The 255,623-nt window shown below is 33.7% G+C and overlaps 4 protein-coding genes across 7 annotated transcripts; 1 reads left to right on the top strand and 3 right to left on the bottom strand.

Annotated features, from left to right (window-relative positions):
- Positions 1 to 7,402: 7,402 nt before the first annotated feature.
- On the bottom strand, positions 7,403 to 43,859 carry LOC114327359 (uncharacterized). Its single transcript, XM_050656033.1, has 11 exons — positions 43,855 to 43,859; positions 43,355 to 43,555; positions 39,823 to 40,099; positions 39,448 to 39,717; positions 35,200 to 36,152; positions 31,307 to 31,645; positions 23,560 to 23,902; positions 17,992 to 18,217; positions 16,078 to 17,190; positions 11,749 to 12,006; positions 7,403 to 7,747 (listed from the first exon to the last, which is right to left on the bottom strand). Exons 1-11 carry the CDS (start codon positions 43,857 to 43,859, stop codon positions 7,452 to 7,454), a joined length of 4,281 nt encoding a protein of 1,426 aa, XP_050511990.1. The 3' UTR covers positions 7,403 to 7,451.
- A 25,356-nt stretch (positions 43,860 to 69,215) lies between these two features.
- LOC114327367 (uncharacterized) lies at positions 69,216 to 218,233 on the bottom strand. 4 transcript variants are annotated; one of them, XM_050657202.1, is made up of 9 exons: positions 218,079 to 218,233; positions 83,048 to 83,144; positions 76,369 to 76,961; positions 75,780 to 76,308; positions 75,560 to 75,730; positions 75,018 to 75,429; positions 73,662 to 73,730; positions 72,673 to 72,804; positions 69,216 to 72,464 (listed from the first exon to the last, which is right to left on the bottom strand). In XM_050657202.1, the coding sequence occupies exons 1-9, from the start codon at positions 218,093 to 218,095 to the stop codon at positions 69,271 to 69,273; spliced, it is 5,214 nt and encodes a 1,737-aa protein (XP_050513159.1). In that variant the 5' UTR covers positions 218,096 to 218,233; the 3' UTR covers positions 69,216 to 69,270. The 4 variants fall into 4 exon arrangements, with proteins under 4 accessions (XP_050513159.1, XP_050513160.1, XP_028131762.2 ...); XM_050657203.1 differs by lacking the exon at positions 218,079 to 218,233 and adding an exon at positions 216,662 to 216,740; XM_028275961.2 differs by lacking the exon at positions 218,079 to 218,233 and adding an exon at positions 117,281 to 117,434.
- Positions 80,868 to 81,823, top strand: LOC126888814 (uncharacterized). Its single transcript, XM_050657212.1, has 2 exons — positions 80,868 to 81,075; positions 81,271 to 81,823. The coding sequence occupies exon 2, from the start codon at positions 81,309 to 81,311 to the stop codon at positions 81,690 to 81,692; it is 384 nt and encodes a 127-aa protein (XP_050513169.1). The 5' UTR covers positions 80,868 to 81,075; positions 81,271 to 81,308; the 3' UTR covers positions 81,693 to 81,823.
- Positions 131,864 to 151,646, bottom strand: LOC114327368 (arp2/3 complex-activating protein rickA). Its single transcript, XM_028275962.2, has 2 exons — positions 150,259 to 151,646; positions 131,864 to 132,104 (listed from the first exon to the last, which is right to left on the bottom strand). Exons 1-2 carry the CDS (start codon positions 151,458 to 151,460, stop codon positions 132,020 to 132,022), a joined length of 1,287 nt encoding a protein of 428 aa, XP_028131763.2. The 5' UTR covers positions 151,461 to 151,646; the 3' UTR covers positions 131,864 to 132,019.
- Positions 218,234 to 255,623: the final 37,390 nt, after the last annotated feature.

The raw sequence follows: 255,623 nt of genomic DNA, 5'->3' as shown, positions 1-255,623 counted from the left end.
TGCAAAAACAATTAATTTTTCTTCAAAACAAACCAATTCTTCCACCAAAACATGGTGGAAGTGAAACCCCAGCTTCCCTTTCCTTGCAATTTTCGATTCAGCTCATTTAATTTCACTGTGATATCCACCACAAATTAAATTTTTTGCAACTATTTGTCGTTCCCTAATTCAGGGTGATTATTGCCTTTTTCATTTAGGAAGGTATTTATTTCATTCAAGCACAAAGCAAAACGTTTCAACACCTTACCTTTGGAAAGCCATTGCACTTGATTGTGAAGAAGGAGATCGGAATACTGATTTTGTTTAAGAATTCTTTAAACTGACGACGGTAGAGTGCTTTTGACAAGATGCTATTAACAATCTTGATCACCAAATTCATGACCTCAACTATTTTGGCTGGAAATGTTTGGGCACAAAGCGTTTTTTGATATGAATTTCGTGATTTATTTTGCTTTGAAGAATCGATGGTGCCCCTTTATGTTTTCCTGTCATACTTCTGGCTACATCTGTTGCTATTTAAATGATTTTATTTAAATCGATCTCATTCTCTTCAAGGCATTTTTGTAGGCATTCGCTATATCTTCCCCTCTAGTTCGTCTCGAGAGCGGTAGCAATCCCAGAAGTTCTTAACTTCTGGAAGTATAAGTGACTGAGAGGATCGGTGTCTAATCCTCGTTAATCGATTCAGAAGGCTTTTTAAATATATTTTTTGGTAAAATAAATAATACATATTTGCGTGTGGAACTAAAGAGCCGCAGCTTCACATCGAAAGAGTCGCATGCGGCTCGCGAGCCGCAGGTTGCAGACCCCTGGTCTAGTAGAGTTAGAAAAAAAAAACTAACGTATCCTAATGGCGAAGATATTGAGCAACAACGTTTCTCCTTTTAAATTAAGCTGTCGAGTAACGCAACGGCGAAATTCAGTCGAGATTTTAAATTTACACTACTATTGAACCTAAGGGTAGAATAATAAAATTTCGGGCAGCTTGCCATGCAAGGTCAAATGCTATCTCGACTTCTTCTTAAGGTCCCATTTTCTATCGAAGGTTGGATATCGACATGGTAATTCATATTTTACTTACGACAGACAGAGCCGGATTTAAGGCAGTGGGGGCCCCTGGGCAGAATTAGTGTGGGGCCCTACCTCCTATATAAAAAATTGTTGTTATAACTATGATACAGCCAACAACAGAGTTTCCCCTTTTAGAAATTAAAAAAAAAATGTTGATCTACTTTTATAAATATATTTTTAAATACTAAGAAATACAAGAGCTGTATCTTATTACAGTAAAATATTTGGTTAAAGTACGGGAACTTTTTGTCGGTATGCTTCAGTGAGTGAGCTTCAATTTCATTGTGAGTTAAATTTTCCAAATAATGTAAAAATTCAAAACTGGAATGAATGGATACATAATGCAGAAAGCTTTTGACTTAAAGAGGAAATGAATATATGATAATAGTGACTATAATAGCGATACAATTTTTAAGTCCTAAATTTCGCTGATGTTGTCATTTCAGTCTTGAAATATTCCTTAAAACAATATAAATTCTTTAAATGATCCAAGTGCCGCCACTCCTGAATTAAGGTCAATATTTGGATCTTGGAGAATACGAGTTGTGCTGTTTGGCCTCTCTAATATTTCATTCCAAAATATTTCAAAAATATTCCTGTTTGCAGTAAACACATTCGATTATACTAACCATTTGCATCGCTACGAGTTTCAAATTGTTGCTCATCGTCTTCTGAAATTTTGGATAATGTTCCTTTGATGACCTTATGATTACTAGATACTAGATGAATATCTACTAATATTTACTCTTTTAGGAACAATAATAGTTCTGCTACGGTCGGCGTTGCTCTCTCGCTTAAAGACGCAACTTTTAAACATTAGATTGACAATTACGCATTTTTTATGGGAAATAAGCCACAATTTTACTAAAAAATGAATTTATTAACGTTTCGAAGCCCAAATCGGGTTTCGTTGTCAAAATACAAAATACTATTAAAATAATATATTTTTACAACGAAACCCGATTTGGGCTTCGAAACGTTAATAAATTCATTTTTTAGTAAAATTGTGGCTTATTTCCCATAAAAAATACGTAATTATAAAAATGCCACAAGGAAATAGCTTCAGAACAACATTAGATTAACAAGTTGTATCTGTATGTAGAAGAAGGGAAAAATACATACAGTTCATATAATCCAAGAAATCAAAGAATACTATTGCAGCAGGACAACACTCAGCTGTAGCTTTTGCAACTAAATTTAGAGAGTTGGCGGCACACGGAATCTACAACACCAAAATATTATGTTATCTAATTTTAGGCTGAACACCATTGTATTTTTATCTCCACTCATAACTGACGTTACCCTAGGACTGTCCCCTGTAGTTTTTCAAATCAATATTATCTTCTTGAAAGAATGTTATTCGAGAAATAAATATATTTTCTGCTTTATGACCGTGATTTAGTAAGCATATGAGAAACCTTTCAACATGAGTGAAACCTTCCATATAACGAAATATCACAGTTATTTGATTGACAAGAATTATTATCCGTGGGACTTTGTGGGGGCCCCCTGGAATGTGGGGGCCCAGCCTGCCCTCCCTTAAATCCGGCCCTGACGACAGCTCTAAATAGTTGGTTAGAGCGCAGACTAAACCATTCCCTTAGAGTTCGTAATCAGGAGTTCCGTCTTCTTCCTACATACAGGGTGTTAGTAAATAAGTATGAACAATTTTAAGAGCTAATTTGACATGAAAAAATAATGCCGGTTTGCTCTATCACATATGTCCGCAAATGCTTCGTTTCCGAGATACGGGGTGTTAAAAATTTATTTCAAACTGCCAATTTATTTATTGCTCTAATACCAGTTGAGCCATGAAAATGAAATTTGGTGAGTTTTAGAAGGTAGTTATTTCGCATTTTTTGACATACAATTAAGAATTTTGTATTCATCATTGGCGCGCCTAAGGGTAATGGTCTGATTTTTTTGAAAGAAAAAGATAGTACGCCCCTGAGATTTTCGAATTAAAAATTATTTTTAAATTCCACGTCTAATTTGTAATAAAAAATCTTTCTTGCCTTTTTTTCATATGGTGCACCGTTTTTATGCAGAAAATAAAACATATTGACGCGTATTTTTCATTTTTTAATACATTATCAAGAAATATCCAATATAATAATACTAAACTGGAACAATAACAGAAAATATTACTAATAAGATTTGAACTAGGTGCAGAGCTACAACAAATGTTAAAAATTACCTTCTTTAAAGGTTACAGAAGAATTTTATATTCATCATTGGCGCGCGTACGGGTAATGGTCTGAATTTTTTTAAGAAAAAAAATAGTACGCCACTGAGATATGTCAAACTAAAACTCATTTTTGAATTTCTCGTTCAATTTACGACAAAAAATCTTCCTTGCCTTTTTTTCATACAAGGCGCCGTTTTTATACAAAAAAATAAAACATCTTAGCGCTTACAAAGTATTTGAGGTAGTTTCCATATGCAGAGAAACTTAGTTCAAATACTTTGTAAACGTTAAGATGTTTTATTTATTTTTTGAAAATAATTTTTTATGAAAAAAAAAGCAGGACAGATTTTTTGTCGTAAATTAAACCAGCAATTCAAAAATTATTTTTAATTTGACATATCTCAGTGGCGTACTATTTTTCTCTTAAAAAATTCAGACCATTGCCCGTACGCGAGCCAATGATGAATATAAAATTCTTCTGTAACTTCTAAAGGAGGTCATTTTTAACATTTATTGTAGCTCTGCACTTAGTTAAAATCTTATTAGTAATATTTTCTGTTATTGTTCCAGTTTAATATTATTATATTGGATATTTCTTGATAATGTATTAAAAAATGAAAAATATGCGTCAAGATGTTTTATTTTTCTGCATAAAAACGGTGCACCATATGAAAAAAAGGCAAGAAAGTTTTTTTTATCACAAATTAGACGTGAAATTTAAAAATAATTTTTAATTCGAAATATCTCAATGGCGTACTATTTATTTCTTTCAAAAAATTCAGACCATTACCCGTAGGCACGCCAATGATGAATACAAAATTCTTAATTGTATGTCAAAAAATGCGAAATAACTACCTTCTAAAACTCACTAAATTTCATTTTCATAGCTCAACTGGACTCTCAAGTATTGCAACAGAGCAATACATAAATTGGCAGTTTGAAATAAAAATTTCAACACCCCGTATCTCGGAAACGAAGCATTTGCGGATATATGTTTATAGAGCAAACCAGCATTATTTTTTCATGTAGAATTAGCCCTTAAAATGTTTCATACTTATTTACTAACACCCTGTATATTTTACCTTCTATTTTATCCTTCATAATCAAACGCAGCAGACTAAAACGAGGACCTCTTACTACATGACCGAAATATTCAAGCTTTCTCCTCTTAATTGTCTGTATAATTTCTACCCTCTTATTAACCCTATCAAGGACTTCAATATTGCTAATTTTATCTTTCCATGATATTCGTAGCATTCTTCGATAACACTACCAACGCTCAATAGCTTCCAATCTCTAATTGCTTCAATGTCCAGGCCTAAAATATGTAGAGCAAAGTTGTGGAAACGTAGCAGTGCAACAACCTTATCCTTAGATCCATTCCTAAGTCTCTACTACATAATAGATGTTTCATTTTGACGAATTTTGCCCTTGCTATTTGTATACGGCTTTTAATCTCTTGTATTTGTTCTGCGTTTTGACTAACCAATGTTCCTAATAGATATTTGTATTTGTCTACCCTTCTTATCTGGATATTATTAATATGGAGTATCTCGTTGTCTTTTGGGTGTTTTATAATGACCATGCATTTTGTTTCCATGAAGTTCATTTTAATATAGTATTATAGTATAGTTGATCAAAAAAATGGCATAACCCAGACATCCAAAGTGAAAGTTATCCTTCAACACCAAATTGTTCTATATGGTTCACACAAAGTCCAGAAAAAAGTCACACCATTTTAAGCGTCGGGTTTGGGGGGGGGGGGGAGAGGGGGGAGAAATTAGTAAATTCGTAGTTTTTTACGTTTTTCGTCAATATTTCTAAAACTATACGGTTTAGCGAACAACCTTCTATACAAAATTGTTCTACATTAAATTTGACATAAAAAAGGCTCTATGCATAATCTTTCTAAAATGCATGGTTCCAAAGTTACGGAGGTAGTATAGTATAACTGGTCCAAAAAAGGCCTAACCCAAACATCCAAAGTAAAAGTTTTCCTCCAACACCAAATTATTCTGTAAGGTCCACATATTATTCAGTAGAAAGTTACACCATTTTGAGCGTCCGGTTTGGGGGGCAGATGGGGGAGAAGTCGATAAATTAGTAGTTTTTGTACGTTTTTCGTCAATATTTCTAAAACTATGCTTTAGAGTAAACAATGTTATATACAAAAATGATCTACATGAAATTTAAAACAAAAAAACCTTGTATACATAATTGTTATTAACATCAACGGTTCCAGAATTACGGAGGGTGAAAAGTCAAGGTTTTCGATACTTTTTATATTTTTTGCGCAATGTATGGTATAACTATACCAAATACCCAGACATCCAAATTGAAAGTTATCTTTTAACACCAAATTGTTCTATATGGTCCACATAATGTTCAGAAAAAAGTCACACCATTTTGAGCTTCGGGTTTGGGGGGAGAGGGGGGAGAAATCGGTAAATATAAAAAGTATCAAAAACCTCCAATTTTCACCCTCCGTAACTCTGGAACCGTTGATTTTATAACAATTATGTATAGAACCTTTTTTGTTTTAAATTTTATGTAGAACATTTTTCTATAGAAAATTCTTTACGCTAAAGCATAGTTTTAGAAACATGGACGAAAAACGTAAAAAAACTACTAATTTACCGATTTCTCCCCCATCTCCCCCCCAAACCGGACGCTCAAAATGGTGTAACTTTTTACTAAACAATATGTGGACCATACAGGGTGTCCCAGACTAATTTACCCAAGCTATATCTCTTAAACGAATAGAGATTTTCGAATGGGACAAAAAGTTGTCTATTCTACTTGTAATACACTTTAATATGGCGTAGAAAAAAATCATCCCCTAAATATTCATCTTTTAGTTACAACCCCTAACTTTAATTTTTTTAATAGCAGCCTGTATATTTTTTGATAGTTTTGGATGTGGTCTTCTATCGTCTATTTAACACATTTTTTGAAAATAAAATCGGTTCGTAAATAACCAAGAAAATATCAGTTAAGTTTTGTTAATTATGTGTCCCAGACTAATTTATCCAGGCTATATTTCTTAAACGAATAGATATTTTCGAATGGGACAAAAACTGATCTATTACATTTGTAATACACTTTAATATGGCGTAGAAAAAAAATTATCCCCTAAATATTCATCCCTTAGTTACAACCCTTAACTTAATTTTTTTTTAAATAGCATCCTGTAAGTTAGGGATGAATATTTAGGGGATGAATTTAGATCAGTTTTTGTCCCATTCGAAAATCTCTATTCGTTTAAGAAATATAGCCTATATAAATTAGTTTGGGACACACAATTAACAAAAATTAACTGATAGTTTCTAGGTTATTTACGAACCGGTTATATTTTCAAAAAATGTGTTTAATAGACGATAAAAGACCACATCCAAAACTATAAAAAAATATACAGGGTGCTATTAAAAAAATTAAAGTTAGTGGTTGTAACTAAGGGATGAATATTTAGTGGATGATTTTTTTATACGCCATATTAAAGTGTATTACATGTAGAATATATCACTTTTTGTCCCATTCGAAAATCTCTATTCGTTTAAGAGATATAGCGTAGGTAAATTAGTTTGGGACACCCTGTATAGAACAATTTGGTGTTGAAGGAAAACTTTTATTTTGGATGTCTGGGTTAGGCCTTTTTTGGACCAATTATACTATACTACCTCCGTAACTTTGGAACCGTTCATTTATGAGGGTTATGCGTAGGGCCTTTGTTATTTCAAATTTAATGTAGAACAGTTTTGTATAGAGGCTAAACCGCATAGTTTTAGAAATATGGACGAAAAACGTAAAAAACTACGAATTTACAGATTTCTCCCCCTCTCCCCCCCAAACCCGACGCTCAAAATGGTGTGACTTTTTTCTGAACATTATATGGACCATATAGAACAATTTGGTGTTGGAGGATAACTTTCACTTTGGATGTCTGGGTTTGGGTCTAACTATACCATACTAATACCATATATGGTACATCTCGACTGGACTAGTATATTTCTTCTCTTTTATTTATTAGATGACAACCGCCCATAGAGGTATCAATCCGTCAATGAATTGCATAGCAGAAGCAGAATTGCTTATAAAGAGGAAAAAGAAAAAGAAGAAGAAGAAACTGAATAAGAAACTACAATGTTAGCAAAAACCTAGAAAGGTTTTTAATAATATCTATTTACAATTAACATTAATAATAAATATCGTCTTCATCCATTTGATTTCTTAAATAGCCACGCGAAGCACAGCCACATGGAGGTCCATATTGTCCATTAAAAGTATCCTTATCCTCCTTTTTGCTCTTTCCCATAAACGGAGTCAGCAAACTTTTGTGCATTACCATAGATGTGGATACTACGTCATCTTCATCAGCATTTTGGGGCCGCTGAAATGCTTCCTGTGGGGTAGTATGAATGCCATTGTCAGTGAAGTGTTCATGGAATGTTTGCTCAAACATATCTGGACTTGATGCTCCTAATAAAGTTTCTAAAAATTAACAATGAGAAATGCAAGCGGCTGAAAGAAAATATATAGGGTGGAAGGCACTTGTGGAATAAAATTATTTCTGTCCTTGTTTAAAAAAAAATATAAAAATGCTGAAACCCGTCGATTTTTAAATAAAAATGTGCACTTTTTAAACATAAGCTTAAACGTACAGGGTGATCCTTGCAAGTCTAACAGACTCCATAAGCTTTATTTTTAATAGAACACCCTGTATATTCTTATATTTTTAAAAGCTTTTTAACAACCTGATTTTAACAAACTATATCATGTAGGGTGTATTATGAATAATAAAGGGTGTAATTTTAAAATTAAAGAGTATGGAAACCACTTATGGAATAAAATTGTTTGTGTCTTTATTTTAAAAAATTATAAAAAATACTGGGACATATCAACTTTTAAATTCTAATGAGCGCTTTACAAACATAAATTAAAATATACAGAGTGATTCACGCAAGTACAGCATAGTCCATGATCTTTAATTTTAATGGATCACCCTATATATTTTTATATTTTTAGAATCTGCTAAACAACCTCATACCAAAAAAGTGTATACCTATTATGTAGGGCCTATTATGAATAATACAAGGTAAAATTTTAGAATTATGTGTAATTTTCGGCAATATATTAAATACCTACATAAAATTTTAAAATTAATCATTTATTATGCTTTAAATAATGGTAAATATTTTAAATGAGCTAAATAAAGGCATCAATTTTCTAAACTAAGTATTAAATCTATTGGGTTTTGTATTTAATGCCTTGACAAAATTTATAAATAATTTCAAAATTTCACCTTGTATTATTCACAATGAACCCTACATAATACACTTGATATGAGGTTGTTTAGCAGATTCTAAAAATATAAAAATGTACAGGGTGATCCATTAAAACTAAAGATCATGGACTATGCTGTACTTACGTGAATCACCCTGTATATTTAAATTTATGTTTGTAAAGCGCTCATTTGAATTTAAAAGTTGACGTGTCCCAGTATTTTTTATAATTTTTTAAAATAAGGACACAAACAATTTTATTCCATCAGTGGTTTCCATATTTGTTAATTTCAAAATTTCACCCTGTATTATTAATAATACACCCTACATGATATAGTTCTTTGAAATCAAGTTGTTAAGCAGCTTTTAAAAATATAACAATATACAAGGTGTTCCATTAAAAATAAAGCATATGGACTCTGCTAGACTTGCAAGGATCACCTTGTATATTTAAATTTATGTTTAAAAAGTGCACATTTTTATTTAAAAATCGACGGGTCTGAGCGTTTTTGATAATTTTTTGATACAATGACAGAAATAATTTTATTCCATAAGTGCCTTCCACACTATACCGGGTGTCCACTTATATTTTCCCCCATTTTAACTGCCTATAACTTCTAAACGGCTCAAGATAGAAATATGCGGTTTTCGCTGAAATGTTTTATTTTAGTAAAAGTTTTGTCTGAATGGATTGAATTTTTTATATCGCTTTCAAATACGAAAAAAATTGCGGATTTTTGAAAAAAACGTTGTTGACTTTTTTTTAATGGAACACCCAGTATATTTTTTTGTCAATTGAAAGAAAGGCTATTCACCTATCCAGCAATATAAAGCTTTTCAAAATCGGTTGTCAAATCACTGAGTAATTAATTTTTAAAATGAGGAATGCAACGTGGATATCACATACCTAAATAACATAACTGAGCAAAATGATATTATGTTATGTGACTTCCACATTGCATCTCTCATTTTAAAAAGTAATTGCTCAGTCATTTAGCAACCGATTTTAAAAAAATTTATATCGCTGGATAGGTAAATGATCTTTTTTTCAAGACATAAAAAAATATACTTAGTGTTTTAATAAAAAAAGTCAACAACGTTTTTTTTCAAAAATCCGCCATTTTTTATTTAAAAGCGATATAAAAAATGGTCACTTACCTAAAAACTTGAAAAAACGGTCATTTATCTATCCAGCGATATAAAATTTTTTAAAATCGGTTGTCAAATGCCTGAGCAATTAATTTTTAAAATGAGAGATGCAATGTGGAAATCACATAACTTGATTAGTTATGTTATTTAGGTATGTGATATCCACGTTGCACCTCTCATTTTAAAAATTAATTACTCAGTGATTTGACAACCGATTTTCAAAATCTTTATATCGCCTAGATAGATGAATGACCTTTCTTTCAATTTACAAAAGAATATACTGGGTGTTCCATTAAAAAAAATCAACAACGTTTTTTTCAAAAATCCGCCATATTTTATTTCGTATTTGAAAGCGATATAAAAAATTCAATCCATTCAGACAAAACTTTTACTAAAATAAAACATTTCAGTGAAAAACGCATATTTTTATCTTGAGCCGTTTAGAAGTTATAGGCAGTTAAAATGGGGGAAAATATAAGTGGACACCCGGTATAAGAAGAGTAAAAGTAAAATATATGTTTTACGTCTAATTCTGAATAAAAATGTTATTAACCTTATCCAAAGCCACTGACCAAAAATAAACATAAACCATTATTAACCCTGAAATGTTAGTGCTGTTGCAATGCTTTCATGTGTATAAAACATTGACCAAAATCAGAACCCATTCGTATTTGTTATTAGACGTGAATATGTCGAAATAGTGTTAGATAGATCAGTACTTCAAACAGTAGTGTTAGATAGAAAAGATCCATAGGTAGAAGAAGAATTTCCTGGCTGAGAAACTTAAGAGAGTGGTATGGTTGCAGCTCAGTAGATCTTTTAAGAGCAGCCGCCAATAAGGTACGGATAGCTGTGATGATAGCCAACCTCCGATAGGAGAAGGAACTACAAGAAGAAGAAGAAGAAGAAGAGCAGTACTGTTATTTCTTGATAGTCGTGGTTCGCCACCGTTTTATATTATAAATATACGTTATTAAACTGAAGATGTTGACTATGACTTTATTTATAATGTAGAATTGTAAATATTGTACCTTCATTTTTAAAACTCCTGTATATAATTTTTCTTAATTATTATTACGAAAACGAAATAAGAGTCTCACGCATAAGAACACATGTGCGGATTAGCTTGGGGATCGGGAATCGGAGTTAGCTGAGACGCAAGATAAACATAAGTAGCAGCCTTGACTAATTTTATTGGTTTTCGTTTATTGGAAAAAGTCGGTACATACTTTGATCCAATTTAAATAGGTTAAAACGGAAAAGGGAGATTAGATATAAGAGAATTTGTTTTAGCGTAGGAATGCGAGAGGCAGTCGATTTTGAGATCCGAATGAGGAAAGAGGTTGTATTTGGCAATAATCGAAAGGACGCGAGGTTTAATACGTAGGTACGTACTTATATATTGACAAGCCGGTCATATATTAAGTAGATAAACGCGATTATTTCAAAGACATTTTCTTTTGTGAGAACTCGTAAAATTTTAGTTGCAATTACACAAACACTTTTACATTTCGTCAATTTAATAGTATCTATAATTTAGTTATGTATTTTATTAATTAAAACTGTTAAACATCACACGGACTTTTATTACGATTGTCTTTAACGAATCCTACGTAAATATATAATGTTATTAAACTGAAGATGTTGACTACGACTTTATTTAACATAGTACCAAAAGGCAGTTTAAATACCAACCTTCTGCCTTTATTTACCATAAAAGGCATGTCAGGAAAAGGTAAAGTGAGAAGTGAAACAATTGGAAAACAGTTGAATATTGAATCAATGACACAGTTTATAGAAAGAAGACAACTGTGCTGGTTACGATACTTACATAGAATACACAGTAACATACTTGTCAAACGTATAGGGGAAGTAAGAACGACAAAAAAGAGAAGAAGAGGAAGACCTAAACTGACTTCTGACTTGGAATCATCTGATAGGGAAAATACTGCAGCAGAACGGCAAAACATGCAAAGAAGCGAAGGAGATGATAAAAATCAGGAAGGACTGGAAATTTTTTATCTTACATAAAATAAATATATATTGTAATATTCTATTTACCTAACACATGTTGATGATCCGAATTTCTAGGTCCAAGATTAAAATCTGTGGGTAAAAAATTTCCCCTTTCATCAAACCTTTCCAAAAACGCTTCACGTTCTTCTTCCAGATCTGGCATATTCAACGAAAACGGATTATGATGATCGGGTTCGTCAAAGTCTTCGTTGAAATTGTTGAACCCCGGAATGAAAAAGGGATGGGTTAGCCCTGATGGAATGAAACTACTCTGAACGATGTCTTCGTGGTCTGTTGGTGTATCTAGAAAAATCGTATAAGGAAACGTCACAAGAAACTTTCACATTAACGATACTATCGCTAAAATAGTCTCATGAAAATGAACAAAAAACATAAACAGCGCTGATCATGGTAATCAGTGTCCAAGATCCGGCAGGAGAGGCATAAACCAGAAGGATCACAGGGATTCTCATTACGTCAGCAAGTATAAAATCTGCAATTCAACTCAAAACACACAAAAGAATAGATACGTGGAACGTACTAACAAGGAAGAGCTCATAACCTGATAAAGAACTGCTTAAAGATAGGCCTCCTTGGATGCAGTGAGGTTCGATGGTCTAAAATCGGCAGAAGTGTAATAAATAAATACGTCTTTTCAGTGGCGGCTCGTGACATCTGCTATAGGGTGTGCTGCATGAACCACGGCCAATATAAAATAATAGAAATAGAATAACATACGAAAACAAAAACAATAAAATTAGCTTTAATACTAATTAATAGTAACTAATAACGACATGCTATAAAAATCTGATTAACTTACATTTATTGCATTTTTCTAAATTGGAAATTAATACGCCGGTCCTTTTTTGTCGCAAACTTTTCGATTACTTTATCGTTAAAGTTCGGTATTGAAGCGATGAACTTTTTTTCTATCGAGAGTGTGGAAAGGGCTGTTAATCTGTCTTCGCGCATTGAATTTCTTAAAAATGTTTTGATCCGTTTTAAAGTTGAAAAACTACGTTCAGCTTCTGCTGTGGTCATTGGCGTAGTCACCAGAATTTGTATCAACTTTTTGGTTTCTGTTAATGTGTCCTCTAAATTATTAGAAATTATAAATTTTAGTAAAGGCACTGCACCTTTTAATGTTCTACACTCGATATTGGAATACAAAACTGACAGTTCTGTTCGCAAACGGTTTTTATCAAAGAAGTTATAAGCTGTACAAGTTAAATCCAATTCATTTTCAGGAAACTTATTATTATATTTTTCGAAATGTTCTGAAGATAAAAGTGTTGCGGCAACTAGATGATTTGTATATGCAAACCGTTCTTTTGCATTGTTTATAATAACATCACAAACTTCTAGACAGGCAATACGGTGATCCTGTTGGCTGTTATTTGGGCGTTTCCTTTTTTGGACACTAGGCGCCGCATTTAAATTTGAAGCTTGATGTATGATAGGGTCTATTTTATTTCGGACATTGTTAATACTTTGCTCAAAAACATGTATAGCTTTCTGTGCTTCGGTTGGGTCCATGTTCTTTTTTTGAAGATTATTGTACAAAACGTCAACATGTGGCATAATATAATGAAAAACAGTCAGCCAGAAAGTAAAATTTTGATCTTCCAGAATACGTCTAAGTCCTCTTGCTTCCTTGGAAGTAATAGCATTTGACTCTTCTTCTAGTTGCTCCATACACTCAATAATAAAGTCTCTATATTCGTAAACGACATTTACTGTACGAATATTGAAATTCCAGCGTGTAGGGATTGAACGAGGAATATTTTTTCCAACTATTTGATTTAAGACAGCTATTCTTTGAGGTGAATGACTAAAAAATCCAGGTATATCATGTAAATCTCCAAAAAATACGCGTACTTGGGAATTAATAGAACATGCTCTTGACATTATTAGATTCAATTGATGGGCGTAACAGTGCACAAAATGAGCAGTTTCATATTTTCTCTTAATTATTGTTTGCACTCCGCCATGTATCCCACTCATAACAGCTGCTAAGAATTTCTAAACACGGCACAGATGCAACGGTCACGAATAACTGTCGTGAATTGCAGCTCGCAAACACATTTCCGAGGCCGTTAATCAGCCGATTGCCGAAGCACATCGGCTAAGATCGCCGTTTGCCTAATAAATGCATTTTACCGCTGCCAGTGTTTCGGTTGTTATCGACGCGGCTTCACTGGAGCAGCAAATACGTAAAAAGATTGCTTCACTGGAGCACCAAATACGTAAAAAAATTATACGGTTTCACTAGAGGAGTAAATACGTAAAAAAATAATATTAATCATCGTTGTTGGTGAATTATTATTAACAGTTGATGTTTAATATGATAATATGGCAGATTTGAAATAAAACTATATTAATTATTCTTTAATAATTAAGATTTGCTATGGTTGTTTGGTAGTTCTGCAGCTCAGCAGCACATAAAGAAAAGCCGCCACTGCGTCTTTTATTACGCTAGAGTTAAAACTCCACAAAATCTCTACGGAGTAGCTACACAGAGGAAGGAATAGACAGCTTTTCTAATGAATTAGACAAGTTAATGTTATTTTAGGTGACTTCAATGCGAAGGTAGGTAAAGAAAGAGATGGAGAAGTAGTAGGCGAATATGGAATAGAAACACGTAATGAGAGAGGAAAGAGGCTAGTTGTTTTGCAAGGAGCTAATTATTAAGAACACATGGTACAAACTACCAGTCTAAAATATATACACTTAGAAAGCCCCTAGAGATGAAGGTGAGAAAATAGTAAGAAACCAGATTGACTAGAAATAAAGGAGAAGAAGAAGAAAATTTATAAACCAAAGATTCTGTAACGTCATAATATCGACTAAAGCTTACCCAGGAGCAGATATAACAAGTGACCACAAGCTTGTTTAGCAGACATGAAACTCATACTGAAGAAAATAAAAACAGCCACAGAACAGCTAGAATTAATCAAATCTAAGAAATTTAAGTCTAAAAGAAGCTGATCTTTGCCAAGAGATCAAAGAACAAATATACAACGTAGTTCAGAGACTAGGACAACTTAACGCTATAGAAAAATGGATAAAGTTAAAGAAGATCCTGAGAAACATCATACAACAACAATTAGAGGGCAATACATCCCCTAAAATCAAACAATGGATAACACAAGAAATAAAGTCATTGATATCGACGACGAAAGAATGGAGACAATAGAACCAAGAGGTAGAAATCTACAATTACCAAAGGGAAATTCAAAAATCAATACAACGTTTAAAAAATGAGGCTACAGTAGCGATCAACAGGTAGCAACAAACGCGTTCCAAGATTGCGGCTCTAATTTTGAATATTTTGTCGAGATATTTGGCACACATATTCGTAATATAATAAAGAATGGCGGTACAGTGCCCAATTTCAGAAATATGTTGGTACGTGGAAATTACTCTAGAACTAAATAAAATATTGAAAAAAGGAGCCTGTACCGCCATTAAGAAGAAAAAAAAATAAACTTTCTTCAAATAAACTTTTTTATCCCATGCCTAGATTTTGTGTAATCTTGGAACTACTAAAATTTTTTATTTCTAACAAGAAATCGAACATATTATAACTAAATAACTAATTAGGCAACATAGAGAAATTATCACTGTCGTTTTGACAAACCTGCGTCAGATTTTCTCTATGTCCTGTTATCTTTATCGATATCTGTTCAGTGCAGTAGTGTGTTAATTTAAGAATTCGTTTTTGCTGTTTCATAGGAAAGTAGTGTTTATTGATAGTTAATTTATTATATATTTTTGTTGTTTTTGTATAAGTTGTTGGCCTCTTTGAAAGAATATATTGTTGTTAATTGTGAGTTAGAGTTATATGTAGGTAGGTAAGTATATTTTACGTAAAAATATTTCGAATTCTAATGCGAGTATATAAAGTTTTAGGAGGATTTTTTATTCTAAAAATATTATCAATAGTTTAACAAAATGGAAAAAGTAAATCAAACGAAAAATAAAGTGAAACCTTCTAAGAAAAAGTCCATTAAAAACCGTGCCAAAATTATGCGAAAATCGAAATTTGTTTCGCTTCACAACAAAAAATTATTATTTATTATTGTTTTATTATTAGATATTTCATGCAAATATCTTTCTAAATACCTATCTTAACATAAAATTTTCACCCATTTTGGTTTATTTTTATAAATATCTATTTATTAATAATAAAATCGTTTTCAATTACTTCCATTTAGCGCGACTATGATATTGTCAAAATATTAATCTTAGATAATGTCAAAGATTACCACTGTTGCCAAAGTTTATGATACTGATCTCCCGAAGTTATATTTTGTTGTTACCTGTTGATCGCTACTGTTTACTCTTAATTTGATTTACAGAAATATCACTTACCTTTTACATCTCTTTTTGTTCTCTTGTTATTAAAATTAATATTTTTAACATCCAGTGGATTGTTCTCTCTTAAATCGTTTAAATTTTCTTTCATCTCTTCTACAAAATCACGAATGTTTTCTACCCCTAAAGTTTTCTTGAGATCATCAACGCCATTTTTTAGGGTTTTCAAGAATTTATCTTTGTTTTTTTCGTCGTCAATCTTGTCTAAAAAATTCTGAAGATTTTTTTCTCTATTGCTTCTAGAGGACAACTTGTGCATCATATGAATACTGTCCAGTTTATTCTTTAACTTTTGCATTTGGTCTGTTCTTTTTTTTCCTTCATTATTATAGAGATTTTGAGTGGCCTTCCTAGAGTTAGCATTGTTAAAAACATCTTCAATTTTATCTAGGACTTGTTGAACATGATCATTTTTTTCTTTTGGAACATTTTTTGTACTTTTGTTTTCAAGATTGTTAAAAGAATTCATTGTATTTTCTACATTTTCCTTCAAATTTTCCATATATTTATTATTTTGGAAACCAATATTATTTCTCGCACTCACGTCTTTATTTTGATTGTTTCCTATACTTTCCAAATTTTTAAACGTTTGTTGAAAATTATTGTTCACAAATTTCTGAATGTTTTTGACATGCTCTGGAATACTCTCATCATTCTTTGTGTTGATTGGTGAGTTGTTATGTCTTGGAAACAGTTCTTTAATGTTTTTTATTACATTTTTGTTTTGATTATCTGCTACTGCATTATGTCTAAAAACATCTTCATTTTTCTTGTGAGCAAACTCTTCGAAATTCTTCAAAACATGTTTAACCTTATCATTCACTTTATTGTGAATATCTCCTAGTTCGTGGCCCTCATTTTTTCGACTGTTATATTTAGGAAAAAGCTCTTTCTTATGGATGATCTTTTCTAAGTTAGTTTTCTTAGGAAAAATCTCTTGAATGTTCTTTAAATGGTGATTCCCCGCAGCATTCCCGATGTTTTTCCAAAAATGTTCAAGATAGTTGTGTTCTGTGTTGGTCCTTGGATCAATTGCATCTGGAGTTGAAGCTGGATTGGAAACTCCAGCAGCATCTAGGAGATGTCCCATTTTGACGAACTCTGTTGTCTCTGAAAATAATTTAATAAAATTAAGAATGTATGTAGCTGGTACAAAGCTGCAAAAGAACTCGCCAGAATCACATGGGTCAACAACCCGACGGAACAGAACAAGAAGAACACGAAAGAACTACAAACAAAGCCAATATAATAAATAAGATAACATATGAAAAAATATTAAAATATTGAGAAATGTAGGTAAAATTATAAAATAAAACAATTATGCAAAAAGCCAAAGACATAAAAACAAGAGCACTGAAGAACCAAAAAGGAGAAAATTAAAATAGGACTGACATGGGCAGCTTACGGAAAACTGAGGAAAGTTTTTAGATCATATTTTCTCATCTGCTTTCAAAGGAAGGTTTTAAATTAATGTGTAGGTACTCCCAGGTCTAACGTATGGAGCAAAAACATTGACCCTTACCAGAAAGGTAATCAATATAAAATATAAGTGCCACAGAGAGCAATGGAGATGTCGATGTTGCATATACATACATATACCTCAGAGTCAGTTTCAAATAAAATAGTAGGAGAAAAACTGGCGTTATGAATGCAGTTAAAAGAATTACAGCAGGATTACAAAGAACATTTTAGAATGGAGACCTAGACACGATGCTTATCGCAGAACATCGCAGAACATCGCAACAAGGTGGTTGGACGACATCAAGTGCATCCACAACTGGATTCAGGGTGCTCAACATTGGATGCAATTGAATTATTTACCGGTGGCCTATGTTCAGTAGTGGGCTCAAAACGGCTGATGATGATAGTGATAATGAAGAATGTAGTAGTGAAGAATTGTTGTAAACTTACGTTGTGTCTCTCCAATGCTTGAATCATGATCTTCTTCACCAAACCTTGAGTTTAAACTAACTTTCTCGTCATCAGATATAACTGGAATGGGACTAACAGTATGCATGAGAATTTCTGGGGTTTGTCTGGCGGTTAATATAGCTTTTTTAGCGTGGTTTGTTATTTCCCCTACGTGGTGAATGGCTTCTTGGCCGGATCTAACTGCATTGCGAATCACATGTCCTACCTAAAATAACAAAAACAACAATATAGGGTAGTAGATCCATATTATCGAGAAATATAGAGACTGCGCAGTAGGCCGGGCCGAAAATCTTTTTTTTTTAATTTTTCTACACGGCTAGTTTCCAAAAGTTGGGACTAGTATTTATATAATCCTAGACCAAATTTGGGCCGGTTTAAAAAATATTTAACCGGGCCCTCTGGCCCTTAAAAATTTTTTTTGGGTCGAAAATTTTCTTTTAAATTCTTGTACAAGGCTAGTTGCTAAAAGTTGTAACTAGTATTTATATAATCCTATACCAAATTTGGGACGATTTAGAAAGTAATCAACCGGGCCCCCCGGCCTTTAAAGAATTTTTATATTGTTAAAAAAAAGGTTTGGGGCTATTAAAAAAGCTTCTGTTGTCATATTTTATTATTAAGCAAAAGAAAGATAATACAGTAGACAGAAAAAATACTTAAGCTTTTAAATGCCGTTTTAGAAGATCTTAACTAAATCTTCAAAGATAATACAGTGCTAGTCATCGACAAAATAAAATTCGGAGAGGAGTTAAGGGAAAAGTCAATATTGAAGGGCTACACTTTGATAAAAGGAAAGATCAAACCATGGTATTCGGAAAGGCGAGACGAATTATGAAAACTAAAGACCATATTTTATAGCTTTAACTGAAGGACCCGGTAGTTTATATTTTGGGTACTTGGATCTTAGACAGTCTCATGTCATAGATATTGTCGAAGGAATATTAGACTACTTACAAAGCCATAATATAGATATAAGCAAATTAGGTGTTATGGGATGTGATGGTTCAAATGAAAATAGGGAATAGGGAAGGTGAAATCATACAAATTATAGAAAGGCAAGTAAATAAACCATTACAGTGGAGTGTACGCCCATTGCACGCTAATGAACTTCCCTTGCGATATTTGCTGCAAAAACTAGATGACCACACAAAAGGTCTCTATTCATAATCTGAGCAGATTGGATCCCTTCTTCCCAATTACGAAAAAAATGCCTGTTATTAAATATAACACCATAGAAGCTGTCCTGCCTCTTGTAAATGAAAATGATCCAAGTTTAGATCAACAGTATTTGTCCAAACTGTCCTAAGCAATAATTGGAGATGGAATATGTTCTCAAAGTTTGGCAGAGAAAAGTCCAGGGAAGATGGCACAAACACGTTGGTTCACGACAGCTAACCGCATTCTTAGAGTTTATGTAGCTACAACTGATCCTTGAGAAAGCTTAAAGATTTTAGCTGAGTTTGTAATACAAGTATATTCACGTATGAGGTTTGAGATAAAAACACAGCCAAAATTGGAATACGGTGCCAGGCATCTATGGAAATCAATGCAGCCTTCGAGAGATTTTCCGAATAATGTCTCATCAATTTATCAATAAAGTTAATTAAGACAATGCTTACTTTGCGCACCCGGAAATCATTCAAATTTGTAGGTTAACAGATTAACGTCAACGTATTAGAGAGGATGCTCTCAGAAGGATTTTAAAATGTAGGAAGGCCGGTATAAAAATTGTGCTTTCATAGTATCCCAAATCCCTAAATCAATTTCGATGCAGAAGATTACATAGATCTCATAGACTGGATGAATAGTATTGTAACAGATCCTCCTCTAATACAGCGTTTAGCAGACGAAGAATAATTGTGTGACATGGTGAAACAAGTTCCAAAGTTTGACAATTTTCCTTGCCATACTCAAGCGGTGGAGAGGTGTGTGAAGATAATTACTGATTCATCAATAAAAGTGTGTGGTGCAGAATCTAGAGATGGTTATATTCGAGCTAAACTTGATGCCAGAAAGAATTAGGCAATATTTGACAGTAAATGTCGACACTATGCTTCAAGGAATGAGTAAGTAAAAATGTTGAGTAAAGAAGGGTGGGCGAGTGGAACTCACCGTGCAGAAAACTCATCGTGGTGAGTTCTGGGTTAAATGAATATACGCAATAATGTTAAATATGTGCATAATAGTTCAATATAAAAACCTTTTGTGCCGAATATTCATTCAAGCAAAAAGCTGCACAGTTCACAGCGCAAAAATAGTAAATAAATATGCATTGGTTAACCCTCTTTTATATTTTTGGTCCTGGGGACCGGTTAAATATTTTTAGATCATGATGAAAATTGTTTAACAGGATAGTAGCATTGATATTAATATCTTAGACACTAGCCCGCTCCAAAAATAAAGCAAAAAAAAATAATTTTTTTAGACCCCCGGGGGCCCGGTCAAAAATAATTTAATTCGGCCTATGTTTGGTACACAGTATTAGGATTACCATACACAACTTTTTTTTACTAGCCCGTTTAAAATTTCCCAAAAAATGTTTTTCTGCCCTTTTTCGGCCCGGCCTACTGCGCAGTCTTCAATTTGTGAAGATAGCGAAACATTGATATGTCTAATTGATTTGTTTATACGTGTAATAATTTTCCGAGGTATTTGAACGTTATATTGAATTGTAGTGAATATATTTGAATTTTATATAATCTAATCTAATCTAATTAATAAATTAAAATAGGAATTTTATTTAACTTTGAAAAATATTTTAAAATGATAATAACTGGCGCCCAACGTGGGCCTCTCATTTAGTGGCCTCAATGTTGGCTCATTTTCAACGAAAACTTTTCGTTTATAAATTTGCAAAAGTCTGTGTGTTATTGCGTTGCCGCTCCTGTAATACTTAGAGCAGGTGTATCGATGGATTCTTATGTAGTTTTGCCTTCTGAATCCAAATCTAAAAACGGCATTTCGATATCTCTAACCGTATTCGAGATAATCGACCTCAAAGTCGAAAATGTGACGTCACAATCCGATTATTTCCTACCGACGACGCACTAAACGTCAGCTCAAATGGTTGGTTAGGAAGTAGGCTACTTTTCAAAAAGCTAAACATCAAACTCAATAAGTTACGAGTAGACTAGTAGTAATTATCTAGTAGTTTTACAAATGTTTGACATTTCTCTTCCAGAATTGAACAAGCGCTGTCGTATTTTTGTGTGACTATAAAAAAATCAATTTATTACCTACCTTCTTACATCTTACATCAAATATCGAATCTTGTGTAATTAAACCATTTATTCCTTTAATTTATTTGTAAATTCAGGTTATATATTGTACCTATATAAATTATTTTTGAAATTAAAAACCATTGACGTAATGCACACCAAGGTACCTATATTATGTAACGTTTGTAATTAATGAATTTGAATAATTTTAACAATATTTGGTTATTTTGAATTATTATTTAATCTCAATTTGTTCAGCAAAGCATAGTTTATTTACATTTGAGTTTGACACTTCGTGAATGTCAAACTAAATTTTAAATTAAGTATTAATAAAACATCAATGACATTTGATAGTGAATTTAATTATTATATAAAATAAATAAGATGTTCAAAAATACAATTTGAGTATATTTTAAAAGCAATAATTTATTAAGTAGGTATATATTTACGAGTATACAGCCTACCCTTTATGATAAATGGACTGTTCTATTTGTTATGAAATTAAAATACAGGGTGTTTAGAAACTCTACCGACAAACGAAGACAGGAGGTTCCTCAGATAATTTTACCCAATTCATCTAGTCCGAAAATGCTTCCTAAAGGAGCTAGAGCTATTTGAAAATGGCGTCTGGTAATTAGTTTATCTTAAATATCTCCAGAACGCTTCTATTTAGAAGAACAAAAATTGGTACACATATTTATCTTCCAGGGATAAATCGATTTTATTAATTGCAAATTTCTAGTACCGGTCATAGGCGTGCGTTTGGGTAGGGCATCAGTTATATTATCGCATAACTTTTTTGTTTTCAATTTTTAAGCACTTTAAAGTCTGGATTATTAAAATGTAAGGCATTATAGTACTAAAAGGTACTCTTACTTTAAGTCGATAGGATACACCGTTTTCTAGAAAAATCGATTTGAAAATTTTTCGTTGTTTGAATATCAAAAAAAATTTCAATAAAAAAAACTATTTAGAAAAACCAAAATTGGTACATTTATTTATATTCCAGAGATGAATCGATTTTATTAATTGTGAATTTCTAGTACCGGTCATATGCGTCCGTTTTGGGTAGATCAACTAGTCTTTAATTTTTAAGGATTTTTGACATTCGATTATTAAATTATGAGGTATTCTAGTATTAAAAGTTAGGTAATCTTGCTTGAAGTTGGTAAAATACACCGTTTTTTTTTTAATTTTCAAAATTTTTTTCAAATTCAGGAAACGAAAAATTTCAGAAAACGGTGTGTCCTACCGACTTAAAGCAAGAGTACCTTTTAGTACTAGAATACCTCAGAATTTAATAATCCAGTATCAAAAGTGCTTAAAAGTTAAAGAGAAAAAAGTTATGCGATAAAATAACCGTTGCCCCACCCAAAACCACCACCCAAAGTCACCATAGATGGAATCGATTTATCTCTGGAAGATAAATATGTGTACCAATTTTCGTTTTTTCTAACTAAAAGCGTTCTGGAGGTATTTAAGAAAAACTAATTACAAGACGCCATCTTCAAAGAGCTCTAGCTCCCTTAGGAAGCATTTTCGGACTAGGTGAATGTGGTTAAATTCTCTTAAAATTATCTGAGGAATCTCCTGTCTTCGTTTGTCGGTGGAGTTTCTGGACACCCTGTATAGTCTGTTCGCTAAACTCGATATAACTGGCTAGTGATTTTAGTAGGTAATTTTTTTGTTTTTTGCGAATTTTGACAAAATTGGCAAAATTACTAATTATTTAGTAATTATTAACTAATTAGTAATTATTATTTTTTGATTATTGACTAAAATCACTTGCCAGTTGTGTCTGAGTTTAGAGAACCGACATTATATGAAATAATATTGTTTGGTATAAAAAAATATGGTCTGATATGTGCAATTCTAATGGAAAAAAATATTTGAAGATTTTTCTCAAATTATGGATACCAACAACATTTTCATTTATAACTATTTTATTTTTAATTTGACGAAGAAAAGTTATTCTTCATAAAAAGCTATTCATGTTCTAAGATTTATGATGCAACCAACATATTATATAGAGTTTTATTAATTTTATACGAGGTATATTAAAATATAAATTTAGATCAAGAGTAAACTACCTTTATAGTTCATAACATTTAAATTAGAATGATATAATTGCACATTAAAACATAATTATTAATTCTAAACTACTTTTCATAATAGCAATTTTCCATATTACGAATTAAAATACGTAAATAAAGAAAGTTTTCGTTATGATAATGCTCGCATTTTCAGCTTGTTTATATTACGTCTATAAAATATTTTAAAAGATTCATTTATTGTGTTAAATTACAAGTTCCCCAAAACCAACACTTACGTTTTGAAAAGTATTCTCTACCAAGACCTGCGGCCAATCCTGTCCTACTCTCTCGCTCTCTCCCTCGCACTCGTCGCCAAATCTGGAAGATATATCAGGATAAGCACTTTCCAATATCGTATTATCCTTGTTTGGGTTATCAACAATATTGTACCCGGAAGGCGCTATGAAATTTTGGTTCGGTATTTTTATGGTGGCAAGCGCCACGTCTTTACAAGAGCCAACAATGTTGCGAATGTGGTACAAGGGAGTATCTTTGTGATCGAGAAGCGTTTTGGCAAACGTGCCAATGTTTTCCACTACTTTCGGTACGTCTACTTTTAGTGTGGGATCCGTTAAGAGGCTAAAAGCAGGAGTAAAAAACAAGTGAGTGTTAACAATATTTCTCTACGAAAGGTTAAATAATATAACAATAAGAAAATGTTTTAAACTATTTGTTTTTTTCTGATTATATTGCGATTAGTGTAAAAGACGGAAAAGAATTATTAGTAAATTTTGTTCATGTAAGACCTTCAGAGTTTATGTAGTATTTTTTCTTCTTCATGTACTGTGTACTTTCAGAACGTTGGCTATCATCATAGCCTTCTTCATCCCCCCATAGTCAGATCATCATCATCTTAATTTTAGTTACTGCTACCCTAAATAACATGCTTGTATCAAGTCCATAACAAACTCGAAAGTTCTTTAACCATGAAATCTTTCTTCGTTCTGGAGTGTATTTGCCTATTTTTAATATTTTTGTACCAACCTATATTTGGGACCAGTTATTACATGTTCGAAGTATTCCAGCTTCCTCTTCTTGATGCTTTTTATAATCTAAGTAGTCTTGCTGAGACGTTCTAGTATTGTAGAGTGTCGAATCTTCTCCACCCAAGAAACTTTAAAAATTCTTCTATAGCACCACATTTCCAAAGCCTTAAGGCGATTTAGATCACTTTTATGCACAGTCCTAGACTTGTAGTACATTCTTTTACGGTTTTTGCTCTAAATTTTAAAGAACCGCTTGGATGGACATGAAATTTGGCATACGCATAGCTTACATGTTGAAGAAAAAAAGTGATATTGTGCCGATGTGTGCTTTAGTCCTGGGGGTGACTTTCACCCCCTCTTGGGGGTGAAAAAATATATGTCCAAAATAAATCCGGAAATGAGTAAACTGACTAATTTTAAGTAACTTTTGTTCTATAGAGCTTTTTCGCCAAGTCAATACTTTTCCAGTTATTTGCTAGTGAATATGTTCATTTTTCAACAAAATAACCACGTACCAACAAAAAAGTAGGTATTTTGTCGAAAAAAATGTTCTTAACGAAAATATAGCCTGTAAAAAAGTAAAAAGATGCTGTACGCGTTAGGTCTCTGGACCTTGTAGAACCAGAGTTATAGCCAATGAAAAATAGATTAATATTCCCCAAATTTCAAATAGAATATTTCGACGTGAAATACCCAAAAAATTAATGGTAGGGGAGTAAAGTATGCTAAATGTGCAGTCACTCGAGCGCTTTGGGGACCTATTGCGTTGTGAAGAGTAGGTCCTAAAACCAAAAAAAGTTATAACTATTTAGAATGGGAAATAAGCCACAATATTATTAAAAAATGATTTTTATTAACGTTTCGACGCCCAAATCGGGTGCCGTTGTCAAAATACAAAATACTATTAATATAAACAAAAATGTTGTTGCTTAGTAAAAAAAATTCTTCTAATAATTTATTTAATTTGACTCATTTACATCGGCAATTCAGATACATATGATACATTTTAAAGTAGAAGACTTTAAAATGATATTGCCAATATTTATGAGTTGCATTCCTGGGACGACTTTACTGAAAGATAGTTCATTCGATTACATGAAATCAACCCCAACTCAAGAATATCCGTCACAAAAAAATCATAGCATGTGATCTGTCATTAAACAGACAACCACATGCAACGGTGACATTAAAATTCTCGCGTTAGAGATCTCATAGTAAATCACGAGGGAAAACCAGGAAAAACCTCGTGATACTATCCCGACATCGTAAGTATTTGGTCTTACATTTAATTTACTCTCAAAATTAATACCAAATTCTGACTTTACTATAATTTTGTTTAAATTATAAATAATATCAATAATACATGGGTATATAAGTAATACTAAAATATAAAATATGTACTAACTCGACTATTGACTTACTAATTGTGGTATTTTCTTTGTATTGACTTCCTCTTTCAGTATGGGTATCCACATCCTACTGCATTCCACCGAGGAATTTGCGACACAATTGGTTTCGTTTAGCATAATTAGAGCCGCTTCTTTGATTTTTCTCTTTTTACTATCTGTTTCTTTCAGGACTATACTTGAATCTCTCCACTGAACTCTATTTGTATAGTAATTATATAATTATATATAATTATATATAATAATAAATAATAATATAATTCAAGTATAGTCCTGAAAGAAACAGATAGTAAAAAGAGAAAAATCAAAGAAGCGGCTCTAATTATGCTAAACGAAACCAATTGTGTCGCAAATTCCTCGGTGGAATGCAGTAGGATGTGGATACCCATACTGAAAGAGGAAGTCAATACAAAGAAAATACCACAATTAGTAAGTCAATAGTCGAGTTAGTACATATTTTATATTTTAGTATTACTTATATACCCATGTATTATTGATATTATTTATAATTTAAACAAAATTATAGTAAAGTCAGAATTTGGTATTAATTTTGAGAGTAAATTAAATGTAAGACCAAATACTTACGATGTCGGGATAGTATCACGAGGTTTTTCCTGGTTTTCCCTCGTGATTTACTATGAGATCTCTAACGCGAGAATTTTAATGTCACCGTTGCATGTGGTTGTCTGTTTAAAGACAGATCACATGCTATGATTTTTTTGTGACGGATATTCTTGAGTTGGGGTTGATTTCATGTAATCGAATGAACTATCTTTCAGTAAAGTCGTCCCAGGAACGCAACTCATAAATATTGGCAATATCATTTTAAAGTCTTCTACTTTAAAATGTATCATATGTATCTGAATTGCCGATGTAAATGAGTCAAATTAAATAAATTATTAGAAGAATTTTTTTTACTAAGCAACAACATTTTTGTTTATATTAATAGTATTTTGTATTTTGACAACGGCACCCGATTTGGGCGTCGAAACGTTAATAAAAATCATTTTTTAATAATATTGTGGCTTATTTCCCATTCTAAATAGTTAAAATTGTAAAAATGCCACAAGAAAATAGCTTCAGAACAACATCAAAAAAAGTTAAGTAAAGTTTTCCATTTTAGTGGGGACTTGTCCATTTTAAATTTAATTTTCCACTTCCAACGATCGTTTTTTAGATTATAAAGCCATCTATCCATAATTCGAAAACATGTTTCGAATAAAAGTTACTTATTTTTAAGTAAGAAATCCAAATTTGCAATACAAAATTGGGGCTCCATTTAAGATTTTAAAGTAACCCCCACCCCACCTCCGTGGGGGTTCGTGTTTGGTGCCATTCGATAGATTTTTCAAAAATATTGAATAAGTGTATTTTTTAGTGTTTCTATCTGATGTTCATTTCGCGAAATATCGCGGGATTTGTATTTAAAATATTAAATTTACCCCCACCCCTCTCCGTGAGAGGTCGTGTTTGGTATCATTCGATAGATTTTTGAAAAATATTGAGTACGTATTTTTTAGTTTTTTGGTCTGTCATTCATTTCGCGGAATACTCGTTTTTTTCTTGTGAAACTTTGAGACTCAGCCATTTCTTTACGCCCCGCTCAAATCGTCAGATTTTTGAAATATACACTGTTTTGCATGTACTTAACTTACCTTATCTTAATCTGACGATTTCGAGTTTTTCTAAGGATATATTTTTTTTTCGACCCTCCCTTAACGAACTCTGCATTAAGAGCCAATATATGGTAGAGGTACATTTTCAGGGTACAAGGTTTCTCCCAATGTAATAATCTGATGCGCTTGAGTAACTGCAAAAATCCCCGCTTGGGCTCCCCTACCATAAGCACTTTTTGTAGAAAACCCATTATAGCTTTTTTAAAGTGTTTAAAAAATCTTTTTTTCTGTTTTTATAAAAAGGCTCTAGCATTAAATTTAAGTAAGTTGCGCTCAAAATAAAGTTGGTCCCTTTTGTTTTGGCAAAAAAAATCGGGAAGACCACCCCCTAATTAGCAACTTAAATGAAATTAATCGTTACCGCTCCACAAATTATTTTACTTTTTGTTGTGTTTATATGATCTGTAAGTTTCATCGATTCAAAGTGCTTATTTTTAAAAAAATTTGGTTTTAAATTAAAATTTTTAAAAATTCTAATTTTGAAAAATATGCTTTTTTTCAAAATAACTTAAAAATTGTTAGAAATACCAAAAATCTCGAAAAACAAAAAAAGTCAGTATTGCTTTTCTGAATATCATGTTTTTTTTTGTTTTTCTGTTAAACAAAATTTTATTAAGATTTGATGTTTCTAAATTTGCATACATTCGTGATCAGTGACTCGTTCAACCCCTTTTAACTACAGCCCTTTCAAAAATAACGACTTTGAACCGATGAAACTTACAGAATATATAAATAATATATACACGAATCAAAAAACTTGTTAAGTCGTAACAATTAAGTTCATTTGAGATACTAAGTAGGGGGTGATTTTCCCGATTTTTTTACCAAAAAAAAGGGACTAATTTTATTTTGAGCGTAACTTGTTTACTTTTGATGCTAAAAATTTTTTTATAAGACAAAAATGAAGCATTTTTTTAACACTTTAAATAAGTTGTAATAAGTTTCCCCGAAATGTGCTTCAATTTTGGTTATTTCATGTTAAAGCATTCCATTTGGAATTTGACGAATATGAACCTATTTTTCATTAGCTATAACTCTGCTTCTACCTACTACGTATAGTAAAGTATACACGATTTTTTAAAATTTTTTTACGGGCTATATTTTTGCTAAGAATGTTTTTTCGGTAAAATACTTACTATTTGAGTTATTGGCGAAAAACCGTCTAAAGGCGTGGTTATTTTGTTGAAAAAATCAACATATTTACTGGCAAATAACTCGAAAAGTATTGACTTAGTGAAAAACTCTATAGAACAAAATTTACTTAAAATTAGTCAGTTTATTCATTTCCGGACTTACTTTGGACGAATATTTTTTCACCCCCAAGAGGGGGTGAAAACCACCCCCAGGGCAAAAGCACATGTCGGCACAATATCACTTTTTTTCTTTGACTTGTTAGCTATGTGTATGCCAAATTTCATGCCAATCCAAGCGGTTCTTTAAAATTTAGAAGTTTTGCAATATTTTGCCGTTAAAGAACGGACTATTGACACCATAAGTAAGACCGAAAACACGTAGCAGCAAAGTAGGCGGATCCGTAATGTTAATTTTATGTCTCTGTTACATAATACTTTTGACATCCTACTAAATGCGGCTTTCCCTGACTCTCTAAGAACACGCACCAACAGACAGAAGTACCGTCAAAAGCTACGCACAAATAACAAAGAAGACAGATGAATCTAAACAAAACAACGAAACGGCAAATCTCATAGCAACCGTAAACGAACAGATGAAAAACTTCATGTTCATGTTCGAGAGGATGACCAATGGAGTGAGTGCAATGGGCAATATTGACGTTACAATTTAACTGGTAAAACATTTTTTAAGGTAAAACATTTGATCAACATGCTCAATTTTGGTACTATTTACATATAGAGACGGTTTTATATTCTGTTGTTTACTTATTACGAGTATTTTGGTTTTCCGTATGTTCAGATCCAGTCTTACTTCCTTACAGCTCTCAACGGCACTGTCAAGTAATGCTTGTAGATCTTCTTGAATAGAAGCTAGGTGTACTGTGTACTCTGCATATCGCAAATTATTGATGACTTCACCGTTCAAAATTATTCCTTCTTGTTTTTCAGAAAGTGCATTTCTGAAAATTCTTTCGGCTAAACCTAGAAAAGCAGTGGCGACAGGAAACATTCCCATTGTACTCCTCTTTTAATATTAAGATCCTGTGATTCCAAACCTTTTACTAAACCTGATGTTGTTTATTCTATTACTTTGCAGTTCTGCGAACGTCTATTCCACCCAAGCCAATATTATGCCAGCCAATGCCTGCTGAAAGTCAATAAAACAACAGTAAATGTCTACGAATATATATTTCAGTAAGTACTTTCATCTCAAATAACGTATCTCTCGTTCCAAACACCCGTGTTGAGCTGCCCCCCCCCCCCACTTGCAAAAATTAAAAAACAAATAGCCCTGATTTACGAGCTATTTATGAGCTCTCATATTCCGCAAATTAAAAATTTTGAGCTCGTTCCACTGAGAAGGAATTTATATTTTAGTGAGGGGAGGGCTGAGTCAGCCCCTCCCACTACTTAAAAATAGGAATATTGAATCAATTTTTGCGGCAGAATTACGAGCTATTTATGAGCTCTTGAAATGATATAGTTTCGATTTTTGAGCTCATCCCCTTCACCCCCAAACAACCCTTTAATTGATTTAACTTAAGAGAAAAATGCTGAGAAAACTTAAAATATATCGTATTGCCGATATAATTCCTATAGCTTGAGAAGAAATTGAGATTCGTCGAGGTGTGCGTCGGGGTTGTGTGCTTTCTCCACTACTATTCAATATATATAGCGAAACAATATGTCAGGAAGCACTCCTAGAGCAAAATATTGGTATGAACATTAACGGAGAGTTAATTAACAATATACGATACGCTGATGACACGCTAATAGTAGCAGATAACCTAGCAAATTTACAGTATTTGATGGAAAACATAAACACTCATTCCAATAAATATGGTCTAAAACTGAACATCAAAAAGACTAAATTCATGATTGTAACGAAGAAACTATACACCAATGTGAATTTAACAATAAATAATCAGCCAGTTGAAAGAGTTACGCCCTACAAATATTTAGGGGTTTGCTTCACTGATACTAATGACCAGACAAGAGAAATCAAGAGGCGAATAGAGATAGCGAGACAATCGCTTGTCAAAATGACAAAGTTCCTATGCAGCCGGGACATAAATATAAACTTAAGAACAAGAATGTTGAGGTGCTATGTTTTCTCCGTTCTGCTGTACGGCATGGAAGCTTGGACGCTGAAAAAGATAAACATCAAAAACATTGAGGCATTCGAGATGTGGTGTTAAAGGAGAATGTGGAAAATACCATGGACAGAAAGAGTAACAAATCAAGATGTTCTGCTGAAGATGGGGAAGGATTGCAAAGTCATAAAAACCATACAAACGAAAAAACTGGAATATCTAGGCCACATAATGAGAGGAGAAAAGTACTCTCTGCTAAGACTCATCATCCAAGGAAAAATCTCGGGAAAGAGAAATGTGGGACGTAGGAGGATTTCCTGGTTGCGAAATTTAAGAGAGTGGTATGGGTGCAGTTCAATACAGTTGTTCAGAGCTGCAGCCAACAAAGTTAAGATTGCTGTGATGGTAGCCAACCTCCGATAGGAGACGGTACTGCAAGAAGAAGAAGGTATCGGATCCCAAAAAAGTAAGTGAAACTGAGAACAGAAACAGACGCCACTCTGCAGCGCTACTGATTGGATCCACAAAGTGGCTTAGACAGGCGATTCTGTAGCGCCAATGATTTTGTAATGGACGCCACTATCAGCGAGGATCGCCGACAGTGGCCAGCCACTTATTCACTCAGTAGCTCTACAGAGTGGCATCTGTTTCTGTTCTTAGTCTATAAAATATTATAATATTAATCTTACGTTTCTACAGGAACATCATGTCGTTTACGTCTAACACTGCTGCTATTGCTATGACTTGTGTTGTTGATGCTGCTCATATTCAGTCTCCTTTGTATACTTTCTATTATAATATTTCCCAAATAACCTAACATCAAAATATCGTCGTTACTTGCGCCAAGTTTTTGCGCAGGTTTTAACATTTGCTTTCCTTCGCTTAAAAAAATATTCAAATATTCGTCAGCTGTTAAGTTCTGAGCTACGCTTCGTGTTCTTCTATGGTAGTCGTAGTTGTTGGGTACTGTAATAATGTGGCCTAACAAAGGATTGTTTTCGATGAAGGAATCTTCGGGTAGAGATGACCTGAAATGAAAAAAGTTATTGTTAATATAAAAGAAGAACTATACTGCCAAATAAAAGAAATAAATAAGGCAGCACAAGGACAATAATTGTGGATCTTCCATAATCTTCGACTAGATCTAGACCTGGACCTGGATCTGAGCCATAATCTTCGAAACCAAGATCCGGAGTGGTGATTACAAGAAATAAGAGAGTTGGTAAATACAAGAAAAAAAACCTATCGAATCTGGCTACAAACACAAAATCCAGAAGACTGAAGAACATACACCTACTGGAAAAGGGAAGTTAATAAAACTGCAGTCAAAAGAAAAAAACTAAAGGTGGGACAAAAAATGTGAAGAAATAAACAAATATATGGGTGGAACTCTCGAGTATCTGAAGCGTGGACGTTTATAAGAAAGAAAAGATCACAAAGAAACATGATTAAACCCCATAAGTATGGGAAGACTATTACAAATCCCTATTGGCGGAAGCAAGACCACATTGCGAAATAAATTACAGAGAGAAATCCAATAGACGAAGATGGAATACAACCAATCAGTGTGAACGAGATAAGACGAAGCTCAAAGGAAATGCAAAACTGGAAAGCCACAGCACCTGGAAACATCCACTGAATTAATACACTTGGACCTCCAATACTAAGAGAATCGTTGGCAGAGATCTTTAATAAATGTCTAATCAAACAAGAACATATTCCAGAAGATTGGAGTTTGGCGCATATAAGCTCTATTCACAAAGAAGGAGACCAAAAGAAATATAGAATTTACAGAGGTAAGAGCGTTATTAGCTTAGTAGGGAGGTTGTACGATGGATTGATAAAATAAATAAAAGAACGAATCGAAAACATATGAGGACATAGAAGATTAGAGTTGATTCAGTGCTGACTTGATCACTTGACAGATCTTGTGTTACGGAAAAACTGAAAGTGGTAGAAATGGACTACCTAAGAAAAGCGTGTCGTATTTTAAGATTTAATTACATCCCAAATGAAGAAATAAGAAGAAGAGCAGAAACGACTTAATCTATCGTAAATACAATAGAATCCAAACAACTTTTATGGCACGGGCATGTTGCTATGTTCCATGGAATAGAAGAAGGAGAGTAAGACCAGTATGGAGAGATCTAGAATGGAGAGAAGGAATCAAAGAAATAATGGAGATAGAGCCATAACTGAGGAGGATTGGACCGACCAAAAAAGATGGAGATTGAAATGAGGGATGCGGCATAGGTTGTAAGAACTACTAGAACGGAATAAGACTGTATAGTAGGTGTTTCAAAAAAAGGTAACCCCGTCTCTAGGGTAGGTAAAAAACTGAAAAATAATTGGGGTTTGCTTAGTAAAAAATTTTTGTAACGCCATCCGTTTTCATTATACAGGGCGTTGAAGGAAAAAAAATTTACGCATTTTTAACGATTTTGCCGAAACTACTGGCAACATTGTAATGACATTTTATACGAATATGTTTTGGAAGCTGATACATCCCATGAATTTGTTTTTATATCTGATTCTCATAGAGGGCGCTAGTTACACGGATCGTACTAAGTATTAGTCAATATAACTTTTTTAAGAGTATAATTATGAATCAAAATTTCAAGTAAACTTAAACATCATTCAATTTTACACGAAAAATATACTCTTGGTAAAACTCCATACTGTGTACCGTTTTCGGAATATTTTGATTTGAAAATTATGAAGTAATAATTGATGCTGTTATAAAGTAGTTAGTAATTAAACAAAACTCACAAGAAGAAAATTAAATTAATGACTAAGAACATAAAATAAAATTCAATTACAGTAAGTGTTCAAAATGTCCTCCGTTTTCGCGAATACACAAGTCTATTCTTTTTTCTAAAGATTCCATTAACCTTCTAAACGGTAGGGGATCAGCTATGATGTCATTAAATTGACGTTGAATTCTTTCTTCCAATTCTTGACGTGAATTTGCCTCTGTAGCATAGACTTTTTCCGTAATATACGACCGAACTGTGTAGTCCAAAGGGTTAAAATCGCATGACCGAGGAGGCCAATGAATCGGAGCTTCTGCACCTCTACCAATCCATCGATTCGGAAAATGATTACTCAACCAATTACGACACCTTCTATCAAAGTGTGGTGGAGCTCCATCGTGCATAAAAAATAAAGATCTTCGCTCGTTTAGCGTTAAATCTTCTAATATCTCGAATAAGGAATTGTTTAAAAAATCAAGATACATATCACCATTTAAATTTCCAGGTAGAATATGATAACCTATTAATTTGTTACCTAAAGTTGCTGCCCAAACATTAACTTTAAATGAGTGTTGGTAATGTGATACCCTTTTGACCCGTGGATTCTCATCACACCAGTAGTGTGCATTATGTGAGTTAAACATACATTGTCGCGTAAAGGTGGCCTCGTCCGTAAAAAGAATGCATTTTAAAAAATTTTGATTGTGGGCTGTCCTTTGTTGCAATGTTTCACAAAAATCCACTCTAACCGGTAGATCATCTGGCAGCTCTTGGACTTGTCTGTAATGATAAGGATGTAGTTGCTGTTCTTTCAGTATCCGCCAAGTACTTGAAGAAGAAATATTTGTTTGTCTTGCTATATTCCTTACGCTAACTGTTGGATCTTGATCAAGTAAACTTAAAATATTATTTTCTTTATTAATTGTTCTTGTTGTTCTTGGTCTACAAGAATTTATTTTATTTGGTCTCACATTCCCAGTTTCTCGACAACGTCGTTCAACGGCTCTAAATGTTTTTTTACTTGGTTTGTAAGTTTCTTCTAGGAAACTTTTCTGCATAACGTGTCACAGCTGCCCTAGAACATCCTAAACATTCGCCTAAGGTTAATAACATGTCAGTGTATTCAACATTTGAGTACATTTTGATTTGATTTTACAAATAACAAGGTTTCAAAACTCTAATTATTTTTGATTTATCGTCATAACAATCACTAAATGTCAGATTTCCGTGGCACACTTGGAGAAAATAGAGGTGTACCTATTAGAACTTTATCATTACTACCAGCATCAATTATTACTTCATAATTTTCAAATCAAAATATTCCGAAAACGGTACACAGTATGGAGTTTTACCAAGAGTACATTTTTCGTGTAAAATTGAATGATGTTTAAGTTTACTTGAAATTTTGATTAATAATTATACTCTTAAAAAAGTTATATTGACTAATACTTAGTACGATCCGTGTAACTAGCTCCCTCTATGAGAATCAGATATAAAAGCAAATTCATGGGATGTATCAGCTTCCAAAACATATTCGTATAAAATTTCATTATAATGTGGCCAGTAGTTTCGGCAAAATCGTAAAAAATGCGTAAATTTTTTTTTCCTTCAACGCCCTGTATCTTGAAAACGGATGGTGTTACAAAAATTTTTTACTAGGCAAACCCCAATTATTTTTCAGTTTTTTACCTACCCTAGAGACGGGGTTACCTTTTTTTGAAACACCCTGTATATCAATAGGGACACATTTATCCTGTATGTATCTATAATAATCCATAGTTCAAAATTACAATTTTATTTACTGCTTTGATTTATTTTAATAAACTTACCAATTATCGCCTAAATCAAATGGTGCTCCTTCAGACAGACGATCTTCTTCATGATAAGTTTCCCTCAGCATGTCATCAGAGCCAGACTCTTTCCTAGTAGCTTCCTTGAGTTTTTTTATTTCATCAGCAATTAGCTGCGAATAGCGATCGAGATTGTTGACAGGACTTAAGGCATCAACTACAGCAGACGCTTCGTTGATAATTTCTTTGGCACTTTGGTCTACTCTTTCAAGCTCTGATTTGAATAAATGTCCTTGACTGGGAACCTGCGATGCTGGAGGATTGGTTTCAACGTTTTGCTCTATTCCAGATTGTTCTGATGGATGAGTGTTTGAACTATCTTCTACTGGTAACAGTTGAACTGCAGCTGAAGGAGGTAATGGTCCTAAATTATTTTCGGTCTCAGGATTATCCGTTGGTAAAGACCCAGCAGGTTGTAAGTTTTGTGTGTCTGCTTTGTCATTGTCTTGTTTCGCATTATCTATTGGATAAACTGTAGGAAGTGTATCTTGTTGATCAGGAAGAGTGTTAGAATCAACCGCTGGAGTTAAATTAGTCTCGTCACCTTTAACATGTACTTTATCATTTGATCTATATTCTTTTTGATATGAAGTTGGTTTTTTTGGTATTGGTTGAGTAAATGGTGCTAAAAATATGTCAGCTATATCTTCTAGCTTCCGTTTTTCCACGCTGATTAAATGTTTCAGTCCATCTTTTTTGATATCAAGCAATTCATTCTTACAATTTAATGCGTTTGGGTACTTAACGTCATTGTATGGTACAAAATGTGGATGAATGAATTTATGGCTGATATCGTCCAGTTTTTGCTTTTCTAAATTTAGCAGCCGTTTGACTATAGATTCTATCAGTGGTTTGTAGTGGTGAGCTTCAGGATATGAGTAAGTTGCTGGCTCTGGGTAGGATTGAGGGTAATCACTAGAGGGCTTGTCGATCTACAAAATATAATCAAATTTTAAATGTTTGTTATTAAACATACCAACAAGAAAGCCTATTGAATCTGGCTACAAACGAAAAATCCACAGCACTGAAGAACATACACTACTTATATTACTGGAATAAGGTAGTTAAGAAAACTTAAGCGATGACCAAAAGAAACAACGAACCGTAGGATAAAAGTTTATAGTAAACCTCAGAAAAAATCACAAGGAACAAAGAGATTAAACCCCTTTAAGTATGTCAGATTTGTAAGTATATTCCAAATCCCTAATGAAAGAAGCAAGATCACATTGCGAGATAAATTACAGAGACTTCAATACAGATCCAATAGACGAAGGCGAAGTACAACCAATCAGTATGGACGAGATAAGATGAAGCTTAAAGGAAATGGAAAACGGCAAAGCCATAGGACCTGGAAGCATCCCCATTGAATTAATAAGACTTGGACCATCAATCCCAGTAGAATTGTTGACGGAGATATTTAATAAATGGCTAATCAAACAAAAAAAATCCAGAAGATTGTAGCTTGAAGTGTAAAAGCTCTATCCAGAAAAAGAAGACGAGAACAAGAAGCGATAAAAGAAAAGAATACAAAAATTGGAGACACACCATCGACATTAACAAAGGGAATATCTCAAAGTAAAGGAAAAGAAAGAGACCCACAACAATCTCGATTAGAAATATAAAAAAAAATGCGAAGGATTTAAATGCCTAGGGAAAGAAATAGTGATAGATGGCAGAAGAAGCATCGGAAGAAGACGAATTTCATGGCTGAAGAATCTGAGAGAATGGTTTGGATGCAGCTCAAAACAACTATTTAGAGCTACTGCCACAAAAATTAAAATAGATATGATGGTGATTATGGCACCTGAAGAAGAAGAAATAGCGAAGGAAGGAACATGGAAACGGAACATTTAGCAGAAAATACAATAGGACCGAAATGTGGTACAAACACTAAACTCATTACTTCGATTTACTAAAATTAGTTTACGAACAAAAATGACAATTTACAAATCGGTTGTAGAACCAATTTTGACGTACAGGTCTGAATGTTAGCAAATGATAATGGAAGAAATGAAATAACTGGAAGTGGTACGAAGAGCTTATCGGATATCCAGATCTGATTACTTTACAAATGGAGAAATAGGGAAGAACACGAAGGATTTATAATACCGTAGATACAATAGGATCCAAACAATTTTTATGGTAGGGATATATAATGACAATGAAAGACAAACGATGGCCAAAACAGACATTAATCTATGTTCCATGGAATAAAAAAGGACAGGAACACGAGAATTAGAATGGAGGAAAGTAATCAGAGGAATAATGAGAGATAAAGCCACAAAATGAGGAGGAATGGACCGACCGAAAAAGGTGAAACTCAAAATTTTTAGCTATTCTGATAGTCATAGTAGTCCAGGGCGCATCTGTTTTGAGACGGACGTTGAGAGGTGACTCAAATTTTTTTGCAGAAATTGCTTGAAAATAAATCAAATAATAATATTTGAGTTATCCTCCCTCTCAAAAAGTCCGGAATATTGTTTAAATAATCAAAATGTAAAAAAATTAAGGAAAAATTCGATGTTTTTCTTGGTTTTTTGATTATAACTTTAAAAGTATGCATTTCCGAGAAAAGTTGCACTAACATAAAAGTTGTGTAATTAAATTTCCTACAATATAGAATTGGTTATAAATTTAAAAAATAGTCATCCTAGTTGCAAAATAGCAAAAATTGCGAAAAAACGATACAAAAACAAGTATTCGCATTTTACGTTTTTCAACCATTTATGCTATACTTAGGAACTTCATATTTCACCCAGAAAAACTTTATGACACAGTTAAACAATACTGTAAATTTCATTAAGACCGATTCAATAGATTTTGCAAAATAAATTTTGCAATCCAGCTTTCGCAAAAAAAATTCATTTTTTCAAAATGTTACAGGACTGAAAATAAAGCAGATAGCAAGTTGAAATTTTTTTGCTTATAGAAGTGTAATGTACCTATCATTTGCAATTTGCAAAATTAAAATCGATTAATTACCACGGCGTCAGGAAATTTTTAAATAAACATTAAATTTTGGTGCTACGCGCAGGACAGCGGTGTTCGATTCACACAAGTTGATTTCCACCAAAATTTCTTCCAATCTTTATCTAATATATTATTTTCTTACTCTATATTCTGTTATATTTTAATATTTTAATTCCACAAAAATCAAACTAATTTTATTATTGTTTGTGAAATATTGTTTAAACAATTGCATATGTTTAAAAATAATAAACTTTTATTCTCTAAGTTAAAATATATGAACAAAGAAAGTTTTTGCTAATAAAAGTGTTATTTCAAATGACAAAGTATGTGTTTTTATTTTGCAATAAACAAATTTATTTATTTATATCGAAATGTAATAAAAATTAAAATGTATCAATCATTATCAAAGGTCATTGGAATGCCCAATCAGAACAAACTATCCGCTGTCCTGCGCGTAGCACCAATAATTAATATTTATTTAAAAAAATTCCTGACGCCGTGGTGTTAATTGATTTTAATTTTGCAAATTGCAAATGAAAGGTACAGTAAGCTTCTATAAGCAACAAAAAATTCAACTTGCTATCTGCTTTATTTTCAGTCCTGTAACATTTTGAAAAAATGAATTTTTTTGCGAAAGCTGGATTGCAAAATTTATTTTGCAAAATCTATTGAACCGATCTTAATGAAATTTACGGTGTTGTTTTACTGTATCATATAGTTTTTCTGGGTGAAATATGAAGGTCCTAAGTATAGCATAAATGATTGAAAAACGTAAAATGCGAATACTTGTTTTTGTATGGTTTTTTCGCAATTATTGCTATTTTCCAACAAGGGTGACTATTTTTTAAATTTTTAACCAATTAAATATTGTAGGAAATTTAATTACGCAACTTTTATATCAAACTTTTCTCGGAAATGAATACTTTTAAAGTTATAATCAAAAAACGAAGAAAAAAATCGAATTTTTCCTTAATTTTTTGACATTTTGAATATTTAAACAATGTTCCGGACCTTTTTGAGAGGGAGGATAACTCAAATATTATTATTTGATTTATTGCCAAGCAATTTCTGCAAAAAAATTTGAGTCACCTCTCAACGTCCAAATGTACTAATATTTTTACAGATGCGCCCTGGTCTATAGTGCCTGTTGGTAGTTTGCAGGTAATAGTTTTAAATATTGGTGAGAATAACCTTCAGGGAGCTATAAAACAAAAATAAACTTAGTATTTGTCCAATAGAAAATAAATTTTATCGTACTTTATAATCCTTGTAGCTGTCTGGGTAGTCAGAATATGCTTTATACGGTTTCTCAGGCAGTTGCTTTGGTGTGAATGGATCAGCAAACTTATAAGCAACTCGATCAAGTTTTTCTAGCATCAGTTTAAGGAAATCTTCTTCTTTTTCAATTAAATGAATGATTTTTTGTTGGTTTTCTGCTTTTAGCGGATTAAAATATCTTGGGTTTTGGTATGGTGCTGGTTCATCAGGGTTTAAAGGTGTAAAAGGAAGAAGATGGATTGTTCCAACCTACAAAATAAAGTTGTTTTTTAAATCTACATATTATAGTTTGGTTTTGACATTCATAGACATAGCAAAAACTTTCAAAACTAGTTGACATATTTTTTTGCTTACCCTTTCATCGTTACTATCCGTACTAGGACTGTCATCCTCATGGGCTCCATCGACTGGCTCAAACACAAGATGTTGATCAAAGTCGTCAGGCTCCTCATCGAATTCTGATGTTCTTGGTAAAAATTGATGAGGAAATAATCCTTTAAAACCAGGAATGTGGCTTTCTATATGATGATGGGGCAAGTGTGGTTTTGTTTTTGGTATTTCTTTGACTGGAAGATGTTTGTTGCAAGGATCTCTGTGGTATTGATGGTACAAATTTGGTCTATTGTAAGGTCTGAAAATATAATCCAATACAATTTTACAGGCTGTCCAAAAATAAACAATATCAATGGAAGAATCAACCAAGGCAATCACAACATGAAAGAATAGAAAAGTAACAGGAGCAAACCAAATAAATATGGAACTTTTAAGATATAAGAACATGAGCGATGGATAATAAAAAAACTTACGAAAATATGCGATTGAACGCTTTCTCGGACTTTATCCTTGCACTCAAATTTTAAGACAATGAAATTTCTCAATGAAGCTAGGCAAATGAATGTTAAAGAATTAGTGAGGGCTATGTTAAAAACGGTTTCAGAATTCCAATCTACCTACAGAGCTTGTCAGGAATAGCTTTCCCTAGAAAACAGCCTATGTACGTCGACGACCTGATGAACCTTTTGCCTCTACAAACTCCACATCCACATCATCTTCAGCAATGATCTTTGATATATTTGAGATTTCATTAGCATCAGATATGTCAATGAAACGGTGTAGACTGCGTATTCCGACTTGGGTCTACAACGAGCAATTTGATATAAAAAGAAACCTCAAAAAAATATACCTCAACTTTGCACAACATATGGGTGTTTTAGGACCTCCATTTTAGAACAGATCAACAAGTTTAAATACCTGGCCTGGGATGGTGAATCGATAGCTGTCTAAATCCTGATCTTAAATAAGATTGAGAATAAAATAGGCCAGAAAATCTTTTGAAAGAATGAAAAGACTGCTATGTGATTCTTGAATAAAACTCGAACTTCGACTGATTATCAAAATAATACTGAGAAGAGTCTGGTCGACTCTTCTCTAAGTGGTTAAAACGTGGATTGAAGGCCTTTGAAATGTGGATCTACCAGATAATCCTCAAGACTTTATATACATCGCTTACCTCAAACGAAGAAGTGCTGCATATAATAAGCAAGTAAAGGAAACTTTTCTACGTAATGAAAGTTAGGAAAACATTATACCTAGGCAACATACTGAAAAATAATAAGTACCAATATGCTCAACTAATACTGCAAGGAAAGATCGAAGGAGAGAAAGGAAAAGAAAGGAAAAGACTACCATAGCCAAGAAACATCCGGCAATGGACAAGGCTAAATTTTGAACTAGTAGTAAGAACAGCTGAAGACAGAGAAGAGTTTGCAATTGCAGTGGTCAACCTACATTTAGGAGGGGCACTTGAAGGAGAAGAATAAGGATTCATTTTTTGACAAGTAAGGTAGAAAAGATCATGGTGGTCAAATGAAGGTGGTCAAATGAAGTACAAGGAAAAATAAAAGAGAAGGGAAAATTATATAAAAAGTGGCAAGAAACCAGATCGGACATAGATCTTCAAAACTATATGGTCGCCAAAAAGGAAGTGAAAGTAGCAGTAGCAAAAGCTAAAGCAGAAGGGTATTCAAACCTATACGATCAACTTGATACCAGGGAAGGCGAAGCAAAGATATATAAAATAGCCAAACAGAGAGCAAAGAAAGCAAGAGATTTTAATCAGATTAGATGTATCCGAGATGAAAATAATAAAATACTAATTCACGAAAAGCATGTCAAAAAGAGATGGAGAAAGTATTTTGACAGCTTATTAAATGAAGAATTTGACAGACAGCCTGTGGAGTTAACGGAGACAGTAACAGCAATGGTTACCAGAATAACAAACGAGGAAGTGGCTCAAGCGCTTCAAAAAATAAAGAAAGGAAAAGCAGTCGGACCAGATGACATTCCTGGGGAAGTATGGAGAGCATTGGGAGAGACAGGAATAAGTTAGCTAGCAGGTATATTTAATAGAATTATGGAAGTTGGACAAATGCCAGACGAATGGAGAAGCAGTATACTAGTACCTGTCTACAAAAACAAGGGAGACATACAACAATGTACAAACTACAGGGCTATAAAACTACTTAGCCACACCATGAAAATATGGGAGAGAGTAATTGATAGACGGATACGTGAAGAAACCGAAATATCCGATAATCAATTTGGCTTATGCAGGGCAGATCAACAACAGATGCAATTTTCATTGTAAGGCAACTGATGGAAAAATACAGGAATAAAGAGACCAACGCTCATATGGTGTTCATTGATCTTGAGAAAGCATATGATAGAGTTCCTCGAGAGATTCTGTGGTGGGCACTCAATAAGAAAGGAGTCCCTGGCGAATATGTAAAGATTGTGAGAGATATGTAAGAGAGAGTAACGACTAGTGTTAGGACAGGTGTGGGAGAGACTGATAAATTTCAGGTGAAAGTAGGATTGCACCAAGGCTCGGTGCTTAGTCCTTATTTATTCTCATTAGTTTTGGACCAGATAACAGCGAAACTACAGGGTAGCATTCCATGGTGCCTAATGTATGCTGATGATGTAGTGTTAATAGGAAATAGTGAAAGAGACTTAGAACAAAAACTGGAACAGTGGAGACAAGCTCTGGAGGAAAAAGGTTTAAAACTTAGTAGGACAAAAACAGAGTATTTGGAATGTTCATTTAAAGATGGAGTTACTACAAATAAAATGGTATCTTTGGATGGTGAAATGATTGTGTCAAAAACCAATAGTTCTAAGTACCTAGGATCGGTATTACAGAGTAATGGAGAAATAGATGGAGATGCATGCAGTAGAATTAGGGCTGGATGGATGAAGTGGAAAGAAGCGAGTGGTGTGTTGTGTGACAGAAAAATTCCAATAAAGCTGAAGGGAAAATTCTATAAAACAGCCATAAGACCGGCTGTGATGTACGGAACTGAATGTTGGGCAGTGAAAAAGAAAGAGGAACAACGAATGCATATGGCGGAAATGAGAATGCTTAGATGGATGAGTGGAGTGACAAAGAAGGATAAAATTAGAAATGAGTATATTAGGGGAAGTCTAGGTGTGACACCAATTGATGCCAAAATAAGAGAGCATAGGTTAAGATGGTTTGGTCATGTTCGACGTCGAGACGTTAATCACCCAATACGAAGAATAGCTGAAGTGCAGATTCCTGGAAGGAGTAGGAGAGGAAGACCAAAGAAGACCTGGGGGGAGACGATAAGGCAGGACATGTTGGTAAAGGGGATTAACATTGATATGACCCAAGAGAGAATTGTGTGGAGAATGCAATTAGGGAAGCCGACCCCGCATAGGGATAAGGCAAAGGGAATGACGAAGATAGAAAAGATCATATTTTCAAAATATGCAGTTTATTTGTTTCCCAACGGAAGTAAATAAAATATTTTACTATTCGAAATAGTGAAATTAATTAGAATAGAATAAATTTATACAAGCTTACCGTGGATACTCATCTCCGTAATATCCTTTTTCATAGGAATCCATTTCGGCACTTCTTGAAGAACCATCTATATCGTCAAAGTTATTTTGTTCTTCAATTCTTTCTTGATTTAAATGATGATCTGTGTCGTCAGACATAAACCTGGAATTCATTCTATCGAAATTTGAGTTATCAGTTGGTACTATATCAATATTACTCTCGCTAAAAAACAGGAATAACTTTAAAATAATAAAAATGAAAAAACCGTTATATTATTTATAATCATACAAAATGCTAAACATTGTGGCAAAAGGACTTTCTTCAATTTCAAGTGCTATCAGCGTTACAAGGTTGCCACTCTATCTGGGGATTTGGCAATAGCTTTACCATATTATCAAATCTCTACCAGAAAAAATCAGAAAGAATCCAGCTGGATCTATCTCGCGTGATTTGTTTCTGCCTGGTTTTTTAACTTCAAGAATTATTGCTGGTTCCTTTGCCCTCTCGTCTGTCCCGCTTACCTCATCTTTTTCGTCTTAGAGGGTTTATTCCTCTTCCTTTATATTATGTACCCAGTTAAAGTATTCCACCCATCGATTCAATATATATTTCCTTGTTGTTAATAGATCACCATTCAGACTGCCTTGTTTTTATCCTCTATTTGCTTTGAATTATCCTCTTTTCTTCTCTTCTCTTTGTCTGGTAATTTTGTCTACAGTTGTTCTAGTTCGTCGGTTAAGCATTTTTCTGTAGATAAGCTTCATTTTTTGTTGTCACTACATTCTTGCATTCATTGTCAATCCAATGATTTTACGGACACAAGTTGCTGTTTCTATTTATTCTTTTGCTGCTACTTCAATAGCTTCCTTTATTCTGGACCAGTAGGAGTCTATTTTTGAGTTGTAGTTGGCTAGGCAAACTTAACCATATCCATTTCCCAAATAAATTAAGAAATTATTCTCACAGTAGTTCTCACAAAAGTTCCTAATAGTACGCAGGCCTCTACAATATTAGAGAGTCGAATTAAGGCAGCCAGGGACCCAGGTTTTAATCCCATTTTTAGGTTTAGGCGTCTGCATGTATTCAATTCGATTTGTTCTATTTTGTTCCAGGCTCGTTCTAGAATATTATAGAGCAAAGTTGGGAGTACTTAAACAGAAGGGGTGTAAAGTTGTGTTATAGAGGTAGCACCTTTTATCGGAACGACCACATCGATCGTCATAGACGGGAGATGGTTCTTGATAACTGGTCCTCATAAGACAACTAACTCTCACGTATGGCTCCACGTGCCACACCCCGGGCAACTGCATTGGTCTGCAGGCTAAACTAATTGAGGGTAGTCAGATATGGCGAAAACTCCACCGAGCGATTGCCGGTATAAGCAATCCCACACTTGCTGACCAACGGCTTCGGGCGGATGAGTTGGTAAGTGGAAGGGCACTCTTTTGTCCTGGCGCTAAGAAATTGGCACCAAAGGCGAATCAATCAAGTAAATGATCAACGGCATAAGGATACAGAAGGCAAGGAGAAACCACTGTATTAAAGATCCAATTGGATATCTCTAGTACAATCATCATGGCTGTACAACGTACAATAAATTCTGGTACTGATCATGGACATCGGAAAACAAGATCCGGCAGGAGAGGTAATTCTCATGACAACAGGGCCTCTCAGGTCGTAACCCGGCGAAATCCCTGTTTTAAAGATGCAATAAATATTGGTACGTGGAACGTCAGAAGTATGTATGAACCTGGAAAAATGAACAATATTATACAAGAGATGCAAAGGTTAAATATCGATATTTTAGGTATCAGCGATACAAGGTGGTCGAGTTCAGGCAGCTTCGCGACAAACAACGGAATGATATATTTTTCAGGAAATAATGACCCACACCACAGATATGGAGTAGCAATTGTTGTATCAAAAAAAAATGATGCAGTCTGTTATTAACTTTACACCAGTGTCTGATAGAGTAATATTCCTTCAACTTCACACAAAAACTGTAAATCTTAATATCATACAAGTCTATGCTCCTACTGCAGAAAAATCAGATGAAGAGGTTGAGGAATTCTATGAACAAATTAACCATGTTCTAAAATCTATAAAGCCAAGAGACGTCACAATTATCCTTGGTGATTTTAATTCCAAAATTGGGGAAGGAAAAAGCGGCAAATATGTAGGAAATTATGGTCTCGGGTTAAGGAACGAGAGAGGAGACCGAATGTTACAGTTCTGCCAAAAAAACGATATGATTATTTCAAACACATTTTTTAAACTCCCCAAAAGAAGGCTTTATACGTGGACATCACCTCAACATAACACACAGAAAATAGTTAGGAATCAAATAGACTTTGTGTTGATAAATGAAAGATACAAAAACGGTATAAAATCGGTTAAGGCGTACCCAGGCGCAGATGTTTCCTCGGACCACAATCCCTTGATAGCGCGTGTAAGCATTAAACTTAAGAAACCTTCACAAAGGGTAAAACCAGATTACATAGATACCAGCCGCTTACAGAACTCAAAAATCAAAGAAGAATTAAAGCAACAGATAAATGGTAACCTAAGAATGTTGTCTACAAAGGAACCAAACACGCACGTGGAAAACAAGTGGCAAGACTTAAAAGAAGCCCTAATAAAACCCGCTCAGAATATCCTTAGCAGAGGAAATACGACAAAAAGACAAGAATGGATGACAGAGAAAATTTTAAGTCTCATGGAGGAACGAAGACAGTTTAAGGGAAAATGCAAACAAAAATACAACGAGATACACAAGCAAATTAGAGATGAAATAAGGTCAGCGAAAGAAAACTTTTACAAAAGAAAATGTGAAGAAATTGAAGAATTGCAATTAAAACATGACACGTTTAACCTACATAAAAAGGTAAAAGAATTGGCAGGTATACAAAAAAGGAAGCATCCCAATGTGCTATACAACGCAAATGGCCAAATAATAACTGACCTACAAGAAAAGCTTACGACCTGGAAGAATTATATAGAAGAATTCTTTGCCGATGAAAGAGAGGATCATGATATTGGTAACATACAAGGTGAGGAAGGACCAAAAATCTCTAAAGAAGAAATACTATATGCTATAAAAACAATGAAAAATGGCAAATCACCGGGTCCAGATGGACTTCCATCGGAACTTCTTAAGCTTGTGGAAGATGAAACAGTAAATGTTTTGGTTGACCTCTTTAACTGCATTTATAAAACAGGAGAAATACCTAAGGAATGGCTTCTGTCAAATTTTGTAACTATTCCAAAGAAAACAAACGCAAAACTGTGCACCGACCATCGCACAATAAGCTTAATGGGACACACACTAAAAGTATTTCTTAAAGTGATACATACAAGAATTCACAAAAAACTAGACGCTGACATCAGTGATACTCAGTTCGGGTTTCGAAACGGACTTGGAACAAGGGAAGCACTATTTGCACTTAATATCATGTGCCAAAGATGCCTGGATGTTAACCAGGATATATATATATATATATATATATATATATATATATATATATATATATATATATATATATATATATGTGCTTTATTGACTACAACAAGGCGTTCGATAAAGTTCGCCACGAACACCTGAAGAGACTGTTGGTAGAGAGAAACTTGGATAAAAGGGACCTCAGAATTATCTTCAATATTTACTATAACCAGAAGGCGAATATTAGAGTAGAACGGGAAACAACCGAGGAACTCGAGATCAAAAAAGGCGTAAGGCAGGGATGCATACTTTCACCAACCTTGTTTAACTTATATTCAGAAGATATTATAAACAGAGCCCTTGCTGACCAAGACATAGGAGTTAAAATAAATGGCACTTTAATAAACAATTTGAGATACGCTGATGACACAGTATTAATAGCAGAAACCCCGGAAGATCTCCAAACACTGATAAACAGAATAGTAGAGTGCAGCGAAAAGTTCGGTTTATCACTTAACATCAAAAAAAAACAAAAATAATGATGGTGTCGAAATCTCCACAAAATTTTTCTGACATAACCGTACATGATCAAAGAATTGAGCGTGTTAGAAAATATAATTACCTGGGAACTGTTATTAATGAAAACAACGACAACTCTGAAGAAATCAAGATCAGAATAGAAAAAGCTAGAGCTACTTTTACCAAAATGAAAACAGTTTTATGCGGAAGAGAGCTAAGTGTAAATCTTACAATTCGCCTCATGAGATGTTACGTGCTGTCAGTTCTTTTCTATGGAATGGAAGCTTCGACACTGAAAAAGATCGATACAAGGAAAATAGAAGCATTCGAGACGTGGATGTACCGCAGGATACTGAGAATATCGTGGACAGAGAGAATGACAAACATGGAAGTGTTGCGAAGGATGCAGAAAGAAAAAGAACTTGCGCTTACTGTTAAAAAGCGCAAACTGCAATACTTGGGACATATAATGAGGGGACAAAAGTACCAGCTACTACAATTAATTATTCAGGGAAAAATAATAGGTAAAAGATCCATTGGCAGAAGAAAACATTCATGGTTGAAGAATTTAAGAGATTGGTACAAGTGCAGCAGCTGCCAATTATTTAGATCTACGGTATCAAAAATACGCATAGCCTTGATGATAGCCAAACTTCGGAACGAGGACGGCACCTGAAGAAGAAGAAGAAAAAGAAGATCGAATTGTAGACATTCATTCATTGTTCTGATGTTAAGTGTGCGTCTTATATTATCGAAAATAAATTGTAAATAATAATTTTAGATGTAAATGTTTTAGTATAAATAGTGAATAGTGAATGTAATAAATGATTAAAATAAAGATTAATAAATTAAGTGTTTAAATTAAAAATAAAGTTAATAATAAATAAATAATAAAATAAAAGTTAAAAATAAATTAAAAAATTATCAAAAAATTTTGCTTACTTTAGGGGGTAGGCGTAAAATCTTAGTCCAATGCTATTTAAATGCATTCATTTTTTTCGAATCCTGAGAAAACTAATAAGTATTTTTGAAAAATATAAACGCAGAATGAAAGACTACATTATTACCGAGGACCGAAAGTCCCTGAAAACTTCTATAATATTTATTTTATTAAGTCACAGGGGTGAAAAAAAAAAGAAAAAATGTAGTGTGATTTTTAATTTCAAATATTTCATTCAAAAGAAACTTTGTTTATTCTAAGGAACTTTCGGCCCTCGGTAATAATGCAGTCTTTTATTCTGCGTTTAAAATTTTCAAAAATATTTATTAGTTTTCTCAGGATTCGAAAAAATAAATGCATTTTAAATAACATTGGATCAAGATTTTGCGCCTACCTCCTTAATGATTACTTTATATGACTTACCCAACCTCCCTAATGAACCGTTGTCCAAAATAATTTTTATCTGTAAAAATGTTATGGAAGGCCGGTTTTCCCAATGCTGCATTGAGTTTGTTTTTCAGTTTCCAGTTTAAAGCGGATGCCACTGCTTTTGCCTGAATCCCTTGCAGTTCCATACAAGCAAATAGTGTTGCTGGTGATAGAGAGAAGGTGATTTGCAGTATGTGTGTCCATAGGTACAATATTTTTATGAGAATCTATAAAGAATATTAATACATAAATGTAGAATGATGTCAAGTCAAAAGCATAAAGTGACTAAATCAAAAACTGTAACTGCATGACAGGAGATAGTTTCAAACTGATGGAATAAAGTATAATACCATCTAAATCTAAATCAAATCAGATAATCACTATTGTCATAGTAGAAGTAAATAAATAAAATCAGATATCTCACAGTTCTTGCCGAAACAAAGAAAAAAGTTCAAGGTAATGAAGATATAGGAAGTTTTATACACATTTATAGTGGAGTAGAGAATGACAAGAGAGCACAAGCAGGAGTATCAATATTGATAAAAAAGCCGAAAGGAAACCTGAAAAGCTGGGAGCAAATCAATGAGGAAATTATTAGAGTATCTATCTATAACGTGGAAAGGGCACGACCTCGATATCATTGGAATACATGCGCAGTCAGAAACTGCATAAAAAAGTGATAAACAAATATTTTACGAAACCTTATCAGAACTTATTAAAAATATAAATCGTGGCTAAGAACTTGTGATGTTTCGAGATTTTAATACTTGAACAGAAAAAAAACAAATGACAAAGTTTTAGAAAAATATGTAGACGCTAAAACAAATGAAAATGCGAATTCTGCGAACAGCACTCTCTGAAAATCCTAAATGAATAAAGGACATGACTTACAACCGGGATGGACAAAAGTACATTACATTTTAACAAAATCTACAAAAAATGAGATAGAAAGAATTGTTCAAATTGGAGGGGCTAAGTGTCATAATTTTACTCTCAAAACTCTGAAAATCATAAAAACTCATAAAAAATCATAAAAAAAACACTCATGAAAAAATAATTAAAAATAAAATTGATAAAGTGATGACAGATGTAGAAGAACAAAATGACTTTCGAGCAGGCAGATCCTGTATGGACAGCATATTTTTTTCTAAAGCAAGTTATTGGGAAAAGATTAGCTCACAAATTTTCAATCCATGTAATATTTTTATATCTGACAAAGATATATTTATGATAGTGTGAGAATACATAACAAACTTGAGCAGGACATAAGCGACACGCAATTTGGATTTAGAAATGCAATGGGAACGAGGGAAGCCGTGTTCGCTGTAAATGTTCTTGTGCAAAGGTGCATGGATGTTAATCAGCCAGTATATATGTGTTTCTTGGATTACAACAAAGCCTTCGATAAGGTCAGACATAACCGCCTTATCGAATTACTAGAAAAGAAAAACTTAGATATGAGGGACATCAGGATCATTAGTGCTATCTATTATAATCAGATCGCTGTGGTAAAGGAGAACAACGCCTTTTCAAATGAAATACAGATTGAGAGGGGCGTCAGACAGGGCTGTGTCCTGTCTCCTACTTTGTTCAATTTGTATTCAGAGGAAATAATCCAGGAAGCACTAGAAGACCTAACCACGGGAATAAAAGTAAATGGCCGACCAATCAATAATATACGGTTTGCCGACGACACTATTTTATTAGCCGAATGTCTTGAGGATTTACAACAAATGGTTAACAGAGTGGTAGAAGTCAGCCAAGAAAACGGACTGTCCCTAAACACAAAAAGACACAATTTATGGTAATCACAAAAGCTCAACAGCGCCAAGAAAGCATAACAATACATGGAGAACAAATTAAAAAGGTTGAAAAATATAAATATTTGGGTACAATAATTAATGAAACTAATGAGTACACAGAAGAGATTAAAGCAAGAATAGGACAGGCAAGAAATGCTTTGAACAAACTGAAAAAAGTACTCTGTAGCAGGGACAGTACAATTTCTTTAAAGATAAGACTTCTGAGATGCTACGTGTTCTCCGTATTATTCTATGGGTTGGAGGCTTGGACATTAAAGAAGGATGTTTCGGACAGATTAGAAGCCTTCGAGTTACGGGCCTACAGAAGAATATTTAGAATAAGTTGGGTGGATAGAGTCACGAATATCGAGGTGTTGAGAAAAATGGGAAAAGATAAAGAGACTTTAAATACAATTAAAGTCAGAAAACAGCAATATCTGGGACATGTTATGAGGGGCGAGCGTTATAACTTGTTACAATTAATAATACAAGGAAGAATACAGGGTAGAAGGAGTCGCGGAAGAAGACGCATCTCCTGGTTAAACAATTTGAGAGCTTGGTTTAATTGCACTTCTGCTGATCTATTTAGAGCAGCGGTATCGAAAGTGCGAATTTCCGTGATGGTTGCCAACCTTCTTAGAGGAGATGGCACATGAAAAAGAAGAACTCTTTCAATGCTCTGGGTAACCAATGGAAAATAAGGAATAAGCAAAAAAACATAAAGTATTACAACAACTTTACAAAAATATGACGGTAAACATTAAAACTGGACAAAATATCCTCTAGATGTCGAAGATACAATGACTGCTAGATATTTAAAAACTGAAGATTGCTTCGACAAAAAACCCTGGAAATTAGGATTCGAGAAATGGGCCAGCTGTAAAAGATTCCGTCTATTATAATGTAACCATTATTTTTCGCAATAATTACAGCACAGAAATCCATTCTTCTAACAACAGAGTCAAAAACTGTTTGAGATGAGCAAAATATTCAAATATTGGAAAAGATACGTCTCTATAACTTACCATATTGACTTAAATTCTGGTATCGCTTAGCAGATCAAAACTATTACGACTAAAGGACCACAGTTGCATAACTATAATAATACCTTGATTTTTTAGAATCGAATCAATTAACTCAACATATTTGCCCTCGTAGCAGTTTTTGTTTATATAATATTACGTTTCAATAATTAAAACAAATAAAAATGTGTATCAATAATTCAAAATATTATTAACCTTCTTTAAAAGATGTTCATGGTCGTATGGATGAAGGAATTTACTTGAAATTTATTAATTTTTATCTTGACACGGGAAATCTGAAGATAGAAGATAGGCATGAGATTATTGGGAAAAAGAAGCAAACTAGGCCATTTTGAAATATTATATTATGGCTTTTTCTCATACCCTACTAGTAGACGAGGGCATTTAGCACAAAATAAATAAATTTTTAAATACAGCACCTAGAGGCTTGCAGTTTTTTGCATTATGTTAAGGATAAAGTCAGTAAAAAAGTCTACTATTCAAAAATGGGTGGAAATGCATAACTGCACTGTAAAGTGCATAAAATGCATCCAAAATTGTATAAATTTAAAAATAAAGTCGAAATCAGTATACTAAGGAACAAAATTTATTATTTGTGTGGTTCTTGGGGTCACTGAATACGATTTGGTAATCAGAACTGACCCCCGGATCACCTGGTGCCCAAGGTCAGTGCAAGAGACATCTTCTGGAGTTTTGAGTGTTTTCGACATTAAATTGATGTAAGCGGTCTGTTCTGATGGCATATTCGTGTTTAACGACTCAAAAACCATTTTTATCAATTTCATGCCGAAATCTCTCAAACTCCAGAAGAGGACGCCCCTTGCAGTGAGCTTGGGCTCCAGGTGCACAGGGAATCGGTGTTAATGGCATATTCGTGTTTAGCGACCTCAAAAACCCGTAAGTAATCCGTTTGCATCAATTTGATACCGAAAGACCTCGAAACTCCAGAAGGTGACGTTCCTTACAGTGACCATGGGCACCAGGTGATCCTATGGTCTGTCCTGGTGGCATCTTCGTGTTTAACCACCTCAAAAACCGCCCGAGTAGTCCAGTTACATCAATTTAGTGCCGAAATCCCTCGAAACTCCAGAAGATGACGTGCCTTAGTAGCGACCCTGCGCACCAGATACTCCGGAGGTCAATTCTGATATCATATTCGTATTTAGCGACCCATAAAACCCGCGAGTAATCCGTTTGCATCGATTTAATGCCGAAAACCATCGAAACTCCAGAAGATGAGGTCTCTTGCAGTGACCTTGGGCATCAGGTGATCCGGGGATCAGTTCTGATGGCGTAATCGTATTCAGTGGCCCCAAAAACCCCCAAATAATAAATTTTGTTCCATGGTATACTGATTTTGACTTTATTTCTATATTTATGCAATTTTTGATGCATTTTATGCACTTTACAGTGCAATAATGCATTTCCACCCATTTTTGAATAGTAGACTTTTTTCTGACGTCATCCTGAACATAATGCAAAAAACTGTAAGTCTCTAGGTGCTGTATTTAAAAATTTATTTATTCGGGTGTTTTTAGTGCTAAATGCCCTGGTCTATAGCACAAATGTTCTCAAATTTTTCTAGTATTCTTTTTCTCATGATCATCTTTCAGTGCGTCACAGTTTTTCGATTTCTCTCTAACGCATTAAATTGTATGTGACAGAAAAAAAGGCACGTCTCTGAATACTTTGGTAATTATTCTAGTTCGGTGATTATTCTAGTTGTCGATAGATGGCGCCATAATCAAAAAAGAATTATTTATTAAATAAAATAATAATATTATCAATATAATCTGTACAATTTATAAGACTATACAAATGAAAGAAAATACCATTTTATAAATGCAATAGACACAATTGATTTGGTTTTATTCCAAATTGAAAATAAAATTTGACAACTGTCAGATTTAACTAAAATGTCACGTTAGAATAAATGTCATAAATGTGTATTATCACGGACTTACCTTTTTTTCTATAATTTGTGACGCACTGAAAAATGTTCATGAAAAGGAGAATAAAGGTTTTTGATTTATCTGTGGTTTAATATCTTCATTTTTGTATCTATCCATTTTCATCTTTACGGCAATCCTTCTGAGATATTACTTTTGTTTCGTCTTTTTGTGTAATTTTCTAGATTCACTCGCTCCATACCTCTTTTTCCCTCTCTCTCTCTATATATTTTTCCCTGTCTCTCTGTCCCTCCCTTTCTCACTCTACTGCCTTCCTTTCTTATGGAGTATTAAGCGCCCTTGCGTTTTTTAGCCAAAAGTGACAGGTGCATCTCATTCTGTTTGATTCCTTCGAAATTTCCTCTAAAACTATTTCCTATTCGGCTCTATTTCTTGCTCTCTGCGAGAATGATCTTATGTTACAGTTCCTCTCCAGCTATTATCCTGGCATCCTCTTCTTCTTCATCCTCTTCCGTGTGATTGGTATTGAAGTTCCTGCATAGTTATATTATTTTGGTCTTTCCTTAGTGTACGTTCAATCTATTTCTTTTTCCTTCTTTTAATCGCGACTGTTATTTTCTCTTGTTTTTTTCTTCTCCATATTTCTATGTTTGTTGTTTTATCAGACCAGTAGTATATTTTTTGGATTTTTCTCAACGATTTATTTATAAAGGTTTGTAATTTTTTGATAGTTGTTTCTTCCTGTCTCCAAGATTCTGCGCCATAGAACAATATAGTCTTAATACTGCTGTTAAATATTTTGATTTTGGTTAATTATGATATTTATATCGCATGTGTTCCAGATTTTAGTTAGTTAGGGGAAAGTCGCATATGATGGGATGGCATACCTAATTTTAACTCAATTTTTTAAGTAGGTATACTTTAAAATTTTCTAAGCATTTTTGTGGTGCCAAGTGATTCGAACTTAAGCTACATTTTAAGTTTTATACAATATAATATTGATTTTGAACGTTTTTTGCACGCTTTAATTTTTTTTAAATTAGTAAGTATGCTATCATAGGTGACACACGTTTCCTATGATGGCACACCCTTTATTTTAAAATAAAGGAACTTAATTTTTTTATGTTTTACTGCGAAAAATATCAATAAAAATTAAAAAATAAACTCGCAATGTTCTACTAACTTAACTAATAGGTTATTAAACAAATATATTATTTATAACCACAACTCCCATAATATAAACTGTTTTACTTTTCCACATCCGCACATTACGCATGGCACCATTAAAGGCATGTCTGACACCAAATCCATATTTCTTTTGATTTAGATCAAGCGCGGCTCCTCCTTAGGGTCAATTGGTCAATGACCCCCCTAAAATATTCTCATAAAAATACCAATTTTATTAAAAATATCTTTTATCTAAAACTTCACTCTGAAATATAAAATTCTCTCTCAGCAGTCTGCATTGGCAAAACAAATATAATAGATATAATAACGTCGCGCCTCGCGCTATACACAAGCCCGTGGCTGGGCCGTATTTTAAATTGTCTATATACAGTTCTTATGGCTTATGGACAAATGCATGTAAAATAGAAAAGAGACGGCAGATAGCAATTTCGTGGGCGAGAGTGGGAGTGACCTTTCCGTCGTATACCTCTAGTAGAGTCGACGGCCTCACGTTTAGTTAGTTACCGTCTGCTGACCGCACTTCACGGCAGGTCTATATCGATCGCGGCGTATTTGCGTAATTTATTTTGTTTTGTTGGATTTTTTTGTGATTGTAACAAAAACAAGATGAGTGTTGTTGACGAAATAATTGCCTTAAAATCTGCTGGAACACTAAATTATGAACGGCGGCTTGAGAAAAAAGAAAGTGGTCGACCAAAACCAAACATGAATTTAAAACAAACAACAAAGGATAGGGGTAAGGACATTCAAAGATATTTTAAAGAATCAATGTACAATTTGTGTGATTGGATTTGTGGCTGCAGTGTGAGAAATGCATTTTTTTGCTATCCGTGTTTACTGTTTTCGAATGACGCTGTATGGGCGAAAAATGGAGTAACTGACATTAAGCATTTAAAAGTGAAAATTACAAAACATGCCTCTTCAACTACTCATATAAATTCATCAATGAGTTACGCAAGTTTAGGACGTGTTAACATAAGACAGCAACTTGATAGTGTATATCGTAAATCTGTGCATGACTTTAATGAATTGGTATCTAAAAATAGGTATATTTTAAACAAACTAATCGACTGTGTAAAATTTTGTGGAGTTTTCGAAATTGCATTGCGCGGTCATGACGAAAGTGACAGCTCCAATAATCGTGGAATTTTTCTGGGCCTTATCGATTTTGTTTCTGAACTGGATTTAATGTTTAAAGAACACATTGAAAAAAGTACAGTATTTAAAGGAACATCGAAAACAATTCAGAACGATATTTTAGAATCAATGTTAGCCATTGTGCATACTCATATCATGAAGGAGATTGGCCAGACAAATTTTGTGGCCATTCAAGTAGATGAGACCACAGACAGCTCCAATAAAACGCAGATGATTATCATATTGCGATATGTATTAACTGGTATTGTACATGAAAGATTTTGGAAATTTGTTAACCCCCTAGGTACTACAGCACAACATTTAACTAATGTAATATTGGAAGAACTTCAATTATTAAAAATTAATGAAGCACCTGAAAAATTGATTGCCCAAAGTTACGATGGTGCATCAGTCATGAGCGGTAAACTGGGAGGAGTACAAACAAAAATTAAAGAAATATACCCAAATGCACACTTCATTCACTGCTATGCCCATCAATTTAATCTTATCCTCCAAAAAGCGGCGAGTCAACACAAACCGATAAAAATATTTTTTGCAAATTTACACGGATTTTCGTCCTTTTTCGGCCGATCTCCAAAACGTACGATGGTTCTGGATAGAGTGGTTAAAGTAAGGCTACCTAAAGCTGCGCCTACTCGATGGGCTTTCAATACAAAATGTGTTGAAATTGTATACACTTATAAAGATGATTTAAAATCTTGCTTAGAGGAAATTATTGATGAGGAGCAAGATGGTAACAATATAAATCAAGCAACTGGTTTAAAAAGACATTTGGAAGATGAGCATTTTTTATTTTGGTTAAATTTTTTCCATAAAATAATGCCCCATGTTGATATATTGTTTAAACAATTGCAAATGCGAGACATTGATGTTATATCTGTCAAAAATTGTATCCTGTCTTTTAACAACAATATCCAAATAATTAGAAATACTATTTTGGAATCAGAAGTACCAAGCACATCAACAGCAAAAAAAAGAAAAACTACTGCAGAGGATCCAAAGCGACGAACTGCACTTGAAATTTGTGATATTATTATATCTGAAATAAATCACAGGTTTAGTTTCAATGATCATCTCATGATTTCACAGTTATTCTACATAGAGAAATTTGAAGCATACACTACCAACTTTCCGCAAAATATTTTAAAAATGGTGACGGCTAATTATCCCACAGTGAATATTTCCAAACTAAAATCGGAACTTGAAGTCTTATATTGTCGTGAGGATTTTCGCAATAGTGCTGGTGCAGTAGCCATACTTCAGCTTTTTATTAACATGAATTTGTCTGAAACATTTTCTGAAGCAGTGAAGTTATTAAATATTTTGTGCACACTCCCTATGACAACCGTGGAAAGTGAGAGATGTTTTTCTACTTTAAAAAGAGTAAAAACATTCCTGCGTAATACGATGGGACAACCTAGACTTAGTGCCTTGTCTATGCTGAGCATCGAGAAAACGCTTGTCAAGAGCATTCCAAATTTCAATGAGAAGGTCATAGACTATTTTGCAGAACTAAAGGATAGAAGAATTGACTTAAAATATAAAAATATTTAAAGTAAGTTTCGTTTTAATAAATTTACAATTTATTATACTATAAATATTCCTATCTATATATCAGTCAATAACCTGTTCATACCATTTTTCCTATATTTTTTAAAAGATTTACTCTAAAAAAAGACAAATTTAATTTTCGGAAAACTAGGGTAAATAGTATTGAGTTTTATCTAAGTCTGTATTTTTTATCTAAAATATAAATGCTAAAAGATCTTTTAAATACTTTAAAAAATCAACAGTTTGAAGTTTTCAAACCAAAATGACCCCCCTGAAGATTGACCCACGAGCCGCCGCTGATTTAGATAGGGAGTACAGTTCATTACAATACAAACTATCGACATCAGGGTTGTCGTCTTTAAGATTATTCCAGAATTCCGCTTGTTCTTCTTCTTCTTAACTGCTATTTTTTCCACGAAAACTTTCTTCGTTACCCTTCTTGGCAGTTTTTTTCTTTATTAAATTTCTTTTTTTTCTTACTTCTGTCTGAGCTCAAATCAGGTCTGGAGTAGAACTAAGCATACCATTCTTCCCACGTTCTCGCTTTCTTTCATTTTCTGGTTTACAAGAGGTTTACAATTTTACAATACTGGTCCTTATTTTTTGTACAAATGAAGGTCCACGCACATAAGCTTTTGGCATTTTAATTTCAGATTTTGAAGATATTTCATCATTAGTATTTTTGGAGTGAATAATGGATGCTTATAAACGCTTTTTTTCTGGACTTTCTATGATGGCATGCCTATGCCATCATTGGATACCCTGAAGTGTGGCATCATAGGCAAAAATCGGAAATTTATTAAAAGAAGAGAAAAAATCTTAAATCGAAAGATAACTTCAAAATAACGCACACAACAAACATAATATGTCTAACAAATATATTCAAGGCGTTATTTAATCTTTTCTTCTATTTACTGTACTGGATTCTAAATTTTAATTTTGTGTAATATTATTCCGGGACTTGCCGAAAAATGTATAATTTTCCTACTCTCTCAAAAGGCATCAGAGCACCATAAGCTTTATATGAAACTACAAATCGATTATCTAGCATACGCTAATACATCAGTTTTCAGAATAAGTGGACTGCGTTCCAAAATACACTCAGTATGCCATCATAGGCGACTTTCCCCTATATGCATGTTTTGCATTTACTATTCTTTTTTATACATCTGATCTACTACCGCCTTTTTTCCATGATTGATTCCATATATGTAAAGTTATCTGCTTCCTCTATTTATCTTCCATTTAGATTAATTTTATTGTCTTGGTTACTGTTTTTTAAAGGTTAATTTTTTTTTGTATTTATCTTGGAGTATTTTGCAAAAGTTGGCGATCTTTTCTGCATATTGTTCCTATGTTCGGTCAGAAGACAAATGTTGCCTGTTCACTTCAAGTCCTCCGACTGATTGTGCAAGTTTCACTTAATACCCATTTTTTTATCGCTTACTTTTTCCATGATCAAATTCACTAGGATTATGAATATTGTCTTGGACAGTAGGCATCATTAATGATCCTTGTTTAACTTTGCTTTGTACAGCTATATCTTCTACCATTTTTTTCACATCGTTCAGTATAGTTCTGTGTCTCTTGTAGAATAATCTGATCAAGTTGATGTATTTCATCGGATTTCATCTTTAGTTCATTTTCTTTGTCTACATTTGATGTTATCTCATCATCATCATAGGTGGCTCGACAATCCGTTGTGCATTATTTCTTTCCATCTTTGTATTACAGTACAGCCTGCCACATCCGGACCTGTCATATCCGCACTGCCCTCCGGATCTACCGAAATCTACCGAGAAAGGCAGTCCTGCTGTTGGACAACGCACCCTCTCATCCCGACCCAAAAGAACTAAAAGATGGCGAAATGATGTATTATAGAATCTATAAAACGTGTCTATCGACGAAAGTTATTGACGGCGTTGATTACTGGAATGTATGAACGAGAAAACGTTTCAGAGACTATAAAAGAAGTGGTCTTGATATCCGGATTTTTTCATATCCGGATCGGTCTGTCGCCACATTGATCCGGATATGGCAGGTTTTACTGTATTTCATGTTCTGCTTTAATTATATTTTCTTGTTTATCTTTAATTTATTTACTACTTTTTAGTGTTTTCTCTGTCAAATTTCGTATGATGACGTATTGTGTTCTAAGGTCGTTTTCTTGTGCAGCTCTTTCTGACATTTTCAGAATGTCATTTACGTAATTTCTTTGCGGTGATACATTGAATCCCAAATATCGATATATGTGCCGATATTATAAACGATACAATTTTAAAATATATCGATATGTTTAATATACCTATCGGTATATTTTTGCCATCTCTGTCATATTAAAAATATATTGAATAAACAAACAACAAAGACATATTTAGTTAAAACATTTATTTAAAAATACATACAGTTTTCATTTTTTTAACATGAGCTCTTTTTTAATAACAATGCAATAGAAGAATTCATTTCAGATGCCTAGATTTATATACATATTTTAACAATATACATTACTGTGATCATACACCTTACAATATTAACTTTTATATACATCATGTTTACTTATCGAAACCGAAAACTTGAAAAAACAATCCTGACATGAGAACATCGAAGTATTAAAAAAATGTACCAAAGAACGGTTTCAGCCCCTCGCGAGGAGGGTAAGAAAATATTAAAAATGCGTGTTCTTCAAGCAGCACAATCACACCCTGCGGTTTTAAAAATGCTTAATTTATAGTTATTTTATTTTCCACTGTTCAAACCTTCTTCTTTTCGTTTCTTCAATATCGGCCAGTGGATGCTTTAAAAATCGGTATGATCTGCAAGATCTAAAATACAAAAACAAAGTCAATCAAGTGTGTCGAGTCATTGAACGGTTAATATGTATATTTAAAAATTCCCTAATCAGTGTGACGTAAAATTCAAACCAAAGCCTTGTTTCAGTCCGTCATAGTTTATCGAATTCTCTCTAACGCATTAAGTTGGAAGTGACAGAAAAAAAGGTACGTCCGTAAAAATAGGCCAACAAAAGTAATAGACGGAGAGCTAGAGGCGAAAAATAATCGTCATAAGTAATATGGAGTTTTTCCTGTGAAATGTGTCCATTCTATATTGACAATTAGGACCCCTTTCAGGCTGACACCTCAGTGAATACAGGAAGTAGCAATAAGGGATGAAAGAAGAAAGTTAGTGCAGTCATTAAAGGTTTTCACCTCCTATTTTGTTAAACCTCCATCGATTTGCATGAAAATTGATGACTAGTTAGAGCATACCTCAAGAAATAAAACTGATTTAGTGCCAACTTACACTTTTACCCTGGTGGTGAATATCACCCCTTCCCGCGGGTGAAAACAATTTTATTAAAAATAACCCCACAAATCGATAGAGGGACAAATTATAAGTAAAATTTGTTATATCATGTTATTAAAATAAATCAATATTTTTTGAGTTATTAAAGATCAAAGATTTGTCTGTTTAAGAGCAGATGCTTGAAGTTACGGATGATAAAAAGAACATATTAATTAATTGTATGTTACTTAAATATTATTTTTATATTATTTCGATATTATAGATTTAGCAAAAGTGTATGTAATGGGTACATTTGACATATTCGAATACACTTTTGCTAAATCTATAATATCGAAATAATATTTAAGTAACATACAATTAATATGTTCTTTTTATCTTCACGCATGTGCTCTTAAACAGACAAATCTTTGATCTTTAATAACTCAAAAAGTATTGATTTATTTTAATAACATCATATAACAAATTTTACTTATAATTTGTCCCTCTATCGATTGTGGGGTTATTTTTAATAAAATAGTTTTCACCCCGGAGAAGGGGTGGTATCCACCCCCAGGGTAAAAGTGCAAGTTGGCACCAAAACATTTTTATTTCTTGGAGTGTGCTCTAACTAGTCACCAATTTTCATGCAAATCGATGGAGGTTTAACAAAATAGGAGGTGAAAACCTTTAATCACTGCGCTAACTTTCCCCTTTCATCCCTTATTGCTGCTTTCTGTATCCACTGAGGTGTCAGCCTGAAAGGGGTCATAATTATCAATATACAATAGACACATTTCACATGCCAAACTCCATATTACTTATGACGATGATTTTTCGGCTCTAGCTCTTAGACTATATAAGCCAAGCATGCCTAAATTGCTTCGTGGACATGCCAGGAGAAGGGAAGGTGGACCATGAAACTACTGATAGTATAAGGAAGGGTAGAGGACCGAAACCAAGAGGAAAATCTCTAACATGATAACCAGACCAAATTAAGATCAAAAATTGGAAGAGTTGTCCGAATGTACACAAATAGTTGAGATAACAACAGGAGGGTTAATCTAGGCCCTCAAAAGACCGAAATACGGTAAAGCAGCAGGACCTGGAGACATCCCAATTGAGTTGGTTAAGTACGGACCAAAAATATTACATGAGATGTTGGTTCAACTATTTAATAAATGCTTAAAAGGACAAAATATCCCTGATGATTGGAATGTTGGATACATCAGCTCGATATACAAGAAAGGGGATAAACGCATATGCTCTAATTATAGGGGAATAACTGTTACCAGCTCAGTAGGGAGGTTGTACGGTCGATTAATAAAAGAAAGAATAGAATAAGAATAGGAAGACATGGAAGAACACAGTAAATTTCGTGCAGGAGGTAATAGAAAAACGGAAGGCAAGGAATCTATCTATCCACATATTGTTGTAATTGTTGTAATATATACAACAATGCAAGAAGTGTCGTTAAAGAAGGAAACAACTTTATATCTGAATCATTTCCAATAACAAAGAGGTTTAAACAAGGATGTTGTCCGTCTCCGACCTTATTTAAAATATATATTCAATTATCGGTAGAGCAGTGGAGGAAACAAGTATCCGGAATGGAAATAGACATCTCTCTCTTCTGTCGTTTCCCCATTACTGAGGATCGTGATTTCTTCCAATATTCCTAACAATGTCTATCCATTGGTCTCTATCTTCAGCTGCTCTAAGAGCTTCGCAGAATGAGTTTCCAGCTGAATGCTTTATTTGGTCAGACCATCTAGTTGGTGATCGTCCTCTTGATCTTCTCCCCGGAAAGTTTCCAGAAACAATTAATCTCTCCAAACTGTCGTCACCTCTGCGAATCACGTGACCGAAGAAATGCAGAATTCGTTGAAGACATATTGTGGCAGACATAATAGACATACACGGTGGTAAATGTCTACCAACTTTGTTTTTAGCAGATGATCAGGTAGTCGTATTTTAGTCCTGGTATATACAAAAAATCACATTAGGAATGAAGATATTAGCAGGAGGACAAATACTATATCGTCGCTGATTTGCAAAAAGGGGGTAAGTAACATTTTTATATTTTTACTAAGTGGAACTTAGCTCCTTTTTACACTGAAGCTATTTTCTTGTGGCATTTTTACAATTTTAACTATTTAATAGGAAATAAGCCACAATATTATTCAAAAATGATTTTTATTAACGTTTCGACGCCCAAATCGGGTGCCGTTGTCAAAATACAAAATACTACTAACATAAACAAAAATGTTGTTGCGTAGTAAAAAAATTCTTCTAATAATTTATTTAATTTGACTCATTTATATCGGCAATTCAGATACATATGATACATTTTAAAGTAGAAGACTTTAAAATGATGTTGCCAATATTTATGAGTTGCGTTTCTGGGACGACTTTACTGAAAGATAGTTCATTCGATTACTTGAAATCAACCCTAACTCAAGAATATCCGTCACAAAAAAATCATAGCATGTGATCTGTCTGTAAAAAGACAACCACATGCAACGGTGACATTAAAATTCTCGCGTTGGAGATCTCATAGTAAATCACGAGGGAAAACCAGGAAAAACCTCGTGATACTATCCCGACATCGTAAGTATTTGGTCTTACATTTAATTTACTCTCAAAATTAATACCAAATTCTGACTTTACTATAATTTTGTTTAAATTATAAATAATATCATTTATAAATATAAATGAGTCAAATTAAATAAATTATTAGAAGAATTTTTTTACTAAGCAACAACATTTTTGTTTATGTTAGTAGTATGTTGTATTTTGACAACGGCACCCAATTTGGGCGTCGAAACGTTAATAAAAATCATTTTTTAATAATATTGTGGCTTATTTACCATTAAATAGTTAAAATCCTTTTTACACAACCAGTTTAAGAAAAAATGTTACTTGGCACCAAAAAATTATGAGTCTATCTCAACAACAATAAGTTACTTGTCCCCTTTTTACAGAATAGGTAGAACCTTCGTACCTATATCATTTTCGCACATGACCCCTCTTTTAAATAAAATGTCACTTGGCACATTTTTGCAAATCAGCGATGATATATTCCAGTGTAGATAGAATTGAAACGACACAGCTAGTGTGGTATGGTCACATGAAACGAATAAATGAAGATAGATGACCAATGACCAAACAAAGCTTTAAATTACATAACACAACAAAGAAAGAAGAAGAAGGGGAAGGCCTTCAGTTGCTCGGGAAGAAAATGTATGGCACATCATGAGAGATAGAGCCATCAAAGAAGACGAATAGATAGACAGAAAAAGATGGCGGTCGAAATGTGAGAAGCGGCAGAGGCTGTAGGAACCTCGCTTATAGATAGATAGAATACCAAAAAATGTGTCCCCCTTTAATCAAAAATTAACCTGTTGTTGGGTTTTTTAAAAATGTTGTCGTAGTTCCTGATAATGCCTCTGGTTCGTTTTCATCGGCCATCCTGTATATAAGTGTTTATGTAAAAAATATAAATATAATATTTAAAGATAAATATATAGGTATTAGATAAATCGTTAGTTTCAAGACAAAAAAAGCTGAAAAACAAAACCAAAAAACCATGCTCAATAACTTTTTAAATAGCAAACTACACCTTTTCTCATCATAACATTTAGTAAAAAAGAACAAATAAAAAGTGTCACTCATCATTAAGCTCAAACACGTTATCAAATACTACAATACAGTGCAAGGACAACAATATTGAGTTATTACAATGTAAGATGAAATTAGTAGAATGTTTGAATGCAATAAAAATATTTTTTCAAATTCTAAGGTGGAGTCTACTCCAAAAAAGTTTCTAAAAATATTAAAAACACGTGAGCTTATCTATGAATTTTTCAAAAATAGGACAAAAATAGAAATTAAAAAAATATTTTTATTTAAAATCCATAGATGTTTCTAGCTGTTTTAAATCAAGTACAAAAGGAGATTTTTGTTTTAAAAATATGTCATGTAAATAACATGTGTTTTAGCAAAAATATTTTTGAGCAATTCCGCGACAGGTGAACAAAGTTAGAACCCAAAGATGTTTTGATTTATCTGAAGAACGCTTGTTTTTAGTTCAGTCGTCAAGGACATAATTCCAATGAACTTCTAAACATCATACGATCAAGCTGTATTTTGCTCAGAATGTTAACATTCTTCTTCTTCTTCTTCTTCTTTTTCTTCTTCTTATTCTTCGTTTAAGTGTAAACCAAACGTTTGGCCATGCCGAACTACCTCATTTATTATATTTCGTAGTTCTTGTGCGTTGCTTGTTATTAGGACGGTGTCATCAACGTACCTGATGTTGTCTATGCTGGTTCCGTTAATCTTGATTCCACCTTGGACTTGGTCTAATGCTTCTCTGAATATAGACTCCGAATACAGATTAAATAATAGCGGTGATAGATGCAACCCTGTCGAACTTCTCGTCGGATTTGTATATCTTCAGATGTTGTGTGCTCTATTTCAATTGTTGCCGTTTGGTGCCAATACAGTTCTGAGATAATTCGCAGGCCTTGCTCGTCAATTCCAGTTGTTCTTAGAATTCCGATCATCTTTTGATGGTTAACGCAGTCAAATGCTTTTCGATAATCAATAAAACATGCATGCACATTTACATTCATACATGTGAACATTGAGATCGCAAAAAAGATGCAAAAAAGTTGGCACTCCTATCCCCGGGCTTCCCCTAAAACACCCCTCGTAGTGGGCGGACGGATAACATCGATTTACCAAGAATCTATACTCCTTAAAAAACATGTCAAACAAGAAATGTGGCTGAGATAATTTAAAAAAAAAAAAATGTTTATTACAGCTTTGATTAAACGAAATTAACTAAAGGGAAAAGCACGACTTAACGATTATAGACCTACAAAACACAAAAGTTAAAAGAGCAATGACAAATCGAAGATGACCGTGTTCCTAATTTTGCTCACTTGTTGTGGAATTACTCTATATTGGCAACTTTTGGTATAAAGATAGGAAAAATGCCTTCACTTCCAGAATTCAATTCTCCCCTCCCCCTAAACCCAAAAACGTCATTTTTTTTTATTTTTTCTTTCCGTGGGTTGAAATCAACTTAAAAATTTCAAAATATTCTCACACCTAATTGAGGCTTTTAAAAAACTTGTCTTTTTTATAGACCCGTATTTTGAGTGTAGATAAACCTAAAATTTTTTTTTCAAAAAAAACATTTTTTGGAGATCGCTGCAGGTCTATTTTTTTATTTTCTGTATTTGATCAAAATATATATTTAAAAAACGAAAAACTGGTTTTTATTTAAGGGTTTTTGGGAATTTCCCCATTTTACAGACTTAAAAATAGATTAAATTAAGGTTTTTTAATAGTTTTTATTATAATATAGGTAATTTTAAGTAACTGATTTCTTAAGGGTCTTCAAAAACTGAGTAAAATGCCATAAAACCCACAAAAAATGCGTCTGAAATTCATATTAAAAAAATATGAAAAAGAATAATTTCAGGTCTCAAAAGAGCAAATATACCCAACTTTTATGCGAAAAACTAGGTATTCAAGAGTTATTCGGGGTTTTTACTAGATTTTTGGTTTTGGGTGTTTTCGCAATTAAATGGCACATATTTTCTTGAAAAATATGTAATGCATTTTTCAACCGTACAGAAATATATGCAACCTCTTCTTATACGAAAAACCCGGTTTTCAAATGTTTTTATAAGTTTTTATTGTAATTTTCTATCTTTCATCACCTTTAAACAATATTAATCCGCGCATTTCGAAGAAAACCGGGTTTCTCGAAAATTTTAAAAAATATGAAGTACATCGTCTCATGTTATTTTTAGTCCGTTCTTTAACGGTAAAATATTGCAAAACCTCTAAATTTTAAAGAACCGCTTGAATTCACACGAAATTTGGCATACACATAGCTAACAAGTCAAAGAAAAAAAGTGATATTGTGCCGATATGTGCTTTTGGCCTGGGGGTGGTTTTCACCCCCTCTTGGGGGTGAAAAAATATTCGTCCAAAGAAAGTCAGGAAATGGATAAACTGGCTAATTTTAAGTAACTTTTGTTCTACAGAGTTTTTCACTAAGTCAATACTTTTCGAGTTATTTGGCAGTGAATATGTTCATTTTTTCAACAAAATAACCACGCTTTTAGACGGTTATTCGCGCAAATAACTCAAATAGTAAGTATTTTGTCGAAAAAACATTCTTAGCAAAAATATATCCTGTAAAAAATTTAAAAAAATGGTGTATATATCACGTCTCTACACCTAGTAGAAGCAGAGTTATAGCTAATGAAAAATAAGTTCATATTCGTCAAATTCCAAATGGAATACTTTAACGTGAAATAACCAAAAATGAAGCACATTTCGGGGAAAACTCATTACAACTTATTTAAAGTGTTTAAAAAAGCTTCATTTTTGTTTTATAAAGAAAAATTCTAGCATCAAAATTAAACAAGTTACGCTCAAAATAAAGTTAGTCCCTTTTGGTTTTGGTAAAAAAATCGAGAAAATCACCCCCTAATTAGTATCTTAAATGAACTTAATCGTTACGACTTCACAAGTTTCTTGACGTGTATATATTGTTTATATGATCTGTAAGTTTCATCGGTTCAAAGTCCTTATTATTGAAAGGGCTGTAGTTAAAAGGGGTTGAACGAGTCACTGATCACGAATGTATGCAAATTTGGAAACACCAAAAATCAATTTTTGTCTAACAGAAAAACAAAAAAATACATGATATTCAGAAAAGCAAATCTGACTTTTTTTGTTTTTCGAGATTTTTGGTATCTCTAACAATTTTTAAGTTATTTTGAAAAAAAGCATATTTTTCAAAATTTAAATTTTTAAAAATTTTACTTTGAAACCAAATTTTTTTCAAAAATAAGTACATTAAATCGATAAAACTTACATATCATTATAAAAACAACATAAGTAAAATAATTTGTGGAGCGGTAACGATTAATTTCATTTAAGTTGCTAATTAGGGGGTGGTCTTCCCGATTTTTTTTTTTGCAAAAACAAAAGGGACCAACTTTATTTTGAGAGTAACTTGCTTAAATTTAATGCTAGAAACTTTTTGTAAAAACAAAAATAAATCTTTTTTTAAACACTTTAAAAAAGTTATAATGGGTTTTTCCCAAAAAGTGCTTAATTTTTTGAATATTTCACGTCGAAGTATTCTATTTGAAATTTGGTGAATATGAATCTATTTTTCATTGGCTATAACTCTGGTTCTAGGAGATGCAGAGACCTAACGTGTAAACCATTTTTTTTACTTTTTTATAGGCTATATTTTTGCTAAGAACGTTTTTTTCGACAAAATACGACAAAATTTTTGAGTTATTTGCGAAAAACCGTCTAAAAATGTGGTTATTTTGTTGAAAAATGAACATATTCACTCGCAAATAACTCGAAAAGTATTGACTTGGCGAAAAAGCTCTATAGAACAAAAGTTACTTAAAATTTGTCAGTTTACCCATTTACGGACTTATTTTGGACATATATTTTTTCACCCGCAAGAGGGGGGTGAAAGTCACCCCCAGGGCAAAAGCACACATCGGCATAATATCACTTTTTTTCTTTGACATGTAAGCTATAAGTATGCCAAATTTCATGTCAATCCAAGCGGTTCTTTAAAATTTAGAGCAAAAACCGTGAAAGAATGGACTATTTATCAATTTTTTGAAAACATTCGGTTTAATGATGTAGAAAGGAAAAAAAAGTTACGTAAATTCAGTAAATAACTCTGAATAACTCTTGAAAACCTGGGTTTCGCATAAAAGAAGGTTGTATTTGCTTCTTTGAGGCCTGAAACTATTATTTTTCATATTTTTTTTATTATGAATCGGAGACACATTAATTCAGGTTGTAAAGATCTTAAAAACCTGCAAAATTTCTTAAAAATCTTGAAAAAACATGTTTTTGTGAGTTTAAAGATCCTAGTTTTTAATCTCCTAAAGGAATCAGTTACTTCAAATTACGTATAACTTGTAAAAGAAACGTTGATTTGATTTATTTTGAAAATCCTAAAAAATCAGTTTTTAAAAGTGGCGCATCTGACTCAAAATTCCGAAAAAAAAATAGAAATATATATATTTAATAAAATACACAAAATAAAAAAGCTAAATCTGCAGCCATATCCAAAGAAAAATATACGTTTAAACAAATAGGTTAGGTATATTCAACATACGTGTCTATAAAAAAATAGACAAGTTTTTTAAAAGCGTCAACTAGGCGTGTGAATTTTTTAAAATTATTAAATTTATTGCAACCCACCGGCAAAAAAATAAACAAAAACGAAAAAATAACATTTTAGGGTGGGGCGGGTTAAAATTTATTTATTTATTAATCAAACAAAACGTAAAAAAATTGAAAAAAAGTAATATGGGAATGAGGGCACTTTTCATGACTTAACGGGGGGTATCCTTTAAGATTAACTCGTTATTTATGAAAATATTAACCAACTAGTACAGTTAATGTTTATTATTGATCACACAGGATCAAATTAATGAGATAATTGTACATTTTGCATTTGTACTTGATTTAACTTGCTAGTCTGAAGCCTACTAAAAAACTAAAATTCTCTATCAAAAATGCCACTTGATTTTGAATCAACAATTGTACCTCAAATTAAAACCGGGTCCAAGAAATTATCAATTTTTCGCTTAAAGCCCCTTTGGAATTTCAAGAGACTCTCGTTACATCGTTCGTTTCTAAGGGAGGTTTGTCAGGAATGGGACTAGAAGAGTTTTCAGAGTTTTCTAAAAGTCTGATCAGTTTCTTGTGGATGTTTTTAGAGGACAACACCTTGGGACACTTTATTATAGGGCTCAATCCACCTCCTTGTTTGTTGCTCGATAATTCTTGCAGAACTTTGAAGGCTTTTGAAGGAAATATGTCAAAGCTTTCTTCGCTTCTATCCCAGGTATCGTAGTATTGTTTATAATCATCAGAATTGGTTCCGAACTCTTGAGGTGTTTGGACACTTGTGGAATATCCAGAAAGGGTATCTGTAACCTCCATATCTTCTTGCAATATTTTCACGGCTGCTGCATACAATTTTTCTTTAGGTAAGTTCTTAAACGCTTGTCCTTTTTTGAGTTTTAGTAAACTATCTACCAACTCATTAACTAGTCTTTCATTTACTGGATTTTTAGCATCGTTTAAATTCAGATCTAAAGCTTGCTTACTCTCTTCAGCATCTTCTTCTACATCCTCGTTATTGCATTCTTCTTGTAAAAGTTTAAACAGTCTTGAGTGTGTAGCTGCTCTTTGGTATTTAGTAAGCTTCCTCAACTCAGGAAACTCTTCGGTATCTGATATATGCCTACTCATGTCTGATGTAACTCCTGAATCTACCTCTTCTTCTTCACTGAACTCTTCAAAAGATTTTAAGCTACTTTTTGAAGAAGCTGTTTTGCTTCTGTTACTTGAATCATTTATAGAAATCTTATCCTTACTTAACTCTTTAGTGTCATCAGAGAATATTCTTCTCTTTAAGTTAATACTTTCTCTTAAAGCTTGAATTCGGTCTTTTATTGTAGGTATTTTAACATCAGCGTCATCATCGAGTCTCACTAGATTGTTGTTGGTTTCTTTATCGTCTTTCTCTGAAGCAGAAGAGTCAGATTCTTCTGTATGTGATTCATTAGTGGAAGACTTATTATCATCGTTTATATCTTCAAGAATAATTTGGGTTTCAATAACAGGTGTTGAGCTCAAACTAGAATTATACTTAATATAATTAGTAGAACCCTCAACCGTTTCGTCCGTTTTAATATTTACTTTCAAATCTTCCAATGAACCACAAGACATTCTCTTTATTTTGTTCTCCAAATCATCCAGGGATTCTCTATTAAAGTTTTCAAACGATGTCCAAGTAAACCTTTTCTCTTCGTCCAAATGTTTTTCCTCCACAGATCTAGTTCTTCTAAACTTAACAGGTTCGATACCTTTTTCGTTGTTTAGTCTTGAATTTAAGTTCCAAAAACCAGTCTCTTTCTGAATTTGTTCCAAAATACCTACAAAATTATCAACTTTTATAAGACTTCCAGTTGATTCTGCCTGGATATCTTCTAACGATTCGTATATGCTTCTAGGCCTAGATTTTGGTTCTGATTGGAGGCTTTCTAAAGATTGGTATATACTCGGAGGTCGAGACAAGCTTTCTTTAACTTCTGTTTCTTTGTGTACAACATTGTTTTTCTTTTTAATTCGTCGTACCACTGTATATTCTGTGTAGTTATTACTTTCTTCATTACAACCTTGAGTTGTATTGGTATTTGTATTAGTGACCTCTGAACTATACTCATTACTTTCTTCATTGCAATTTTGAGTTGTGTTTTTGTTTGAATTAGTAACCTCTGTGCTATAATTATTTACTGTATCATTTTTATGTATTTCTAAATTATCTACTCTATCAGTTTCTACATCATTAACTTTAATACTAACTATATCTTCAGTATCTGAATTATCACTTTCTATTATATCTTCACTGGCGGCATATTCATTCAAAATGCTCTTTTCCTCTACGTTTACATTGCAAAAAAGTTGTGTTTTCTTTGGTGCTGGTAAATCGTCGTCTTCTTTTCCTATTATCCCCCACCAATCTTCACTGTCATTACTTTTTATGTCATCATCGTCATGTTCACAATCTACATTAAGGTCATCTTCTTTATAAGTGTCTAGTAGTACGTCTTCTTCATTATGTCTATCATAGTGGTCTGAAGCACGTTCTTGTTTACTGTCATCCGATTCTAGTTCTCTGCAATTTACAATATTTTCTTCTTCATTATGTTTATTGTAGTCATCTGAAATACTTTCGTGTCTACTGTCAAGCTTTTCTGTCTTACTGTAGTCTACAATGTCTTCTTCTGGATCACTTCTTTCTGCTATAGTAGTAGTATCACTCATAGCACTAAAACTTCTTATTCTAGATTCTGTCCTTTCACTCTCTTCCATAATAACACTAAGTTGGTGAGGGTAAGCATCGTCTTCATAACCTATTGAACTGGCATCATCAATTTCGTCATTAGACTCACCCGAATACTCATCCTCTTGTATTTCTTCTTTAGAAATATCTTCGTCACTACTGTATGCATTAAGAGAAGTAATATTTGTTATAGATTTCATAGACTGCAGGGGATTTATTTGTAGATGGCCACTATATTCATCGTCTGTTTCTGTATCAGTTTCACAGTCTGTAGTACTTTCAATTTTTTCCTCTATTGGTTTGGTTGGTTTGGCTGGTTTGGTTACAACTTCAGTTACTACTAAAGTTGGTGTTACTATCGCTTTTACACCAGAATCATTTGCAACTTTCTTTTGATTTTCTATTACCTTTTTACATTTAGTTCCTTTTTCATCTAATGAAGAATAACCGTTAATAGTACTGTCAGTATCGCTGTTGGCATATCGTGGTGAATAAGGAGGATACATTGGTGGTGGATATCCATAATAGTAATGATAATAGTAAGGATCATAGTATGGTAAATATTCCTGTGATATGCTACTTTCATCTACATCGGTACTGTCTTGTTCTGAAGGGTAATTTGAATCGTACCCATACCAAGGAGGTGGTATTGACTTTTGTGGTGACGTCTCTTTGCCGCTATCAGTAGTATTGGGTGAAGGACAATAAGGAGGCATATACCCCCAATAAGGCAGAGGAGTATGGCGACCAGATCTTGCTGGCGAGGTACTTCTAGAAACACTACTTCTAGGGGTTGATTTTTTGGTAGGGGTTTCTTCGGGATATGATTCAGGGTAATAATAACGGTAATAATCGTACCAGTAGGGAGGGTAGGGATAAGGAGGATAATGGGGAGGGTACACCCATTCATCGTATGGGGTTTCTTCGTTTTGCTCTTCTACATTGGCTATAAAAAAATTTTAATTTTAAATTTTTCGTTTTTAAATTTTGAATTTGGAAATATCTTTTCATTTTTTCTAAGTAGGCATTTCAAAAAACCTCTGTTAGTCTGCATGATATGATCATGCGAACTTTTGGAAATGAATTTGGAAAAATATTTTTGCTCAATTTAGAAATTAATAATGATACAACATCTTAACATCCACGGCACTTACCATAATCATTTGGAGCAGTCATAGCTTGCAAAATTTTGAAAGATCTACTGGGTATCGAGCTTCCAGTGTATTTTTTTGGTTCCTGTACCACTTGTTCACTTGGATGCACATACGGCCTGGGAGTATCATCACCTAATAACAGTCAATGAATTACAAACTGCATAAAAACAAAATATATAAGTTTTTTTTGGCATTTTCGTGACATTTATTTAGTAATTCACGACAGCTAATATAAGCGCCAAGGGCAAGCAAAAGAAGTAGAGGCAGCCCTCAAACAAGATGGACTGATGACATCAAGCAAATGGCCTGCCACGAATGGATGCAAAAAACAGCTAACAGGAAGTAAGATAAATATCTAAGCATCACACTATCTAGCTTAGGAAAGCAGCTCGAAACATAAGTGGAAGAAAAAGTGAATAGAGCAAGCAGAGCCGCAGGTTGTCTGAATAAAACAATATATGAAGAAAAAAATATAGGAAAAGAAATAAAAAGGCAGATTTTACAAAACAGTCATCAGACCAATAATGATACACGAAGCAGAAACATAGAGAGAACAAAAATAATGCTAGAAACAGCAGAGATTAAACCCCTTAGAATCCATGGTAAGACACTATGGGACAGAGCTAGAAGTACAAATGTACGACGGAAATACAAGGTGGATAACATAAGGGTCGAATGGGTCGATCACATAAGCATCATAACAAATAGAGTAGTAAAGACAGCGAGAGACGGTTTCCCAATAAGAAGATGAAAGGCACTTAAGAAAGAAACTTACTGGAGGCACATTGAACAACAGACAGAGCCATGTCTACCCAAGGAGAAGAAGAAGAAAAGAGGGACAATCATTAATTTGAAGTGACTGCATATAAGAATCATTTATGAAATGGTAAACTAATGGACTAAGAAAATTATTTGGGTTTTTAATGAATGTTCAATAAATGGTTTTCTTCAGTCTTATAAACCTAAATTTCTAGATATAGGTGACATACCTTCAATTTGAATGGGAATATTCCTAACTTGGGGTCCTTTAGACTGCTGTTGTTGTGGTCCACGAGGCACTGAAAAAATAATTAGTTCATTGAAATGATCAAGTAGTATAATATACACTATTTTTATTAGTTATTATTTGTTTCCTACTACTCTCTCTTTGCATGAAGTGATTTCAATTTATGTGTCTCAATGGGACTCTACCACCATACTGTGTATTTAGGATTAGTACAATAATCTACCACCACCTTAAAATAAATTTATTTTACCACTTTCATCCAACAGTTTGAAAACCTTTGAAGGAATGTGACCCCCTCTGTATCTCGGATTTTCTTCATCGTGGAAGTTCATCTCTAAATGAAGACAAAATCAATGTAGATATACCTGTGTATTTTTTTTAATTAAGGATATCATTATAACTGTAGTCTGAGCTGACAGGAGGATTTACGAATCGAGGATCAAAACTACTGTAGGCCTTTGCTGACGATCTAGATGCAGTCTCTCACTCTACAAGAAACGTGAGAGAGGTGTTTTTACAACTCGAGGAGGAAACAGGTAGTCTGGGTCTTCAAATAAATGAAGAGAAGACGAAATGCATGCTAGTTATCAAAATCCAAGACCAAGAGTTAAGCATAACATAACTATTAATGACCACAACTTCGAAGTAATAAAAGAGTTTAAATATCTAGGGGGCGGTAATCCCAGATGACAACCACTTCAGGGTAACAGAGGTATCAGCAAGAATAGCTGCGGGGAATAGAGCATTATACTCCCTATCATCATTATTAAGATCTCAATTATTAGCCCAGTTGTTACATATGGAAATGAAACATGGACTCTGCATCAGCTGGAAATTAATATCCTGCTGGTATTTGAAAGGAAGGTTTTCATAATGATATTTGGCTCTCAAAGATATGAATTGACAGGATAGTGGAGAAGGCGCGATAATGCTGAATTGGTGACTCTGTATGGTACTGAAAACATCGTCAGACATATAAGAGCTAACCGGAGAAGATGGACAGGTCATGTGGTAAGATCAAAGGAAGACATAGTGTTTAAGACAGTGTTTTTGAGAGATCAGACCGTGGAAGATCAGTAGCCCGTCCCAAAACAAGATGGAAGGATGATGTTAAAGCAGATTTATCTAGGGTTGAGTTACAATAATGGGAAAGGAAGCGCACGATCGTCTAAAATAGAGAGTCATAGTGGCGAAGACTAACCTCAAGTTTTAAAGACAGTCAAGAAAGAACATAACCGTTTGTTGACTTTAAGGTATCATATGACAACATTGTAAGACCAAGTCAGTAAAATTCTATGAATGAATTATGAATCTGTAGAAGAATAGGTTTTGCTTTTACCTTGTTTGAAAGTATTTGCAATACTTTGTTCCCCATCGTTCACTTTCATTCGTCTCATCTGATCATTAGGCTGTTGGAAGTTCTGTGTATACTTGGGCGAGTGTTCAGTAATGGGTACGTTGTCGTACTCGTCTTCTTCACCGTCTGTGTTGGTGAATTTTTGAATGATTTTGAACGAATTGGATTGCACGGGGTTGCTTCCCCAACTTTGTTGTCTATTTAAAACGGGTACTGGCACAACCCTTGCCCCTCCTTGGTTGTTTGGATCTTGTTGCCTCTGCGGAGCTACACCAGGATGCTGCAACACCAATGGTTGAGTGACGTAAACCACGTTAGGTCTATTTTCCATTTCTGTCTGATCTTGGTATGGTGCTTGTGGTTTGGTACGGATATCTATACGAATTCCTATTGGCTGAAACAGGACATAGATTTTGGTACATTAAAATAATGAAATTATTTATAGAGAAACATATTTTTAAATAAAGGATAGGTTCTGTAAGGGAAGACACTGGGAGTAGTTAAAGATGTAAACAAACATGTACCTGTTGATGTTGAGTAGCATCTGGTCTGCCCGCATAAGCTTGTTGGAACTGCTGTTGATTATATTTGGGTTGCTCGTACTGTTGCTGTTGGAAGGAAGGTGGAGGATTTCCCTGAGCTTGGGGTTGTGGCCACCTCTGTTGTTGTTGTTGAGAAGCAGGAGGAGAAATTTTCTGCAAAGTATACTTTAAAATATGATTACCAGAATAAATATTAACTTACCCTTGCTTCATCTACATTACTAGGGATCTGGTTTTCTCTCTTTGCCCAGGCAGGCACCTCGTCTTGGGGCTTCTTTGTCTGCCAGGGTCTGGGAGCCTCTCTAAGAGGAGGTGTCTGTATGCCTGGGGAGTCCAGATTTCTTTCAGGAGGCGAGGGAGGTGATACTATACGTTTCTGTTGTTGATTTATGGGAGGAATATACAAAGATCCCAAATGTGCAGTGCTTGTTTTCACTTCTTGTTGTCCGTTGTTCTGGGGTGCTGATGGTTGCCTTTCTATTACCGGTGGTTGGTACCTGGGTTGCTCTTTCACAGGCTCTGGATAGCTAGGTCTAGAATATTGTTCTCTGGGTGGGGTAGTTTGCTGAATCGGAGGTTGATACTGCTGCTGTTGCTGAATCTGTGGTTGGTACTGCTGTGGTTGGTATTGTGGTTGAGCCTGTGGTTGGTACTGCTGTTGTTGCTGCGGTAGTGAAGGTTTGTATGTTTGTTGTGGTACAGGGGAGATTGGTGTCCCTCCAGACTGAATTCTACAATTTTAATGAACCATTATTATTAAAATCAACTGCCAATTATTTTCGAAGACTTACCTCTGTTGTGGAGGTTGATATTGTTGCTGGCTTTGGACTGGTGGAGTTCTAGGCTCTGGAGCACTCTTTCCACTTTCCTCAAATATTTGATCAACTAAGCTTCTCCTTGGTTGCGGTCCTCCAGTCTTTCTCAACAATGCCATCGGGTTATCTGGGATAATTTTAGTCATATCAGGCCTTTCTAGAACCTGATTATCAGAGGTCTGTACTTTTTGAGTGGGTAATGGACAACTAGGTGGAGGAGGTGGGGGAGGAATTCCTTGTTTGGGTGGTGGTGGTGGGGGAGGTGCTCCACCGCGCATGGGCGCAGGTGGTGGAGGACCTGAAGGAAAAACTTGCACCTGCGGTTGAGGGCGCATAGCAGCCAAGGCAGATGGAGGAAGAGGGCCTGAGATTGGAGGATGAGGAGCAGGGTGTTGAGGTATGTCACCAACTCCGCCTAAATTAGCGTTTCTCTCGATTCTTCGTTGTAGTCGAGGAGAACGAGCTTCGGAGAGGTCTATTCCTCCAGGGGTGTAGGTGAAGGGTTTCTTGTCTTTGGTCATCATGGCGTTCTGAACGCATGCTGGAGGATCCATTTTTTTCTGTATTGGCTAAAACAATAAAAAAAAACATTCACTCTGAAAATCTCAAGTACCTATGTATACAAGAGAGCAATAAATGGCGTTAAAACAGAAACACCAGAAATAACCACAAACGTAGAAGTTAAGGGGGAGTTCAAGAAAAGGGGGAGTGCAAAATGCTGCAAGTAAATATGTTACCAAATGTAGTGCTGAAATATCTGTATGTAGTGGTACTTTTTTATCTTTAAAATGGTTTCGTAACAAAATTTAAAACTCCCCTCCACGCTGCTTAATGCTAGTTTTTAAGTTACGATCCAATCTGAAAATGTGATATCCAGAAATTGACAATTCATTATCTGAGCAATCTTGATTTATATAAGTTTCTACCCGAATTATTACATTATAGTTACATTGGAAGATGGAGTTTCGATGTTCAACTAGCCTAGTACGTATTCTCTCAAGATTCTGATAAAAAATAGAAATAGTGTTTATTGGGTTTGATTTTTTGAAAGAGGCTTTTGGCAACTGTAGCGAATTAATTTATAAATTTAATAGTCAAGTTAGATATTCCCTTTTGTTCTCGAGCACGCAACTCTGTCAAAACAGTTTTAAACTGTTCCTGTTAAAGTCCCATATAGCCCATTTGTATATAATCGTCAATGCGATTGCGCTTATTAATTGCATTTTTGACTAACTTGCGGTGCTTGGTCATCATCTTCTTAGTCTTTATTTGCCTTCAGATCCCTACTTCACTGGTAATCTTCACCACATCATTCTAAGCAAGACCAATATTGTTGAATATGGGTGTAAGTGCGCTGTTATCAGCTTTCTTTCTTGAATGATACTACTTTTAGTCTAAGAGCTAGTGAACCCTCCGACTAACGGTCGTCCTGTAAGGCTAGAAATTTTTCTAGTGATAATTCATAGCACACCAAGGCTAAAAACCATGACCTGGCAGGCATCAGCGGTGCACGTGTATCTACCAGGTGAATCGAAAAGTGCAAATTTTGGGGGGTAAACTAAACTTTCTCCTGTAAGGTTTAAATTTAAGTATGTGTTTGAGTAAGTCATTTAGAAGAAATGTGTACAATGACAGGCGAATCTGAAGAGCATAAGACCTTGCCAGGCGAGGGGAAAGATTAGGGGTTTTTCCTAAAATTATTCTTTTTGCATCGAAAAATTTTTTTTTAGGTTTTTTGAATCATTCCAAACAAAAAAGTTTTTTAGTGATTTTTCTCTTAATAGTTTTTGTTATATAAGCGATTGAAAATTGCGAAATCGGCCACTTTTAACCCTAAATCGGACATTTATCTAAAAATTTCAATGTTGCCAAGGTACGCAGATATTCTTTAAACATTGATTGATGAAATCGCGAAGAGTTTTTTGCAATAAAATATCGAAAACGCCTTTGTTTTTTTAATTGCTAATCAAGCGGGCGCGACACTATAGTATAAGTGAGAACGTTTGAGTTTGCATAAATTCATTATCTCGAGGATGGACAAATTTCAAGAGAAATCCTCAGACAGGTCGATTTTTATTTTTGAATTAGGACTTTTTGGCATATATATAATACTAGTGACGTCATCCATCTGGGCGTGATGACGTAATCGATGATTTTTTTAAATAAAAGTAGGGATTGTGTGATAGCTCATTTGAAAGGTTATTTAATTCTCAGTAATATAAACATTAACATAATTATTTATACAGGCTGTACAAAAAAATTTTTCTTCTATTTGTCAAATTTAATCAAAGTTAATTTAATTAAAAAAAAATTTTTTTACACCCTGTATAAATAATTATGTTAATGTTTATATTAGTGTATAGAGAATTAAATACCCTTTCAAATGAGCTATCACACAACCCCTACTCTCATTAAAAAAAATCATCGATTACGTCATCACACTCAGATGGATGACGTCACTATTATTATATATATGCCAAAATGTCCTAATTTAAAAATAAAAATCGACTTGTTTAAGGATTTCTCTTGAAATTTGCCCATTCTCGAAATAATGAATTTCTGCCAACTCAAACGTCCTCACTTATACTACAGTGTCGCGCCCGCTTGATTGGCAATTAAAAAACATAAAAACAAAGGGGTTTCCGATATGGTATTGCAAAAAACTCTTTGGGATTTCATCAATCAATGTTTAAAGAATATCTACCTACCTTGGCAACTTTGAAATTTTTAGATACATGTCCGATTTAGGGTTAAAAATGGCCGATTTCGCAATTTTCAAAATTTTCAATCGCTTATATAACAAAAACTATTAACTTAAGAGAAAAATCACTAAAGACCCTTTCTGTTTGGAATGATTCAAAAAACTTAAAAAAAATTTGCTCGATGCAAAAAAAATAATTTTAGGAAAAACCCCTAATCTTTCCCCTCGCCTGGCAAGGTCTTATGCTCTTCAGAATCGCCTGTCATTGTACACATTTCTTCAAAATGACTTACTCAAACACATACTTAAATTTAAACCTTACAGGAGAAAGTTTATTTTACCCCCTAAAGGACATCGCACACATCTTATGGAAAATATAATGTCACTCAAATTCAATAAAATTTATATGAATATATTCGTTTGAATTTAACGATCAATTCTTATCATTGCGCCAACTCTTAATTTTCAATAATAAGAGCAGAAATTGATATAAATCAATCTGAAATCAAATGGGTAGGTACATAAGTTAGAGAGAGAAAAAATATTTTAAAATACCCAAATTATAGTTAGTTCATAAATCTTCTCGAGCTCTTAAGCATCTTATTATAATAGATTCACGAATCCGCTTAGGCCCAGCGGGGTTTAAGCTGTTTTGAATAGCACCCAGAGCAATAGTGATTATAACTGACACGTTTATAGACTCCAAAAATGTGTACCATATATGCCACAATATCATAACTTAAAAATAAAAATCGACCTGTTTCGGGATTTTTCTTTAAAGTCGCCGGCTTACGAAATAACGAATTTATTCCTTTCATTTGCACCATACTGTCGGTGGAAAATAGTGTCGCGCACGCTTGATTAGCAATTAAAAAACAAAGGAGTTTTGAATATTGTGTTGCAAAAAACTCTTCTGGATTTCATCAATCGATGTTTAAAGAATATCTTTCTACCTTGGCAACATTCAAATTTTCAGTTTTTCATATAGTTTTTGAGGGTTAAAAATGGCCGATTTCGCAATTTTTCAATTTTTAATCGCTTATATGTCAAAAACTGTCATTTTTAGAGAAAAGTCACTAAAGACCTTTTCTGTTTGGAATGATCCAAAAAACCTAAAAAAACTTTTTTCCATGCAAAAAAAATAATTTTAGGAAAAAAACAAAAAAACGTTTAAAAAATTTTTGACCACCTTTTGGTCCTGGCAACATGCAAATTTGTTAAAAGGACTCCTTTTTGAGTAAGATTGTGCAAAAAATCCGAATTAGAATATTTTTCCTAGCGGATGCGCACAGTGGCTTTCTGGACTATTACCACGTTTCTCAATTTCTTGCAACCGTGTTTCCACATTAGTTGTATTAACACACTGCTGCTACTGTTGTTTAACAGTGTCTAGCTCTAGCTCCTCCTTAAAGGACTTGATTTGATTCTCAATGAACTTGAATATTTTTTGTCTTTTTTGAACGAAAGTACAAGGTCTTCGCAGAAGAACAAAATAATCTGTTTTTGAACAAACAGTGGCTCTCTTCTCGCATGCACAAAGTACCGAACATTTCTCCTCCAAGCAGAAAACAATACGGCAGCTATCACATCTAGAAGCTGACATTTCTAAATTTGTTCATCATTAACTGGTTTTAAACATTTTTTACAATTTTTAAATCATCCAAAAGCATAACAAACAAATGTGATCAATTTTGAGGTCAATATTACTAAAGGACGTGCAACACCACAAACAGACCAATGCTAAAAATGAAGTGAAGAACATATCCCTTTCAGCACGTAGCCACACGATTGTGTGGGTTTGTTTTGAAACGATATAAAACTGCTTAATCGTAAAATCTAGCGTTCATTACGAACGACGATGGTCGTGTAGGTTCAGTATTGTGCTTTGCGCTACCCGACGTGATTGTTAAGTTTTTTTTTGTTTCGACAGTCGCAGCTTGTCTTGCAAAAATGGCGGGTCGTCATTTCCGTAAGAAATATAAGTAGGTTTTTGTTATTAAAAAATGTCAATAATAAAATGTAAATGCATGTAGACTACTAACACATGTCTGTAGAACACACCTATACATACATATTTTAAAAAATGAATATTAATAACCTTAGAATATCCAATTACATTACTACTAACACGATTGTGTGGGTTGGGTGATCGTTATTGAATTTCTCTTTTTTTGAAGATTTTGACTTTAACAAACCAGAAGATGTTGAGGCGTTAATGAACATTATAAATGATGATTCAGAACTAGAAGGCTTTAGTGATGACTCAGATTCTGATCTGACGTGGTGTAAGGAGCTAAAGAGCCTTCCCAAAAGCCTCGGAGACAGTGATTTCTCGGATTCTGACCAAGAAGAAGATACTCGTGAGAATTCCCTAATTCCAAACAAAAACCCGCCTTTTCAAAATGACACTGAGGTTCCTGGTCCTTCCGGTATAAGTGCAGCTCCCGTATTAGATCAACCACAAACTACTGAAGACCTTAGTCAGCCTTCACTACAGCCAGATTTTGCAGAAGATCGGGTTGTAAAAGCAGAACCCGTGTTCGATGTCTTAAGTGCAATGTTTATCTATGTCTCACCAAAGACCAGAACTGTTTTTTGAAATTCCATACAAAATAATAATGTGTTGTAATGTATTAGATTTTTATACCATTTGCTTAAAATAAAACCCAGCCTACACAATTGTGTGGGTATGTTATTTCTAGACACCCTGTATAAAGAATTATTTTATTATTTTTCCTGTATTACTTTACACATAAGAACATAGAGTACAAAGTTTTGAAATATTTGTTGAACATTTTTTGTTGCCGTGCTGAAAGGGATAAATCAGGACTTGCAACTCGAAATCAGGAAATCATAACATCAATATGGAATAATCTACTTATATGTATAGTTTTATATAATGTCAACATATAACAGCGTTACCAAGAGCTAATCTTATGTCAATAAAAAATAAGTGAGATTTTAGAGATTTTATGAATAATCTGAACATTATGCTCTTGCGTCTGTTATTTTTTTTTTCATTTGTTATTTTTATAATTTTAGTAAATTTTAGTTATTCACTATATTTTGACCCCCCTGTTAACTGCTTTATTTACAGAATTATAAAAAAATGTTAAATACAAAAGTTATTCGATTTTTAAATTATGTTTTTTTGACATATATATCGTACTAGTGACGTCATCCATCTGGGCCTGATGACGGAATTGACTATTTTTTATATGAGAATAGTGGTCGTGTGCTAGCACATTTGAAAGGTTATTCAAATTCAGTAATATAAACATTAACATGATTATTTATGTAGGGTATCCAAAAAATTTTTTTTAAATTAAATTAATTGACACAAAAAGAAGAATGTATGTAATTTATTTAATTGAACATATCTTCTACTGCTGTTAGAAAACAGAAATAAATGTTTATTGGATAAATAAACATTACTTTTCACTTAAATTCAATGTGCAAGCTGCCACCCATCTGCCTATTGGCAGTTTAAAGATTGAATTTAAGCAAAAAGCAATGTTTATTTGTGCAATAAACTTTTATTTCTGTTTTCTAACAACAGTAGAAGATAATTTGAATTAAATAAATTGCATACATTCTGCTTTTTGTGTGAATTAATTTAATTCAAAAATTTTTTTTGGATACCCTGTATAAATAATTATCTTAATGTTTATATTACTGAATAGAGAATTGAATATCCTTTCAAATGAGGTAGCACACGACCCCTATTATCATTTAAAAAATAGTTGATTACGTCATCACGCCCAGATGGATGCCATCACTAGTATGATATATATGTCAAAAAATCATAATTTAAAAATCGAATAACTTTTGTATTTTACATTTTTCTAATTCTGTAAATAAAGCAGTTTACAGGGGGGTCAAAATATAGTGAATAACCCTGTACATATGGTAACTTTAGCTATATTTTGTTACTAATCACCTGTAGGTACTTACTTGATTTTTAAGCCTCACTGGTGGAATGTGTCCAACAATGAACGGTTGAGGAGACGTTCCAAATCCCTGACCTGTACCAACAAACTGTGAAGGCTGCCTGAAACAATTATCGTCATATTAGTATTTTTTAGTCATCTTAAATTTATTTCTTTGTTCTATTTATATTTGGTTCTCTTTAAGAATATCAAATGGAAAAAAATCAAATACAAGATTATTGTAAAGGGAGCTTTTTGGTCTGAGCATGTCCAGTTAACAAAGACTACTAAGGGTTGGGTTAGGTTAAGTGCTAAGTGTTCGGATAAGTATGAAACATACATTCAAAACAGAGACTTTAACAGATACCAAATATGCAAACATGCCCGAAAGTCATGAAAGAAACAAAGACAATAAATAAAGTACTAAAGTAGGTACTTTAATAGACCCTGGGCACTCCGTTGCAGCTCACTTTATCCTGCAGATCCTGCATCCTGCTTCTTCTGTCTGCTAAGTACTCGCCGCATACATAGAAAATACTTTTGCGCATACAGTTTAGGTCCACCAAAAGTGAAAAACCAATTTATTCATACCGCAACGGAAGAAAAATGATATGGTTATTTGATACCCAGATAATGGAAATATAAATATATACTTAAAGCTGCGTCGATAACTCAATTTTTGATTCCCAATAATTCGAAAAATTTTATGATAATTATCATAAAAAATTCTTTATTCTTACTATTTAAAATACAGTACACTCACATTCTCACATCACCATATTGAAACTTCTCCACTCACAGAAACAAAACATTTTTGTTCTATTAAAAAAACAAAGTGCGAAACATTCTCGAACGAAAGAATAACCTATTTTAAAAATCTAAATTATACATGACCAGTTTGCATAACACACAATCCATTCAACACTGTCACTTTTAAAATATATTAATGTTTATAAGAAACTCACGAAATTTTCATAGATATGAATGTTACGCTAGTTGAAAACATGAAACAGTTTGATAAATGAGTTTAAAATAAAATTTACAGGGTGTTTCCAAAGTAGTGACCAATAGCTTCCAATTGTAAAATTTAAAAGTACCTACTAGTAGATAAATAAGTGTGATGCCTTTTGTAGTAATTGTTATATCGTGGGCGTACTAGGAAAATCCACTAACTCCATTTTTTAAATTTTGACATTTTAATACCATTAAATCCACAGACATCAATATGTTAACAGGAAAAATCGTATATCTCCAAATTCGTCATCCGCCGTGCTTAAATCGGTACATTCAATGACAAAGAAAATCAACTAACTCCATATTTTTCTAAGTTTTATACTGTAATCGAAGATTCTTCTTCTTCACGTGCCATAACAGAATTATCTAACGTTGGTGATCAGGATTGCGAAGGCTTCTCAATCTCCTGCAACATTTGCATTGTCCTGCATTTGATACCCGAGCTCATTCAAGAATGTTTTTCAACTAAGAAAATTGTTTTCTTCCTACACTTCTACGGTCTTCCATTTTGCCTTTAAGGCAAAATGGAAGATCCTTCATTATGTTCCACATAAGACATTTTTCGGTGTTTAACAGTCTTTAACAATTCTCTATCTTTGTTGGCCCTTCTGAGTACTTTCTCATTAGTTTTTCTTCCTGTCCAAGGTATCTTTATCATCCATGTATATGCATCTATGAATCTATCCATCGCCTATGCTGTTTTTGCTATTTTCAGTGTTTTAATTCTATTTAAGCTTGATACTTTTAGTGTCCAAACTTGTACACCATATAAAAGTACAGACCAAATATAGCAGTTAACCATTCTTTCAGGGCACAAAATATCCATGATATTTATATAAATATCAAAATATCGGATATATATGATATATATCCGATATATATCCAAAATGTGATATTTATATGATATTTATGATATTTTGGAAAACATTTCAATAGAGAAACTAAATTGACCAAAATAAGACTCTAATTGTAGAATGTAACAGTATAAAAGATATATTTTTACTTTAAATAAAAAATACATATCTAATAAAAGATGTATTTTTCATTTTATCTCACAATAAAACACTGAAAAACGTTTGTTTTTCTATACTTCCTACTGAGAAAGGCACTTTGCCGAAACAGCTGTAGTAATAACATAGTTGTAATAAATTTTGTGGAAGTATAGAAAAACAAACGTTTTTCAGTGTTTTGTTGTGAGATATATTTTTCCTTAAATAAAAAATACAAAAATTTTTGTCAAAAATATAAACGTACGTTTGGTAGTATGTTACATAAACAGAAAACAAAATGATAGGCGTATCCAAGTAACAACTAAATTAACTAAAAATATTGAAAACATTAACATAAACATAGGTATTTCTATTTTTCCAAAATAACTTAAAATTTTGAACATTTAAAAAAATAAAATCATTTAGAAAATTAATTAAGATGAAGGTTCAACATCGGAAGTGTCTGAATCAAAACCAGTATAGCACCCAAGACTTAATTCTGCCGCTTCATTTTCCCTTCTTTCAGTTTCTTGTTCAGGCCAAATCCATTCCAAATTGTCATGTTTTTGGTATGAAGAACTGTCTAAATATTTAAACATGAATACAAGTTTAGCAGCCTTTTCTGTTCCTAAATTATTTCGTAATTTGGAATGCACAAGTCCAAAGCTTGAAAAGCACCTTTCAATGCCTGCTGTTGAGGCTACTGCTGTAAGTAATTGGTTAATTCGTTCGAGAAATATGTTTTTATAAGGCCAAGCAGATTCAGCGATTGGAACAGACTTCCACCATAATAATGGAGATGTTTTTTTTTTAATTTGGACCATACATGAAAGACAGAAAAGGTTTAGACTTCGAAGTTAGGGCCATTACAAACGGAACAAAATCTGTGTTGAATTTAAATATTCATAAGCCTGTTCTTTTTCGTCGGCAGTAAGTCTTTCTCCCAAAAAGCGATGGTGCCGTAAGTTTGCCAAAAAATGAGGCGAACCTAGAGCCATATTCCTCCTTTTGTAATAAACGTTCTTAGTTGTTGAATCCAAATTTCTACGGCGACAGCAATTGTCATTGAGTCTCGTTGCATTCTATCAACTGCCACTGAAACAGGATGCAATCTTTCTAGAAAGTCCTTAGCATTTGCCATAATGCCTTCTTATGTAAAAATTAGTACGAAATAAAATACTGGTATATAATAATATAAATATCATGATATATATCACGATAAATATCGTGATATATATCAGTGGATATATGTCCTCGCGCCCTGCATTCTTTGTCTTAGTTCTAAACTGAGATGATTATTGCAAATAACTGTCTTCATTTTCATAAAAGTAGTTTTAGTAATTATTCCTATTCTGCATTGTATTTTTATGTATGGATCTAGTTGGTCCGTTATAAGACTTTAAAAATAACGAAGGTTACCAGATCATTTAAGTTGGTTGTTGAGATGATATCAGTTGTATACATTAGATACTATTGGCCTAGAACGCCACCTTAGAGTATTCCTTTAAAGTGTTAAAAGTATTTTAAAATAAATTAATAATATTAAACTTAACGACCACAACTAAGAAGTTAAACACCAGATACCATCTTACGGAAGACTACACATCTGTAAGACCAGCAATTTTCAATGTGCAATTACCTCTTTCTCCGGGCGATTTTCACACTAATACTACGAATTAAGACAAATTAAGAAGAAACTTTTTTCTATCAAATCAAAACCTATAAATTGTTTCGGCGTTATCTTCATCTCTCAGTTCCCCAAGCTATGCACCATGACACGATGGGTGAGTTATCAAAATAATTTGATAGTTTTATTTTTTTTTATTTTCTTCCCTAATTTTAAGATCAGTATGTGGTTATTTGCATTTTTCAGATTATTTTTTTATATTTTAAAATTCTAATTTACTTCATTTCGTAATGTCAGTACAGTACCTATTTAGTTATTGTCGGTTCGCTAAACTCAGACGCAACTGGCTAGATATTTTCGTCGATAATTTTTTTGTTTTTTGCCAATTTTGCAAAAATTGGCAAAATTACTAACTATTTAGTGATTATTAACTATTTAGTAATTATTTTTTGCCAATTTTACTAAAATTGGCAAAATTACCGACTAAAATATTTAGAAAGTTGCGTCTGAGTTTAGCGAACAGACTATACTAGTTTGTTTGTGTGTTCTACTATCCAGGGTGGCCAAGTTCTTTCCCAGTCCGAGCAATTTTTCAAAATTTTAAAGTTTTCGCGAGCCGCAATTAAACAATTATTTTTAAAAGTGTAAAAAAGGTATTAAATTTTCCTCTCGTCGCGCACCGTTTGGATTTCACGAATTTTAAAATGAAATACTTCCAATGGTTCACATCATTGTTCCAAATATGCAAATAATTCTACAAGCAGCTTTTACTAATTCAGGATACTTCGATTCTTCATCGTCTCTGTTTTTGACACTCTGTCTTCCTTTGATCTTACCACATGACCTGCCCATCTTATCTTAGTTTTTATATGTCTCGTATCAATTCATCTCTTTGACGGCCAAATATCATTCTGAGAACTTTCCTTTCAAATATCAGTAGCTTATTTATTTCTCGCTGATGTAGAGTCCATGTTTCACTTCCATATATATGTAACAGCTGGCCGAATAATTGATATGTACAGTGTACAGTCTTAACTTATATTTTATTTTTAATAGCTTAGATCTTAATAATTATGATAGGGAGTATAATGCTTTATTCCACGCAGCTGATACTTCTTTTTATATGTGGTTGTCATCTGTGATTAACCGCCCCTAGATATTTAAACTCTTTTACTACTTCGAAGTTGTGGTCATTAATAGTTATGTTCTGCCTAATATTTTTTGTATTAATGGTTATGTTCCGTCTTGGTCTTGGATTTTTGGTTACTATACCCTGTTTTTAAACTAGGAGTAATTCAAATTTACCGCGCCGTAATGCTTGTCGAACTTCAGACAAGTTTATTCCAGTGTTGTGAAATTTTGGCTCTAGTGACATTTATGAAATTTTGACACTATTGGCATTTCATAGGTTAATTAAGTTATATCAGCGATTTTTTGTGTTTTCTGCGTTACTCCTTTAATTTTTAGATTTTTAGTCTAGTTTTATATAAAAAAAAACGGTTGTTTTTAGAACTCATTCCTTGCCTTTAAGTACCTATATTTAAGTACTACACGAATTTGTTAATAATTGATTTTACATATACAGCGTGTCTACTTAAGTTGGAAACATATGGGAAACTTTTTTATTATTAATTTTACGAAAAAAAGTTATTCTTCATAAAAAGTTCTGCATGCTCTAAAACCTAAGATTCAATCATCATATATCAAATTTTATCAATATTATACGAGGTATGTAAAAAAATATGAATTTCGTTCAAGGGTAAAGTACCTTTATTTCTCTGAACATCGAAAATTCTTATTATGAAAAGTTGTTAAGAATTAAAAACCAAGATCAAATATGTAATTACATGCTTCTAATTAAAAAAAATATTTTACAAATTTTTCTCTTTATGAATACCCAACGTCATTTTTATTTATTACAAATTAATATTATAACTCTTTTATTATTCATTTTACGAAAAAAAGTTATTCTTTATAAAAAGCTCTACATGGTCTAAAATATAGGATGCAACTATGATATATCAGCTTTTATTAATTTTATACGAGGTGTGTCAAAAAATATGATTTTCGGTCATGAGTGAGTATAGTACCTTTATATTTCACAATATTTCAATTAGAAGGATGTAATTACATATTGAAACATAGTTTTTAATTCTAAATAACTTTTTTAATAACAATTTTCAAGATTGTGAAAAATAAAGGTACTTTACTCCTGAGTGAAATTCATATTTTTTGACATACCTCGTATAAAATTGACAAAATGTGATATCTGATGGTTGCATCTTAGGTTTTAGACCATGCAAATCTTTTTATGAAGAATATCTTTTTTTCGTAAAATTATTATTTAAAGAGTTACAATATGGGTAATAAATAAAAACGAAGTTCAGTATCCATAAATTTGAGAAAAATTTGGATTTTTTTTTTCAATTGGAAGCATATAATTGGATATTTCTGGACCTCGGAGGTAAACTACACTATGTCATTTCGAGCAACTGTGTTTAGCGTGTGTTTGCAACAAAGTTTAGAGCACTTAGAATGGTAATAAAAATCTGATATATGCCATAGTTGTTTGACAGACAATATGTCTATATTTTAATGATAATATATAATCAATTTCTATAATCCAACTAACAAAACTAGTGGATTAAAAAAACTTGTTCAGAAAAACGCCATGTCGACATAGTGTAGTTTACCTCCGAGGTCCAGATTTGATCTTGGTTTTAAATTCCAAACAACTTTTCATAATAAGAATTTTCGATATTCAGAGAAATAAAGGTACACCCTTGAACGAAATTCATATTTTTTGACAGACCTCGTATAATATTGGCAAAATTTGATATATGATTATTGAATCTTAGGTTTTGGGGCATGCAGAACTTTTTATAAAGAATAACTTTTTTTCGTAAAATTAATAATAAAAAAGTTTCCCATATGTTTCCAACTTAAGTAGACACGCTGTATATGATATTATCCTACTTTCGTTTGAAAATAGCACACAATATCATTTTTGGTGTTGAAGACAGCAATTTACATGATCAATATTGTGCTGCCTGGATAACTCGGGATACCGTAACTTTCTCTTGTTATATAGTCTTTGGGCACACAAACTCTTCTTCTTATCGTTTCAACTGAAATTCTTAAACCTATAGCTTCCAAAAGCTGCAGGTCTCAAATACATGGTGATTCCATATAAGTCTAGTTGTGTATACTATCAATATTGTGATAATAATAATTATTATATTCATAGGCGCGCTAAATGTTGTCAAGTCAGTCAAGTTCGATTTCTTGTTACAGATAATCGACTTTTAGTACTTAATTCAAATGTGACACAAAATCTAGGGATGGGATAAAATAGTTTAATTGAAGAATGTGTTTTTTTTTGTTCTTCTTAATGGCGGTACGGGCTCGTTTTTTTAATATTATATTTAATTACAGAGTAATTTGCACAATATTAAAATATTTCTCAAATTGGGCTCTGTGTCGCCATTCTTTACTATATTGCGAATATGTGTGCCAAATAGCTCAACAAAATATTCAAAATTAAAGCCGCAATCTTGGAATGTGCTTTCCACGCGCTGATGCTACCTCTTAAAGCTACCTTTTTATTTTCAGATGGTACAAATATATCTTATAGTAGGGGAGGACAGTATGCTAAATGTGCAGTCACTCGAGCGCTTTGGGGACCTATTGGGTTGTGAAGAGTAGGTTCTAAAACCAAAAAAAAGTTAAGTAAAGTTTTCCATTTTAGTGGGGACTTTCCATTTTTAATTTAATTTTCCATTCCATCAATCGTTTATTCCGATTATATCGCGCCATTTATCCATAATTCGAAAAAAAAGTTTCAAATAAAAGTTACTTGTTGTTACGTAAGGAATCCGAATCTGCAACAAAAAATGGGGGCTCCTATTTAAAATTTTAAAGTAACCCCCCACCCCACCTCCGTGGGGGGTCGTGTTTGGTGCCATTCGATAGATTTTTCAAATATATTGAATAAGTGTATTTTTCAGTTTTTCGATGTGATTTTCATTTCGCGAAATATCGCGGGATTCGTATTTAAAATTTTAAATTTACCCCCACCCCTCTCCATGGGGAGTCGTCTTTGTTATTATTCGATAGATTTTTGACAAATATTGAGCACGTATTTTTTAGTTTTTAGATATATCGTTCATTTCGCGAAATAGTCGCTTTTTTCTTGTGAAACCTTGTGACTCACCCATTTCCTTACGTCCAAATCGTCAGATTTTTGAAATATACACTGTTTGGCATGTACTTAACTTACCTTATCTTAATCTGACGATTTCGAGTTTTTCTAAGGATAGATTTTTTTCGCCCCCCCCTTAACGAACGCCCCTGTGTTTAGAGCCAATATATAGTAGAGGTACATCTACAGAGTACCAGGTTTCTCCCCATATGATAATCTGACGCACTCGAGTTACTGCAAAAATCCCGCTTGGGCTCCCCTACCATTATTACTGTTTTGTTAAGTGTATGATGATAGTAGTAATTATTATTAATCAGTATAATTATTTTCTAGCACTGGTTATTAATATAACTGTATCGGGTGATGATATTAGCATTCAAATCAGTATTTTTCACACACTTATGTCATATTGTATGCAAATATAAATGTAAGGTCAAATTTATTACAGTTTTATATGTATATGAGGTTCATTATGTTGTTTTTAGTTTACAAATTAAAGTGAATCATTATTGCTAATGATAAATAATGGAAAAATCTGAATTTTTAAAATTCATTTAGTAAAGAACGAAAAAGTCTTGTGTCTTCTAATATTCTCTTATTTGCTTTTCAAGATTCATTATAGCGATACGACCCAACCATCTTAGTCTTTATATTTATATTTGTGCACACACAGAATAAGCTCAGAGTTACGCAACGAGCCATGGAACGTGCAATGCTGAAAGTGACCCTTCGAGACCAACATAACAAATCAACAAATCAGACAAAGATCAGGAGCTCAAGACGTCATGGAAAGAGCTACGTCGCTTAATATATAAGTGGAACTGGGCAGGGCACTTAGCTAGAACACAAGATGGACGGTGGACACGAAGAACCATGGAATGGAGATACATACATAAAAAGAGTAGCGGGAAACAGGCTACAAGCGTATTAATGTAGATCACTGGAAAGAACTAAGGGAGGCCTATGCCCAGCAGAGGAGGAGATTGGCTGATTGATGATGATGATGACACACAAAATAATCAGAATTTGATATCCAAGGGCCAAACACATAATATTTTAATATTGTTCTGAAGCTATTTCCTTGTAGCATTTTTATAATCAACTATTTTCAATGGGAAATAAGCCACAATTTTACCAAAAAAATGATTTTATTAAATATCTCAGTGTTTACCAAATCATGAAAAAGAACAATATAGGGTACTATGTCAACTTAAATTGGAAAAATCTAATAAAATTGAACAGAACATCAGCAAAGAGGAAATGAAAGCTTTAAAAACTTTAAAAAATGATGACTCCATAACAATCCTACCAGCGGATAAAGGAAATGCAACTGTAATAATGGATAAAATACAATATGAGGACAAAATTACAGATCTAATTACAAATGGACCTTATACCAAATTAACGAAGGATCCAACGAAGACACTGGAAAACAAAATCTATAGAACTTTATTCAAATTTAAAAATGATCTAACGTACTATCAAAGAAAATTATTGATACCTCATTACAGTAAGACACCACATTTTTATTGAGTACCGAAAATTCATAAAGTGAATATTCCACTTAGACCCATTTGTAGTACCATCAATTCTCCTTGTAGTGAACTATCAAAATTTTTATTAAATATTATAAAACCATTTGCAAATAATAATGACACATTTATAAAAAATACACAACATTTTTTAAACAAATTATCAAATATTGAATTTAATCCAAATAATATTTTATTAGGTTTTGACATAAACAGTTTATTTACAAATGTGCCATTAGATAAAACTTTAAACATACATAATTAAAACGAAATTAGAAAATGATAATACATTGACAACTAGGACAAGACTAAATGTATCACCTATAATGGAGTTATTGACATTATGTACTAATAATACCTATTTTCAACTAAATAATGAATTCTATAAACAAAATTTTGGTCTAGCAATGGGCTCTTCTTTATCTCCATTATTGGCTAGTATATTTATGGAGGATTTCGAAACTAATATCATTTCTAAACAAAATTTAAAACCCACAGTATGGTGGAGATATGTAGCTGATGTGTTTTCAATATGGCCTCGTAGATCAGCATTGTTGGATACATTCCTGAATATTATAAACGATCAAGAAGAGACAATAAAATTTACTATGGAAAAGGAATACAATAACACTTTGCTTTTCCTCGATGTTAGTCTCGAAGAAGGATACTGGATATCAGACTCAAGTGTATAGAAAACCAACACACACCAACAGATATCTCAATTACAAATCAAATCACAACATCAACGTTAAAAAGGGAATCATTAAATCCTTATATGATAGAGCCAAAATTACTTGTTCTAACGAAAATTCATTTTTAGAAGAAAAAAAATTGTTAACATCTGTTTTATTAAAAAATGATTATCCTTTATCGTTTATAAATAAGGAATTGTCAAGATCGGATCGAATGGAACAGAACAACTTAGAACGGGATCCTACAACATTCACAAGATATAATACGAGGAAAATATCAATACCATATATAAAAGGACTATCCGAGAAACTTGAAACAATAGGAAATAAATTCAACATTTCAACAACATTCAAAACAACAAACAAATTGAGATCTATTCTATCTAAAACTAAACCTAACAATGAACAAGAAAGAACAAAGAATTGCATATATAAAATACCTTGTGAATACGAACAATTTTATTTAGGTGAAACATCAAGACCATTCAACGTTAGAATAAGTGAACATCAGTCTTATATTAAAAATAGAGTATTTGATAGATCTCAAATATGTCAACACGCAAGGGATAATGAACATAGAGTTCAATGGTGAGATTCAAGTATAGTCCTGAAAGAATCAGATAGTAAAAAGAGACAAATCAAAGAAGCGGCTCTAATTATGATAAATGAAACCAATTGTGACGCAAATTCCTCGGTAGAATGCAGTAGGATGTGGTTAATACTGAAAGAGGAAGTCAATAGAAAAAAAATACCACGATTAGTAAGTCAACAACATATCGAGATAGTACAAATTTTATATTTTAGTATTACTTATTGTATATCTATGTATTATTAATATTATTTATAATTTAAACATATTAAAGTCAGAATTTGGTATTAGTTTATTGAAAGTAAATTCAATGTAAGACCAAATACTTACGATGTCAGGATAGTATCACGAGGTTTTTTCCTGGTTTTCCCTCGTGATTTACTATGGAATCTCTAACGCGAGAATTTTACTGTCATCGTTGCATTTGGTTGTCTTTTTAAAGACAGATCACATGCTATGATTTTTTTGTGACCGATATTCTTGAGTTGGGATTGATTTCATGTAATCGAATGAACTATCTTTTAGTAAAGTCGTCCCAGGAACGCAACTCATAAATATTGGCGATATCATTTTAAAGTAGAAGGCTAAAGTCTTCTACTTTAAAATGTATAATATACGTCTGAATTGCCAATATAAATGAGTCAGATTAAATAAATTATTAGAAGAATTTTTTTACTTAGCAACAACATTTTTGTTTATTTTAGTAGTATTTTGTATTTTGACAACGAAACCCGATTTGGGCTTCGAAACGTTAATAAAATCATTTTTTTGGTAAAATTGTGGCTTATTTCCCATTGAAAATAGTTGATTACCTAATATTTTTCTTACTTCTTGAAGTGTTTTACCTTTCTATTATTTTACCTCCATTTATTTTATATTTTTTCACTTTAATACAAATAAACTTACACAAATTATTTTGTTTCAGATAATCATAACCATTTTCATAATATTCTTGTCATCTTCAAGATCTTACAAATTAAAAAGTCGGGAATTGGAACACGTAGTAACTTCAAAGCCATTACATTTCGATAATATATTCGAGGATACCGTACAAGAGCCTCTAGTACCCTCCCATTATGAGACATTTGATAATTTTAAACCTTCTAAGCAACTATTGCTTGTACCGCGAAAGGAATACGAAAAGTTCAACAACCTGCAGATGTACGGTGATATGGAACCATTGGCAACAGCTTCTAATTTGCATCAGTTTCAAGATCAAGCACCTGCCAACATGTATAAGCATCTAGTAATGCTAGACATGAAACCCGAACCTCTACAGTTTGATTCTTATCCTGTTACATCCAAAGAGTCATCAGAGGAGATTCCAATGAAGGAAGAATTAATATACGGCAAACGAAAGTTGCCAAGCGATATCACCAGTTTTCAATGGGATCTAGAGAAGGTGAAGAGACAAAAGGAGAAAGAGTTTGATTTAGTAGAGCAAAAAAAACCTTATCATACTCAGTTTAACAAATACACCAAGAAGTATAATCAAGACGATAAGCTAGATTTCTTCTTCGATGACTCACAGAAGTATCGTCAAAGTCTTCAAACCAAATTTAAAAAACCGGAACCAACGACCGAAGATACATTAGGAAACATGAATACTCCAGAAGATTTAAGCGCACATTATATCGATAACATCTTGGAAGAAAACTATTGGTACCAACACAACAAAAATAAAAACAATCCTTCGCAGAGAAAACACAGAAAAGGGAATAGATATCAGAGGGACAAGATGCACCATCCGAAAAAAGCTCCAGAGTATGAAACTGTTTTTCATAGTGAAGGCAAGAAGGAACATGGCAGAGTTAGACAGAATCGCAGTGGTAGTTGTAGTACAAGAAATATCAATAAAATGTAGAATATGTAAATAGATAGATCGTTAGTAATGTGTTCATTGATAGGGTTTTATGAAATAGTTTTAATAAAAGTAAAAAATCTCTTTGTTTTATTTATTTTAGTAGAAACAAAGTCCAAAATGGCAAAGTACAAGCCCCTAGTATCCTCTCATTAGGAGACATTTGATAATTTTAAACCTTCTAAGCAACTTTTGCTGGTACCACGCAAGGAATATAAAAAGTTCAACAATCTGCAGATGTACGGTGATATGGAACCATTGGCAACAGCTTCTAATTTGCATCAGTTTCAAGATCAAGCACCTGCCAACATGTATAAGCATCTAGTAATGCTAGACATGAAACCCGAACCTCTACAGTTTGATTCGTATCCTGGTACATCCAAAGAGTCGTCAGAAGAGATTCCAATGAAGGAAGAATTAATATACGGCAAACGAAAGTTGCCAAGCGATATCACCAGTTTTCAATGGGATCTGGAGAAGGTGAAGAGACAAAAGGAGAAAGAGTTTGATTTAGTAGAGCAAAAGAAACCTTATCATACTCAGTTTAACAAATACACCAAGAAGTATAATCAAGACGATAAGCTAGATTTCTTCTTCGATGACTCACAGAAGTATCGTCAAAGTCTTCAAACCAAATTTAAAAAACCGGAACCAACGAACGAAGATACATTAGGAAACATGAATACTCCAGAAGATTTAAGCGCACATTATATCGATAACATCTTGGAAGAAAACTATTGGTACCAACACAACAAAAATAAAAATAATCCTTCGCAGAGAAAACACAGAAAAGGGAATACATATCAGAGGGACAAGATGCACCATCCGAAAAAAGCTTTAGAGTATGAAACTGTTTTTCATAGTGAAGGCAAGAAGGAACATGGAAGAGTTAGACAGAATCGCAGTGGTAGTTGTAGTACAAGAAATATCAATAAAATGTAGAATATGTAAATAGATAAATCGTTAGTAATGTATTCATTAATAGGGTTTTATGAAATAGTTTTAATAAAAGTAAAAAACCTTTTTGTTTTATTTATTTTAGTAGAAACAAAGTCCAAAATGGCAAAGTACAAGCCCCTAATGCCCTCTCATTATGAGACATTTGATAATTTTAAACCTTCTAAGCAACCATTACTAGTATCATGCAAGGAATATGAAAAGTTCAACAATCTGCAGATGTACGGTGATATGGAACCATTGGCAACAGCTTCTAATTTGCATCAGTTTCAAGATCAAGCACCTGCCAACATGTATAAGCATCTAGTAATGCTAGACATGAAACCCGAACCTCTACAGTTTGATTCGTATCCTGGTACATCCAAAGAGTCATCAGAAGAGATTCCAATGAAGGAAGAATTAATATACGGCAAACGAAATTTGCCAAGCGATATCACCAGTTTTCAATGGGATCTGGAGAAGGTGAAGAGACAAAAGGAGAAAGAGTTTGATTTAGTAGAGCAAAAGAAACCTTATCATACTCAGTTTAACCAATACACCAAGAAGTATAATCAAGACGATAAGCTAGATTTCTTCTTCGATGGCTCACAGAAGTATCATCAAATTCTTCAAACCAAATTTAAAAAACCGGAGCCCATAGCGACGATACATTAGGAAGCAAAGATACTCCAGAAGATTTAAGCGCACATTATATCGATAACATCTTGGAAGAAAACTATTGGTACCAACACAACAAAAATAAAAACAATCCTTCGCAGAGAAAACACAGAAAAGGGAATAGATACCAGAGGGACAAGATGCACCATCCGAAAAAAGCTTCAAAGTATGAAAATGTTTTTCATAGTGAAGGCAAGAAGGAACATGGCAGAGTTAGACAGAATCGCAGTGGTAGTTGTAGTACAAGAAATATCAATAAAATGTAGAATATGTAAATAGATAGATCGTTAGTAATGTGTTCATTAATAGGGTTTTATGAAATAGTTTTAATAAAAGTAATAGTACATTGTTTACCGGGTAGGAAAAGCTTAACATTCCTGGACGACTGTGAAGATTGCTAAGTCGAGGCGCAAGCCGAGACTTAGCAACACAGAGTCCAGGAATGTGGCTTTTCCTACGAGGTAAACATACTATTTTTCCGCAAATCGTTTAAAATTCGACAGATATTGATTGATTTAAAAAAAACGCGATAATTTTATTCCCCAATAAATGGTGCTTTGAAATTCCTAATAAAATTACTTGGGTTACTATGGAAACGTATTGAGGTTGAATTGTCAAACTTGACGCTTATAAATAGAACACTAACAACTGTACGGAAATATCATTTCCTTACAGTAAGGAAATGACATTTCCTTACAGTAAGGAAGTCCTGACTTTTTCTTCAAGAAATTTTGACAGGAATGTCAAAATTTCCTGGCGATTTGCGGAAAAAAATCTTTTTGTTTTATTTAATTTACTAGGAATAAGTCCAAAATGGCAAAGAGCATGTTTGCATTAGTTAACCAACTTAAAGTTTTTAATGATGTCTGGCATACAATATATTTTTTTTTCTTTCCTTACTGGCTTTGGATTACTTGATCCATTCAGCCACGATAGACACTAAATTACTGTTTGCTACAATATTCCAAATATAATAAGATTACGTACGTGTACGTATGCGCACATATAATACTTATGCACGCACATACATACATAGGTAGATACTGAAATCAATAAAAAGCAAAAAAAAAACCAAAAAGGGGGGTGGAAACATTAAATTGACCGGCAGGTATACCCTTCATTCATGACCCTAACCAACTTAAATTAATTTACAAATAATGAAATTGACAAAAAAACTAAATGCTAATACTTAATATTAATAAATATATAAGTTTTTTTTAACACAGCTTCAACCCGGTTCGACACCGCGGAAGTTTAGACCTTCTTTGTGTTTTTAATCTCTTTCTCTTTTTTATTTTATAATTTATTATACTTTTTTTATTTATTTTTTTGTTTTTTAATATTATTGTTATTTTTTTGTTTTCATTTTTCTTGTTTTTTTTTTTAAATTTTTGTATACATATTTTTTTTATTATTTTTTTTTAAATTTTTTCAATATAAATTTTTATACAATTTTATTCTTATTACCTCCCTGTAAAATTTACTTAATAAAATTTCACAGGGAGACAATATTACAAAAGTATAAACATAAAACAAACAATAATTATGGTTAAATAAACACATTTAACCGGACTCATTCAGTGCAAGTTCAATTTTCCTCTTAGTCCTTTTTAAAAACTCCCAGATGATTTGTTTAATCTTAGAATTTCGACGAGACAAATATAAAAGAGAAGCATTATTTTGTGGGAAAGGTATTTGTTCTTGACTCAGATTGTGCATCAAATACTTAACTGCATCATCATTATGTTTGCATTCAAACAACTAATGATTAATGTCATTAACGTATCCATTGCAATCGCAAAGATCCGATTCGGATAGGTTAAATCGATAGAGGTATGTCTTGACAGTGGCATGATTAAAGAGACGTCTAATAAACATGGAATATATATTTCTATTCGGATAACTTCTGAGCGCAAAAGGCTCAGTAGGTAAAATAGGATGAATTTTGGTGTAGAATTTGTTGCTTCGATTGCAGAAAGCGTACCACTTAATATCACAATTTTCTTCAGACTTTTCTTGCGAGTAGCTGTTAGATCGTTTCTATCTAGCCAAGTTATTATAGATTTTTAGTATTTCCTTAAAATTCGAAATAGACAGCAGTAAAGAAATTAAAAACTGAAAATCTTCAATGTTCAAACTAGGTATGTAATGAAATCTGGAAAACATTAAAATAGTCAGATGATTGGTGTAAGCTCACTTTCATACTCGTCTAAAAGAAAGGTTCACCAACTAACTGTAATAACTACTGTACTATATATAGTCCTAAACTCTCACTCAAATTATAGGAAGACAAAGACAAATACAAAAAGATCGTAAATACAGAAATAATAAAAGGAATGTAGCCATCTTAAGAAAAGAGGACAGCTTACCTGAAGTACATGTCAAATAAAACACAACAGATGTACGAATAAGAAATGAAACACATGAACTTATAAGAAGAATTAAAAATGATCACTGGAAACGTTTTTCAAAATAACTAGAGAATGATTTTTATGGTTAAAAAAAAGAAATATGGTGTTTTATAAAAGGTCAAGAAGCGGAGGTGAAAGTGTGAAAGAATTAATAAACCCGAAATACATCGCAAATGATGCGTGGACTGACTATCTAAAGAAGTTATATACAGAGGAACAACAAATGACGTCGCAACCACAAACACAAGAAATTATCATAAACGAAGACGTCACATAAGCAAGTATCTTCTTCTTTTCTTGAACCGCGCGGGTTGTTTTCTAGGGCAATTTTTGAGAGTATATTCTCATTCATTCGTCTTACATGGTTGTACCACATCCTCTTGCGCTGCCTTCCCCATCGTACAATATCTTGAATTTTGTATTTCTCTCTAATGTCTGTATTTCTCACTCTGTTTCTTCTTGTTTTCCCCACTATTGTTCTACGCTACGGGTTTTCATTTCGGCAACTCTTAGCATCTGTTTCGTTTTGTTGGTGTCTTCGCGCACTTCTATGCCATATGTCATGATCGGTCGTATGCAAGTCTTGCAGATTTTAATTTTACTATCTGTGCGCATAATATACGGATTTGACCAGACTATCTCCAGCACACATCCTGACAATGCAGATGCTTTGTTTATCTGACTCCTCAAGTCTCTTACTGGGTCGTAGATGCTTGATATATCTATGCCCAGATATCTGAATTGCATTACCTGTTCTATGGGGTTGTTCTCAACCACTAACTTACATAGGCAAGTATAAGTACAAAAAATACTTGAAAACTAATGAACAGAAAAATGGCAGGCAAAGATGCGATATCTAATGAATTGTTAAATTATGATGGAGCGACAATGATTAGGATCAACTGACACCATTAATTAACAAGATTTTAAGATAATAAAATACCAGAAGAATGAAGGACAAGCGAGCTAAGCTAGTAAGGAAAGAAGCTTTTCAAAACTTAAAATAATAAAATATTACCTACGATCCACAATGGCAAAAAGGCATTCAGACTTATCCATCATTGGTATTGAAAAAAATATTTCAAAAAATTTAACTTTGCAAAAAAATTTTCAAATAAAAACTAAAAAAGCTAAGTTTTCTGTATAATCTGTTATTAGATATGTTACAGTTCAAGTTGATTATCCAGTTGGAGTTGACTCCAACTAGTTGGAGTCAACTCTAACGGCTGGTTTCAGTAAAAGTTGATTATAAATATAAAATGAAGATATATATTCAACATTTACTAGTAAAAGTAGACTCCAACTAGGAAAAGTATACTCTTCCCAATGCCGTTTAGTAAAAGTTGATTCTAATTCACACAAACAGCCGATTCTAGAAATTAAATGTTACTGAATATGTTCAAATTAGTCTAGTCTGTATCGTCGCCCCCGTTAGGTAAATTACTCCGATTCGAATTTTTTGCACAAACTTACTCAAAAAGAAGTCTTAATAACAAATTTACTGGGTGCCGGGCAGTACCTTGATCGATAAATTGTTTAAACAATTTTTTTTAGACAAATTCACAAAAATAATTTTTTCACTTCGAACAATTTTTTTTAGATCATTTGGGTTATTCTGAGCCAAAAAAGGTATTTTGTGATTTTTCTCTAAAATTGATTGTTGTCGAGTTATACGCGATTTAAAATTTTAAAAATGCCAAAAAAGCCATTTTCAAGGCTTAATAACTCGGTTAAAATCCATTATTATGAAAGTCAGAAAGTGACCAAATCAAAGTTTATAGCCCCCTCTACAAGATCCAGTCTTGTCCCTGTATTGTAAACATTATTAAATAGTCCAAGAAGGTCTAAGTTTTCCTCGTTGATTAACTTCAATAGCTCAGCTGGTATTTCATCGTTTCCTACAGATTTGTTGTTTTTTATTTGACGTCCATTCAATCCAATATTTCCTCTGTCATCCATCTTTGCTTCCGTGGTGGCTGTTTTGTGAGCATTTCAGTTGCCGTTGCAGGGGCGTGTCTGATTTCCTCCCGAAGGCGAAAGTTAAGGATGTTTAATTATATGAAAGTGTGCTAAAAAACAGTGCGAAAAAGTAAAACCTATTTAAAATACATTGTTACTTCAGACACACTTTAAACCCTTCATGTACTGCTATCTATATTTACAATTTTCACACAATAAAACCTTTACATTTTACATAATATGAGATAGAGTAGATAAAAATTATTTTTGTGAATTTGGTTAACAAAAATTGGTTAAACAATTTTTCGACCGCGGTACCGCGTGACACCCTGTGTATCTGTTATAAGGATTGTTATACGGATGTACATATTTCTTTGAGTAAGTTTGTGCAAAAAATCGAATCAGAATAATTTACCTAACGGGGGCGACGTTACAGACTATACTAATAAGTAGTTGAAACGGTAAAAACAAAGAAACGCACACTCATCAAAAATGCACTTGAGATTCTCGTATAATCAACATTTACTGAATCGATCCAGGAAGAGTCAACTCCAACTAGTAAAAGTTGATTTAAATTTTTAAAATCAACTTTTACTGCTCGTTTCAGTTGGAGTTGACTCCAACTAGTTGGAGTCAACTCTAACTGAGAATCAACTTGAACTGTAACAGATATATTAACATCCGTTCATGTTAGCCAATGGAGCCAAAGAGGAACAAGGAGAAGACGACCAAGAAGATCATGGAAAACTGAAGTCGACGAAGCCATGTCAAAGAAAGGATTGAAAGACGGAGACACAAATAAGTTGTAAAAGCATATCATATTAAATAAACTCGGTATGTTTCTTACAATTTTGTTTAACGTAAAATTATGTTAACTTTTTGATTTATAAAGTGCTTATAAATCTTGGAAGGGTTGGATTTGGGGAGAACGACAAAATTACCCCCGCACCAGAGCCACCAGAGCAGCAGATGCTCTAGGATGGGCCCTATGCCTATCAAATTAGCAGGAAGAACTCCTCAAAGTGGTTCTCTAGTTTTAAATTTAAACTGACACAGAGACCCATTTACCGCATGACATAATGCGCCTCTTCCAGGAATACGTAGAGTACGTTCTGCCTGGACTTAGGACTATTTTAAGACGTGTCAACTGTTTTTACTTAACACGCAAATGCACTCGACGTGAACCCACTTACGACGTCGCCGTCTTGATGATTCATAGATATTATAATTACTTGTAATTGCTGTGGACAACTGGACAGTTTGTGTTTTGTTATTATAGCGAGAAAATTGAATAATTATTTGTTGAGTCAACATTGTTGATTTACGGAAATGAGAAGCTACGAAATATTATATTATACAGGGAGTATGCAATGTTTGTTTAACTAAAATACAACTGTCACGTATATGCAACTCTTGCGTGACGTCAAGCCAGCGTTTTGATGATCACTCTGATGTTGAGCAAGGCAGTCTATTTCTATTTATGACTTCAAAAAACGTTGAAGTTTGCCGTAGGTTAATATATTTTTCACTAATTTTGCTTTTTTTAAGTCTTTATTCAATAATAGTGAATTTAGTTACTTTTGAAGGAAAATAAACTTTAATATTAATAAAAAATAAATGGAGAAAACACATACAAGGTTACCAGCAGATAAATGAACAAAATGCAATAAAACACCTAAAAAATAATAAATCTCCAGGAAGTGATGTTATACCCGCGGAACTTATTAAATATGGAGGTGCTACTCTGGCTAATCAAAATCAAATATATAAAATAATACTGAGAGCCTGGAATGAGGAACAAATCCCGGAAGAGTGGTGTATTGAAATCGTTTGCCCGCTACACAAAAAGGGTGATCAATGGAATGTAGAAACTATAGGGGAATAACCCTCCTTAATACAGCCTACAAAATATTTTCGAGTAGCTTATATAGTCGCCTAAGTGCACATTCAGAGGAGCTTCTTGGAGAATATCAAAGTGGTTTTAGGCCTGGTCGATCAACAACATACCAGATCTTTGTGCTAAGGCAAATACTGGAAAAAACCAATGAATTCAACATCGACACATACCATCTTTTACTAGATTTTAAATCGACATATGACAATGTTCTAAGAAATAAATTGTAAATATAAATCCATGGATGAATTCCACATCCCTGATAAACTGATAAGATTAGTTAAGGCTACAATGCGTAAAGTTTTTGCAAAGTCGAAATACATGGCGAACAATCACAGGCGTTTGTTGAAACGCATGTTGGGCTGAGACAGGGAGATGCGCTGGCGTGTTTCCTTTTTCAACATATCCCTGGAAGAGGCAGTCAGAGATGCCAGAATAGACAACAGAGGAAATATTTTTAATAAATCTTCCCAAATTTTGACATATGCAGATGACGTGGACCTAGTTGCCCGCACAACACGCAAGCTAGAAGAAATGTATACCACCTTCTCAAATGTCTCAAAAAATATGGGCCTACAAGTAAACAAGGAGAAAACTAAGATAATGGTATCAACACCCAACAATAGAGCCAGAAACATCGGTCACCAATTCACGGTTGATAACTCTACCTTTGAAGTGGTGGAAATTCACATACTTAGGCTCCCTGATCACCAAGGAGAACGTCATGACGGAAGAAATCAAACGAAGGATAATCCTAGCAAACAAATGCTATTTTGGACTGAGTAGACATATGAGAAGCAGAAACTTAAGCCAAAAAACAAAAATAACCATATACAAAACCCTTATACAACTAGTGTTGACATATGGATCTGAGGCATGGTCCATCTCCAAGGCAGATAAAAACCGTATATTTGAGGTTATATTTGAACGAAGGATCCTGAGAGGAATATTCGGTGGCATCTGTGAAAATGGTGTTTGTAAGAGGAGGTACAACTAAGTGGTATACCACAGATATAAACAGAAATTTGCTGGTAAAGACGTAGTATCTCTTATAAGAATAGGAAGACTAAGATGGGCATGACATCTAGCAAGATCACAGCAGAACAACCCTCCTAGAAGAATCCTTATGTGACAACCTGTGGGAAGTAGAAATAGGGGTAGGCGAAAACTCAGATGGAAGGATGGTGTAGATGAGGATGGTAGAAGAATAGGCGCAGCAAACTGGCAACGGTTGTCAATGGATAGAACTGACTGGCGTAATAGACTTGGGAAAGTCGAGGCTCTTTCATAGGGCTGTAGCACCATTGATGATGATGATGAAATGAACAAATTATGAAAATTACAACATATTTGGACAACCAACAATAATTGTTGGAGCATATGCAATAAATGACAATGCGATCATAAGTAAAAGGAAGATTTTTTCAACGCATTAAAATATTCACTGATAGTATGTACTTACTGATGTACTGATGTTCGGAAAGATCGATGAAAAAAGAGGAATTTTTAGAAAAAAATATTCATGGCTGCGAAACCTTTGTCAATGGACTGGCTTATCAGCAGATGAATTGATACATGCCGCTCAAGATCGAGAACGATATCGGTAAATTGTCATGGAAGCTACCCACGCCTAAAATTTGGGCACGGTATTTAAAGAAGAAGAAAATATGTACTAGATAAGGCAAGGGAAAAAGAAGATCTTCTATTAATTGGAAATTTTAACAGACATATAGAAAAAGAAGGTGAATATAATACAGATGAACGAAGAATGGGCCACAACAGAAATGTATCAACACCTAAAAGAAAAAATAAACAAAGCAGCAAATGTAGCACATATTGGATATTTAACAACACAAGCATAAATATTTGGAGAAATATACAGGGTGTCCCGAAAAGAATGGTCATAAATTATACCACAGATTCTGGGGTCAAAAATATGTTGATTGAACCTCACTTACCTATGTACAATAGTGCACACAAAAAAAGTTACAGCCCTTTGAAGTTACAAAATGTAAATCGATTTTTTTTCATATATCGAAAATTCTTCGAGATTTTTCATTGAAAATGGACATGTGGCATTCTTATGGTAGTAACATTTTATAAAAAAATTAAAGTGAAATTTGTGCACCCCATAAAAATTTTAAGGGAGTTTTGTTCCTTTAAACCCCCCCCAAACTTTTGTGTACGTTCCAATTAAATTATTATTGTGACACCATTGGTTAAACAAAATGTTTTTAAAACTTTTTTGACTCCTAGTACTTTTTTGATAAGCCACTGTTTATCGAGCTATTTTGAATATTTGTCGAATCCACCACATATTTGTATATGCTAAAGTACGATTATAGAGACCTGTTAATAATCTGAAAATGTATTTATAATTTACATTTTTAGGTATATTTTGAAAAAGAAGCCATATCTCGATAAAAGGTGATTTGTCAAAAAAAGACTAAGAGGCAAAAAAGTTTTAAAAACAGCGTGTTTAACTAATGGTATCACAATAATAGTGTAATTGGAACGTACACAAACATTTGGGGGGTTTAAAGGAACAAAACCCCCATAAAATTTTTATGTAAATATATTAAAAAATAAGCCGCATCTCGATAAAAACTGGCTTATTGAAAAAATACTAAGAGGCAAAAAAGTTTTAAAAACGTTGTGTTTAACTAATGATACCACAATAATGAACCAATTGGAACGTATACAAAAGTATGGGGGGGGGGTTTAAGGGAACAAAACCCCCATAAAATTTTTATGGGTGGACAAACTTCACTATAATTTTGTTTTAAGATATTACTGCCATAAGAATGATACATGTCAATTTTCAATAAAAAATCTGTAATAGTTTTCGATATATTGAAAAAAATCGATTTTCACTTTGTAACTTCAAAGGGCTGTAACTGTTTTTATGAGCACATTTGTACTAAGGTAAGTTAGGTTCAATCGAACTATTTTTGACTACAGAATGTGTGGTATAATTTATGACCAATCTTTTCGGGACACCCTGTATAATAGCTTTTAAACTTTCAAAAGTTTGTCTATATCTGTCAAAATTTTTGTACAAAAAAAAACTGTACTACTAAAAAAATATGAAGTTTTGACCTGTGGTACCTTACACAAATTTTATCTATATACGTAGAATCTAAAAATACAATAAAATATAGGGTGTTCAATTTAAAATAAAAAAGTTGCTGTTTACTTCCGGTATAACCCGAAGTAGCATATCTGTCAAAATAACCATAAACCAATTTTCATAAAAATCGTGTAATGTTAGGGGAGCCCAAGCGGGGATTTTGCGAGCGCGTCAGAAAGTCACATGGGGAGAAACCTTGTACCCTGTAAATGTACCCCTACCAAATATGGACTCTTAATACAGGATCATGCGTTGGGGGTAATCCGTAAAAAATCTATCCTTAGAAAAACTCGAAAACGTCAGTTAAGACAAGGTAAGTTAGTTACATGAAGAACAATGTATATTTCAAAAATCTGACGATTTAAGAGGGATGTAAGAAAATGGGCGAATCAAAAGGTTTCACAAAAAAAGTGAATATTTCGAGAAATGAACATCAGATCGAAAATCTGAAAAATACTTGTTCAATATTTTTCAAAAATTTATCGAATCATACCAAACACGAAACCCATGGGGGTGGGGGAGTAGCTTTAAAATTTTGAATAGAAACCCCGCTATATTTTACGAAATGAAATGATCAGATCGAAAAACGGAAAAATACGTGTTTAATATTTTTCAAAAATCTATCGAATGACATCAAACACCCTCCACGGAGGTGGGGTGGGGGGTTACTTTAAAATAGGAACCCCCATTTTGTATTGCAGATTTGGATTCCTTACATAAAAATTGATTCAAAACATTTTTTCGAATTATGAATAGATGGCGCAATATTCGGAAAAGACGATTTTTGGAAATGGAAAATTAAATAAAAAAAATGAAAAATCCCCACTAAAATGGAAAACTTTTTTTGGTTTTAGGACATAATCTTCACAACTCAATAGGTCTCCATCCAATGCTCCCTACTATAAATAGTTTCCGATATATAGATAGTGTAACCTCGTCTTGAAACACTCTGTATCTAGAGTGATAATATCTCGTGACTAATGTAAATGATTCTTACCTACCTACACTTTCAATAGCTCCAGTCACACAATAACAAACCAAACTCTTTTAACAAACTCAAAATATATCAAAGGTAAATCGCATCCCGAAACATTCCAAACAATATCTATGTATCTTATAGAAAAAATGGAGTAAACTGTCAACTCATCTCACAGTAGAACGAAGCAGGCCTTGGTAATTGGTTAAGTTAACGCCACAAGGTAGTGTGATAAGACCAGTCCTGTACCTACTATCATCATCATCAATGGTGCTACAGCCCTATGAAAGAGCCTCGACCTTCCCAAGTCTATTACGCCAGTCAGTCCTATCCATTGCCAACCGTTGCCAGTTTGCTGCGCCTATTTTTCTTCCATCCTCATCTACACCATCTTTCCATCTAAGTTTTGGCCTACCCCTATTTCTACTTCCCACAGGTTGTGACATAAGGATTCTTCTAGGAGGGTTGTTATGCTGTGATCTTGCTAGATGTCCTGCATATCTTAGTCGTCCTATTCTTATAAGAGATACTACGTCTTTTCCACCAAATATATGTTTATATCTGTGGTATACCTCGTAGTTGTACCTCCTCCTCCAAATACCATTTTCACAGATGCCACCGAATATGCCTCTCAGGATCCTTCGTTCAAATATAAGCAGAAGGTTTTCATCTGCCTTGGAGATGGTCCATGTCTCCGATCCATATGTCAACACTGGTTGTATAAGGGTTTTGTATATGGTTATTTTTGTTTTTTGGCTTAAGTTTCTGCTTCTCATATGTCTACTCAGTCCAAAATAGCATTTGTTCGCTAGGATTATCCTTCGCTTGATTTCTTCTGTCATGACGTTTTCCTTGGTGATCAGGGAGCCTAAGTATGTGAATTTGTCCACCACTTCAAAGGTAGAGTTATCAACCGTGAATTGGTGACCGATGTTTATGGCTCTATTGTTGGGTGTTGATGCCACCATCTTAGTTTTCTCCTCGTTTACTGTCAGGCCCATATTTTTTGAGGCATTTGAGAAGGTGGTATACATTTCTTCTAGTTTGCGTGTTGTGCGGGCAACTAGGTCCACGTCATCGGCATATGCCAAAATTTGGGATGATTTATTAAAAATATTTCCTCTGTTGTCTATTCGGGCATCTCTGACCGCCTTTTCCAGAGCTATGTTGAAGAGGAGACACGCCAGCGCATCTCCCTGTCGCAGCCCAATATTCGTTTCAAACGCCTGTGATTGTTCGCCCTGTATTTCGACTTTGCAAACGACTTTACGCATTGTAGCCTTAACCAATCTTATCAGTTTGTCAGGGATGTGGAATTCATCCATGGCTTCATACAATTTATTTCTTAGGACACTATCATAGGCAGATTTAAAATCTACGAAAAGATGGTAAGTGTCGATATTGAATTCATTCCTGTACCTACTATGCATTAGTGATATCCCTGAATTAGATCATAACACAATAGCTATCTTTGCTGATTATATTGCCATCTTGGCCGTCGGTGAAGACCATGGCAAGAAAACTACAATCCTCTGTTAACAGACTTAACAACTGGACTAAATGCTGACGAATTAAATTAAATGAAATAAAATTAGTGCACATTAATTTTACAAACAAGAATTAACAATACAGTCCTGTCATATGTCAATGTAAATAATACTCAAATACCATATGCCGATATCGCAAAATATTTTCTTCTTCTCAGGGTGCCTCTCCGTTCCGAACGTTGGCGATCATTCTGGCCATGATGACTTTGTTGGGTGTTATACGGAATAGTTGTGTTGAGATTTTTCTATACCATACTCACAGGTTAGTAAGCCAGGATATTCTTCTTCGTTTGGGGGCCCTTTTTCCTTCAATTTTACCTTGTAAAATGTATTGGAGTAGCTCGTATCTGCTTTGATTTCTAATTTTATGTCCCAAGTACTGCAATTTATGGCCCTTCACGATGTTGACTAAATCTGCCGTTATGTTCATCCTTCGTAGTACTTCTTAATTGGTGACTTTGCCTGACCACAGGATCCTTCTGTACAACCATAGCTCAAAAGCCTGAAGTTTCGATAGCAAAATATTTGACTATTACATTAGACGCTATGCTACACTGGAGGGCCCATGTTAAAAAGAAAAGAGAACAGCTTAACATGAAGTATAAAAAAGTATTGGCTATTGGAAAGATAATCCACTCTGTATAACCAGATTCTAAAACCTGTGTGGACATATGGCATCCAGCTCTGGGGTTGTATTAGTAGAGCAATTAGTAGAGCAATCATCCAGCAATACCAAAACAGAGTACTAAGGAGCATTGTCAACGCTGCTTGGTACTATAGGAACAGGGACCTCCACAGGGACCTATAAGACATATTTTAGAAATAGATACATACTGTTAACACGACCATTGAAAAATTTGAGTGCCATTTGAGTCACGAAGAACGACTTCTTGAACACGTTAATGTTAAGGCCATCCAGCTCCTCGACAACATTGATCTAGCTAGAAGACTCAAGAGGAAGAAACCCTTCGAGTTAGTTAATTCGAAAACAGATTATAGCACAAGTGATGGTACAGGTTAATATTTGTGCAATAAATTAACAGAATCTAGGGGTACTAGTGAGTTTTTTCTGTCTTGACTTTTTAGTAGTAATTTAGGCTAGAAAAAAGTTGCTCATTGGTGTTTATTAAATAACAAAAATTATATTTATAAAAGGATGAGATATTAACTTTGAAAAGTTTGTCTTTATCTGTCAAAATTGTTAAAAATTGTATGCGGTGCCTATGGTATCTCATACAATTTTTCTAGAATCTTACGTAGAAACTATAAATGTAATAATATACAGGGTGTTCCATTTAAAATAACAAGGTCGCTGTTAACTTACGGTATAACCGGAAGTAGCATGTCAAAATAGTTTCTTCAAATTAATCATATCCTGTAATCACCATTAACCAATTTTTCGATTACCAATTCGATTAACCAATTAACCAATCGTGTAGGTACTTTCTGATATATAGATAGTGTAAGCTGGTCCTGAAACACCCTGTATATATAAAGCTGGAGTAATAATATGTCTTGATCAATATAAAGTATTCTTACTTACACTTTCAAACACAATAACAAACCAATATCACTCTTTTAACAAACTCAAAATCTATCAAAGGTAAATCGCATCTCGAATTATTTCAAACAATCTCTATGTATCTTATAGAAAAAACGGACTAGACTGTCAACTCATCTCACAGTAGAACGCAGCAGGCCTTGGCAACTGGTTAAGTTAACGCCTTTTAAGGCAAACACAAAGTCAAACATCAAACTCGTGCCATAATCGATTGAGGTTCAATGTAACTGAACATTTTCACCGGATTACAGAATCTTTATGATCCAATCAGTCGCTGTCGATCGGAAATCAAACCTTTTTTCCGCGTTCTTTTTGTATAAAAACTTTCGGTATGCGATTAATGGTGAATTATGTACATATATTTGGATATAAGTAGAACTTTCTACTATATTTTTTACCAGAAAAGCATATTGACTTCTACGAATGCATAAACGCGTGAAATACCATACCAATGCATTTATTCCATTAGATCTTATATAGGCAAGGATTTCATTTGAAATGACAATTCACATTAACGGAATTGAAAGAAAAACCATAGAGCGTGTAGCATTTAACTATCAATATGGACAAAACATACATACATAGGTACACAAACTTATATGAAATCATCTGATATTTCTTATTATTTCGTGCGGATTTAAAAAAACGAACACACGAAGTCAAACAATATTTATTTTAATTTTAAAGCAATTTAGTAACAAATGCATAACAATTAAATAAAACAATAAAGTATTTAAAAAACAAATTGAAACTAGTTGTTTTAAAGTGAATAGCATAAAAAAGACAATATATCTTTATACTTAGCGTAAGGGTTCGATGGTTAGTCGAAATTAACATGAGAACGTCGACGGACATGTTGTTTGGGATAATCGAAAAAGACGCGAATTAAAGAGATGCTTTATAGTCGGTTATAATATTGAATAGATGCGATTATTTCTAAATACATTTCCTTTGTAAGAACAAGTAAATTGTGGTCGTATTACTTCACAAAACATTTTTACATTTCGTCAACTTATCAGTATCTACGATTGTCTATTTTATTAATTAAAACTGTTAAGTATCATACGGACTTTCATTACAAGTGTCTTTAACGAATCCTACATAATATCTATGTATATCATCGAGACTTAGCCTGTATGGGATTTTGGCCTGTACCATCATTTGCTCTCTAATCTTCTGTTGTCTTGGCCACATCATTACACTGCTTGACCTGCATCGCTCTCAAATTCTTCTCTACGTCCTGTAATCATTTCTATCTCCCTTCTTCATTCTTCCATTTTTCCTTACAAAATTTCTCTCTGTCTCTCTCCAAGGGAGAGGGTTTCCACGTGTGCTCTACAAGTCACGCCAGTCTTCTAGACCTATTAAATCCAACTATGTTATCCCTTTTTATTATTTTTTCATCTACGTTAAGTTAAAATACTTCTCTAATTTTCTTCTTCATCTTCTTCTTCTAGTAGCACCATAACCCGGAGTGGATTTTGGCTGATTGCACAACTCGCTTCCATCTCGAACAGTCGTCCATGATAGTTGGGTCAGTGGGTAGCCCCATTGTGCTTGCTATATGTATCGAACATGTATATCCTGGATATGTATCGAACAGATACATATCTCTAATTTTCCATGAGATAAATTATCTCTTACATGGACCTCTCAGCAATACACACAAGAAAACATTGTGAAAAATCAGATAGAAGCATGACAAGCAGCTCATAGGTGTAACCAGGGGGTAGTTTTGGGGGTTACAACCCCCCTTTTGGATGTACTTTGAGCTCTATACGCTTAACACCATTATTATTCCATATCCCCCAGAGACCTTCAAGTAGACGTAATCCCCCCCCTTAGGATCATCCTGGTTACACCTCTGAAGCAGCTGATCATAGTCCTGGGGTATCTGTGATTAAGACTAGCGTAAAAACAACAGAAGATCTAGTGTAGCATAATTGCTACTCCTGCTATTTAATCTTTATTCCGAGTTTCTATTTGAAGGGGCACTGGAAGATTACAAGAATGGAGTCAAGCTGAATGGCGTAAATATCAATATTAGCATCAGATACGCCGATGATACGGTGTTGATTGCGGATTCCGACTTGGGTCTATAACGACTCATCGACATGACCAACTTGGTCTGTGAGCAATTTGGTATGAAAATAAATGTTAAAGAACCAAAGTGATGTCAATCTGAAAAAACCAAAATGTACCTCAACTTTGCATAATAAACGAGCACATGTTAGAACAGGTCAACAACTTAAATTACCTGGGACACCGAATCGAGAGCAGCTTAATGTTAATCTAAATCTAGAACTCAAAATTCGACTACATTTATCAAACTACTGCATCTGGTAGACTCTTCTCGATGCAGTTGAAACATAGGCCCTAAAAACAGCAACCGCGACTAACTGGAGGATTTTGAAATGTGGAGGTACCGAAGAATCCTCAAGATTTCATGGACATCAAATACCTCAAACGAAGAAGTGCTGCACATAATAGGCAAGCAACGAGAACTTTTCAACACAGTGAAGTTAGAAAAACATCATACCTATGCCACAGTATAATGAGGGACAGTAAAACCTCTCTCCGAAAAATTGGAAGTAAAATCTGTAGTCGCGCATGGCGACCGCGCAATGTCCTTAGTCGCTTTTACCCCACTCTCGCATTGCTAGTCGCATAGAGACGTACGGGTTTTAACGGGGAAAACCCGTATCCACCACTGGTGAATTATCAATTGCGTACTGCCGGTATTACTTCTTGAGATCAAAGTGCCGACAGAGAAGTGGTTTGACTGTCCCTCTTTATACTGTGCCTATGCCACAAACTGAGCCACAATAAGTACCAATATGCTCAATTAAAAGTGAAAGAAAAGGTCAAGGAAAAGAGAAGACTAGGAAGGAAAAGACTATCATGGCTAAGAAACATACGACAAGAGACGGGGCTAAATGTTGAACAGCTAATAACAGCTGAGACAGAGAAGAGTTTGCAATTGTAGTAGCCAACCTCCATTGAGCAGAGGGCACTTTAAGAAGAAGTATAACATCGTGAGACTTAAATAAATTAAGAAATATCAACAAGACAAGACATAGAGAAAGAAATGAAGGAATCTAAAATATCAAATAGATGAAATCTTAAATTGTATAAATACAGCGAAAAAAGAAGTTAGTAATAAATATCTAACAAAAATTAACTTCCTCTTCTTCTTTCAGCTGGTGAGATGTTATGCCCCTGATAGGCGTCGGTGAACAAGAATTGACAAGAAACAAAATGGACGTTACAAGAGATATTGAACTCATTGAACTCAGAGACGTACTAAGTAGGTACAGGATCAAAAAATTAAAGACGCCAAAGAGATATGGATGAAGGAACAATGTTAAGAAATGTAAAAATTGTAACAGAAAAATCTTCAATATGTACAAAAAACTAAAAGAGATGGAGGAATCCGTAAGAAAATCAAGATCGGTGTACTTAAAGACAGAAATGGAAAAACAATCACATACCTAAAAACAAAATTACAGTAGAATCTCACTAATCCAACACTTCAATAAACCGATACCTTCAAGAATTCAGCAACATCTGTCCCCCAAAATTTACCCGTTATCAAAGTTCGGAAGCACCTACCTACCTATTGGAAGACTGTATTTCTATCTTTTTTGATTGTTTTCTGGTGTTGGTTTTACACTTTTATAGGGCCGGTTGTTCGAACGCTAATCAAAACTGATCATTATCAAATATTTAATTACTGTCACAACTGTCAATGTCAACTTTGATTTTTTTGCTGAAAACATAATTATTGATTACAATTATGAAATTAGTTAATCAATTATGTTAATAATTGTTATGTTAATTGATTAACTAATCTCATAATTATAATCAATTATGTTTTCAGCAACCCAACCAAAGTTGACATTGACAGTTGTGACAGTAATTAAATATTTGATAGTGATCATTGTTGATTAGCGTTCGAACAACCGGCCCCTAGTCACGTAATTAGGTACATAGTTATCACATAATCAGGGAAGTAATGTATAATGGTGTGTTGAGTAAATGTCTTGTTACTTATTAAAGTCAATTCATTAATTCTATCTAAATGTGTGAAAATGAAAAGATCAATTGACCGGTTTGACCATATTTCATAAATGATGTAGAAAACTAAAATAATAATAGTAGTCTATACTTCTTCTCCACGCTGTATCTAGTAAAAAGTAAACTCCAGAACTTTTTTATATTGCTCCTCAACTCCCATATACTGTTAAAATCAAAACAAAACAAGCTATCATACTGCATTAAAACATTTTCTGCTTTATTCTAAAGTTATTTTTGAAAAACGTTGATTTGATGCCCAGATTTTTTATTTCTGTAATCTTGCATATGCGTCGAATCGCTTAGATTCTTAACAATGTTACAATCGTACGAAAATATAAGATGACGTGACAATTTTACTGGACTTTTTGATGTACGATTAGGCCAGTAAAAACAGATGAAAAAAATCTTAATCGTTTAAGGATTTGAAGGTTTTATAAGGTTTATTAGGAATAGTTGATGACAAATGTCTGATTTTACTTTGTTTACAATACAATATAGCTGATTTTACTTTGTTTTTTTTTCTAAACAATCATAATCATTAAAAAAAATCATATTTTCGTTGAATTAGGATTTACTGATTTACGATATAGAATTAGGATAAACGGAAGGATTAGGAGAAAGAAATGATAATGGAGGTCGACTGTAGCAGTTTTGTGAACAAGCCGAAATTATAGTATGTGTAAGTTTGTTTAAGCACAAAAAGATACACAAGAAAACGTGGAAGTCTCCAAGAGAAAAAAACGAAAATCTATTCGACTATGTACTGATCCAGTCAAAATGGAAAAGCTGGCTATAAGATCTTAGGAGCCTACAAGGAGCAGATGTTAGATCAGACCACATGCTAGTCAGGACCAAAATAAAGACGAAATTAGTCAGAGACAAAAACCGGAAGGTAAACAAAAGAAGAAGGTAGAGCGATGAAGCTCTTAAACAAGAAAAACAAGAATAGAATTCACAGAAAGACTAAAAAGTAATCGAACAGAGACCCAATATTAAAAATATAATGGCCTGATAAAATAACAAACGCAAAACCACGGACAAGAACAAAACAAGAGAAAATAACAGTCACGATTAAAGAAAGGAAATGGAAACCAATCCAGAAACTTGTTTAGAGAAATAAGATACATAACAACTGACATCAAAACCAACATTTGGGCTATTGGAGACAACATGGGAGCCCTGAGAAGAAATAAAGATATTCTAACAGAGACGTGGAGATCATACCGCTAGAATCTACATAAATATGATCAACACCACCATATCCACCAAAAATATTATGAAATAGAAAAACAGTATCTGATATACTCGACTGTATACTCGAAAAAACACAATATCTATGCATAGTAAGGGAAGGAATGGAGAACCTGAACCTGGAACAGAAAACAATAATTGCAAGCTGCAATGAATATGTATATTTTGGAATAAAACGAACGAGTATAGGATGTGACGAAAAAAATATGAGAGAAAGGATAGTAAAGGGAGGTAATAGGAGCTCTGAGTTCGGCAATGTGGTAAACAAATGTAAGAAGAGAAAATAAAAAAGAATTTACAATACAATATTAAAACCAATATTACTATGGAGCTGAAGTCTGGCAATTAACTAAGAAGTGCAACTAAATTACTAATCACAGAGATAGATTGTTGGAAGAGGTCAGCAAGAAGATCTAGACTAGGAGACATAAGAAACTACGACATTAGACAACAAATGATAATAGAAAGAACAATCATAGATGGCATCGAAAGACAGCAGCTACTAGTATGGTACGCGCACGGTGGAGAAAAGGGGAAACCCCAAAAAAGTTAGATTGGACCCCCACAAAAAAATGAAAACGAAGAAGACCTGCAACCGTATGGCTGAAGGGCATCTCTAAGACGAGGTCGGTAAGAAATTTAGAAATGAAGAGTGGCACAAGAGAAAGGAGTGGCGATTAGGAATTGAAAGGCGTAGAACGCTATAACCGGTTTAATATATGTTCCACAAAGTCGAAAGGCATCCCTTATGGAGAATACTAAAAGAGGTAAGCGTAACGATACATCTAATTTAACCACTACAGTCATCTCGGGTGAAAAAAACTAAAAAAAGTGATTCTGGATATTATGTAGAACCAAATGTTAGGTATCATATGACAGCTGGTAGTAGAAAAAGTTATTAAATACAATTAGGCCTTGGCAGAAGGCAAATGCCTCTACTATAGAACTTTTGGACTTGATGCAGTAATAATAGATAGATATTACTGTTAAAAGTATGTTAAAAATAAATGTTGTTAAACTGTTATAAACAAATATAGTTTTAAACAATGTCAAACACCTGTGAAGTAAACAAAAACACATGACATGGAGTGTATTTAAATTTAGAACGTCCTAAGTACAGCAATAATAAATTTAGTGAGAAACAAATTGCAAAAATCGAAAAATTAAAATATGGCGCCCAGTCTGACGGCCAAAATCTGCGTCATAACATACTAATTATACATATATGAATATTATAACACCCCAAAACAAATTCACAAATAAATCGCTCCAAATTTTTAAAAAACAAATCACTCAAATAAGGACTTTTTTGAATTATTTCATAAATACTTACTCAACAAATAATTATGCCACTGTAAAAAGTTTTATTCTTAAAACTAAACCTAAAATTACAAAACTGACAAATGATTCACGGGGAAGCTCGGGCGCCTGGCGAAGCTACCCGAAGCTATTTGAAACTTTAGCGTGGCTAAAAATGGAGAGGACGGCCGTCGCGGTGCCAATTTTTGTTATGGAAAACACGCAATCTCTGGATACGTCATATGTAATTTTTTTGATTAATAATCGAAAGGCGATAAAATGTTTCAAAGCGATATAAATTCGATTTAAATAGCTCTTAGCGGCTTGTATTATTGCTAATAAAAATAGAACAACCACCTGTGATGCTATACGAGTGTCTGATGAAAAGTTCTCTATTTTGTATTTAAAGAGAAATATTTCCTTAGGGTAGTTTTTTTAATATTTTTCTTAATACTCGGAACAAGTAGGACTTCGACATTGTTCTTTCTGGCATCCTTATCTACGCCATTCCTCCCTTAACATTGGCCCACCTCTTCGTGTAGTTCCCTCGGGCTTCGCCAATAAAATACTTTCTTTTAAGGTAGCTTCCATTTGCTCTAGCTGGATGTCCTGCCGATTGGAGGTGTCTAATTTTTATTCATCATCATCATCAAGGACTTTTATTCCTGATATGTTTGCCACTCTTACTTAAAGCTCTCTGTTCACTTATTACAAATTTTGTTATATTACTTGGCTTTCGTTACAATTGTCTTTCACTCATTTTGATTTGTGCATAGTTCCCTCCCAGCTTCTCACTTTCAAGATTTTGATATCCCAGATGCCTGGTCTTTCCATATATCTCTGGGTCTTCTCCTTGGTCTTTGGCTTCCATCTGGTGACCTTCTTAATCAGCAAGTCGTTTTTTCTTCTCTGTTTGTGTCCCAACCATATCTCTTATGATGTGTTCCATCTAAACAAAGATGGAATGGAACTTCAAAAAGGCTAACTTGGCAATTTTGCTAATGAACTGGCAGCATTGTTAGATGGATTCCACTTAAGAGTTCTAATTACCATAGATTTACTAACGCCATTATAGCAACTGCAAGAAAACATGTACCACGTAAGTATAGGAAGGAATACGTAGTGGGATAGAATCGCAACCTAGAGCAATTCTACGAAGAATTCCAAGAAACTTGTAATAACTTAGACTTTGACCGCCTCAAGAAAAAAGAAGAAACGACGATGGGAATAACTTCAAAAAAATAAGTAGGAAAGCACGGAATTTCCAAAAGAAATTAAGCAACTCCAACTCTCCGACTCGTGAACAGCAGGAAATAACAGCCAACTAAACAGGTGCATGTGTTGTAAAGCTCTCCAAAATCCCAAAAGTTAAAGGACACCACACAGAAATTAAAAAAGAACTTAGAAATATTCACCGAACAATTAGAGCCCACCCTAAATACTCCAACCACTTCAAAATAGACGAGGTAAGTATAAGGCATTAAGCGACAACATCTGAAATGTACCAGGATCTGGCGAAATTCAAGCAGAATTCCTAAAACATTGTGGAAGACACGCAAGAATGTGGCTAAGTAAATTCTACTCTAATATCCTTACAACGAGATATGTGCCTACGTTACAATTTCCTGAAACTTTTCTCTATCTGCTGCTGCGCGGAATAATTCTTCTTCTGTGGAGCCACACTATTGTCTAATATTACGCAGCCATGAAAGTTTCTTTCGACCAATCCATCTCTTTCGAAGTATTGTTTTTCTCCTCTTTATGATGATTATGAGCAGACGTTCTGAATTCATCATTTGGAGAACATCTTTAGGAGAAACCCACGATATCTTTAGGATTCGTTGATAGCACCGCAATTCGAATGCTTCTAATTTGTTTAGCCAGTAATTATAATTTATTTAATAAGTTTGTACAACAGTGCTTTTTCTTTTGGCTCTTGTTGTTCTTAATATATTCTGTTAAGTTGTTGTTGTTCTTAAAGTTGGTGTTATTCGTTTTTTTTTTGTGTGTTTGGCTATTTTGGTGATGGAAAGTCTAATTTCAGGGCTTTCTTATTAGGGCAGTCAATGAGGGTATTTGGCTCCGAATTCCATCCTACTACATCGATTTACTTGATATTTTCCCAGTAAGTAGGGAATAGCTCACGAAACAAAGGCTACCCTATGTCGATGTGCGCTTTTGTCTTGGGGGTGGTTCCCACCCCTTCTCGGGAGTGACAAATGATTTGGTTAAAATAGTCACGGAAAAGGCTAAACAACCTAATTTTAAGCAAAAACTGTTCTATAATTATTTTTTGAAAACTCAATACTTTTTGAGTTATTCGTGGTTGAAAATTGGCCATTTTCATTGAAAAATGACACCTTTTCGGACGGATTTTTGTGAATACCTTAAAAACTATCCATCAAACAAAAAAACTATATAAAATATTTCTGTAGGTTATAAAAAAACAAAGAGATTCGTTTCTTCACAAATCTTCTAGTTAAAATAGAAAGAGGGATATGGTAGGTAAGAAGAGTCTGTTTTATTGCTGCATGCTCAAATCGGTGTATTCAATTTGAAATAACAGAGAAACGGTCGATTTTAGGTGTTTAATGAAACTTACCCCTTTTATAGTGCTTAAAAAGACCTTTAAAATGAGCAAACTAAATGTCGATTACATTCAAACTAAGCGAGATATTCTGCAAAAAAGTTGATGACTAATGTATTTTAAGAAGAAATGAGAAGTATATTTAACCCCTCATCCATCAGAATTTAAATACATCATTTTCGTTCTACAGTACTTTTTATTATAGTGTTATTTATATGTTTAAAAAGTTGGACTGGTTTAAAATGAATGGTTTTTGAAAAACATAAGATCAAATTATATAGCGCATTTTTAAATTTTCTTAAAAATCTTCTTTTTCTCCATGTAACTCGAAAATGATAAGAGATACGAAAAATAGATACCAAACAAAAATGTAGGGTTTTTTCAGATAAAAATTTCCTTTTTGTTTTTCATTGCTGTATCTCTCATACTTTCATCATTTTCAAGTTACATGGAGAAAAGGAAAGATTTTTAAGAAAATTTAAAAATGCTCTCTATAATTTGATCTTTTTTTTTCAAAAACCGTTCATTTTAAATCCGTCCAAATTTCTGAACATAGAAATAACACTATAGTAAAAGGTATTGTAGAAGGAAAACGATTGCATTTACATTTTGGTAGATGGGGGTTAAAATTACTTCTCATTTTTTCCTAAAACACATTAGTTATCAATTTTGTTTGCAGCACATCTCGATTAGTTTTAATGTAATGGACCTTTAATATAGCTCATTTTAAAGGTCTTTTCAAGCACTACAAAAGATGTTAATTAGTAGCCATTATACACCTAAAATCGACCGTCTATCTGTTATTTCAAGTTGAATACACCAATTTGAGAATGAACCAAAAAACAAACTATTTTCACCTACCATATTTCTTTTTTATTATAACTAGAAGAGTTACGGAGGCAAGTGTCTCTTTGTTTTTTTTATAACTTCCAAATATGTTAAATATAGTTTTTTTAGTTAGATGCGTAGTTTTTAAGGTATTCGCAAAAAACCGTTCGAAAAGGTATTCCTGTCATTAGTTGTTCTTAAACTTCTTCCTTTCTATACAGGATAAATACCTACAGAAGAAGTATGGACAGCTTAGTTGCTGTGAAAAATGGTAGGACTCCAGAACCAGGTGGAATAATGACGGAAATGGTAAAATATGGAGGTGGTACTGGAGAAATAATCTTACGTGGTTTGGAAATATTCTACGGATGAGAAAAAGTAGTAGATGGCCCTTATTCTTCTTCTTCTTCTTCTTCTTCTTGCAGTACCGTCTTCTATCGGAGGTTGGCTACCATCACAGCAATCTTATCTTTGATGGCTGCAGCTCTGAACAATTGCATTGAACTGCACCCGTACCACTCCCTTAAATTTAGCAACCAGGAAATCCTCCTACGTTCCACATTTCTCTTTCCCTCTCATTATGTGACCTAGATATTCCAGTTTTTCTCGTTTGTATGGTTTTTATGACTTCGCATTTCTTCTCCATCTTCAGCAAAACATCTTGATTTTTTACTCTCTTTGTCCATGGTATTTTCCACATTTTCCTGTAGGACTACATCTCGAATGCCTCAATGTTTTTTATGTTTATCTTCAGGCCCAGTAGAGTATTTATATGGAATCCACCAGGAAGACGTAAAAGAGGAAAAACAAGATTGTCCTGAAGTGTAAGTATCAGGAATGCATCGGAGCACAAGAATTCGGGGGAAGATGGCGATCTATACAGGCAAAAATGGCTTATAGATGTGGGAATGCGGCGTCAGCTGCATATTAGTTAGCCAAACATATATGGCGTGGAGCATAAATTAGTCAAACCTTGCTTTTTGAATCGGTATCAATAGATAACTCTTATTTCAGCATCCCCGCTTCTTCAGACGACTCGGGTTGATACAAATTCAAACTCGGAAGGTCCCACTAATGTCTCTAGAATCTAGAATATTTCCCACTTCCGTGGTTAACGTACAGAGGAGCCATCTAATTTGATGACCACGAACGAAAACGTTTTTTGTCCTCTGAAGTTGAAAAATCGGTGGAATCCTTGTATTGATCTAAAAGGAGACTATCAAATAAAAGAAAAGAATTTTCCTAAAAAAACATGTTTTTTAAAACTATTAAAATTATTGAAACATTATTAAAAATGTTAGTCCGCATCTGCTTCGGATAAAGGTATATATTATTATCGAGCATCATTCATCCTCCTATTGAATAATTAATGATTAACGTGACTCAGAGCGTTGATGAATCACAGATTAGACATTTTCTACAACTTACGTCTATCATAATCATAATCTTCTAGAAACGAACATCTTTGGAGGAAAACCGTTATGTTATCTACGAATGTGTTAATGTTTGTTATGGTTTACTGGCTAACAACTATTTATAGATTGTTTAGTCGGATTTATTGGGAATTAAATCGTTTCTGAATAATAAATAATACGCCGATTAATTGATAATACAACAAAAATAATTTATGACGAGTAATACTACCAAAAGTTCAAAAGTAGGAAGTTTAAGGAAAGTTGATCAAAATATGGTAGTCCAAGGGCGTTTCTAGATTTAAGTAGAGTAATAGACTATTAATATTCAAGACGCAATTTTGTTAACTTTTCGCACATTTTTCTCGAAGATTTGCTATTTTGATTAAAATCTGATTATAATCTGATTAAAATCTTTTGCTTGATAAATTTTTGTGCTCTATGTTTAACTGTTAAACATCTCTGTTTCTCCTTTCTATTGAAAGTTGTACAACCAGTTGGAGAATACTTGTCTCCTAACCGAACATAGCAATCATTTGCAGAAGAAGATCGACAAGTTTGCAAATACTCCAAAGTAATGGGCTTTAAGATATGTAAATACAGAAAAAACGAAACTCCCAAAAAAGAACAGCCAAGAACTACTACTGTTCTCATAAAATAACAAACACAGAACTATGGAGAAGAACAAAACAAGAGAAAAAACAGTCACGAGTAAAGAAAGGAAATGGATTGGACATACACCAAGGAAAGACCAAAATAATATAACCAGGCACTGGAATACCAACCAAACAGAAGAAGAAGAGGAAGACCAGATAATATCTCGAGAGGAACTATAACAAGAGGTCATAAAAGATCTAATGCCTGAGATGGAGGAAAATCAAACAAAGCGAGTAATCGAGTGTAATGGAAAAGACTTGTAGAGGAAATGTCGAAGGAATAAAACAGAAGACCAGAAGAGGATGCGCTGATCCAGCCACTTAGCCATCTTTCACTTTTTATGGATATACAGTACAATGAGAGCAATGCCTGGAAGAACCTCATTATTCATTTATAATCACTAGGCATCTGGCAAAATGTTGAGATTGGACGAAAAGAATAGGTAAAGTTTTAACCTAATTTTGCTACTAGAGGAATTATTCGTTTCTTTAATATCCTCCACAATATAAACAAATTGAAAAAGCAAAAACAAAAAAATAACTAAAATTGAAAAAAATATTTTTTAATGTTAGTGCTCACATTTTATTTGCTGAAGGTTATCTGTTGTAGACACAACATTAGTAAAGATCCAAAGCTCCACGATCCCAAAATCTCAACTACATAAAGATGTTGTTCTGAAGCTATTTCCTTGTGGCATTTTTATAATTAACTATTTAGATGGGAAATGAGCTTTTAAGAGTAGTATTTTGTATTTTGACAACGACACCCGATTTGGGCGTCGAAACGTTAATATTATTTTTTTCAATTTAATTGTAGCTTATTTCCCATCTAAATAGTTAAATACATAAAGATATTACATAATATTTAAACGATTTCACACTTAGTAATTACAAGTTAATGAGACCTTTTGTCCATTCACTTGTGGTTTTGTCAATGAGAATGAGTCAACGATTGCTTACAAAGTTATTAAACTATACATTATGTAGGTACCAGGACCGGCCGTTTCTATGATGTCGATTGTTATGAGTATCATTTCCAATTAACAGAATGTTTTCCAACAATCTTAAAAGTTGAGTTTTGTTGATTGACTTCAAAAGATATTTAAAAGAGATATTGGGTGTGTACAAGTATGCCGTGGCATAAGATCAAAGAAATTTATGTAAATGTAATGTTAGTAGTTTTACTTGAAAGTTTGAAGCACATACTGAAGACTTTACTGTGGATTGTTTAATAATCAATCATAGTGATTTATCTGGTATTTGATTTGTTATTGGTGGAAAATTATCCATAAAGTCTTAGTGACAAGATGAAATTTTATAGGAGCACCAAAAAGAAAGAAAAAATACAAATAATATATACCTACTGGAATTGCTCGCCAAGCATTTTAAATTGATTTTAAGACGTAACTACGTAACCCCTCCCACTCCTGGCATTTACTGATTGTTGTTTTAGTATAAAGTTAGTATATAGAATAGTCATGAAATTTACAGATTTTTATCTTAAGTTATAATTTAACTATTATCTACTAGTTTTTATGAAGTGGAATAGAGAAGAGTTATGCTACAGCACACTACAAAAACAGGAAACAACGCTCAAAAAATAGCGGAGCTAAGCAGGAAAATAGGATGTATGTGCATCAGAGATAAAAACAGCCATATAAACAACATGAGTTGAATTAGAGCATCATGCAAACCGCCATGAAAGTGATGAACTATCTACGAAAGTTGAATATGTGGCTCGAGAGTTCAAGCCCCAACTTCAAGCCATTCAAGACTATAATCATCATCATCCAACCAATTTACGTCCACTGCTGGCCATATGTCTCCCCAATTGTTTCCAAACTTCACGGTTTTGTGCTGATTGTTGCCAGTTTTCACTAATCCGCCTGATATCATCTGTCCGTCGTGTTGGCGGCCTACCTCTACCTCTACTGCGTTTATCTTCTCTTGGTCCCCATGTTCTCATTCCATCAGCTTTCGTGTCCATCTTGAATCTTTCAGCCTGGCGACGTGTCCTGAGCTTGGTTTTATGGTTGCCAACATCCCTTCAAGACCATAATGAAGAAGCAAAAACCGACATAAAGAGAATTGCAGAGACCTGGAGAAATTACTGCTCATAGCTACAATAACGGGGACCATGAAACTATTGGCATTAGAAGGAAAGGTAAAAGACCAAGGGGAAGATATCCAACTTCTCTTCAAACAATTCATTGCTGGCGTCTAATAACACAATATAACCAGCAAGGAACATTGACCAAGGAGCCACTTTCCTTAACTTATCTGTCAGTACATCCATAACAAGAGTCAACAGATAGGGACTCAATGAAGAGCCTTGATGCAAACCAACCGTAAATCAGTCAATCCGACACAAATCCTTACTTTTGTGTATCCTCTCTCATACATACCCTTCCCTTCATAAACTTTACGTAGTGGTATTTCTGAGGAACCCGTTTCTCTCTCATTTATTCTCCTGATATATTCTCTTTTAGTTAGTGAGACAGTAAGCCAACAACATAAGCTGCTTGTTCTGAACATCGAAGTAAAAAGTGAACCTAAACCAAAATATCGGAGAGGACCACAAAAAATCAAGTGGTGGATGCTAAAAGATGAGAAAGAAGGTCTATTCAGGGAAATAATAGTAGAGAAAATATGTTGGAACATGAAAGGAAGCCCTACTACAATTTGGAGAAAAATGGCCAGTAGTATTAGAGAGACTGCTATTGAAATACTGGGGAAAACGTCAGGAAAAAAGTTTGAGGATAAAGAGACTTGGTGGTGGTGAAACGAAGTTCAAGGAAAAATAAAAGAGAAGGGAAAATTATATAAAAAGTGGCAAGAAACCAAATCCAACACAGATCTTCAAAACTATATGGTCACGAAAAAGGAAGCGAAAGTAGCAGTAGCAAAAGCAGAAGCGTATTCAAACCTATACGATCAACTTGATACCAGGGAAGGCGAAACGAAGATATATAAAATAGCCAAACAGAGAGCAAAGAAAGCAAAAGATTTTAATCAGATTAGATATATCCGAGATGAAAATAATAAAATACTAGTTCACGAAAAGGATGTCAGAAAGAGATGGAGAAAGTACTTTGACAGCTTATTAAATGAAGAATTTGACAGACAGCCTGTCGAGGCAACGGAGACAGTAGCAGCAATGGTCACCAAAATCACAAACGAGGAAGTGGCTCAAGCGCTTCAAAAAAATAAAGAAAGGAAAAGCGGTAGGACCAGATGATATTCCTGGGGAAGTATGGAAAGCATTGAGAGAGACAGAAGCATTGAGAGAGAAGTTGGACAAATGCCAGACGAATGGAGAAGCAGTATACTAGTACCTGTCTACAAAAACAAGGAAGATATACAGCAGTGAACAAACTACAGGGCTATAAAACTGCTTCGCCACACCATGAAAATATGAGAGAGAGTAATTGATAGACGGATACGTGAAGAGACCGACATATCCGAGAATCAATTTGGCTTTATGCAGGGCAGATCAACAACAGACGCAATTTTTCATTATAAGGCAGTTGATGGAAAAATACAGGAGTAAAGAAACAAAAGCTCATATGGTATTCATTGATCTTGAGAAAGCATATGATAAAGTTCCTCGAGAGATTCTGTGGTGGGCACTCAATAAGAAAGGGATCAATCGTGCATATTTTATGTAAAGATTGTGAGGGATATGTACGAGGGAGTAACGACTAGTGTTAGGACAGGTGTGGGAGAGACTGATAAATTTCGTGTGAAAGTAGGATTGCACCAAGGCTCGGTGCTTACTCTGTATTTATTCTCATTAGTTTTGGACCAGATAACAGCGAAACTATAGGGTAACATTCCATGGTGCTTAATGTATGCTGATGATGTCGTGTTAGTAGGAAGTAGTGAAAGAGACTTAGAACAAAAACTGGAACAGTGGACACGAGCTCTGGAGGAAAAAGGTTTAAAACTTAGTAGGACAAAGACAGAGTATTTGGAATGTTCATTTAAAGATGGAGTTACTACAAATAAAATGGTATCTTTGGATGGTGAACTGATTGTAAAAAGCAATAGTTTTAAGTACCTGGGATCGGTATTACAGAGTAATGGAGAAATAGATGGAGATTCATGCAGTAGAATTAGGGCTGGATGGATGAAGTGGAAGGAAGCGAGTGGTGTGTTGTGTGACAGAATAGTTCCAGTGAAGCTGAAAGGAAAATTCTATAAAACAGCCATAAGACCGGCTATGATGTACGGAACTGAATGTTGGGCAGTGAAAAAGAAAGAGGAACAACGAATGCATGTGGCGGAGATGAGAATGCTTAGATGGATGAGTGAAGTGACAAGAAAGGATAAAATTAAAAATGAGTATATTAGGGGAAGTCTAGGTGTGGCACCAATTGATGCCAAAATGAGAGAGCATAGGTTGAGATGGTTTGGTCATGTTCAACGTCGAGACGTTAATCATCCAATACGAAGAGTAGCTGAAGTGCAGATTCCTGGAAGGAGTAGGAGAGGAAGACCAAAGAAGACGTGGGGGGAGACGATTAGGCAGGATATGTTGGTAAAGGGGATTAATATTGATATGACCCAGGATAGAATTGTGTGGAGAAATGCAATTAGGGAAGCCGACCCGATATATTCTCTTTTCTAGAAACTGTGTCATCCGTCCTCTCAAGATCTATACTAAGTGTAGCTCTCTTTTCTTCTTATAGTAGCTCTCTATCAACTATCTTAAAACAAACAAGGCATCCGTTGTCCTTCTTCCTTCCTGGCAAAAGGCAAAAAGACGGCAGATGGAATAACCAAATGCTAGACTGAAGACACTGGGAAAACCGAAGAGGAAGATCTCAAACACGCTGGTTCTAAATGGATCAGTATAGCTCAGGACAGAGAATCCTGGAAAGAAAAAAGAGAGGTCTACGTTCAAGAATGTGCGAAATAGGCTATAGATAGATCGATGTTTTAGATATTAGCCATGTTTTGAGGTGAAATTCGAAGAACTACTGTACCCTCAGAATGATATCAAGCATTTCCATTGAAGCAGGTATTTTGGGCTTTGGGCTTATCTCTTTTACAAGGAGATATACAGTCTGTTCCAACGAAAATTTGACCCCCCAGAAACTCAGAAACCAAAAGCTTCTTCAAAATTTAAAAAAATATGTCAATATGTTGTATCGAAAGGGGGACTAATTTTCTGGCAAAATTCATGCCCTCAAATGTAACCCCCTACTGCCCCGCAACAACCTCCACTTTTTAGCAATAGCAAGTGTGGTCAAGTGGCACATCATTTGAAAGGTAATTTTTTTTCTACACACTCTATTTTTTTTTTAATTTACATAATAAGTTTGAAGATAATTTTGGACTTAAAACATTTATTATATATTAGTTAAATCCAAAATTATCTTTAAAGTTATTCCGCAAATTAAAAAAAATGGAGGGCTCTGTAGAGAAAAAAAATACCTTTCAAATGATGTGCCACTCGACTACACTTGCTATTAAAAAAACTGGTGGTTGATGCGGGGCAGGGAAAGGGGGACGAATGAAAATTCGTCCCCCTTTCGATACAAATTGACATGGACATGTTTTTTAAATGCTGAAAAATCTCTTGGTTTCTGAGTTAGGTACTGGGAGGGGGATCAAATCTTCGTTGTAACAGTGTATACATAAAAATGGAAGGATTTCCTGAGATTTAAAAATTATTTATTCTTTTTGAAAATATATGGTTATTATTTAGACTTCATTATTACAGATCCAAAAACCTCCACTGGCATTTATTACTCCGAATAAAAGTTGTGGAGCCGTAAACCATAAAACTGCAATTTACACCCAGAAATAAAACTTTATTAAACTTCATAATTATCTTATACCATATAAAGAAGTCACTTACGCTTTTACTGTACGACATTGTCCATAGACCTTCGATGATGACTTTCGTTTGACCTTTTAAATACGCTTCCTAAATCGTGCTAATAGTATTTATTAAGTTTCAGCAAAGAAAATGTTAAATTTTATATAAAATATGTTAGATAGATAAAATTGATGTTTTTATTAAAAAATAAATTATAATTAAAATCCTTTATAAAAGGTGCATTTATATTTAAAAAATACCCTCTCCGGCTACATCACAGAATGTTTTCGGAATAAATATTCAATCATCAGTGTTGCTTACAGGTAATACATGTTTGAGCCATCAAAATATATGGATGAAAACCCTTTAAATGCTCTAAAGTTGTTATAAAGTTACATTTCAAATAATATGTGACGTTTAAACTTTTGGTTGATTTTACATCAGTCAACATAGGGCTCCCCCACACTGTGGGTTGCTGGTCCAGAGGTTTACAATACCGACTCTAAATTACAAATAAATACCAAATTCTTCTTCTTAAAGTACCGTCTCCTCAATGGAGGTTGGCTACTACAATTGCAAACTCTTCTCTGTCTTCAGCTGTTCTTATTATATTTATTTATTAAGCGCAACAGGCCTTGTAGGCCTAGGGCTAAAATGTTTACATTTCTGATTACATAAATAATATAATAAATAACTTAATATAACTTACATAACTTATAAAACTTATACATTTTATTTAATTACACTTCAGTCTTTTTATACACTCCTTCACCACCTCTCTCCATCTCCTCCTGTCCAATGCAAGTTCTTTCCATCTCTCAAAGTTACTTTTCTTCAAATATTCATACACACTGTCCTTCCATCTTTTCCTTGGCCTGCCTTTCCTCCTCTTTTGTATTGGTCTTCGTGAGAGTACCATTTTTGGCATTCGTTTACTTCCCATTCTCTCGATGTGCCCCAAGTATCGTATTCTCTGTGCTTTGATCGTCGTCGTAATCGTTGGCTCTTGATATAGTTCTTCCAATTCTTTATTGGTTCTTCTTCTCCACTGACCATCTATTTTCACACCTCCCTATATTGCTCTTTGCATTTTTCTCTCCCATCTTTCTAAAAGGTCTGTTTCTGACTTTTTGAGCACCCATGTTTCGCATGCGTATGTTACTGTTTGTAGGTCTGATAACAGTCTTATAAATGCTGTTCTTATTAGCTGTTCAAAATTTAGCCCTGTCCATTGTCGGATATTTCTGAGCCACGATAGTCTTTTCAAAAAACAATAAATCCTGTATAAAAGGTATATTTAAAAAACCCTCAAAAGGGCCTTGTCAGACAAAACCAGGTTTTGTCTTGTCATCGTTCCGAGGTTCCCAACCATTTCATTTTCACTTGCCGTCTCACTTCCAACATGTGAACAAGTCATACCTAGATCTCAGATGTTACCTAGGGCAAATTAGATAATATTTTCAACATCCAGGCTTAAGGTAGCATTTTATACCTATGTTTCCTTGACGGACTACTTTTACTGGGCTTTGACCCAGATATTTTTGTATAATACTATCTTGGTGGTTAGCATGTACATTGCACGTAAGCACTGATGATGACTGATAAACCGGTCGAAAACTAGTTATGTGAATCTGATGTGGCCCTTTTGAGGGTTTTTTTAAATATACCTTTTATACAGGATTTATTGTTTTTTGTATCACATGGTATAGAGCCTACTACAGGAAAACTTTTTCCTTGTGGATAGTCTTTTCCTTCCTAGGCCTCTCCTTCACTGCAATATATGCCACTCCTTCAAATACCAAATAGTTGCTACTTAAGACTCCGTATTGTGAGGTTCTACGCTTGTCTGGATCTTGATTCCTCTAATACCTTTTCCAGTACATACTAGGTTGAATAAATTTTTGACAGGGGATCTCCCTGTGTTAATCTTTTATTGACTGTTAACTGATTTGAAAGACTTCTTTATATAACGACTTTATTGACTGTATTACTTAGCGTCATTTTAAATAATTATACCAGTTTCTCTAGTATTCCTTTCATATCATTGCTTTTATTCCTATTCGCTCTCATTGCTAGTAGGTATATTATTGCTTTATATAGTCCGTTTTGTGAGATGGAGTCATAGGTCTGTTTAAAATCAATAAAGAGCATATGTAAACCTAGATTTTGTTCGTAACTGTCCTTTTGTAACAATTTTAGCATAAAAATTTAGTCGGTTGTTGTTCTTCCCTGTCTGAAACCAACCTAGTATTCTCCTATTATCTCTGTTTAGTAGGTTTTTACTCTACTTCTTATGATTTTTGCTATCACCTTATATGCTACTTCTAATAGTGCGAAATTTTCTGTAATTTTCACAGGCAGTTTTATCACCTTCCTTGTGAATTGTGCAGATGAGTGCTGTGTTGCATTGCTCTGGCATCTTTTCGTTTTCCCATATTTTTATGACGAGCTATCTTTTGCTACAGTATAAATACTTCTACTTTTAATATTTCTGCTGGCACTCCAGTTTATCCCGCACATTTATTATATTTTAGGTCTCTTGTTACTTCTATTACCTCATTTTCTCTCGGTGCTTGTGCTCGTTATTGTATTTCTATTTGGCTTTTATCGTTAAATAATTCGTCGAAATACTCTGCCCATCTGTTTAATTTTTCACTGTCACTAACTCAAGGCTGTCAAGTTTCTAACTTCTTTTTTTCAATTTTCTCTTGTTTGTCTACATAATTGTTTAGCTCCTCCCCTTTTGGTTTTATAATGCTCTTTACTTTTTCTGGATTATTTCTATACTAAATTTAAAATCAAGATGCAGTATAAATAAACAAACCAAGACACGTTAAATGCTACTAGGAGGACTCCCGAATCATAAATTGACAATGTATATACATTGTAAACCCTAAATCATGATTCCCAAAGGTTATACATTGTAAATTATGATTCGGGAGTGCTCCTACTAGCATTTTAACGTGTCTGGGTTTGTTTATTTCTACTGCATCTTGAATGTAAATTTAGTATAATATTTTCCATTTTTGCGTTGTTCCTCTGCTCTAGGATTCCTTTACAGTCCTTATATTAAACTAGTGTTCCCTCTTTTCTTTTTTTTCTTTCCCAATGCTAAGGTCTGCCGCTTCCATAATGGCTGTTTGTATTAGTTTCCATTGCTCTTTTAAGTCCTCCGTCGTGATTCTTTTCAATCTCTTGTTTGTTTGTTCCCTTGTTATTTTTGCTACCTCTATATCTTTGAGCTGTTCTAATTGGTATTTTTCCTGTATTTTGCTTTTTTTGATTGTTGAAAAATAACAGAATAAAATTTTATTTTATATTTTATTAAAATATCACTTTACATATTTTTTTAAAAGCTAAAATGTCAATTTATTTGATATACCTATACAAAAAGCAATCACATACACAGAACATAAATAATTTTCACAGAAAATGTCTGAAGGGTAAAGGTAAACGAATACAATCATGTAAGAATGTTCGCTTCTACTGACTCTGTCTCACTTTTGGGAATGGCTCTGCCACATAGTTTGTCAAGTCCTCCTTGTGCTCTAAAAATAATATAGTAATATGTTATTGTATCAAAATAGCAAAAAAAAAATGTAATTAAAATGTTGATAAATACACTTCTATCTTATTTAGTGTGAGGTTCTAAAACGGTTTATAGTTCAAAACAGATTCCAGAAAATTTTCCTGCAATTCTAGATCTATGAAAACACTCTATGATATACCTATGTGAAGATGTTTGAAATTTTGTATACATCAAAATTTTATTGGGATTTTAAGGATATAGCCTGTCATTAAATAGGTGGAGACATATACAATCGTAATCCAAATTACCGATAAGACTTAAGGGAAACTTATAAAGCTGTCGTATTTTGCTCTTTGGCTTTATTTTTATTTCACCATTTATTGTTCTATGGACATATTCTTAGCAGAAAAATTCAGATGTAGTCGAGGAAAGCTGGGCAAAAATTAAGCAAACATCTTCGACCTAGCACTTGGCTAAAGAAACTGTAGATGAAAGTAAGATATGGGATATTCCACGAATATGTCTTGGATTATCGCGACAACGAATATTTTAGTGTGCAACATAAGAATTGCGAAAGCAAATGGCTCTAATAATTGTTCCAATAAACAACAATGTATTTTGCAATTTACTTTCGTTCTTCATAATTTGCACAGTAAAATATTCGTTGTCGAGTTAATCCACAACAGTCGTATGTTCGTTGAATAGGGTATACATAAAAACAAGTCTCTCACAAAGCTAAAAACTCCGTGGTTCTTTACAGAGGTGAAAAAGAAATGCAAGGAAAATAAAAAAGCTTTCCTAAATTATATGCCAAACAAGACACAAAAAGCGTAAGAAGATTACAGAAGAATATCTAAGAAATGAAACATATGCACTTGTAAGAAAAATTAAAATCCACCATATTGGTTTGAACCATAAACACCAGAAATTACCATAAATGAAGAAGTTTCCATAGGCAAGCATGAAGTACAAAAAACATTTAAAAAACTAAAGAATAGAAAAACTGCAGGTGAAGATGGGATACCAAATGAATTGTTCAAATATGGAGAAACGGCAATGACGGATCTACTGAAAGCACTTCTTCTTAAGTGCCTTCTCCATTACTGAAGGTTGGCTATAACTACAGCAAATTGCTCTCTACTTGAAAATTAACAAAATTATACGACACAGTAAAATACCAGAAGAATGGAGACCAACGACCCATGTAATCCTATTAATCAAAAAAGGTGATAAGACACTGCCAGAAAACTATAGTATTTTTACTACAAAAACGTTATTACGTAGGTCAAAATTTTTGACGTAAGAGAACTGTCAAAACATTAGAATGTGACTTTTCATTATTGCCGTATTTATAATAAACATAGCAATAATGAAAAGTCACATTCTAATGTTTTGACAGTTCTCTTACGTCAAAAATTTTGACCTACGTAATAACGTTTTTGTAGTAAAAATACTATATAGAGGTATCCACTTGCTACTTGCTAAATATTTCGTTTCGTTTTAGTTTGTAAAAAATGTGCTGAGGTTTATTTGAAATATACAAAAACGTGAAATATACAAAAAAAAACAATTGCAACACAAATGAAATTATATATGCTAAAAATATGAAATATATGCTTCATTATTAATTTAAATAGGATGTGCATAATAATCCATTTTATACGTCAGCATATGTTATATTTTTACATTTTTTAGTACCATATCGAAAAATCACCGAATGGTACAATGATTTCTATTTTCGTAAATTTATTATAATTATTGTCTTATCGCCTTATGGTCCATTTAATATTCAGTAGTTTTGGCAATCACAACCAACACTTTCGTTTTCGTAGTTTTATTTTTACTTCCTAAAATTTTATATTCAAGTCTTGTTTTATGACTTTTAACGTTTCTTAATTAAGTAGTCTCATTTTGTCGTCATCTGTGTTTTCTTTATTTAGTTCGCACAGAAAAAAAAACCGACAGCATAAAAATTGCTTTGCTTCTTACACTTACAGTTTACCCATTTTCCGTTAGATTTTTAATTTCTTGCTAAACTTTTTGTCGTTTTTTTATTTGGACATAGTTTAAAAAGTTTTAATACTTGTGGAGATTGTGTAGAGCATGCTTGCTTTGTGCTGTATAATACTAATGCTGCAGGAATTTTGTTGCTGGAAGATAGCGACAGATTAGATAGTTATAAATATTTATATTATTGTCAGATTTTCCATTTTTCTGAAAATATAATGAACTTTTCTGGTATTTCAAATCAATTGCCTTATAATATACAGTGATGAGCGCACCGATTACCCGCAAAATAGCGCAAAAGATGGAAAACATTAAATTGCGAGATAAAAAGAAATACCACTAGTAGAGTTGTTAAATTTAGCGACAGTAACATATAAATTGACATTATATTGATTGTTTCCCACCTTTAGACGTATCAGAAGAGTATGTCAACTAAAACTGTCACTGTGACAGTGGCATTTCTCAAAGTCGTCAGATGTGTCTAAAGGCGGGAAGCAATCAATATAATGTCAATCTATAAGTTACTATCGCTAAATTTAGCACCTCCACTAGGTTCATGTCTTTTAATCTCACAACTTAATATGTTTTCCATCTTTTGCGTTATTTTTCCGGTTATTAGTGCGCTCATCCCTGTATATTTTAAGACATACCTATAGAACTGGTAAAAGGTTCAGATCAGGCAATCGAAAAAATTGCAGATATTTTTAATAAACGTCTTATGAATGAACAGCGCACCCAAAATATTGGCAGATATTCATCAGTATATTGAGAATTTTAGCTGGTGTGTTGTCAATACCTGGGGCTTTATTATTCTTCAGTGCTTTAATGGCCCACTATTTTCTGTCTTGTGGGTATGTTAATTCATTACTCTGGTTCTGATCTTCTGTTATCTCCAAATCCGCCAGTGCATGGGCTGTATTTATTTATACTTGCTCTGTAAGCAGACCCTCGAAATAGTTTTTCCAGCCTGCTTTAGTCTCCCTTAGTTGTGTCCATTCATTTTTGTTCGATGTTTTTTGCATCCATTCGTGGACAGCCATTCGCTTGATGTCATCAGTCCATCTTGTTTGAGGCCTGCCTCTACTTCTTTTGCTTCCTATGTGTCCTGCCCAGTTCAATTTTAACATGACAATATTTTAGATTACATCTTTGTTACTTTTGATCGTCTTGTTATTTCTTCATTGGATTTGCGATTGCTGAGCTTAATGTTGAGCATTGTCTGTTCCATATATACCTGAGTCACTTGAAGTTTGTGGAATATGTTGTTGTTATAAGCTCATATTTCAGTTCCATACTACTTAATCGAAAGTTTTCGCCTTTAAAATACTCGCTAAGTTTGATTTAAATACTGTTTGCAGTCTTATTACTTTATCGTCGGAATGTACTAAATAAATATTTCATAATATCATTTGAGCAAAGTAGTGCAAATTGTTTGTATAAAACTGTTTTAAAACATTTATTTAACAAGATAATGAACACGCCAGATGTATACATTAATTGATTCTATAAAAACCATTTCCTCCTTTACCGCAACACTATCATTAAACATTAAACGATTGAATAATACGTTTTTATAAATATTTTGAGACGGTGATAAAGAATGATGTGTTTTACTTTGTAGCTATCACTCAATTTGTGACTTCCTATTTGGCTAGCAATTTTTTTTTGTTTCCTTGTTTAGATTAATTCGATTGATATAATGTCTAATAATAATAATATATTATTACCAAACGATCCATTTTAGTTTTTCTACCTTTAGTATAAAGAAGATGTACTGAGCTCAATATAATCTTTGAAATAGATTAGATTAGATGAACGGGTTTTGCCCGTTAATAAATAAATAAACAATAGAAAGAAAATGAACAAAATAAAAAAAGAAAAACCATTAAAGATGCCCTAAGAAGAAGAAGAAAATGTTTAAGACTCAAAGAAGAAAGCAAACGAAAAAAATAGATAATTAAGCCTATAAATTTTTTCCATGATTAGGATAAAAAATCATAGCTTTTCGGGACAATTTTGTTGGCACCACATTCAAAAATGTTGTTCAATAAGATACATACATTTTTTAAAAGTAGAGATAAATTTTACACAAATAAAATAATTGCTTGCTTAACATGACCTTCATCCTTTAAAAGCAATTTTGCTTCTTCATTGGCGGGTTGTTACATCTTGGCCCTTTCTACTTTTGACGACTCTTGTATCCACCATTCTATTCGGGAATACGTAAATTAGAAAGACTACGCCCAGAATAACCAGTAAATTGGGTCCCAAACTTTGTTATAATTAATACTTCATACATTCTTTTTTCCTATTTTTTGTCCATTCGTTTATACCCTGTATATTACATTTTGTACGTACAACTAGGTAGTTTTGTCGTTGAGAGTAACTTTTATTAAGAAAGAGTCTTAGCTCGAAGAAAATCATAGATGGGTGGTTCGCCAAAATAAGCGGCATATTGTGTAACTCGCTTTTTTCTTAAGTCCTTTACATACTGTGTTTCAAATTGTGTTGCCAAAGTTAAGTTATACAATAGATGAATGTACGCTACTTAACATTAATTTTAAAAAAGTATTTTTACAAGCATTTTATGCAATTTTATAGTCAAAATATCAACTCCGAGGCTGTAACCCACCTTGTTTTTTGATCTGTTTTATAGTATTACACGCTGAAAAGTTACAAAAGTGCAGATTATTTTATCAATAATTAATTAAAAACCCAATGTAATTTAAAAGTGTCAAATTAATAACTTTTATTTTTAAAATTAAACCATAAAAATCTGCTACTAAAAACTGTAACCAACTTTGTGCATCAACACCGAGGCCTCATGAAAATATACGAAAATTTAGGCCAAACTGCACTATACTGTATGGCAGGCAGATTGACAAGAGAGGAACGCTTCCGTCTAACCCAAATTGTGGAAGAAAGTGGATGAACATAATATCGTTAAGCGATAGAAAATTTTTCAAGGTGTCTTAAGCTAAGCGTATGTTTTTATACAGTCAACACCGAAGCCTTCGTAAAAGCTTAATTTTGCTAATTTTTTAATATGTTTTTCTTCTAAGTATGCGGTATAAAGTTTTTTTGACACACGATGAATAAAGCAAAATTATTTTTAATATTTTGTAGAAAGTAGAATTAAAAATGGATGAAATCATCAACACCGAAGCAATCAACTCCGAAGCCCAGTCGTGCCTCGGAGTTGTTGAAAGTGTGTGAGTGGTCATTATTAAACTAAAAAAATACAATAAAAATAAAAATGTATACCATTTTTATTACCATTACCTTTAAAAAAAAAATACAATTTAAATTTAGTCTGATATAGGAAAAGGGTTACTGAATAAGCTCTCAAGATGTTTCGGTCGGTTTGGTAATTATCTTCTTTTTATAGAAAATGGCTCGTATACACTGGAGTACGACGGAAAAATGAAGGCGAAAGCCCCCAAAATCGTTAAATAAAGATTTTATGAAAAAAAGTAATATTTTATGCAGCTATGCTTATTTCTGTGAGAATATACCATTTTGGGTAGTCTTCTCTAATGTTGATAAAAGAGACATCTGTCTATGTAGGCACATTATGTGAAAACATGGAGCTCATGTGTGGAAGCGGATAACAAATCATTATGTTGACATGGAGAAAATGGAGAAAAGACAGAAGAATGTATAGAAAGGAAATGCCAAGATTGTGTTCAAAAGCAGCTTAGATTTTTGAAGTTTAACGAAGACACGGCTACATATTGGAAAGTTTTGCCAACACGAAGGCCGATCTAAATCAACTCCGACACAATTGATATTTTACCCATTTTTCATGTTTTTCTGTAGTAGTTTATATCAAAACGGAAGTGTTTTGTATAGATTTATTACATACCAATTTTTATTTAATTGTTACGATCATAAATTTCAAATAACAGAGAATTACGTCAACACCATGGACAATTAGTCAACTCCGAAGTCACAACATTTCCGTTTTTCGGAAAATATTTAAAAATGATCTCTGCTGGTATCATGGGCAAGCTGAATAGCTCATTTTATAAAAAAATTTTAAAAATGAACTAATTCTAAACCATGTTTTAAATTAAATTTCTCTACCTCGAAATTGCCGTCTATTTTGGCGAATCACCCAGATACAAGATACGGCTGAAACAAGACAACGACAACACATATACGAAACCTAAATTTAAAATAAACGAGAGCTAAAAAAAATCAAAAAAGGTAATGCGGAAACACTAACTATTGAACAAAAATGGAGAAAAATTCAACATGCCCTTGTGTCAGTAGGGAAAGAAACCTTCAAACTATTTGTAGATAAGGAAACTTTGGATGACAGTAGAAATTCTTGAACTTATGGAGAACGAAGAAAACAAACATAAAGCAAAAGACCTGAATAAATACAAAGAAATTCAGAGAAATATAAGAAAGAAAATTCGAGAGGCAAAAGGGTGGTGGCTCTCCGACAGATGAAAGGAAATAGATGATCTAGATAAAAAGTGTGATAGCTTTAAATTACACAGAAAAATGAAAGAAATGACAGGTATTAGAAAAAGCACAAGACCGAATATACTTAAAAATAATGAAAAATTATATTATTACTGATGTGAAGAAGAAATTGTGTCACTGGACCAATTACATCCAACAATTATTTAATGATGAAATAGAAGAACTGTCATTAGAAACCGGAGGGGATACTGGACCTCCAATATTACGAGAAGTCCTGTATGGCATCCAAAACACAAAAGAAGGCAAAGCTACTGGACCAGATGATGCCCCCATCGAATTATTAAAACTCATTGATGAAGATGTTATTGATGTAATGATTGAACTCTTTAATCTAATATATCAGACTGCCACAATCTCCAGACAATGGGTACAATTGATCTTTGTAACAATTTCCAAAAAATCAAGTACAACATCCAGCTCAAATCACAGAATGAGTCACACTCTTAAAAAACAGTTTTGAAAATAATACACCGCAGAATTGTCAAAACTCTTGAATGTGAAATAAGTGACACAAAATTTGGAATTAAAAATGGTGTGGGCAGAAGAGATGCTTTATTCGGCTTGAACGTGCTGGCCCAGAGATACATTGATATGAATCAGGACATTTACTTAATAGTCCAGAAAGCCACTGCGCATCCGCTAGGAAAAATATTCTAATTCGGATTTTTTGCACAATCTTACTCAAAAAGGACCCCTTTTAACAAATTTGCATGTTGCCAGGACCAAAAGTTGGTAAAAAATTTTTTAAACGTTTTTTTTTTTGTTTTTTTCCTAAAATTATTTTTTTTGCATGGAACAAAATTATTTTAAGTTTTTTGGATCATTCCAAACAGAAAAAGTTTTTAGTGACTTTTCTCTAAAGTTGATAGTTTTTGACATATAAGCGATTAAAAATTAAAAATTGCGAAATCGGCCATTTTTAACCCTCAAAAACTATGTGAAAAACTGAAAATTTGAATGTTACCAAGGTAGGTAGATATTCTTTAAACATCGATTGATGAAATCCCGAAGAGTTTTTTGCAATACAATATCAAAAACCCCTTTATTTTTTAATTGCCAATCAAGCGTGCGCGACACTATTTTCCACCGTTCATGTGTGTACAGTATGGTGCAAATGAAAGGAATAAATTCGTTATTTCGTAAACCGGTGACTTTAAGGAAAAATCCCAAAACAGGTCGGTTTTTATTTTTAAGTTATGATATTGTGCCATATATAGTACACTAGTGACGTCATCCATCTGGGCGTGATGACGTAATCGATGATTTTTTTAAATAAAAATACGGGTCGTATGCTGGCTCATTTGAAAGGTTCTTCAATTCTCTATTCAGTAATATAAACATGTACATAATTATTTATACAGGGTGTCCAAAAAATTTTTATTAAATTAAATCATTTGGCAAATTGACAAAAAAATTAAATTATTGGACACCCTGTATAAATAATTATATAAATGTTTATATTACTGAATAGAGAATTGAACAACTTTTCAAATGAGCTAGCATACGACCCCTATTCTCATTTAAAAAAATCATCGATTACGTCATCACGCCCAGATGGATGACGTCACTAGTATACCATATATGTCACAATATCGTAACTTAAAAATAAAAATCGACCTGTTTCGGAATTTTTCCTTAAAGTCGCCGGTTTACGAAATAACGAATTTATTCCTTTCATTTGCACCATACTGCAACGGTGGAAAATAGTGTCGCGCACGCTTGATTGGCAATTAAAAAACAAAGGGGTTTTTGATATTGTATTGCAAAAAACTCTTCGGGATGTCATCAACCGATGTTTAAAGAATATCTATCTAACTTGGCAACATTCAAATTTTCAGTTTTTCACATAGTTTTTGAGGGTTAAAAATGGCCGATTTCGCAATTTTTCAATTTTTAATCGCTTATATGTCAAAAACTATCAACTTTAGAGAAAAGTCACTAAAGATCTTTTCTATTTGGAATGATCCAAAAAACCTAAAAAAAAATGTTCCATGCAAAAAAATAATTTTAGGAAAAAAACAAAAAAAAACGTTTAAAAAATTTTTGACCAACTTTTGGTCCTGGCAACATGCAAATTTGTTAAAAGGGGTCCTTTTTGAGTAAGATTGTGCAAAAAATCCGAATTAGAATATTTTTCCTAGAGGATGCGCAGTGGCTTTCTGGACTATAAGTTTTGTAGACTCTAAAGAGGCATTTGATAAAATTCTCAGATTCAACAGTTTTGAAAAACTTCTTCATATATCAATGGAGAAGTTTTGAATATCTTACGTTTTGCAGACGATATAGTAATAATGACGGATAACACCCATGATTTACATAAAGCAGTGGAACCCCTTAATGAATGCTGTCATGGATACGGACTGAAGATTAATTTGAAGAAAACGAAATGATCATGACTCATCACTAAATAAGCAAATGCATGCATCCAATTGATTATTGAAGATACTGTAGGTAGTTGCGAATAATTTTTAGTCAGATTCATAACTGATGACAAGAATATTTAAGTCGTTTTCATTGGAAGATACTTAGGATGAGGACGATTACATAAATATTTATATAAACAATTAGTATAAATATATTCTAAAAATATTAACTTTTGATTTAAGAAATCAAGAAGAAAGTTTAATATAAAGAAGAATCTTCAACATCATCAACATATTTTGTTAACAAATTACTATTTTATACAAAACATCTGGTCCACATTGTGCAATTCGATGCACGATCAATTTATAATCTTCTTTTTGTATAATTCTTTAGATAAGACTTGTTAGAAATTCAAACATTCCAAAATGCCAAACGCATTAGCATTTTTAAATTGATGGATAAACCTCTGGGAAATGATAGATACATACTTTTGGTATTCAAAATATTTGGGTTAGAAATTAAATGGTGAAAATCCGTTACAGCAGCCTCTTTGACTTGTTTTTATATTCGAAATCGATAAAAGAATGCTACACTAAAAGAAACTGTTTGGTCCGGCTTGTTTGGTCAAGAGATAACCTCAAAATCAGCATAAGAAGGGCTTGGCTTTGGCCTCGAGAACAAAACAGAATTTCTTGGTGTAGTTTAATGAAATTTAAGAAGTCAAGACGGTTCACATGAATATGTTGTAGGGATACAGAACAAACCTAAAATAAACTCTATACAAGTTTATGCTCCAACTGTGGACAAACCAGAGGGCTATATCGAAACTTTCTACGAAGACATACACATTATTTTAAAATCGATTAAAACGCAGGATGTTACTAGGAAACTAGGAGACTTTAACGCAAGGTTTGGGGAAAAAAAAGTAGAAATATGGGAAGATAGGCCTATCTTCCCAGAGATAGGCTTATCTTCCTTAACTGCCACAGAGAAGACTATACAAGTTGAAGTCACCAGCAGATCAAGAAGAGAGAATTATAAGAAACCAAATAGACTATGTATTAGTTAGACAAAGATACAGGAACGCAATTACATCAGCAAAAACATATCCGAGCGGCGACGTAGGATCAGATCATAACCCAATCGTGACCAAATTAGGCTCAAAGTGAAAATAATAGAACGAAGAACAAGAGATGCACAAATTGATACAAGAAATTATGTACAGTCGGAAAAATGAAAGATTACCCATGAACGATCATATCAATGACTTATTTTGTATTTGCTGTCTTTTTCTATAAATAACAAACGTTTGTTATAGATAATAAGTGATTGATATGATCGTTCATGGGTAACCGAACCCACTCATAAATCAATAATCGATTAATGAATGTTAAAAAACAAAATCTGCAAAAGAGTGAAACAGATACAAAATGGATATTAATAAAGACAGAAATAGATCAAAGTCAAAAAGAAATTCTGACATCAACCAGATATAAAAAGAAACAATGGACGACAGGGGAAATTTTGGAAGAAAGACGTCAACATAAAAACAAAGATAATCAGATGTAAAAAAGTGGACAAACCAATAAAACACAAAATTAAGCAAGGCGAAAGAAGAATGATTAAATTAAAAGAACAATGTGCAGAAACCGAAGAATTCCAGAAAAGACAAGATTTTTAAGTTTAACTCACAACAATAGAAAAAGAAAACCAGGAATACTGAAAGATACACATGGAAACATTTTCCACCTTTTTTGACTCATTTTTTTACTCTCCACCTTTTGCGTCATCCCTAAAAATACAAACGCTAAAGACTGCAATGAATACAGAACAATAGCATTAATAAATCATATTCTTAAATTATTCTTGAAAATAATACATGGTCGTATAAATTTAATAAAAACACAAAGAAGGAATACATAATGATAGTCAGTTTAAGTTAAGGAACGGACTAGGAACCAAAGAGGCGTTATTTGCTTTTAATGTGATGGGTCAAATATGCATAGTAGATTTATGAATGTGGATGTGCAAGTTTGTTACGTTGATTTTGAAAAATCCTTTAACAAAGTAGGACATGAAAAATTAGGTCAAATTACAAATCTTTACTGGAATTAAAGAGCACAAATTGTAATAGATAAAGAACCCAGTTCAGAAATTAAAATTAGGAGAAGAGTTAGGCAAGGATGTATTATGTTTCCATTCTTATTCAATGTATATAGTGAATCAATTTTTGATGAAGAAGAAAGTGAATGAATAATAATTAAGGAAGCTTGGAAGCCCCAATCTTCTTCAAAAAGAAGTAGAAGGTAGAACGATGAAGGGCATTATCATAAGGGTTTGTTCACTATGGAGAGCAATGGATTGTATCCTCGCTCCGGCCCTTGCTCCCTGGTATTTATATTCGCGAATTCTCGCATTTAAAATAAATACATTATTTTAAATGCGAGAATTCACGAATATAACGAATATAAATACCAGGGAGCAAGGGTCGGAGCGAGGATACAATCCATTGCTCTCCGTAGTGAGCACGACTTAAGAGACTCATGAACTGCATTACTGGGATTGAATCAAGTATGTATTGTATAGGTATACCAAAAACCCTATTTTACAAACAATAAAAAACGAACTAAAAACATTCCGATCATTAGGAAAGGAAGCGGCTTTCATTTGGGCACCTTTTCATACAATTATATAAGGCATAAGTGAATGAAAAAGCAGATCATCTGGCAAACAAAAGTCGAATGAGCTCATACCACATTGCAGAGTTGGAAGCATATCCTTAGACTTACACCAATCTAAAGAATTTGGTTAAAATCCACTGTACCAATTTATGGCAAAATCAGTGGCAAAATTTAGGTACAAAATTAAATTTAATCTGCTCAAAAATAATAGTAGGGGAGCAAAGTATGCTAAATGTGCAGTCACTCGAGCGTTATGGGGACCTATTGGGTTGTGAGGAGTAGGTCCTAAAACCAAAAAAAGTTAAGTTAAGTTTTCCATTTTAGTGGGGACTTTCCATTTTTAATTTAATTTTCCATTTCCAACAATCGTTTTTTTAGATTATAGCGCCATCTATCCATAATTCGAAAAAATGTTTCGAATAAAAATTACTTATTTTTACGTAAGAAATCCAAATCTGCAATAAAAAATGGGGGCACCCATTTAAGATTTTAAAGTAACCCCTCACCCCACCTTCGTGGGGGGTCGTGTTTAGTGCCATTCGATAGATTTTTTAAAAATATTGAATAAGTGTATTTTACAGTTTTTCGATTTGATGTTCATTTCGCGAAATATCGCGGGATTCGTATTTAAAATATTAAATTTACCCCCCACCCCTCTCCGTGGGAAGTCTTGTTTGGTATCATTCGATAGATTTTTAAAAAATATTGAAACATATTTTTTAGTTTTTCGATATGTCATTCATTTCGCGAAATATTCGCTTTTTTCTTGTGAAACTTTGGGACTCATCCATTTCCTTACGCCCCGCCCAAATCGTCAGATTTTTGAAATATACACTCTCTTGCATGTACTTAACTACCTTATCTTAATCTGACAATTTCGAATTTTTTTAAGGAGAGATTATTTTTTCGGGCCCCCTTACCGAACTCCCCTGTGTTAAGAGCCAATATATGGTAGAGGTACATCTTCAGAGTACCAGGTTTCTCCCCATATGATAATCTGACGCGCTCTGTTAATGTAAGCTCCCGAACTAATGTAATATTCAAGATATAAAGAAAAAGAAGAATTAAGTTTTAAGGTTATGTTCATTATTGGAAGTTCCGTTACACAAATGTTACACATGTTTTAATTAATATTTTCAGTTTTCTCAGGCTAATTGTTTAATAAACTTTTTACTAATCGACAGGAGAGTTATTTTATTTATCAGGTTATGGCTGCCCAGACACGTTATTGTGAGATTTGAGAACTAGCCTGTTCTTCGCGCCGGTAAAAAGATTAGTTGTTTCGCGTTCAAGTCGTGAGTGGCCCCCGTGTTTATTTTGTGCTACGTTCAAGTCGTACAATTACAAAATAAACATTTAGTGAAGTGCAAAAATGGCCTCAGCTGTGAAAATTGATTCTGGTAATATCACCAAGTTTGATGGCTCAAATTTTCAACTATGGAAATTCAGTGTAACCATTTTGTTTAAAGCAGAGAAGCTGCTTTCAATTGTGAATGGAACAGTTACAGAACCAGCAGTCCAAACTAGCAGTGAGTGGAAAGAATGGGATGAGAAAAATTCAAAGGCACAGGTAATTTTATTATCTACTATATGTCAAGATCAAATACAACATTTGATAAATTGTGAAAATGCTTCTGAAATGTGGTCAAGACTGATCACAATACATGAACAAAAGACAGAAATATCTAGAGAGTTACTATGGCAAAAATTTTATGAATATAAAATGCATGATAATGCAAAAGTTGCAGAGCATATATCAACAATTGAGCTATTAGTTAGACAGTTAAAAGATGTTAAAGAAACTATTAGTAATAGTGCTGTTTGTTCCAAAGTAATTAATAGTTTACCTCCTAGATTTAATGCCTTTCGTACAGCCTGGGACTCTGTAGCTAGTAATCAGCAAACGTTTGAAAATTTAGCAGCAAGATTGCTTAAAGAAGAAACTAGAATGAATAATGATGACTCTGAAATATCCCGTCTTGCTTTACAAGTAGAGGCTTTACAAAGTAAACTGGAAGTCACCAGTAAAAAGAAAACAAATATACAGGACTTAAAGAAGAATACCACCTGTAATTATTGTAAACGCAAGGGACACTGGGTCAGAGAGTGTAGAAAGAGAATACATGATTCTAAAAATCAAGATAAAAATAAGTCATCAGAAAGTAATCAAAGTTCAGCTTATATATGCGATATTTCTTCCATGTACTTGTCAACCTCCAGCGCAAATAAAAGTGAGTGGATATGTGACTCAGGAGCAAGCCTACACATGACTGGTGAAAAATTGTTGTTTTCAAAATTAGAATCTCTATCCGAACCTACGTTTGTTAGAATAGCAAACGACAAGCTGATTCCTGCAGAAGGTAAGGGTGTTATTGAGATACAGGCATTTGTAGAAGGTGAGTGGTATGATCGTACTATAAATAATGTCCTATACATTCCTGAACTTAGTCACAGCTTATTTTCAGTGGGAGCTATGACAGATAAAAACTTTACCTATCATTCTCATAAAAACAGGTGTCAATTTCTAGAGCCAAATGGAAACATTTCATGTGTTGGAGTACGTAGAGATAATCTGTGGGTCATGCAATTTAGAGTTAAGCCTATTGCAGAATGTAATTTAGCTTGCAAAACATCAATAAAGTTATGGCATGATCGCCTAGGGCATATCAACTTCACCACAATTAAGAAAACAGCTAATTTGGTAGACAACATGAGAGTTGACGACAAAGAAGAATTTTTCTGTGAGACATGCCAGTATGGGAAGCAGTCAAGAAAATCCCATAAAAGTCTTACAAGAAGCAGATCAGACAAACCAGGTGAATTTATTCACACGGATGTATGCGGGCCAGTAAACATTTCTTCTCCAAGTGGATCAAAATATTTTGTTTTATTTAAAGATGATTGTAGCGGTTACTGCAGTGTTTATTTTCTAAAGCACAAGTCAGATGTTCTCAACAAGTTTAAAGATTTTAAAATACTGATTGAAAAACAAACTGGCAATAAGATTAAGGTTTTAAGAAGCGACCAAGGTAAAGGAGAATATATCAATAGTGACTTTCAGGATTTTATCAGGAAGAATGGTATATTACATGAATGTTCAGCTCCTTATACACCTCAACAAAATGGCCGCAGTGAGAGGCAGTTAAGGACAATTGTTGAAAGTGCGAGGACTATGCTTATCAACAAAAATGTGTCACAAGAATTGTGGACCGAAGCTGTAAATACTGCTGTATATGTTCTTAATCGAACGGCTTCAAGTCAAGTACAAAACATGACTCCATATGAAAAATGGTTTGGGCGAAAACCAGATCTAAAGCACATCAGAGTTTTTGGCAGTACAGCTTACATGTTGATACCATCACAGTTTCGTAAGAAGTTTGATTCAAAATCAAGAAAATTATTGTTCGTTGGATATGATGGATATTCATCAAATTATAGACTGTGGGATTGTGAGAAGAGAAGAATTGAAGTGAGCTGCAATGTAAATTTTGATGAAAACGAAACAATTAAAAATAAGAAGGAAAACTTTAGATTAAAATTTGAACTCCTAGATGATAATGAAGAAAGAGACTATGATGATATGTACGATATTCAAGAAAGTGACAATGAAGAGAGTTTAGACATGTCACAAGGTAGTAGGTCTCAAGCAACAGATCATGATGATGAGGATTTTGATTGTAATCTGTTCTATGATGCGAATGATGATCATGTAAATGATAGACAGCTACGTAACAGAAATACACTGTCTAAGCCGGACTATTATGGTGTAGCAAACTACTGTGACATACTTGAACCCATAAGTTATGAAAGTGCAAGAAAGTGTGAGGACTCTAGCAAGTGGCAACAAGCAATGGAAGAAGAAATAGACGCCCTCAAGTTTAATAACACATGGGACTTAGTAAAATTGCCTGATGGTGCAAAAGTGATAGACAATAAGTGGGTTTATCGTGTTAAGACTGACTCAGATGGTAATCCTGTTCGTTATAAAGCACGTCTGGTTGCACGCGGTTTTATGCAAGAACGTGGGATAGACTATGAAGACACTTTCGCGCCGGTTGTGCGGTATGACTCAGTGCGGATTTTGTTATCGTTAGCAGTGGAAAAGGATCTTAGACTTGCTAACTTTGATGTACAGACTGCATTCCTGTATGGTGATCTACCAGAGTGTGTGTATATGAAGCAGCCAACTGGTTTTGAAAGTAAGAAGTCACACAACTTAGTGTGTAAATTGAATAAAAGCTTATATGGACTTAAGCAATCACCACGATGCTGGAACCAGAAGTTTGTATCTTTTCTTAATAAATTTGACTTTAGACAATTAAAAAGTGATCAATGTGTTTTTGTTGGTAATTTTGCAAATTCTGAAACTTATTTAGCAATTTATGTTGATGATGGACTTGTCATGTCAAAATCAGAAAGTGCTATTAATGAACTTCTAGAATCTTTAAAGCAAATATTTAAAATAACTGTAAATTTAAATAATAAATTACATTTTGTTGGACTTGAGATTGAACAAGATCTTAGTGCAGGTACAATTGCTATTCATCAACATAATTATATAGAAAAACTTCTTGTTAAATTTAATATGACTAATGCTAACCCATTAAAGATTCCTGCAGAGCCTAGTGTACCTTTGTCTAAAGGAAATATTTTAAATTGTAATAAATCTTTGCCATATCGTGAGGCTGTTGGTTCACTAATATTTCTAGCAACCACCAGTCGCCCAGATATTACATTTGCAGTTAATCAGGTAAGCAGATTCTTTAATGCTTGGAGTGATGAACATTGGAAAGCAGTAAAACGAATTTTTAGATATCTGAAATATACTGCTCATTATAAAATTGTGTACAGAAAAACTACACAAATCAAGGTAATAGGCTACACTGATGCAGACTATGCTGGCTGTCTGGATACAAGAAAATCTACTAGTGGATATGTATTTATACTAGGCAATGGTCCTATTACCTGGAAGAGTCAAAAACAGAACGTAGTGGCACAATCAACGACAGAGGCCGAATATGTGTCCTTGGCTTTTGGTGTTAGAGAAGCTTTATGGCTTAGAAATTTTTTAAAGGAGATTGGAATTGATGTCTCACCTGTCAACATCTTTGTTGATAATCAATCTGCCATTAAGCTAACACAGGCACAACAATTTCATAGCAGAACAAAGCATATTGATATTAAGGTTCACTTTGTTCGAGATGAGTGTGAAAACAAGAACATATGTGTAAGCTATGTCAATACAAGTAATCAGTTAGCGGACTTGTTCACTAAAGCATTGTCAAAGACAGTTTTTAACAATTTATTGAATAAGTTAAATTTGTCAATTTAAACTTTGTATTTGTTAATGTGTTAGGTCTTTGTTTTAGCATTTGTTGTCAAATCTTGAATAAGTGGGAGTGTTAATGTAAGCTCCCGAACTAATGTAATATTCAAGATATAAAGAAAAAGAAGAATTAAGTTTTAAGGTTATGTTCATTATTGGAAGTTCCGTTACACAAATGTTACACATGTTTTAATTAATATTTTCAGTTTTCTCAGGCTAATTGTTTAATAAACTTTTTACTAATCGACAGGAGAGTTATTTTATTTATCACGCTCGAGTAACTGCAAAAATCCCCGCTTAGGCTCCCCTACCATAAATGCTGTCCTATATAATCTTTCAAACAGAAGAAACTAATTTATTATTAACCCTCTAAGAATTGACCATACTACCTTAACACACAAATACTTAATAACAAAAGAATCACTACTTTATTTAAAAGGCATATAAGTTATATAATTCTTTTTATGGAATATTTCTTGCAAAAGAAACAAACAAAGAAAATATTTAGCTCAAAGAGATGGGAACTAAAACAGTGCCTCCACACGGTGCTCTGAGGAGGGTAACGTTAAAGCCGAAATAGGTATAAGCACATAGTGGATGCCCTATTCTGTAATCAAATCTGAATCGTCTTTACTTTACAAAAAAATATTATTAACAGAAAAAAATATAAAAAAAAGAAATGAAGATTGAAATAAAAAATATTCATTGAGCGAAATATATGCACAATAATTTAATTTTGTACGTTACGTTTAATTAACGAAAAACTAATTAAGGGGTAGGAGAAAAATCTTGGTCCAATGCTATTTAAATGCATTTATATTTTTCGAATCCTGAGAAAACTGATAAATATTTTTGAAAAATTTAAACAGAAAATGCAAGATTACATTATTACCGAGGGCCGAAAGTCCCTTAGAAGAAACAAAAAGTTTTTTTAGAATGAAATATTTGAAATTAAAAATCACACTAAATTTTCTCTTTTTTTTCAACCCTGTATGTAACTTATTAAAATAAACGTTATAGAAGTTTTTAGGGACTTTCGGCCCTCGGTAAGAACGTAATCTTTCATTCCGCGTTTAAATTTTTCACAAATACTTTTACTTTTTATTTAATCGAGAACTCTTCTACCTTTCGGTGTGAGTTTCACAAATACTTATTAGTTTTTTCAAGATTCGAAAAAGAAATGAATGCATTTAAATAGCATTGGACCAAGATTTTGCGCCTACCTCCTTAACCAACATATCAATACATACTGATGCGTTTATGTCTTAAAATTAATAAAAAAGTAAAAATTAAAGACTTACGCAATGCTGTTGATGATACTATCCAGTCCATTTCCCTTTTTCACCCTATTCTTCGGTAAAGTCGCCAAATAATCATTGGCTTTATCGTGGTATGCTCCATACATCCCTTGCAATGCACCATAAACCAGTTTCTTCACCCTGGGATCATTCCTGTCTAAACTGCCATCATTGGCATGGTTTGGTGTTCTAGGAAGAGTTTTATTGCCCGTTCTTGGTAGAGTACTGTAACCATTGGACACTGGGGCTTTTGGTACTTGGTGGAAAGTTTTTGGACTAGAGTTGGACACTTTAGGACTGGTAACAACAGGTCTTGGTGGTAAATTTGCTGGAGGAAGAGGTGGTGGTGGAGGAGGAGGAATTGCACTATTGGATACGGGGATTTCTACTTTAATTATACTTTCCTGAGCATCCACTGTTATTGGTTCAATAGGAACTTCACTACAAACTTCTTCTTGGCTATGTTTAACAGGAACAGTCGAATTGTTGTTGATGGTATGTTCAAGTTGACTGCTGAATTTAGCGACATCTATTTTTCCAGGTGGTGGAGAAACACTGTCATTAATTTTGGGGCTGTTCTGTAGTTCTTGTTTCCTTATTTCGATGAAAGTTTGGTTGGGCTTTTTTGTTGCTGCTTGCACCTTTTTAGGAAACTTTTCGATGTGGTTGACTTTGTTTATTTTAGTTATAACTTTTTTGTTTTCGTCGTGGTTTTCTTCGAAGATTTTTGTCTTTTCTGTAATGCTGGAGCTTCTCTTCAATATATGCGTCTGTGTCTTGTTATTATGGACACTAGTGTTGCAGAATTTTTGTGATAATTCGCCGACAGATATTTTGATTTGTTCGCCATCAGTCTCGTCTAGTTTTGGTTTCGGCAAAGTGACTTGAATCTGGCTGTTGTTTGTATTTTTCGTGTTGTTGATCTGTATGAACACTTCAGTCTTGACATTTTTTGGCGCTTCTTCTTTCTTGATAAACGCTGGCTGAACCGGTTGGAATTTCTTTGTGTTGTAGTCTTTGAGATACTCGTTGAAGCTTTTCGTCGGCATTTCGTTGAGTTCGTTCAAGTCGCTAACAGAAGAATTCAGCGACGAATTGGTATCACTCTCGCTTTTTTTGCCATTTTTATAGTTTCCTAGAAAATTCACGTAATCCTTGTACTGGTGTTTCTTTTCTTTGTCGAGAACGACTGTGACCGACGTCATTTTTCTGCAAACAACGGACACTGGTTCACTGGCACTTAAAAAAAAACGACTGGTCACTGGGTAACTTACGAAATAGCCGTCTACTCCCGCTATGGCTTTGGTATTTCTTTTCTGTCTCGGCCGAGGCACTGGAGTGTGGTATCTACATAAAACCAAACTGCTGGAGTCGGTGGATGGATGATATCATCTCCACAGGGAGGGGATATAGGTAAAATGTTGTGTATCAATATATGCGATATGAGCTTGTTTTGTTTTATTGTTGATAGCATGGGCGTGCTTCAAGTACATATTAGGGGTATTGATTTATAGCGGGATATTTAAAAAACGGTTAAGTCTATGTAGAAGAGGTAACAAATATTTTAATTATAAATTAAACAATATTTCTGCAAATATTCTTCTCTTCGGATAGCATGTGAATGGTGAAAATCTAGAAAACCGGAAAAAATTTTCCAACTTTTTTTGGACTGGTCAATAAAGCGAAAAAATGCTTTTTAATGAATTTTGTTACGGAAACTAAAAAAATACAAAAATACCTTTAAAAAATAGAAAAACTTCATGAAAAAATCGGAATTTACAACAAAAAGGGTTATAAAAATATAGAACTGCTTAAAAAATAATACGAAATCTAGTGATATAAATGCAAATACCAATATTTATGCTGTTAAACCATGACAAAATATTGCTACATTTATAATTGCTTTTTACGAAGTGAAAATGTAAAATTTGTAAAGTAAGTTATCAATCGAAGTAGAACAGAAAACGACAATAAATATCGTTCCCATACCACCAGATTGACAACAGGTGAAATACTTTCTTTGGTTACAACCTCCCGAGATTTTTAAAATTTATAAATCAAACAGACATGCCGAGGAAATTAAGATAAGAGAATTTTAAATAATTCACAACTCATCTACTCAGCGTGGTAAAAGCTCCAACAAGGAAGATTCCTGAATACTTAAACAAAAGAGTAAATGAATTAAAAATGTATAAACATTCTCAATTTCTTTGCAATACGAAAATGCAGCAGCTGCATAATACTCTGATTAAATCGGAGAGTGCAGGAAGAGTCTAAGAGTCTTACTAGAGTCTAAGACTAGAGTCTTCCTAGAGTCTAAGACTCTTAGACTCTTCCTGCACTCTCCGATTTAATCAGAGTATTATGCAGCTGCTGCATTTTCGTATTGCAAAGAAATTGAGAACGTTTATACATTTGTAAAATTTGTATTTAAAATATTATAGAAATTTAAAATAATAGGTATCAGGATCTACAAAATGCTTTGAATGATTACCAATTTTGGTGAATCAATCCTTCATGGTTCAAGCAATCATAGGATTGCTAACAAACTCTATAACTTGTTGTCCCAGGAAGAATCCATTCCATATTTAGTCAAAGCAAATTGTCGGTATCATTAAACATCATCAGTGCCTAACGAAGATCTATTACACATTACACCTGACCCAACAAAAGCGTGTAGAAAATGAAAAATAAAGTCCAGAAAGTAGATAGGTCACACACTCCGAAAAAATAGTTCCAGTATTGCAAAGTGGAATCCCCAAAGGAAAAAGAAAAAGAGGTCGCCCAGCACAAACTTGGAGAAGATCCATCATGAACAAGATAAGAGGTCAAGGAAAATCTTGGAATGAGGTGAAGGCCTTAGCTAAAAATAGAACCCGATGGCGCGTTTTCACTGTAGCTCTTATATACAGAGCGTTTACTTTGTAATTATGTATAGGACATTGAAGAGAGCGCTAAAATCGGCAACATTGCTTACTATTCCACTATAGTATCGATGTTTAATCGGTAATGGGCAGATTCAAACAAATAATTTCAGTTTAGAATTTACTCATTAACAAGGAGTAGGTAACATAATACGATTTTTAAATTACCGGCAGTTGTTATCTACATTAGTCGCTTATTGCTTAGGTACTATTCCTCGTTCAGCGTTCCGCTCTCTTTAACTTTGAAATCTCATCGCTCAGCAAGAGTATTTTTATAAGCAAGTAGTGAGGTACACGTGAGGTATAGCATTTCATTTAATATAGAGATGGAAATTACCACTATTTAACGGTAACGTTCCCAACGTTACGAGATAGCGTGGTAATAGGTGATAGTCACCTATTATTTTTGTTACCATTTTACCAGATGCATAGTAGATAACTCCCGTTGTTCCGTCTCGTTCTCATACATGCGTTCTTAACTTGCGGGCCGAAATGACGAACTATTTCGTTAATGTGAGTAAACTCTAATCAAAGCGACACTGTCACTTTTTTGTAACGATTTGCTGGTGTGGTGCTAACACACACAAGATTACAAAAACACAAGATAACAACATTACAAAATAGTAAGTTATAAAATTTTAAAATTTAAATAGTTAAGTACATGTCATAATATTAAAACTAACATAGACAAAATAAAATGTGAACGAAATGACAAAATAATTCCTAATAAAATGTAAAATATTTTTTTATGCCCTACAGTCTACAGAAATGGTTCAAATAGACCACCGTTTGTGTATGGACAATATCCCAATATATGTCATAAAAACTCCTGCGGACAGATGACAGAGTCTCTGCTGTAACAGAATTGGAGACTTCTCTTATTAGAGTTTTTAATTCATCCAAGTTTTGGGCTCCAGTCTCAGGATGATCGTAGATGGTGTTTTTAAAATATACCCCAAAAAAGGCGGCCAGGGGAGTAATTGTTCCACTGATAACTAAAAGCCCACACAGCTGCAGAGTAGGAGGGCTACCAAACACCAGACCGAGCCAAGTCATTGATTTTTATTGCTTTCAAGATTGCGCCAAGATCATAGTAATACTAATTATCAAAATTCGTTAGAGTAAAGATCTTGTTAGATGACAACTTAGCCTCACACCTATCTGTAGAAGTCATTAAAACTTGCCAAGAACATAATATCTAATTTGTTTTTTGCCCCTATTGGTGTGACTTTTTTCCTCACATAAACAGGTTCGTCCTTCTAGAAGAAGGCCCAGGAAGAAGTGAAGCATCTTTGCTTCACAAAGACAAGTTAAAAAAGAACCAAAGTATCGGTTTATCCTGCCAAAAGCCTCGAAATTGTAGATTTTTAAGCAGAAATCTCTAATGACAAAAGTGAATGTACAACAGGACCTGACAACGAGAACAAAAGCCCAAACAGCAGCACATTGAAAAGGAAAAACCTGTTAAAGATCTTGATGACTCAACTTTTGAAGAGTCTGGTTATTCACTCCAAGACAGTGATACAGAATAGAGAGAAAATTTTTATGAAGAGCATACTATACGTACATTCATCACCATCATCATTTGGCTCTACAACTCTATGTGAGTTTTGGCCGCGTTTACTATTTCCCTCCATTGTTGTCGGTCCTGAGCAGCTATTTCCCATTGCTGTACTCCCAATTTGCGTAGGTCACTGGCTACTGCGTCTTTCCATTTCTTTCTTGGTTGACCAACTGACCTTTTGCCATCAGGTCTTTCCCAGAATGTGGCGTTTAGAAGTCTTTCGTCACTCGATCTTAGCACGTAACCCGCCCATCGTATTCGGTTTGCTTTAATGTAGCGTACTGTTTTCATCTCCATATATTGTCTGGAGTTCATCATTGTGTCTTCTCCATTCTCCTGTATTCTCTTCTCTGCAAGGCACATAGATAGTTCGCAGTATCTTTCTTTCTAGTACCAGTAATTTTGTCGTTTCCCGCTGGTTCAGAGGACATGTTTCGCTTCTATACGTTATTGTGGGACGGATTATTGTCTTACATACTCTTATTTTTGCTGGTATTGAGAGTATTTTTGGTTTAAGTAGGGTCATTAATGAGTAATATGCCTTGTTTTCTGCAATGATCCTGGCTGCCACGTCCTTTTCATATTTATTTTCAGATGTTATGATCGCTCCCAGGTACTTAAATTCTTTGACGACTTCAAAGTTGTATTCACTTATTGTTACGTTTTGTCTAACCCTTGGTCTTGGGTTCTTTGTAACCACCATGTACTTGGTCTTGTCTTCGTTGACCTTAATGTACTATACGTACATTAATAAAGTGAATTAATGGAATTAGAGTAATCACTACTTTTAATTAGGATGGTAATTAGGTTGTGATTTTTACATTTTTTGTCACTGAAAAAGTCTATAATCCAGTTATAATCTGGAAAGTCACCATTTCAAAACGAATTGATAAATTAACTAAATATGTTGAAGGTGATATTATGAAAGAAACAACCTAAAACCCAATGTTAAGAAATCTAAATGATTTCACACAAAATTACACGCATAATGTCGAATAGAACCAGTTTAAACAACGGCTGTAAAATGACAAACGCCCTTTGACACCACGACATCAATATTGACCTATAAGTTAAAATGGCACATTGTTATATCTTTCTAGTACTACTTCATGGAATAGAGGTTTGGACTCTTAGTTAGAGTATCCTTAAATGGTTCGAAACCTATGGAGATTTGGGTGTACAGAGAATTACTAAAGATAGCCTGGATAGAATCACAAACGATAAGCTCTTTAGATGGACGTAGTAAACAGTATGAACTCTTCTCTCTGATTATATAGGGAAACGTTTAAGGCCAACGTGATCCTGACCGAAGAAGAACTCATGGAAATGGATTACATCATTATTTAGATCTGGTTTAAACAAAACAATAAGAGAAAATACGGCCGAGCTATCATGATGACTAACGAGCAGTAAGATGAAACAATTATTCAAACTAAAACATTTTTATATCATATAAACTATTTTGATAATTATATCGCATGATGTACATCGATTAACATTTATTGATTAGTTGATAAGTTTATACTCAATACAGGAAACAGATAAAGTATCTTATCTTTTAATTCTTCATATTATTGCAGCCACGAATAAACAAATCGATTATGTTTAATATATCACAAGGTATTTATATGTATTACATTTTTCGTTTGATGTGATGTAATATAATATATTAGAAATGTCGTATGTTGTAAATCATCACTACTAAGGCACTAAAAATAACATTATTAAAAAATAACATTATTAACTCTTAATATTAACTCATATTAGTAAACTATAAATAAATAGTTCTATATAAATTAGAAATAGATATTAATTATACATTTGTTTTATTTAAAACCGCTTCTTCTTCTTCTTCTTCTTTTTGTTCAAGTTTCAAGTGTCCTGTCCGATGCGAACGTTGGCTATGAGCATGGCAATTCTGATCTTGCTTACGGTACTTCTGAATACTTCGACCGATTTGAGCCCGAACCACTTCTGCAGATTTTGGAGCCACGAGTGTTTTCTCCTGCCTGGCCCTCGCTTACTGTCCATTTTCTCCTGGATAATCAATTGGAATGGAGACGATGACACTTACAGAGATATCAGCCAATAGATTGAGAACGACACAGAGGGCGATCGAACGAGCTATGTTAGGAATATCTCTGTCTGAGGGAACATATATGAAATGAGGATGTGCGAAGCAGGACGAACGTGGAAGATGTAATTGGAAGAATTGCGCAAATGAAATGGAATTGGGTAGGACACGTGGCACGGCAAAACATCGAAAGGTGGACGAGAAACATTGTACATTGGAGACCATGCGAGCACAGTCGTCGGAAGACCACCAAAAGGATGGCTAGAAGACATCAAAGCAAAAATGGGGAGAAACTGGCACCAAATAGCACAAAACAAAGGAGAATGGATAACTCATGGGGAGGCCTTTGCCCAGGAGTGGATGCAAACAGGCTAAAGAAGAAGAAGAAGAATCAATTGCAGTAGACTTCTTTGCTTAATTGTGCTAACGATTTCTTTCTCTTTTCCGATTCTGTGGATTACCTCTAAGATAGTGGCATGTTCGGTCCATTGACATTGCGGATGCTTCTAGTTTTTCATGAGCGTCTCTGTCAGCGTCCAGGCCTCCACACCATATAGTAAGATCGGAAGAATCTAGCTTATAACTCAACGTAGTTTTGGGGGGAGAGACAAATCCTTGCTTATGAGGAGCTTTTTCATATTGTTTAAAGGTGCTCTAAGTCTAGCAAGAACTAGCTTAAAAACGCTACAATATCTTAAAGTGGCTTAGCACAATAAGTTTTGCAGTTAAAAGTTATTTTTCTGAAGATAGATTATCGTAAAAGCAAACTGTTCTCGGCCGCCACTGGTAAATTCGTTCTGCAAAACTTGTTTTTCGTAATAACAGGCTTGTATTATCATTATCACTTGCATTGTTTTGAATTTATGCATTGGGAGATAGACTAATTATTTAATTATTCTCTATGGGTATTTTTCAATAATTGTCTTCAAGGGCCAGTGACCAGGGAGACGGGAATTCTTTGCAAACGAGATGTAAACGCGTGCTAGCAACTGGTACTCGTGTATAAGATAGTAACTTTTATTTTATAGTCTGTTATTACTAAAAAACAAATAAGACAAAGTGTAAGTGTAAGATTCGAAGTGTAACACTACAACTAAATTACCACAAACTAGTGTTCAATTAAGTATTCACAAATATTGCCACCAAAGTATTGTACCAGTTTATTTTACAATATTATAAATACTAGCAGTACCTAATATTATCTATAGTTGCTGCTGGATTCTTATTTTTTAATTATAAGTAGCAATTCATTACGAGACAAGAGATTTTTTAATTTAGAGATAATTTACTTATTATGATTAACTATTTAGATGGGAAATAAGCCACAATTAAATTGAAAAAATAATTTTATTAACGTTTATGATATGAGACTCAAGTGTACAGAAAACCAACACACACCAACAGATATCTCAATTACAAATCAAATCAAAACATCAACGTTAAAAAGGGAATCATTATATCCTTATATGATAGAGCCAAAATGAGTTGTTCTAACGAAAATTCATTTTTAGAACAAAAATAATTGTTAACATCTGTTTTATTAAAAAATGATTATCCTTTATCGTTTATAAATAATAAGGAATTGTCAAGAATGGATCGAATGGAACAGAACAACTTAGAACGGGATTCTACAACATTCACAAGAAATAATACGAGAAAAATATTAATACCATATATAAAAAGACTATCCGAGAAACTTAAAACAATAGGAAATAAATTCAACATTTCAACAACATTCAAAACAACAAACACATTGAGATCTATTCTATCTAAAACTAAACCTAACAATGAACAAGAAAGAACAAAGAATTGCATTTATACAATACCTTGTGAATGCGAACAATTTTATTTAGGTGAAACATCAAGACCATTAAACGTTAGAATAACTGAACATCAGTCTATTAAAAATAGAGAATTTGATAGATCTCAAATATATCAACACGCATGGGATAATGAACATAGAGTTCAGTGGAGAGATTCAAGTATAGTCCTGAAATAATTAGATAATAAAAAGAGAAAAATCAAAGAAGCGGTTCTAATTATGCTAAATGAAACCAATTGTGTCGCAAATTCCTCGGTAGAATGCAGTAGGATATGGTTACCCATACTGAAAGAGGAAGTCAATAGAAAGAGAATACCACGATTAGTGAGTCAATAACATATCGAATTAGTACAAATTTTATATTTTAGTATTGCTTATTGTATATCTATATATTATTAATATTTTATAATTTAAACATATTAAAGTCAGAATTTGGTATTAGTTTTTTGAAAGTAAATTAAATGTAAGACCAAATACTTACGATGTCGGGATAGTATCAGGAGGTTTTTTCCTGGTTTTCCCTCGTGATTTACTACGGAATCTCTAACGCGAGCATTTTACTGTCATCGTTGCTTTTGTTGTCTTTTTAAAGACAGATCACATGCTATGATTTTTTTGTGACGGATATTCTTGAGTTGGGATTGATTTGATGTAATCGAATGAACTATCTTTTAGTAAAGTCGTCCCAGGAACGCAACTCATAAATGTTGGCGATATCATTTTAAAGTCTTCTACTTTAAAATGTATAATATACGTCTGAATTGCCAATATAAATGAGTCAGATTAAATAAATTATTAGAAGAATTTTTTTACTTAACAACAACATTATTTTAGTAGTATTTTGTATTTTGACAACGAAACACGACTTGGGCTTCGAAACGTTAATAAAATTATTTTTTCAATTTAATTGCGGCTTATTTCTTATCTAAATAGTTAATCATAAAAATGCCACAAGGAAATAGCTTCAGAACAACATTAAAAATTTAAAAATCCACGAGGAAAAATTTCCTGTAGTTGGCTGTATACCATTACAAAAACATAAAATCCTTTATAAAAGGTATATTTGTTAAAATCCCTATACAGGGCTACATCAAAGACAGAACTAGTTTTCGATCGGTTGACCGATCATCATCAGTGCAATCTTAGAATCTACATGCAAGCCACCAAAGTAAAAATAACAGGGTAAAAACCCTTTACAATTGATCCGTCATCGGAACATATGACAAAGATGTGAATTATAACATGGATGATTAAGATATCCAATGTTTTTCGCCCGAGGTACCAATGAGCTCTATCTGACAAGTTCACATCATGACTGTATGGAAGCAAGTGATGCTTTGATGTAGCCCTGTATAAGGATTTTAACAAATATACCTTTTATAAAGGATTTTATGTTATTAAAAATTTACTTTTTGTGGTGGTTCAGGTGATCCCTTTCACCAGCCTTCATAAAACTCATTCTATTTACTTAGCTCTTGCAGAATTAATGTATGAATTATTGTACTTCTGGTTCTATCTACCAGTGGAGGTTAGCAATCATTATGGCTATTTTGAACTTTGATGCTGGCTCTATTTGTTCTTTTTCACTTGTTCTCCTTCTTCTTCTTTCTCAGCTTTTCCCTTTTAATAAATCGTTGTTCCTTACTTTTTTCCACTCATTTCTGTCCTTCGTGTCTTCTTCATTTAAACCTTTCTCTTTTAAGTCTTCTACCACACAGTCCTTCCATCTCTTTCTTGGATTTTCCTTACCGCTATTTTCATTTTAGCTACCTCCACCTTCTTTTCCTGACCTGTCTTTACAGGCCACACTTTTAGCAAAACAATTCGATGTTCAATGTCCCCAATTATTCCTGTTCGTCCCCACTACATATACTTCGTTTTTCGACCTGCTAACCTTAAGTTATTCTTCCTCAACAGCCCTTACCTAACCTTCCAACAGTTCTTTACTCTCCTCCACTAACACTGTATTATGCGCAAAGATCATTGTCAAAAAAGCTGTCAAAATACTTTCTCCATCTCTTTTTGACATGCTTTTCGTGAATTAGTATTTTATTATTTTTATCTCGGATACATCTAATCTGATTAAAATCTCTTGCTTTCTTTGCTCTCTGTTTGGCTATTTTATATATCTTTGCTTCGCCTTCCCTGGTATCAAGTTGATCGTATAGGTTTAAATACGCTTCTGCTTTAGCTTTTGCTACTGCTACTTTCGCTTCCTTTTTGGCGACCATATAGTTTTGAAGATCTACTTTTTCTCGCTAGATTTACTCATATTTTGAGTACTAGGAAGCAAAAATGTTGTTTGATTTTTACCTAGAGAAGTATGTAGACAGGTGTAGAATGCAAATTGTAGATTCTCCCATGTGTATTATTTATCGGTGTTCAAGCCTTGCAAATTGTAGAAGGCTGAGATTAGGGGTTGTTACCAAAAATTTGCTTTCCGACCTAAGAGATCTATAGATCAATACTTCTGCTCTTTAGATTTCTTTTTGATCAAAAAAGAAGTTTTATCGTTTATCATCTTTTAGAGTTTGCAACTCACGGTATATATTTATGAATATTATGTCGGTATGAGTAAGCCTTATTACTATTTACCGATCTGTTTTCTTTTGTCTTACCTCCATGATGCAGACAGTACGACTCTTGAAATATTTACCACAAAGAACATAAACCTCCAACAAATTGTTATGTCTTCCACGGTCTACTTGTAATTTTAAATAGAAATGAGTTTTCTGCGAAACGATGATTCAGTTCACTTTAGTCGATTATCGATTCAGACGAAGTTGCTTATGCGGTCTACTTATGCGGTTGAGACGGACAGTCACCACTGCCAAAGCTGACGATTATCAAACAAACGAAAAGGCTTGAGATAATAATATATGAAAGTGATTTTTCGGTATATGTATTAAGTCATTCCTTGCATTGGAATTTCCTTAACGGAAATGTGGTTACTTAGTACACTTCTCAACAATTGAAGTGGATATTATGAAAATGTGTATTTTATTTTTTGTTCATAAGGTCAAATAGAAAAATGGAGTGATATAAATAAAGATTTATTTTTACTTCGTATTTTCATACAGATGAACCGAAAGAAAGAAATTCTTTAAGAAAAAAAAAATAGAAAATAAATAAAAATTGTAAAATTAACAACCTAAAATTTCTATTCCTGCTCAATTTCTAATATCCCGAAAAGAAAAATTAGTAGTGTGTGGGCCAGCTCTGTGTCGCCTTAGCGCTCTAACTCTATTTGGAAGACCTCTTATTAAATTATTGATGAGCCTGTTTTGTTGCCTAGACATTTCGGCCCTAACATGTTCAATGCAATTCATATCAGGTGAACACGGTGGCCACTCCATTCTTGTAATGCCATGAGCTTCTATACACTCGTTGACAATTCTAGCACGGTGAGGGCGAGCATTACCATCAATCAGAACAAATTGTTCGCCTATTGCACCAAAAAATGGAACAACTCTTGGTACTATGACTCTGTCTCGATATCGTGTAGCAGTCATTGTCTCATTAATTAAGACGACTAAGTCCGTGCGACCATCAAAACATATGACTCCCAACAAACAAAAGGATCCACCTCCAAAAAGAGTGGTTGGGATTCTCAGATTTTCATTGTAACGCTGTCCTCTTTCCCTCCACACCAATATTTGGCCATCATTCGTATACAAACGAAATCTGGACTCACCAGTAAAGAGACAATTCCTCCAATTTTCGAAATTCCACTGATAGTGTTCCATCGCCCAGCGATATCTGCATGCACGCTGCTCCCTAGTTAGTCGTGGATGGGTAGCGCGCCGTCTAGCCCTTAAATTGGATGCATGTAACCGTCTTCTGACAGTTTGATTGAAAATCGCTCGTCCAGTAGCATGCCTGAAGATACTGTTAATTCTGGAAGCCGTGAATGTTGGGTTTCTTCTCGCCGTCAGAACTACAAAACGGTCTTGCCGACGAGTTGTAGATCGTTCTCTTCCTCCTCCATGCCTGTATGTTGCAGATCCAGTTGCTACATACCGATTCCATGCACGACTTATCACACTTTGCGACACATTTAGCCTCATAGCAACCTCTTGTTGAGGTATGCCTTGTTGGATCCAACGAACTAATTGCTCGAGCTGCACTAGTTCTAAACGTCTTTGCGGCATAATGTTTTTGTGATAAATAGATTTCTTGACTTATTGACAACTGGTAAAGCCAATACAAGCACTTTTATACGAATGATATATTCATGTTTGGAACAACATTTCACTCTTTGTACGAGATAAGGGCCGATAAGAATAGGGAGAAAAAACCACATGCAAAAAATATTGGCAATAAAGATAGCATATAGAGTATAGTACAAGCAATTATTTTAAAAATAGTTTTATATGTTAATTTTAGGAATTTTAAAATTATCCACTTCAATTGTTGAGTAGTGTATTTGTTTTTCAGTTCAACAAAAGATTTGATAATTATTTGACACCTTTTTTAAAAATATATTAGAAAGTGGACAAAGTTTTATAGATAATTGAAATCATTTTTTGAATATCTTGTTAAATTATTATAGAAAACCATGAGTTTAACAAGTTTGAAATTATGCATAGATCACAAAAAGTAAAATATTAAATTTTTAGAAAATACTCAAGATAGCAATATAATGTCATAAACGTACATGTAGTTGCTCTAAGTTTGAAAGTAGGGTGAGGGCTAGAGTATCATCATCATTACAAGTCCTCTGATTGCATTTTCTACCCTTTTCTATGCCGTTCTACAGACCTCCCATCTGATCTATCTCAAAACACATTGTTTATAAGGCGATTATCTTTACTGCGTATGACATATCCTGCCCAACTTAGTCTATTGACCTTTATATATCTGACTAGGTTTTCCCTTTCGAACAGGTATAACTCGTTGTTGTGTCCATACCTCCATTCGTTTGTCACACTATCTCTGCAAGTACCATAATATATCATCATGGCATCTTCACTCTTAGCTGAGTGATTGCCTTCCTCCTCCATTTCGATTCATTTGTCGCAGGGAATCAGTCGGTTGTGTGATTTGGGGTATTCTACATATTCTACAATATTTCTCCATTCGCTCCTGTTTTTGCTTGTGGTTATCCATTCTCGAACTCCCATCTTCTTAAGATCCGCAATTATCTGTTCTCTCATCTCGTTTTCGGTCTTTCTTGTAATTTACCCGATACTGCTCTCCATTTGGTGATTTTCTTGATAACTACTGCTGGATTTCTCCTTTTTATATGTCCCATCCATCTGAGTCTATGTGACTTGATAAATCTGACGATGTCTTCTCATTTCAAAAGTTCTCTTACTTCGTAGTTCATCAGGTTTCCAAATTCATTATTAAGTTCAATGGACCTGCTATTCTCCGAATGATTTTTTCTCTAGTATCCTCAGTCTTTCCTCATCTTACGTGTTCCGTCAGTACCATATGTGATACTGGTCTAATAGTTGCTCTGTAAATTTTCAGTTTAGTATTCTGTATTTTTCTATGTAGTATTGTTGTATTTCTAGTAGGTTGGTTCTATTTCCTGCAAGGATTCTTCCATTGATTACAATTCTTCTATAATTTTCTATAGTTCCTTAGTTTCCATAGCGTAATTTTCTATAGTTTTCTATAGTTCCATTAACTGAGACCCCAAGATATTTAAAATTTTCTACCATTTCAAACTCATATTCGCCAATATTTAACCTTGCTGTATTAACTGTATTTTTCTTGAGCATATAAATATATTATCTATTTTGTTTTATTTTAATTTATTGCCAAACCCCTCTTGGATGCTTTCTTGCATAACTTCGCAAATTCTTCCTTTAAACTTAAACTGTTTAGGATTCTGTTAATCAATCTATGTCGTCAGCGTACGCCACAAGTTGCGACGTCGATGTTATAATTATTGTTATTTTTATTTCGGTAGCTCCTCAGGAAAAAAGTTTGAGGATAAAGAGACTTGGTGGTGGTGGTGGTCAAATGAAGTACAAGGAAAAGTAAAAGAGAAGGGAAAACTATATAAAAAGTGTCAAGAAACCAGATCGGACATAGATCTTCAAAACTATATGGTCGCCAAAAAGGAAGCGAAAGTAGCAGTAGCAAAAGCTAAAGCAGAAGCGTATTCAAACCTATACGATCAACTTGATACCAGGGAAGGCTAAGCAAAGATATATAAAATAGCCAAACAGAGAGCAAAGAAAGCAAGAGATTTTAATCAGATTAGATGTACCCGAGATGAAAATAATAAAATACTAATTCACGAAAAAGATGTCAAAAAGAGATGGAGAAAGTATTTTGACAGTTTATTAAATGAAGAATTTGACAGACAGCCTGTGGAGTTAACGGAGACAGTAACAGCAATGGTTACCAGAATAACAAACGAGCAAGTGGCTCAAGCGCTTCAAAAAATAAAGAAAGGAAAAGCAGTCGGACCAGATGATATTCCTGGGGAAGTATGGAGAGCATTGGGAGAGACAGGAATAAGTTGGCTAGCAGGTCTATTTAATAGAATTATGGAAGTTGGACAAATGCCAGATGAATGGAGAAGCAGTATATTATTACCTGTCTACAAAAACAAGCTAGATATACAACAATGTACAAACTACAGGGCTATAAAACTACTTAGCCACACTATGAAAATATGGGAGAGAGTAATTGATAGACAAATACGTCTATCAATTAGGCTTTATATCAATATATCAATTTGGCTTTATGCAGGGCAGATCAACAACAGATGCAATTTTCATTGTAAGGCAACTGATGGAAAAATACAGGAATAAAGAGACCAACGCTCATATGGTATTCATTGATCTTGAGAAAGGATATGATAGAATTCCTCGAGAGATTCTCTGGTGGGCACTCAATAAGAAAGGAGTCCCTGGCGAATATGTAAAGATTGTGAGAGATATGTATGAGGGAGTAACGACTAGTGTTAGGACAGGTGTGGGAGAGACTGATAAATTTCAGGTGAAAGTAGGATTGCACCAAGGCTCGGTGCTTAGTCCTTATTTATTCTCATTAGTTTTGGACCAGATAACAGCGAAACTACAGGGTAGCATTCCATGGTGCCTAATGTATGCTGATGATGTAGTATTAATAGGAAATAGAAAAAGAGACTTAGAACAAAAACTGGAACAGTGGAGACAAGCTCTGGAGGAAAAAGGTTTAAAACTTAGTAGGACAAAAACAGAGTATTTGGAATATTCATTTAAAAATGGAGTTACTACAAATAAAATTTTATCTTTGGATGGTGAAATGATTGTGAAAAGCAATAGTTTTAAGTATCTAGGATCGGTATTACAGAGTAATGGAGAAATAGATGGAGATGCATGCAGTAAAATTAGGGCTGGATGGATGAACTAGAAAGAAGCGAGTGGTGTGTTGTATGACAGAAAAATGCCAATGAAGCTGAAGGGAAAATTCTATAAAACAGCCATAAGACCGGCTATGATGTATGGAACTGAATTTTGGACAGTGAAAAAGAAAAAGGAACAACGAATGCATGTGACGGAAATGAGAATGTTTAGATGGATGAGTGGAGTGACAAAGAAAGATAAAATTAGAAATGAGTATATTATGGGAAGTCTAGGTGTGCCACCAATTGATACCAAAATGAGAGAGCATAGGTTAAGATGGTTTGGTCATGTTCAACGTCGAGACGTTAATCACCCAATACGAAGAATAGCTAAAGTGCAGATTCCTGGAAGGAGTAGGAGAGGAAGACCAAAGAAGACCTGGGGAAGACGATAAGACAGGACATGTTGGTAAACGGGATTAACATTGATATGATCCAAGATAGAATTTTGTGGAGAAATGCAATTAGGGAAGCCGACCCCGCATAGGGATAAGTCAAAGAGAATGATGATGATTTCGGTAGCTCTTATTGTTCCTTCTATAGTGAAGTTGATAGAAAGTGAACGTGTCGTACTCCAGTTGCTGTTTCCATATTTTTGGAGATGTCGTCATCTGTTATTATTGCTGCCTTCGAGTCTTCCATTGTCATTTTCCTAAGCTTTATGAGTTTCATTAGGATATCTAGGGTTTTCATATCTTCTATTTGGTCGGGTCTTATTAAGCTGTCAAATGCTTGCTTTAAATCTATGAAAGAAGGATTTTACGTTCCAACACCAGCAATATATTTACTTATATTTTTGTTAGCATCCATGTTTCGCTTCCTTACGACACTGCTGGTCGTATTATGGTCTTATATATCTGAGTTTTTGCACTTTTAATTGCAAGGAAAGATCTGTTTTCTGCCATTATTCGCATTTCAACTTCTCGTTCTACTTTGTTGTCATTGGTGATTGTCGCTCTAAGACATTCAATGCATAAAAACAACGATTTTAGTAAAGATGTTCAAAATATATCTACTCGTTCCATAGTAACAGTATATTATTAAAATCAGCGTATCACTTTTTCTCTTTTCTCGATCATTAGTTTTTATTGTATAGTATATACATTATTGTCATCACGGAATACACAGATAGTGAAAAAATAATCATATTTATTAAATTAATGAATAATTTACGCGATTATACAAGTAACTGTTATCAAAAAATATTCAAAAACTGAACGAAATAGTCATTTCTATGTTGCTGATGACGACATGGCTGTCAACTAATGTTTACATCTAGTGCATAGCTTATGTAAATAAACGGTAGATATTAAAATTATTTAACTTCGAAGTTATGATCGTTTATGATAACATTTTGCCTTATTCGCCGTTGTAACGACTAACGACCGTTTTCAAACGACCATGTATTTTCTTCTGCCTTCATTACCAGAGAACGGCAGTTCTTGCCAGTGGCGCACACCTACACCCCCTACACGCGACACTATATATGTATACACGAAATTTTGGGCCAACTCCCATCTTAAAGATCATGAAAAGACTCACCCATTCATATGTCAACCATCCATTTTGGTCCAAGGGTGTGGATTTTACGGCCTTTCCTATTTAAGGTCTGTTTTTCGTTCTCGTCCCCAAAACTCCCAAAAACTTCTAAAAATTTAACTCCGATCTTTGCGGCTTCTAATAGAAGCGATCATTACCTTTCCAACGCATGTCTAATTTTGAAAATCGGTTATACCGTTCAAAAGTTACCGAGATCAGAAATATGAGTCAATTTTTATTAAAAAAAGGGAAAATGTTTGTGGATATGTATGTATGTATGTATGTATGTGTGTGGAAAAGTTAAACCGATCTGAATTTTTTTTCTGTGTTTGAAGAGTGGGTGAGGGCCAATTCAGAACCGGTGTAGTTTGTGAACTTTGGCTACCCATAAGCCGGCTGTAAAACTTGGTAGGCACAAAACAGCATATTTTTGGGGTATATATTTTCGGTTCAAGAAGAGACAGGAGATCCGCAGTTACACCAAATCAATAGGTTGAGTTAAGCTTTCAAATGGTGTTTAAACCGTCAGGATCAGACATACACACGGCTCAGTATAGCTGAAAAACTGAAAAACTAAACTTTGAAAATTTTGATTTTTTGACAATTACTCAAAATTTCAACCTACGAATTACGCCAATACTTGAGCGTTTGTAGAAGGATTCTAGACGAATCTAACGGTGTATACCTTATATCCGGGAAAATTCGAATTTTTAAGTTATAAGCTTCATAAGAATGATCAAATCTATTTCTTATAAGAAAAACGGTTTTTCAAGCTCAATAATTCCTGTAATAGCTTCAGTTATCATACTTGACCTTCGATGCATAAGATACTACTTGTCAATACGTTTCAAACTCATGTTTATTGAACAAAATCGGTTAAGCCGTTTAGAAGTTACTAAGCTAGAAAAGTATAATCCAATTAACGATTATTCCCTAAATGGTTTATGTAGTTGTAGTGGTTACGACGCTAATTTGATCTGGCAACGGGCAATCCGAGTTCATTTTCCGGCCATCCCAATATTTTTTTCAATCTATTTCGAATAGAAAAAAATCTAGTGTACATTCGATGGACACTAGATCATTTGGGAGATATTGCGACAAAGGCGACCATTTATAAAGCTTAACGTGTAATCGAGAAATATTGCATTCAACTTTATACATTTAATTTATAAATAACTTTGAAAAACTCCTGATACAAGAATAAAAAACCGCTAGAAGCCGTAAAAATGAGTGGCGCATACAATATTCCAGCTACAAAAGATCTGATATGAATATTACGTGGCGCGAAAATGTATTTTCATTTTGATGCAAAACAAAATTCTAGTTTTAGTTTAAAAGATTTTTTCATAATATTTGCTAAATTTGAAGTAAACTCGCCACAAAAGAGTTTCAAAATTTAAACTGTATCAAAGTTACTCTTTTGTGGCGCGTTTTACTTCAAATTGGGCAAATATTATGAAAAAATCTTTTAAAATAAAACTAGAATTTTGTTTTGCATCAAAATGAAAATAGATTTTCGCGCCACGTAATATTCATATCAGATCTTTTGTAGCTGGAATATTAAATGGGCCACTCATTTTTACGGCGTTTAGCGGTTTTTTTATTCTTGTTTACTTTTAGACCGATATTTTTAATACCCGTGTTGAGCTGGCCCCCCCCACTTGCAAAAATTAAAAAAACAAATAGCCCTGATTTATGAGCTATTTATGAGCTCTCATATTCCGCAAACTAAAAATTTTGAGCTCGTTCCACTGAGCAGGAATTTAATACCCTAGTGGGGGGGCTGAGTCAGCCCCCCCCCACTACTTAAAAATAGGAATATTGAATCGGTTTTTGCGGCAGAATTACGAGCTATTTATGAGCTCTTGAAATTATATAGTTTCGATTTTTGAGCTCATCCCCTTCACCCCCAAACAACCCTTTAATTGATTTAACTTAAGAGAAAGATGCTGAGAAAACTTAAAATATATCGTATTGCGGATATAATTCATATAGCTTATATACTCTAAGAATAAACTATTAAATCAAGAGCATTTCGATTATTGAGCTACAACCCCTTCGCAAGAAAACCACCCTATCTTCCCGGCTTAAGAGAAAGTTGTACTTAAAATGCATTAAACTAATTATTTGGCGACTACATATCATTTAATAATTTATAAGCTTCCAAATTACGCGCATTTAGATCAGTAGATTGCAATTTATTTTGTATAGTGCAGTCACTGAAGGTAAAAATCAACGATTACCTTCAATTTCGGTGAACCTTCATCGATTTTCACGAAAATTGGTCAGTAGTTAGAGGATACGGCAAGAAACAAAGGTGACATGGTACCACCTTGCGCCTTTACCCTGAGGGTGGATACCGCCCCTTCTCGGGGGTGAAAATTATTTTATAAAAAATAAATGCACAAATCAATAAAAGAACAAATTAAAAGCAAAATTTATTATATAAAGTTAATAAAATAAGTCAATACTTTTTAAGTTATTAAAGATCAAAGATTTTAATTATTTGTGAAAAAAATGCATGTTTTGAAAAGGTTTTTTGTAAATCACTGAAAAACTTTAAGTTTTTACAAAAAAGTTAATAGTAGTTTAATTCGTATAGCTTATATTCTAAGAATAAACTCTTAAATCACGCGTCTTTCGATTATAGAGCTACAACCCCTTCGCAAGAAAACGACCCCATATTCCCGGCTTAAGAGAGAGTTGTTCTTAAAATAATTTAAATTAATTATTTGGCGACTACATATCGTTTAATAATTTATGAGCTTGCAAAATATACGCATCTCAATTATTGAATTGCCATTTTCTTTCTATAGTGCAGTCACTGAAGGTAAAAATCAACTAGTACGTTCGATTTCGGTAAATCTCCATTTATTTTCACGAATTGACAATAACAACTTGGGGTTTTAGCCTGGGGTATATGTCACCCCTTCTCGGGAGTGAAAATTACTTTATTAAAAATAACCCCACAAATCGAGAGAGGGACAAATTGTAAGCAAAATTTGTTATATAATGTGATTAAAATAAGTCAATACTTTTTGAGTTATTAAAGATCAAATATTTTAATTTTTGGAAAGAAAATGCATGCTTTATAGCGATTTTTCATAAATGACTCAAAAACTGTAAGTTTTTACAAAAAAGTTTTCATCACTAAAATTGAAGCTAATAAAAAATATAATAAATTGCTTACTTGAAAAACCCTTTAGTGTTAATTTAAAGTAAGTTATTGGTAATTAAATGTATATTTTTTTCCGCGACTGTTAAAATCTAAGGGTTCAAGCTTAAATAACGGGAAAGAGATGCATTTTATAACACTTAGGTACTAAATACTTGTCAAAGTACTTAGAAATACCTATGAAAAATAAGATGCTGAAAAAGTTGATAGTATCAAAATCCGCTCACCAATTTTCGTGAAAATGAATGGAGATTTACCGAAATCGAAGGTACTAGTTGATTTTTACCTTCAGTGACTGCACTATAGAAAGAAAATGGCAATTCAATAATTGAGATGCGTATATTTTGCAAGCTCATAAATTATTAAACGATATGTAGTCGCCAAATAATTAATTTAAATTATTTTAAGAACAACTCTCTCTTAAGCCGGGAATATGGGGTCGTTTTCTTGCGAAGGGGTTGTAGCTCTATAATCGAAAGACGCGTGATTTAAGAGTTTATTCTTAGAATATAAGCTATATGAATTAAACTACTATTAACTTTTTTGTAAAAACTTAAAGTTTTTCAGTGATTTACAAAAAACCTTTTCAAAACATGCATTTTTTTCACAAATAATTAAAATCTTTGATCTTTAATAACTTAAAAAGTATTGACTTATTTTATTAACTTTATATAATAAATTTTGCTTTTAATTTGTTCTTTTATTGATTTGTGCATTTATTTTTTATAAAATAATTTTCACCCCCGAGAAGGGGCGGTATCCACCCTCAGGGTAAAGGCGCAAGGTGGTACCATGTCACCTTTGTTTCTTGACGTATCCTCTAACTACTGACCAATTTTCGTGAAAATCGATGAAGGTTCACCGAAATTGAAGGTAATCGTTGATTTTTACCTTCAGTGACTGCACTATACAAAATAAATTGCAATCTACTGATCTAAATGCGCGTAATTTGGAAGCTTATAAATTATTAAATGATATGTAGTCGCCAAATAATTAGTTTAATGCATTTTAACTACAACTTTCTCTTAAGCCGGGAAGATAGGGTGGTTTTCTTGCGAAGGGGTTGTAGCTCAATAATCGAAATGCTCTTGATTTAATAGTTTATTCTTAGAGTATATAAGCTATATGAATTATATCCGCAATACGATATATTTTAAGTTTTCTCAGCATCTTTCTCTTAAGTTAAATCAATTAAAGGGTTGTTTGGGGGTGAAGGGGATGAGCTCAAAAATCGAAACTATATAATTTCAAGAGCTCATAAATAGCTCGTAATTCTGCCGCAAAAACCGATTCAATATTCCTATTTTTAAGTATTATACTAGGGTATTAAATTCCTGCTCAGTGGAACGAGCTCAAAATTTTTAGTTTGCGGAATATGAGAGCTCATAAATAGCTCATAAATCAGGGCTATTTGTTTTTTAATTTTTGCAAGTGGGGGGGGGCAGCTCAACACGGGTATTTTTAATGCAGTTTCTTCAAAGCTCGAGAATATATCCTTAGCTTCATGTTGATTGCTCTACTGCATCTACGATCTACGTCATCAGCAAAGGCGAGTATGTTTATTGAATTTGTTTCACCAAACAATAATTAATATTTGCATCATATTATAATTAAATCTATGTTTAAGTTTAAGTTTAACCTTTCAGAAGAAAAACGAAATATGAACGATAAAAGTGAGGACATTCATCACAGCCAAGGCAATACGTTGTTAAAAAGTTATTTTACAAACATTTTCTGCATACTAATATTGACACGTTACAACAGGGACGAAACGCCGGAAGATAATGTCAAGGAAAATGACCCAACAAAATATTTGCTTTAAGATTTTATTTACAAACACACAATGGAAAGATTTATAATAATTGTAGTCTAGAAAATGTTTAAAATAAACACAGACTAATATAAACACTTTTCATAATAACCTTTCCTAATGTTCTGTTTAAGGTCCTTATATATTACGTTTGATAGATAGAAATAGAAAAATAGATAATAGATGATAGATAAAAATAGGTGAAAAATTTTACGGGAGGTCTACGTTCAGCAGTGGGCAAATATAGGCTAATTGATGAGTGCGTTTGAAAACTATTGACAGCATACGATCTATATGTTGTTTTCTCCACTTTGCACATTTTCCACAATTATATACCTATATATACACTAAGCATCAAAATTAACGTACCACCTTAAAAATGGGACATTTTTGATGTCTCGTATTTCCTAAACCTGTTGTCCGATTTTACCGATATTTTTAATATGTTATAGCTTTATTCTTCAAGAATATCGATGTAGTAATATTGTTGCTAAACAGATAAGTTTCATTGTATACCGGCTGTAACAATGATAGTGTGTTTTATCCTCAAAGTTTGGAATACCCTGTGGAATATTCTAGCGTATATTAAATATTGAAATTGAAACTCAACTGTAGCCTTAGGCTTTCCTAATATTTTTCTTTTTGATTCATTCACTTATGTTGCATAATAAAAAAGTTAGGTACTTTAACAACTAGCAACGTTTTTCATCAATACAGGGTGTTTCTAAATAAATGCGATAAACTTTAAGGGGTAATTCTGCATGAAAAAATAATGACCATTTGCCTTATAAACATATGTCCGCAAATGCTTCGTTTTCGAGAGACGGGATGTTGAATTTTTTCTTACAAACTGACGATTTATTTATTGCTCTAAAACCGGTTCAGATATGCAAATGAAATTTGGTAAATTTTAAGAGGTAGTTATTGCGCATTTTTTGGCATACAATTAAGAATTTTATATTCACCATTGGCATGCATACGGGTCATATTACCCGGTAATATTACCCGTATGCACTCCAATGGTGACTATAGAATTCTTAATTGTATGCCAAAAATGTGTAATAACTACCTCCTAAAACTTACCAAATTTCATTTGCATATCTCAACCGGTTTTAGAGCAATAAATAAATCGTCAGTTTATAAGAAAAAATTCAACATCCCGTATCTCGGAAACGAAGCATTTGCGGACATATGTTTATAAAGCAAATGGTCATTATTTTTTCATACAGAATTACCCCTTAAAGTTTGTCGCGCTTATTTAGAAACACCCTGTATTGATAAAGAACGTTGCTAGTTGTTAAAGTACCTAACTTTTTTATGGTCCAACACAAGCGAATGAATCAAAAAGCAAAATGTTAAGAAAGCCTAAGGCTACAGTTGAGTTTCAATTTCAATATTTAATATACGCTAGAATATTCCACAGGGTATTCCAAACTTTGAGGATAAAACACACTATCATTGTTACAGCCGGTATACAATGAAACTTATCTGTTTAGCAACAATATTACTACATCGATATTCTTGAAGAATAAAGCTATAAAATATTAAAAAAAGTCACTAAAATCGGACAACAGGTTTAGAAAATACGAATCAAAAATATCCCATTTTTAAGGTGGTGCGGTAATTTTGATGCTTAGTGTACTTAAGTGAAAGATAAAACAATAACAACAACTATGGAGTCGGGGAAAGCTGGGCAAGATTTAAGGCAAACATCTTAGACTCGGCAAAGAATCTCTAGGCGTAAGAAAGATAAATAAAACCAAGTCTCTACCAAAGCGAAAAAATCCGTAGTCCTCTAAAATATACAGGGTTTCCCGAAAAGATTTGTCATAAATTATACCACAGATTCTGGGGTCAAAAATAGGTTGATTGAACCTCACTTACCTATATACAATAGTGCACACAAAAAAAGTTACAGCCCTTTGAAGTTACAAAATGAAAATCGATTTTTTTTCATATATCGAAAACTTTAAATTTTACAGATTTTTTATTGAAAATGGACATGCGGCGTTCTTATGGCAGCAACATCTTAAAACGAAAATTAAAGTGAAATTTGTGAAATTTTATGGGGGTTTTCCGCATTTTCCGGTAAGATACGTAGTTTTCCACATTTTCAAACAGCATGTTGTCGATGGTAAATAGCGTGTTTTTCCTTGCATTTCTTCTCATGGACTTGGTTTTACAAACCTATTTTATTGGCTTCAGTGGAAAGTGTTTCCAATTGGCCAGCCACATCTTGGAACCTTTGTCCTAATAGACAGATATCGTCGGCCTATTCTAGACCGCTTAGGCGTGTGGTTAACGTTCAATGTATCCCTCTTGTGCCTGAGTCTAGTTTGGAGAGAACATAGTCAATAGTCTAGGCGTAAGAAGGATAAATAAAAACAAGTCTTGTATAAAAGCAAAAATCGCCGTGGTTCTCTAAAGAGGCAAAGAAAAACGCAAAAAAAAGAAAAAAGCTTACCTGAGGTACATCTCAAACAAGATACAATAAGCGTACAAAGATTGTAAGATAAAACGAAATGGAACACATGCAGTTGTAAAAGGAATTAAAAATGAACGTTGGGAATGCTTCTCAAAAGAACTGGAGCATGGTTTTATGGTTTCCAATAAGAAATATGGCGCTTTATAAGAGGTCAAAGAGGTCAAAGAGCGGGCCAAGAAGATGTCAAGGAATTAGTAGACACGAAACACTTGGAAAAGGATGCATGGATTGACTATGTGAAGAAATTATATACAGAGGAACAACAATTTTTTTTAAATTAAGTCTAATATCTTAGCCTCAGCCAAGGAAGTTCTTGGTGAAAGAAACATTAATAAAAATAAATCGCTTCCAAGACGAAGAACTCCATGGATTTGTACAGAAGTGAAGGAAAAATGTAAAGAGAAGAAAAAAGCTTACCTAAAATACATGTCAACTAAAACATAAGAGGCATACGATAATTATAAGACTATAAGAAACGAAACACATTCAGTAATAAAAAGAATAAAAAATGATCACTGGGAACGTTTTTCGAAAGAAATGGAACATGATTTTTATGGTCTCCAAAAGGAAATATGGCGCTTTATAAGAGGTCAAAGAACGGAGGTAAAGGAACTAATAGAACCAAAACACATAGAAAAGGATACATGGATTCACTATCTAAAAAAGCTCTATGAAGAGGAAGAACAAATGATGCTATAACCGGAAACACCAGAAATTACCACAAATGGAGATGTTAATATAAGTGCACAGGAAGTACGAAAAACACTCTAAAAGCTGAAGAACAGAAAAGCTGCAGGTAAGAATGGAATACCAAACGAATTACTGAAATATTGTGGAGCAGCAATGACAGAACAATTAACAACATTAATTAACAAAATCATAAAACACAATAAAATACCGGAAGAATGGAGAACGAGCGAACTAATTCTACTATTCAAAAAAGAAGATAAAAAGCAGCCAGAAAACTACAGAGGTATCAACTTGTTAATTACTACCCTTAAACTTACAACTAAAATCTAACAAGACCTAATGAATCAGATGATAAGTTTAGCAGATGAACAACAGGGTTTTCGTACTGGAAGATAGTGTACAGATGCAATATTCGTCATAAATCAAATTACTGAGAAATCACTAGAGTATAATAGACCAGCATTTCTATGTCTGATTGACTTAAAGAAAGCATTTGACAAAGTAAGACTCAAAGATGTAATCCATCTTCTGTATAATAGAGAAGTCCCTCTAGATATCATAAAAACTATTGAGAACATCTACCAAAACAACAAAATGGAAGTCAGAAAATATGGACAACTTACAGAACCTATAGATATAGGCAGCGGAATAAGACAGGGAGACTCATTGAGTCCTATGCTCTTCAATTTAATCATGGATGAAATCATCAAAAACGTCAACAAAAGAAGAGGATATAGAATGGGAAACAAAGAAGTAAAAATACTCTGCTACGCAGACGACGCAATATTGATAGCCCAAGATGAAGGCAGTCTGCAAAGATTAGTCCACCGATTTAACGTAAGAGCAAAAAAATTCAATATGACAATTTCATCTCAGAAAACCAAAACAATAGTAATCAATAAAGAACCAATCAGATGCAAAATAGAAATTGATGGTATCAGTATTAAACAAGTAATGGAAGTAAAATACCTTGGAATTATGTACATTGTCAAGTTATCGAGACCTAGACAAAGAAGTGAGAAATCAAGTACAAAAAGCAAATAGATTGACAGGATGCCTTAATAACACTATATGGCGAAACCGACATATTAACACTGAGATGAAGTCAAGAATTTATAAAGCCACTGTAAGACCAATAATGGCATATGCATCAGAAACAAGACCCGATACAGCCACAACACAAAGACTACTGGAAACGGCAGAGATGAGAGTACTGAGAAGAATTACAGGAAATACACTGAGAGATCGAATGAGGAGCGAAGATATTAGAAGACAATGTAACACACAGTGTATAAACGAATGGACACTAAATAGAAAAAAAATGGAACAACCATATAACCAGAATGGGGGAGACACGTGTGGTCAAAATAGCACGAGATAAATCAACAAGCAGAATTCCTTATAAAGAGGAAGAAGAAGAAGAAGAAGAAGAAGGAACAACAAATGACGTTGGAATCGCAAAAACCAGAAATTACCATAAACGAAAAAGTTCACACAAGCAATCAAGAGGCACCAAAAACACTTGAAAACTTAAAAAGAACACACACAAAAGCTGCAGGTAAAGATGGGACACCAAATGGATTGTTGAAATTTGGTGCAGCGGCAATCATTAACTGCATCCTTGTTTCCTTTTTTTTTATAGTTTTCTACGTTTTAGTGTTTGTATCATGCAGTCTTCTTGTTTTTCAATAATCACCTGTTTCACGTTAAACCATGTTCTAGAAAGGAACCAAAAACTATTTGGACAGAAACATTGTCGGACAAATCGAAAAAAGTGACTTGTTTTCGATTAATAATAGTATATTTAATCTCAGTTATCTCAGACTATTCTTTATGTAAGTGTTTATAACGATAAATCACAATTTAAATGTGAAGTAATAAATAATGTGCGGCACAACATTGGCTGGCAGAGTGGTAGCTACCCACATCGTTTCAAAAAAATTATTTATATAAAACACTTCAAGGAACATTTCATACGTCTCATGCATGTCTCGCCTAATTCAAGTTTCTTTATATTTTTCAATGTATTTGCAACGAATTTATACAAGTGCTGAGTGCTGTTGCATATACAGGGTTGGCGCAGAAAGCGATATACAACCAGGGTTGCCAGATGATTTTTTTTTAATTCCCTAGAATTTTTGCCAAAATTTCCCTAGATTTCCCTAACAACTTGACGACCATTTTTACCCTAGAATTCCCTATATATTTTCAATAGGTCTATTCGCGGAGCACATCCTACGCATGCGCATTACAAAACTGGGCGTTGGATAGGTCGAATTCTTCCCTGTGAACAGCAAATGCGCAGGCGTGCTCCCTCTGGGTAAGTTCAGGATGTGCTCTGCGAATAGACCCAGTATTTTTGTATATATGTTACCAGCAAACCCCCGAAATTGGGCAATCCTGGCATTGTACGGAAAATATTGTACACTTCTAGCATTGTACTTCCAAACCGTACAATAATCGAAATGGTCAAAATTAAAAATGATCGAAACGCTGATCGATTCAAATCGATTATTATTGACAAGCGACACAACAAATCAAAAATCGAACATTTATGGTTATCTAATATTTTTATATTTTCTATTTATTTATTAGAGTTGTTCTTTTTCGACTCAAATGTGATAAAATGTTCTGTCCAACTAAATTATAAATAATAATAGTCCAACTATAGAAATTGATTCCAGCATCTCGAAGTTTTATGACAACATCATTGTTTATACCATACTAATGGTAGAACCCAATCCCAGATAAATTTCTTCGTGGATTTTATATATGGACAATAATAATAATTTCACCCTACAACCGAGAAACGAGTAACCCTGATAAATTATGGATTTATAACATAACCTTATTGATGTTTGTTTGCCTTTAATACTTTAATAATAACAAATGGGGAATAATCGTAAAAATTGATCTGAATCGATATCTCATATTCAATCGATATCTCAATCTGTCATATTCTTGTCTCCACTTCTAAACTTTGACGCATCGCTGTGATTCCCCGAATTCCCGAATCGCAATTATCGTAATCTGTAATATTCTCTTCACTTCTAAACTTTGACGTATCGCTGTGATTCCCCGAATTTCCGAAGAATACGATTTCCATGTAGATAATATATGCAATTTTGTAAAGTTTATAAAATCCAACAATTTTTTTAAAATCATCTTACGAATATTAAGAATTCCCTAGATTTGTCATAGAATTGAACAAAATTCCCTTTTTCCCTAAGCTGGCTCAAAATTCCCTAGGTTTAGGGAAAATTCCCTAGGTCTGGTAACCCTGTATACAACAGACACATCTTGCAACAGTTCATATATATATAACACCGGTTTATAGCGTCCTGCGCCTTCCGGTTCCTATTCTCCAGCCGCGTCGATCTGTCCAATCTCCTGGTCGGAGATCTCTCTCAGACATGGCTTTCTGGATTCCACTTATCCAGGTTGTTTTCGGTCTGCCCCTTTTCCTTCTTTCCGGGGGTTGCCATTCCATTATTAGCTTTGGGAGTCGATGTTCCTCCATTCTTTGTACATGGCCATACCAACAAAGTTGTTTTTGTTGGACTTCTTCAATTATGTTTGTTTTTCTATTCATAACATCTCGTACCCGTTCATTCGTTATATGTGAGACTCTGGAGATGCAGGCCGATCTTCGCCAGAAGTCCATTTCCAGTGCAAGCAACTTCTGTTCTGTTCGCTTATTCAGTTGCCAGGTTTCACATCCATACAGTACCACGCTTTTAAAGATGCTATTATAAAGCTGTGTTTTCTTTTCTTTTGATATGGTTTTTGACCAAAGTAGCGAGTTCAAAGCTCCTATTACCTTCTTTCATTTCATAATTCTTTCCTCTATTTCGAATTCTGTCCTTCCACTTTGTTGGATTCTCGTTCCAAGGTATACATAATCAGAGCTTGGCTCGATAACCATATCATCCTCTAGATGTAACTCACTTTTCTGTCCTCCTATACACATATATTTGGTTTTCTTCATATTAACGTATAGGCCCCATTTTTTGTATTCTCGAAACAGCCGGTTTGTCATAAATATTAGATCATCTTTATCCTGGGCAATCACCAACTGATCGTCAGCAAAATGCAGTGTGTATAATGTTGAGTCGTCGTTTAGCTGTATCCCCATTCCAGAACACGATTTGCGCCACTTATGCAAGACCTCATTTATATAGATTTTAAACAGTGTTGGCGATAAGCTGCATCCCTGTCGTAGTCCCTTATTCACCATGAAGCTATCGGACAATCTGCTGTTGATTTTTATGTTTGCTTGGATATTGTTATAGAATTGTTGCAACAGTTGCAACCTTTGCAACAGTTCAAGATTAGTTTTTTCCTATGCTGAGGCACCATCTTATTTCTATAAGCTGTATGGTCTGAAAGTCTATCAATAGGGTGCTAATCTGGCTGTAGAATCCCTCCTTCTTTATCCGGGCTTTGAAACGGACAACAGTTATGTCGAGCTACTTGACCTACCCAACAAAACTACAGGCAGAGAAAAAAGAATGGAATAACCACATAAGCACAATGGAAGAGACACGTAGACAACGAAGAGAAGACAACCTTCCATAGAGGTATCAATCCGCCAAGGAGCAAGCAGATTTGCTTATAAATAGAAAGAAGACGAAGAAGAAGATTAGATTTGCTCCTATTCATTGTACACCCAATCAATATCACTTCTATAATTTAGTTTGACCATAGAAGGAGTATTGATGAAGCTAGGTACAGGGTCTTCCAATAGGATGGTCCGAACTTTGACAGTTAATACATCGACGAAACACAAGAACTGCCAAAATAATTGCCGCTGTTCATGAAATTATGCAGGTGAACCAAAAGCCATCTATTTCATATTGGCGTTGAGCCTGCACTCTTACAAAATCAACTGATCCAGGTGGTGAAGGTAAAAGACCATAGACAATGACGTGTGTTCATTGAATGGGCTCTGGAGCAGTTGGAAACTGACCCTAATTTTCAACAAGTCTGCCTTGCGAAATCACCATGTATACATAGATATAGAGTACAACAATAGGTATAAATGAAGGAGAAGGGTAACCAATTCAGCGCACTTTGACCTTTGACCTCTGAACAGGCCTTGAACAGCTTTAAACTGGTTTTTAACAGCTTTGAATTGGTCCTTAATGGCTTTGAACAGCTATTGAACAGGTTCTCAAAAAGAAAGGTAAATAAGGGAGAAAGGCCTTTAACGCCACTTCTACGAAAGCAGCAAAGTAGCAGAAAGACCTCTCGGATGCCCTATTTCCCAAGGCATCCAAGATTAAAAACAAGTAAAATCTGTCTCTCCAACGTTATGCTTGCGATTGGGAGGGGACAAAGGTAGCTTGGGAGTTAAGTAGGTACCCTCTCATAACCTTCCTAATATCATGTCCTTGGAAGTGGGATTTACTTTATTCTTTGTATGTGGGTACTTTATGTACTGAAGTTACTGTGAGTAGAGTTGTTTCTCGGCTCCTCTGGGTAAGTCAAGTACATAAGTTACGGTGATCAATAATAAACAGTCCAACTCATCTTACTTCTGAAGAAACTACATATAATTTTAAGAAACCTCGAGACAACACATGAATGGGTAGTCATATCAAGACGTGGTTTTAATCAGAATATTCAATAATTTTTAAGAAGTACCTACAAATTGAAATCAAATCTAATTTCTCGCCTTCAATAATAAAATGTTATTAGTAAACAGTTTGTGGGTTTTAAACATTAGTCACGTTGCATTTGGATTAGCTGCAAAATATCGATATAAACAAAAGTTATTGTAAAATGAATCATAACTACTTTCGTAGAACTGTTAAAAATAAATAATTTCCGCTCAAAATACACCATGAATCTAATAAACTTTTCCTTAAGCTATAAATATTCTAAATATTACAACTGAAGCGGCGAATAGAATATTTTTACATTTATGCAGAGAGAAGAGTACATCATGTAGAAAAATTTGAAAACAACGGTTGAAATAAGGATACACAGCGGAAGTTGTGGAAATCCTTTATATACCTACTTAATATCTCTTAATTTTCACGCTTTAAGATGCTTTAAGTGTGAAACGTATCATACTGAAAAGATTAGCAAACAAAGTTGAATTTCGAGTTAATCAAGCCGGATTTAGACCAGAATCCTCCTGCATAGACCACATCAATACTGTGAAAATAATAATGGGACAATCATTGAATGGAACACACCTTTATAATATATGGTTTTATCGATTTCGAGCGTGCCTTTGACAACTGCTCTCAGGCTGCTATATGGAAAATTTTAGAGCTAAAAACATCCCGCAAAAAATAGTTTTTATCATAAAGTCACTATATACTGAGACGAAACGCAGCGCGATACATAATGGGATCAAGAGTGACGAATTTAACATACTGGAGTGACAGAACTAGCTGTAGAATATGTTTTCTCCAAACTAGATTTCGACACAAAAAGTATAAAATCACACGCCTAAGCGATCTAGAATACGCCAGTGATATCTGCTTCTTAGGAAAAAAGGTTCCAAGATGTGGCTGACTAACTGGAAACACTTTCCACTGAAGCCAATAAAACGGGTTTGAAAATAAATATTAATAAAACCAAATCCATGAGAATAAATGCAAGAAACAACGTACTATAAAATAACATGTAGATTGAAAATGTGGAAAATTTTACGTATTTTGGAAGTGTCATAACCGAAACTTGAGGTACAGAAGACGATATTCGTATCAGGATACGAAAAGCTCAACAAGCATTCAGCATGCTCAACCCTGTTTGAAGGTCTATTACAGGGGTGGCCAAACTGTGGCTCGCAAGCCACATGTGGCTCTTTGAAGGATTATTTGTGGCTCTCAATAAGGCTCTGGAATTACTTTCAATTTTTGTGTTTCAAAATGTCTTAAATTACTAACAACAAATTTAAATAACTAAGTGTAACATCAGGACTTAGACAAGGAGACCACTTCACCGTTGCTATTCAATTTGGCCTTAGAATATGTAATACGTAAAATATCATCTATCAAGTGGACTTATCGGGTCACAAATGAGGAGATCCTTAGAAAAATGGGGAAGAACCGAGGGGTACTAATCACCATCAAATCTCGAAAGTTGGAATACTTTGGACATATTAAACGAACTGAATCCAGATATTCCTCCTACAAGCCATCCGGCACGGAAAAATATTTGGAATGCGAGGTCCAGGATTAGGAAGAAGAACATCCTGGTTAAAGAACCTCAGAATCTGGTTCAACACAACATATGTGCAGCTTTTTCGAGTTGCTGCAGGTAAAATAAAGATTGCCATGATGATCGCCAACATTCGTCACTGACAGGGGAACTTGCGAATCGAGGATCAAATTGCTGGAATTTGATGATGATCTAGATGCAGTCCCCTATTCTACAATAGACGTGAGAGAGGTGTTTTCACAACTCGAGGAAGAAACAGGTAGAGTCTGAGCCTTCGAATAAATGAAGAGAAGACGAAATACAACTTAATTGGTGACTCTGTATGGTACTGAAAACATCGTCAGACATATAAAAGCTTAGATGAGATGGACAGGTCATGTAGTAAGATCAGAGGAAGACAGAGTGTTAAATACAGTGTTTTTTGAAGATCAGTGTCTTTCGATTTCGGTAGATCAGTAGGCCGTCCCAGAAAAAGATGGAAGGATAATGAAGAATCGAAGTATCCTGAATTAGTAAAGGCGGCTTATAGCATTATTTGAAACAACGATGTGAACCATTTTATTTCACTTTAAATTTCGTGAAATCCAAACAGTGAAAAAAATGTGATACCTTTTTGCACTTTTTAATTAATTAAAATAAATCAAATAAATTTCGACCAAGAGTCAGGATTCTGTTAACCGAGATACGATAGTATCAAGCGGCGCCGCTATCGTATCTGATACTATCCGCTGATACTATCGTATCTCGGTTAACAGAATCCTGACTCTTGGTCGAAATTTATTTTATTTATTTTGTCATTCCCCGTTAGAGGACAGTCTAACCACAATATACTGCAGATATTTTAATAGATGCAGTTCTTCTTCGTCTCGAGTTGATTCAATTCAGTCTATTTGCAATAGCCTCTTCGACAAAGGGTAGAGACCCAGAAACACTGTGTCAGAGGATGGCAAGAGACTCGAATTGAATCAAAACGAAAACGATTATTTTCTTTTTCTTTTTAATTAATTGTTTAGCTGCGGCTCCCGAAAAATTTCAAATTTTGAAAAATGGCTCGGACTATCAAGGAGCTTGGCCACCCCTGGTCTATTACATAGACAAATATCCGAATATTCCACCCAATTGGAAAGTGACGAAAACCGTTACAGACAAACTGCAGATCTTTGTTAACAAATACTTACGAAGAATTGTTCATATTCTCTGGCATAACATCATCAGAAATGAACATCTGCTACATCTGACCAAAAAAAGAGGGTAGAAAATTAAATACAGTCCAAAATGTACAGTCCAAAACCATCAAAAAGACCAGCTATAAACAGCTTCAAACCAAATAAGAAGAAAAATTAGGGAGGCTAAAGAAACCTACTTCTTTGAAAAAATGTAAAGAAATAGAAGAACTGCAAAACAGATATGACAACTTCAACCTACATAAAAAAGTCAAAGAACTAGCCGGAATAGAACCTCAAATATATTGCTCAACAAAAATGTAAATATTATAATGGAGACAGAACGAAAACTACGACGATGGAAAGAGTTCATCGAGGAACTATTTCATGACCAGAGAGAAGCTAGTAAATCCGTAGATAGCCAAACCGGAGATGTGGGCTCAGAGATAACCAAATCAGAGGTTAATCAGGCAATAGACTATATGAAAACCAATAAATCTGGTGGTCCAGATGAATTACCTAGCGAGCTGATATTACCTAGCGACTGTTCAACGCTATCTATACTACGGGGGTCATCCCTAGAGAAATGTTGACATCAGCATTTGTGTGTTTGCCAAAGAAAGTGAATGCTAAAGAATTCAGTAACTACCGAACCATAAGCTTAATGCCACATACCTTGAAAATTCTGCTGAAAATTATCCACGCCAGAATATACTCTAAACTGGAGCTGGATATTAGTGACACTCAATATGGGTTCTGCAATGGTATGGGTCCAGAGAGGCATGATTCTCCTTCAACGTGCTGACACAGAGATGTTTGGATGTTAACCGTCCTCTTTACGTCTGTTTTATAGACTACAATAAAGTGTTTGATAAAGTAAAACATGATCGACTCATGGAAATTCTGAAAACTAAAAACCTAGATGAAAGAGATTTAAGACTAATAACACACCTCTATTACAATCAGCGAGCAATAGTAAGAATTGAAAAAGAAACATCTGAAGAAATGGAAATTAAGAGAGGAGTCAGGCAAGGCTGCATATTATCACCTCTATTATTAAGAGGTAATGCGAAAAACTCTGGAAGATGAAACACTCGGCATAAGAGTAAATGGAGTCTTAGTTAACAACATCAAATACAGTCGGAAAAATGAAAGAATATCCATGAAGTATCACATCAATCACTTATTTTGTATTTACTGTCTTTTCTATAAATAACAAACGGTTGTTATAAAAAAAAATACAGCAAATACAAAATAAGTGATTGATGTGATCGTTCATGGGTATTCTTTCATTTTTCCGACTGTATGTAGATGATACAGTAATAATAGCCGATAGTTTACAAGACCTGCAAAGACTCATCAGTAAAATAGTAAGGTGTAGTAGGGAGTACGGACTCTCTCTCTCAATATCAAAAAGAAGAAGTTTATGAAAATTAGTAAAAACAACCATAATAATAACGAAATCTTGATAGTAGAGGGCCAGCAGATCGAAAGAGTAAAAAAGTATACTTACCTACGAACACTTATAACAGAAAATAATGACTACACTTTAGAAATTAAAGTCAGAAAAAGGTCCTATGTAGCAAAGATTTAACATTAGCTCTTAAAATACGCCTAACAAACTGATACGTATACAGTGTACTATACTATGGAGTGGAATCATGGACGTTAAATGTAGAGACAATGAGACGACTGAACGCCTTTGAAATGTGGACCTATAGAAGAATTATGAGGGTTTCCTGGGTAGATAGAGTTACGAACAACGAATTACTGAGAAGAATAGGTAAAGAGAAGGAAGTTGAACTTACAAAAGTAAAGAAAGAAAACTACAGTATCTCGGACATGTGATGCGGGGCGAGAAGTATGGCATACTGCGACTCATAATGCAAGGAAAGATAGATGACAGAAGAAGCATCGGAATAAGACGAATTTCATGGCTGAAGAACCTGAGAGAATGGTTTGGATGCAGCTCAAAACAACTAAGTATTTAGAGCTACTGCCTCAAAAATTAAAATAGCTATGATGATTGCCAACCTCCGTAGCGGAGATGGCATCTGAAGAAGAAGAAAAAGTGCGGTTGGATCGGCCACACACTTCAGAAAAATAGCTCCAGTATTGTAAAGACTGCCCTAAAGGGGAATCTCCAGAAAATAGAAAAGAGCTCGCCTAGCAGAAATTTGGAGAAGATCAATAAGGACGAGATAAGAGGTCGAAATGGAAAGAGGTTGGAATGAGGTGACGACCTTAGCGTAAAATATAACTGGATGGCGTGTTTTCACTCTATGCTCTACTTAGGAGACCTATACTTTATTTCACGTCAAGAACAGAGCGTTTGGCTCATGCAGATCAGTGTTGCCAAAACTTTCAGACACGTGTTGCTACTAAACTGCCGATATACAATTCATTCTAATCAGATGACGTGGCATCGGTGCGCTTCTGTGTTCCATAAGAAATACGTAGCCCTATCGATGGAAGATTCTTCTCTTATTTATAATTAAACAAATTGTAAAAATAATGTACACGCCACTGTTGGTGTAATATGAGTGGGTAAACGTGAGTTTTCCTCCGTTTTGTTGTGATGAGAGATTGTCTAAACAAAATGCATAATCTAACATTAGTAACAGTGTGATTCATAATAATTTTTCATTTGATCCGATATAAATCTGAAAGAAATTACGCAGTCAAGGAGAAATTCTCGTCGGTCGGTTAAAGAACCGACAATCGCTACCTATGTCCCTCTCACAAAGACCAAACTGTAGATGTTAGTACAGTGATATAGAGCAAAATAACCTCGGAATTGAAGATAATTAATTATAAAATCGTATAAACAGTTGTTCCGGCATTTAACAAGTTGGTTCAACAATCTTACAGAATCTCGTATAGGCGACACAAGATATCCGAGGTCAACGGTCATCATTGTATCTTGTTTCTATTGTTCTAAGTGACATTTGAAGAATTAAAGATATTACATACTTACAATAATAGTTGTAAAGCATTATTGTACAAATTTCTTCTAAATCAATTTTTGCTATCAATGAGAATTATGACCTGAAACAGGGCTAAAAGTACGATGATGGGGGCCCCGGGGCAAACGTTATCTGGGGCCCCCTACCGGGAGTCTCGGGGGCTTACCCCCCCCCCCCCCAGCGGAAGGGGGGTAAACTCCCATCTCTCATCTGGAAAAAATTTTAAGAAGTTGATTGCTTCGTTTTGAAGGTCTTGTTCGTTTGCATTCAAAATAAAATCAGGTTGAACAATTCGGTACGTATCTAACACTACGTCTAGCTGATGGCATAATGTGTCGATCATTGAGTAAACCACGGTTACTCTAAAGCTAAAGCATGAATTGGGATCTTTAAGTCTTTCATCTTCGGATAGTTCATCGAAATGTTTTTTCGTCTTCTGCATTATTTTTGGAACGAACCCTACTCGTATTATTCCCCAACGTTGACACATATTTGAAGCCTCTTCGAAGAAGGTTTCAAATTGTGCTCTCATTTCAGTTAGTTTTAAGAGGCTCTCTTCAAGTAAACTGTAAGCTTTTTTCGAGACTATTTTGAGGATTTCAAGGATTTTATTTTGCACAACTAGTAACAAAACAAATTTGAATGATTCTAGTTTCTTTTTCTTTTCAGTTTTGTTACTTGTCAGAACTAGACTTGAAAGGCACTTCAAAACATCGCAAAATATATGTTTCAACGTATTTACTGAGTCAAATCTTCCAGCCCAGAGCGTTGGATTGAGAGGTTTTAGAGTCACTTTTGAGGAATATCTTTTAGAATGGTATGATAACTTTAGTGCCTCCCAACGAACGATACTTTTCGTTGGAAGTTGGAAAAATGTGAAGATATGAAGATTTATTTAGAGAAAATCCAGGAAGAGGTAAACCAGATTGCTAGAAGATACAGAAAATTGAAAACGTGGAAGAAAAATTCGAGAATGCGTTAAAATTCGAAATGGAAAAAGTGGAAGAAAAATTGAAGGAGATAGGAAAATGTCAAAAAGGAGGAGACCGTCGAGAAGTAATTGTATACAGCTCTAATGAGAGCAGAATCCAATTTGGCGGGGATATTAGATTTATAAGGAGCCATCTAAAAGACGGAGCTGCTTTGTGGTTTGAAAGCAAAGAAAATGAGGTGACTTCATGGAGAGATTTTGAGACAAATTTTTTTATAATGGTGCCGGTGAAATAGGTTAAAATCGATCATTGGAGTTGTTAGAATTAATATGCCGTGTACTTATTACAATCGGACAACTCGAAGTAGAACTTGACTGAAAGTACTTTAAAAAGTTAATTTGAACTCGTTACAATCTATACACGGCCAACCAAACGGGGGCCCTCTTAGCCGGGGGCCCCGGGGCACTGCCCCGGTTGCACCAATGGTAGTTACGGCCCTGATCTGAAAAGTTATAGATGCATCTTCTTTTATAGAAGGTTACGTAAAATGCACTACCTTCACATGACATAATTGACACTATAACTATAGCTTTCTTCTCAGCATTTTATGCTTTTGTTCGGTGTTCCATCTCTAGCGCGCATGGGTGGTAGTGGTAAGTATTTGGGAGTGCGGTCTTTATAGCTGGACAGTGTAATTCCAAGGTATGTTATTTCCATTAGTTGTTCAATACTGATGCCATCAATTTCTATTTTACATCGGATTGGTTCTTTGCTTATTACTATTATTTTAATCTTCTGAGTTGATTGAGATGGTCATATTAAATTTTTTGCTCTTATGTTAAATCTGTGGACTAGTCTTTGCATACTTTGTCTTGGGATATCAATACCTATCGTGTCGTCTGCGTAGAAGACTATTTTTACTTGTTTGTTCTTGTTATTCATTATGTATCCTTTTCCTTTGTTTGACACTTTTGAAAGAAAACGTGTATGATGTGTATATAAAATTGATTTTGTATAAAAGGCCTATGATATATTATGACGCACACAAGAAATCCTATAACCAATGTATAAAATGTTAAAACAAGGATATACATAAGTTTCTACCTTATTATCTTGTTCTTTGCGAGGTTCACCTCTTTTTTTTTATCTCATATGACCGTACTAGAAGAATTAAAACCGACACTCACTGCTCATGTCCCTCCCACGGAGGCAAAAGTGTAGTTTCAGTGATCTCGAATAGGCAAAAGCCAGTGCCGTTGTGATTCAGGTACAACATTCTTAAAATATTTCTCCTCATAATCATTTTCTAGGCTGCATATTTATGCCCAGCTAACGGAAAAATGCAACCTCCGCAAATCCGTCTTAGTCTCACTTCGCGGTGGTACTGTGGTACTTACCGGTTCTTAAAACGACGAAGTAAATGGTAATTAGGATGTACGGGGATCAGTTCTTTTAGAGTAGGTATGTACTATAAGACACACACTTAGCTTATTATGACCAAAAATCCACGAGGAAATTAAATTCCTTTAGCTGGCTGTATACCATAAATCACAAAATGTATTAAAAATCATTTATAAGAGGTAAATTTTTTTAAATTACTAAAAAGTGCTACATTACAGAACGTTTTCGGAATAACAATTCCATCATCAGTGCCTTTTGTCTGAAATAAGTATAACCTTTTCAGTGAACAAAAACGTAAGGTAAAATTTTGACTAAGGTGTTGAAAATTTCAAGATGGTTATACTTACAGGTTAAAGTATATGCCTGTGCCACCAAGATATTATATGGGTACTAAACCCTTTAGATACTTATACAAAAGCTAATATTGCACTGCAAGATACCAGACGCATGGAGAAACAGCATAATGATACCAATGCTCAAGAAAGGAGACAAAGAAGACCCCAACAATTATTATAGAGGTATAAATCTACTGAACACCGCACTTAAGCTAACCACAAAAGTCCTAACCAACAAAAACCATTAAACTAACAATTTTATCAGATGAACAACAAGGATTCAGATCCGGAAGATCCTGCGTAGACGCCGTATTTGTACTAAGACAAATCACAGAAAATGCCATTGAGTACAATAAACCAGCATATCTATGTTTTATAGACCTGACAAAGGCTTTCGATCGCATCCAAGTCGAAGACGTCTTACATTTACTGTATAGAAGAAACATACCAATCAATATTATACAAACCATCGAAAATATCTACTTTCATAATTACAGGCAAAAATAAATGGAAAACTAACGCAGTTTATACCAGTATAAAGCGGAGTCAGACAAGGTAACTCATTAAGCCCACTGCTCTTTAATATAATAATGGACGAAATAATGGAAGCCTTACGTAAAGGTTATGGTTACAGAATGGGGAATAAAGAAATCCAAATATTATGTTATGCAGACGACGCCGAGACGATCTCCAAAGATTAACACACATCTTCAATACAACAGCCAAGAAATACAATATGATAGTATCAGCAGGAAAATACAAATAGTACGAATAAAGAGAGAAAGAAGAAGAAGAAGAAGATATTATACAGTTTTAAACTACAGTACTGTATTAAACTGTTTACAGTATTGTATTAAAATTAGCGCGATGTTTAAAATATTTGAATTTGACATCAGTCATCACAAGACTCTCCCCACGCGGCTTGCTTTGTCCAGAGGATGGAACCTCATATCACGGACTTTAACTAGCAACTGAATTGAATGAAATTTTGAAGGATGTCAGAACTAAACTGTCAATGTAACATGAAAAATGTAAGTGTATGTATTTTTACTTTAGCCAACAAATTGAAAATTTATAGTGATATTAAAAATTATAAATTATAAAATTATTAGATATTATTACATATTAGGTTGGCCATGAAAATATTAAATCAAAAATAATTTTTAGGAAAAAAATACAGAATGATCTAAACTGATTCGTAATTTGTTAATATTGACCTAGTTGAAGTATTGAAGTAGGTAAGATCGTTAGTGTTTAAAGTATTGATAAAAACACACAACAATATTCTACCTAGTTGGCTATGATTTTGACACCAAACTTACTTAAAAGTTTGACACTAGAGTATTTTTATAGTTCCTGTTGCTTTGTTACTATTACTAACACGAATTGTTCTAACAATGCACTGAGTGGTATGGTATGGTTTTTGTGCTAGGAGGGTGTAACAGAAGTGTGCTACTAGCAACAAGAATTAATCATTAGAAATTCCCTCAGAGACGACAAACAAGAAGAGAAGCTTTTCAAATTTTACTAGAACGGTTCCAACGGACTGGACACGTAGATTGCGAGAAATCGGATTGAACAAAAATTATTGCAAATGAAGAAAATAAATTAAATGTAATCCTTAGTGTTTGGAGAGAACGTCAGAGAATGTGGATATCACATGACGGCGCTCCAGTACAGCAGTACATCACAATTTTCTAGTGAATGAACATTCAAATGGCAATTTTCCTGGAAGATGGGTTTGGAAGAGAAGCCAGGAGGTGGCCTCCACGATCTCCAGAGTTAAAAAAGTTTTTTGGGCTTATAATGTGCATAAAACACCAGCTTCACGAAACAACATTATTATGAGGCAGAGAATTAAAAATGAATGTATAAGATTGAACAAAAATATATTAACTAGTGTAAGCTGCTCTTTTTAAGATCGTTTGCAATTATGTAATGACGTCGACAGAGGCCATTTTGATCATTCATTATAAACTCAACGATTTTCTTATTTTTTTTTAGTAAATATGCTGTTTTACATTTAGTTTTATTTGTATATTAAAAGTCACTTTACTTTATGTTGATTTATTTTACTTTATTAGATTTTTTATAATGATTGTAAATGTCTAATAAATAATGTCAAAGTCTCAGTTAATGGATGTTTTTATTAATATTTTACACACCAACATTATTAACTACTTAGGTGCTTTGATGTCCCATCCAATATTAACAAATTAAGGAGCAATTTAGATTATTATGTATTTTTTTTTCTAAGCATTATTTAATATTTTATCGCAAATCTAACAAAATTTCACCTAATTGTTGTTGCAATTAACGTTTAGTTCCAAAAATAATCGCGAGGAACTCACAAATTAAAGCATTTAGATATATATGAAATGCTTAAGAAATAATAAAGTAACTACCATAAAACAGCATTTCATTACAATACTAAAATACAGGGTGTTCCATTTGAGAAAACTCAGAAAATACTCATTCTCAAGTTTCGACCAACCCTGTATACCAAAATGAAATATTTTGATATGATAATAATTTTGGACAACAGTAGACTATATTAAAAATCGTTTGAATATGAATAGATTTTTTTATGTCAAATCTCTACAATTCTACGGGGTGTTAATATTGCTAGGAAACTAATAAAAAAACGTAATTCTGTTTTAAACTAACTCGTATAACATTGCAAAACCCTGTATTAAAAAAACAAGAACATCAAGAAGAGTTCAAAAATGTAAAAATATACAGGGTGTTCCATCCAAAAAAAAAGATAAGTTTGTTTCACCCTGTCAATATGGATCGCCCTGTAAAATATTTTCAAAGTACGGTCTTATCCTGTGTCCCAACTTTCAACTTTACAATTTTTTTTCGTATCTCTTACTCGCAATAATGGCGCACCCTGTATATACATTATATGGAAAAAAATTAAATTAAATAAGGAAAACAATTTTTTGTATGGGAATACATATTTACAAATAAAATTAAAACATCCTCATCTAAAATGTTTAGTAAACTACTTACTGTTTCCTACAGGTACAAAAATTGGCGATCCCACCGAAAACCGACGAAGCAAAATCAACGAAAAAACATCTTGAAAGTGAAACCGTTGTGACAATGTTTCTTTAGAACTTCGATTGGAATCTTTAAGACTACTGGGGAATTGTTTGAAGATCAATGGTAAAAATACTATTGACATTATCTAAAGTGAGAGTTGTTGACGGTGGATGGATAAGTGAAGAGAAAATGTATTGAATCCGTTAAAGGAAACTTAAGTTTGTTTTCTTGCTAATGAGTATTATTACACATTCGGAAAAAGAAAGGGTTTTTTCAGTCTTGGTTAGGTATTACGTTTAATTTTACGATTATACGAGACTTTGCAGGAAACTACAACACAAAAATGCGCCACATCAATATGACGGATTACATAATTTGGAGGCCTAGTGCTGTATTTTTTTTTATTGGAATGTACATATCTTTACAACAGAGACATAAATTGGAGGCCGTGAAACCATAAACGAAAACACACACAAAGAAACATGCCCGATCAAAATGGGTGCAAAATGCCCAAGATAGAGAGGCATGGAAGAAGGAAGTGGAGGCCTATATCCGAGGATGGATGTTTAGGGATGATTAGATAGATAGATAGACGTATATTTACCGAGTTGGTCACTGACAGCTACAATTTTACTACTGCAGTATACATACATTTAAGGGAATGAATAGACGGTAAATAGATGGTAATTTATTGACAAATATCATCATCATCAAACCTTTTTAATTCCGGATGAAATGTTTGTCGCTCTTCCTTAGACTCTGATTCGCTTATCGCAGTAAATCACTCCGCATTCTTTCTTCTTGTCTATTGTCAAAGTTTGCTCTATGACTTGGTTTCGTTACAATTTTTTTCCACTTATTTCGATATGTTCCCCACAGTTTCTCACTTTCAAGATTTTGATGTCCCTCATGACCTGATCCTTCCATCTCTCTCTGAGTCTTCCCCTTGGCCTTTCAGTTTTTGGCTTCCATCTGGTGAACTTCTTACTCAGTCGGTCGATTTTCCTTCCCCCTTCTCGTTCCCTTTCATTATGTCTCTTTCTCATTTCTCCGTTTGCCATTCTTATAGGACCCATAATTCTACTGACTATTTTCCCTTCAAATATTCTTAATTTTTTTTCATCTGTATCTGTGAGGCACATTGTCTCAGCTGCGTATGTAAATACTGGTCTGATTGCAAATCTGTATATTTTCAGTTTTGTATTTCTGGATAAGTGCTGGTCCTTCATTAGCCTATGATATCTCCAGTATTTTCGTTGCCTGCTAGTATTCGCTCCATTACTTCTTCACTTTTCTTATTTTTGCCATTTACAATTACTCCCAAATATTTAAATTATTGAACCCTTTCAAAAGTGTAGTTTTCTATCTTGATTTCTCTCGTCTTTTTATCTTCTCTTCTAGAGCAGAGTAGATATTTTGTTTTTATTTCGTTAACCTTTAGACCTCTTTCCCATACTTCATTTGCCAGGATTGTTACTGCTTGTTTTTATCTTTCCTTGTATCTGCCTATAAGAATTATGTCTTCTGCATATGCTACTATTTGTGTTGAGGAGTGGACTATAGTTCCTTCAATTCCGCTGGCCTTGACTGTTTCTTTACTGCTATGTTGAATAGTGTGGTTGACAGAGATTTGTCTTGTCGCACTCCTGTTTCTATTGGAATTGATTTTGTGCTACCTTCTTCTGTTATTACTTTAGCTCGACATCCATCCATAGTCATTTTTGTTAATTTGATTAGCTTTGCTGGTATATCTTGATTTTTTATTTCAATAAATAATTTATTTCTTTCCAATACACTTCAAAGGCTTGTCTGAAGTCTACGAAGAGGGCGAGGAGGTGTATGTTGTGTTCGTGGCATTTCTAGATTGATTATGTAATTATCTGAATCGCATCTGTTGTAGATCTGTCTTTTATGAATCCTTGCTGGCTGGTAGTTCCCAATTTAATTCTCTGTGAATTGAGTGTGTTTCTATCTACTCTCTACTCAGTACACATATTCCTCTATAGTTGTTACAGTCTGGTACTTCTCTTTTTAAATATTGGTATAGTTCTTAGTTCTGCCAGAGTAAGACACATATACCTACATTAGGAAAATTTTTCAGAAATACTAATACAACATAACAGTTAGTGAAAAAAGAAACACAAATAACAACTTTAATATTTTCGCTCGTAGTCAATAAAACATGTCAAAAAGTAAAATAAACGTAACCACTTTCCTTATTACTAACAAACACTAATACCAAGAGCATTAAAACGAATAATATGAAACTTATTGCATGTTTGCAATTGCTTCAAAAATAACGTTCTGTTTAGACTGTTTGAAACGCCCCGTTCACAAATGAATGAATTTTGCAATATAGGCCAAATCCGTAAATCAAAAAAACTGAAAAGTTGAGAAAAAAAGATAGGGAAGAAAAACTTTATGGATCGGCAAATGGTTTCAAGGTGAATGAAAACGAAACATATTATTTTTATTTTTGTTTTATTGCTTTTTTATTTTAAAAATTTTATTCAAAGGTGTTCTATAAAGCAAGGAACATCCTACTATCAACACAGCAACTTGAAATATTTTTGAATTGGTTTGTTGTTGGAATGTTTGAGGAATTTACTTTAAATTGCTAGCCAAAATAATTGACGAGTTTGTGAAGAAATACATGATTGTGGTGAAGGTTATTTGCAGATACTTAATAGGGAAGAAATAAATGAAACATTGCCAACTAATGAAAATCTACAAATTCTAATATCAGAGGTGAAACAGGCAATTAAAAACTCAAAAAATGGTAAAGCACCATGCCAGGTCCTGATGAAATTCCAGTATAGTCCAGAAAGCCACTGCGCATCCGCTAGGGAAAATATTCTAATTCGGATTTTTTGCACAATCTTACTCAAAAAGGACTCCTTTTAACAAATTTGCATGTTGCCAGGACCAAAAGTTGGTCAAAAATTTTTTAAACGATTTTTTTTTGTTTTTTTCCTAAAATGATTTTTTTTGCATGGCAAAAAGTTTTTTTGGGTTTTTTGGATCATTCCAAACAGAAAAGGTCTTTAGTGACTTTTCTCTAAAAATGATAGTTTTTGACATATAAGCGATTAAAAATTGAAAAATTGCGAAATCGGCCATTTTTAACCCTCAAAAACCATGTGAAAAACTGAAAATTTGAATGTTGCCAAGGTAGGTAGATATTCTTTAAACATCGATTGATGAAATCCCGAAGAGTTTTTTGCAATACAGTATTCAAAGCTCCTTTGTTTTTTAATTGGTAATCAAGCGTGCGCGACACTATTTTCCACCGACAGTATGGTGCAAATGAAAGGAATAAATTCTTTATTTCGTAAACCGGCGACTTTAAGGAAAAATCCCGAAACAGGTCGATTTTTATTTTTAAGTTATGATATTGTGTATATATGGTATACTAGTGACGTCATCCATCTGGACGTGATGACGTAATCGATGCTTTTTTTTAAATGAGAATAGGGGTCGTGTGCTAGCTCATTTGAAAGGTTCTTCAATTCTCTATTCAGTAATATAAACATTTACATAATTATTTATACAGGGTGTCCAAAAAATTTTTATTAAATTAAATTATTTGACAAAAAAATAAGTAGAAGGACACCCTGTATAAATAATTATGTAAATGTTTACATTACTGAATAGAAAATTGAAGAACCTTTCAAATGAGCTACCACACGATCCCTATTCTCATTTAAAAAAATCATCGATTACGTCATCACGCCCAGGCGGATGACGTCACTAGTATACGATATAGGCTACAATATCATAACTTAAAAATAAAAATCGACCTGTTTCGGGATTTTTCCTTAAAGTCGCCGGTTTACGAAATAACGAATTTATTCCTTTCATTTGCACCATACTGTCGGTGGAAAATAGTGTCGCGCACGCTTGATTACCAATTAAAAAACAAAGGAGTTTTGAATATTGTATTGAAAAAAACTCTTCGGGATTTCATCAATCGATGTTTAAAGAATGTCTACCTACCTTGGCAACATTCAAATTTTCAATTTTTCACATAGTTCTTGAGGGTTAAAAATGGCCGATTTCGCAATTTTTCAATTTTTAATCGCTTATATGTCAAAAACTATCATTTTTAGAGAAAAGTCACTAAAGGCCTTATCTGTTTGGAATGACCCAAAAAACCTAAAAAAAACTTTTTTCCATGCAAGAAAAATAATTTTAGGAAAAAAACAAAAAAAAACGTTTAAAAAATTTTTGACCACCTTTTGGTCCTGGCAACAGGCAAATTTGTTAAAAGGAGTCCTTTTTGAGTAAGATTGTGCAAAAAATCCGAATTAGAATATTTTCCCTAGCGGATGCGCAGTGGCTTTCTGGACTAAGTAGTAAATTATTTAATAAAATAATCACGACGGTTAAGTCCCTAATGAATGGTTAAAATCTATCTTTTTACCCTTAGATACCCAAGAAAAATAATAATAAATCTTTCGAAGAGTACCGATTAATTAGCCTTATGAGCCACACTTTAAAAATACAGCTCAACGTTATTTAACAGCGTATACAGGGTGTTTCATTAATAATTGTCCATATAGTAACTGGAGAAACCTTAGCACAAAATACGAAGATTTAATCTAAAACACTTAAATAAAATGTGGTTCCTTACTGAGTTACAGGGTGTTTTATCTAAAAATTTAAAAACTATTTTTGCTCGGCATTTCAAAACTATTCAACATATCCTTTTTATACTTGGCAGGAAGTATAGGTACTGTACAAACTACTAAATTATGTTAATTATGTTAAACAAACGTTTCTGGCTATTACCAGAGGCGTACGACGGGGGAAAGTGAATGGTTGACCCTTTCCAAATTCTACGCCACTGAGGGAATTTCTATTTTAGTTCAATTTTTGGATTCTCCAATACTTTCTATGAAAATAATATACTCTTTATTCGTAACGATAAAGTCATTAGTTTTCGAGATCTTTGAAGCAAAAAATGAAACGACACGGTTATTTTGATTAATGTATTGTGTCGCTTTATTTTTAATTTCAAATATCTCGAAAACTAATAATTGTATCGTTACGAACGAAGAGTATATTATTTACAAAAAAAGTATTGTAAAATCAAAAAATTACCCTAAAATAGCAATTTCGTCAGTGGCGTAGAATTTGGGAAGGGTCAACCAGCCACTATCTCCTATCGTACGCCTCTGTTATTAGCTAGAAAAGTTTATTTATCTTAATTTAGTAGGGTTTACATTACCTACACTTTCTGCCAAGTATGATAAGGATACGCCAAATAGTTTTAAAGTACTGGGTACAAATAATTTTTAAATTTTAATCATATGAATCATATCATAAATTAATCAAAATAACTGTGCCGTTTCATATTTAACTTCAAATATCTCGAAAACGTGGTAGCGGGTAGATACTTCTCTGCGATCCCGGTAGGGAATAGATCTACTTCAGGAATAGCACACCTGCCCTACGCGAGCTCATGGATTTCCCCAACATCCCTTTACCGGGGAAACCATGTCCAAATCCAAAGCATTCCCATCTCCACCATTTCCTCCTTCCACATCCTAACCAACTCGCCAACACGCACTAGCCAAGCGTGGCGTTTTAATGGCTAAAACCCCAAAAGCAAATTTCCATGAAAGACGAAACTACTGAACGGCCCTCAGTCTCCGGCGGCTCCAACACCCCCAGCCAAGGTAGCGGGTGGAAAAGGGTTGGAGCAGAGGGTGCTAAGAATCCCCGGAAAAGATCAGGCTACCACAAAGAACGACAAATGCATATCACCTCATATAATGTTAGAACTCTTATATCGGACCAGAAGATGATGGAACTGGAGGAAGAACTGAAAACCATAAAATGGGACATCATCGGCCTCAGTGAAATCAGACGAAGAGGAGAAGCGCAAATTACCCTTAAATCGGGGCACTTATTTCATTTTAGAGGAGAAGAAGACACTTCAAATAGTGGAGTAGGATTCATTATACATAGAAAGCACACCCAAAATATAATTAAAATTAACAGCATAAGTCCCAGGATTGTGTACCTCATCTTCAAATTAAATGCAAGATATAACCTTAAGATAATCCAGACATATGCTCCAACGACTAGCCACTCGGATGAAGAAACTGAAATATTTTATGACGACCTACAAACAGCATTACATACTACACCAGCATACTACACAATAGTTATGGGCGACTTTAACGCGAAAATGGGCTTTAAACAAGATGATGCAGAAGTAGCAATGGGCAAGTATGGCTACGGCGAAAGAAATGAACGAGGGCAAAGACTGCTTAACTTCTTACACCAGGAAAATTTATCCGTGATGAACTCTTTTTTCGATAAAAAGCCTCAGCGTAAATGGACATGGATAAGCCCAGATGGCAGTGTCAAAAATGAGATAGATTTTATCATAACGAACAGAAAAGAAATAATTAAAGATATTGAAGTACTTAACAAATTTTCGATAGGAAGCGACCACAGATTAATCCGAGCAAGGATACAATTAAATGTCAACTTGGAAAGAACAAAGATGATCTTCAAAACACGAAAGAAGAAATGGATTCCTCCAGAAAACAACGACCTCTATGAAGATATACTAACCAGACGTATACAAGACTTAGAAAACGAAATAGAAGACATCGAACTAGCAAACAATCTCATAACGGAGGCACTTAAAGAAACCGAAAGGGAGTGCTGCCCGACGGTCGTGACCCATAAAGAAAAATTAAGCCAAAATACCAAAGAGTTAATAAGTAAAAGAAGACAACTGACGGAAAAATACGACTCCAACTACACAACACTGAAGAAATTAAATAAAGATATCCACCGGTCGATCCGAAAAGACATAAGAGAACACAATACAAGAGAAATAACTCAAATAATTCAAGAAAACAAAAGTTTAAAAGTTTTGCGGCGAAATACGAATAACATTGGCAACAAAAATATGTACAGAATAAGAAATAAAGACAACAGCATTGCTACGGATAGAGCCGAAATCCTTAAGGTTGTCGAATCGTTTTATCGCGAAATGTATGAGAGCACCAACGCAAGGCAAGATCAGCTCCTGTCCAAAATCACAAACCAGGGATCAGAATTAATGCCAGAAGTAACACCATACGAAGTTAAAAAGACACTTTCAGAAATGAAAAATAATAAATCCCCTGGCGATGACGGAGTAGTGATCGAGGCAATCAAACAAGGTGGAAATAAAATTATCCAGGTTTTGGCCAAACTTTTCACCGAATGCATTTACCAAGGAAAAACGCCTTCTCAATGGAACAATGCAGTCATTGTTTTATTGCACAAGAAAGGTGACATAACAGATCTAAAAAACTACCGTCCTATCAGTCTGCTATCACACATATATAAACTTTTCACAAAAATTATCAAAAAGAGACTGGAGGCTAAGTTAGACTTCTATCAGCCTAGAGAACAAGCTGGCTTCAGATCCGGATATAGCACTAACGACCACTTACTGGTAATAAAAAACTTGATCGAGAAGTCTGCCGAATACAACAAACCATTGGCACTGATATTCGTGGACTACGAGAAAGCGTTCGATACCATAAACCAGCAGAAAATGTTAAAAGCATTGACAGAATGCCGAATAGATTATCGCTATACTAACATGATAAAATATATCTACCACAACGCAACGGCTAGCGTAAGACTATCTGATCAACAAACAAATAAATTCTGTATACAGCGAGGAGTACGGCAAGGAGACACCATCTCACCAAAGTTGTTCACAACCCTTTTGGAACACAGTTTTAAGAAGGCAGATCTGAACGAATATGGTATCAACATAAATGGAGAGAAGCTCAGTCATTTGAGATTCGCAGATGACATCGTCCTTATAGCCGATCGTATGGATGATGCAATAATAATGTTGAACAAGTTATATCACGCTTCCTTAGAGGTCGGACTAAAGATTAACATCAACAAGACGCAAATAATGACTAATCTGGTGCTAAATCGTAATATTGTTCTTGATGGAATGAATATTGAGCAGACTGCATCTTATAAGTACTTGGGACATGAAATTCGATTGGGAAGAGATAACCAGACGTGCGAGCTCCCACGTCGCATAGGATTAGCCTGGGCAGCGTTTGGTAAACTGAGCTATGCATTTAAATCGGACTTACCCATATGCCTGAAAAGGAAAATCTTTGACCAGTGTGTATTGCCTGTACTCACTTATGGAGCGGAAACATTAACACTCACAAAAAAGGTAGTGAACAAGATTCGCATTACTCAAAGGGCTATGGAGCGCCAGATGTTGGGTGTCTCCCTGAGGGACCGAATCCCAAACGAAGAAATACGTCGTAGAACAAAAACAGCGGACGCCGTCGAAAGAATCGCGTCGCTTAAGTGGAATTGGGCAGGACACGTCGCCAGATTGTCAGACAACCGATGGACAAAACGTATTGTCGAGTGGAGGCCACGAGAAGAAGCACTACGGAGCAGAGGACGACCACCAACCAGATGGGCTGACGATCTGAAACGTATTGTCGGCAACTGGATGCAAGCCGCACAAAACAGAGAAAGATGGAAAGAGCTGAGGGAGACCTATGTTCAGCAGTGGACGCGTACGGGTTGATGATGATGATGATGATGATCTCGAAAACTAATGACTTTATCGTTACTAATGAAGAGTATATTATTTACGTAAAAAGTATTGCAGAATCTAAAAATGGTACTAAAATAGTAATTCCTCCATTGGCGTAGAATTTGAGAAGGGTCAACCATTCACTATCCCCTGCCCTACGCCTCTGGTAATAGTCATAAACGTTTGTTTATCATAATTTAGTGGGGTGTATAGTAGTCGCACTTTTTGCCAAGCGTGAAAAGGATACGTCGAATAGTTTTAAAATGCTGAGCAAAAATAATTTTTAAATTGTTAGATAAAACACCCTGTAACTCAATAAGGAACCACATTTTATTTAAGTGTTTTAGGTTAAATCTTCGTAATTTGTGCTAAGGTTTTTCCAGTTACTATATGGACAATTATTAATGAAACACCCTGTATATCAATAAAAATGTGAATAACGATTATACAACACACAGTTTGGATTTAGTGGTGGAATGGGAACAATAAAGGTATTGTGTACAATGACGGTACTATTACAAAAATGCAGGAAATATAATAAAAACATATTCATATGTTATATAGATTTCAAAAACGCGTTTGACAGAGTTCAACAGAGAGAACTGTAGAAGAAATCTCGAAAGAATAAACAGAAGAGGATGCGCTGATCCAGCCAATCAGCCATCTTTCATTTTTGGCTAAGAAACGCAAGAGCGCCCAACACTCCATAAGGAGGAAAGGCAATAGAGAGCGAAAGATACATGATACCGCACCTAAATACATTGTGTTACAAAACTTCAACAGCTGCATATAAATGATCATTATAAGAACCTCTAATGCCTGGTTGCACCAACAGATCTTAAGCTCCACTTAGCTAAGCTCTACTTATAGATAGGGCCTTCTTGAGTATCGCTTACGTTGCACCATAATTTTATAGATTTTTACCTTATTATCAATTATATCTATTATTATATTATGGTATTCTTATTGTAATATATTATAATTATATTATATTAATTCTTATGATATTCTCGACTTAAGTTTAAGATCTGTTGGTGCAACCGGGCATAAATGAGCGATATATAAATAATGTTGAGTTTTATTTAAAACCAAGCATAAATACATAAATAAAACAAATCTGTCTGAAAATGTATGCGAACTATTTCATTTTTATCTACACATTTACTAACATACTCCGAATCAATTCATTTCTCTGTCAATATCTAAAACAAATAGACTTTGTAGAATTGTTTGTACAACGACTAGCCAAATCTAATTTCACGCCTACTTAGTCACTGTAGATTTCTACTATCCAGTGCTATCCAGAATTTGCCGCTCACTCACGACTATTCTGACCCATATATTATCTAATAGTAGGGGAGGCCAGTACGCTAAATTTGCAGTTACTCGAGCGTTATGAGAACCTATTGGGTTGTGAAGATTAGGTCCTAAAACCAAAAAAAGTTGAGTTAAGTTTTCCATTTTAATTATATAAAAGCCGTATACCATGTCTCGGTAGGACGGACAGGCCATCCTGTCCATCCTATGCCCTTCTTTCTTGCAAACTGAGCAGTAAGGTTTGCTGCTGCAGTTTGCTACTGTGTGACCTGATTGCAGGCAGTTATAGCAGCACGCTGCCCTCATCTCTTCCTTACATTTATATGTATTGTACCCAAACTGTAGGCACTTATAACATCTGATTGGGTTGTGCCTCTCCATTATTTGACACCCTACCGATCCTATCTTAATTGTGCCGTACCTGCTCAGCTCCTCTGCTCTGGAGGGGCATACGGCTATCGTCGCTACCTGTTCTCCAAATCTGTTTGTCCTTAAGACCCTGACATCTATCTCTTCCTCCGGATCCTCCGGAATGCCTGTGTAGCCTTTAATGGATTTCTTGAGACTCTCTTCGCTCACTCCAGGTTTCAGGCTCGTAATGGTGAAGAAAGTCTTCTTTCTTCGGATTGATGTATTCATCCCATTCATCTTCGTGTCCAATTTTTTTCATTTTAGTGGGACTTTCCATTTTTTAGTTTAACTTTCCATTTCCAACAATGGTCTTTTCCGATTACAGCGCCATCTATCCATAATTCGAAAAAACTTCTCGAATAATAGTATATTATTCAACGAGCTTGTAATGATGGCTATTACTCACGATAATGAAGTTTGCGACACGAGCCGTAGGCGAGTGTCGTAATTTATCAGAGTGAGTAATAGCCATTACATGCAAGTAGAATACTATACTTTTTCTACGACCTTTTTTATTTGGGTTAGTAGAAAATATAATTATCAACTACTAACATTATTCAAAATCGAAAGATTATTTTTCATAAGAAAACATATTTTATATAACTATGGCAACACTGTTAGAATTGCCCTCTTTGAGCTTACGAAACAATGAAACAGACAGTTGACATTAGTGTCATGGAATGGAGGCGGCTTTTAAAAATAAGACATATTTTAGACAAAAATATATAAGGCAATTACACGAAAAGGAACGTGTGCTCTCAATAAAAATTTATTGTACAATCAACAGTACTTACGTTAAACAGAATTCATTGATATAAATTTCATATCCATAAGCCCTTTTACGGAAATAATAGCGATTGTTTATATTTACCTTTGAATAACGTCAATCTTAAAATGTCAAATGTTGAAATTTAAACGTAAAAAATATACTAACCCATTGTTACAGTTAAAAATCCTTTAAACATTTTTCGAATTTAATTGTTGATATAAATTACAATAATTATTTCATTCATAGGAGTTTCTGACCAATAGAAAGCTACAGAAATAAAAATTAAACTGATAATTTTTGATAATATCCCGTCAAGTATATTACGTCAGATGCCCTTCGTTGCTACGAAAATATACATTCAGTGATATTAATGACAATTAATGTTTTAAAAATTATAAAAGTGATGACTTTCAACCTTCAAATGTTTATAACAACTGTGTATTTAATTGTACTATTAATTTGTACTTACATAAATAAATTACAATAAAATTTTGGTTTTGAACAGTTTTATTCATGAAATAATCTCAACAAATTGCACTCGATCTCTAAAATTATTATCGAATTTTTACCCTCGTGACACTCTGACATAATTTCACTCCCCTTCGGGTTGTGAAATTAAAATTGTCAAAGTGTCACTCGGGAAAAATTTGATCATTTTAGAGCTCTTGTGCAATTACTACTGATAATTTATGATAATTTCCCGTCGTCAAGTATATTACGTCAGATGCCCTTCGTTGCTATGAAAAAATACATTCAGTGACATTAATGACAAATGTTTTAAAAATTATATAAGTGATGACTTTCAACCGTCAAATATTTATAACAACTGTGTGTTTAGTTGTACTAATTTGTATTTACATAAATAAATTACAATAAAATTTTGGTTTTGAACAGTTTTATTCATGAAATAATCGCAACAAATTGCACTCGATCTCTAAAATTATTATAGAATTTTAGAGCTCTTGTGCAATTACTACTGACTATTTTATTTAATAAACAAGTTTAAGTAATTTTATTTGCTAATAGGTATATTAAAAGTGCCATGCACCACTTGAATCTAACTTCAACCCGTAAGTAATGATTCGTGAGTAACTTAAGCCCGTGAGTATATAATGAACTATTACTCACGGGTAAAGTAATGGGTGTTATTATCTATTCAAAAACAGCAAATAATGAGCATATTATTAAACGGTCGTAGAAAAAAGTTACTTATTTATACGCCAGGAATCCAAATCTGAAATAAAAAATGGGGGCTCCTATTTAAGATTTTAAAGTAACCCGCCACCCCACCTCCGTGGGGTGTCCTGTTTGGTATCATTCGATAGATTTTTAAAAATTATTGAAACAGTATTTTTCAGTTTTTGATCTGATGTTCATTTTGCGAAATATCGCCGAGTTCCTATTTAAAATTTTAAAGTTACTCCCCACCCCTCTCCGTGGGGGGTTGTGTTTGGTATCATTCGATAGATTTTTGAAACTTTGAAACAAATTGAATACCTGTTTTCAGTTTTTCGATCTATCGTTGATTTCGCGAAATATTCGCTTTTTTTTTTTAACTTTTGACTCACCCATTTTCTTACGCTCCGTTCAAATCGTCAGATTTTTGAAATATACACTGTTATGAATGTTCTTAACTTACCTTATCTAAATCAGACGATTTCGAGTTTTTTTAAGGTTAGATTTTTTTCGGACCCCTCCTTAACGAACTCCCCTGTATTAAGAGTCCATATATGGTAGAAGTACATTTACAGGCTACAAGGTTTCTCCCCATGTGATTTTCTGACGCGTTCGAGCAACTGCAAAAATCCCCTCTTGAGCTCTCCTACCATAATATTTTTTGCTAGTGTTCGTTATGAAATCTCTGTGCAGGAAGTCTCAGCTGGTGCCTCATAAAATGCGCTGTTTTATATTTATTTTTATCAATTTCAACAATTGTGGCACAGATTTTTTTTAACATTGACCTTGGTCTCTAATGCATGGTTCCAAAATAAAATCCTCATAAAATTGTCAATATACATTATTGCTTTAATCATTTTGATATCTCATGAGTATTACACATAAAGTTTTCATGAATTGTTGGCTAGAGAAGATGTGATGGAAAAAATGTTTATTGTTGCAATTTTGTTCAATTTAAGATACAATATAGTACGCGGTTGATTTATATAATAAAGATATTATGATTTTACTACATTTAATAGACACAATAACTTTTGAGACCAAAAAAATAGTAATAGGATGAAAACTTTCGAAAAAGGGAAGAAAATATAACAAAAGCACATATACTTGGTGATCTCTGAATAAATGGTCTATCAGGGACCGACTGAAGCAAACAGGGTGGATCAGTTCTATATTATGGATATAATCCCTCGATATGAGCGACCTTAAGTTTACTTCTAGCCGAAAACTACATGCGGTAGATTAGATTGTTTATTTTCTGCAGAATGGTGTATGAACCCTACCAGTTTCCTTGTTTCTAACAAAGTCTTTTCTTACGTTTGTGATTGTATAACCATACTGATGCCACTTCTTTCGAAAGATGTTTCTTCAGTATGCATGTCGAGTCTGGGCTTGGATTTATCACTTTGAAGCTTCAAATTTTTGGCAGCAAATCCATACACTTTTTCCAATATTTCTTCTTCTTCCTTTTCCCACGATCTTTCCTTTCAGTATTTGTTGGGCATATTGGTACTTTCTCAGTATGTGGCCTAGGTATGATATTTCCTAAATTTTACTGTTTTGAAAAGTTCTCGTTTCTTGCCTATTCTATGCTGCACTTCTTCGTTTGAGGTATGGGATGTCCATGAAATCTTAAAGATTCTTAAATATTTTCAAACCCATTGAGTCGAGTACGCTAACATTTTCTAAAATAAGACTAGAGCAGAGAAAGATTAAGATTTTGTTGTAGCGAGTTATTAACTTGTTTTACTTTTGTTTTGTTTTTTACGCAATTGTATAGGAATAATCTGATTTTATTTAAATAATATTTTCTTCTTCTTCTCATATACTTATACTAACAATACGGATAAAAGAAATAAAACATCATAATATATGGTACATATATGTACAGTAGAAAACCATCTCTTAATATTATTATTATTGTTTAAATATTACAGCTAATTTACAATCTACTAAGTAATACAGGAGTATTCAGTAGGTAAATATGATACAACATGTGGCTTGTAGTGTTTAGATGTCTGGTAGTGGTGGTTGGTATAATTCTCTTATGATTTGGCAATCATTTGTTATGTGGAATATCTTCCTTTGGGTCTGTTTGCCTGAAGGTCAATGACTTCTCTTATGAATGAAATGCCAAGATGGTTGTGTATTGTATGGTTGGAAAGGTACCATGGAGCATTGGCTATTGTTCGAAGGGTTTTCGACTGAAAAGTTTGTATTGTTGGAAGTTTTATTGCAACTACAGAGTTCATTTCCGTAAGACCAAAACATGGGTTTGAGGATGATTGACTTATAAATCAGTATTTTGTTCTCGAGTGAGAGTTGTGACTTATTTTCAAGTAGCCAAGGTACATTTGTTTAAATTTTATGTTTAGTTATGTCCGTTTGGCATTAATATGTGTTTTCCAAGACAGCTGGTGATCTAGATGCAGCCTTACATATTTTCCGAAGCTATTAGAATAATCCGGGAATAAGAATAAGCCACAACGATTTCCGAAGTGGAAATCGAAACGTCATTTTTAAAGTAAAATTGTAGCTTATGTATAATTGTAGCAAAAATAGTTGGTTAAAATCATCTCTGCAGAACCAACAATCATGTAGTCACTTCCTGAAAGTATTGTTAGAAATTTCTCGTACGAGAAACCCCGGTTTTCCAGGTCAATTAGTAAAAATTCTAAAAAATGGTGAATGAACTTGGATAAACTAGACATCAAATTTTTTGAGCGGTCACGAGGCGTGGTGAATGAACTTGCGAACATTTATTTTATCTGGTAGAATTTGGCATTATAGTTAAAAATAAACGCTTTTATTGGAATTGGGATATTCAGATACATAATATTTTTATAGTTGTATTTGTCTAATAAAACCACAATGTAGATAATTTTCAAGAATTTTACAGCTGCGATGATTGAACGACCATAAAATACTGAGTAACTGTTAGAGAAAAATTAATACACGTCAAATAAATGTCAAAATAATCAATAATCGCAAAATATTTTACATATAGTCTTGTCGCCAGGGGGGTAAAACGTGCTCCTTTATTCAGATGGACTTACCCAAGTTTTTTTATCTAATTAGACCCGTAGAATACGAATTTTTTGGGTAACAGTTGATCCGGATGTCGATAAGATTGTTATAAACAAAGAACTTGAGGAATTACATAACAGCGACTTCTCGCAAAACGAAACAAATTTTTGTATTTTTTTGGGTAATTCTAAGCAAAAAATGTTCTGACTAGTTTTTTCATAGGATGCATAGTTTTCGAGATAAACGCGGTTGAACTTAAAAAAATCGAAAAATTGCAATTTTCGAAACAGAATAACTTTTGATTAATAAAGAAAATAGCAATTCTGCTTACCGAATTTGAAAGTTCAAGTCAAATTAAGTATATCGGTTTTGATGATTTGAATTGCTAAAAATTAATTTTTTTTATTGTTAAACAAAGCTATAAATACATAGTATTTGAGTGATGTTTTCAATGATCTTAAAAGAAGAAGTCATCGTCAGATTTATCAAGGCACAGAGACTCAGATGGATGGGATATAAAGAAAGGAGAAATTCAGAAGCCGTTATCAAGTACCTAAATTACCAAATGGAGACCTGTATCAGGCAGGCCACGAGGAAGACTCAAAACCAGATGAAAGAACCAGATAGTCGAGGACCTTAAGAAGATGGGAGTCAGAGAATGGATAGCCATAAGCAAAAAGAGGAACGAATGGAGAAAAATTGTAGAAGATTCCAGGTCACACAACCAATTGTAAAACCAAAATGTTAATGCGGACTGATTCCCGCGAATAATGAATCGGAAGAGCCCAAACTAGGTGGCAATCACTTCGCTAGAAGTTTATAGTAAATTTACATTCAAGATGCAGTAAAAATAAACAAACCAAGATACGTTAAATGCTACTAGGAGCACTCCCGAATCATAATTTACAATGTATATACATTGTAAATCATGATTTGTATAGATGCCATGATCATGATAGTAAACTATAATATGTATTTCACAAATGATTTGTATTTTTGAAAACTGCTATGAAAATATAAATATGTTATGTGTAAAAAACTTTTTTTAAGTTAAACATATACCACCCCCCCACAAACCCTAGGGGTTAAAAAATGCGGTTAAAAAATACATTTTAGATCATTTATCGTCGAGTATAAACATGTATAATAAATAGCTCTGGATCCCGCGTATGAAAAAAAGTTCATTAATAGCAAGCTGAAAATTTGTTAATAGCTTAAGGGTGTCTAGTGGGACAAACTTTGATATATGGGAACACTGGAACAGGGGAAGTTTTAATTGTGGAACAGGTTAAAAATTTGGAACGGTCAGACCACCAAAACGGCACATGTATTTTGTCCGACATAACAGACTTAAACTCTCCGAACAGAGATTAAACTCTCATGCAAAAATCAGACTGCTATTTATCACCTGTCATAATTCCTGTCATTTGACATATTCTACGTGTTCCACTCATTAAAACGCCCATTTGGTGATAAATAGCAGTCTGATTTTTGCATGAGAGTTTAATCTGTGTTCGGAGAGTTTAAGTCTATTCTGTCGGAAAAAATAAATGTGCCGTTTTCGTGGTCTGACCGTTCCAAATTTTTAACCTGTTCCACAATTAAAACTACCCCTGTTCCAGTGTTCTCATTTATCAAAGTTTATCCGACTAGACACCCTTAAGCTATTAACAAATTTTCAGCTTGATATTAATCAACTTTTTTTTCATACGCGGGATCCAGACCTATAAAGCGTTATGAGGTAATTTAAAAAAAAGAGAGATAGTTTTATTACAAATTGGTTTGATTTAGACTGGTTTGATGGAATCAAAGTTTAGAATATATTTTTTGTTTATTATGGATTTCAAATACGTCAAACAACATACTAAATATATAAAAATAACTTTTAAGTTTATTTTACTCCAAGGCAACACAACTCTTTGATCTAGTATTATAGTTGAGAAAATTGTATTTTTTGTAAATTAGATTAAATTTTTTACACCCAAAGGCAAATTTCCAAAATAAATCCTGCAACACCTTTCTTACAATGTTTCTTTAATACATTTAACAATGTCTTTCAGTAAAGTCATTGCTTGCCAATCAATTCAGAGTAGAGAGGCGTTAGACAAGGGTACGTTTGTTAACCTGATTTATTCAATAATTATTATGAACATGCTATGAGGACGGCTTTAAAAGGATGGATTCATGAAGTTACAGTGGCTGGTAGAAAAATCTCCAATGTATGATTTGCTGGTGACACTACACCTATAGCAGCAAATAACCAAGAAATGCTAGATCTCCTGTGAAGAGTTTAGTTAGAAAGCTTGAAACTTGGTCTTAAAATTAATGAAGACCAGACGAAAATAGAAAGATAGGTTCAACACTATTCAGCTGAGTAAATACTTGCAGGAATACCAGAATATGTAGTAGTAGACCGATGGCAACTGCTTAATAGAAGTTCGAAGACGCATTGGTATGACAAATAATGAGGGTCGCCTAGCTACAGTTTGGAAAACCAGATCGATCTCTCAAAAAATCATGATGATATTGGCGAATACACTTGTATTCTAAATATTTCAGTTGTATATTTCATATTTCTTGAAATAGAGAGTGAGTTGTATGTATGGAAACCCTCAATTTTCTCGCAAACGACTTGCACGATTTTTATATGTTTTGGTGTCTAAGGGTTTTATAATGCAACCGATTTTACAGTTGTAATTACATTTTTGTCAGATCTCCCGTGTTTCCTGAAATCTAATGAACTTTCTTATTTCAAATGGGACATCCTGTATATTTATACGTTTTGAATTCCATAATAAATACTGATTATTTTTCATGTTACATTCCCTATACCTAGATGCCACATTTTTGGAGTTATTACTACATTTGTTTAAAAAGGAAATTTTAAACAAATTATAAAAATCAATTTTTTCGGCCCGGGTAGGCATTGTTTTAGGTTCCTTGGATCATTACGAACAAAAAAGGTCTATATAAACTTTTCTCTAAAGTTATTAGTTTTCGAGTTATAAACAATTTAAAACTGACAAAAACGAAAAATCACGATTTTCAATTTTCAAAAACACACAGTAAACACACAGTACACAAAGTGTTTCCTGAAATCTAATGAACTTTCTTATTTCAAATGGGACATCCTCTATATTTTTTACGTTTTGAATTCCATAATAAATACTGATTATTTTTCATGTTACATTCCCTATACCTAGATGCCACATTTTCGGAGTTATTACTACATTTGTTTAAGAAGGAAATTTTAAACAAATTATAAAAATCAATTTTTTCGGCCCGGGTAGGCATTGTTTTAGGTTCCTTGGATCATTACGAACAAAAAAGGTCTATATAAACTTTTCTCTAAAGTTATTAGTTTTCGAGTTATAAACAATTTAAAACTGACAAAAACGAAAAATCACGATTTTCAATTTTCAAAAACACACAGTAAACACACAGTACACAAAGTAAAAAAAATATACTTTTTGAAACTACGAATTACCTAAATTCACGCTTGAACCTTCTTCTATCAGCTGCACATAAGAATTTTTGGCACGTTTTATTCTAAAATATTGTTTTATTGTTTTTTAATTGTTAATGAAGCGCATATGAGATTACGGGTGCATTAACAACTAAAAAACAATATTTTAAAATGAAATAAGCCCATACACCTTATCGGTAGCTAATAAAATAAGGTGTGATCTTGAATTTAGGTACTTCGTAGTTTCAAAACTAGTATCTTTTATTTGTGTTTTTGAATCTTGCAAATCGTAATTTTTCGATTTTTTTCAGTTTTAAATTGTTTATAACTCGGAAACGATTAACTTTAGAGAAAAAATACAAAAGACATTTTTTGTTTCTAATGATGTAAAGAACCTAAAATAATGTCTACCCGGGCCAAAAAAATTGATTTTTATAATTTGTTGAACATTTTTTTTGTAATAAATGTAGGCATTTAGGTATAGGGACTATAACACGAAAAATAATCAGTATTTCTTAAGGACTTAAACACGCAAAAAATACACAGGGAATTCCATTTGAAATAAGAAAGTTCATTAGATGTCCAGAAAAACGGAAGATTTGACAACAATGAAATTACCACTATAATATCGGCCGCATTATAAAACCCTTCAATGCCAAAATTTATAAAATTCGTGCAAGCTGTTTCCGAGATAATTGAGTGTTTTCATACATAAAACTCACTCTGTATACATCAAAAATAGGGACCCCGACAAATTACAGATATATGCAAACATACCTAAGACCATGAATACAGAGTACAATGGAAAGATGCACCAATAGTCGTGAAAGAAGCAGACACGAAAAAAAGATCAAAGACATCCTACTCAATGAGAGTAAAATGTGTAGCAAAGCCGTCAGCAGAATGTACAGTGGAACCTCGATAACTCGGATTAATCGGGACCACGGCTGATCCGGGTTATCGAAAATCCGAGATAGCTGGAGAATATGGTAAAAATTAATAAAATACGGTATACTTACAGATAAACTCCGTTAGAATTGAAAGAACATGAAATATATATAAATATTACAAATATGCACAGTACCTACACCTCAAAATTACTAAAAAAAAACACCAAACACAAACGTAAGCAAACGGAAGCGAACAATACAAGACACACAATACAGTCACAACGATGTAATGTTATTTAAGAACAGTGAAAACTAAAGACCATTGTTTATAAAAGAATTTTTTAAATAGTCTTTCGTAAACAATGCTAAGACAGTTTGAAATAAAAAGGAATAGGTACTACAGACATGTGCCTGTTGTTTCTGCGGCGTGTGCTAGGAGTCATTTTTACTATAGTATAGTTCAAATTACACACATACACATTATTTCTCAAATATTATATTACATATATTTTTATTGTTGAAAGGTTTGTCTGATAATTAACTATTTTGATGGGAAATAAGCCACAATTAAATTGAAAAATAATTTTTAGCACGATTGATCATTTTTGACTGTTTACCGTGACAGATTTTACGTCAGTAGGTGACATTTACTAGCAACTCGACGGTAAGTAATCCAACTCGACGGTAAGTACTCCAACTCGACGGTAAGTACACTCGACGCGTCGAGTTAAAAAATCTCTTAATTTTAATTTATTTTTTGAAAGAATAATGAAAACTAACGAATTATTTATTAATATTGAAACTTATGGTACAATTTGTTAAATTATTTAATGAAATCCCACTTGTTTCGGCTGTGGTTTCACTTCTAACAGAAACTCCTGCAGAATCGCATACATTAGTAGTATCCTACATTTTTTCTCTTCAAATACGCGATCAAAGTTGAAAACTTGGAAATATCAATGCCATCATAAAGAAAAACGGTGGAATTAATCATTGAATATTCTGCCCAGAGGCTTCCAGGAGCTTTCAACTGCATATGTCTTTGAACGAAATATGCCAATAGAGTCTTTTCTTCGATTCTTAAATTCTTGCCTTCGCACCATTTTTTAAAACTTTGGTAGGTATTTTGATAACGGATTTTGGATTTTTCGGGAATAATTGCGGAACACCCTTCTTCCCAAGCCCGTTCAATTTCTTCAAATTCACTTTCGCTCATATTTTAATTTATAATAATCAAAATTGTACTTAAAATTATTGACAACTAAATAGAAACTCAATTCTCCATTGTTGTTATGCACCCTAGTTACTACCTAACAACCAAAGTATCTATCTTGATAAAATGAATGAAACTAGTCAATATGACGAAAATGTTTAATTTTAGAATTTATAATGGTATCAATCGTGCAAAAAACGTTATAAGCATGTCGAACGTTAAGGGTAACCTATCTTAGACAATAATTGGAGTCGTCGCTCCGCTCCTCCTCCAAACAATTGTCTTCGATCGGTATAAAACCCTTACCGTTCTCCGTACTTAATATACTATTATTAACGTTTCGACGCCCAAATCGGGTCGTTGTCAAAATACAAAATATTGAAAATCTAAATGTTTATCTGATGAAAATCGGTCCGGGTTAGCCGGACTTCCGGGTTATCGGGGGCCGACTTATCGGGGTTCCACTGTATTAGGATTTGGTTGCCTTTGTAAACGATTTCCAAATTTTCCCATTTCAGTCTTCTAGCATGATATAGTTCTATCAATTATACATACACAGAATACAGGGACAAATCAATTTCAATACATTGTTTATATTGAGATTATGAAGAAATGGATTTCTTTATTCGCTCCGAGCGTTACAAAGTGTCAAAGCAAAATCGACCGACCTGCTCACGTTGGCGGTTGCTTGAATCTTTGTAAGGACGCTTTATTGTATGTTTAAATGGGACATTTTTTTTAAATTCCATATCACGTTATTTGTTGTGTTGTTCACTGTAAAAATACATGGAAAACTAGTGATGTGAAATACTTTTATTTTCCTCATTCCCAAAAAAAATTAGATCAAAGAATAAAATTAATTAACGCTGTTATAAGGATGAAGTGAGGTTAACTTTTTTCATATATACAAAGGATAGGGCGATATACACATGATATAGTAATGTTATTTACGTTTTTATAAGTTTTGTACATATTACATACACTTTTTAGATGTGATAAATCCGAATTGACTCCAAAAAATACGGATACAGTATGTCCTATATAACCTCACTATCGCAAATTATGTCAATAAATCTTTATTAACGACTAAAAATATTTTTGTTGAACTATAAATGACATTATAAAATAATAACTAATGAATTCTAACAATTTGTATTCGTTTATTATCTCTAAAAAATAAAATATTCAAGTTTAACAAAATATAAGAGTCAATACTAAAACGTCCTTACAAAACTGACAGCGTGTCACGTGACTGTAAATTTCTGTAAAAAGAGGGGAGACGCACGGAACCAATACTACTTAGGACCTAAGATATCGTCAGTTGATGACTTTTTTTTCTTCTTTTTATATAGACATGACTGTAGAGTTTTCAATGTGCCTCACATACAGTTCTACAGTTTCCCCTCTTGCATTTGCGGAAAATTCATTTCAGACACAAGAAAAGACACGAAACTTTCCAGAACGACAGTGAGCAAACATGGCTCGATTTTCTCACTGAAAAATTAATAGTGTTCCGCTAGTAAGGATTTTTCTGTAAAATTTTGATGAATTTAAGTTTATCGATCTTGGAAGTTGCTGATGTTGTGTCGCATCCTGAAAAAGCATGGAGAAACAGCAAATTCTCTGCGATGACGTCGCCATATATAAAACTTAAAGTACAGTATAATTGATCCGACTCACACCCTTTGGAAGATTAAAAAAAGTATATTGCACTGCTTCCTTCCTAATGTCCTCTGCTACGACAGTCACAGAACCATACGATTAGGATGCAGCAAGTGCAGAACGGATTATGACTGCATCTATACTACATCTGATTCAGCTTGGTCGACACAAAAAACCCACTTGTAGGGCAATTACGAGAAGGCAATATTGAGAAGGTCTATTAATTTTGTTTCGTTCTTTTCATTAAAAATTAAGAATAATTAATTAATAATAATAATATTAAGACTAAGATTAAAATTAATTTTAGTTTAATTTTGGTGGCGGGGAAAAGGGTCGATAATAAATTAATAGGAACATAAAGTTTTTCAGAAAATGAAAAATTTATATGAACAAAAAAATATATAATATAAAACTAAGCCTAAGCTAACGAAGCTAAGAACTAGGTTCGTTTTTATCGTATTTTTACGAGTATTCAAGAACGCGGTTAACTTCGGAGCTCTATAAAACCAGATAAACTAATTAAACTGAACAACCCTGTATAAAATTTCTCTGTCATCTTATCATAAAATCATTAGAAAAAAGTTATAGCGCCCAAAAAGAATGTGACGAAAAATTTATAAATATTTTTGTTTATAACTTTTTTATTTTTCCATAAAAAGTAATAGAAATAAAGTTGTAGATTGTAGACAATTTAATTCGATTTAAATGAAAATTGAAAAATTTTCGGTAGGTTTGCTGGGTTTAGTAGATACAGCGCGAAAACCTTTTGCGTCCCTTTTTCCAAGATGGTCGCGGGGGACAAGGTCCCCCGGCTTAAACTTAAGCTTAATCTTGAACGTAAGCTTATACTAACCTCTATACATATAAAAAAAAAATAAAATTCTGTCCTCTTAAAAAACGCAACCCTAAATGTAACTTTTCTATGAACTAAAGGGAATATAGTTCTTCCACTCTAACTTTTCCCATGAGTTACGATTCATTTTCAAACAAATTAAGTCAAAACATAAAGTGAAGCGAACGTCGATGTGTATATACATTTTCTATGCTGTATACTATATACTTTACACATCGGCGTACGTTTCACTTTATGTTTTGATTTAATTTCTTTGAAAATGAATCGTGACGCATGGGCAAAGATAAAATGGAACAGCTATATCTACTTTTGAGTCAATACCATTTTCTACAATGGATAAAATTGTCTGAATGATGATGAATTGACAAGAGATGGTACGAAAAGCGCAAAAAAGTAAACTCCAATATTTAACGAAAAATTAATGAATGAAAAAATTTCAACACACAAATTAGTGATCTGTAAATTAAAAAAAAATATATCAACTCTTCATTCTACAAGCTAAGACCTATTAAAAAAATATTTCTAAGATAATAATAAAAAACACAAAATGAGAAAACACTCTTTTATCACTTACCTATAAGCTTCAGTCATAACATAAAAAATAAAGTAAAAAAGTCACCCCGAAAAAAAAAACAAGTAAAGCACTACATCGACTAAACGTAAATTATTCATTGAAACCCCCTCTATAAAATTTCTCTGGTGTCATTTTATTATAAAATCACTAGAAAAAAGTTACAACACCAAAAAACAATTCATAAAATTTTAATAATTTTTTTAATCACATATTCTGGGACCAAAAATAGTTCGAATGAACCTAACTTACTTTAGTACAAATATGCACATAAAAAAAGTTACAGCCCTTTGAAATTACAAAATGAAAATCGATTTTTTCGAATATATCGAAAACTATTGGAGATTTTTTATTGAGAATGGACATGTGGCACTCTTATGAAAGGAACATCTTAAAGAAAAATTATAGTGAAATTTGTGCACCCCATAAAAATTTTATGGGGGTTTTGTTCCATTAACCCCCCCCCCCCCCACCAAACTTTTGTGTACGTCTCAATTAAATTATTATTGTGATACCATTAGTTAAATTCAATATTCTTAAAACTTTTTTGCCCCTTATTATTTTTTCGATAAGGCAGTTTTTATCGAGTTGAGGCTTATTTTTTAATAGGTTTACATACAAACAAATTTTATGGGGGTTTTGTTCTTTTAAACGCCCCAAATATTTGTGTACGTTCCAATTAAAATATTACTGCGGTATTATTAGTTATACACAGTGTTTTTAAAACTTTTTTTGCCTCTTTGTATTTTTTCGATAAGCCACCTTTTATCGAGATGTGGCTTCTTTTTTAATATGGTTCAAAATATACCTAAAAATGTAAATTATAAATAAATTTTCATATTATTACCAAGTCTCCATAATCGTACTTAACCATATACAAAAATATGTGGTGGATTTGACAAATATTCAAAACATCTCGATAAAAACTGACCTTTCGAAAAAGTACTAAGAGACAAAAAAGTCTTAAAAATAGTGTGTTTAACTAATGGTACTACAATAATAAATTAATTGGAACGTAGACAAAAGTTTGGGGGGTTTAAAAGAACAAAACCCCCATAAAATTTTTATGGGGTGTCCAAATTTCACTATAACTTTTTCTTAAGATGCTACTGCCATAAAAATGCCACATGTCCATTTTCAATAAAAAATATCTAATAGTTTTCGATATATTGGAAAAAATCGATTTTCATTTTGTAACTTTAAAGGGTTGTAACTTTTTTTATGTGCACATTTGTACTAAGGTAAGTTAGGTTCAATCGAACTATTTTTGGTGCCAGAATATGTGTATAAATTTATGACCTGTATTTTTGTTACACTCTGTATATCAACCCTTAATTTTTCAAGCTAAGACCTACTAAAAAAATAGTTTTCAAAGATAATAATCAAAAGCACAAAAAGGGCACACTTTTTCTAAACTTACCTATAAGCTTCAGTCATAACATAAAAAATAAAGTAAAAAAGTCACCCCGAAAAAAAAAACAAGTAAAGCACTACATCAACTAACGTACACGAAAAAAGTCTCGCCCGAAACTAGAGTGTACTGGCTGAAAAACTAAAAACTGGCTGGAGAGTTCATGCGGACATTGCCTCGAGAATCAAAAGTTGTACGGGCGGGATGCCAAAAAAATTATATCCTACATACAACTATACATATACTATCGCACCACGATGTCTATTTTTCGGGACACTTTTTTATAAACATTTACGCTAACGAATAATCACCCGGCTTAGCTGGATTTATGAGCAGACTTAAGGGAAGTAATCTGTTATGAGAGAATCAAAATAACAAGAGAAAACTATAGGTAACTGAATTCTTGAACAAAACGCACCAATATTATTTTTTTGTACTTGCCTTTTATACTACCCAGAATATATTTCTGGGAGAATAATATTAAGTATTTTAATAGACGGTGGCCGGACAAAAAGAATCAGAGGTATTATCAGGAACTACAACATTTTTGGAAAACCAGCGATAGATCAATTTTTAAATAAATAGCGACGCACTTTCCGGTGTTTTCGTTTATTTTACTTTCACCCCTAAGCCACGGTAAGAATCACCCCAACTTTTTTTAATGGAAATGGCTGTCAAATACGGTATCTTTTGAAGGTCCTTCCAATTCCCTATACATTAGTCCTTTAATTTCTAAATTAGATACAATATTTTCTTGAATATATCTATTAATAAAAAAACTACATATTTTTTTAGCTAGTTAATTATTTCTTGCTTCGTCCAGAAAGAAATAAGTAACTAGCTAAAAATATTAATTTTATTGATGATGCAATAAAGAAAGCCAAGAAAAGTATGAGAAAATTATCATTAATATACTGGCAAGTGAAACAAGCTCAACTATCGGAGCTATTATTTGCAAACGACATGGTATTGATAACAGAAAACAGAAAAGACTTACAGAACCGTCTTGAAATCCTAGAAGAAGAACTATCAAACGTAAATATGAAAATTAATACAGAGAAAACAAAAACAATGATAATTTCCAGTACGAAGAAATCCCACGCAATAGAGTTAGACGGGAAACAACTAGAGCAAGTGGAATATTTTAAATACATACCTAGGAGTAATAATTGAATCATATGGTAAACAAGACATGGAAATAAAGGAGAGAATGGGACGAACAGGAAGCTTATTTAACACTATGAAAACAATATTTTTGGGGAAAAAAGAAATACCATAGAAAGTAAAAAAACGGCAGTCGTTAGATCAGTAGTTAGACCAACAATCATGTATAACAGCGAGACATGGACATTGACGGGGAGAAAAAATCCAGAGTTAATGCTATGGAAATGAGGTTTCTGAGGAAAATAGCAGACAGAAAGAGGACAGACGAAATACGAAACGAAACAATCAGACCAAACCTAAAACTAGAACCAATCAATGAAAAAATAGTAGAGGAACAACTTAGATGGTTCGGGCACATGTGTAAAATTTCGAACAAGAGGCTAACAAAACGAGTGTTCGAAACGAGAGTGCAGGGAAAAACAAAGGAGGAAGACCAAGAGTTATGTGGGTAGATGGAATCAGAAAAAAAGTCGAGAAGAAAGGATCGATATTGGAAAGTGCAAGAAACACAAGATCGGAAAGTATGCAGACAACAATACAAAACTCAACTCCACCAGCCATATACCTAAAGGTAGAAAGGCTTAAGACTAAGTAAGTAAGTACTTATTTCTTATTTGATCAAATATTGAATCTGATGACCTCTGGCGATCTTCCACATTCGAAAGCATTTGAAATTCCTTGATTTAAATCTTCTAAAGATACGAGTGGTCCTGTATAGATTTTGCTGTTTAGGCGTCCGCATACAAAATCCAGGGGAGACAAATTTAGTGACTCAGGAGGCCATATCCTCCCAATCCAATGCCGTGGAAAATGTTGGTCTAAATTTGGACCAACAAGTAAAGCATAATGCAGAGGAGCACCATCCTGTTGTAAACTCAAACGATCTTCAACATATTGTTGATTATTTTCATAATATCAGTCAAGGCGGAGTTGAAGCGGTTTTACGGAGTTGCAGCGTACAGCTAGAGCAAATGGCTGGACAGAGAAAAAAATGGCAGTTTCCTTGGTAGTGTCGCTTCGAGGACAGGCAGCAATCATCTTGCAATTTTTCCCAGGATGCACCAAGTTGTATCTTCCTCGTTCAAGATTTAGTGACAAGATATGGCCAGCAGCATCTAAGCAGGTTTTCCAAAGTTCGATATCGAAATCATAACAAGCCTGCAAGAATTTAGAGCCGATAAGAAATGCGATTTATGTAACGGTAGAAAAGCGAACAAGAAGTTGAGAGAGAGAGGAAATAACTAGGTTATTTATGGTATTATGGTACCTAGCAATGGATTATTTTTCAAAATAACCTGAAATTACGCCCCGTCTTAATCAAGAAACGATTACAGTACCAAAAGCATTCCTAACACACGTCGTATATAGACATATCTTTATATAGACGTATCTTTAGAGTTACAGTCGAATCCGCTTATTAGAAAACTGGTTATAGGAATATACCGCTTTAAGAAATAGAAATTTGAGGACCTGAAACGTTTCTTCTAGCCACCAATGATCGGTTATTAGAATATCCTGGTTATAGGAATACTTTTGCATGGCACGAAGGCTTTTCCAATTAGCTAGTTTCACTGAATACCCATTCTGATCAAGGACGAAATGTTGAAACATAATTAAGGCAAGAATTCGCCATCTTTCAATGATGTTAACTAGAGTAGGCATATTTCCATGTCATTTATACTTATATCTGCATCAGTGTTTTACCTTGTTAGGCATATTCCAAGTTTTCCCTTTGTTTTAGAAAGGTGACAAAATTGTTGCAATGTTTCAATGTGGCAGGAAAACATTTGCTGGTTATTTTTTGTAATACATAATTATATCAACCATTGTGTGGGATATTTTATTTGCAGTGAAAACTAACAGTCTATGTTTTTAAATATTAACTGTAGCCTTCAAATTTAAAACCTCCTTGCTAACAATTTAACTATCACTTGCATCTCTTTCTATGTCATTTACGTCTCACCTTTACATCATCGGGCTTTTAATAAACCTTAACATTGTCGAAAATATAAAATCTGGCACTAGCATCCTATTAAATGTGTTCTTCGTGACGTTTTGTTAAAAATATTAATGAAGTTGAGATTTTAATAGATCGGTAAAAGTGACGGAAGTTTCAGTAAGTTGCTAGTTTAATTTTAAAAGTGTCTTGCTAGACGATACATTGTCATTTGAAGGATGTTCTTGATTTTTTAGCCTTGAGCTGCATTAACTTCTATAATTTGAGAAGCTTACTAAACATAATATTAAAATCTAATTCAGAGAGCCATCCATAACCTAAATAACAAAAACGTAACCAAAGTTAGAGCAGAAGACCAGTTCACTGAAAATATTCCAACACCGGGAGGAATTAGACAAGGAGACAGTTTAAGCCCCTTCTTGTTTAACCTACTCATGGGCAAAATTATAAACAAAATAACATCTCTTAATCTCGGATATAGAATGGGCAACAAAAGAATTGGTATGGTGTGTTACGCAGATGAGCAGCAATTATTGCTGAATCAGAAGATGATCTTCAGAGACAGCTCTTTCAGTTCTTTCAAGTAAGCCGCCAACTAAATATGAACATTTCTACCAACAAAACTGAATGTATGACAACAGCAAAAGATCCGCTCAGATGTAAGTTATTGGTTGAGAACAACCCCATAGAACAGGTAATGCAATTCAGATATCTGGGCATAGATATATCAAGCACTTACGACCCAGTAAAGGACCTGAGGAGTCAGATCAACAAAGTATCTGCATTGTCAGGATGTCTGCGGGAGATAGTCTGGTCAAATCCGTATATGCGCACAGATAGTAAAATTAGAATCTACAAGACTTGCATACGACCGATCATGACATATTATGGCATAGAAGTGCGCGAAGACACCAACAAAACGAAACAGATGCTAAGAGTTGCCGAAATGAAAACCCTTAAGAACAATAGTGGGGAAAACAAGAAGAGACAGAAGATATTGTAAGATGGGGAAGGCAGCGCAAGAGGATGTGGTACAACCATGTAAGACGAATTGATGAGAATAGACTCCCAAAAATTTCCCTAGAAAACAACCCGCCCGGTTCAAGACCCCCCGGAAGACCACCTAAAAGATGGAGGGATAGTTGGCAATCTACCTCCCAGGAAATTAACCAGAGGCAGCTTCAGAATTAATCAGATCAAAAGATCTCCAAGAAGTAAAAGAAGAAGAAGAATTCAGAGAGAATAGTCACACTTCATATATAAAAGTACAGTAGAACCCCGCAAATCCGAACTAATTGGGGGGACAGCCTGTTCGGATTCCGAAAAGTTCGGATTATCCGAAAGTTAGCCTTAACTAGTAGTTCAAAGCTTTCATTGTGATTTTGAGTAGCCAAACGTTCTCGCAAGAGTGTGGACAATATGTTTGGACTCAAGTTGACTACGAGAGAACCAAAGTAAGTTTGTGTTTAACCTTTATAAACAATTTATAAACCTATATTATATTAAAGTATAATATTTATTTTTAAGAAATTTTAAATGTCAAAGTCCTAGTAATCCTACATTGTCCAATTTTCTGGATTTACTCTGTATAATAAACATATTTTTAAGTTTTTGTCTTGAATTTTTAAATTTTTTGTCACTTTCCGTTGGTTCGGATTTGCCGAAAGTTCGGATTCGCGGGGTTCGGATTTACGGGGTTCTACTGTATGTATGTATACCTAGATATCAAAGTTTCCGCAACTCCTGATTTATAGTTTTAATGTTCTATAGAGCTTATGAGTGAATTCGTGAGACTTAAGGAAGAAGAATATATGAAGTTTTACTATGATTACCAACTATGATAGTACAACTAGACGAAAATACAAATCCCATCTCTATTAAAAGAGGATCGCCGAAAACAAAAAGAAGAAGGAAGAAGAAGCAAATATGGTAGTAAATATGATATCTAACAGTCTATTACGGTCAAGATGTATTCACCATTGTGCTGGACAGATGAAAGATGATAGATCAAATTAAGAACTAGAGGATACCACATACGAACGGAACTCAGTTTTTGTGGCGAGATTGATTATAAACGGTGTTGATATTGAACAAGTAATGGAGAAGTATGGATCCTTGGGATTACACTGTCCAGTTCTAGAGACTTAGAGAGAGAAGAGAGACAAAATCAAATACAAAAATCAAATAGACTGACTAGGTGCCTTAGCGCCTTTACTCATAAGCAAAGATTTATCTCTTTATGACAGTCTTTGACAGTCGCAGCCATGACAGTCTTTGACTTTCGCAAATTTTACAATGTCATACCCTTCATTCAATTCATTAACCTCGTCGTTTCTCCTGATTCTCCATGTGCCGTCTTCCTCTTGCACCGGGCCATATACTTTTCTCAGAATCTTTCTCTCGAATGTCCTGAGTTGGGCTTCATCTTTTTTCGTCATTACCCAGGTTTCACAACCATAGGATACTACGGGTCTGATCAAAGTTCTGTAGATAGTCATTTTGGTTCTCTTGGCTAATAATTTCGATGTCATCAATCTTTTAGTAGCATAGTATGTACGATTTCCACTATAAATACGTGCATTAATTTCACTACTTACGGAATTCTTCTGATTGATTTCTGTGCCCAGATATGTGAAGGCATTCACACGTTCAATAGTATAATTGTCTATTGTTATATTATTTTCATTCTCAGGTGTTCTTTTGATGGTCATGTACTTAGTTTTTGTTTCGTTTATTTTAAGCTCTCTTGTGCTTCAGGATCAATTTCCTTGAACGTTTCCTTTAGTCGTGTCTTGCTTCTACTAATAATGGCGACATCGTCTGCATATGCAGTAATTTGTACTGTTTTGGTGTTCATATGGCCGGTTACATTGGTTTTTCTGATGACTGCTTCAACAACTAGGTTGAACAGCATGGTTGAAAGTGCGTCTCCCTGTCTCACCGCCATGTTAATGTCAAACAGGGGAGACAGTTCTCCATCTATACTCTAACTGCGGCTCTTGAACCCTGCCACGTCATTTTTATGAGGCTGAAAAGAATAATAATAATAATAATAGAAGACGAAACTAAAAGAAGAACTAACTAAAAGAACTAAAAGACTTAAGACTAAAGACGAAAAGATGCACACCTGGATGGGCAAACCTCTGCATAGGCGGCATCCCAATGAGGTCAGCCAAGACTATGTCGACAATACAGCGTCGAACTATTGGTTGACATCAGGAAAGATGTTCCATGAAACGGAGGGTTCAATACTTAATTCAGGATCAGGTTATACCAACCAGAAATTACCTGAAATATATCGTCAAAGACCCTCAAGTTCCAAACGAGAGATACCGATATGGATATCAAGCCCAAGAAACCATCCAATATATTACAGGGGGCTGCCAGGCATTTGCTGCAACTGAATACAAGGAACGGCATGACGCAGTGGGAAAAATACTTCATCAGGAGATAGCTATCAAGCTGGGACTTCTCCAAACGGACCATCTCCCATATTATCAATACGTCCCTGAGAGTATGCTTGAGGATGGCAACTACAAGCTATACTGGGACCGCACTGTGCTCAAAGACCAAACAGTGGCACATAATAGACCAGATCTCGTACTAGTTAATAATTTAACCAGACAAACAACACTAATTGATGTGGCAATACCTAACAACAATAATCTACGTAGTAAATTTACTGAAAAGATCGCCAAGTACAGAGATCTGGAAATTCAAATACGAAGACAGTGGAGAATGCAAAGTACCCAGACAATACCTATTGTTATGTCTACTACTCGAGTCATTCCGAAGAATCTCCTTGAAAGCATAAGAAGGCTGGGTCTAAATGAACATCTTTACAAGACCATGCAGAAATCTGTACTACTCGCAACGGCCAGATGTGTACGAAAAGTTTTGGAAGATACACCTGCATACCAAGTCACCTAGGGCTCGATAACACGGAAAGAGTCCCACCAGAGCTCAATACTTTTGATACCGTAGGTATCTGAGATGAGGTAGGGTTCGATTAGATAAATGGGAAACTACTGGGTAACATTCCCTGGTACTTAGGTAATATATTATGATGATGTAATGGACATTGAAGGAAAGATTGCGGTTACAAAGTAGCGTTTTAAATTGAATAGCTTGTCTTGCTTCTTCAGTACGGCATTTTATTTCTTGTTGAAGATCCCATTGGTTATTCACCATCATTCCTAAGTATTTTAATGTTTTACTTGCTCGATTGGAGCATTATCTACTTGCAGTTGTACTCTTAAAAGTGCGCCCTTTCTTATTGCCATGCATTTAGTTTTCCCAGCATTTATCTTCAAGCCATATGTTTTTCCTGCGGTATTTATGTGATTTAGCATCAATTGCATATCATGTTCGTTATCTGTGATTATCGCGGTTTATACCACAGTCAATGCCTTTAAGTGCCTCCGCAAAAACATTCTCCATATAGAGGTTGAACAGTACAGGAGACAAAATACACCCCTGTCGCACCCCTCTTAAAATTTCAATGTCCTGTGTGTTCGTTGATTTGTTCAGCCTCAGTCGTGCTTTTTGATTCCAATAGAGATTCTGGATAACTCTTAGGATACATCTAGGACACAATAAGTAACATCAAAGTAAACTTGAATAGAAAAAATATAAAAAATTTGAATTTGATATGTATTTTGAATTAAGGTCATTATTAGTTTTTGTGTTACTATATTTTTACCCTACGGACATGACTATTCTGGGATCAAGGAACTGTCGAAAACATTATTGTAAAAAGTTTGATAATCGCGTAAAAAAGCAATAAAGCGTACTTTGCCTCTAATTCCTATTTTATTTTTAACCGATGGTAAGAACTGCTAATTTTAACAATATTTTCAGGGAAAAATATTATGGCGTTTAATTACTTTTTGCCGGAATTAACTTGTTTATTTAGGTTGATGATCTACGAAGCATTTTAGAAATAGAAGAAAAGTTGTAAGATTTGATAAAAATATTGTCAAATTTTAAATTAATAGATGATTAAAAATAAAATTTTTATTTTATTTTTAAATTAATATAAAACACACACATAATACGAGGGTGAAATAAAATGTTCTCCACCAAAAAATTTTTACTGTATATTTACGATATTCCCCATAGTAGTTAATGGGAAAAAGTAATCTCTTAAAGATTGGGGCAAACCTTTAAATTAGGGGCAAAAAAATGAGAATGGGCAATTTTGGAGACAAATCCCGAAAGATGGCGGTTTTTATGTTTAAATTATGATTTTTTTAGCATATAGTGACGTTATCCATCTGGGCGTGAAGACGTAATCGATAATTGTTTTAATGAGAATAGGGGTCTATTCAGTAATATAAATAATACTAACATAAATACTCATAAAAGGTGGCAAAAAAAATAATTTTTGAATTAAATTAATTGACACAAAAAGAAATATGTATGTAATTTATTTAATTCATAATATCATTAAGTATTTTCCACATGAATTAAGTTATCCTCTAACTTACATTATAAATAATTCCTTCTCATATGGCTACTTTCCACAAAATTTAAAGATAGCTCAGGTGAAACCACCGCACAGGAAAGGTGATCCAACTAAAGTGGAAAATTATCGACCCATCAGTCTTCCCTCATCCTTCTCTAAGATTTTTGAAAAAGCTATGTATAATAGACTCGAAAATTTCTTCAGCTCAAAAAATCTTCTTAAACAAACAGAGCATGGTTTCCTAAAGGGAAAATCAACTGATACATCTATATTTGACTTTGTTACTAAAATAGTTGAAAACTTGGAACTAAAAAACAAAACACTAGGAGCTTTTCTAGATCTGTCAAAAGCTTTTGACAGCTTAGATCATCAAATACTGCTGATCAAACTTGGCAAGTATGGAATACGAGGCCCAACTTTACGTTGAATAGAGTCATATATCACAGGAAGGTCACAGAGGGTTTGTCTGGAGACTAATGGTGACAGAACACTCTCAGAAGTACTGAATCTCGAGTTGGGGATACCCCAGGGAAGTGTTCTTGGACCTTTTTTATTTCTTGTATACATCAATGATCTTACTGAATCTGTAACAGATGAATCATCTAGTCTAATTAATTTCGCAGATGACTTAAATTATCTAATTTGGGCCAAAACTGTTGAAGAGTTGCTCTAAAAAACAGGTGAAAATCAGGAGAGGCTGAGAGTGTTTGCAGGGAATAAATTATTGTTGAACTGTGATAAGACTGTCTTCATCTATTTTAGAACCGTTCAGTCTCGAGATACGATCGCAAATGTGGTAAATATGCAATCAGACCACATAGAAACATCCAACTCTGTCAAATTCCTGGGTATCTACATTGACCAATATCTGCAGTGGGATCATACATCTATTGCACTTATGTAAAAAACTGAACTCTGTATGCTACTCAATAACAGTGCTTAAAGAGTACTTACAGCAGGATACTCTTCTTGCTGTTTATTATGCTACCTTTTATTCTCGGATACGTTATGGAATCATGTTCTGGGAAAATGCAGTGGCAACATCAGAGCTTCTTATCATTCAGAAAAAAGTAGTACGGATTATTCTTGGGATGAAAATCAAGGACTCATGCAGAGTCCCAAGAACCCTTCAGTATTTAACCATTACATCCCCAATCATACCCATCACACAAGAGCTCTAAACCTAACTATCTCTAGACACAAGCTTACTCTAACAGAACGGAGTCCACTATATGCTGTATCAAATTCTACAAAAAGTTACCATCAGCGTTAAAACAAGAAAATCAATTTGGAAGGTTTAAAAGAGAGTTATTTAAATATCTGGTCATTGTGGAACCATATACCATGGTGGAATACCTGGAGTATTAGTTGTTTTGTTTTGTTTTGTTTTGTTTTGTAACATGTATAGTTCAGAGAAATAAGGAAAAAGATATCCTGTTGGTGACACAACCCCCTCCATTCCGAAACCAAATTTTTTGGGTAGTTTGGACATCTATAATAATAACCTATACGTTTGCTGCAGCCGATTTTGATGATATACATAGTTATAAACAAATGAAGACCAAAAAAACGGTAAATTTTCGCTTTTTTCGTCTATTACCAAAAAGTTAAGCACTTTAAACAAATTTGAGAGTAAAAACTCATAAATCGTAAAACAAACGTCAATATGGCGTTCGCTGAATATGTCTATCCTTATTGGTTGCTTAGAAAATTGGAAAATATATCATACGTTTTGAGTTTTTATAAATATTCATAACTTAAGTTCCTGTAAAAATTACCTTAGAATCTTCTTATTACACGGAATGCTGAGACTTCTGGTGCTTAAATCATACCCTAAATTTCAAAGCAGTTGGTCAAATAGTTTAAAAGTTATTTAATCTGTTTATCCCAAATTAATTTTTTTTGCAACACTATAAGTCAGAAAATGATGAAGTTACAGTAATACTTTGAAAAGTTTATGAAAGAAGAAGATTTACACTATTAATTTAATTTAAAAAAATGACAAAAAATAATTCTAAATATTGCAAAATTATTTTGCAAGGATATGTGAATTAAAAAGGGGGGTTAACTTCGTCCCTAATTGTCCTAGGACAATTGTTTTTCTTTCTAAATATGTATAAAAATTTAGTCTTTCTAAATATGAAAAAATAATTTTTCTACGGGTAACGGTTAAAAAGTTATTCTAATTGTTTATAAGTAAGCAAAAAATCGACATGTTTTTGCAAAATAATTTTACACTGTTTAAAATATTTTTGAAGTTATACTTCTTTACGGGCGTAATGACGGTGAAATTTTATTTGGGAAAACCTAGCGACCGGGCGCATGCGCATTATAACTTTGTTCTGATTGGATGTTCAAATGACATGACAAAAATTATCCAATATGGCAGCTGTGGCACAGCTGTGGCACAGCTGTGGCACAGCTGTGGCACAGCTGTGGGACTGTGCATGGTTTGGTTATAATGTATGCTTGTTGCGTTTTAAAATTTGTAGGAAGAGAAACAACAAACAAAAAGTTAGTTAATGCCTTTTTAAATAGTTTTCATATTATATTTTTGGACTTATTTACATAGAAGAGATGATTGTTGCATGCCAATGTGAAAGCTCATCAAACTGTGCCTAGTATGAGTGCCGCAGATCTCGCTTATTCAAAGCTAAAGAATCTTTCACTGGTAAGTGTTTTATAAATAGTTGATCAAATTTTGTTATGATATTTGAACATAGCCACTTTGCACGACGCAAGTGATTGCGAAATGTATTAGTCGTTATACGGGCTCCGATACCTACCTTGAACCTACCAAAATACATAAGTAGTATGTAATACTTTTATTTACATAATTTGATTACCATCAAAATTTCTATCAATATTCACCTAATATATTGTCTTCTTACTCTATGTTTTGTTGTATTTTTTCAATTCTAAATCATTTCAATTCAAAATCAAAATAATTTGATTTACATAAGTTAAAAATGTCAAAAGGTTAATCTGTTTAGTTAGACGATCTTCGCACATAATGACAAGCTGTCTCTGTGGCGAAGTTTTAATGCGGGTGAATCCCAATACAACGCAAATACCAGCCGCGTGGTAAGTTGGTTCGAATCCCAATAGAAACTTTTATTTTTTTTATACATTTTATGATTGTAAGTATATTTATTATATAATTTTATTTTCAGAAAATACGTATTTAGTTAAAAAAATTTCCGACAATTAATGTTCAGAAATCATTTGTGGCATTTTTAATGTGTTTTTTGGCACTGTTTTAATAAAAATGTTTGAGAAGTAGTAAGTATAAATTAATTTAATATTTAAATAAAATATAAATAAAAAGTATATTAATTTCGTTTATAATCATATAATCATATAATAGAGGTATAACTTCTTACGTGCGTACAAAGTACACACACATTCTTTTTTTGTCATTTTTTTAATTAAGTTAATAGTATAAATGTTCTTCTTTCATAAACTGTCCGAAGTATTACTGTAACCTTATAATTTTCTGACTTACAGTGTTGCAAAAAAAAATTATTTGGGATAAACAAATAAAATAACTTTTAAAGTACCTATTTGACAAATTGCTTTTAAATTTCAAATATAATTTAAGCACAAGAAGTCTCAGCATTCTCAGAATTTTTACATAAGTTATGAACATTTATAAAATCTCAAAATTTATGACTTATTTTGCAATTTTTTAAGCAACAAATAAGGATAGACATATTCAGCGAACGCCATATTGAAGTTTTTTATATGATTTATGAATTTCTTATTATTTATTCGGATAAAGGAGGAAGGGGGAGGAGTAACAACCTCGTTAAAAAACCAGGGTTCATCTGGCCCGGATGATAGCACCCTGTAGGTGCCCCTGCCTAGGGTACAGGCGAAGCTGCTGCCTTGTAGTTAGATGCTGAACCATCAAAGGCTAGAGGAAGAAAACCTTGACAACAAATCACCCGGTCCTCCAGGTTGGGGGTTGAGGCATTGGGCTAACTCCTCAATATTCAGAAAAATGTAGAAATGTTAAAAAGCCAAATCTACAGCCTCGGAACGGATGGAATAAAACACGACGACTTAAGCTACGAAAATGGATCAAGAATATAGGAACATGGAATGTACAGGGTCTCTCTACAAAAATCAATGAAGTAATGCATGAAACAAAGAAGCTCAATATGGACATAGTGGTGTTAACAGAAACCAAGAAAAAAGGTACAGGGTCAGAAAACTTAGAACATTACGACCATTTCTATAGCGGCATATCAAAAGAAAAAAGAGCACAACAAGGAGTCTCAATAATTATTCGTAAAAGCTTAAGAAGATATATCACCACTTGGGAAGCCATAGATGAAAGACTAATTAAAATAAACCTGAATATACATGGTCATAAACTAACAATAATAGGTGTATATGCAGTTAACGACGATGCACTGGTTAACAAGAAAGAAGAATTCTACGAGAAACTAAACCGAGAAATAACATCGATAGGATATACGAGGGAATTAATCTTGCTTGGAGATTTTAATGGCAGGGTCGGAAACAAACAACACTGTAAAATAGTTAGTCCTTACGGAGAAAACATAACAAATGACAATGGGACCAGACTCATCACAATATGCGAACAGAACCAGCTCCGTATTACAAATGGATTCTATCAACATCGAGAAGTACATAAATACACCTGGGGACAGAGAACAAGGAATCTAAAATCTATAATAGATTACTTGATTGTACGCCAAAAATCAAATCTTAAAATCTACGACGTAAGGGCTTATAGAGGTGCAGTTTGTGGAAGCGATCACCACTTCTTAAAAGCAAAAATAATGTTTTTAAGAAGATGCCAGAAGGAACAACCAGTAGTTCGCTCAGAGATGGCAGAAGATGTAAGATATAATCTTATAAGCCTCGAACAAGATAGTGTAAAAATATTGTATCAAAACAGACTGAACGAGAAGCTTGAAAACATAAATTTCAATAACATCGAAGACCACTACAATTACATTAAAGAAAGTATTCACTCTGCAGCAAAAGAAGCCCTTGGATATTACGAAAAGAAAAACAAACATACTCCATACTGGTGGGATGAAGAAATAGACACAGCGATAAAACAAAAGAAACAAAAGTATGAACACTATTTAAGTGCAAAAACAGATACCAATTGGTCTAATTACAAAAACCATCAAGCAAAGGTAAGACAAATGATAAGACAGAAAAAAAATGAATCCTGGGATCAAAACTGTCAAAAAATAAATACGTATATAGGAGGAACCAGAAGTACAGAAAGCTGGAAACTTATTAAATCTCTTAGGACCAACGACAAGAAAAAAGATTTAATCTCACCAATTTCGTTAGAAACATGGGACATGTACTTCAGTAAACTGTTGCAAGAAGATCGAAGAGAATTCAAAATAAAAGAAAATAACCAAAACATACGCGTCGAAGCATCTCCTATAAGAATCACGAAAAAGGAAGTAAAGGATATCTGTACAAAAAATATACCCTCAGAACTAATAAATATGGAACTGAAAAACTATATGAACACCTGACAATACTCTTTCAAAACTGCATAAACAAAGTAGAGGTTCCAGCTGAATTTAAAACCTCTACCATTTCAACTTTACATAAAAAAGGAAACAAACAAAACTGCGACAATTACCGTGGAATAGCAGTTACTAGTACCATTGGTAAAATCTATGGGAAAATGATCAAAAATAGAATAGAAAGAGAATACACTGATATGGAGGCAGAAGAACAGGCGGGTTTTAGAGCTGGCAGATCGACCATAGACCATCTTTTTTGTATCACTCAACTTATAGAAAAAAAGGTTGCTGTAGATCAAGAAGTCCACTTTTTGTTTGTTGATCTAAAAAAGGCCTACGATAGCATCCCCCAAAACAAGTTATGGAACACTCTAAGACAAACGAACATCAACTCAAATCTCATAACAGCAGTGGAAAAACTATATGATAACGCCAACGCCAAAGTTAAAATAGGAACGAATGTTTCCAAAGGTTTTGTAGTAGACAAAGGACTGAAGCAGGGATGCTGCCTATCGCCGACACTTTTCAAAATATATCTGGAACAAGCATTAAAACTTTGGAAGCGGAAGTGCAGCGGCATGGGTATACAATTAAATAATAACAACCTGTACACTTTATGTTTTGCTGATGATCAAATTGTGATTGCCAACGATTATGACGATCTGGAATACATGACTCGGAAATTAATCGAAGAGTACAAAAAATGGGGATTAGAAGTTAACATAGAGAAAACAATGTACATGAACATCGGTGGCAACGAACAGAATCTAGTTTTAAACGACGGACAACACATTAAGTACAACAATAAATATTCTTATTTAGGAGTAGAAATCACGGACGACGGCAAATCAGATCAGGCTATAAAAAAACGAAACACTCAAGGTAGAAGGGCCATATCTCAACTAAATAGTATTATTTGGGATCAACATATATCCAAAAAAAATAAACATCGAATATACAACACTATTATAAAGAGCATAGTAATGTATGGAAGTGACGTGTGGCAGTTAAAGACAACTACTGAAAGAACACTACAAGCCACGGAGATGGACTACTGGAGACGTGCCGCAGGAAAATCAAAACTCGAAAGAATTAATAACGAACGTATACGAGAGATTATGGGAGTCACACATACGATTGTCGAAGATATAAGAGTACAACAACTAAAGTGGTATGGACATGTGCAGAGAATGCCAGAACACCGTCTGCCAAAACAGATTCTAGATTGGTCACCACATGGTAAGAGAAAAAGAGGCCGACCCAGAAAGAGCTGGAGAGAAGGAATAGACAGAGAGATCCGAGAGAGAGGTTTAGACGAAGACCTTTGGGAAGATAGAGATGCATGGAGATTGGGCATCGGAAGACGTCGGAGGACGTTTTAAACCGATTATATATATATATATATATATATATATATATATATATATATATATATATATATATATATATATATATATATATATGAATTTCTTATTCTCAAATTTGTTTAGAATGCTTCACTTTTTAGTAATAGACGAAAAAAGCGAAAATTTACCGTTTTTTGATTTTTATTTGTTTATAACTATGGATAACATCAAAATCGGCTGCAGGAAACATATAGGTTATTAATATAGATGTCCATACTCCTCAAAAAATTTGGTTTTGGCCTGGAGGGGGATGTGTCACGAGAAAAATCTTATTTCTCTGGACTAGTAGTCTCTAATTTTAATTATGATAAAATTGTTCTATGTACTTCAAATTTATACAATCTCTTTTTTACTTTTACTTGACGTTATTTGCGCAAATATGTAAAAAATTTATGCAAATAAAAATTATTCTATTCTATTTTAAATTCAGAATACATTTTACTGCTGAAAACAGGACAGTTTCCTAAAACACAAGATGTTTTTATTTTTGTTTACTTGTTTACTTCCATCGAATCAGTATTTCAATTTTTGCTCATATTAAAGCAAATCTAAATTTAAAATGTAAATTTTAAAAATATTGAACAGAGAAAGTATGGAAAACTGATCTATATCCGTTTTGTCAAAGTAAACTACATATATTTTTAGGTGTTAAAAGAAAATAGATACATATTATTGTCTTGTTTCTCCTTGGCATCAATTGAATACGTGCGACCATGGACTTAAATTTTACAAAAAAAAAGTATTTTTAAAACTGCTTTTTCAAATGTGCTTTTCAGAATCAGTTAGTATATAATAAGTTAATAGAGTGTATTCATAATGAATAAGTATATTACACGTCTGTGTCCATTGAACTGGCAAGAACCACAAGTTCTTATCGAGCAGGGAACCATGTTGCCCTTTGAGCACTCCTAACACATTCAATCTTTTAACATCGACTTGGAGTCGCTATAAATATTATATAAGTATCATGTAAACCCTATCTATCGATGTTACCAATTTCATAAGGTTTCTAGTTTCATGTACTAAGCAGAACGCACTGAAGATGATCTGATCTAGATCGAAAACGTTTTGCGAATCGTTTTGGATGACTTTTAATGGATTTTAATAAACTTTTTTATACTGAAGATGATCTGATCTAGATCGAAAACGTTTTGCGAATCCTTTTGGATGACTTTTAATGGATTTTAATAAACTTTTTTATACCGTTGTACAAACGAGGTTTTTACTCCTGTATGATTTATTAAGTATATTACAATTCCCTCTTAAAACCTTACAGAAACTGGATATCACAATCATTCATTAAGCATTACAATCCGTATACTTAGTGTGACCAACTAGCCCGAAAAATCCGGGACATGGCCCGAATTACGAAGTTGTATCCTGGCGTCCCGGACAAGGCTTCCGGGCCATCCGAATTTTCAACTTTTTGGTAAAAATCTATATTTTCGTTTTTATTCTAAGAATTTACATCAAATTAAATCGTTGAGACGAAAAAAAAATTTTTATCGTGGTATAAATTTTAATAGTTCTATGAAAGAAAACGAAAACTGTGGATTTTTTTTTATTTGTGTGTTTTAATTATCATCTTCCGAAAAGACCATTCAAAAACAATAATAATTCATGTCACAATGAATCATGCCTAGGCACGCATGCCACATCGAACGATGTAATGTATGTAATGATTGCTAATGCATATTTTTTTTTTTCGGTTTTGTCAACCACTTTAAAGATAAATCTCTTGAGTTCGTTCGCGAAATATGATTAATTTCCAAACCGTTGCATGCTTTGAGCCAAATTCAAATCTGCTGCGTTGCAATATGATTTTTTTATCTAAACATTTATTTTATTGTCAGTACAGTAATCAGTTTGAATCCGAAAATCGATTAGTGACCATCTCGGAATTATTGTTTTTGACCTGACTTTTTCATTCCAATATATTATTATTGTTAGTATGAATATGGAACCAACACAAGAAAGTAAAAACAGAAAACGATATTGCACTTTCAATAAAATATTGGAAGAAGAATTTCTATTTTTGTAGTAACTTTAACAGTGACATGAAGTGTGATACTTGTGGATCGGAATTTTCGATCGCCCACAGTGGTAGAGCGGATATACTAAGTCACATCAAAAGTGAAAAACACCGAAGAGGTATCTGCTCCGCGTCCAGCAGCAAAAAATTTACTCAATTTTTCAAGCCAACAGCTTCATCGAGCATTGATTTAGAGACAGCAGCTCGGGAAGGTTTTTGGCGTATCATTTGATTAAGCCCATCAAAAATATCATTGTCAACATAAAAATGTTAAATAACCAATAAAATGATGATATTAGAGTCCTATATTTAAAAAAATAACAAATGGCCCGATTTTCATTCAAAAGTCCCGGATTTTAGGTATTTTTTTCAGCATTGTCCCGGATTCGACTGAATTGGAGTTGGTCACACTACGTATACTCCATTAAAATGTTACATTTTTTAAGCCGTACCTTGCATTTGTTAGAGGAGTCAATTTTATTTCTTTAATGTGTAGGGGGGATCAGTAGAAGCTTAAGTTCAAGTTTTTGGGGTCGCCACCCTTGTCCCCCGGCCGCCATCTTGGAAATGGTGTGCAAAGGGGCTTCGCGCTATATCTCGTAAACTACCAATCCTACGAAAAATCTAGTTAAACATAAAATGTAGCAAATTAAATTTTCTACAATTTTATTTCTATTACTTTTTATCATCAAGTGATCAACAAAAAAGATATAAACAAAAATATGTAAAAAATTTTTAACAAGTTTCCTTTTGGATGTTATAACTTTTTTTCAGTTCATTTTAAAGTAAAATTACATTATAGCAATTTTGTAGAGGGTTTTTCAGCGAACAATTTCCGCTATAAATTTGTTTAATTTTGTTTATTTATATAGGTTTTACAGCGCTCCAAACTTGACCAGATTCTCGAATGCTCATAGGGATATAATAAAAACAAAAGTTAGGCTTACTTTTCTCTCTATATATATTTTTTATTCATACAATTTATTATGATTTTAACATTCCTGTGCTATTATTAATCTGCTTTTGACCTTTCTCCCCACTGTAAAACTTATAACCCTAAGCATATGTAGAAACGGCCCAAGAAGTTGTTTGACGACAAATTCGCCGGTTCAGAAGAAGAATGACGCAACCGCATATTGCAAAATTCTTAAAAAGAGCAAAAAACGAATTTTTGATATCAAAATCATAAAGTATGATTAAAATTAGCCATTCACCACACCGTGGTCAGGATCTCAAGATATAAGCGTTTTTTGGGGTGTGCCGCTTGTTTATGAAGTAACATAACTTTTTTCCTATTGTATATTTTGACTTAAATTTTCCAAAAAACTTCTTCATGAATTATATTTTATTGTTGTGTTAGTTAAAATTATAAACTAAAAAGTTTGTCACTCAACTTTTTTAAGTAAACATGAAACTAACGAATTATGATGACAAAATGTTTAAAAACTAACAACTCCTTTTTTTAATGTGTTTAAATATTCAAGATAAATTCCATTGTTATCTACATGCTTCAAAGATTACACAGTAAAATTTTCAAAAGGAAATATTTACAGCGACCAAAGATACAGCGAGGTAAATTTGAAAAATCATCAAAATTGATTTTCGGCATTTTTGTATAAAATTTGATTTTTGAACATGTTCCACCAAATCTAGATAAAACTAAACTTCATATTCGGATTCAGCGACCTCGAAAACATAAAAATAGACCAAAATTGGTCATTCACCTTCAATTTGACTTTCGTGTTCGGCATAACGATTGCTGCCGCTTGACTAATATAGAGATAGAAAAGTATTTTTTTTTTTATTGTATTCCTATGAGAATTCGAGAATCTGGTCAAGATTGGAGCGCTGTAAAACCTAGATAATAAATAAAATTAAACAACTTTATAGCGAAAATTGTTCATTGAAAAATCCTCTACAAAATCGCTATGATGTTATTTTATTGTGAAATGAACGGAAAAAAAGTTATAACCTCCAAAAGGAAACTTCTTACAAAATTTTCTCATATTTTTATTTATAACTTTTTTGTTGGTCACTTGACGATAAAAAGTAATAGATATAAAATTGTAGAAAATTTATTTTGCTACATTTTATGTGTAATCAAATTTTCTGTAGGATTACTAGTTTAGAAGATAAAGCGCGAAAGCCCTTTGCACCACTTTTTCCAATATGGCGGCCGGGGGACAAGGGTGGCGACCCCAAAAACTTGAACTTAAGCTTCTATTGAACCCTCCTACACATTAAAAAAATAAAATTGACTCCTCTAAGAAATGCAAACTAAATGTAACATTTTAATGGACTAGTAAGGATTCTAGCTAACGCCATGGCGTTCAAAATCCTATTCTTGGGTGAGGTGGATTACTCCTGTGTCATTTATAGCTTGCTGTGTGTCTTTGCTGTTCTCGTGACTGTTTTTCATTTCTTCTTTCTGTCCTGGCACTGAACTTACCAGTCTTTCACATTCATTGCTTTTGTGTCTTCTACATCATCCAGCAATCTTCTTCTAGGTCTTCCTCTACACCTGAGCCATGGTGGTGTCTAGTTAGTTATCCTTCTCAACATATCTGATTGTGGGCGTCTCTACTGTATACGTCATATCCATTCTAAGAGAAGCAATTTTATGTATCTGACTATATTTTCTCTATTTAATTCTTCTTGAATTTCGGCATTGGTTTTTATTCGTATTTATCCCTGTCTTCTTACATTTTGGCCCAATATTGTGCTCATTTTTCTTTCAAATTTTAGAAGGCTATCTTTATTTTTCGTATTAATCGTTGTTGTCTCCATCCTATATATAACAACAGGTCTTATTAAGGTCTTATATAGGTTCATCTTTTTTCTCTTACTTAGCGTCTTGCGGGAAAAGTGATGGATCACATGAATATGGAGTCGGATTTATCGTATCACCCAAAGTTGCCAAATGCGTTACTAACTTTACGCCAATATCTTATAGAGTGATGTTACTACAAGTACAAGCCAACCCCGTCAATATAAATATTATCCAAGTTTATGCTCCCACTGCAGACAAAGAAGAGGAAGAAGCTATTGAGTTTTATGAGAATATCAACAGAATTATACAGAAAATTCCACGACAGGAAGTTCTTATCATTATGGGAGACTTTAATGCCAAGATTGGAGCTGGAGATAAGACGCAGTACATCTGCGCACATGGACTTGGAGTCAGAAACGACAGAGGAGACCTCCTAGAAAAATTCGTAGAAGCCTCAGAACTCGTTGTCACTAACACATTTTTCCAATTACCACCTCGAAAGCTGTGCACATGGAAATCCCCTCAAGACAAACCCGAGAGAATTACTAGAAATCAAATAGATTACATTTTAGTAAACAAAAGATTCCGAAACAGCTTTACATCTGTCAAGACTTATCCTGGAGCAGATTTAGAGACGGACCACGTTCCACTGGTGGGAGTATTTCGCGTCAAGCTCAAAATAGTGCAGAAAAAGAAATCACAATCATACGACCTACGTATGCTAAAAGACCCTGACACGAAAATGAGGGTCCAAGCCACGTTAAACGAGCATGCAATTAGAGACGCATCGAACGAAGAACAAATTATCAAACAGATGACCGAAATAGTTCAAAATGTAAAGGATAGACACTTAAAGGCAGATAAATTAACCAAGAAGAAATCATGGATGACAGATGAGATCCTGAAACTAATGGACGAAAGAAGAAATGCAAAATATGACCCCGACACATACAAAACAATAAATGTATCAATAAGAAGGAAAATTAGAGAAGCAAAAGAAAAAGAACCAATGGAGAGATGCCCAGAAATTGAGATTCTACAATCAAAGTACGATAGTCACAATGTACATAGGAAAGTTAAAGAACTCACAAGTGGACTAAGACGGAGACAGAGAGGAAATCTAACTGATTCTGACGGAAACATCATCTTAGATAAACAGAGTAAAATAATTAGAACGTGGAAAGAATATCTAGAAAAACTATTTGAAGACCAAAGAGATAACACCTTTGAGCTAGAAGAAGAGGTAAATGATGGACCAAGAATATTACAGCAGGAAGTTTATTCTGCCATAACACAGCTAAAGGATGGCAAAGCAGCAGGTCCCGATAATATACAAGCAGAACTACTCAAACTGATGGACAACGAATCAATAGCAATAATCACAAAGATATTCAACAACATATACAACTCTGGACAAATACCAACAGAATGGCTGAAGTCTGAGTTTATTGCACTTCCAAAAAAACCAGGAGCCAAAAAGTGCGAAGAATACCGTACGATAAGCCTAATGAGTCATCTCCTAAAATTGTTCCTAAAGGTAATCCATACGAGAATTTACAAGCTATGTGAAAGTCAAATTTTGCCCAACCAGTTTGGGTTCATAAATGCTATTGGTACGAGAGAGTCTTTGTTTTCAATACAAGTCTTATTCCAGAGATGCAGAGACGTAAATTGCGACGTATACGCATGTCTGGTTGATTACGAGAAGGCGTTTGATCGAGTACAACACGCCTAGATTATGCAAATATTAAAAGAAGCAGGAATTAACAACCAAGATCTGAAAATAATTAGGAACCTTTACTGGAATCAGACTGCAAGCCTCAGAGTTGACGGTGATCTCACCGAATATGTCAAAATCATGCGTGGAGTGAGGCAAGGCTGCATTTTGTCCCCCCTAATTTTTAATCTTTACTCTGAAAAAATATTTATCGAAGCTTTGCACGAAACTGAAAAAGGTATTCTACTAAACGGGTACGGGCTAAATAATATCAGGTATGCAGATGACACCATAGTATTTGCGGACAACCTAGAAGACCTACAAGTCCTCATGGACAAAATCACGTATTACAGTCAACAATATGGACTCAATATAAACGTAAAGAAAACAAAGCTTATGATCGTCAGCAAGAAAAAGATAACAGGAGGTCAACTCTATATCAACCAAACCCCTGTAGAAAGAGTGAGGCACTACAACTACCTCGGCACCATAATAAATGAAGAATGGACCAATAACCAAGAAATAAGAGCGCGCATCGGAAAAGCTACATCAATCTTCAACTGTATGGGGGCGTTTTTCAAGAGCCACAACCTTTCTCTTGGTATAAAAGTAAGAATGCTGAGATGTTACGTCTTCTCTGTCCTTTTTTATGGTGTTGAATCATGGACCTTGAACGAGGATATGTGCCGAAAATTGGAAGCATTGGAAGCATTTGAGATGTGGCTATATCGGAGAATTCTTAAAATCCCGTGGGCTGATCGGGTCACAAATGAGGAAGTTCTTAGAAGAATGGGGAAGAACCGAGAAGTACTAACCACCATCAAATCTCGAAAGTTGGAATACTTTGGACACATTATGCGAAATGAATCCAGATATGCTCTCCTAGAAGCCATCCTGCAAGGAAAAATATTTGGAAAGCGAGGTCCAGGAAGAAGAAGAACATCCTGGTTAAAGAACCTCAGAACCTGGTTAAACACAACATCTGTGCAGCTTTTCCGCGTTGCTGCAGATAAAGTAAAGATTGCCATGATGATCGCCAACATTCGTCACGGATAGGCACATCAAGAAGAAGAAGCGTCTTGCTTCTCAGCAGATTTCTATTCATTGCATATGTTTTTTTGCCTTTTCAGGATTCTTTATCCTGTTCTCTCTTTTCCGGTTTTCCCTATTATTACTCCCAAGTAGCTAAAGGTGGATAATACAGTTTCAAATTTATGGTTCTGTATTATTAGATATTTCTGAGTGTCTGTTGTGTTATCCTTCCGTATCGTCATGTATTTTGTTTTGTGCTGGTCTATGCTGGTTTATCTCTAGCCCTATTCCCTTCGCTTTCTTATCTAATTTTTCAACTGCGTTTATAAGTGTCATCTTCGCTTCGCTATGATGATTAGATCATCTGTAAATGCTACTACATAGTTAAAGTTGATCTGTAATAATGTTTTTGTTTGCAAAGTTTGTCCTCCTTGTTATTTTTTCCAGCATCAGGTTAAATACTATAGTGTTATAGTGAAGTTACAGGTAAATATTCGTTACTATTAGGCTGATCATTTACTTGCATACATTACATTTGTTGAATAGTATCAGAAAGTACATTATTCTCTTTCTATTTCTCTCCCCCTCTCTCTGTGTCTGTCTTTCTATGTCTGTCTCGTCCTTTTATCTTTGACTGTAAGTGTATCCGCAACAAGTTTGAGTATTGTTCTGAAACGATTTCCTTGTGGTATCTACTTGCTGTTAATTTGCTAAATAAGATTTAAGAAAGCATAATCAAACGTGAGACCGAACTTTTTCTGAAATTTACATCTCGGCGTGACCGATTCATCCTCTGCATCCGATTTCAACCTCTGCATTACAATTATTTCTTATCTGTCACGGTCCGGGATGCACGTACGTACATTTTTTTTTTAAATTAAACGGAAAAGTAATAAATAACTTAAAATCCAGCCCACGCATTTGCCAAATCGTAGTGTATAAAATCAAACAGATGTCTAGTCTTTGTAGCCCAGTAAATGACCGTTTTGGAGCATTATGTTCCTCGTCACAACGGATTTGCTTGAAAATTTGGAGGATATAGCCTTCTTTTTACCCTCTTATCACTATTGGACTTGAGCCCAGGGTTGCTTTTACTTTGAGCGTGAAAGCCACCCCTTCTCGGGAGTGAAGACACATACCTTCAAAATAGGTCAGGAAATGAATAAACTGGCTAATAATAATGATAAAATAATGATTTTTTTCTCTAGAAGTGAATACTTTGGGAACATCCATAAACTACGTCGTAAAAATTTCGGACTTTTTAATACCCTCCCCCCCCCCCTTTTGTCGTAAAGCGTCGTTTACAGTTGACCCCCCTCCCCCCTCATATCGACGTCGCAATTGCAACTCATGACCCCCCTTTTTAGTGATTTTTTTAAAATTCCATGATATTTCTGGATTTTTTAAAGTTAGCTATCAAAGTTTATTTACTTACTAAGTAGTTCATTAATATCCACGTACTTTTTTCTCTCAATTTACTGTACAACTAATTAGCTTTATTGGGACAAAAGACAATACTTTCATCGGATTTCCGATATGCTTTCTTAACTGCATCATATAAATCTTGATACTTATTCTGTTTTGATTTCAATACCATTTCTTTTATTAAGTATAAATACAATGTAGTAACTAAACAAAATATAATATTTTATTTCTATTCACTCTTGTAGAATTGTTTTACACGGAGTATTCAGTAATTAAATGAACAGTTTAATATTTATTGCTTCCAGACGTTGTTCTTTATAGAAGCGTTTGTTTAAATACATAGAACAATGATTTATTGTTTGTTATTCTGTACAAAACTGCTAGCAGTATTATTAAGGCTGTGAGTGATAAAAACGAAATGAAAAGTATGCGATAAAAGTAATATACCTACTAATTGTTTTTAATTCTAAGATAGGGTAATTTTTTTATATTCGTGAACATCAAACGACGTCGGATGTGCACTCATGGCCCCCTCCCCCCTGTCGTATACCGTCGTAATAAGAAAAGACCCCCCCTACACCCCTTTTCAACGACGTAGTTTATGGATGTCCCCTTTTCTAGTTATTTGCGAGTGAAAATGCCCCTTTTCAACAAAAAAGTCAGGTGTCCAGACGGTTTTTCGCAAATAACTCAAAAAGTTAGTTATTTATTGAAAAAAATATTCTCAGCAAAAATGTAGCTAAAAAATAATGAAAACAAATTATGTATAGATGTAGTCTGTAGAACCAGAAGAGGCTGAGTTGTAGCTCATGAAAATTAGGTTCTATAACACTTTATGTATATCTTACGCTCCAGTATACGTGTTCTGATATCTCCTAAAATGTGTTATTGGTTTTTTACTCATAACTCAATTAGTTTTGAAGCTATACAATGCTTAGAAAAATCACTTTGTAGGTTTTTTAGAGCAATAAGATCATTTAAATTATATTTTAAACATGATTTTTGAAAGGTTTGTAATTGAAAGGACTTGACCGAGTCACTAATCACGAGTTCATTTGAACAGTCATATCTTATTAGACAATTTTTGTCTTACAGAAAAACAAAAGCGTCCAAAATATTCAAAAAAGCAAACTCTATTTTCTTACTTTGATATTTTTAGAATCCCTTTTTAAACTTTTTTTTTAATATAAAACCATTTTTTTTAAACAAGCACTTCCGGTCTTACTTACAGATCATATTATAAACAATACATCTTTTTAAAGTTAATTATTAAGAGGAAACAGTAGCGATCAACAGGTAGCGAAAACGCGTTCCAAGATTGCGGCTGTAATTTTGAATATTTTTTCGAGATATTTGGCACACTTATTCGTAATATAATTAAGAATGGCGGTACAGAGCCCAATTTGAAAAATATATTAATATGTGGAAATTACTCTGTAATTAAATACAAAATTAAAAAAACGAGCCTGTAGCGCCATTAAGAAGAACAAAAAAATACACTTTCTTCAAATAAACTGTTTTATCCGATGCCTAGATTTTGTGTCATTTTGGAACTACTAACGAAATAAAAAATTTTAGTAGTTCCAAAATGACACAAAATCTAGGCATCGGATAAAAAAGTTTATTTGAAGAAACTGTATTTTTGAAGTTATACTTCTTTAGGCACGAGGGTGAATTTTGATTTTCCTGGGCGCATGCGCACACCGACAGTATGGTATTAGTCGCTCAAACGTTATACGGGATCTGATTGGGTGTTAAAATCATCTGTCAATAATAATTCTTCAATATGGAGATTATGGATAAACAAATGTTGTGTATATTAGTTTTTATTGTTGTGATGGCAGAGAAAAAAGCAAGTTTATAATTGTAGTGACTTTTTAAATGGTTTTTAAAAGCGACAGGTATGTAATAATTGTAAATGTTTCAGTATCCCGATAAAAAATTACATAAGTAGGTGTCTAACTATTTGGAAAATTTAAAATGAACCTACCAAAATAGTATGTAATGCTTTGATTTACATAATTTGATTACCATCAAAATTTCTATCAATATTCACCTAATATATTGTTTTCTTACTCTATGTTTTGTTTTATTTTCAATTGTCAGTTCTGCAAAAATCAAAATAATTTGGTTAAATTCAGAACTGTCAAAAGTTTAAACTGTTTAGTTAGTCGATCTTTCCACATTATGCACGTGTCTCCGTGGCTAAAAATGTAAGATGAATGAATTTCAATACTAACTGCGCTAACATAAGCGGGTTCGAACCCCAATAGAAAATTTTTATTTTTTTATTTTTTTTATACATTTTATGATTGTACGTATATTTATTATATAATTTTTTTTCAGAAAATACGTATTTAGTTTAAAAATTTTCTGACAATTATTGTTCAGAAATCATTTGTGACATTTTTCAATGTGTTTGTGTGTGTTTTATTCTTTGATTTTTTTAATTTTTGGTATTGTTTTAATAAAATTTTTTGAAAAGTAGTAAGTATTAAAATTAGTTTAATATTTAAATTAAATATAAATAAACTGTTTAAAGTATATTGATTTCGTTGAAATCATATAATAAAAGTATAACTTCTTACGTGCGTACAAAGTACACACATTCTTTTTTTGTTCTTCTTAATGGCGGTACAGGCTCGATTTTTTAATATTGTATTAAATTACAGAGTAATTTCCACATATTAATATATTTTTCAAATTGGGCTCTGTACCGCCATTCTTTATTATATTACAAATACGTGTGCCAAATATCTCAAAAAAATATTCAAAATTACAGCCGCAATCTTGGACTTGAAAACAGCTTGGACAGAAAATTACAGCCGCGTTTTTGCTACCTGTTGATCGCTACTGGTTCCTCTTAAGCGATAACGAATAATTTCAATTGGGAAGGTAATTAGGAGTAGATTTTCATGATTTTTTTATCAAAAAGCGACCAATTTATTTTGAGCGTGACTCGCTTTAGTTTTGATGATAGAAACTTTTATACGAAATATAAATAAAGCTTTTTAAAACATTTGAAACAAGTTTTGATGAGATTTCCCCGAAAAGGGCTTCATTTTTTTTATTATTTCACGTTGAAATATTTAAATATTGAATAAGAAACTATTTTTCATGAGCTACAACTTTGCTTGTACTGGATCCATAGACTTCTTAAAAATACACCATTTTTTTCGTTTTTTTATAGGGTAAATTTTTTATATGTATCAATAGTGTACAGTAGTGTTAATAGGAAATAGTGAAAGAAACTTAAAACAAAAACTGGAACAGTGGAGACAAGCTCAGGAGGAAAAAGATTTTTCCACCTACCTCTACCGAAAGTATACTTTTCCGGGCCTGATTGTAGGGAGCAAAGTTGTACTTTTCCTCCCTAGGGAGGAAAATATTTTTCTAGGGAGGAAAAGTAAAAGTGACGTCATGGTATTTCATTCATGAAATATAACTTATTGACGCCCTGTACAATATCTATTTTCTATTACGTAAGTATTAATAGATTTTATCGTTTATTTAAAAACACTCTGTATTTTGCAGAATGGTACAAAACAGTAAATTGTTATTCTGATTTAACAATGTTTACATTAATAATTTGACTTATATTTGACAGTTGACAGTTATACAGGGTGTAACGAAAATACAGGTCATAAATTTAATCACATATTCTGGGACCAAAAATAGTTTGATTGAACCTAACTTACCTTAGTACAAATGTGCATATAAAAAAAGTTACAACCCTTTGAAGTTACAAAATTAAAATCGATTTTTTCCAATATATCGAAAAATATTAAAGATTTTTTATTGAAAATGGACATATGGCATTCTTATGACAGTAGTATCTTAAGAAAAAATTATACTGAAATTTGGACACCCTATAAAAATTTTATGGGGGTTTAGTTCTTTTAAACCCCCCCAAACTTTTGTGTACGTTCCAATTAAATTAATATTGTAGTACCATTACTTAAACAAAATATTTTTAAAACTTTTTTGGCTCCTAGTACTTTTACGAAAAGTCAGTTTTTATCGAGATATTTTGAATATTTGTCACATCCACCACATATTTGTATATGGTTAAGTACGATTATGGAGACTTGGTAATAATATGAAAATTTATGTATGATTTACATTTTTTAGGTATATTTTGAACCGTATTAAAAAATAAGCCATATCTCGATAAGAGGTGCCTTCTCGAAAAAATACAAAGAGGCAAAAAAGTTTTAAAAGCATTGTGTTTAACCAATGGTATCGCAGTAATAGTTTAATTGGAGCGTACACAAACATTTGGGGGGTTTAAAGGAACAAAACCCCCATAAAATTTGTATGTAAACATATTAAAAAAGAAGCCGCAACTCGATAAAAACTGCCTTATCGAAAAAATACTAAGAGCCAAAAAAGTTTAAGAAATATTGAATTTAACTAATGGTACCACAATAATAATTTAATTGGAACGTACAGAAAAGATTGGGGGGGTTTAAGGGAACAAAACCCCTATAAAATTTTTATGAGGAGCACAAATTTCACTATAATTTTTCTTTCAGATGCTCCTGTCATAAGAATGCCACATACCTATTTTCAATAAAAAAACTCTAATAGTTTTCGATATATTCGAAAAAACTGATTTTCATTTTGTAACTTCAAAGGGCTATAACTTTTTTTATGTGAATATTTGTACTAAGGTAAGTTAGGTTCATTCGAACTATTTTTGGTCCCAGAATATGTGATTTAATTTATAACCTGTATTTTTAATAATAATAATAATAATAATGACTTTATTGCTTTTTTTCAAAAAAAAAATACAAACTAGACAAACAGTAATAATTATAATAAAGCAAAAGGCGACGTTCGCTCTTAGATGATGTTCCTAGAAACACCAGCTAAGAAGCGCTCTTCCACGTAACCGCTTCCACGTTTTGTTACACCCTGTATTGTACCTACTTGTTAGTTTTAGTTCTAATAAATTTTGTTGGTTAGTTACATAAATAAATTAAGTAAAAATGAAAAAATGACTTGTTATTTGAGGAAGGTGGAAAAACCATATGTATAACATGGGAGTAAAGTGCCTTTTCCTCCCTTGAATGATTACATCTCGGGAGGAAAACTAGCACTTCTAGTGAAAGTATACTTCTACCGAAAGTATACTTTTCCGGGCCTGATTGTAGGGAGCGAAGTTGTACTTTTCCTCCCAAGGGAGGAAAAGTAAAAGTGACGTCATGGTATTTCATTCATGAAATATAACTTATTGACGCCCTGTACAATATCTATTTTCTATTACGTAAGTATCTATACATTTTAACGTTTATTTATAAAACACCCTGTATTTTGCAGAATGGTAAAAAACAGTAAATTGTTATTTTGATTTAACAATATTTACATTAATAATTTGACTTATATTTGACAGTTGACAGTTATATTGTACCTACTTGTTAGTTTTAGTTTTAATAAATCTTGTTGGTTAGTTAGGTACATAAATAAATTAAGTAAAACCGAAAAATGACTTGTTATTAATTTGAGGAAGGTGGAAAAACCATATGTATAACATGGGACTAAAGTGCCTTTTCCTCCCTTGAATGATTACTGTAAACTTCATTCTCGGGAGGAAAAGTAGCACTTTCCTCCCTTGTTATACAAACAGCTATAAAGCTTAGTAGCACAAAAACAGAGTATTTGGAATGTTCATTTAAAGATGGAGTTACTACAAATAAAATGGTATCTCTGGATGGTGAAATGATTGTGAAAAGCAATAGTTCTAAGTACCTAGGATCGGTATTACAAAGTAATGGGGAAATAGATGGAGATGCATGCAGTAGAATTAGGGCTGGATGGATGAAGTGAAAGGAAACGAGTGGTGTGTTGTGTGACAGAAAAATTCCAATGAATTGAAAGGAAAATTCTATCAAACAGCCATAAGATCGGCTATGATGTAGGGAACTGAATGTTCTTCAGTAAAAAAGAAAGAGGAACAACAAATATATGTGGCGGAAATGAGAATGCTTAGATGTGTGTGTGTTCACAAAGAGGGGATGGCATTATATAAACTTTTTCCCACAGATATTTGAAAGTTAAAGGTGTCATATTAAATTTTTATTTTCGAATCTTTAAGAAATTTTATGATAATATTAATAGTTTTGGTGTTGAAGCTTAGTAGATGTGAAATATTCAGCGGTAAACTTACATTCTGCTCCTGAAGTCTAGCAGTTAGTGCTTTCGTATGGTATTTATTAAGATTGCAATTAAAGATTATAGGATTTAAATCTGCAGTAGAGTAGTTATCACATGAACAGAGAGAGTTGATACGTATTCCTATTTTACGTCTGAATACGTAGATTTTTTGTTGAAAAATAAATATGTTCACTCGTAAATAACTCGAAAAGTATTGACTTGTTGAAAAAACTCTATAGAACTCATGTTGCTTAGAATCAGTCAATTTAACCATTTTCGGACTTATCTTGAATGCATGTTTTTTCATCCCCGAGAAGGGGTGGAATTCACTCCCCCCCAGTAAAATCAACCCTTTTTAAAGAAGTAGAGGGTAAGAGGGATCTAAATCCAAATTTTCAAGAAATTCAGTGGTGATACGGAAAAATACACTCCAAAACGATCATTTACTGGGCTACTTTGCCTCAAGGATAAAAATCCAAGCGGCAGCAACCAGTTGGCGCTTCCAAAAAAAATTTAATCTAAATATATAAATAATTCGATCATATAGTGGGCATCAAACTGCTTTAATGTATATATTATATTATATGGGGGGAAACGATGAAAATAACTGTTGGCTTTTCCTAAAATATAGCAAAAGCGGTGTAGTAAATCATATTTATTGGAATTGACCTTAACCTGAGGATTAAATAGATTTATTATGAGCGAATTAAAAATTGTATCTTAAAAATAAGAAAAATTGAGTGTTTGCATACATTGGAACCATATGGGAAATATTTTATTATTAATTTTACGAAAAAAAGTACATAATTCTTCATAAAAAGCTCTGCATGATCTAAAACCTATGATGCAACAATCAGATATCAAGTTTTATCAATTTTATACGAGGTCTGTCAAAAAATATTAATTTCGCTCAAGAGTAAAGTACCTTTATATTTCACAATATCGAAAATTGTTATTATGAAATGTTGTTTGAAATTAAAAACTGTGTTAATATGCGATTACATCTTTCTAATTGAAAAAGACATATTTGCAAATTTTTCTCAAATTACCGATACTGAACACCATTTTTATTTATTCCAAATATGATAACTTTTCCGTTCCAATAAAGAGTGATAAGCAAATTTTCAGAAAACAAACATAATAATTATTACTTTACTTACATCATCATCATCTAGCCTCAAAAGTCTACTGCTGAACATAGGCCTTCTCCTCTTGTTTCTAACCCCGTCTATCCTGCGCCGCCCTCATCCAGTTTTTATTTCGCCTTCTTAAATCGTTTACTTACAGCAGCTCTAAATAATTGGTTAGAGCTCAGACTAACACATCTCTTTTACCTTTTATTTTGCCCTCCATAATCAAACGCAGCAGACTATAACGAGAACCTCAATTATATATCTGTATAATTGCCCGTATAATTTCTTCCCTCTTATTGGCCCTATCAAGGACTTCAATATTGCTAATCTTGTCGTCTTCTTCTTAACGTGCCCTATCAAGTCCCCTTGACGTTGGCGATTAACATGGCGAAACTGTCTCTGTCTCGATCTATTCTAAATAGGTGTTCTGCTTTCTTTATTCCTGTCCACTCCCGGATATTCTTCAACCAAGAGGCCTGCTTTCTACCAATTCCTCTGCGTCCTTCGATTTTACCCATCATAATAAGTTGAAGAATATTATACCGGTCTCCTCTTACTACGTGTCCAAAATAGGCCATCTTTCTATATGTGATGTTATCAAGCAGCTCGCGGGTAGCATTTGCTCTCTTAAGGACTGCCACATTTGTCAGCATAGCCGTCCATGGTATTTTTAGAATACGTCTGTGCAGCCACATTTCAAAGGCCTCCAAACGGTTAATGGTGGATATTTTTAATGTCCATGCTTCGACACCATACAAGAGGACTGACCAAATGTAGCATTTAATCATGCGCTTTCGAAGTTGAAGTTGTAAGGTATCATTACAGAAGAATGACCTCATTTTTAAAAATGTCGTGCGGGCTATCTCGATTCTACATTTTATCTCTTTATCTGGATCTAGTTGTTCAGTAATATGGCAACCAAGATATTTAAAACTGGGTACTCTTTTGAATCATATGACCATCAACATATAACCGTGAATCTTGATGGGCCAAACGGCTAAATACCATGTACTTTGTTTTTGAACAGTTTATATTTAGGCCAAACTCTCTTCCCACTCTGTCAATGGCATTTAAAAGGTGTTGTAATCCATTCATATCATCACTTAAAATAACTGTATCGTCTGCATATCTGATTGTATTTATCAGAATTCCATTAACCTTCACACCCCATTCCAAATTATGCAGCGCTTCCTTAAATATTCTATCTGAATACAAACTGAACAACAGTGGGGACAGTATACAACCCTGTCTGACGCCTCTTTGTATTTTGCATATTTCTGTTGATTTTCCATTTATGCAAGCTGTCGCTGTTTGACGCCAGTATAATTCTATGATTCGTACATCTTGACTATCAACTCCTTTATCCTTTAGTATTTTAATTAATTTGTGATGTTGTACTCGATCAAAGGCCTTCTCATAGTCAATAAATACAGCAAAGACGTCTTTCCTTTGATCTCGGCATTTCTGCAATAACACATTTATTGCAAAGAGTGCGTCCCGGGTTCCCAGTCCATTTCTGAAGCCAAATTGTGTTTCATCCTGGTCTTCTTCACATTTATCTCTGATTCTACTGTGGATGATACGTAGAAAGATTTTCAAGGTGTGGCTCATAAGGCTTATCATTCTATAGTCGCTACAGTTATTCGGACGTTGTTTTTTTGGTAGGGTTATTAATTCGGACTTTAACCAATCTTCAGGGATATCACCAGTCGAATAAACATCATTGAAAAGTTTGACTAGTATTCCAATGTTTTCCTCATTTATGAGCTTTAACATTTCTGTAGGTATGTTGTCGGGACCAACGGCTTTCTTGTTTTTTGCCAATTTTATAGCATGTTGTATTTCTGATTCATCTAAAGTGTCCAGTTCTTCGGGTCTATCATCATTATACAGTTCATTTATATAATTATACCAGGTAGTTCGGATTTCGTGTTCGTCTATTATCATTTTTCCCGACGAATCGGTTATAGTATGTGGAGTTTTCTTATAATAAAGACCAGCTACTTCTCTAACTTTTTTAAACATATTAAACGTATCATGTTTTTCATTCAACTTTTCTAATTCCTTGCATTTATCCTCCATCCATTTTTCTTTAGCTACCTTTATTTTTTGTTTAATTAGTTTTTGTTTTTCTTTGTATTCTGTTTTGTTATCTTTCAGTTTTCTTCTCTGCTCCATCAATTCCAGGATTTCATCAGTCATCCATTGTTGTTTTTTCTGCCTCTGCATCGTTGTCGTATATTTTTCCATTACTTTCCAGGTAAGATCTTTAAACGTGTTCCATATTTCTGTATTGTTTTCATTTGTTGAATTCTTTAGCTGATTATTCAGGTCATTTTCTATTAGCGTTTTGTTGGATGCTGATATATGTAATTTTGGTGTTTTGGGGTTTTCTTCGACTTTTTTGAGCTTCACTTGGATGTCAGCTATTAGAGGGTTATGGTCTAAACCGATATCTGCACCAGGATATGTCGTTGATCTCTTGATACCATTCTTAAATCTCTTGTTTACTAGAATATAATCTATCTGATTTCTAATGATATTTCTAATGATATTCGATTTCTATCTTGTCTACCCATGATATTCGTAGCATTCTATAGCACCACCGCTCAAAAGCTTCCAATCTCTAATTGTGCCTTGAGGGGGCAGCTGTTGCTGCCCCCTCAAGGCACATTTTTATATGGTTGTAATGTTCTTCGCTATTATTGAATTGTTTAATTTCTAACCTTTAGTCCAGTTTATTTCTATATAATTCATTCACGCTTTCTTGTTGCTCTAGACTCTTTAGCTTGTATCCCTTTTCTGGTACCTTCTCCAGTTCATATTCTTCTTTTAAGTTACTATTAATAAGTAATGATCACTGCATTGCCATAAGTGGTTCCTCTGAATACATCTTATAAAATTATGTTTGTCTTTTGTTTTACGATTGTGTAGTCTATGTATTTTATTGACTAGGTAAATTTATGTATTTTATTTACGTACAGAGAAGAGTGGAGAACTCAGGGGGAGGCCTTTGTCCAGGAGTGGATGCAAACAAGCTAAAGAAGAAGAATTTAGGTACAGTAAAGATCTATTGGCCGGATTGGTCAGGCGGTAATTTGTTTGACTTCCACGCAGGTAGGCCGGGGATCAAATCCCAGCGCCGTCGAGAGCATCATCATCATCAGTGGCGTTACAGCTTTTTATGAGCCAAAACCTTCTTCAGAACAATCCTTTATTCGCCAATGCCACTGGCAACTCTTCTCCGCGCTCAAATTCTAATAGATTTTAAATCATTTTCTAAGTTGTCTTGATACCTTAGTCTCGGCCTTCCTCTTGCTCGTTGTCTTATCGGCCCTCTTCGGTCAAAAACTTTTCTGACTATGGCATCTTCCTCTTGCCTGATTACATGACCTATCCATTTAAGGCGTGCTACATTAATGAATTTTACAACGTCAGGTTCTCCAAAACTTATATATGTTACAGTTCAAGTTGATTTTCAGTTAGAGTTGACTCCAACTAGTTGGAGTCAACTCCAACTGAAACGAGCAGTAAAAGTTGATTTTAAAAATTTAAATCAACTTTTACTAGTTGGAGTTGACTCTTCCTGGATCGATTCAGTAAATGTTGATTATACGAGAATCTCAAGTGCATTTTTAATGAGTGTGCGTTTCTTTATTTTGACCGTTTCAACTACTTATTAGTATAGTCTGTAACGTCGCCCCCGTTAGGTAAATTATTCTGATTCGATTTTTTGCACAAACTTACTCAAAGAAATACATCCGTAAACAATCCTTATAACAAATGCACAGGGTGTCAGGCGGTACCGCGGTCGAAAAATTGGTTAACCAATTTCAGTTAAGTCAGTCAGTAAAGTGACTCTTTATCGAAGAGTCTGATATTACGAGCAGAGGAACAGACGCGTTCGATAATGAGTATTGAGGTGGTGCGTACAAAATTGTATCGTCAATCATAAAAAACATTAACACTTACTTACAACTTTGAGAAAATTTTTTTAATTTTAGACGAAATAAAAAATTCGTATGACAGTAATCACAGATGACTTTTGCATGATGGCCGGTTTTGATGTTTAATCGATAGGTAGTTATCAATATTGTATACCTACCTAATTACTAAATCTGTAAAGTTTTGATTTATTTTGTATGAATATAATTGCGAAACACTACAGAATTTTACTTTTTGACATAAATTTTATTAATAATAAGATAAATTTTGTACAATATTTTTAATAAATAAAGTAAATAAATTTTAATTTCACTCAAATAAATAATCGATTGCTGCCATTGACCACTTACATTCAATCTCGGTTAATTTGATTAATTATCGCGGCAGGTAAAGTAACATTCTTCTCTCAATACAACAAAGTGTTACTTTACTGCCGAAAATGAGGGCAAATGAGTACAATAATGAATGATTTTAGTGACGTTTGGCGATAAACAATGATTTTAAACAAATTCGCAAAAATATGTAATTTTTTCACTTCGTACAAATTTTTTTTAGATCCGTTGGGCCTTTTTTCTCTGAAATTGACTGTTGTCGAGTTATTAGCCACTTAAAATTTGAAAAACGCCAAAATAACCATTTTTAAGGTTTAATAACTCGGTTAAAGATAATTATTGTGAAAGTCGAGCGAGCAGCCGTGGAGTAACGGCATAATCGCTGGCCTCATACATCAGTGCACGTGGGTTCGAGCCCTGCTAAAGACAAACCATTTTCATTTCCAATAATGACACGAGCCGTCTCACCGTGCCTCGAAGAGCACGTTAAGCCGTCGGTCCCCCTGGGCCAGTGTACATCGACACTAGTTACTTGAAACAGGGTTAAAAATGTAATTGGGTCCGGAACTGTCCGAAAGGCAAAAATGCCATATGATATTATATATTATGAAAGTCAGAAACTAAAAAAAATTCAAAGATTAAAGCTACCTCTATAAGATCCTGAAGAAATTTTTGTCATTATTTCATTAATAAGATATTATTTTTAATTATCAACAATGAGCGCTAACCATTGGACGGCTGGAATGGTGCATCTCTTTAGCACTCACCATTGACGGCCGCCTAATACGCACTTAGCGCTCATTGTTAATAATTAAAGATATAGCTTAGTAATAAAATAGTGACAAAAATGTCTGCTGGATCTTGTAGAGGGGGCTATAGACTTTGATTTGGTCACTTTCTGACTTTCATAATAATGGATTTTAACCCAGTTATTAAGCCTTGAAAATGGCTATTTTCGCATTTTTCAAATTTTAAATCGCGTATAACTCGACAACAATCAATTTTAGAGAAAAATCACAAAATACCTTTTTTTGCTCAGAATAACCCAAATGATCTAAAAAAAAATTGTTCGAAGTGAAAAAATTGTTTTTGTGAATTTGTCTATAAAAAATTGTTTAAACTATTTATCGATCAAGGTACTGCCTGGCACCCAGTAGATTTGTTATAAGGACCTCTTTTTGAGTAAGTTTGTGCAAAAAATTCGAATCGGAGTAATTTATCTAACGGGGGCGACGATACAGCCTAGACTAATTTGAACATATTCAGTAACATTTAATTTCTAGAATCGGCTGTTTGTGTGAATCAGAATGAACTTTTACTAAATGGCATTGGGAAGAGTATACTTTTCCTAGTTGGAGTCTACTTTTACTAGTAAATGTGGAATATAAATCTTCATTTTATATTTATAATCAACTTTTAATGAAACCAGCCGTTAGAGTTGACTCCAACTAGTTGGAGTCAACTCCAACTGGATAATCAACTTGAACTGT

Source organism: Diabrotica virgifera, chromosome 7 (genome assembly GCF_917563875.1).
Source record: "Diabrotica virgifera virgifera chromosome 7, PGI_DIABVI_V3a".
Taxonomy (NCBI): domain Eukaryota; kingdom Metazoa; phylum Arthropoda; class Insecta; order Coleoptera; family Chrysomelidae; genus Diabrotica; species Diabrotica virgifera.
This window is presented reverse-complemented; position numbering and strand designations above follow the sequence as displayed.

Excerpts from the sequence above, each read along its gene's own strand:
- LOC114327359 (XM_050656033.1), bottom strand. Across the intron at positions 31,646-35,199 it reads TTTGATTTAGGCGATAATTG|GTCATCTCTACCCGAAGATT; the intron begins GTAAGTTTATTA and ends TTTTCATTTCAG. Across the intron at positions 23,903-31,306 it reads CATGATGTTCCTGTAGAAAC|CCTCTTAACGGATCCCACAC; the intron begins GTAAGATTAATA and ends TCCTGCTTTTAG.
- LOC126888814 (XM_050657212.1), top strand. The coding sequence starts at position 81,309 with ATGAACATTATAAATGATGATTCAGAACTAGAAGGCTTTAGTGATGAC.
- LOC114327368 (XM_028275962.2), bottom strand. The coding sequence starts at position 151,460 with ATGACGTCGGTCACAGTCGTTCTCGACAAAGAAAAGAAACACCAGTAC. Across the intron at positions 132,105-150,258 it reads AGTATCATCAACAGCATTGC|AGCACAAGGAGGACTTGACA; the intron begins GTAAGTCTTTAA and ends TATTATTTTTAG.
- LOC114327367 (XM_050657202.1), bottom strand. Across the intron at positions 76,309-76,368 it reads TATCAACCTCCACAACAGAG|AATTCAGTCTGGAGGGACAC; the intron begins GTAAGTCTTCGA and ends TTAAAATTGTAG. Across the intron at positions 72,805-73,661 it reads TATTCCCATTCAAATTGAAG|GTGATGATACTCCCAGGCCG; the intron begins GTATGTCACCTA and ends GACTGTTATTAG.